Here is a 261,601-nt window from a genome sequence, read left to right as displayed (position 1 = left end):
AAATGGATTGGAAGAACTGTAAATGCTGTTTCTCTAATGCTGCCTCTGGGTGCATTACAGAATTTTTATGGATAGTAGAGACCATATTAACACAACCCTTTCTAAACAGAAAAATTATACTGCTTCCCTGTTGCTTCATGGATTGGTTTTCCTAATGTTTAGAGATTAGAATACCTTGCTTCAACATCTAATTTGTAAACTATCAAAGATTGCTTTAAATCACCGATTAGGACAATTCAGAAAGAAATCCAACTGTTCATTGCATAGATGTTGGAAACAGTGTCTCAGAATATATGAGGATGAGCTGTCTTAACTTTCAAAAATGAATTGACCCAGAAAATCGATCCCTGGAGAAAATAGAATGCCAAGTTCTTTAAAAATTGCTTCGTCATGTTACGTTACTTTTTTTAAGCTTCAATTGGAGCAGCCCAATCCTTAGTCCTTTGAGGACATTGATGCTGGGGGAATTGTGCCATAAAGTTCCCAGTCAGTTCACCAGTCAGTGAAGACATTTGGGATACTTAAACAGCTTCATGTTTATCATTGACATTATTTACCTAATTTAGAAAGGTTATTAAGACAATCCATGTGTGAGATGTGGTGGCTTAACCCAGGCCAGTGACTAAGCACCCACCAGTTGCTCACTCACTTTCCCAGCCCAGTGGGATGGGGAAGAGAACGGGAAGAGCAAAAGCGAGAAAAACTTGTGGGTCAAGATAAAGACAATTCAATTAGTGAAGGAAAGAGAGAAGAGAGAAAAGAAAAAAAAAACAACAAGTAATGCAGAGGCAGTCAATCACCACCTCCTCCCAGCAGACCGATGCCCAGCCAGTCTCTGGGGAACAACTACTTGGAAAGACTACCCCCACATTTTATTGCTGAGCATCACATTATATGGCATGGAATATGCCTTTGCCCAGTTCAGGTCATCTGTCCTGGCTGTATCACCTCCCAAACTTTTTCACACCCCCAGCCTACTCACTGGCGGGCAGAATGAGAAGCAGAGAGGGCCCTGACAGTGTGCAAGCACTGCTCTGCAATAGCTAAAACATTGGTGTGTTGTCAACACTGTTTTAGTCACACATCTAAAACACAGCACCATACAGGCTGCTGTGAAGAAAATTAGCTCTACCTCAGCCAGACGCAGTACAGATACATTTGTCAGATGAGGACCTGTACTTTGTAAAGCTCCTTCATGACTTCAGCTGTAACAGAACCAGACTGCTCTCCATCCCAGAATCCACGTAATGAGCAATACAGTATATTGGCTGGTCCTCTGACAAATTTACTCTTCTACCTCCCCCTTCGGGGTCAGTATGCAATCTATACTCCTGATCCGCAATGGAACAACTACCCTGCCAATGTTCTCCTCCTACTGAGACTATGGGGTTTTTTGTTGTGTGTGTTACTTAGAAGCCCATGGACTTTCGTGCTTTATGGCATAGACAATTTTGTGCAAACATCGTAAATGCTTTATTTGTTGTTGCTTAAAATCTACTGGGCTACAGTTTAAAAACATTTATGTGTCATCTTTAGGGGTATTGCTCTTGTCTTTGATATATCCACTATATTACTACATGGTTTATTGTTGAAGTTTCTTACTCTTGTCTTTATTTCATTTTAGGAGTCATTGGTGACTGTTAACAAACAAAATCTATGGATCTAAGGATCTGTCCGTAGAGAAAAGTACAGCTGCAGGAACTGGCCCTCTGAAAGAAGGTTGGTTTTTTACATGTGTTATTAGGTTCAGCTCCAAGTTAGCAGATGTTCGTTTAATAAAATAATATATTTTATATGTTATTACCTATGCATTCCTATAAAATTTAGTGTACAAGGTCAGGATATGGCAAGATAAGAGGAAGCTGAGAAAGATTTGAAGATGATAGGTTGCCACAGATTGACTACCCATTAAAAATAAGAGTTGCTATGATTAGAATGAATGTTGATAATGACCTGAAAGCTGAAGAAGCTTTAAATGAAAGGCAGCTGACCACACTTCTACACAACATCCTTTTTGTTAAGTCAGGTGCGGGAGTGGCTTTTAAGGCTATATACCACAGGCATAAGCAAAGTGTGTTAGAAGCCCTTCATAAACCGCTATTAAATTGTTTGTGCCTCCACTGAATCAAGTTGATAATTTTTTATGATCCCATTCATTATTTGAAAATATCTGTGACTGATGGAACATGATTAAGAGAGTTCTATTGAGGACATGCAGTGAAAAGATGTAGTATGGTAATTTTTTAAAGATTAGTTTTGCCCTGGATTATATATGTTTCTACTTCCCTCTTTGTAGTCATGATGAAGACCTTGCTCTAAAAGGTTGCTTACTATTGGGCTGTTCTTCCCTAGTACTCCACCCTGTCAAGGAAGTGCAAGCCTGAATAAGCCAAATGACTGATCCTCTTATTCACCTTCTTTCTTTTATATAACACGAGGCCTGATGTAAAACACAATGAAGTCAGGGGAATTTTTCAATTGAGATGATCTGTTTTGAATCTGGTACTCTAGTTGTTCCATAAAAGCTTGAATCTGCCAGATCTTAGCTCTGAGCATGAGAATCACTCTGTTATCTCTGCCCTGTTGCAACACCTGCATTTTGTTCATCAGCATGAAAGGCATCTGCTTCTGTCCTCCTCTGAGACCTTCATGCTAAAGTGGCAGCAGTACCATGATTCACCAGCCACCGTGACTGGTGTGTAGGGTTCTGGACCTGTGTGCAGCTGAGGGAATGTCTGCTAGATGGTGGGGAGGTAGAGGTCTTCTTCCCTTTTTCATATGACCCAGCATAGCTGGGGCTATATACATCATTATGACTGGTTTACGCCTTGCAGTCTTTCTGTGACCTGACATGAAATTGCATAACTGGGGTTCAAGTAATTTGAGGTGTCATGAGTGAGTATAGGAGACAGAGTAACTAAGAAACTGATTACAGGTCATCATTAGCTCAACAAGTTAGAAGTTTACATTCATAAGCAAGACTTTGTCATAAACTTAAGTTTTAGAAGTAGGACTGTAAAATTGAAGTCTGAAGAAATGTGCTGAAAATCCCATCTAAAGCCTTAAGATAATTTATTTCTATAGGCATGTTTATGAGCGTTTCTGATGCATCTGCTTTTTCTTTTCAAGCTAAAAATAATACAACATACAGGTGGTTAATTGTAAACTGCCTAACAAACTCAGCCTTGGGGCAGAGTTCTAAGTTCAAATAGCTATTGAACTTACTATGTTTCAGTCAGTAACTTTATTACAGTCTCTCAAGCTGAGATCATCAGCTTCTTTCAAGAATCCATTTACTGAGAGACCTGAAAATTACCCGGAGCAGAGATGATGAAAATCATAATGAAGGAGAGGACATCTACTTTTAAATGCTCCTATAATGTTACATGTCATAGCCCTTCGCCACTAGAGGACAGCAAGACCTCAGGAAAACGGGGTTGTGTGAGGAGGTGGGAGAAAAAGAAAGAAATCGCATACACAGGAGTTAAGAAAGTATTAGTTCAGAAGTTACATGCTTCTAGTTATAATCAAGCTTCTTAAAGAATTGAGACAGTTTTGAAAGATGTTTCAAGACAAAATAAAGAGGAGACACTTAGATAAATAAAAGCTGAAGTTTTAATGTAGTGGTTTGCCTATCAGTCATAGATAATATTATCTGAAAAGCACAATACTAACTAGTTTTGAGAGCCATATACTGCTTCCATTAAATTCATAGATAGTTTTGTATTGATTTCAGTATGAATAGGGCTTGGCTTTGCAATCTTAAATAACTGGTAGGTGTTCTGATTTTTGATGAAAGAATTAGATACCCTTACGTAGGAAGGTTGTTACAGTCCGTTATTTAGAATGGAAATAGTAGTCCGAAAGCACTGCAAAGGAATCTTCTGCCTCCACACCTATCTATTACTTTAGCCATATTTATGTTTGTAACTGGTAATGCAAGGACTCATTAAATGTTTCAACGTAAGCTATAGGAAATGGGTTCAGAACAATGCAATTCATAATCAGAACCAAACTTTTCACCTTCGTGGTTTCAGTATGTCAGACAAGATAAACTTCTTTACTCTTTACAGCAAGTCATTCGATGACATTTCTCCATTAAAAGTTCAAAAGAGGCTTTGAAGCAACCTTAGTTTGTCGTAAGTCTGAACTGAGTTTTAACTGAAAATTCCGCAATGAGTTATAATCCCTGCAAGAACAGAGCTCTTGAACATCCATTTTATTGTCACTGAATCATCACTGAACTGAGAAGGACATCTCAGATTTTGCAGTCTCATGGTCATTTCATTCCAGGCCAATTGGATTAATACTGTGTGTCGTCACAATGCTGAGGAACAACTAATCTTGTTCGCCAGGGAAGTGGGGATTATCATATATTGGGAGGGAGGGAAATGACCAAATAAACAGCAAAACTGAGAGATATTAATGACAGGCAATTGCTGTTGCCGTGCTCTTTTTTGTTTCAGCCTAGAGCCACAAAACAACAATGGTGCATAACAAGGGATGAATATAGAAGAAATATGCTGAAGATTGCACCTAATAATTTCTAAGATCACTTAAAAGTGCTCTTTGCAAAACCTTCCTGTGCTAGTGAGCATGTGAAATTCAATAGGACCCAAGGGAAATTTCCTGAGTACTTTCATGTTGTATTGTTCATACCCAGAACATCTGCCTTCTTGGCAGAGCCGAGTGTTCCAATAGCTTATCCCAATCTGGATTTGCAAATCAGGCATCCTAAATCTGACCAAATTTTCCTCAAAAACACGTGGAAATGGTGCTGCCACCCCATCCGAAAGCTTGATACCTGAGTGGGTTCACTGGCTTCTTTAGCCTACAGCAATTAGATCCTGAATCTTTTGTTTCACAGAAGGATGCCCTGACCAAGAGGCTGTAGGGAGGACTGGGGTTGGACCTTCTGCAACTGTCTGGGGAGAACTAGTATGTCATACAGCAGAGAGTACATGGTTTATGGGGCCAGAGAGAAAGAACTATAAGGATCATGATTCTCTAATTCAGTGATTAGGACTCCTCCTCTCTTCTAGCAAGCTAAAAAAAAAAGTCTTATGTCTCCAGAGGTACTCAGCTATACCCAGATGAGGTTGAAATGAACTCTTACTTCATTTTAGATGTCTGGTTCAGCGAGGCACCTGATATCTCAAGAGTGATCAGGTGTAAAACATAGCCATTCTCCGTCATTCCTTTAGGTAGCTATCATCTCCATTCTTCAGTATTCTGTCAGTGGTCAAGTGTGACTCTCCCTCTGCAGTGTCTAGAGAAGTCAGACATTTAAAGTCATGGATTGCACCATGAGGGCAAGAAGCTTAAGAGATTGGTGTGACAGTACTAGAAGATGCCATACCTAAGTCACTTTTCTAGAACAACCTTTATTCAATGATGCAAATGGCTGCAGTTCACTACGGTATCAATTTAGCAAGGTCCTTAATCATGCTAATCTGTAATCATGTCAGTATTTACTTTGATATCCAAGGGGCTAATCCCTTCCTGCCATTTTTTTCTTGTGGTTGGTGTCACTCTTTTATTTCCATGCACAAGCAATTTTGCTTTTAGAAGTTATAAGGACAGTCACGTAGATTTTTTTCTGACTGGATCAAATGCAGAAGAAATTATGTTCATATCCTGTGAGAAGATTGTTCAGAAATCCCTGTGTTGCTAGGCTAGTGGTAGAAGTGCCAACAGAGGCATGGCATGTGGGATGTTGAAGCCCAGCTCTAAGAAGATAAATGCTAGAAAGCTTTCCAGAAGTTCTTAGCATGTGCATTTGAAACTCTAATTTCAACTCTGAATGGGTCCCTGTAAAGGCTTAGATGCTCTGAACTCCTGCCTTCCAGAGAAGGGTCCTTCTCATCTAGCTGAAAATTAAGTACTATGTTCCTTTAGTTTCCTATTGATCCCTCCAGTTTTAATTGTGTTGCTAGAAGTGCTCACTGTTGAGGGGTGCCACTATATTTTTTTTATTTGTCATGCTGAACGGGATATCATTTCAAGAAATTAATCTGGATAGTGTGGAAATTGCTGAAGTGAATAAAGAATCTTAGGTATTTTCCATGGAGTTCATATTATTAGAAAGAGCATGTAGTTACTTGTGTGCTATATTAATTCTGCATGTATGAGCTGAATCTGACAACTACACAATGTAGAATTTTATCTCTAAACCGTTATGTGGCATATTTGTGGAGTCAGTTTATATAGTTTCCTAAAAAATTTCTTGGGCTATTGGACTAGCAGGTTCTTTTTAGCACTTCATTGTTTATTGTGTTTGAATCCTACATATGAGACGTGTATTGAAACCAAATGATGTTTCTCTTTTTATAACTGCAGCCGATTCTGAATGTCCTGAGGCTAGAGCTGACTGGCACATAGAGAGATTAGATAACCACTGCATAATAGGAATGGCTGGAGAACAGTGGAGCTGCATATACTCCTTTAAACATATGTCATTTTTTAAATGTGACTCGAATGAAGAAAGGCTTTGTGGTCAGATATATATTAAATTAAGTTACAGCTTACTTAAACACACTGAAACTATGTTATGGCATTGCTGAAATTAGACCAATGGGCTATAATATGGCAAAAGGTCTAGTTAATTTTTCTCTGAAACATGTGAGGCATGCCATTACAGTAACTCTTCTGGGAGTACTTTAGATTGAAGGTGTAAAGGTCTGTGATTACATTCCAGGTTCATGCCACAACTCATCTTCCTTCAGGAGTTTTGTAGCAATGAACTGTGACCAGAGAGAATGCGAGGAAGGAAATAAGACTTGTCTGTAGTGCATACAGCAGAAATGTGCACTTGTGGAGTTTTTCATGGTATGTTAATTGGTACCTTGTGTCTCCACATTTGGAGGGGCTTCAGTTCATAAGTTGTGAATATGTATATGTACCTGGAAACAGAGCATATTCATTATTGGATAGGAAATGTGGTTGTGATCTTGTGAGCTTCTGAAAGTCTGGGATTGGGGAGTATCTCCACAGTGTCAAGTGGTACAAGTTCTTATCAGGTAGGTCTGACTGGTCCTTGTATAGAAGATTGCCCACTGTGCACATGCTAATCATCAGCTCCACTGTGCCTGTGTACTGATTTTGATGTTGTAGAAAGTGTCAACTCAACATACATCTGTTGTACAGATTATTAGTTTTGGGCCCCTCACTGCAAGAGAGACATTGAGGTGCTGGAGCGTGTCCAAGGAAGGGCAACGAAGCTGGTGAAGGGTCTAGAGCACAAGTCTTATGAGGAGCAGCTGAGGGAACTGGGGTTGTTTAGCCTGGAGAACTAGGAGAACTTATTGCTCTCTATAACTACCTGAAAGGAGGTTGTAGCAAGGTGGGTGTTGGTCTCTTCTCCCAAGTAACGAGTGATAGGGTGAGAGGAAACGGCCTCAAGTTGCACCAGAGTAGGTTTAGATTGGATATTAGGAAAAATTTCTTCACCAAAAGGGTTGTCAAGCACTGGAACAGACTGTCCAGGGAAGGGGTTGAGTCACCATCCCTGGGGTTATTTAAAAGACGTGTAGATGTGGCGCTTAGGGACATGGTTTAGTGGTGGACTTGGCAGTGCTCAGTTAACAGTTGGACTCAATGATCTTAAGGGTCTTTTCCAACTTAAACAATTCTATGATTCTATCTGCTCAAGTGCAATGGATCTGATCCATATGACATATACTGGATTTATAGAGCATGCTCTACAAGTTGTGTTGTGTCCATAGTACTTGTGTCTGGGAAACATGACAAGTCCACTTTTACATAACAATTGTATTTTTATGTGCTCTGTACCTGGAGCCACAGCTTCTCTGCAGTACACATAGAGGCATTTCACAATTGCGTAAGATACTACAAGTAGACATTACTGAAAATGTCCTGAGGACTTCAAAAGGAGGGACATACTGCATAATTGTTACTTCATTTCTGAAAAGTTCTTTGCCATGCTGTCCTTTTCCTTCCACAAACTAATTTTTTTCTCCCTCCCAGGCTTCATTCCCATCCCATTCCACCTTTCACCATCTTTCAATGCATGCCAAAGGAGTAGTAAGACAACCAGATAGCTACTAGCCCGGCCTCTTCACTCCTGCTACTCAACTACAAGTGTTGCAACAGCCAGACATTTCTTTGCATTCCTTCAGGTATTGCTCCATGCAGAAGTCTGACTGCTGCCTGTGCTTCATCCCCTTAGCTCCTAATTCAGTGTTCTCTCTCTTCTTCTTTTTTTTTTTTTTTTTTTTTTAAAACACAACTGTGCAGTGTGAAGAGACATCACATATGGTAAAGGAAAGGGAAAAAGATAGATCTTTTTGGCTTGGGGTCAACACAGATGAAAGTATCTTCTGGCAACTGGAAGACTGCAATCTCTCATCTTCTGTGTGGTAGGAAGCAGAGCACAGGTGCTACAAATCACTGGGAAAAGACAATGCAAAGTGCTTGGTGTGAGGTACAATCTTTAATACCTGCTGGTATCTCAAGTACATTAGAAAGCTGTCTTTGCAGTCACAAGGGCTAAACTTCTTTTTATAAAGCTTCTGCTCTGCACAAAGAAAGCAAGCTGCAATAAGAAGAGAGACCTAACTCCCCAGAGCAGTTTCTAACAAAAACAAAGCGGGCAAAGTCTTTTCTGCATTTTTCTACTTGTTTTTTAAAGACCTTTTATATTGACTTCAGAGAGAAAATATGCTATAAAACACTTTTTCAACATAATTATAAAGAGCAGATAGTCATTCTTAAACGAGGTAAATAAAGCCATGAAATTCATAGCTCAGACCTGCCAAAAAACATACTGCCTTTAAATCAGAAGAAACATTTCACACTGCATCTTCAAAACAATTTTACTAGAATTCTGTGTGGCAATGAGACTAGTCTTGGAAACAGTAACCCTACCTAGCTTTAAATTGTTAAATGTCAGAGCTGGGCTTATGTTCACAATGGAACTAAATGATGAACAGCACCAATTGAATGACCTTTATTGAGTAAACAATTTGTTGCAGTCTCTGGTGAAGCCTTTCCATTGACATGACTTTAGATTAGGTGATACATTAGAATAAACATTACTGATATCTAACAGTAAAGGAAACATTCAAAATATTACTTTATTTCCCCATCCTCCCTAAACCCTGTCACTTCATTTTCATGTACCTGCTAAAGAAAAGCCCAAGGCTACTTGAAACATTCAGAGTTTTGTTTGAAAATTAATCCACATGGAAGAGAAATTGAGAGAGTAAGGGCAAACCCCATTCTTCCTGCTGTACTTATATTACGTACACACATGATGGAAGAAACTAATTGTAGTTTCTGGGTTAGGGGCCAGGTTGTGTCAGGAACTCAGGTAGCAATGAGCTTTTCTTTTCCCCCACAATACCTGAACAGCTTGCAAATTAACTGGGCACAAGTGAAGTACCTTTGCTTTGGGATATCATGACAGTGCTTCCTCAGTGCATCAGGAGCACTGAGGTGGGTATTCATATATAGTGAACAGCAAGCTCAGGTGCTTGGTTTCAGAAACCAATCTCTCCAAATTCCTTCTGTTGGCAACATGGCAATGCCTTTTGGGAATTGTATTCCAGGGTCCTTAGCCATGTTCTCTGCGTGATGTGCTAAGGAAATGAGGCTGTGTCTCTGTCCTCCTCCTGTTACAGTTTAGGGCATGGTATTAACACAGAGTAACTTACTACCCTGGAGAGGGTGCTGCAGTGTTTGGATTCACCTTTTCAAAGGCCAACATGTCTTTGGTCACCCTGCAACATAGAATGGTGTTTAAATGGTATGGTTTGTTTTTCTGAACACAGGCAATTGTATGTTCCATATGAAGTGTCTCCTTGCCCTCCAGGCACTTTGAGGGGTGTGAAAGCAGAATACCAGCCTAAGAACACAGCTCACAGACAAATGATGAGAGCACAGATGGGATGCAGTGCCTGAAGCCCACAGGGAATGAGCAACAGAATTGAGCATGCATTTTCTTCAATGATGGTTGGGTAGAGACTGTGTGCTTGGTAGCGGGCTCTGATTTTGTATTTCAGTGCAGTCATGTGAATTTTGATGATATTCAAGGAGCTACCTATTTAGTTAGTCACACCTTAGGGAAATTTTCATATGCTAAATGTTTGAGTATCTTGCTGTCTTATAGCATGTTTCTATTGTCATCATGGGAGAAGAACTGGAGTCTTCTTTTATCAGTTATTTAAAACAAACTGGTGAAAAACAGGTCTAGTAAGCAATCAGGTCTGTGCTAAAAAGTTCCCCTCTGACTCTGTGCTAATAAATGGGGAATATGCTTATATCCGTGCCAAATTCAACAGAGAAAGTAATCGGCTTTTGTGTGTGGTACATAAATTATTTCTTTGTCAACTTGAAACCTATCAGTAAGTTTATCAGGTAAAGAAAATTGGTTTAGACATGTTCATGCTTCTGATATTAATCTAGCTGTTTAACTCCTTTTGTAGGTTTGCTCTTCATTAGCTGTCATATGCATAATTTATGATCTAGTTTTTCAAAGCATAGAATTCTGTATATTGGGCCCCATCTATCTTCCTTTTAAGTTTTGCTACAGAAAAGTTAAGAATGAAGAGGATCAAATCATATTAATGTATAAACCTACACATAGCGAGTGACTGAAAAACCAGTATATATCCCCTGCAAACCAATACCATCACTTTGCAGGATTCCAGCTGTATGGAAAGGACGTGAAATTGTTTGACTGATTTTTCCAGTAAGTGATGCATGTATATTTGGTTACCAGAGACATATAATGTTCATCTAAAATAAGCTGTGCAAGACTTGGTATATTTGGCAGGATGCTTGTCAGTGTTCAAGGTCATGTGGCTGGGTGACCTGCTAGAGCTCTCAGAACAACTGAAGTATTACAGGAGGACAAAAGGATGGTAAGAGTAGGATGCTACAGGGGAGTGAAGGTGGAAGTGGGAGCCTGCTCCAGGGCAACACGTTTGGATGTAAGTGAGGAGGTGAGAAGTGGATATTAACAGAGCTTCATGCAGCTCACTTCCATATGGTTAAGCAGCTGTGTGCTTGCTCCTCTCAAAAACACGTTTTCCTATTACAGCTTGGAGCCGATTCATTCAGAGATGCACTCCAGGCCATAGCATAATGAAGCAAAGCCTTGCTTTCTACTTGGGTTGTGATATTTTAATTAAACACCAGGTAAAATATTAAAAAAGCTTCTAGGTGACTTAGAAGTCTAAGTTACTTTTTCATCAGATTTCTTAAAGCAATATTGAATTGGTCTTAAACTCTATTTGAGTGAGTGTGAAAATGGGGCCTAAATACCTGTATCTAATGTGTACCCATATTTCTTTATTTTAAAGAATGCTTGTGTTTGTTAGGAAAGGTAGAAAATGAGAAATATTATTGTTATGCTTTTCCCTTAAATCACTCAAGCTGGCTTGTGAGGCTGAATAGTAAGCAGTAGTATTGGCAGAAGAGAGTAGGAAATGAACTAAAAGTGTAAAGGAGAAACCAAGGGGGAAAGATATTAAGTGCCCTGAAGAATTATTTTTCTTAATACATGATTCTTTCCTGGACTCGTAACACCACCACTGAGAAGACTATTCTAGTCTTCATTTTTGTATCTTTAAAGTCTACATGATAATTTATGCTACTCGGACTGCAGAACCTTACCTTTTAAATCTTCACTAATGTTTGTTGTAAATACTGTGTTTGCTTTTGATGAAAGAAGTATTTTTTTTTGTGCCTGCTACTTGGTTTTCTTATCTTCTTTCTCTTCAGTCATTCTTGCTTTACTTTGCTATAATGCTTTAGCTAAGCATTTTACAATAATACATACTAAGTAGATTTGAAATTGAAACATGGAATAAATTTGGAAGATGGTGAAATTTTAAATGCAGTTCAGAGATGTTTGCTGACACATGTCTTTACTGGGTGACAGAATATACTGGATAACAAAATTATAAAGAATTATGAGATTATGTAATATTTGGATTTGAGCTGCTCTTCCGGGCTTTTGGTCCTGAGATAAAATACATCCACTTTGGATGTAGTTTCAACAGCTCTTGTTTTTCTCCATTTGTATCTAGTACAAACATTACTGAAGCATCTGTGTGCACATATAGGTAAGAATCACTCATCCATGTCTTTTCTGCAAAGCTGGTACAGTCAGCAGTGCTGGCAATCCACAGCCTTCACTCTTTAGGCCTACCTGTCTTCTTCATGCAGGAATAATTCCTGTCGGTCCAAATTAGCCTAAAGTCTGTGAGGAGAGAACCGAACCCAAACAGTACCAGAAATGACATCTCACCTTGGAATATGGCTGTGACAGGGAAGGACTTTCTACTGTTTGTGTTTCCACTTTTGCAGAGGAAAAGCACAGTCTGGATGTAAATACATCTTCTACACATTCTGGGGGAGGGATGAAAATTGAAGTATAGTATCACACATGGCACCATTTTCATCACTTTTCAAAATTCTTTAGGAAACCACATACTTCTATTTATCCACTTCTTTCAAGAAAAACAAGTGACTTCTAAATGTTTCACTAAGATATGCACTCACTTTGCAAACAAATGTGTTTCATAATAAAGCAGATGATTAAAAAAATAAAAGCTACTTGTAAAGAACTCTAGAACTTTTTGCAAAAATATGAAGAACCACTAGAAATATCACTGAATATAATAAAAGATGTAAAGAAAGAGAACTGCTTTTCTTTGAAAACAGAAGTAAAAAAAGTCTCTTCTATAAAAATCTTCAAAAAGAAAAAGTAGGATTATTTCAATTACACAGTTCACATAAATTTTCCAATGAAAGTGTAATCCTGTCTTAATACAGCTTCTTTAACTTGGCAGTACAAAGTTTGGTTTGAACCCAAAAACCTCTTCTGGAGTTTTAATATCTCCCTGAATAAGCTCAGAAAAAAAAGGAGGTTCTGCAAAGGAGACTTTGCACCAGTTATTTTAAGCCTTCAAAAAAGAGCTTTTGCAAGTTTCGTACATCAGGTTTTTTGTGTTTGCAAAAGCCCAGACTTGTGAGTGTATCTTTCTTTTTCATCACCTTGAGCATATATGCTTATAATTCTCTTTTAGAGTGACTAACGATAAACTTGGACCCTATTCCTGCAAGCAGGAACATAAATACATCAGAAGTGCATTTCCTAGGATGGCAAATTCTGCATCACTCAAAATTTTTCAATCACCATTAGATTCCTTTTAATCACTTAATTTCTCTCAACCACAAATTTTGGGCTAGATTCAAGGACTGCTCTGTAATACCTAGGATAATTTTTTTTTTTTTGTTTTAATCTCTGTCAGGTTACATGACTGTAAATTCTTTTCAGATCTTGGAATGTTTCATTGTTCTCTGCATGGACACTGGATCTTGAAAAAGGTGGAGGGGACTGGGGAGGTGACGTGGACGTGGAAGTTAGAAACCACTAAATGAAGACAGAGGACAGAATGGCACGAAAGGAGAGAAGTATACAATAAATGAGATAAAGGAGGACATAGATGAGCAAGCAGTTTCAGAAAGCCCGAAGAATGTGACTGACAGAGCACAAAAGCAAGCACAAGGGACAGAGCTGATTGAAGATGAATTTGCTACATTGCACATTTTCATCAGAACCAAGCTCTGCAGTTAGGTGGCCAAGCCTTCAACTTCTCAGGTATGCTGGTTCTATCCAGTCTAGTTAGATTGGTTCCATCTTTCTTTTGCTTGGTCTGATCAAAAGACAGGAAAACGAAGACATTTCTGAGGGCCAACAGGCTATGAAATGCATTTTGAATAATGCAGCTACTTCTACAATGCAAAATGAAATTTATCAGCTTAGTTACTATGCCAAGTAGCTATAAATAGATCTTGTCATTAGATAACATAACAGCTGTATATTTCATATGATTTGTTTTGCTGCTGCTGATGGCAAACGGTGCTACCTCATAGTGCCAGACTGATTTCTACAAAGGGATTACTAGCTGATGTGAAATATCATTATTCCACTGACTTAAATCCAGCTATGTCTCAGTTTAAGTTAGGGGTTTGGCCAAAGTGTTTGATAGACGGTGCCAAGAAGAGGAACAGTAGTGCGGGGGGGGGGGGGGGGGGGGGAGTGAGTAATCTTGATTTTACAAAACGCTTATCTGATTTCTGAGTGAAAAAGTTATGAAATGATAGATGCATGCTCCCATCTTATTGAGTAGCTCATTTACTTTTATGTACGCTGACCACAGAGTCCTGTAAAGGTAACATATGATTGCATACCTTAATTCTACTGAGGGAAAATCTTTCAAATGCCTTTTTTTTTTTTTTTGCCTTATGTCAAGGAATGGCAATGAATGTAGTTGTCCAGTGAATCAGAAGAACAATCTGCTGGCTTGTTTCATAGTATTAATAACTTCACAATGACAACAAAATAGTTCAATTACTCTGTTTCCCATCCTATATTAACAGAGATATATTAATTGAACAGAGATATATTATTTGAACTTCTGGGTTTGGATCCATATCAGCTCCTGGTTTTTCCCAAAGTTTCCAGTAAATTGGAATCTGGAGTTTCTACAATTTCTAAGTAGTATGGAAAGGCTATTTGATAATTTGGGTAGCAGTTGGTTATGAATTTCTCCAGACATTTCTGAGTTTTGAATCAAATCCACCTGGGATAGGACCTATGAACAATCACTGATCATACAAGAAATAATGAACTGCAATGACTTAAACAGCTACAAGTTATATCAGCCCTAGGACGGGTACCCAAAGATGAACAGAGCTTAAAAAAAATGTTCTTTGAAGGCACTGGCAAGAAAGAGAAGCTGTCATACTGCTGCTTCTTTAAAACAGTTTCTTTCTACTTCAACTGCAGGTGTCTGAGGAGTGAGTTTCTCACATGTACACTGTCCTACTGATTTCTAGGGTGCCAAGGTCTCGGAGTCAGGTGAGGATATAAACCATCATTTCAACCCAGGGAAGACCATGTCAGCAGGCCCACTCTGCAGTAGTTTGTAACAATGTCCACTACTGAGAAAACAGCTTAACTTAACTGCATAGGCTAAATGACACCAAATAACTGTCTTACTACATTGATTAAGAAGAATGGCTTACAGTCCTAAGATTGCTTGAATACTGAGAGCTTTTCTTCGTTGATGAAGTAGATAAAAATGAAGTTTCCCGATTTGTGTTAACTTTAAAAATTGATAGCCCTTCAGAACCAAGTGCCAGCAATAAAAAAACTTTGTATCATATATTTGGGTATCTTCTTTTTCTTCTTTTTGAATTTAAGATTAATTGTGGTTTTTACTGCAGTCAAGGACTGTGATTTTCAAACCTTTCTAGTATTATTTAAAGGAATATTGTCAAGTACTTCCATAGATTCTATTTTATATCTCTGGTTAACCATATTAGAGTTTTGACTGTTGCATTTTTCCTGTGCTGATTTTATCCTTTTTGAAAACTGTTTCCCCCCTCATCTGTATGGAACAAAAGCAATCTCTGGGGCTGATTGTCTAGGTACTTTATTTCCATATTTTTTAACTGCATGGAAAGAAAAAGAGTTCAGCCACATACAGCAAGCTTCTAGCTTTTCCACTCAATCAAGGCATTCAATAGCAAGCATTTAATAGAAGGTACAAGGGCACTGTTACACTTCAGGCTTATACAGGTATGTAACTTCCCAGGGGATAGGAATAGTTGAAGTAGAGACTGTCTGTAGTGTGTAAAAGGAAACATATGCATACAACCTTTGGAGGAAAAAGGTCTAATTTTACTTTGATTTTTAATGCCAATAAAGAAGAACCTAACTAAATGTTTTAGCGAGTTGTCGCCTCCTTAAATGGCATACAACCGTGGATAACACAAAATTAAAAGCAGATTTGTTTAAAGACAAAACCAAACTATGAAACTGTTCCCTATGAACCATACTTTAGCCTTCTGTACTTTCTAAGGTGCAGTGATCTTTGCTGCTCGTGTCTTCAAATGGAGAAGTGAACTTTTGAGGGGCCCGCAGAGTATCAAATTTGTAGTGTTATTTATGAGAAGATGTTGAAAGACTTCTGGAGAATGTTCGCACCTCTTTTACAATGAGACAGCTTCAGTCTGAGTACTTCCCTATTAAAGTTGTGGTGTTGCATAGTGAGAAATATGTGAATGCCAGATAATGTTTACTGAAAGAAAAACTCTTATGCTTTCCATCATGTTGAATAACTTTTTGCACATTTTAAAATTATTATTCTGCATGCACTGAAGCCCTGTGTTTGGATATGATAGCTGTGATATTTCACTACACAGTGGTTTAGTTCAAATAAACAGTTTAATTTAATACTTTAAATAATATTTGCTAAATATCAAAAAGGTCACCATGTTATGTATGTCCCCTTGATAAATGGGGATCAAGTATTTTAATAAAGTACCTTTTTAATTAAAAAGAAAAGAAATATCAACTTTACAATATTTTGAAATTCTGAGTCTGTGCCAGTAATGGTATAAATTAGATGGACTGACAGCCTTTTGACTGCTGTACCTTCAGTTTTCTTAAAAATAGTTTGATTTAGGGAGAGAGCTGCAATTTAACATTCACACACTTACAGCTTAGGAAAGAGAAACAAAACCCTTTTCAGTGCCTTTCCAGTAAGGCAAGTGCTGTTAAGGCAAAGTTTGTTCAGCATCCCTGTGGAATTACAACAGTGAGGCCTTGACCCTCGACTGGGATATGATAGCTCAGATCTCTGTAGCCATGAAGAATCCTTTTTAAGTCGTTGATGTACACCTGAGTGCTTTTCTGTCCCAGTTTATCATCTAGTCTATTTGTTTTAAAGGCTCACAAGAATTTAACTGAATAAAATTAGTCTTAATATACTTCACAGAGATAGTGCAGGTTAAAGAAAAGGTTGATATAAAAAAAAATTAGCCCTGTTAACAAAATAAGGTCAGTATGAAACAGTTTTTAATCTTGTTTCAAGCAATGATGAAATGAAAACAATGCTGTGCTTGATTTCAGGTTCACCATTCATATGTTGCTTTTTCTGCTTGCAGAGAGGGAAGTGATCATTCTGATAATATTCTTTCTTCATCACAATAAGTAGGGGATCGCACGTGCAGGCAGATGAACTCTACCAGCTCGTATCTAAGAGCAGAATTGTAGTCCTACTCTTTGAAGGAAGACATACTGAGCACTTTGCCATGTGCCTAAAGAAATGGTTTATTTTGGCTTTACTGTGCTCTGTTGGTTCAGACACATAGACGTCTTGTTTATCTACATTTGCCTTTTATGTCCTTGCAAAAAGGCTTCAAATAGTATAAGTAATGTGTATTCGGCAGTAAGCTACAACACCTAAGCTTAGAGAAACACTGAATTACCTTAGTTTAAAACCATAGCTTGTACAGAAGAGTGTAATTATTTGCAGAGGGGAGATCAAGAGTCAGCAGCTTCCCCATTTACAAGGAGCATTTAGGAAATAGCTGGCCTTATGTTTGTTGTGTAACATTAAACACTAAGAAAAGGAACTCTAGATTTTCAGATCCAGATCCTCAGACATGTAAATACCTTTGAGAAGCCAGGCTGTAGTAGTGAGAACGTTGTTATGCTATTTTGTTAGGTACTGTGCACACAGAAGAGAAAAATTAAATCTTAAATACAAGTCAGCGTATTATAAATTAGTTGTAAATGAAGACCAAAAAGGGAAGACAAGGAATCAGTGGGCTGGTTTCAGTCAGTGGGTGGGTTTCAGCCCATTGTGTTAGCACACCAGCAATTTAACTAGCATTGCAATTTTGTGAAGGGTGCCTAAGCAAAGATAGATGTGGGGAGAGTAACGAGGCAGCTATGCAGATGTTGATGTTAACAGATGCCCAAAGTATCAAGGACAGCAGGGAAGGAAGCACAAATTATTTTACTGTTTGCTTGCTTGCCTGTTCATTTAGTAATCCTAAAATGAGTTCAGCATTGGCAGATCATCATCTCAGTAAGAACTGTTTGATAGGGTAGAGATACATGTGCACATTTTGAGAATGCATACCAGTCTTTTCTGATTTCTTGCAATAAAAGAGGGGAACCAGTGGAAGGATGCAAAGAGACAGCTGTGTAATTTGAACTTGGAAAATGGCTTTTTCAGAAGCTTTCTTGATATGTACGAGCAGAGCCAGCTTGCACTGATCAGGACCAATAGAAAGGAGAAAGGATAGTGTTATGAATAACAGGTAATGAGATCCAGATCCTATGGTTAAATAGCATGTACAGAATCTTAGAGGTGGAGCGGAGCTTTCTAACTTGATTGAGATTTAGATGTAATGTGGGTGTGGGAATTTTAGAGGGAAGTCTAACTCAGAAGTAGTTATCAGCTGCCGTATATGAATACTGATGAGAGAGCTTTGGTGATTGGTAAAGGAAACAGAAGGGAGAGATCAAAACAAAATGTAGGAGTATCTTGGTTTTAGCCATATTGATGAGTGGATGTCTGTGAGAGAAGGAGGCAGTTGAGTCATTCAGTTTAATTTATGTTAGTGAACGTTACTGGGTGAGTATACGGTTGTCCAACATATTCTTAAACAGTCTCCAGTGTTGGAGCTTCTGCAGCTTATCTACTTGGTCTTTTGTATTGATTCGCTACCTTTACCACTAAAATGTTGTTCCTAGTGCCTAACCTGAATTGTTTTTGCTGCAGGTTGAGCATCCCCTTCAACCCTTTTTTTAAAGATTGGTGCCATATTAGCCATCTTCCATTCTTCTCATGCAAAAATAATATAGTCACTTCAGTTCATAGGTCAGCTACTGATGGAGGTAGGATTTTGAGCTAGGTATATATTGGTTTGGTTCTTAAGTTTACTGAGGTTCAGTTTCAGTGTATATTCACATTGCTTTCTCCTTTCCCTTTTGAGGACTGAGAACACTGCCATTTCATAAAGGATCATAGAATCAAAGAAACATTATAGCTTGGAAGGGACTTTTTGAGGTCCTCCCAGTTCAGACCCCTGTTCAAAGCAATGCCAACTTAGATGAGGTTGCTAATGGCCTTGTCCAGTTTTTAATATCTCCAAGAATGGAGATTTGGTGGCCTCTTTGAGCATCCTCTTTCAGTGTTCAACTGCCTTCATGGGGACTTTTTTTTCCTCTATATTCTCCTATGAAATTATTGAAGACCAAGAAGCTTTCTAGTTCAGTCTCCTCCAGCAGCTGCTTCCTGTTATTAGAAACAAATATTGAGGACTATTTGTGCATAGTTCTTTTTGACCAATGTGTTTCAAGAGCTGACTAGACAAAACATGTTCCTTCCCCAAGAGATACCTGGACAACTAGCATGCCTCATTCCCACCACTCAGTTTGTTTCGAATGATTTTTCAAAAGGCCTACAGAAATCTTGATTTATCTGATTTTGCTGATTTGGTTTCATGAGTAAGCTTTCCAGAAGAGATCCTCTATTCTTTTTCTTGTTCATTCTTAGACTTTCAGTGGATTCATCCACATTCTAGGCTTCAGAGCAAATCCTTCATGTGCAAGCTAACATCACCTTCTGTCTTTTCTATCTTCCTGAAACAAACTGAATGAAATACAGGGCAACTGAGTTATACCACTGGATCTGTGCTTTGCCATTTATTTCACAGCCCTGATCATATGCTAAGATTTCTACCACCTCTTGGTTTTTCCCCTTACTGTGCAGACATCTGAGATGATCAGTGATTTAGAAATTATGTAGAAAACAGTAGTGATGTAGAAAACAAACTGTTTCCATGGAGTGGGTTTTCTTCTGAAATGACCTGTAAGCACTACAGTTTATAAGAAGGAGTTGATAAATACCACAGGTGCTGAGACTGTAATATAAGGAAAGATTACAAAAGAAGAAGTTAAGTGTAAATGCATTGGAAGTTGTGGTGAGAATTGATACCTCATGTTCTGAAAGAGTGATCATGAAGAAAACAATGCTTTTAAGTATTTATTACTCTATAAACTACACCCAGAATTTTAAATGAAGGGCTATAATCCTGTGAAATTGCAACATATAGGATGGGTAGATTGAATTTATACATATTTATTTCCAAACATAACATAAGCAATAAAATACCTAAAAGGTACCATGCAATATGAATTGCACTAGCATTTTTATTACATTGTTAAGGGCAAAACATGCCAAAGGAAGGAAAATAGCATAATTCTCAAGTTTAGAATGATGTCTATCAGCAGGGGAAGTGGTCTAAAACAAAAAATGCTTGCTTTAGAAAGTATTTTTGTCTATGAATGTTAAATGTGAAGGTCAACCGTCCCTGTGGCCTCAACTTTTGTTTAGTAGTGTAATGTGTGTATTGTTGGCTCTGATACGCAGGGTTCCTGTGGTCAGAAAACATAATTATAGAAAAACAGAATTTGAGTATTGAAGGTTAATGACCTTAGTGTATTCAATTTCATGGTATCCACAAGACAATTAAATTGAGTTTGTTATAAGGCTATTTTTAATAGCTACTGGACATTTTCCATGTGAGAGAGCACTCCCAATAATTACAGGGCATCAGAAGCCCAAACAACTTAAAGAAATTTAACCCATTTTATCCAGTCTAAATGTTGTCTAGGTTCATTGCTGATGAAATCATCTGACTCCTAGTTCTCAAAGTTAGGCAGGGTTTGGCTGGAAACAAATCGTTGTGAGTGCAATGCACAGGGTGCTGAGCTGTCTGTGCTCCCATTGAAGTCCAGTAGGAGCAGAAAGATTCGGCAATTAGGATTAGTCTACTTCAGGCTTCATTACAAGGTGTCTGCTTTCTGTCTCACTTTTACTTCTGCAAAGAAAATGCTCTCCAGACAAGTATTCGGAGTAACCTTCATTTTCTCTTAAATTAAAAAATGATAACAGTAGTATAGATAAATAACATCCTTGTAGCTAATGTTATTGAGGATATTCCATCTTCATGCAGGAACCTTGGTGTAGATTAATGATACAAATTGGATGCCTCAAGGCAACTGTCCAATAACTGTCAAGGATAACTCTATCCTTGTCACTCCCCTTGACCTTCACATTCTGAATGCTTTCTTCTAATGACCTTCTACTGAGTTTGAATATCCTGTATTCCTGTACAGAATAACTTATATATGTAATACATATACATAATTAGGCTTCACAAGGGGACAGGACTTGCTTCTTGTAATAGTTTAAAGAAGAAAGACAATTTATTCTCCTGTGATTGCAGAAATGGTCTTGTTATTTCCAGCTTATCTGACTTTCTAGACTTTCTAGAAATACTTTGTTAACTGCTCTGGAGTAGTCACTGATCTTTCTTTCAGGTAGCAATACCCATTAATCACAGCTGTACGAGTCTTCTGGTTTACGTGTGAAAAGTCTGCTGTCTAGCTGCTCAGAATGCATGTCTATTAAAGATCATCGCACTTTTACAGTCAGTCTTTCAGGCTCTCTGCTGTTGTTTCTTTCCACAAGCGTAGTGATGAACAGAATTCTGCATCAGCAGATAAGTATTTTCTGAAGAACTCAGGAGATTACTAGAATCAAATCCTAATTTAATCTTATATTTCCTTTAAAGAAACTGTCCCTGTCTTTCAGTGTCTACAACACATGCCAAATGTTCTTTTTTCATGTCTTACATATATCATGTCTGTTTTGATCTGACATCCTGATTGCTCATTTATACTGTTACTGCCAGTAAACTTTTAACAGATACAAAAAAAATTCGTATTTGTTCTGTACTGAGTATGCCACTATCTTATTTGTGTTCAGCAAATCTTCTTTTAGATTTTCATTTTATATATATATATTGTCCCTATATTTATAAATATGGAGATGTAGTTCAAAGGTTTTAGAGAGAAAGTAAATGGACTAGAAATTTGCTGTGATGTACCTGTGTTATAAAAGGAGAAGATTATTGACTTTTATCAATCAGTTACTTGTTTTCAGTCATTTCAGTATGTTCTTAGGTAATAACTAAAGGAAATACCAGGTTTGCACCACTGCTTCAATTTTTGGAGGGTTTTCTATTTCAGCCTCTCTTCCCTTCTACCTCTTCCCCCTCTGCTTTCCAGTTTTAGGTGATATTTTGTCTTTGTGATCTAAGACAGTATACTGTTTTGAAAGATTGTTTCAAAACAGCAGTAGTTTGGAAGGATACGATTCCTCACGTAGCTGTCCATCTATCATGCACATATTAATATATTGTCACCCCTTTATGTTTTGTGCGAACAAGTGAAGGAATTGCTCTGCTCCAGAGTAGTATTGGTGGAAGACAAGGGAGAGTTTTACATGTTTCTGTAAACCGTCATGAAATAATTTGTGTGATGATTTCAGTTTTACTACAAAATGAGTCATTTGATATAAAATGCTTCACTCCTTTGGGAGATTATTATAATTGGATATAAGTAAGAGATTGTAACTGTGTTGACTTAGGAAGTTACGTTGCCACTGAAGTTGGCCCCATGTCTGACTGATCCATAACTGCTATATGCTCAAGGGTTTACAGCAAATTTTCCTTGTAAGGTTAGTTGTTACGTTTAGTCCTCAGTTTTCTTCCCGTCCTTCTGAGGGCCATTTAAAAAATGGCACTGACTGTTTACAAACACAGGTGTTCTGGTTTCTGGTAGAACTATAGGACTTATTTTAATTGTTTCATGGAATGGCAGTTTTCACTTACACAGTAATTATGTTTTGCCTGTCTGCAGTTTTACAAATGCAGTGGATGTAAAGCTTCATTTTTCAGGGAATGTGGCAAATCATCGTCAGATTGTAACTTAATCACGGGTACTGCCATCAACATCTTAGCTGCTTCACTAGTTACCAATCTGCAGCAGCAATGTAAAGGCAGAATTTAGTCCTTACACTTCATTGTCTTCTGAAGCTAATGACACCAGTTAAATTAAAACAATCTATTAATTACAATGGGAAAAAAACCCAACTTGATTAATTTTTTCTTGGGGGGTGGGGGGCAATGCCACTTCTCAGTTATCAAACTTCTTTCTTGCATGGTAGATTAATCTTCTGTGTCACTTTGGTTTATAATATATTTCTAGGCTGACTGCTGTATGCCCCTTATGATGTTGTGAGTGCAAACCCATTATTGCTCTGTTTCTGCAACATATAGTTCATCACCATTTTGCTTCTTGGAAGGAAGAAGACACAAAAGCGATTTTCCAGACCCTTGTGACTTTATCATTTTAACACTTCGAGATTTGGAACTCAAATCTCTCATAAGGGAAACAGATAAGGAAAATTTCTTTGATACTTTCCCATGATGAGTGCTTGAAAAGAGACTTCATTAGTGAGCCTCCAGTGAGAGGCTGTAGTGAGAATTAAAACCAAATTTGTTTGGTTGTAGTCTGAATAAACAAGCTATTCTTTAAAACAAGAATATGTTTTGAAAGTCAGTGCAACTTTCAAGTCAATGGAGACAAATTCAGTAAAACAAATTCTGAACATCTGTCCTTGGTAGGTGAGATGTATGACCATGCATGTATCACAAGTGACCTTAGTAATACAGTTGTCTGGATAGGGACTTTAGCTATGGCTCAAGTATTACATTGCAAAATTTAAGACATTAACATGAACTAAAACTTAAATTCAGAATTATTATTTCATTTATTATATACTTTATAGCTGCAGTAATTCAATTACAGCATAAATTAAACTCATAATTTTTCTGACGATCTTTAGATGAATCTTTGCAATTCTCCCAATTTATGGAAATAAATTACATATGACAAACCATGGGATGAAATGTAAAATGCTTTTTTTCTTCTCTCTAGAAAAAAATGAGAGTTGTAAAATATGAAAAGGGCATTCCACTCATCCTTTGGATTTCTCTTGTGTGTGTAGATGTTGGGCAGGGCAGCAAGAGGTAATAACCTTATTTTCAACAATATTTTGGCTAGTCTAGTTTTTTATATGTGAGTTAAAAGTCTTAGCTGTGTATGGATCTCAGAAGCAATTATTTGCTACTTACATTGATTTAATATTAACTGTAAGATGCTTCTTTACTTGCAGGAATACTTAATGTGAGAAGAAACTGCCAGGAGTAAAATTAAATGGTATAATGGAGCATTTATCCTACTAGGAAGAATTTTGGTATTTTCAAATCAATTGCTACAGCTGGGTGCTTCCACAATACAAATAATGGGGAATGTAGAAATTATTACTTCCACTTTCCTTTAACTGAGAAAAGTATTAGATTTGGATTTAGATATGTTTTTGCAATATTTTTATTAAGTAATGACTGTTGAAAAGAGCTCTGAGACTTAAAAGTATGAGATAAATCTAGTCACCGTGTAATTACTTTACAATTAGATTAGCAATAAAGACTTCCTTACAATTTTTGTACTATAAACCCATGCAAAATATTTAGATATTTAAGAGCTCAGTGACTAAAATGATCTAGATCTCACTTACAAGATTAGAGCCTTTAGCTTCTCTCTGTTACAGTTAAACTCTCTTCTTCAGTCTGCTGTGTGATAAATCCCTGTGAGAGGGCAATCTTGAAACTATTCTGTGTTGAAACTTGCTTGAATGCCATTAAAATATATAGAGGATAGTTTTCTTTTTATCCCACTCGCTTGTACTGGTAACTGTAATTTTAAATTGTAATTCCACTCTGTCTCCTAGTACAGACATCTCTTTACTTTCTGTGAAACATTATCCTGCATACTTATTCTACTTATTCTGTATACTTAGTGTTAATACAGGAAACAGTGTTAACACAGGAAATTAGTGTGTATTAGCTACTGAATTTCAAATTCACCTGTTAACTTCCTCATCTAAACAAGGCTGTAGATGAACAAAACACCCACCTTCAGGTGCATTTTAAAATAGAATTTACAAGTCAAAAGAGTCTTGCATGTCCTTCCTGTAACTCCATAAGCTTTCACAGAAATAAAGGCAAGGATGGATATACTCATTTAACCCATCTGTATCCATGCAAATGATGTAATTATAAAAATTTTGACCATTTTCACATACATTACAAACTGTATATACCTACATCATATTTATAGTGCATCTAAATATGCATATATACACATATATACTCTTTTGTATGTACCTAAGATATTATCTATATCAAGAAGATATAATTTAAAGTTTTAACATTTCCTTCTGAAACTTAAGATGTTAAAAGAACTTTCACCTTCTCATTAGAATCAAATCCATTTTGATGTACCTGCATACATATCAGTTACTGAATTTTTAGTCATGTTTTAATTTCAAAATTAACTCCAGCTCTCTTTCATTCTCTGACAAAGATAGTTACACAAATAGGCTGGTCTAAACTGCTATCAAAGTCTGGCTATTTGAAAATCTAGTAGGATCACACATTTTCAGTCTAATTTCAATTCTGTTGTGATCTGGGTTACAGTTTTTGGTAGTCCAGAACAAATTCTTCTCTCAGGAATGTTTATTCAGTTGGAAATAGACAAACAGTAAGTCTCTCATAAATGTGTGGCTCTCTTGTACTCACTTGGAATTATTAGTGGAAGAATTCTGTATTTTAAAGAAAAAGCTGCGAGTTTTAAGGTCTTTTTTTACTGACATACTGAATTTCTAGAGCATAAAAATTACAGTCTACGCTATGTAGATTATACACAATATACAAGTTCTATTTTTTCCTCTTGCAACCATACATTGATTATTTCTGCTACAACAATGATCAACTGTGTAGTATGAAATGGTATAAAACAATTGCAGTCCATTCACCAGTGTTACTGTTTTGATTTTGATCATTCAAACACACTCTCAGAAAGAAAGGACAAAAGGCAAGAATAAAACTTTTTTGTTGTTTCAGGGAAGAGGATGTTTGTATCTGTTTGCAACAAAGACAAAGAGAGGAGGATTGGTTACTGCTTGCAGCCTTTGCAGCTGCTTCAGGTTGAGATGACAGGAGGGCTCACAGAGAATAATGACGGTGACATGAGGTTTGGTGGGGTTTTGGATTGCTTTTTCAGTGCAGTCAACCTGCACTGAGACAGTGTGTGCCATATGCACTCATGAACATCAGAAATAAAATGCAGAGGTATATATGACATCGTCTTGAGGCTATGATGCCTTCTATTCATCCAGCACATTATTTGAATTTGTAAAACTATCCTAAGAGCAATGTCAGGAGTTGCCAAATGCAGCTATCAGTGAGAAAACAGCATGTAGTTCTTAGCTGTTATTTACCTGAGCACAGTAGTAGATTACAAGTATCTTGTAGGAAGACCTGTGAAAGGAACAGTTGTTTGTACACCAAGTTAAGTAGATCATGGCATACAAAGCTGCTTTGTTTCAAAGTGATACAATAAAAGTTCTGCCTGTATCCATATTGTCCTTATGTATGTTGACACTTCTTAGCTATTTATAATTCATTTCCCTTTAGTTCAAAAGAGGAGGAATGAAAATATAAAAGGACAGCTCAGAAAAGGAGAATATGTTCTAAACATAGTTATAATAGGAGGAAGCCTGGTGTATAAACTCCCCTCCAGTAATTAATTGAAAATAAATAGTAAATGCCTTGGGCAAGGAGAGATCCTGAATTCCTCCTGGAAAAGAAGGAAATGATGTTATCCTGTTGTATTTCACTCTTCCGAAACCTATCTAGAACTTGAGAGATCTCCTGAAATTAAAATGCATCAGTCAGAATCTAAATGCTTCAGTACTAAACTTGTGAGCCATGAGTCTGCATGGTCCTCAGTGAATACCGATAGGTACAGATACAATTAGAAAATAACATATTCAAAGCATATGAAAGGCATCATAGATAATACATACAGCTCAGCAACCTTACAGTAAATTGTAAACATGGAATTAGCTGAACACAGCAGTATGATTTTAGCTCTTAGATGGATTCTCTTCATCCAAACAAAAAGAGAGGTGGCAGGCTTGGGAAGAAGGTGAGATATACCTCTTTCCACGTATCTGTGGAAACCATGCACTCACTTGAGGGAAGAGCCATCTGTACTAATCTCTGTGCCTCCATGTTAGATGAGGGATATCTTCCTTTCAGTATTGCCCTTAGTCCCTTGGCTTCATGAGAACTTTCACGAGGAAAGGTCCTGGGTGGAAGAGCTGCACGGATTACTTTGAAAATAGCCATCATCATTGCTACAGCTGTAATAGAGCACATCACTATCCTTAAGGGCCTGGACTCTTCATGAAAAGTGTGAAAGGGTGGTGCCACAGTCAGTATCTCTAGCAGAGACATTCTAGAGTCATGGTTGTTGCCACCATGCTCTTCAAAATTGGCAGAGCATTTACATGTTCTGGTGTTACACTAGAAGGAATGAGTTAGACATGTTCTGGGGCAGGTAAGCTTGTGTATTAAAAGTGGCAGTGGCAGACTTGATATTATGAATCAGAAACTGTTCAGAATTTCCTTAATATGTATCAAAATATTTAAAAGGGATGGATAATTTTATATGAAGATTTTAAACAAAATGCCAAGCAAAGCACAAAAAAATTGCTTTGGAGTTGGAGAGTAAATTATATTGTCAAATAGGAGTGTTGACCCAGGAAGAACTGTGATTCTGTGTCCAATCACTTTAAATAAATCAATTATTTTTTCTTCATCTCCTTTGGTTCTGAAGTTTTAGTACCCAGAAAACGTCAGTGTAGTGCTTTTGAAAGCGACCGTACTTCAGACCAGAAGAATTCTTTTGCTGTGGTCTTCTGCTCCCTCTGGGGAATATTACACTGAAAAACTGAGGATTAAAACAACTTAATTGAGAACAATCTAGGCCTGCTGATGGGTAACAGGTAGGGGAGAATATTTTGCAGATTTCTTCCTTGCCTGGAATGACAAGGGGCTGGTAAACACAGCATGAAGGGAGAGTGGTAGAAGGAAGTACCGAAGGTTATAATATAAAAGCCCTGAGTGGAAAAACAAAAGGTAGAGTGGGAAGAGACGTTGTTGGAGATGTTCTATTTGTTTTTAAAAGTAGGGCAGATTATGTATGGTCCAGGCACACAGAACTCTTTTTAAAATGCAATTAAATGAAGCAATTAAAAAATCTTACCTAACAAATAAGTAATCTACATTTGAGTGTCATCTGTTTGGTGGGGTATGAACCCATGGCCCTCAGGGAATAAAATAAATCTGGATGATATCCATGTAACCTGATGTTGCATTTGGATCTCAGTCTGACAGAAATGTAAAATCTCATGAAGACAGACAGCTCCCTACTGGCTCTGCATCTGAGGAAGGTTCCTGTGCAATGTTTTAATTAAGGTTATTTATTTCTTTATTATGATGATTGCATTTTAATTGCTCATGAAGCACCCCAGGGGTGGAGGTGTAGGTACCTTATAAATATTATATGACAGTGAGTAAAGGGAAAATGTCGCGGGTTTAGAAAATAAACCAGCAGCTATATACTTCTGATGCAATTTAAGAATAAAAGCAGAAATGCTTCTTTAAACTCTTTCACAGCTTTGCAAGTAAGTAACATTGTCTTATTAGTCTTCTCCATTTAACATAGGTGACTGGCAGTGTAACTCGTAGTCATGTCCACATCTTTGCTTAATTGGTACACTAGCTAGCCACATGAAAGCTGTCTGATGGGCATCTCCACTTGCAGAACTTAGTGTGACCTTTTGTGTAGGGTCAGGGTAGACATTAATGCTTCCAGTCAAAGCACTGCCTGACTAAATCTCTACTAGGAGAGTAGGATGGGAAAAAGAGCAAAATAAGGAAAAAATTCTGACTGATGACAACTAGTCCATCAGCTGCTTGCTCTCCAGCTGTTCCTTGGGTCTGTATTTGGTAAGTGGACAAGGTATAGATAGCTGGAGGTGAAACACACATTGTACAAAGGTATGCTCTGCTTGTATGGCTTTATATAAGCCTCAGGGTTTCTCTTTCTCATCTGAGCAATGGTTTTGCGGCCAGGAACTCAAGTTCCCTATTTATATTTCTATATACCTCTCTTCACATGCACAGATTCTTGCAGGTACAAATTCTTGCTTGTGGCATAAACTTGTTTTTTGATGCATAACAATATTTGCATCCAGCTGAAGTGGGGCTCTAGAAGTTGGGTGGGTTTTTTTTCTATTAGCTCTTTTTGCTATTTAATTCTTGATTCATAAAAGGTTCTTGCACAGGGACAGAGATATTTTTTTCTTTCTCCCCCAGCTTTATTTTCATCGCTTAATTTATGAATTTAGAAAGTGGTATTTTTCAAGATGTTTTTTATCGGGCCAAGCTGGGCTTTTTGGCTTGCTTCCAACATTGAAAATTGTTCCCTTCAGAAAAAAAATAAATTGAAGCATTTCAACAGCTAAAATGATTTGACAATGTACAACAATTTGAAATTTATTTGAACTTTTCAGGTCTTAATGTGCACTTTAATTAGGAAGAGATTTGGCATTTTTTTCACACAAAGACTTAAGAATAAAGGAATATCTCATAGGCATTATAAACAGGAAGTCTAGTACCATCTATCAGGGGATACTTTTACTCAGCGGTCAGCATAAGATTGTATGTCTGATTGTCTGATATTCTCCATCTGATTATTATTTATAGATTGCCACATGCAATAAGGCACTAGAGCATCGCTTACTGTCCAAACAGCAGTTTGTGTAATGTGGCAGTAGAGCCTGAAGAGTACCGGTGCTTCTTATGCCTTTCAGCCACCTAGAAAGTTCATTTAAACTATGGTTATGGACAGGAATTAGGTACTTTTGCATCATCTTGTGGTGGGACAGTTCTGTGTAGTTTCTGTATGTATCAATAATACTATGGGTTGATATTAATCCCCTTAGAAACTGGCTGCTTTATAACTATTACTTTTTCAGATCCAATTCCCTTATCTCAAATAATATAGGATTCTGCATGTGAGAATGTCCAGTTGGATCCTTACTGCTAAAAATAGTATCACTATACATATGGCCACAGTTTGCTGTACGTATGCGGGTGGTTTTAATGTGCAGAAATCAAAACTACAACTGCCAAAACTAAATTCTTTAGATCTGCTCCCTCTTTATTTTATCTGCCTCCACTTTATTTTGCTGACAGCACATGAGGAAGGATGTTCTACTCTCTGAATCTTCTCAGCCTCTAAAGAGTATAAAAATACAGTGGTAGGGGATATTTTATTTGCTCTTTGTTGCACCTATGCGCCAAATGTCCATGCTAATGATTTAATTGCCGGAAGTGTCTACACTGCTGTCTCTTCCTCTGCCCCTCACTGTTACATGAAGTTGGTGTAGAGCCAGCTCTTCACCACTGGGGATTCCCTTCTGTGTACATTCTGTAGTTTAAGGGCTATAGGTTCAGAGTAGCAGAGACTTTGTAGGTTATTTCTACATCACACTGTGGTTATTCAGTCATTGCACGTAAATAATTTGTGTATGAAATCTGACAAAAATGCTTCAATTGTTCCCCCTTTGTATTCTTTGGTTTCTCTTACCTGCTTCCCTTTTTGTCTTTATAGCCCCTTAAGTTTCTTTCTGCCTCTTCCTCTGGTCTCTCTCCATCTTCCATTTCCTACTACCTGTTCTGCTTCCATCTGAAGCCAATGCTGTCTGATGCAGTGCCTTTGTCTAAAAGCCCAAATACATACCCAGCTCCTCACCAAATACTGCACATGCAGTCACTTTGTGCTACTGTTGGTGTCTGAGCTAGTTCCCATGTGTGCAGGCACAGTGACTGCATTTTAGATACACCCTGAGTGTAATGCAGCAAAGCTTCAGTATATTCACGGCCTTCAGTTTTCAGCTGCTTAGTTATTGCTTACAGTAAAAAAGGCCCCTAATTTATTAAGGAGCTAGTGGCTTTAATCAGTTACTTAGATGCAAGACCTGTTTACTCTGCAGGAAGCTGGTCTTAAACTCTGCAGGAATCCATGGCATCTGCAAGGCCCTGACTATGCTCTTCTCAGTTGTCTGAATATTTTTAAAGTGTATTGGAAGCATCAAAAGGATACAGCTAGAGAAATTTTTTTAAGGGATTTGAGTGTTTTATTGATTGATGATTTATGGAATTGGTTTCTGAGATTGAAAAAAAAAATAATTCACTAATGATTTTATATTTATCAGGGATTTTATTTTTTTTCAGCATCACCTCCATTCCATTTCAAACGGAGCCTGATGTTAAAGCATCTTTATTTGATTTATTGGGTTTTGCACCTGCATCACCAAAAGTTTCAACATCGCTTTAAGAAGAGCGTTCACTGGCATTCAGTCTCTGCTACAAGTGGAATAGACAGGGAGAAGGCATCGTGCTTAGCAGTGGTCAAATCTACCACAGGCTGCATTAGCTTTAGTGGGAGTGGATGACATGAGTGGCAAAGTCAGCTAGACAACCACTTTACTAATTGTTGTGGTTTAACCCCAGCCAGCAACTAAGCATCACGCAGCCGCTCACTCACTCCTCTCCCACCCAGTGGGATGGGGGAGAAAATCGGGAAAAGAAGTAAAACTCATGAGCTGAGATAAGAACAGTTTAATAGAATATAAAAAGAAGAAACTAATAATGATAATGGTAAAACTAATAAAATGACAATAGTAATAATAGAAGGATTAGAATATACAAATGATGCACAATGCAATTGCTCCCCAACCACCGATCGATGCCCAGTTAGTCCCTGAGTGGTGATCCCCCCACACCCACTCCCCCCAGTTTATATACTGGACATGACATCACATGGTATGGAATACCCCTTGGCCACTTTGGGTCAGCTGCCCTGGCTGTGTCCCCTCCCAACTTCTTGTGCCCCTCCAGCTTTCTCGCTGGCTGAGCATGAGAAGCTGAAAAATCCTTGACTTTAGACTAAACATTACTTAGCAACAACTGAAAACATCAGTGTGTTATCAACATCCTTCTCATACCTAACTCAAAAACATAGCACTGTACCAGCTACTAGGAAGACAATTAACTCTATCCCAGCTGAAACCAGGACACTAATCTGAAATAAACTGACTCAAAGCAATCAAGGATAGAGGTGATGCTTAAAGGAATTTATGCAGTTACATTAGGTAATGGTCATGTGAACACAATATCCAGAGCAGTCGCTTACTCATTACTCTAGATGAAGAGTGCAAGATGCTCAGGGAAAAGAGCCTCAGTGTTTTGGTAAGTCAGGACATTTCCCTTCAATCATGTTTATCCCTTTGCTGCAGTACGCTACATATACAGCAGTACACCATTCCCTTGCTTATTAGTAAATTGCAGCCAAGGATTGCTTAGTTATGTCAACATGCATATTTCTTTCTCTTCCTGATCTTGCTGTTTTTACAAGATTGGAATAGTTTAGGAATTTGGAACAGGTGGAGGATAGGGCAGCATATCAAATATATCAATTGTTGAATGCCTGAAAGTTTTTTTCCCCAAGCAGACCATTTTAAATGAGGTTGTGAAGACTAGGTTTGTGTGAGCTTAAGCTCTGTAGCAGACTGGGACAGTGCCAAGTTCCCTAACCCTGGTACCGTTTGTTTGCTAGATTGCATTTGTGCCTGTCTCTGCTTTGATGGCAATGGTCTCTCTATTTTGTGTTAGCCACTATTCCACTCACGTTTTTCTGCTGCAGGGTCAGGATTTTATACAACTGTGTTCTTGTTAATTGCTGTAATGATTTCATTATGTTGGTAGTAGTTCTATTTCATATTGGAATCCAAGTAAAATGTCTTGTAATGTATTAGAAATGCCATGGTAAATTACATTAACTCCAAGTGCATTTATCAAATGATGATATAGTCTGTCTTTAATTAGAAAGACCTTGAAGGGTCAGATGCATGAGACATATATGCTCAAGGTGGAAATCCTTTCGAAAAAGCATATTTAACCCAGTTTAACAGCAGGTCAGCTCAGTAAGAATAGAAAAGGCATATTTTCTGTATGTAGAATGAGTGCAGAATATATCTGATTTTTTATTATTCTTCTGAGTTTTTTGAAATCCATCTGCAGCCATCCACCGAGTGCTCTGGGCACTCTATATGATGGATTAAGAATTACAATATGAGCTCTGACAAAACACTTCTTATAAGTGTATCTCCATTTTCTCACAACTTCCTCAAAAGCTATAGAAAAGAAGGAGAAAAAAACGAGCTGGGAGAAAATTAGTCCATTTGGTGCCTAGGAAGTAACTAACTCTTTAGAGTTAGCATGATCCTGTTGAAATAGTGCCATTATAATTGACATATTCAAGAAGTACTCGTAGAGGTAAGGTCAGGGCCTGTGTGTGTTTTGAGGAAAGTGGTTTGATACAAACAATTTAAATAGCAAAAAAAATTAACCAGAAATGCTGGGTATAATCTGTTCAGTCTGTCTCACAGACATTTTTTTAAAAGATATTCTGAGGCCTGATAGAATATCAGGTTTAAGCTTTTTCCATAAGCTACACTGAATTACCTACCCAGTTGTGAATCTGATGGTCCTTTCTTCTGCAGAGATACATGTAGCTGGAAACCTCTGTTTAAAGTGTACCTTTAGGCTGAGAACTCTTTGTTCTCGCTTTTCAATCATAATACTTAAAACATTAATAATTATTTTAAATCTTTATAGATACAAATACCTGGTCTTCAGCTTTCACCCTTCAAACTTAGTATGACTGTTAATAGAAACAAGATTTTGCAAGTACCCAAAAGTTTGCTGACTTTGGCCATGACAGCTTTATATCTTGGACACACATTTCACTTCTTTCTTGTAAGTGCTACATTTAAATCCTCTGAAGTCCATTTTCTGTCATCCATTTTCATAGCGTATGAACATGACTGTCTATGTTTAAAAAATAAACAGAATCTATTTCAGTTCAATGCATGAAGGTTATTTGGGGCTAGCCTTCCTTTTGTCTGTTTTTTCTTTGTGTGTGTGTGCCACTGTCCTGTTTTAGTAATATCTCTACAAAAGGCACTATTCTGTTTATACAGTCTTTCAAGTCTCTGCACTGATATAACTATGTTAAATGTTAGGCAGCAGGAAAGCCTGCTCTTACTGTTAGTCATACATTAGATTCCAGCTCCCAAAGCTACAAGTTTTCCTGTCTCTGTATCTTCTGAGCTGAAAATTCAGCCATATATATGATATGGATATTAAAGAGAGGGCTGGGGGGGAGGAAGAGTTTCTACTCGGAAGTTTTTATCCAGGGTGCTTGAAGATCTGGTTTCTAATCAGGGCTTGTTTGTGATAGACACAACTCAAGTTATACAAAACCATAAATGTCTTCCAGGGACTGGAGATGTTCCTTCTAAACATTTGTTTAAGTAGATGCAACACATACCCAGGTAATAATAAAATAATTACAATTGGTGGGATGAACAGTGACTGTAGAATGCCAGTTGCTTGTTAACTCTCAAGCCTTCTGTAGGAAACCAGGCATGGATATGTTTCCATAATGGTGTTAATTTCTTTTCACATTTTGATGCTATGTTTCTCCAAGTAGTTCCTTGGCTGGAAAACCAAGATAATTTTGAGTTTTCCCACTCTTCGTTCCAGAAAAGTCAGACACTCAAAATATCTTACGGATCATTCTTGTCCTCTATATTTTCATAAGCCTGAAAGCATCATTTTATTTCCAGATGAATTTGTCTGTAATTCTTTTTCAGTGGTTCACAAGTAGTTTATTCAGTGAGCTTTACTGAAGAACATCGTCAGTGAAACAACTGTGTGTCTTTTTATTTAGCCCTTATTTAGGTAAGGTCACTTTTAACTTGTTAGAGTAAAGACTGCCAGGTGAAGATCTAGTTGAGATTTCTTGAAAGGTGTGACAGTGAAGCTTGTTTGAACACTTGTCTTTTCCAGCACTCCTTGCTTCTGCATTGCAATCTCCTTTGGGGAAACCAGTTTTCTTTGAGACAGGTGGGCTTTTTTTCTTCTTGTGCAGTTGGCTTGAGGGTATTTTCAGTTGCTGTCTGCAAACCCAGCTGTGTGAGCCTGTCACTTTCATTTTCTGATGTTGGACTAATCTGGAGGTGTTTTGCTTATTGTGGTTTCTGTTGTATCCTCCCAGTATCTGTGTTCCAAAAATGTAATTTCTAAAAGTAAATTTATGATTGCTGTATACTTAGAATTGCTGTAACAGACTGCTGAAATTCTTTACTTAATTTCTACTGTTCCCACTCTCCTTCAAATACAGAGATTTCTGCTAAAATACTGAAAAGTAAAATAGCTGTTGTAATTGAGATATATTGTCATTATGAGACATGATCACGTAGAGTGGTAGAAATATACTTAAAGTTATTGATCTATATTAGCCATCACAGAATTGATACACAGTAACAAAACTGTATCTACTTGAATGCTGAAAACATTAGCTATACTTTTAATTGTGAAACAATAGTTCAATATTTTCATGCTTTTCAAATTCAGTGTAACTTGGCCAGCTGGTTATATATTCTTTCAAAAAGGAAAGACATAGCTATAGATACATGTCTTCATGAAAGTTTAGAAATTTAGCCGTATGTATGACAGACTAAGCGTTACCAGACTTTTTTAAATTTCTGTAAGCAGCGCAGAAGATTTAGGCCTATATTTTCTATAATTTTTATTAGTGACACTGTTTTAATAATAATAAATATATTACTATATTGAAAACACAAGTTTGTCTTTTTATGTGAATGTTTTTGTAATGAGAAGTGTACAATCTATATATCTGAAATAGCAGCTTTGGCTCCCATGTACTATTGGGTAAGAAGACAACAATTTGAAGATTGTTATAATTTTGGCAAAAGCTATTCTGTTGAGCAACATCACAGTGTATGGAAAGGCTACATGCTGTTATGTGGTGGTGTTAATTGGCGTATAACAGTGAATGCATTTTAAATGTTTTACATTCTTTGGAAGTACAGTCATGCTATGTGTTTGGTGGTGGATGTATTTAGAAGATTAAATAGACAAGCTTTGAAGAAGTTCAAAGTGTTTTTGGTTTGAACGACTTCTAAGAATGATGTGTACCTTACCCGAATTAAATGAGCAACCAAGAAAAGAGTTTTTTCATCCTGCCCTCATTGAAAAGTCCTATTAGAATTATTTTTGAAGTAGCATTTGTACAGGGTTGTTTGGGGAGAAAGAAGGAAACATGCTATGTAGTAAAGGTGATTATTTTCCTATTCAGTTCTATAAATCACTTTTTAGCATCATATTGGTGTTGATCCTTTTCATTCCTCATGGCTCTTCTGCCACGTAGGGTTGATCTTCAGTGAAATCCATGTTGTGCAAAATGGATCACATAGTGTGACTTCGTACTTGCATATTGCTCTGTACATTGACTTTTCATAACACTGCTTCTTATTACAGAAAAATATCATTAGTAGAAGTCATGTGTCCTGCATAGCTTTACTTTATTGTTATGCAGCATGTTAATGTTAGAAGCAAGGCCTTGATGGATTTATTGTAAATAAGACCATATGTTTATATGAGCATTTCTTAAACTCTGACAATGGGGATTGCTTAATTCCATCAGTCATCAATCTGTTCCAAAATCTAGTATGTGCAAAATATATGTAACAGAGAATTAAAAAAAACTTTAAAGGAAATCTATGTGTGTGTAAAAATATAATTCTTGTGACAGTTTGGTTTGAAGCTGTTGTATAAAGCAGTTGTCCTTCCATTCAGTCTAAATGAAGGAGCAGTTAATTGCCTTTTGTTCAGCCATAGCAAAAATAGTAGAAGCCAAACACAGGCCCGGATAAGAATGAGCAGAAACTATTTAGGCTAAAGCCTTTTCTTGGGAAATGATAAAGCACATGGAGGAACTAGGGTTGATTGGAGAAAGGGGAGAAGGAAAAGGAAATGCAGCCGAATCAACAGCAAAGAAGCCAAAGTCACAATGACCTTTGAGAAATGAAGGGAGGGGCAATCTTGGGTTGAGTGCTGACTGCAGTAAGGCAGGGAATTCCTTACTGGGGATCAGGGAAACAGGAGTTCATACTTCTGTTGTATATAAAGGAGGTTACATTAAAGGCATTTCTGCTTCCATTATCAGTTTTTCCTCTCCGAGGGACTAATCTGAAATGTGCCAAATTTGACTAACTCTTTCATCCAAGAAGTGGGCAACAGTAACATGAGTCAGAGCCTGACTGGTGACCAGGTATTCCAAGACAGTCTTCTATGAGTTGCTCAGCTGATCTGGTCATCAGGAATAGTAAGCCATAAGAAGACATTCAAAAATTATATTCAAGGGTATATTGGAAATGTGTGTATCTACTTGTTGGCTGGCTTCCAGAATTAGCTGTTTAGACTGTGGAGTCAAAATGAGCATTTGGATGATCTAACAGTTCCTACTGTAGAGTACAGATAATAAATCTGCAATTAGTAATTCACACATTAAGTCCATTTAGGAGGCCACCTATTTTGTAGTTAAAGGTGTAATGGCAGGGAACTTTCCACAGTCTCTAGGCTGCTCTGCACTTAATCAGCATCGGTGAGGGGTGGGGAAAACAACCCAGTCTTAATTTTCTAGCCTCATTTTTCAGCTGTCAGAACTAGTTATAGTTTTTTGTTATAAACTGAAAAATGCTGACAGTATAAATGGATGGATCAGATTTGCTATTCTGGTAAATGGGTACAATTCCACTGAAATTAATACAGTGCCATCGAAATTGCCTGTAAATATCATTACGCTGTTAAGGTTTTGGTATGCTATTTGGAAATGTGGCCTTACCTTTGGGTTCATATAAATGATCAATTTTATTTGCATTTCTTCCATCTCTTTGCCACCTCATTCCTGTAATTGCAATTGAACCTGTCTATAGAAATATTTGAACGGTTAAGATAGTAATTTGCCAGCTTGAAGAAAACTTTATTTTAGTAAAATGAGTTAAAGTTGAGTGAAGTTGTCTTTATTTTTCATCCTCTGCTAGTCAACATTCAGAATTTTAATACCTTGAAAAATAAAGGTACTAGAAGAAGACTGAGAGAATCTATGTTTGATAGTAGAAACATGGTTGCAATAGTATCCATTTCCCACAGAAACAAAAGGAGAGAGTTTTTGAAAATATATTCCAAGTTAGCCTTTCAAGTCCTTTCTTGTCATCAACACAGGTAACTTGACTGTCTTCTTTCTGAGCTAATCCTGACATTTTTTCCCCAGTCAACCAAGTAACATAGCTACTGAAAATTCCTTTTGGCCTCACACAGATCAAATCTAACTCTGTAAGTTTCAACATAATAAAAGTTGCGGAGTACATTCTGTGCCAGTATTATGCTAGCCTAGAGGAAAGCACAAACACTTTTTCTAGCCAGGTTGCCAGCAAAGGAAATAAAAAATTAAGATGCCTTTGGGGAAATCTGGAAAGCTACAATATTGAAGACCAAGAGGCTGATTTGTCAAAATAAATGGGACATATAAACCAAGTAATGAAGGCATAACCCAAAATTGACTTAGACCAAGAAGTGCTGAATATGAAGTGACTTAGTTACTTGTATTAGATATTTGTTGCTTCATTTGTGCAAACCTTTGGCTTCCATTTGCCTACCTCAACAGTTCAATATTTGTTCCCTTTTATACAGACTCCTGTAGGATCTGGGGCTTCATTAGAGTGGCAGCCTTTTTCATTGTAAGACTTCAAACTGTACTTCAGTGATGTAGTGTTTTCAGTTCTCCCCAAACTACTTCACTTTTTTTACCTCTTCAAGTTACCATTTCAGAAATACTTGAGATAAAGTAACTTGACAAAAAATGCCCAGACGCAAATCAATTTGTAAAGGAGAAATAAATCAACAGATGTTATCTATGTGGCATCTAGGTCCTTCAGAGGCAGCTTCCCCTAGATGCTGTTTCTGCCCTAACAATAGTATAAGGACAGTTTAAGAGTTACATTACATTCAATATTTTCTTTGTTGACAGAGAACAACAAAGTTGTTTTCTTTTGTTCATATCAGACAGTGAAGTAAATCCTTTTGTGAACATGAAACCTGCAAACAAAGGAAATGAGAGAATCAAGAATCCCAGAAAATGGAAGAGTTACAAAGTAGTAGTAGTAGTATAGAAGTGACCCCAAGCTGTAAATTGTCAGTAGTCCACTGATACAAGAGCATAATTGCAACTGATGAAAGTCGGGACATATTTTTTCCAGCAAAATTTTCTTACTGTAGTTGTTATGTTTGGGGGTTTTAAAATCCAGTATTGATAAAATTGGCATGAGTCTGACATTTGCTGCTTATTTTTCTTTATAAAACAGATCAACTACCCATATGTCTACATAAGAGACAAATACTGTACAAACTGTGACCCTGTATCCAGACAGGAATACGAGCATGTCTTTTCATCTTCAGTGTATGCAGAGATGTGTAGAATTGAAACAGACACAGAAGAAAAGAGACAGTGACTAAGTAATTCCTGTCTTTCTATTGTTAAGATTCAGACAGCTTGGTCAGCAGTCAACACAAATAAATTCCAGAAGGGAATTGCAATCAAGACACTCATGTTCTCCCATTCAGCCCAAAACAACATGGAACACTGTTACTTTCAACATGTATCTCCAGCAATGATGGGTAAAAGGAAACCAGAACCCTAGTCAAGATGCCAAGATGAGAATAACTAGCTGTGTCATCTTTGCTTTTCAAATGTTAATTTTATTTAAAGACTGTACTGTTTGTGATCTCTTATAATTCAGTTGTTTTCTTTGGGAGGGATTAAGTAGATATTATTTTTATAGCTTTCTTTAGGTGATTATGAAAATATTTCTTGATAAAAAATGACCTATTTTTTTGTTAACCTAATGTTCTCAGGCTTTTATTATCTACCTGGCACTGTGGTATCTTAAGACTACCTCAAAAAGTGACTAAGGAAGTTCCGCACTTGGGTAGACATTTCTTCCTGACTCAGAAGCATGTTATTTGCTACAGTGCATACTGAAATATGCTGTGTTTTGCTTCCTGTAATGTGTTGCTTTGCCTAGGAAAAAAATGCCAGTGCCTGAGAAGTGGCTTGTGCCCGACCCAAGGTAGTACAGAAGTTGCAGTTGCTGATTATTTACTACAACCTGGTTCACCATGGTTGTTTTTTAAAGTTCTACCAGACTCTCTGCTTTGGTAATATCTTACACCACTAGTTAATACAGTGTGTATACAAATAAAGTGCATGCTACTTGTTTTGACATTGTGGGGCATACTAATCGGGCCTTTTTTGAACATTCGATAACTTAATATACTGCTTTTGATCAACTTGTATCTGAATGTCCAAACCATGACCTTACCCAAAGATCCAAATGTGGTAGATTCTGCAAAACTAGGAGCAATGGAATCCTCTCTCCATATTGGCTTCAGTGGGAGGATTGCACATCTCTGGCCTAAACCGTCACTACCGTTACGTTAGCGCCCATGGGACTGCTGTGAAATATAAGTCACGGGCAAGCATGAAATACAGACTTTCATTTTAGGGGCTGTCTAGGGCCCGAGGGATGAACTAGAAGATCTGCTGATGTTCTTGCTTGTCTTATTTTCTATTTTTCTGGCATAGTCTCTTTGTATCTTTTTTCCCCTCCCACACTGGCTCTTTACATACAATGAAATCCTCTTTGCCTTTTTCTTTTGAATATTCCTGTAAAGGTTGGGAACCATTTTGGAGTCTTATTTTCCTCTACTCCTAACTTTTTTTTTCTTGAGGTTCTTCTCATTAAGAAAGGTCCTGTGATGGTCTCTACCTGTCTCTATGGCACAGTCATATTTTTTCTTTATTCTGTTTCTACTGTATCATTTTTGGGGATGAGATCACACACCTGCATGTAATATTGAAAGTGAGGATCAGTGCATACGAGTAGTTTAAATTGTTCTTTCCAATATGCACTTCCTTGCAATTTTCTATATTCCATTTAATCTGGTCGTCATATCATCCAGTTGCTTTGTTATAATAGGTCCTTGTGGAGCTCTTTAGAATCATTAGCTCAAAGGTTCCTGAGCATTTTATCCTGCCGCCTTTTCTGTCAATATAGTAACATGCAACACTTTAGCAGGAGTTAGGAGATCAATATGCTACCCCAATGGGAAAGTCTTATGCAAGCTAATAGAAATAAAACCAGTAGGCATCCACATATGTTATTAATAAAAACACATTTCTCTTATTAAAACATGCCATTTTTTCCCTATGGGTTTTTAAGTTATGCCTAATATAACCCTTTATTTTTGGATGAACTTTAGTTGACAATTCAAAAGGATAAGACACTATGAAAAATCTCTGTTTTTCTAAATGGCATTGTATAAATCTCTTCCGTAAGAGTATAGTCACAATCAACACTAAAATAAATTAATTTATTTGAATACCAAAATGTACTTTCCAGGAGAAAATCAATGAGAAAATGTTCATAAATTTTAGAAAGGCCTTATTAATAGGCCCTATAAATACAGACAAAGAGATACAAAATATTCCTAGAATATGATAGTGTTGAATGATTCTGGCTTGTTAGATGCTGTCTCAATCTTCATTCATTTGGAGTATATGTGTACCTTTATATTTGAAATATCTTTAGTACCACATCAGATCCCTTACTGCTTTTGGCTTTTGATGGCTTTCTAGCTGTGGTTAGAGAAGTTGACTTTTTAATTTTGACTTACTTGCCTTTATTTGGTAGTGCTTCTGCTCTGACTAAGCTTTCAATTAATGATACAAAAAATATTCTATTTCGAACTTCTGAATTAAACAGTTTTTCAAGGTGTTTGGTTTTTTTTTTTTTCCCAGGCAAATGTTTGGTTTCCATTGTAAATTGAATCTGTTCTCTTTTTGTTGTTGTTGCTTACCCCATGTTCCAATCTGTTTGCTGATAGATTCAAGAGAATCTTGAAAACTTTTTAAACAATTCCCTGAAATACAATTGTGTTGCTATATTCAGGGCAAATTATTCTAACATGAAAACTAAAATTCACTCAAACTCGAGGCTTTATTGAATACTGGTTTTAAGTAAATATTCCAGTCAATTTACTTCTTCCCATGCAAGCCTATCTATAGTTTAATAAAGTTGTCATCCCGTAAACCACGTGGAATTAACATGCTTTTCTGGGCATTTGTGGTCACAGGGAGCTACATGTGTCAGTAAGGCTATTGTTACTCTTTCCCTACTTGTGCATCCAATATTAGATTAGTAATGAAATTGTATAATCGATTTTATTAATATTTAAATTACTTAATTATACATAAAATCAAATCCCAGAGGTTTTTTTCTGTGGAGTCATGAACCTCCCATCACATCCATATTTATCACTCGCACTAGAAGATTAAACTCAAATGCTTGTGTGGTACATGTTGCATATGTAAAAAGGAATAGAACAAGCTAGAAATTAGATCAAAATGGTGTTAATTGCTAATAAATGCAGGATGTGCAGCTGGAGTGAAATTTTGTTGTTGCAGTCCTGTTTGTAGGTAGAGCCCAGATTCATGTTTTTTAGATGTTCAACAGTATCTGCAAACTTGGTTGCCTTTATGTATTCCTTCCATCTTCAGTGCTTCAAAATGTGGAGGTGGAAAATGAGAAATTCACATTGATGCCCTATCCTCTTTATCATCATTCTTGAGATAGCAATAGCATGAAGCTATGGGAGAATACTGCATTTGACAGAATCTTGCTGTTCATATAAGCTATTCATTTGCTTCAAATATATGTAAGGAATATTACATGGAAAGGTTCTTTCTTACTCCAAATGCTGGCTATCCCCTTACAAATAATATCAAGATGTAGACTGAGAACAATATCATTTTTCAGACTGTCAGAAATATGAAGATTTCACAAAGCACAAATACACTCCCTCTCAAAAATCCAAGCAAGACACCAGTCAATTCTTTCAGTAAAATAACCCTCTGCTTGCCCATTGTAAACAAAGCACCAAGCCATATTTCACAATTGCATAATAGATGGAAATATTTTTCTTTACTATTTTAAACAACTGCCCTATGAGAACTCCATTCTGTCTTTCATGATTAAAACATTTCTACAGAGGGAGTTAGAGATTGAAATCTATTCATTATGGAAACTATTTTCATGTTGTTGGAGCTTTTATGAAAGATTCCAAGTTTCCACACCATTTATTAGGCAATAACATCACAAGCGAGAAACCCCAGGAATATTTTAGATTAGAGGAAATCTAATAAGGACCTTCAGAATTGGGGTGAACATGTTGTGCTGGAGATTTGAAAGTGTTTCAAAGAAATCTTATCACGGCTTTAGAAAAAGGGAATAATCCCCCTGCCCCTCCCTCCTATACTGTCCTCTTGGACCAAAGTCATATCTTTGCAATTAAATTCAAATTATTGTGAGTCATATGGTGACTTTCCGTTCAGTAATGGGAAACAACAAGCATGTTGGAGCAATAGTCAGTGAAAGGATCCACTGAACTGGAAAATGCAGTTTTGACTGCAAACTCCAAATCATTTAAAACCTATGGAGATGAGATGATGGGCTTTTCTGGCATTTTATGGAGAGGCATTTAAAACTGTCATCTGTTTAACAGTAATTTTGCTGGAAGATACAGCAACTGAACAATGTAAAAAAATCCAAGGGGAAAAGGAGATAAAAGTGTGGTTTATTTTGCATTTGATTACCCTGTAAAAAGGTCAAATGTAGACCTGTGACCCACGGGGTGAGAAGCCCACCTCTTTTTCCAGGGGAAAGTGATGAATTTTTCTTTCAGTGACTAACATACCAAAATCCAGGAAGATAGCTGTGCCTTTCTTTTTCATTTTGTCAGAAGAAACAAGAAAGGTACTGGGAAGTTTCTCCCTCTGTATTTGTGTATACTGTGACTTCAGAGCTTGGAGAAGAAAAGAACTGGAAATCCTTTGTGCCCAGAACCAATGCAGGTAGGACTGATTGCTGTTTGTGCCTATTGTAATGTACTTTAGTCCCAAGTCCCAGTGTGCTTGTGAAACCTGTCAAATATAAGTGATTTTCCAACGGTAGACAGTTGTCTATGTGGAGCTAGCAGAAGCCTAGTAATTCCCTGAAATTGCTCAAGGTACTGAGGAGGACGATACCATTAATACATGGTTAATACATCATCCTTAGCTGTGTTAGTATAGCTGCCTTGTCCAAGCAGGTGCTACATTTCTTTCTGAATTTTATTTGTTCTATTTTAGTCTCCTTCTCTAAAATCTCACAATTTCCTTTAGTTCAGCAGTTGTTTTCTGGGAGAACCAACAACAACAATTCTTAAACAGAATGCGAACCATACACACAGCATAGAAGAAAATGGCTTGGATGTATGTTTCACATAGATGTTTTGGTTTTATTTTATTTTATTTATTTTAATGTTATTATTAAACAGTTACTGTTTAAAGGCTTAAGATTTTCAAGGACTCAATAAGAGAGGTCAAGCGCTTTTTTTATCTATTGCCTTTGGCTTTACCTCTTGGAGTTGCTAATCTATATTTATTTATTTGCTTTTATTTTTAGCATGTGGTCAGAAAAATCTCTGCAAAATCATTTTGAAAAGGTTAGTGTGTGGGGGGGTAGTATATGATGGACCATTATTAAACCATACATTACAATTTAATTTTGCTTTTGTGATATTGTTCAAAGTCTCTACAGACAGGAGCTTCTTTTCTGTTAGTTATCCACCTGCTCTGGATGCTTTTATCCTTATTAAAGTCTCCCATAAGCAGTAAATTTCAGTGTCATCTGAAAAATGTAATGTTTGATAAAAAGATTCAGCATTTGTGCAGGGTTAGATCAGTGGCCAGAAGGCTGCAGCTACCCAGCACCAAGCAGCACTATACAGGGATATCTGCATTAGATCAAATACTAGAAATTATATAGTTGTGTTCACCTAAAGGCAGAGCTGTGCTAATTACCATTGCTGAGACCAGTAAAACATATCTATAGCATGAGACCAATAAAAATGTCAATAGGAACTCCTGCAAAATTAATCCAGTCAGGAACCTGCCATTAGCAGTCAGAGGCCCCCTTCAACTGTAACTGGTAAATTCCTGGAACTGATCAGTAATTAGCCCAATTGGCAATCTGTTTCTTTGTAGGGTATAACAGTGCAAGGCAGACTGAAAAATAATAGAGATCTATTCTTTCACTGTACATCAACGTTTGCCATTCAAATCGTACTTCTTACTTCAGTATTTCCTAGCACTACATTTTATAGCATTGTTTATTTGCATTTCACTGTGCTTTTGTATTTTTACCATTTGCAAAAGCCCCAGAACAGTAGTAGAATTACTTGGATTTTGTTTTGAAAAATAATATAAATAATACTTCTGAAAAGGAGAATAATTTACTTGGAAGAATTTCTGATATTAATCAGGGGTGGAAATACCTTATTGGATCAGTCAGTTTGCCCCTTTCCAGACAGAATGATTCTTTATCATATAAATACCAGTGTTGCAGACGCTTGAATTATAAATTGTTTTTATCCTTTCCCTGGATAGACTGTTCCATGCTCTGGGAGAGCCCATGAACTGAAGGTATGTCCACTGCAGTAGGCAGACAAACCTGGACTCACAAGTAGGATAGTCATTAATTTAAAGTTGTATAGAACTAAGATTTGTGAAAGTATGATTTGACCTGGATCTAGACCAATTGAAGTTCACTGAACTGAATGAAGTTACTACTTGTTCATGACAATGAAGAAGAGGAAAAAAATGGGAAAAGAAAGGGAAGAGAGAGGATTAAAAGATAACAACAAAAAGAGAAAGAGTAAGGGAGTACTGGAAAGGCTTTTAAATCAGATTCTGAAATTGTTAATACCTGGGCCTAGGTAGAGAGCATGCATAGAGAAATTAGAAGGAGGTCATTAAACACAGGAAACCTCTAGGACTTTGTAAGTGCAAAATTAAAAATCAAGCTGAATTGTGAAATGTGTAACAAGTTTCATGGTACTCTTTACTATCATGTCCTTTGAGCCTAGGACGGAACCCAGCTGCACAGTGCTTGAGAGTTCAGAATATTCCTCAGCAGTTGGTAATAAGACTGTAGAAAACATGGTCACAAATAAATGGAAATAAAAGCCAGATCTTAGAGCAGCTTTTTGTTGCAAAAAACCTTTCATTCTGAAAGCTGTCAGAGACTGAGATGAGCTGAAGAGATGACAGAAAGCTTGAAACAATATAAATGATGCTCTTCATAATTAAGAATTAAAACTCTGCAGCTCCTTCTTCAAGGCAGACATAGAATGGTTCTAAATAGGTCATTCTTGTTCCACATAAAGTCACCAAGCACCCTTCTGACTAGTGTTGTCCCCATTGGCGTATCAGTCCAGTGCTTAAGAGGATAGAATATTTAATTCTTAGAATAGTGTGTTATTGCACAATTACATTAATTGCAAACATCCATACTACACTTTTAAAGTCTCTGGTTTCCTAAGTCCTTCTGAAATGGGAACAATTTGTTTATAAAATGCAGGCTTCATTAAGAGAAATGACTCTTTGTAAAGATGTTTCCTAGACATCAGCATCTTCCCTGTGGCAGCTTAATTACAGAACAGTGTACTCAGTTATTACTAATTTCTTATTTAAGAATGAGGACACAAAATTAAACTCACACCAAAATAAAGACAACCTGCAGCTGGCTTATTTTGTTCTCAAGGGATAAAAATTCACAGACTAACTAATAAACTTTATTAGAATTTCCCACTATGTTGCTAGAAGGAAGAAAGTACTGCAAATAACTAATAGGAAAGTAGTGTGTGTGCTGGTGAGTTGTCTCCATAGCACGTACCATGTTTAAATATATGGTCTTTCAGCAGAGACATCTTCCCACAATGAGCTACGTTATAATCCCTTACGTGGTAGGTGGACAGAAAGGTCAAAAGTTAAGTCGTGATTTCCTTGTAAAAGAGCAGATCCTGCAAATATTCTAGGTGTCCTCATCCCCTAAACTCAAAACAGGTGAATATGGTCATGTCTTCCTGGAGATCTAGTCTGCACTCTGAGCTACAAATTCAGTTCCAGTTAGAAAATTCATAGTGACTTTCCAAAAATGTTTGTGTGCCCCACTGGGAGGGGCAAGAGCAGAATTAGGGGTTCAAGATGGAACAAGTCTCTGACCTAAAACACTCAAGGGAAGGTTACCGCAGAAGCAACTAAGGATCTGGAAAGGAGTTGCACTCAGGGCTCCTGGCTTTTACAGTATGTCCATCCCATGATTAGTTACTGCTCTTCTGTAGGGTTAACCAGAGTCAGATGCAATATCCCATTGACATCTCTGAGTCTCCTCAGACACTTCAATTAATAGGCTTTGTCCTATTGATCATAATGGGCTTAAAGCCAGGTCCTTTGTTTTTCTGAATTTATATTTTCAAGCAGGAGCCAGAGAGGCAGATCTATCATCACTAATCCGCAGAATACAAGAGTCTGTGGAGAATTTTTTCCTTACCCTTGGGTCTCTGGTAATCACCAGCAATGAAGCTCTCAGAACACTGTGGTATGATAATTGATGCTTTAAGTCTCAGTTGCGAAGTAGACACTTAAGAGGAATGACAGCTAAGTGAAATTTGGCCCAAAATCCCAATAGAAAATAAATGTAGACCAAAGGTTTCAGATGGATTATTTGTGATTTGACATATGGAATTTCTTCTATTTAATTATATAATTCTGAAATCCAAATATATCCAAATGAAATCTAAACACATACATTTTCAGTTGCTGAGACTTAGGAGTTCTATATCTGTATCTCAACTCTGCAGCAGAGCCCATTTCTAGAGCTGAGCCTGATCACCTCTCTGTTGCCTTTCTGAGTGCTTAGAAACATATCTTCCAGGCATTAATTGTTGATATCCTGGGTTTTTTTGTGTACTGTGCCACTGTATCTAGTGGCACCACATCTAGTGGTATGCTGTTTCCTGTCAGAACTTGGCTGGCCTTAAAATAGTAGAATCAAAATATTTTATGTTAGAAGGGCTCTGGGAGGGCATCTGGTCCAACACCTCCCACGCCAACAGCTTTCTTAAAGTAGGGGTAACTTTCTAGCAGAAAAGATCTTGTGTGGAAAACAGTTTATATACACAATTTTGGAAAAAACATTTTGGGTACAGCCCTCAAGAAAGGAAGGTGCTCAGCATCTTGTAACATTAGATCTAGAACTGTTGCAGAAAGTGAAATTTATTTCAAGTGAACATGTTCAGAGTATCCCAAGAAAAGTGACTTCCTATTCACATTCAAAATGTCATTATTTTCCATCAATAGATGATGCTGGATTTCAAGTAAGTGTTATAAGGGTCTGGCAGATAGACCCATCTTGGGAGTATACATGAAAGAGATCCCTAATATTTTAACCACATGTGAAATATTTTTAAAATGGTATATCTGCAAGTTTCTGAGCTACAGAGTAATTAAATAAAATACAAAAGTGAACAATAACTATTATCCAGCATCAAAAATACTAGCTAGTTTATTTTCTCCCTTTGATATGTTTATTAAAATAATCCAAGATTTGTAAAATGGAGTGAGTTGATTAAAGACTATAAACTTGTTTATTGGCAAAACCTGTACAGGGTCTATTTTCCCCCAGAGATTATGTCTTAAATTAGGCAGCCAAATATAAAGCCTCCTCAGCCCCAGCATGAATCTTGGGGTAGCTTAAATACATATGTTAGAGTTAAAATCTTGGCTATAGAACTAGTTTGTACTTCTGGAAGGGAGTGATTGTGATTCCATCGGAAGATGCTCAGGCACTAGGGGTTCTCACCAGCATAAAGCTTAGCTAAATGCACATTGCACTTGCAGCCTCCATACCGTTCCTCTTGCCAGGACAATTGGACATTTGTCATGCAGCTGTTGTGTGTTTCTATTGCAGCAGGGATGGTCTTGTGAACACAGTGAAATTACTTATAAGTTAGCTAGTTTGGCTATTGCTGCCAGGCTCAACACAGAATAACAGTTTAGGTGTTTATTTTATTTACTGGGTGTTTTTTGTGGCACAAACTGAGCTCTATGTTATTACAGCTACACATTTTGAAATTTCCTACCTAGCTTAGAATTAGCTAACCGATGAGTTTAAACTGTCGTTTACATACATACCTAAGCTGTCATCACCATCATTACAGTGCAGAGGTATCCTTCTGCTTTGCACAGAGCCTTTTTAGGTAGGTTCATGAGACGGTGCGGAGACCTTGACGTGACCTAGAATCATGCCATAGGGTTTCACAGGAGTTCTTTGCCAGCACACTTGGGTACTCGGGTTGTACTGCAGAGCTAACTGGTTCGGGAGCAGGCATGCTCTTGCAGAGCTGAACACGTGCCTTTGATTTCAAGGGTACTTACATCTTTTGATAAATGATGCTGTGGATCTATAACCCTCTCTAGGAGCCGTATCTGGGAACGTTTTCTTATCTGAATAGATCTTATCCAGCAGAGTGTTATTGTGAAAATAAGTCTTCTGTAAAGATACAGAAATCTCACCTTTGAGTACTGTTTTGAAAATCTGAAGATCACCTGGGGATATTACATTCTATTCTAGGTGGGTTATGAGGTTTTCACCGTTATATGCAATACTCCCCATCTGAATTACATAGTCAGATAAGAAAGAAATTATGTCTTCCTTTTCTTCTCAGTAAAAACTATTGTAAAATGGGGTTTGGATGTATGAAACATGTCCTCATATGAGTATTTTAAGCCTAAGAAAATAACTGCAAAACATTGGTTAAGCAACAGGGATTCAAAATGTGTTTGACTGTAATTTGTAATGATTAATTCACAGAAAAATGGACACATTTTGGGGAATTCCAGAGTTGCCCTTACATGGATAATTTTTCTGTCTGAATTGGCAAAATGTAATTTCTTTTAAAATCTTTACATGAAGAGGGGAAAGTGATTTTTGATATTGTTTTAGGGGAATGATATCAGAAAGCCATTAACTAGCTTTTTAAACCTACAGTTTAGACTACAGCTCTATACATCTCAAAATTTAATATGGTTTTAATTAGGGTTTTAATTTCAGAACATACTTAATTTCTTCTGGCAAATTAGCCATTATTAGTGAATCATTCTCTACATGGTATGCATTATAAAATCTGATTTTTGAGAATGGGTGATTTTGACTTTCTGGCTGCAAGCTTTTCACCTTCCCCTGTATTTACTTATTCCTGTGGGGTGCTGAGAACCCTCAGCTCCCCCTGTCTTTCACACAACTGAGCTCTGAGCATACTTAGATTCTTTGATTAAAAGTTTGTTCCTTCGTTTGCTTTGTGCTCCCAAAGGCTTTGCTTCCAGGCAGCTCACATTCATTAAAGACTCTGAGGAAAACACATGGGACAAACTTAATTCAGCAGTGCCAGTCCAGAATAGCAATGCATGTTCAGTGAGAACAAGGTGCAAGACAGTTGGATTCTTGGGAATTGTAAACCGTCATCAAGGTCTTCAGAGGCAGGTGCATTTGCTGGAGACAGCACTGCGTATCAGGGGATATTGGATCTCTCTTCTGTAGAGACACAGTGATTTTAAAGGTTACTCTATAAGGTGAAATCATAGCGTCTCTTTACCCATTACAAATTATCACACTACTCTTGAACTGTATACAGTATAGACCATAGTCTTCATTCCATTGCTTATTTCAGATAGTTTGGGGGTTTTCTATTGTATGTAACAAAAATGGGCTTCGGTCCTGTTTCTGCATTTCCTGAGGTACATGAAGTTTTGCCATCCACTGAAGCAAAGGGCAAATTGGATTGCAAAAAAATAGTGTGTTATTTGGTCTACTTAGAGGTGTATGTACTATCTAGTGTAATAAATACCTCATTAATAGCTATCAAGTACTTTCACTTGTAAATTAGGAAGGAAGTATAATGCAGTTATTCATCTCAGATCTAAAATATTTACATTTCCTAATTGAAATACAACTACAAGTGTGATTTTCAAAAAGCTGTCATAAATGCTACTTAATTTTTTAGAAAGAAATAAGTACCAACTAAACATGCAGATTTCCTAATAAGGTGATTCAGCGAAGAATGTTTGATCTTGGTGAAGCAAATTCTTCATCATCTATTGCCCAAGTGACTTTAAGGAACTACAGAAATAGGATATTTAGTTTTAAGTGTAAATTTTATTAAAGTCCTGTATTTTACCTTAAGGGCTGGGATTTCTTCTCTGTGGCAAGAAGTCACAGAATATGATATATTTTATAAAAATACTTGTTCTAAGTAGTTACACTAGAAACTGCAAAGCTATTTTTAATCAATATACAGATACCTAAAAAGTATACACAGTATACATAAAAAGCGAAATTAGACATACATATGTATGTGTAGAAGCTTTTGATGCAGTTTTTGCATGTTTGCAGAGAAAGAGATTTTTGCAGCTTGTGACAGGGCCTATTAACCTATAATCCAGCCTTTCATTTTCAGCCTGGATCCTCGGCAGCGTAAGATATGGCTCAAAATGAAAGCTGCAGTAGTCCGCACTCATGAGACAATAGTCAGCAAATAGAACCCCAAGTCAGACAAAAGCTTGAGGCACCCTAAATGAAAAAAAAAAAAAAAAATTAAAAAGGGAAGAAAGACAACCAGTACAGCTGCTGACAACCACTGGTGCTGCTGGGGCTGATTTGCCTGTCAGGTCACTGCAGAGACCTCTAGTGCGTATTTTTTAAGCTTTGTTTTGTTTCATAGGTATTTTTTTTACCTGTTTTCTGTAGAAAGATGGATTGAGAGACTGCTTTTACTTCTTCCCCCAGAAAGGAGAGGTGTTGGAAAAAGTTGTTTCAAGCTATTTTTGAAAGAGAAGGAATTGGAGTTTGGTGTGTGTGGTTTTAGGACCAGAAGGGATGAAGTATGAAGCTGAGACCCTTTTGGAGTCAAAAAGATCTTGTTTAATTTTTCATTTTATGACATGTGTCAGTTTTCTAACATAAAAAAAAATCCACCAAATAGCACTACCCAAATACGTAAGCAGATCTCTGGCATTTCCAGCATCTACACTAAAACCAAAATTTGTGATGAAAACCACAAATATCACATTGTTTCTACTTTGGAAAGTTTTTCAATATCTATGGAAACCATTTCTCCTCCCGATATTATTGAACCAGCTACTAATGTTTGATGGGTAAGGCATATGCTAGTGCTTTTGTCCTGCTGCTCTAGTAAAACTAGGAGTTGTTTGGAAGTCTATTCCATTTTATCTGGATTTCAGAGATATTAAAACTGATTTTTTTTTTAAAATGAGAAGTTGTATCACCACCATGGTGAGTTTAAGAACAGAAATAGAAAAAGCTTGGTTGGGTGGCCATGCTTTAGAAGGATCCCAAAGCAATCTGTTGTGTAGGCAGTGCTGGGTGACTTTAATTACAGGTAATATTGGCAAAGGATGAATACGCTGTTGAGCGTTCCACTTCCCACTCCTCATTCTACTAGCATGAGTCAAAACCTCAGGAATAGGTCACAGAAACTTTTTATATGTTGTCAGCTGAACTGAAACCAGTACTGCCTTTAAATTGCAGGGATGATTGATATGGCCCTTTAAATCATAGCATGCTATACGCAGCTGACATTTTTGAAATATTTCTCTGCAATCCCACATTTGTCCTGTTCTCCAGAACAAGCTTACAACTCCCATGCTCTTGGACATGATATAAATAAATGGAGATAGTGAGCTTGTAGGGAGAATTGAAAATAATGTAAATAAGTTTGCAAAGAATCCTGCATGGAACAATTATACAGAATTTAAGACAGGTGACAACAATAACGTTCTTAGAATTTAACTGTTTCATTTATTTCTGAGTGGTGAATGACAGTCTTTGAATAAATGACCAGTGAACCTTTTTCTTGGATGCCAAGGCAAGAGTGTGATTTTCTATGAGTGAAACTCCAGAACCTTCAGAATTTCAAGTTTCTTCACTCAACATGTGTACAATTTAGGAATATATTTTCATCAAAAGTACTCTTAGTGGCCATAAAGGCAGAATAAGAGTTATGTACCATAGAGCTCGAACATTTAGGTGCTTTCTCAGAGCTATTATTTAATATTGAAGAAAGTATGTAAGGAGTCCTAAGGGCCCTTTTTAGCAGTTCATTGGTTTCTACAGTTTATTTCATTCCTTTCAGAAATTACACATTGTTTTGCCATTCAGTTATGTCTGGTGATGAGAATTTACTGTGTTCTTAGGGCGTAACTTGCCTAAGTGAATATAGGTGAAAGGTCTTGCTACCATGCCAAGAAGCTGGTTTTTAATGCTGCGGCTTTGCTGAGCCACAATGTATTGACATATTAGAGGCCAGTAGACCAAGGAAGATCTCCTGATGTGGAGTAAAACTTGTAAAAGCAATACTAGGAAATGTTTCTTTCTGCAGCAACAGTGTGTTCTTGGATACTTCAATGATCCTGACAAAGATTGATCATCCTGTTGGAAGTTTCAAAGTGCAGTTGGGCTGTAATTGTCATCTGCATTTGCTGTTTTCTATACTTTCATGTCTTGCTCTGGTAGAAAAGCATTGCCTTCTCCGAAAGCATTGACTTCAGTCTCCCATGGCTGGTCATTTAATGAAATGGGTTTATTATGTGGGTTTCTGAGTGAGAAAACAAAAAGAGCAATAAAAAGCAAGCAGATTGGCAGTTGCTATGGCAATTCCATCCTTTGTTAGGGTTTGATATAAGTCTTAGGAGCTAGGGAAAATGCTTGAAAATGGTAATTAGTTTTTTCAAGGGAATATAATTTTCCATTGTGAGCAGAGATTATAAAATCAGCAATTTAACTGATATATCTGCATTAAGGAATCTAAATTTTATATTATCTGTTTCTTAAGGAGGGGGGACATTTTCTGTAAAATAATTGTATTGTTATCTGCAATTCCAATTATGTAGTGTCAAATTTTATTTCAGATTATTGACTTTTTTCAAGTGTATATTGGTGACAATTGTTAATAATATTATCTGAGCAAACAGAAACCCGATTAAGTGTGTTATTTGTTGCAAGAGGTCCATTAATTTCAATATAAAACATGATGCTAAAATAACAGATTTTCCCAGAACCTGAGAGGAAATCATTATGTGAGTTTTGGGACACAGCTTTGAGGGATGATCTCTGGGGAAGGTCCTGAAAATGAGATAAAGTTGCAACTATGTGATATTTATCCATACCGTACATTTAGTAGATAGCAAAGGACTTCCAGATTAGAAGTTTAATGCCAAGCCATTTTTTCTGCAGAAAAAAATTCTGGTGACAATGTATGTACTACTGCTGCTAAGCTTATGAACCACCTCTGGGTTTTGGGTAGACTAATGGAGTATGCAATAATACTCTTCCCCATTTATTATTCCAATTACACTGCCTACAGCACAGACATCTAAAGGCTTTTATTTATATAGTGCTTTCTTACTCTGAGACTCTCCTTATATTAGGCCTCATTAAGCATTTTCCGATGATGGATTTTTTTATATTTCTAAGGATGGATATTGAATAGATTTATTCGTTATTTTGGAAGTGTAATACCCAAAATTCTCTGTAGAAACTGCAGCACAACCACAGCACGCTGGTTGTATATTACTTGATATTTGTTTCCGATAGAGTTGAATTTGTAGGAGATAATGTTTGTTCCCATGAAGAACAACAGATTCCTACCTTCTCTTTTAAAACCAGCACTTATAAGAAATTTTAAATTTTTACATTTGGGAATAGCTGCGTCCAATACCCTGTATTTTCTAACACAGAGGTAACATTGAGAAACATCCTCACAATGAAATTGTCTAACTGCTGTGGCTGTAAAGACAAAGGAGACATTCTGGGCAAATGTGCTAAAAGAAGAGAGGAGAAGATAGCCATTTAAAAATACCCACAGAAAAAAGCAGGGAGTCTAGCTAACAGCTGAGTCACAGGGTAGGCTGAAATGAACCTACAAATTCAGCCAAATAATTGTCTGGCTTTATTTTTTCTTTAGGTTCTCTGAAAGAAGATTTTATGTGAAAGGACATTGAAGTGGTAAGTTAATAGTAATCTTTAGAACCCCATTTTAAATAAACTGTCATCACACTTTGAAGGATGTATTTTAAAATATATGACAGCAAAACCCAGTCAAATTTTGAATTATGCCTTTGTTTCACACCAGAGTAGTATTCTAAAAGGAACTTCAAAAGAGAGGGATACTATAAGTCACTATCTTTCTATTTTGATCCAAGAGTTTATGATTTACAAAAAACCCAACAAACAAACCACAACACAAAGGGAAATAAATTAATTAATTGCAAGGAGGAACACTTCAAAGGCTGAACATGATTTCTTTCTCTCTTGTTAATACTACTGGCTTCTGATTCACACAAATGAGAGAAAAAGCAATATTCTTGTGTGCTTCAGTTAAGAGGTACATAGGAGTATGGACACCTGTGTGGAGAGAAGGCTCTTCATGCATGTGGATGCATTCTCCCTCTGAAGAAGTCTGCCTCTTTATTGTCACCAAATATGTAAGGAACCTCAACCCTTTAGCTAAATGGTTAAAAAGACACTGTAAATAACCTCCAGGTGCTGCACAGAGTCATGTTTCTGAAGTTAGGGGATATTATTCTAAAATTCCCATATACTTGCAGCGTACTTGGAGGTTTTCAGTGAGTACTAGACAGCATTCTTGAAACAACTAATACCTGCTTTGTATTTGTTATGGGATATGAATTAACCTCAGAGATGACCCAAAGATGTGCATAACCTGCTTACACAAGTTTTAATACCCTGGTCTGCTCTGTAGAGAATGTCCAAGCATGACTATGGGCTGCACGTGCATGGTAAGTGACCTGAAACGTAAAAGAGCAGATGTGTTCCCTCCTGGGGACTGTGGGCTGGCAGCAACGAAGGTGTTATATAGCACTTCGCAGCTCTGAGAATCCATTAGGAGATCTCGCAAAGAATACTTCTCCAAGAGAGATCATCTGGCCAGAAGCCTGCAGCAGTGCTCTTAGAGCATCCAGGGAATTACTTTGCATGCTTATGTGTCTAGACTTTTTGAATAATTTGTGTTGTAGAGAGACACCTTCAAAATGAATCTAGAGAAGTATTTTCTCAGAAGTCTGAGGAGGAAAGCATCTATTCAATTGTGTTGATTAGCATTTTATTAAGTTTTCCTGGTATTACCAGCCAGGCAGTAAATTTATATTGGTTATATGCCATACTCCATTGAAACAGCTTAGTACAGTGAAACACAAGTGCCATCAGGGAGAGCACTTTGTCCTCTGGCTGTCTGCATTCTGGGTTCCTCACCAACTGGAATATATATACATATATATATACACAATATATATATACACATACATATTTATACACAGATGTAAATACACATACAATATATATACAAGAATGCAGATTTTCTTCCTCTGTCATGGTCAGAGACTTGAATGTGCTGAACAGACAAATTTGAAAGGGTCTGTAATATTCACGCCAGACACAGATGGGCATCTTTAAGCCTCTACAATTGTACCAGTGTTCTTTGCCATCTGTCCCACCTGAAGGTGCAGATGTGAAAGAGGCCAGTGATAAGACAGGACTGATCTAACAAAGAACACATACAAGTAACTGTAATGTTGGAGAGTGAGACTTTGTCTCTGCAGTCTCTGGCTCTACATGGAGATGACCCTGAGCACTAATCCAGACTAGGTCCTGATATTGAAGACTAGCCTAAACCTAGTAAGAGGCTGTGCTCTGGAGAGGTACTCAAGTTAGGGTTTCGAGACATTTGGCAAGAAAGTATTGAGTCTTCTCAGTCAAATGCAATCAGCTGCAGAGGTGTGTAACAATTATTCCTATCAGGAACACGACACATGTATTGTCATCTTCCTTAGTGTCCTAAAATCTGGCAAAGCAATGCTGCCGTTCATTGAGCTTGACCCTGTGTGCCATGACAAGGGATGGAAGCATTCAGAGCTGTAGCCTGCTAAGCAAAGAGGCTCAAATCCTTCTGGCATCCTCTGTAATGGAAAAAGAGATAGAAGGAGTAACAGTGGGGGAAGCGAAAGAGCCAATGGGTGGAAGAAAACAGAGCAGTGGGAGATGTGCTGGAGCATCTAAATGTCTTGATGCAAGAGGACAGGCTCCATGACATTGTCTTTCATGCCTTGGATAGTGGAGGTTGCCAGAATGAGACATGGATTTTAGCAACATTGGGAGAAACAAAGCAGGAATAGGCAGCATTTGCACAGAGCCACATACTTTCTGAGTGATTAAACCTCTTTAGTTCTGCAGGTTTCTCTGTGATAATGTAATGCTGATATAGTTTGTCATATATTTACAATGTGATAAGCATGGAGAAAATAGGGATTTCACAGTAAATGGAGGTATAGTGAAAGTGCCTTGTAAGGTTCACACCCCATATATCAATGTATTTAATAACCCAAGTAATTTTGGATGATATCTTACATTTTAATGTATTAGTTAAAATACAGTTCATGGTCTAAAATTAGACAGCCTAGGGTGATCATATGTTAGAGGATAAAATATTAATCTCATTATAATTACAGAACTTAAATATAAAAGAATGAAACCTAGTAATGTTGGATTTTGAAAAAAAGATTGTATTGTAAATCTGGAGGGTCCCGTGAGTAACATCTATTCTAGCATTTTAAAATATTATTTCCTAGCCTTAATAAATGCGTTTTGTGTTGGATTCAACTTTTTCCTCAGTAAAACAGCAAACTAACAGTGTCCTTTCACTGACTGGTGGCATCATGGTACAGAGATTTTCCGTATTAAAATGTACATTACAATTTATATATTTTTATATCATGTATACAAATTCGAAATACAGTGGGTCTGCAATAATACTACATAAGTAATGGAAGCAAATGGTTCCATCCCCACCAAACACATACACACAGCAGAAAACCCCCTTGAAGTCTACACAAGGAGGATGTGAAAAATAGCCCAGAGAAGAGTAATCAGAGGCAATGTAATACCAGTTTTCAAACAGGCAAAAGGTTGCTGCGAGAAGAGACATTCTGGGTCCATCCACTCTGTTATTCTAAATGTAGTGCTCTCAGAGGACATAAAAAAGCCTGTAATTTATACCAAGTAACAGCAATTCACCTTCATTATGTACTCCCTCACCTGTTTAGTGGATATCTTAGATACAGCAGTTCTAAATTACGGTGAGACTATATGGCTGAGAGCTATCATGGAAAAAACATCATTATGAGAGAACTACAGAACCTGCTTAACTTTAAATGAGGACAGCTCCCATTCTACCTGTGATTTACTATTAACTGCAATGACATCAAGGTTTCCTGACTCAATAGCTTCCGAAACACAAGTTTCTGGCCTCTCTATGGCCATAAAAAGCCATAATAACATTATAATAAGATTTTAGATTGGAGAAAGGAATATAGGAAGCAAGTTCAAATGCCACTGGGCAGGTTCATCATAAAAGAACATATGGCTATAGGCAGAAGGTCAAGAAATCAAAATATACATAAACATAAACTTAATTCTGACTTTAAAAAATGCTTGTAAAGGAAGGGGTACAATCAGATAAGCTAAAGGCAGCTATTGCCAAACACCTCAGCCTTTTGCTGCCTCTTTTCAAAGTCCAGAAGGGATGGTTTAAGCATCAGCTCTAGTAGACAAATGAAAATGGTAAGGGGTGTTGCATGTAGATCTCTTCCCTCATTTTATCCTTCCATTATTGCAGCCAGAAGCTGTTCCCCTGGAGCACACTTGTTTAATTTTGTTGCATTTATGATTCTTCCTTTGAATTTTTTTTTCATATGAGTAACTCCTTCACTAATAGCATGAACTTCTGAGTCTGTTTTATACTCTGAATCTCATTAGGCAGGTGACAAATACCTGTCTGGGAGATCCAGATCAGTGCCCACTTAATAATGCGTTATCATTTTAATGGTCCCTTCTTTCACTTTGCAGTATTGCTATTTCATGATTATAGCACCCAGCAGTGCTAAAGAGCAGCCAAGCACAAGACCCTGTCAGGAAGAGGTCTCTATTTTTAAAGCATTTTGATTATAGTGTGGACCAAGAACTTTCATGAGAAGGTCCAGGTCCGTGCCTAAATTCAGGCATAATGAAATTTGTATGGATAGGAGGAGGGTAGAATGAGAACACACAGATGATCAGGAGTCTGCAGATAATCAGTTTATTGAGGTAATGCATGCAAAAAAAGTGCGTAGGTGGATTTTCTCCGTTCTTCTCTGCATAAGGTATTTAGTTATGTTTGTGCTATTCTTGTTAACTTCAGAATGGTTCTTATATACAAGGATTGGATGACCAAACCCCTAGTAATTTACTCTTTCTTGCTATGTTATTTAATGTGTTACCATTTCAAAATACATAGGAATGTTAGATCTACTAAACACTGAACCAATTTCAGCTCTGGTGAGAGTTATGAGTTCACTTTAGCTTTGTAATGATGAAGAAAAACCTCTCCAGCAAAGAAAGAGAACAATTGTTCTTTTTTTAAGTAGGAAAATAAACACAATTATTTAGACATACCTGCAATGTAGGAAGTAGTGATCCATGATATCCTCTCAAAGTAATTAATGTAAGTAAGTGGTGCAATAATTTTGGAAAATCTTTTGATCATGTCTACAGAAAACATGTATTGGTCATATTCTACCTGCCTCCTTGCTTTTTTTTATTTTATATTTTTTAATTTGTTCATTTGTTAGAGCAAGCTAAGGTTATTTGTACATCTGAAGTCAAGGTTTGGGGCACTTCAAGCTCCACTCAGCCCCAGCTGAAGAGATTTCTAGTATTCTGATAAGATATCTTGGAAGTATCTTTTCCAGCCTTGAAGAAGGAAATGTTCTATAAGAACATATGTAGGAACATATATGCATATATCCAATTTTGACCTTTACAATAGCTAAAACATGTCGGTTTCAATTGGCACTGAGTATTGGGTTCTGGTTCTGCAAATCTATAATGTTAAATATACATTTAAATAAACCTGCGTAAAGTAAAATATGTGTATTATTTTTTGTAAAAGTAATGTAAATCAGAGTTATGACTTGCTTTCTAATTTGGGGAGAGGGAGAAGGATTCATTTATGTTGGGGTTTTATTGTATTTGATATTGGCTGTCAATCAGGTTGTCATCAAATGTAGTCAGATATGATGAGCTTTCCTTCAGTCTTGTCAACAAAGCAGATGGCATTCTACTTTTCATTGTTTCTCCGGTTTTCTGTTCAAAATGCTGTAAATTAGATGAAATTGAACATCTTCCCTGTATCAAGACTGATTTCTTTGGTAATTAGATATTTGAAAACCCTCCAGCAACTTTGACTCTGTTCTCCTTCTCCTCCTTGTATAAATCAGCGCAAATCAAATGGAAACCTACACTTTTGTCACAGGCTGGCACTGAATGAAGGTCCTAAGCTGTTCTTTTCTGGTGTCATGAAGAACAGGAGAGTTTAAGGCACCCTTTCCCTCTTACAGGAAATAAGAAGTCAGGGTTTTTTTCCGCTGGATTGCTTGCTAGGTGAGGATAAGTGAAAGTGCTCTGACCTGACTACCCGTTCATTTCATGCAAGCCATTTGAACTACTTGCAATTTTTGAAGTCAGGAATAAGTATTAGTCGTGCACACCCCAGGTGACAGAGCAACTATGTGCAATGGATTTCTGTAGCAGATGTGCATGTGGCACATTCCTGCTTCCCTGCCTTCTCCATAACAGTTGAGGTAGAACTTGATCTCGTGTCCAATTAAACACATTCAGCTGTTAAATAACTAAAAAATGGCAGTTGTCAGGGCTGCATCCAAAGCTATGGTTGCAGCAACAACAGCAAGAAGGAAAAGATTGCACAATCTCTGTTCATAGACAGTCCTTTGGCTTTTCCCCATCTGCATACTAAAGCAAGTAAAATGCTGTTAATCTTAACAGCAGCAATCTGAACCGGAAATTAGACCTCGTCCATTATTTATGAGGATGGGTGGAAAGTAAATAATCTTTTTTAGCATTAAATTGCAAATTTGGAGAGATATGCTGGTTTTGGATGATATGACACAAAGAAATAAACCTTACTCCTCTCCCAATTTAACACATCAGATTCTAAAGGCATAAAAGTGGTTTTATTTCCTGCATCCCCTTTGATTACCTTCCTCTTTTGATCTTACATGTTAATGCATTTACTCTCTGTTGTTTTGCAAGAGACCGAAGTAGAACTTGGGTATACTATCAAGATGGAAGAAGGAAACTATAGGCCCTAAGCCTCCTTTCAATTACACCAATGTAAAGGAATAATTTAATTGAAATCAATGACATTTCCCTGGTGTGAGACCTGCTGACAGCTATAAGCCCTCTACTAGGAATCTAGTAAAGTAAAAGATAGTTGACAGATTTGTTGTTCACTGTGTGCAGTGGCAGCACCTGCTTTTCCATTGCCAACATCTAAATATTAGGCCACAATAAAATCTGCCGCTTGTGTGGCTGCCATTGCAAATCTGGTGCTTTGATATAAAGGAGAGAATAATATGTGACAATAAAAATGTTGTCTGCCATTGGCAAATTTTAAGGAGTTCTTATTTAAGAACAAGAGACATTCTTTCCCCACTCCTTCATGCTGTTTTTGGTTCCCTCCTTCACCCAGTGTGACTTTTAAAGCCTTGTTTCCTGAGTGATGGTAGGAAGATTAATCCTTTTGCAAAGAAATAAGGACAATTTTCCTTAACTGTGCTCCAGGTTGCTTTCCTTGTTGCCATCACTCTGCAACCACTCTGTATGAAATGGTCCATATTTACAATCCAGAAAGACAATTTTCTGAGTTTTTGAATGTGTTGGAAACTATTGACTCTAGAAAAATAAGGTAGCATTTCCATTTAACTACTACCCTGGAGTCCTCTCTCTTACATTTTATGGATCATTGCACAGAAAATCAAGCTTACAAAAACAGGTGGAAGGGCTGGATACACATTAAATGTAGAGGAAAAGAGCTTCTTGCATATCTCAAAGTGCTTTCTGGGGTTGCTGATGTAAACTCAAACAGAAAGTCCAGTTTTGTACATGTCAGTAATGTAGCACACTCCCAACTATCCCTCCAATTTTAATTTTCATCAGTAATGCTGGCTTTCTTCTGCTCCCCTGCCCCCCCGATGTTTAGTTTTGATCTGGTAGCTTTTTAAGTCAGTGTTTTCCCTTTTTGCTTTCCTGATGGAAGCTACACTCAGGAGTGTAGCCTGGAGTTTTACAAGATGTTGCCTGTAAGAGTATGTTATTATCAGGAAGATATTTTTCTACTCCATTGCATACTTTTCTCTGTGCACTACTTCTATTACAGAAGAATTAATTCGCTGATTGACTTCTGTCTCTTTCCTCACAGAGGCTGTTAATGTTATCTGTCAGCTCTCAATCTAAATCCCAGTCCAACTTGATGTTGTATGGTCATGAAAGAGCAGGCTAAGGCTATACCTGTACTGACAGCAAGATCAAGCAGGAGAAAATCGGGTCTTTGTTCAGGAACTACAAATTCCTTATGTCCAGCATTATGTCCCTTCAAAAAAATAAGTTGGTAGCTTCCTCACACAGACAGTAGGGCATATCTTCTGGTAATGAAAATCGACATTGATCCACTGACATTACTGGAGCTATTTGGATCAAAACCAGTTAAGGACCTGGCCCTGTAACCCTGCTCTTCCATGCTTTTTCCTGTGGAGAGGCTTCCAGTCAGAGTCCACTGGCAGCACAGATGGTTTGTCATGACTGTTCAAACGGAGCAGGGCATACCTGAGCTGCAGAGACCATCGATACAGGCTTCAACACCCTCACTGCGGAATGCATCAGCACAGTGCCATATTATGCTGCTGTATGGTTTCAGAAGTCAACCGCTATCTCCACCAGGGACTAGAGCATGTGGAGCTACCAGCTCAGTTAGAGCTGTCGTGGGAAGCGGTGAAAGTAAGGGTTACATGGCTGAGATATACTATGATACTATCTAGCATTTAACTGTGATGGGGGATTACATATCAAGGAGGGAGTTATCTTTTCTGCCGCTGTCTTACTGCTGCTGTTAAGCAGCAATGAAAAATAACTGCTAAGAGGTTTCTTTAGGCAAACTACATATAAATTTCCGCTAAAATATAAAAGAATGGTGATTTCATTAGTCCTTCTAAAAGCTGAGAGTCCAAGGACAGGTAAAAAAAAATTCATGCAGATTGCTTAGGACTAAGCTGCATCCTTTGTAGGCTTCTGATCTCTAAAGATGACTAGGGTTGCCATACAGAAGAGAAGATGTGGTTCAGTTGCTTTCCCATTAGAAAGGTTTGCTTGACTCCATTCTAGTGGCTTTTTTTGCCCCATGGCTTAGGGCTGTTCACCAATAAAACCACATAAGTTCCAGAAACATAATCACCAGATTAATCTTTTATCCAGGATCAATAAACCATTTGCATTTGAAATGTTAGTAAATTCTTAATCCATCTGCATAACTTTAGACTGGCTGCAAGGTTACCAACTGCAACCTTTGGTATGCACTTGGACTTCAAACCTATGTTGTTAGTGTCATTCCTTCTCCAGGTGTATGCAAGTTACTTAACTAGTTCCATTGTTTTAATAACAGAAAACGGGTTATGTGTGACTATCATAGATTTGCAGATGATGTGGCAGAGGATATTAGCTGAACTCTTGCTTATATTTACTGCTTAGCAAATATATTCTGCTGTAGATTGGAAATGTCCTTCTCCTTTTAGGTTTCCTTTATTGCAACCAGAGCAGATGTAGGCTGATAAACATAAAAGGCAGACTGCAGGATGTTAAAAGGTCTTGAAATAACATTTGGAGCCTGTATAAAATTATGTCATAACTGTCACATATAAGGTGCCATATATCCATTTTTTACACAGCTAGTTTATGTTTCATTCTTAAAAAGTCCTTTAGCTAAAAGTTTTGAAAGTGAATGCCTATAATCTGACATTTACACCTGTATTTAGACACATAAATAAAAGTACATGACTAAATACGTAATAAAGGCACATGCCTTGGTATTCCTTTCGACTCACAGCTTACATGATGACTCACATAGAACAGCTACAGCAGGTCAGACAAGAAGGTGACCTTCCCCAGTATCTTTGGCAATGTCTAATAGTGGATGCTTTAGAGAGAGTATTAAAAAATGATAAGCATATAGTGACATTTCTATCAGTACATCCTCCCAACTTCTGTCAGTTTAACACATTAGGGGCACCTCTTGGGTTGGAGTTTGCATCTGTAATACTTGATAGCCATTTAAGGATTTTTCTTACATGAATTTATCTAGTAATCTTTTGAATCTCTTCATAAATGTGTTCTCCTGTGTCTGAGTTCCACTGCTGAATTATTTATTGTGTTAAATTGTTCTTCTCTTTTGTTTCTTATTTAAGTCCCTAGCTTTAAAAATAGTAGTGTGGCAAGCTCGATCCCTCCTGGTCTCTAATTATTGCTTCAATATTTTAAGAATTATTTAAGAGTGCAATTTCCACTTGGAAAAAAATATGGTTCTCTTCTTTCTAGTAGTTCTTTAGTGCTAATGAGGCTAAACTTTCCTCTCATGTAGATACCCTCCACTAGCTGCCAGGAGGCAGACAATGACAGTACCATATGTCAGTTTGTAATGTTCCCGGGTGGTAGGTAAGTGATTTCCAAACACAGGAACAGATTGGTGATGTTTTAGACTCCTTGCTCTCTAAGGAAAAACACTTCCCATATAGTTCACTGTTGTAAAAGCAAGTCAATTTCTTCAAATATTCTTAAAAAGTTGTTTCTCAAAATGCTAAAATTAGAACACACCTGAACATTTCAGATAAATTAGAATAAAGAAATTAATCCTCAGTAGGAAAATGTATTGCAGAAGCTCATAGATCTCTTCCCTTTCTAACTTCTGTTATACTGTCATTCATGTTTTTTAAAATTTATGTTTCTGACAAACAGGAAGCCTCTGATACCTATTAGAGATAGTTAAGCCTCTTAAAATGAGGGTGGTGTTTGCTAATGGTACACTAGTACCTTTGAAAGTTTGCAAGGATTACCTGTCCAATCTGCACAGCAAATTTTAGCACTAGGTGAGAAATACATTTGCTGCTGGCCTTAAGGTGCCAAACCTACTATTCCTCCTTAATGCATCTCCTTCACATTTGTGCTACTATTTCAAACTGCTTGTTAAGGAAAAGATCATTATGGCACAAGTATGTCTTCAAATTTTAAACTATCTGTTCTTCCTGCTAGGGAAAAGGCACGTTTGGGTAAAGCTGAAGACAAACAGTATTCCAAAGTGGTAGGTCATGATTTTCCTCTCCTGAAAAATGCCACAGCTGTCTAAAAACTAGCTTTCTATCAATCTTACTGGGCTAAAAAGGGGAGCTGAAAGAATTCCTCACCTCCCTATAGCATATACATCACTGAAGTTAGTCAACAAGTTTTTATTTTGGGGAGTCTGTTTTTTAAAAAATTCTGACTTTCTGAGAAAGAAACAGTAAAATAGAAATGTGCCAATTTTGATGAAAAAATATTTGGAGTTTTTTAGATTCAGGATATGGGCTTCTGCAACAGGGGCAGGTGAGGAGAAGAAAGATCCCACAGCAGCTAATAGCCACTAACAAAGGCACTCATTTGGGATATGAACAGGTCTGGTTAAATCATCAGTATGTTTAATATGGAACAAGGTCTCAAGCAAGCACTGACACACCCTATGAGTGCCTTACACTGACATGGTTGGCTTTTCCAGGATGGGAGTCTCTCAGACTCCCTGCATTCAGTTACTGTGCTTTGTGTAAGAACTCCACCGCTCTTGGCACCAGAGTAACAAACCCTTGTGATGCATGGTTAGGTTTCTCTCTTGTTTAGAATATGGGAGACTCAAGTTGCTCTTCAACTCAAGAAGGGCAGGACAGTGGAACTGTGCCTCTCACATGTAAGGTGTTGTTTGCCTTGACTTAAATATCTGTGTTCAGCATGACTCTCATTCTTCCTGAGAAAATACTGGCAATTCTTTATAACGAGAGCAGCCAAAGACTGAAATCTCGGAATTTTTCATGCATTCTGGTTTCCTGACCAGCTGTACAAAAGCATTCATTAAAGGGCCTACCTTTGTAGAGGCAATAGGTTTTAATTATACGGTACTCTTAAGAATGTGAAAAACACTGCAGTTTATTAGAGAAGAAGACCTGAGCATTGTCCTTATAGTTACTGCTGCATCTAGATAGAAATGTTTTCCTCCCTGAAAAGGTTTCTAAACAATGCAATGAACATGTAAAAATATTTTCTGTAATTTATGTGGCACATGCAATATGCAGTATGGCATAGATATTCAAGTGGTTCAATATGGGATGATACTCATGACTTCAGCACTCCAGAGTAACTAATCCTTCCTCTGTTCCTACTGTTTCTTACCACATTGTCAGTCACATGTTCTTTCTTCTCTGAGTGCAATACACTAAGATTTTTTTCTGCTTCTCTATCAAACTCCTTTAATCAAAATATGAAACCAATATGGCTAGAGTCATGTTTTCAATCCATTGTATTAATGGGTTACAATTGTTCAGCACAGATTCTGCTCCTTCCTCCATAACTTAAACTAATCCTTAGGGGAGATCCAGAATAAAATCGTATCTTCAGTAAAATGCCAGTGATGTCTGCACAAATGATACAAAAAGGGATGAGAAATGAATGATACATAATCATCTTCTAAAAACAGCACTTGGCATTGCTCCGAATTAACTGCTGACTGTTCAGATTCTTATAATTTTTATGGGGTACAGTAGTGGAGGTCATTGCATTTTTTTTAGCATCTGCATAACCATGAGGTGAAAGAAGTATAATTTGGCATCACTTCATCAGGACATCTGTCCTGGTTTACAGCTATTATTTCTGTCCTGTGATATATTTTTGAGCTTTAAGGTGATCAGATTTCACTTAGTATGTAGACTAAGGGAAACTTGGCAGCTTATAGGCAGTACATGAAACACTTGGCATTTACTGAAAAAGAAGTAAAAATGAATTCCTTTTTTTCTCTGCTAATCTGCAGATGGAAAATTTATTTTTCAAAGTATTTCTGTGTAATAAAATTCCGAGATTTTATTTACTTGTTTGTCTTTCTTATTTTACTTATAATGGATGCAGGACTTAATCTGTTTAGATATTTAAAATAGAGGGGTAAATTAAATGAAATTTTATACCAGCCATGCACTGTGATTTGGGCTGAGTTGAAAAATCTGAATCTGGTTTCACATCCAACTCACCTTATGAGTCAAAGAAATATGATGACACTGGAATCATGAATTCTAGAACAGCATACTCTGTAAATAAAAGGCAAGTATGGATATGGAGGGAAAATACCAAATTTAGTTTCAGAGTTTGGATCCAATATTTTGGTTCATGTCAAACTCCCTTTATCTCTCTCAACTTTCAATTCAGAAATGTAGGTATTGTGTACTCTGTTGTTAGATTCCCAGAAATGCAGCAGTTCCCACTAGCTGCTTTCCATTTTTTCATGCTTTGCTTCCCATCATAATTTTCAATAAATCTGCAATGCAAACTGAAACTTGATATTTAATGTAGGGATAAACTTGTCTATTGCTACTGAGATATTGAATTTAAAGCATGGGAAATTGTGTAGTCTCACTTCAGTGCACTTTGCCATTGATGGTATCTCTCAGTGTACTCCTTAAATATTGGTGGTTGCTGAAAGCTGGATCAGAACCTGAAGTCAGTTCTCATTTTTCACCCTTACTTAGGCAACCTTCTCTGGAAATCAGTGTGATATAAACAAGCAGGATTTTAAGCAATACTTCATAATTAGATCTGTTGGAAAAAAGAGCAATGTGTGGTACCAAAAGGCGGTGCTGGTTTGTGTTACCTCTTAGCTGGTCCTGGCAAAGCTACTCCAAGGGATGACACATCTCTGTTAGTCTCATTCTCATAGAAAGCCAGTGGAAATGCTTTATGTTGGATAAAGCAGTGAAGATAAAGATGACAATAGAACTGTGAAATAAAGCAGTAGGCCAGGTGCTGAGAAAACGGTCTGGTTTTACTCCATTTGTAGATAAAGCTGTGACTGACTTTAATCATTTCACTTGTACTAGGAATTAATTAGGACCTTAAGGTTTGACCAATGCCAAATAATCATTCTAATAATCTACAATGTGCAACCTAGTTACACCATGGAAAGGGCAGTAATAGTTACAGGTTATAAATAACTTGGTAGACAAAACATGAAGACAGAGACCTCTCATTGTGTTTTTATATGAAATCACTACCTTTTGATCTTTTTTCCCTTTGATTTCTTATTGAAGAAAAGATAGTAATCTCACATTAATATACTGCCTTTCACCTCAAAGCACATCAAAAAGGTATACACACATAGTAGCATGTGTGTATAATGTCTGTGAGTTTGTGTCTTACATAAATATGAGGCCTTTTATTTAATAGGAAGTAGCAAGAAGATGGAGGCTTAGAGGATGAAGTAGAAAAAAAAACCCAAATGACCATTTAAAATTTGTTGGGCATTTAAGTCCCTAGAATATAATTACCCAGGTTGGACTGGTTCTGGGAAAGGGATTCCTGAGCATTTTAGGCCATGTAGCACTCAACATTTCTGGTTTATCAATGCAAAGCCATCATCTTCATGACAATATGGTTGCACAGATTGGGCACAGATCACTTACTGTGGCCTACACGACACTGAAAGTAATCTCATCCAAACCATTGGATTTTCAGTGATCTGCAAAGGCCCAAAGGATCAATTTTGTTTCATCATCTGGATGACAATCATGCCCATCGCCATGGTGGTAAGGAACTGCATAGGCGCTGATTTGGCGCAGTAACTGTTTCAGGTCCTGTGGCTTTGGGCTGGAGCTCCCATTGTCAAGTACAGTGCTGGCCTGATCCTCCTGAGCTTGTGAAAACCAAAGCCATAGCCTCAGGTCTGCCGTAGGAGAGAAGGGTAGAGAATGAAGGAGCAGTAGTCCCTCCCTAGAGCTGATTGCTGTGTGGCAGTAGACATAGCATTTGGGAACAATTTTGTTGTTCCTTACCTGCAATAAGCATTATACAGGGCAACCAAGTAGAGGAGCATCAGATAGCTCAGAATGAATGGCCTGAGAGGCACACGCAATGATGCTAATGGACAGAAAAACCAGCTGTTCTGTTCCTTGTGGTCAGAATAGAAGAAAAAATGCATGATCACTCCAATAAACACACCAGAAGATAGGAACTTTGTGTCATATATATTAGGTTTTCTTCTTACTCTTCTTTGTGTATTAGAAATAAGCAGAAGAGACGAGGCTGTGTGGAAATAATAAATGGAGGAACTTTGCAAAGGTTGCCAATGCATCGAGTTAGCAGACAAACTTAGTAATGGAATATGATGTAGTAGAGTCTGAGGCAAAAGGAGGAAGGCAGAGTTTGAGTATGCTTGGGGAAGGAGGGAAGGAGCACCTTTCAGGATGTGCTCAGAGCCTTGCAGAAGTGATCTCAAAGCAACATCGATGTGCATGGGACGTAGGCAGGGAGTTTACAGTTCAATGAAATCTGTCCAAGCCTTTCTTCCACCTCTGGACTTCAAAGAAAACATCATGTGTTACTCTAATGAATAAAGGGGCTAGAAAGGTGAGCAGTAAATAGCATTTTCTATTGTCCTATCATGTAAATCATGCTTTACAAATCCTTTTAATCTTGGCTATGTCCACTGCATTATTGTGGGATGGTATAAGCCCTGCCAACGTCAACCTTGGTTCCAAAAAGCATTCATTTTCTCAGATGAGCCATTTCCTTTTGGTACAGGCAGCAGTTGAGCCAGACTGGTTTCCCCAGGGCCCAGAGTAACTGTTATCTTTGAACTACTTTTTCCAGTTGATAATTTGGCCTGAGCCTATGATCATAATAGCCAAATTGTTTGTTTGGGTCTTTTTCCATTAGCATCACAAGTATCTCCCTTTGTTCTATAATACCATCAAGCTGGGACCTACTTTGGAACCACCAGTTCAGTGGTCCAGCAACTCATCATAGTCTTTTGCATGCCAAGTATCTTCTTCCTTTGGTACGACCTCTGCTTTAATCTGGATGGTAAACATAAGATTGAGATAGGACACACTCTGTCTCAGACTGACAAACACAAAAAAATCTTCACTGGCTTGTCACCTACCTGGACAAGAATTTCTTGCTTTCACCAAGAAAAAATATCAAAAGCAGTGGGTTTTCAGTGGTGACAACTTCTCTGATGACTGTAAGGGTAAGGATATCAGCCAAATTTCTTGAATTGTATATAGTCAGACTCAGAAATAGGGTGTATTTTTAGTTGAGAGTTAGTAAAAAAATGTTTTAAATTATCTTACCCCTTGATAGAATATAGCATCCAGAGGTTCATTCAGGCCAGAAGGGTTTTGAAAAAATTAATCGAGGTGAATTTGTAATAAGGAAACACTAACAACTAGTGGCAGATGAGTGGGGGCTTAGGGACATTGTTATACATGGGGAACCAGATCCTAGTCAGGGACACAGAATGTGGGGAAATGTCTGCAGAGGACATCTGTAGCACTTATTTTTATGATGTGTTCCCAAATATGCTACTTGTGTGATTTCATTCAGATACAATAAGCTGCAATTAATTTTGCCTTTGCACAGCTATATGCCTCTCTGAGGGTTTTTTTTTTTTGCATTATTCATTAATCAAAGGTTGGCCTTGTCATTTGTCTGCAGAACTAAGTTCAGATACCTCTGGATCTTCTCTTCAAAACTGTGAAAACCATTCCGAGGACAATAACCCGACAGTCTTCCTATTGTCTTTTTCTAGCTGTGAGTACAGCACTTCTAGAGCAAGAAGTTGTGAAATAGGCCATGTATGTCTATCATAACTGAATTAGATGTCCATCTCCTGCGTCCCTAGTTATCTCTAATACTTTAGCAAGTGCTTGTTTTTTGGCTTGGTTTCTCCAATCTATCACTTTTCTTCTTCAGAAAGAATCTTGGATTTTGTCCTCTCTTCACAGGTTTTTCCTTTTCCCAGACTAGTTTCTTAACATCTCCAACACTCCCCATTTATTTCTCCCCAGCTGTAACACCGTATCAATAGATTCATGCAGTAAACATCTCAACAACAGAATAATGTGAGAGAATGTAAATCAGCACAGAGCAGCTCAAAATCTGTCATGATCCCAATTTATGAAGCCCAGAGGTCTATAGATTTGGACCTCCATCACAGTCATCTCACAAAGAAACTTGCAGCCAGTTGCGTGTACCAATACCTACTCTATAACAATCTTTGTAAGTAGCTAGATCTATTGTTCAGTTTTAGGGAAATTCAGTGTTACCTCTTAATAATTTTTCTTACCTATTCTCCCCCTGCCATTTCCTAGATAAAAACTGGAAATGCCTTGCCAATAAATCCTCATTTGAAATGAATGTGCGAGGCACAAAGAAGTACTCTGTGTGTGTGTCGTGTGTGTGTGTATGACAGACAAAGCTTTTGCGAATGGTATTAAACCAGCTAATACAGTTGGGACAATCAATTAAGCTTCACATGTTTGTGCCTGCAAACTTGCCCATTTTTCCTAACTGTATCATTTGATCTTATAAAAGGATGTGCCTGTCCTACAGACCTTGCTTTATCAGAACTATAACAATACTTCTTTTATGCATCATAGTTTCCTCAACTCATGACTTGCTAGCAAAACAAACTCATATTGGCACGCAATCCTGTCAGCACAGGGGAAATTTGAATGACATGAAGGAGTGGATATGAGAGACTGAACTCAGAAACATCCAAATGATTCACTGCAAACTAAATGAAGATTTAAGAATACACCTGTTCATCAACCCTGAGACAGCAGTGAATAAATGTGCTTCAGTAATGATCCAAACAAACAACAAAACACATTCCTCTATTATTAGGACTGACAGGACTAACAGCAGAAGAAAAAATGCAGTGAATTGCTTGCTGCTTGTATTGGATTAACAAGTGAGTTATCCAAACAAAGATGGAGAACATAAAGTGAACCGACACTTCTTTTTATGCCTGATGGGGCAAAAACTACATGCTTGACTTATGCTGAGCACGACCTATTTATAACCACGCTCCTGCAGACTTAGTGGAAATTCTCCTGTAATCAGGTGGTCATTGCAGCATCTGGCCTTCGATCTGGACCATGCCTTTCTATTCTACAGTAGAGCAATGCATGCAGTCAGGTACTTGCAGTGTGAATAAATGTGTCAGAATCGTGACCTTTATTTTTAGCAAAGTGGATAAAAATTAGGGCTTTGAGTTATAGCAACCTCTTTTTATCTGAAATGTTTTGTGCAGTTGGAGGTCATTGTAGTTCCTCTTTGATTTTATAAAGGTTTATGTAAATTTGAAGTAGGATTATGTAATTTTATGTGTTGAAATCCACCACTACTGCTTTCATGCTGGATAGCTAGCAAATCAATAATAGCACAGTGTGTGCGGTAAATAATTCAAAATTATTAACACAAGCAGTGACTGATATAACTATCTTCCTTTTGAACACAAAATTCCTCGAAATTATTTTCCCTTCAAAAAAAATCCATTCTTCTTGTGAGATAAGTCATTACCATTTCTCTTTAGTATTGCTAATATTTTGCCCCAGATCTTTCAAAGATAAGACAAACAGGCAGTGTTCTCAGAAGCATGCAAGTAATAGAAACATTTAAATCCTAGCAGATGATTTCTGAGGAACAGTTTTTAAAGCAACATAAACAAGGGAGGGCAGAACTGTGTTTTAACAACCAGGTTATAGAGGCTGACAAAGTTAAAATGAGGGAGATGGAATTGAACTGCAGCTGGCTAGTAAAGCAAATGGTAACTCACTTGTATTTTTCTGTTAAAGAAATGCATAAAGACTGCCTCACTTTATCAGCATGTTGCTGTTATTTCCAGTGGCATATACTGTATATTGGATTAGGCAGAACCTCACACTGAAACTCTGAGCCTCTAGACTCCCCTGTGTCCTCTTGCTGGACTACAGCCTTTAAAATAAAACTTCATTCATATCAATGTTTATGAATCCGTCCCGGTTTTGAACAAACCTAGGTCTGTTTTGCAATCGTGTCTTCCCTTACATTATCCGTTCAAACGAGAGTAATGTGCAGAAAAATACAAGTGTACTCATTTATATTTTAGTGAACTTAGGCAGCTTTTTAAGTAGGAAGAAACAGAATCCTTCTTCTAGCAGAAACTGTACCTTGTTGAACAGGAAATCCCTCCCAGTTCATCCCCTCGAATCATCCCAGCTGCTAAAAAGAGTGGTGATAAGACCAGGAAACTTAGTATGACCTGTGTCTTAACCATTTACTATTGTAAATGGGGTGTCTGGTGAAAATGGGTAAGTATTGTTTGCTAGAACATACTCGAGGTATGCATTCTTAGGTAGCTTCTTTTTTCATTACAATTGCCTATACACAAAGATTCACCTCTTTAATATTTCACAAACATTTGCTGGTTTACAAAACAGTCTGGAAAATAAAATTTGATTTTAAGGAAAATGCAAGGAAAACTAATTCTGCAAGAGGAAGCTGTCTGCTTCAGAGCCAGTACCAAACACACAGGTTTTTTTGCAAGGGCATAATGTCCTACCAGACAGAAAAGTCTGATACCTTACAAAACTTTTGGGAATTTGCAGCTTCTGAAGGAATTATTTCTTATTCTTTCTGTACAACGCTTAGCACTGTTGTTGGTCCCATGACTGACTGGTACAGCCCCATGCTATTTTTAGTATTTCCTTAGACCTTCATTGCTCAGTTCTCTTTCTTTAGTTTTTTCACATTATGGACAAAAATCTGGCTATTTGTATGTCTGCTATAAAGTTATTAACCAAGGCTGTTTGTGTCATGGAAACAGATATAACTTCAAAATGAGATGCAAACTTTAAAGTGGGCTGTTTCCCTGCCTGATTTATTTCCTTTTCTTAAGTCTTCCCTGCCCCTAAGTCACAAAGTTGGCCAATTACAATTACACTCCAAAGGAAACTGTCCCTAACAGGTTTTGATCTAATGCAAAAGATCTCTCAGTTTTCATTTCATTTCCCCTTGTATTCAGGGGCATTAGTTATTTATAACCAGGTAATTGGTTTTAGTCATTCTACTGAACATGATAGAAAGAAAGCAACAGGTAAAGAGAAGGTAAAACCACTTTTGAAGCTAACAGAAAAAAACATTGTTTAGAAAGCAAAATTCTGACTCGTGTCTGAAAGAAAGTTCCTGATCCTTGGAGCCAACAGCAGGGCTTATATTGATGTCAGCTGGACAGTACCAGTGCCAAAGGTCTCGTGATGCCAATGCAGATGCTGAGCATGCTGCTCAACAGGTTAGGGGAGTTGGAGCGATACCGCTGTTATTAAGAACATGGCCTTTCTAGCCTCTGCTGGATAGCACAGTTAACCATAGTGACTACTGAGACGTCTTAGGGCAACCACTCAGAGCAGGAGCAAACTTGCTTACAATACAGCAGGAAGCTGTCTTTCTCCCTGTTATATTCTCCCTTTTCAGTAATGGATCCATGCAGAAGAAGGAAAGATTTAAATTTTTTAAACAAAATTAAATCAAGCCTTAAAATCAAATCTGATTTTTAACTTTCCCAACTATAGACTTCATAGAATTGTGCTCCAAGCCTTTTTTGTAGTGATCTGAAGCTCAGGTCTGAACTTTGTTCTGGAATTTACCTTGGGTAACAGGGCAAAATGATTTTCAGGAGCTAGAAAAATACACTTCTGTAAGTAAATGTTCTACAGGAACATCTAGCACATTTATAAAGAGTGCAAAGGGATGAGAGAGCCAGTAGCACCAATGGAAGTAGAAAAATACTGGTAGATCAGCACTATGTAAAGCATGACTGTGTCTTTAATTTTTTATTTCAGTTTTTATAATTTCTGGTGGTGTTCAGAAAGACATTTGACCAAGCTTCTCTCTTTAGACTAAATTTTCTTTTGCCTGGGTGTATTCTGTTCCCCATATACTCTTTCTTGCCTTGTTTAGGAGAGACAGCAAATAAAAATCTGGAGGTAACAGGAGAATCAGTTCTAGTTTGCATTAATAGTGATGGAGTCAGAGCTGACTTTAATATGGGTAATGTGAGAACACAGATTTTTCCTGACAGCCAGACAGAGAAGTTTTCATGATTGGAAAAACCTGTAGTGAGTGATGAAAATATATGTATGTGCATATATGTATGTGCATATATGTATGTCCATGCAGCTGACAAAGAAAAACGGGTTCCTTCACTCCTTTACGAAATGGAGAATTGCAGCTCTCCATTAGGTAAAGCATTTCTTGGAGGAGATGAATAAACAAGTGCCTAGCAAGCTGTTGGTGAACACTGAATAGGGCTGAGATGAGGCAGATGCCACACTGAATGGCATTATAAATCAAAAGGCACCCAATAAATAAAATCACTGGTTGGAAGAAGTTGAATACGGCTTGCTAAAGTTTGACTTTAGTCTGTGGTGAGGCTGAGGAGACCCACTGGAGTCTGGAGGGGTAGAGGAAGAAGAGATTTAGAGATTTCTTATTGAAGAAATAATGGAGGATGAACTCCAAAGATTCAGCTGTCTGACATGGAGGTACTAAATAATTAAAGATGGCAGTTGTCTAGGTTGAAACGGTTACATCAAAGCTGAATTGTGGTCAGTGTCTCCTAAAATAAATTCAGAATGAGGGGGAAATTTAAACTTTTGAATACAAACATGTGCTTTATGAGTGCTAAAATTCCACTGACAGATTATATTAGTTAATCTTTTACAAATGTCCTTTGTTTTCTGTTCATTTCTTCATTCTTTCCTTCAATCCTTCCAGCATTAACTGCAGTGGGAAAAACGAGTCATGGTTCTCCTTTACAACAAAGCAAATTGAAAAAACAACAGCACTAACACATACGCATTCTTTTCGACTGAATACAGCATTGCATTTACTTTTTCCTTAATTAATTTTATTTTTGAATGGCATCTTAGGAAAAATAAATTATATACTGAGGTACTACTCACACAAGTGCAAAATTCAGTAAACTGCTAACTGTATGAATCTGTTAAAATTTGCCTGCTCCATTACATGAACACAACTGAAGTCGAAGCTCAGCATATTTAAAAACTCGGACATAATTGTGCAGTCCTGAGGGAGCAAGGCTTAATAAGTACTCATGCTTCTTCCCACTTTGTTATCACTAGATTATTGCTTTCTTATTCCACTATCTTAACTTATATAACTTGACTGTTCAAATAAAAACTCATTGACTTGAAAATTAGCCGCATTCTGTTGGCTCTACAACTTTTGCCTCGGAGGATAATTTTTAATAATGTAAACCTCATGAAACCAGACATTTGCATAGGAAGAGAAAAGAATGAGGCAAGTATTTCCATTTTGTCTTCAAGAGAACAAGGGGTATGTAGGGACATCATATTTTTTGTTTCTGTGTCTGCAGTTCTTAACCAAATGCTTTAACATTTCTGAAGTCCTTATTCAAGCAAAATTATTAACTTCAGAGTCTCAGAATATGGCCAGGGCCCTGTAAAACCATTAGGATCATCTTGGTTGATGTGTTGTAGGACTGTGAATTGCTAGAGGGTGGTTAATAACAAGGTTGAATTTAGCATTCAAAACAGAACCAGACAAATAGGTCGGAAACCTCCATTTTCCATGTGCAGCTAGGAAGTTACAGGACAGACGGGAGTACTGTAAACTCTTAAATGGTGTAAGAAAAATCACTTGCTTTTGAGCTGAGAAGCTCGCCGCTAATGCCGAAAAAATAGTTGACTGAGGCACACTGATGAAACAGGACACAGAAGCTACATTGGAATTGAGCTGCAAATCACAACCTTTATTTACTGCTGCATGTGTGCACATACACACACAGACACAATTTGTTGTCTATCCTGTGAATTCAAGGCATGGCACGACACCCCTAGTGAGGGATTCCCAAGTCCCACTCAGGTTGGTTGTTTTGAGAGAAAGGAGCCCTGGTCCTATCAGTCCAGGCTCAGCACTGACCAGCCCGACTCCTTACACTGCTGCCACAAGGCTGGGTGAATCATTACTCCAAATTTCACAGCCTGAATACATCTGTTTTCTTTCCAAGGATTGGCCTGTTGCTATCCCAATGCATTGGATTCTGTTCATTTCAGAGCGTGACCAACGTTCAGCCAAACACCTTGAAGTGTGACACATTATAAAAAAAACACCCACATTTAGGACCTCCCCTTTTACTGGATGTGAATAAGAAGCCAAAACATTTGCTGATCCATCCTTTGCAGGCAAACCCCTGCATGGCTCTTGCAAATATCAGCAACTGTACTAGGTGCACTGAGTAACTTGTACTTGCTTTAAAATCAAGACAAGATGGATGGTGTGCTTGCTTTCTGTATTGTATCTTCAGAGGTGATGGAGCTTGCCAGTAGGCTAAAGACCTGCTTACAGGCATCTGCAAACCTGTCACCCTGCGGCTGCGGCTGGTTGACAGTGGGAGGGTTATTATGAGTCCCTGAGGAGTGGCCTGACAGTGCATCACCTGAGCCCAGCGCTCTCCCCAACATGAAACCAGGGAATGGCACTCTTTGAGACTCATTTCTCTGATCATAATGCTGTGTCTGGCAATTAATGTCAAAGTTAATTAATATAGCTAATTCATACAGATTAGGAGATACATAAATATCCACTAGAAATGCAGCTGTTTTCACCATCGTCTTTTATTAATGTTACCAAACAAAGATCAGCTGCCAACATCTTACAGTTGTTACTGATCTGGGATGATATATAAAATGTAAATTGGGGCTTAAAGCTTCTACTATTTCTCCTTTACCAACTTCCCCTCCTCGCCACTCAGTCCATCTTCACTTTGGCAAATGCTCTCTACCAATGCCAGTGTGCCCTGCCATTAACAACTCCTGCCTTCTGTAATATTAACAATCTCAGACAGCATAATTTGCACAGTGCTTAAGAGGGTTTTGTTTGTTTGTTTTATTGACATGTAATAGAAATAGATGAATAAAATCTGGCATTGACTGATCAGAAGCTTCTTGCATAAAACACAGCACAAAATACAGTGCAGTCTGGATTGCCTCCAAATTGAATTACCGTGTTTCGGAACTGATGAGGCAAATCTAGGATTCGATGGAGATTTGTCTTGCAGAGCTACGGACTGGTCTTTCAAGAAGTTTGGAAGAGTCAAGGGAGAAAGTCAAACACCTGAATCCATAGGAAATTGATGGGCAAAGGTTGTTTAGGAGGTTGGTCCTGTAAAAATGGCTGAGAACCTTTTGCAAGCAGGGATGAAAGCAGCAAATGGTAGGCAAGAGGATGGCAAGTGGGTGGAAAACAAAGAGGGGTTTTCCCCACGGAAGTTACTAAAAGAAAGGAAAAGCTCTCTCCAAAAATGTCCTTTTATTTTCTTATCTATGTAGTAAACAAAAATCTAACAATCTGTGGGAAAAAAACAATCAAAAGAAAACAATATTCTATAAAAGAATTCACACACCAGGTTTCAGGTGTTTCAGTGCAATACATATTTTTACTTTTTCTTTTTTTCAAAGAAAACAGCCATATTCTATTTGTTTTGTCAACACTCCACATTTATTTTTAATAATAAATAAAAGGCAGGCACCTTGGCCATATCTTCTATTTGGCTGAGATACTTCCACACTTCTATTGCAAGTCATATTTAGAAAAAAGACTTTCTTTTTCTTTTCCTTGACAAAGTGTGGAAAAAATACTATTGTCAGGACATAGAGGCTGTTGTGGAACCCTTCTGGAAAGCTGCTTTGACTAGGGGATTTCCAGGAGTCACACCAGCAGACAAGTAATGCACTAGTGAATCAGAATCCTACAGTATGTTTTGCGACCAAATGCACTTAAAAATCTCTACAAAATGCTGACTTTTACATGGCTGAATTAATAGCCCTTGAAAAAGACCTGTTATATTGATTTTGATTTGTTAATGCAGTTGTTCCAATACTTTCATCCAGCTATAAAGATGAGATCTAGTAGGCTCTAACTGGTTCCATTTTCATAAAAACAGAAATATAGTGCCATGATGGCAAGGAGATAATCTTCTAATTGGATCAGGGACAGTGCAAACAATTTTTATCAGACATCTGTTTTTAAAGTCTCACTTCCTAGACTTGTAAGGTATGTGACAATAAATGTTCATTACAAAGCAGTCCCAACCTTTGAGGTTGGAAACATATGAGTTTTCTTTTCCTTCTCTCCCCGAAATGCACATTTCAGAAGAAGACAAATAACATAGCTTATTTTAGTTTTCTTAAATCAGAGAAATATAATAATGAATTAATCCAATCCCTTGCTAGTTTGGAACCTGATTGTAGTTTTAGGGATTTTTACTTTTAGGATTAAGAATTGCACTATCTTTTCAGGGGAACTTTGAGGTTAATATAACCCTTTGCAACTTACTGAAAGTCTCTGATGTTCACTGTATGCTTCATTTCTGCTTCTGACAAGTTCTTTTACAAATAAATGCATCCAACCAAAAAATGCTGTGTGCTATTCTAAATCTGGACAGAACAACTCCAAAGGAAAAGAGAGGTAATTTAGGAGGAAAAAGCAGGGAAAATTTTACTTTACCTGTGTTTACAGGACAGATGGTGAGCAGAATCCTGGGTAATCTGTTAGTCCTTGTGAGTGAAATCAATTAAGTTTAGAAAAGCTATTTATTGCCAGGGAGATTAAAATGTAATTAGCAATTATAAAGAAATCTGCAAGGGTCCTAATTATAATGAAGCAATGAGTTTAGTTTCTGGACAGGAGGGAGGTTCTAAATACAAGGGAAATTTGTATCTTATCTGTTGTTTATCAAGAAAATAGCAAGCCCTATGTTTTTGCTGTTATAGTGATGATCTCTGGAAAGACCTCCTGGATTTTTACCATGATGCTAACAAAATACAGCAGCCCTAATACCAGTTTATTAAAACCCAGCTGCAGGATTAAGTACTTAGTTAAGAACATTTAGCAACAGATAAGATAAGAAAAGAATTTAAGATCTTGCTGCTGTTGTATCTCATATTCTTTCAGAGTTAATCAAAACTTTTCCTGCAGTTGCTTTTATTTTTATTTAGTCATTTATTTGTACCATTACAATCATGTTTTCTTCCTGTTTCCAAGAGCTGGGCATAAGGTACTTCTGCGAGTAATTTAACTGACACCACTGTTTCCACGAGGTGCACATCTGACTCCAAGACAATGATTCAAACCTAAATTCCACCTATTTGAGCCACATAATATTTTGATAAGTTCTTGCAGTAAGCAAATCTTTCCCTTGTTTAGAAAGTCCATTGGTTTTAGGTATGCAGGTCTTTTTAATGAAAGCACTCACTCAAACTTACATGAAGAAAACTTGCTTGCGGAGAGCTCTTCTGATGGAGGATGGCTGGATGATACACAAACACCCAAGCAGCTGTTCTGGGGTGCAAGGTGAAGTGGAAGCTCTGCAAAGGTGCTCCGAAGCAGTGCCCAGTGCAAAGGAATTTACCAGGTGATCACTAGGGACCTTTGCTGGAAAGCACATATGAAACCCCAGCACAAAGGTGGTCATGGAACATTTCTGTCAGCCATACAGACATAAACTGGGGAAACACCTAAGATGAATGAAAAGGCAGCAGCAACAAAACCATCGAGTTCATGGGACATGTGAAGATGTGTGGTTTGTTGAAGAGGCTTAGGCATGCCATGAGGGGAGGTCTCCTCGGTCACTTGCTGTCCAGAGCGCCTGAGTTTCTTCCCTGCTCTGCCACTGTTGTTATCCCTGACTCCGACAGACACATGGTAGAATGGAAATTTAAGCCTCCAGTGTTTCGATGTGATGTGGTGACCCTTCAGGAAGACAGCTCCTGCCAGTAGTGATTGCTCAAACAGTAGTAGGAATTCTTTATGGCTGAGGGCTTCTTTAAACTAGATTTGTTTGTTGACATGTTGTAAGAAATGCTTTTCTCCATGTAAACTACTCTCAGATGGCTGTGCTGAACAAAATATCCCTATTTTTACTTTCAGTTACCAGTGATCATCCTAGAAATGTGTTTCATTAAGATATGGGTGAGGTATGTACATATCCTCAACACCTCTGGTTTTGCATAGTCTCTTCAGCACATTTGTAAGAAAAACATCCATATTTTGAAACCTGATATGTAATATTTAGAGGACAGAACTAAAATAATTGTGACAAGCATTGAAAATTTTATATTCTAGTTTACTCTTTTCAGTGGTATACTCTAGGCTTTTCGGCAGAATACCTAAACAGCTGCAGTCTCACCCAAAGAACAGTACTCTCAAAGTCTTTTGAATTCTTCTGTAAGGCTTTAGGTTTTTTCTTCCCTCTCTGAGAACTTTTAAAGCTTTGGTAATATTTTTGTTTTGTTGAAGACTTTGTACGCTTAATATATTGCTTCTTTTCCATCTTTAAGATATTATTTGCTTAATTAAATGCTTAGAGACTTCTGGTATGTTCATGCAACCAGCACAAGAACAACTTTTCCCTATTAACAGCTACCTTTTTGAGAACCCATCTTGATTAATATGCATCAAAACAAAATCTGTGAATGCTTTCCTCAAGCCATTCAATATGTAAGCATGTCCTATGTGTAAATGACTCTGGCATTCATATCTGATCATCTTTGGGTTCTTCTGTCCTTCCCTCTCTCTTCTTTACAAATTCTGGGGTGCTATAAGATGATTGTGAGAGACAGAAAAGAAGACCCCCAAATGTTTATAAGCCAAGATATTTTTGTAAAAAACCCTATGTGTTTAAGGGACAGTTTTATGCATGTAAGGAACATATCCTTAACAACTCATCTCCAGGTTTTGTTTTTAGAACAGTGCCACAATATTTTAGTATAATTTATTAAAAACTTAATAGGCTGTTAGCTCTCAAGTTGTAAATGAAGCATGTAGGAGGAGAGGGATTACTACTGTACAGCTTCTGCAACAGGGAATAATTATAGTCCTTCTAGAATAAGAAGGGGGTGGAAAAATACTGTGTAATAAGTTCTGTATACTTTTTCCTTCCAGTGACAGACTGATTCAGTTTTAAAAATTGCATATTTATAATCTCCTGCTGGATGTTTGTTACCCACCATGTGACTGGTCTACAGAGAGAAGGAATGGTTACAGTTGTAGAGGGCTCATCTGTGGTTCATCATGGCTGTAGCTCTGAGAGTTGGCAATAGAATCACTCCTGCATTGTCCAAGAGAGCAGCCTTGCTGGGGTACATTTTCAAAAGGACACTGAAAAATTTGGAATTAATTAGTTTTCTGGCTCCAGTTCTGTAAATTTGGTCGTTTGCTTATATTGTACCTACTATTCCTAGCTGAAATTGGGAACTTTTTGAGTCTGTGTGCTGTTTTTAAAGACTGTGTCTATCGCAGGGAGCTTGAAATCAAGTTGGCCAAAGACAGGAGAGAAAAAGAGCTTGAGAAACAACCTGGCTTGTCAGAAAAATGTGCTAGCTTACTGGCAGGCTCAGGAGGAGAAACCCGACTTCCCCTGGCTCCTACGTGAATGCCTTATTCAGACAGGATCAGTGTTTCTTGTGCACCTCATCCAGACCCTTTGAAGCTGATGGAGGTCTATCAGGCTTCGGTTCTCTTGAGTGCTAAGGAGTACTTCAAGGAAAAAGAATTCATGTATATATACCCTCGTTCATCCCACTTTACAACTTCCATCCCTTTTACAAAGACAAATTTTACTTTGTCTCTAAAACAGTTCAATTTGGATTCTCTATGCACTGAAAATTGCCATTTCTTTTGGTTTGGAACTCCCTTTTTCATTTTGCATTAGGTACAAGGATAAATAATGTCTTGTGCTTTTACAAATCACATGAGGATTTTGAAAATTTCTTATAACAACAAAATGAATTTTGTTCCAGTGAGGAAAAAATGCCAATCCTTCTCATTTGTTCTTTATAATTACTTATGAATTATACTGCCTGGAAGGAGCCAAGCTTGCTGGCTTTTGACCAGAGACAAGCCATAACCTCTCTTTAAATTGTAGATCTCTGAAGAGGCTGAACCTTAGTCTTCTTCAGAAAACATCTTTTAACCTGTGAATAACTATTGCTGGCTAGTTAAAAAACAAACTACTAAACTGCCTTAAAGTGTTTAACCTCGGGTATGTTAAACATAGACAAGTGATTTCTCTGAAACATGGTTTCCATATGTGGTCTATGTCAACCGTAGGATAATGTTTTCTCAGCAGCTGAGATTTCCTCCTGAATTGCACTAAGCAGCTATAGAAAAACTTTTACAAAACAAAATTATTTTGAAAAGTTATCAGAGTTGATGGCCATTCTGCAAAACAAATCCCCTCTGTGTGGAGCATAGGGGTGCTTTTTAACTTCAGACTGTTACCTTATTCTGTATAGGGCAGCAGGAAGATTAGGCTAAGTGATGCTCCTTTTCTCTTTGAATCTGGATTGAGGTTTAATTTCTAGCGAAAAGAAACCTGTTCTTCTTGAGCTAAGAACAGTTACTCCATTTCCAACACCATCTCTGCATCAGGTCTACTCTGTCAGACAAGGATATGAAGCCCTGTTATCCACCGCCAGTAATATTCCTGCTACTACCAGCTTCACTGCTAGCAAAGGTACAGTAAGTGCATAAAACCTGGAAAAACAAACTTTTAAAGGGTTTGTGGCAAGCGAAGCTTCCTCAGAGAGGACATGCTTGATCCCACTGATTGCTAGAAAGCACTGCCTATTGCAAAGCTGAACTGGGCGTTTACAGCCAGGATTTTTGCAGTCCTTAGCTGGGCACTTAATGTAGATGGAAAGATTTATTTTAGGTATGCAGACCCTTTGTTGCCAAACGTTGCAGCACTATCTCCCTCCTCCTCTATAGCTCTAAATGCTATTGACTATGTTATGGAGTCTATAAGCTGGTCATCAGTGTACTTAGTTCGGGTATTATAAACTGGTGTCTCCACAGACTGGGAGACATAATTCAGGATGCTGATCTGAGAAATTGTCCTTACATCTATTTGCTCATCATATAGGAGGCTAGGAATCTTATGCTTCTAGTCAGTAATGGGTTACTCCATTATTACAGCTCAATCAGCACATTTAGCCTCATTATTTCATATTTGTACTATGATTTGAAAACATAACTGACTACAGATGTTGTTAGTTGTGGGTGTGTGACATGGACTCAGCCATTCATTTTGTTATTAGTATGCAGCAACTCAAAGGAAATATTGGGCAAAAGAAGAAAAGAGAAGCTAAAGCCATAAAAACAAGGCAGTGGTTGATGCTCTTGCACTTACAAGTGACAGTCTCATTGAATAATCCATAGTTTCAATGTTGGTAATATTTTACCAGCAGCAACTCTTTCTTTAATTGGAAGGAAGACTGCAAACATTGCAAAGCCTCTGGAATGAAATGCTGAGTGACCAGGCAGCTGGGGAGACCTTACTGCGGCCTTTTAGTACTTAGAGAGGGCTTATAAGAAAGATGGGGACAAACCTTTTAATGGGCCCAGTTGCGGTAAGACAAGGGGTAATGGTTTTAATCTAAGAGAGGGTAGATTCAGACTAGATATAAGGAAGAAATTTTTACAATGAGGGTGGTGAAACACTGGCACAGGCTGCCCAGAGAGGTGGTAGATGCCCCATCCCTGGAAACATTCAAGGTCAGGTTGGACGGGCCTTTGAGCAACTTGATCAAGTTGAAGATGTCCCTGCTTGTTGCAGGGGGGGTTTGGACTAGATGACCTGTAAAGGTCCCTTCCAACCCAAACCATTCTATGATTGCTGTGACCTACCATGTATGTCTGAAGCCGCATGTACCACTTTCCACTCTTAAGTCCTGGATTCCTGACACACGCAACATTTCCATTAAAGTAATAAGAAATGAAAAGTAAGATAGCCTACACCGGCAGAAGACAGATGTAGCAGGTTTGTATTGGTTGTTAATAATTGTGTAGCAGTAGAAAACCCAGGGCAAAAAAGGTAAGTAAAACAGGTAGGCTTTTTCCCTCTGTCGGTGAATACAGAAAAATACAAACCAATACGATTCTGGTTAATGAGGGAAGATGAACGAAGGCTTACAGTTCTCAGCAAGCAGCAGCGCGTAGGGTAAGGCGTTAAACCGGCAGGGACCTGTGTCGGGAGCTGGCCCGTCCCTGGATGTGCGCTCCCGAGGCTCCGTTTCTCCCGGAGCCGGCACACCAAGGCCCGCGGAAACCCTGCCTTGCCTGCGGGGCGCGTCCGAACTCGGGGGGTGGCTCTCTTCCAGCCGCCTCCAAAGCGGCAGGAGTTGCCCTGAAAGCACGCCAGCCCTGCCGTGAGCCGGAGTGGTAGGTACAACGCTGTCCGGATTTCGGACAACCCACTGCCTGTAGCGAAAGGGGCTGTACGGAGCAAACCGCCGCAGCAGCCACCCGTACTCTCGTTGTAACGGCGCGTTCCTCTCACCTGCTTTTGCTGCGCATTTCACCTCTCCAGCCCGGCCCCCTAAGTACCGCACTTGCCCCTTCGGCGCGGTTACCGCTAATCCCAGAGAGCTCTCCCAGACCCCTGCCCGGATCTCCCTCCCAAACCCTGCCCCGATCTCCCCCGCCGCCACAGCGGCTCCTCAGTTGCATTGGCCGCCCTCGCCGCTCCGCGCCCCCGCCTCCCCCCGCCCCCGCCGCAGCCGGGGACCCGTCCCGGGGAGGCCGGGCCGGCGGGAGCCCCGCCCGCGCCGGCGGGGGAGCAGCAGCGTGCGGCGGTGCGTGCCCGCCGGCAGCGCCGCTGGCTCCGCAGCGCGGGGGGAGCCGCCGCCGGCGCCGCGGCGGAGGTAAGCAGCAGCAGCAGCAGCAGCAGCAGCAGCAGCAGGAGCGGCAGCGGCAGCGGAGTTCAGCAGCCGCAGGGGCGGCAGCCGGCTCCTTCTTCGCGGAGCTCGGCCGCCGGGGCGGGTGCCGCGGGGCTGGGTTCGGCAGCAGAAGCCCTGGAGGGAAGGAGGGAGGGCTGGGGGGAGGATGGGGCTCCGCTTCCGAGATGCGTCTGCTGATCGGTTTTCGCCTTGTTCTCCTCGTTCTGGGAGATGGGATCTGAAGTGGCAACTGCCCGGTGGTTTGGTAGTTCAGAAAGCGTTGCGTTGTGGCTGTGCTCCTGCGTCTCGGTGGGCTCGGCTACGTGTGAATAAGCGGTTTCAGGGGTAGGCACGTAGTGAAAATCGCGTATGGATTGTTTCCACGCTGTTTGAATGGGTGGGATCTGCGAGGGAAGGTGACATTAATAGCCATCATTGCATGAAAAGCGTCATATCTCTTGCAGAAGGCAGGATATTTTATTTTTTTTCTTTAAGCAGGAGCTAGAAGGTGCTTGTCACGACCAGTGGGCATATGTTTGCTGAGATGCGTAGTGGTAACGTATGACCGAAGGCACGAGACTGCTCCATATCGTAATGAGCTGGGAGCCTGTGGCTTGCATATTGTATTTAAAGTAGAACGCTGCATGAAAGACAGCATCCTTTTTTAAAACAGGTCTCGAAGCGTAGCCAATTGAAAAAGCCTGTTGTAGTACTGTGACAGGCAGTTTACGGAGGTAGCCTTCATATATTTCTCTCAAATAGTAGGAGGGGCCACATGACTGTTTCAGGAAAATATTTTAAAGCATAGATTGAGTAGATGGGTTATAACCGAGATAAAACAGCTGTGGATAAGTAATTAAGGATTCAACTGACTTCTACAGGAAAAATTGGGAAGGAAACTGAACTATGCTATGAATAAATGGCTGTGCTTGTGCAGCGGAACTACAAAATATATAATCTAACAGAGAAAATCCACCTCTCAACTGCAGAAAGCAGTCAGGCATTCAAGGTCTATGGAGGGAGTCCTTTCTATGGAGAGGCTTCTGTGGAAAAAGCCGCTAATTAAAGCAAGTAGGATCAGTCCTTCTTTATCCTATTGCCAATTTAATGTTTAAAAATGACCCTTTGACTGCCTCAGGAGGTAAATCAGCAATGGGAACGTGCTTCTGATGAATGAGGCTGTCATTTTACAGCTGGGGGGGGGCAAAACAGTAGATTAAGGAATGCAATTCAAAGGCAAATTTTTAAAAAGCTGTAATTTTCTCCTAATGCTTTGCAGCAGTACATCTGGAAAGCAGATACAACAGCTCAAATCTATATTAAGTTCTGACTCTTACATTTGCAGAGTGATTTTAACCAGATAAATTGCAGGAATAGGTAACAGTATAGTAACAGTGACGGTATCTGTATCTGAAAATATTCTAGTGACTTTACTTAAAAAATATATTAATTAGACCTAAATCTACACATGCAAGCAATTGGCTATTGCCTACTATGCTGTTGCCCCAGAGTGACCTATTCTCTTCTAGTTTATGTAGCAGATTTACTGTAGGTCCTAATCATAAAGTAATCTTTGATGCAGATGCAGTGAAATTATTATGGTAAATTTCTTACCAGCTATTCTGGTTGTGGCGGACCATGCTAATCAGCTGTGTGAACACCACCTATTCCTTTAAAAAATATTTGTTACTTCGGAGGATTTGAAAACTGCAGAAATACTTTTAATCCTATTAGGGCTGATGGAATTTACTCTACCCTTGTAAACTGATGTTCTCTAGATTAATGCCAGATACGGAATAGTTTGAACTTTAGTCTTTCCACTGGAGAGATTAAAGAAAGAGGGAAGGCAATTATAAGTGTTACAACAGTAGAGATGCAATTACGCGATTGTATACAGGATCTGCAGTTACAATAGCATAATGCAGAATAAAAGAAAACTCAAGCTTATTATTGACAAAGCCTTTTATTTCTGCTGATAAAACTGATGTGCCAATATAATGCTAAAATAGCTGCAGTAATGTGCATACATTAAAGATGTTTTATGTATTGACACTGACTGCCTTAAAAAGTTTGAAAACACTGGGCAATCTTTCCTCTCCTGGCAACAGGAGGCAATATTCCTAAGTGCTTGTGCTGTAGCGTCTGCTCTGGTGCTGCCTTCCCTTGGAGGTCTTGCCAGGGTTGAGTTTTGCCTTAACAGATAAGCTGAATCAGCACAGATTGCATTTCTTCACAGCCTGCAGCTGCCCATAGCAAGAGCTTAGCTAAGCCGAATCCTTGGTAGACATGCAACAGACTTTAGTTGCGTCAGCAAAACCCAACCAACTCATGCTCCAGTCTAGCTCATTGCAGGTAAACAAATACTTCTCTGAGGATTATAGATGGACTGGAGGTTTTGTCCATGCTGTAAATCGGATTAATCAATTGCCAGGTAAATAGAGGCAATTAATGTACACATAAATTCTAGTGTATGTACTTGCAAATGATTTATTCTGGTCAGAGTTGATGGATCTGTGTAAAAACTTCCACTGAATTGTTTCATGACATCCTTGTTTGTGGAATGTATGAACTGGTATGCCTGGCTGTATTTACTAAACAACTAAATGAATTAATAACCAACAAACTTATGAATAGATACTAAGTTTTTGCATCCAAAGCTCAGCTGCGTGGTGCAGCACAACTAAAGACAGTGTGGTGTCTGCAACAGATCTGCTTTGAGTGATAGGGTGCAAATTTATGACTGTGATACTGAAGACAGTTAACTTAAAATCAGTAGTAATTGAAGTGAACAAAAAACTATCTTGTCATTCTCTGAATTATTCCAAGGAAACCATTAGACAGCACAGTTACTGTGGGGTACCTGTACATAGCTCGGCTGGAGGCATGTGCTGGCCGCAGTACATATACAAAATAGGAAAAATGAAAATTGCTGTTAAGTTTCTAACTTAACATCCACAAAAAGAAAGCTTCATAGTTGACTCTCTTGGCTGACTGAAGACTGAGTTATTCTTCAAAAGAAGTAGGAGTGAGACCAGGTTGTAATTTTGGACCTACTTTGTAGCCTGTTGTAAATAAAGCTTTTCAAACTTGAGTTTGAGGTACTAGAACTCAGAATGTTGAGGTCAGAGGTGTTACCTGTAGATCTCTAATGACAGGAATATGGTAACTGTTGCAATAAGGAGTGATGGGTGTGGGAAAGAATGACCCACCTCCTGTTCCTGGCTGACTGAGGAACTGAATTATGTAGAAGACTTAACCACCTCTCTGGGTAAGAACATGATGCATCTCTGCTTGATACTGGGTAGTCCTTGCCACTGATGACAGTATATGTAATCCATAGTTAAAGCACTCATTGGGACCTTTGGTTTGCTGATAGCATTCCCTGAAAGAAGCGTATGAGCTGGCACACCTACCAATTTTCCTTTGCAAAGCTCTCTTGAGCACTGAGTAAGGGTCCGACTTGTTTTTTATTATGGGGATGAATTCTCTATGCTCTCTCATCATTCCTTCTGCATCAGAAAGCAGGTTTTATCCAGTATGCTGTGATGCTGAGGAAAAGATTTGCTAACTAAAATTGCTTTGGCAGTCTCCATTTGGGAGCGTGATATAAAGAGCAAGACATAAACATAATGCCACAAGTGGGCAATTCATTAAATGCTGCAAGCAGAACTACTGATCTTGCTGCAAGCAGCAGTGACCACTGGAGCTTTCTTTTCTAAGAAAAACACAAGTGGATTTGTATGATTGGTAGAGTAAGGAGCACCTCTAACATCTAGTTTAATTTTCAAAGTCATTGTTCCATCAGTCTGTTCCATCCATAAAGTGTGGAGACCTCAAATGAAATTCTTGTCCCACTGTTCAGGATCAGGTTTTCAACTTAGCTATGTCAGTAACACACTTGTTTAAAAAAAAAAATAAAAATAATTAGGGAGCAGGGCTCTGTTGACAGGCTCACAGAATGGCTGAGGTTGCAGGGACCTCTGGAGGTTCTCTGGTCCAACCCTCTGCTCAAAGCATGTAGAGCAGGCTGCATGGGGCTGTGACCAGCTGGGTTTTGAGTATCTCCAGTCTCCGGGGGTGAAGACTCCACAGCCTCTCTGAGTGACCTGTACCCTGTGTAGGACCACCCTCACAGCGAGAGTTTCTTATGTTTAAATGGAATTGCTTGTGTTTCGGTTTGTGCCTGTTGCCTCTTGTTCTTTCACTGGGCACCCCTGAGAAGAGTCTGGCTCCACATTCTTTCCTCTCCCTTCTTTGTCACAAGGGCATGCTTCTGGCTTATGGTCAACTTGTTGGCCACTGGGGCTCCCAGGTCTTTCTCTGCAAAGCTGTTTTCCCAGCCAGTTGGACTCCAACCTGTACTGGTACAAAAGGAGAGGGAGGACTAAATAAGAAAGGAGGAAGAAGAGAAAAGGGTAGGAGGAGGGGTTGGTGGGAATGCAGGGGGATGCGGGCAATTGGAGCCAGTATGCTGGCTGCAGCAGGCTGGTTTACCTCAGCCTCATTATAATGCTATTGGGGGAAGACCACAGTCTTGAATGTCAATCTACACGTGCTCCTATGCTTTGTAATTTAAGCAGGATTTAATGCATCCTGCAACTATAAACAATGACATTAGTATGAATCAAAAAGGATGTGTCAGTTTTTTTCTGAGGTTGGTATATACACCTCCAGGGCAGCCAGGACACTTTCCTTTTCAACGGTCTTTGCAATGGCCTAGTTCTGGCAGTTTTGGTATGATTTAATAAAAAGTTTGGCTGGGCAGCTCACATTGCTTTACTAAGCTCTGTCTATTAAGGCAGACTTTTCCAGGAAGGACTGTTAAGTAAAGCATCACGATGCCTCAAAGGAGCAAATGTAGTTTTATGACAAGACACTAGTACAGTATGTTAGTTGTGGAAGACATGGGGGAATCAGTGGTGAAAGAAGTCTTCTATGGTCACTTAAAGGATCACTGGCATGCAGATTGTAATCCAGCAGTAGTCCTCTAGAATAGATGATGCAGGACTACATTTGGGAGTCCTTTGTGGTGGTCCTAAAATGGAGGTTGCGCAGTAAGATTGATCGTGGGGTTTCATAATACATGTATGCATTGTCTATTTGAGCATATAACTCTTTTGTGTTTGAAAATAACACAGGTGTATTGGGAGTTTTTAATCTCTGAGAAATAGTTGCAGCTATGTCCTTATCATTGGTCTAGATCCACATCCACTGTAAACAGGTCAATCAAAATCAATGGAGCCATACCTATCTGCCCTTTGTGTACCTTGCCTGTTATGTTTTTTCTTCCAGAAGATTGAAAGTCACCCAAGACACATAAAATAGAGGGATTTTGCTTGATCAATGGTGTTCCTATTCAAAGACTTCAGAGGTGTGATCCGTGTGATCTGTGCCAAGCTTTAAAGCAATGGCTTATAACATGCTCTGCAACTTCAGTTTAGAGAGGTGCAGGTAGAGTACTCTCTGTACATGAGCACACACAGGAAAACTAAGATTAGCTTTTCACATGGTGATATTTTAAGAGGTAGAGCTAACATCTGTAAGTGGAGCTGAAAGCAATGCAATCACTTTTACATATTGCTAATGCTCCTTCGCTCAGCTTTATTTTTTTTATACCTATGTAGATTAACAGTGTAACTGAAATCAGGACAGTAGCCAATCAAGATGTATGTTCTCTCTGAAACAGCTCCCTTTGCTTTAGTTTCTGAGTAAAAAGTTAAAGGCCTATCATGTGACCAGGCACTTGAAGACACTGTAGGAATTTTATTAGTTAACCTGCACTTTCTGTAGTTCATGTAATGTCTATCATTATGTAGGAAAACACTGTAAAAATATTAACAGTATTATATACAAAGGACTAGAAATAGTATACCTCCAAGGTTTGAATACAAAGTAATATTGTAGCATTATATTTATAATAGTAGATTCAAGGGAATCTCCTATTCATTTCTGTTTCTATCAGCATTTGAGCAGAGCCTGTGCATTGTGAGGGTAATTAATCTTAGTGATCAACCAAGAAAAAACAGTTTTAGATGTCTTTTCATTCTTTATCTTGCTTGCTGCTGTTGGCATAACTGACATGACTGTATACACAGCATTCTTATTCTATAGGAATTTGGCACGACACCCAATTTTTCCGTTGAACTGTAAGCAGTTCTTCAGCAGTGTTGTGGGAGTGGTACGCCATCAGAGTTCTCTTTACCTGCATCCAGGCACGTGCCAAAGCCTATGTCCCAAATGTCCCTTTTCTTAACCTGCTGCATCTTCCTGCCAAGTCGAGTGATCTAGTCCATGGTTCAGTGAAGTGCCTCTTTGGCCCACCATCCAAAAGACAGCAGCCGCTCACTTCTGTCTGGACCCTGCTTGCTTCAGATCTCCTTGGTGCTACAGGGACAAGAAGATTGATCACCTTCTCACTGAGATGGTTGGCTATGTAATGCCAAGGAGACTTGGCAGCTGCCTGTCCTGATGTACAGGCTCTGGTCTATCCAACAGGTCTGATATGGCAGGAGGGTTTGATGTTTTAATACCAGATTTACTTACTTGAAGATATTTGACATTATGTTGGATTTTGATTTAGAAGACTGATACAGTATTATGCTGAAATCACAATGCAGGCGTGATACAAATGATTGTAATATACAGTGGAATCACAATACAAACTGATTCCCCATGCCAGTCTCTGTGTGCTCCACTGTCACAAAGAGAGAGGTTTTGTCCTAATTAGAGAGGTCCCAAACCATGGACTGAATAAAAATATAGTCTGGAAAAGTTCAGATAGCCTGCATAGTGAGGCATTCTTAGTATTTTTTTTCCTAGCAGTTTGCATTCTGCTGCTTAATTTGTAAGAGTGAACGTTGTATTTTTGTCCATGTTAAGTCCCGGCTCTCATTTTAGCCAATACTTCTGAAGGACAAATGTTGTACTTCACTGAAGTCAAGTCCTGAAAGTTGTCAGAGGGAAAAGAAGAGCCTCTATAAGGTTGGGAGTTATCTGGGGATTCAGAGTCAAGGACTCTAGGGTAATTGTGCATGACCTTTCAGATCTGAGATCTGTCTGCATCGAGGAGGAGGCACAGCTCGCTTGAAACATCTCCAGGATCAAGGCCTTTTCCGGCTCCATCAGGAGTTTCAGGTTTAAATGGCAATTAAATCAGATGTACCTTGTGCCATCAGTGTGTGACATGCCAGCTCTGCCGTGCAGGGACAGGGTGGCTTTGCGTGCCACCCTTTGTGGTGGGAATTTACACCAGGATGTTAGGCTACAAGTGGTTAGTAAAATACCATTGCTGATGATTTTTAGGCGTTCTGACTGGAGTGAGGTGAAAGCAAAGCCACTACAGTTAATTTTCAATTTTCCATGGTAAACAAAGGGAGGGAGAGAGCAGCCTAGGTAAGATGTGTATGCTACAAACCACATATACGTGAAGCTATACTAACCTTTGAAATACTTGTAAACAGTTTCTGTAGAGAGCAGGGGCAGCTTTTAAGCAGCAGCAGCCAAAATGTGGACAGCAGCAGGTGTTGTGCATCCCATTTTCTGTGCCATGGTGCTGGAGCCTGGGGTGTCTGATGAAATCTCATAATGAAACAGTTGAATGCTTTGAGAAGTTGAACACAGCTCAGCAAAGCAGATCTGAATGGACGTGGACTGCCTGTAAACAGATAATTGTGCTCTGTTGTTGAATCAAACTTTCATGAAACTAAAATATGTTTTGGTGAAATCCACCTTGAAAATGTGTTCTGCTTGTGGATAGATATATAGATACTGGGGGTGGGGAGGTGTATCTGTCAGGTACGCAGGTAATGGTCTATATGCTGTACAGTCTGCAGCGGGGAGCCGAGCATATATGACTCCCTCATAGCTTTAGCTGATGAATACTGCAGTGCCTAAGCAGAGAACCTATTGCTTGGTTTTCAGAGGTCCTTTTGGTTGGGATGACCAAATTTAAATACCTGGAAGGCACTGCAGCTACAGATACATTTGAGGAATCTCACCATGATTCCCTGAGTAGTTCTACCAAAAAAATCCCTCTGACTGAATTTTCCTACTGTCCCACTAATTCACTCTGCTTCTGAAAAATTTTGAACAGTCTTCAAAGTCACTTTTTTCTGGAAGGCGTTTTTTCTTTTTTGTTACCTTAATTGCTGAACATAAATCTTGGCCACTCTGTCAACCTCCAGTTTCTTAAATTAGTAGCATTCCTGTTCCTGAGCTAGTATTTAAATTTAACTTAGCCCTTTCCACAAGAATCAACCTTTAACAAATAAATTGACAAATAAATTGACAACTCAGAGATGCAAGTTATGCCATATTTTTTTGTACGGTATAGTGTTTGAATTTCATAAGGTAGGACACGTTCTCTAATCTTTAAGATAGACATATATGGAATGTGATGTTCTGGAAAGTCTGCAAAGAAATCATAGAGAGTCCTCTACTTAGATTCCCCCAAATCAATAACCTACAGAAACATTGTGGTCTAATCCATTACACAGAAAGCTCTGGAGAGCAATAGGAGCCACATGGCACAGAGCCATATATATTTAAATTGAATGCCTTGTAGAATGAGATGAATAAACATCTTGGAATAACACACCCACTTTGTAAATTTACAGGTTGCGCCAACTGGTAGATTAAAAGGAAGAAAACAGCAACTCTTCCAGCTTCTTATTACCAGGAAGATCCGAACCAATGGACTATATGGATATAGATATGTTTGAAGGCATCTGCTCTTCCCATTACAAGGTAAGACACAAAAGGATTTTTCTGCTGGTTTGTTTCTCTTCAGTGCAGTGCAACTGCCTTTTGTGGTACTGCCCAAAATGGCAATGAAGGTGTTCTCCAAGGCTTGCTCAGTCTAGTGGCTTGCTACTAATAACTGTAGCCTACAATTAATGTATAACTGGACTATTTTTAGACCCAAAAAGGCCTCAATTTTCAAAAGTCAATGACAAATGTGGATCTTCAGGGCCTGTAAAATTCAGAGTTTTATTATGTAAAGTATCTGTTCGGATAGCTCTACAGGTCGTCTATTTTTAGCATGTGCTAGTAGGAGACCTTCCTACTCACCTAAGGCATCTTTTTTATGTGCTTATTAATTGCTGTAGATTGAAGTAGACTTGAAACCTGTACTTCTTAGTGCAGGATCTTAATTGGGAGATAATGTCTCTAAACTGGATGCTAGAAAATGTCTTTAACTGGAGATGCAAGTTATGCCGTTTTCTTCGTACAGTGTTAATGTTCTTTCAGGTTAAAGATTGCTATATGGTTTGTTTACAAAAACTGCTGCATTTTTCTTTTTTTTCTATCTATTCCAATAAAAATTAATTATGTATTGCTCTAAGCTGAGAGTGGTGGAGAGCTTGATACATTTTCTTGGCATCATTTGCCTGATGTCTGGGTATACTGTCACTTATTCTGAATGCTTCCTTTATGGAGTTGTTTTCAGGGAAGGTATAAAACACAGATTTTTCAAAAACTTACTTGGAAGTGGTAGAAACACTTGAGAAAGACACGAAGCAAACTAATTTTAAAGTATAATTTCTCATTTCCAAGATGATGAAGCTCTGTATGGTTGGGGGATGGCTATGTGGGACTTCTTCATATTCTGACAGTTCTGATCAACACAAGATTGCTACAGAGCAAATGCAAAACCACACCACCAGCTCTGTGTTACTCAGGAGCTCAAATCAGGCAGCTGTGCAGTTGCAAAAAGGGGCAGTTACAACTGGTCTTAGCTGGTGTCTGCTTTAATCCAGAGAGGAGTTTTGGCTGAAGTCAGTGTGACACTCCATTTCTCCATTTTCACCAGCCAGTGTTAAATGATGAGGGAACCATCTGTGCTGGGGTAATGCACTGCCATTGCTTCTATTCTGTACAGAAATACTGGCCACCAGCATCCAGTGTTACCAGTATGCCATTTTCACATGCATGAGATACGCTCCTCTCATTCTTCTTTTGTGCAAGAACTAAATTGAAAAGATCCTCTTCCTAAGGTGGGGAGTGTAACACTCTGCAGCACTGCTTCCTATAGAAACAGGAGGTGCTCCTTTGTATGCTGAAATAACAGGAATGAAAAGTGTGGAGTATTTAGAAAATGCAAAGATAAGCAATAGCAAATACAACTTAGAAGGAAAAACACATTCAAACTCTTGAGTACTTGGCACATTCCAGTAATTTTCCATAATTGTTGTCATGGAGGAATGTACATAGACCATAAAAACCCGTAAGATCTGGTCTAGATAGCAGACACTTCTCTAAAGAGTTTAATTTCCCCTCCCAGACACTTGTGTGACCCCTGGTGTCCACACACAAGTGCTCCAGTGGAATCTGTATTGCCACCAGTTATTGCCAGCTTCCACAAGTATAAATGCTGGCCTGGTCTGTGCTTTCTTGTTTGAACATCTTTACACTTGCATTTTATGAAATCCCCAGCTTTAGTGCAAATTCCTAATATAATGGTAGGGGGAGGGGAATGGCAGCTTTGGTTCCCCGTATGTGAAATAAGAATACCATTTTGTGTTGCCACCTTGCCTGCTTTTTAATCATGTCCTCTGAATCGGACCTTCTGAGTTTGTGCTGCTTGGCATGGGAGGGAGTCCAGCCTCGAACAGGGCCTCTGGCTGTTGCGTGGCAAGTAATCCTCCCAAATAGGATTTGCATTCTTGCAGCAGCCATTCTGGGGATAGAGAGTGAATACATGGAGGCAAATTCTGCTTACACAGACATAGCTCAAGTCCAGCCATTCAGAACACGAGTCAATGACAGGCGGAGTTGCACATAAATGGAGTCCTTTCTGAAAAGAACTGGTACTAGTGGCTAAGAAAAATGTACAGGGCCAGAGCATCTGCAGTGTCTTAGTTAACTGGATTTATAGGCACTTATTCACAGCAAAAATGTTGTTAGAGCCCCAGAGTTGCTTTGTTTGTTTTCATTTGCCAAAGGCTGTCATCCCTGCTGAGTTGTCCTGTGGAAATGTGAGTTTGCAACGCAGCTACTTCTGTGCACGGTCTCGGTCTTCACTTAAAACTTCATTGCTCTTTCAGTGCTGTGTACTCTCTGCTTTAAAGCACCTGCAGTGGTCTACTATAGTGACTCTCTATTTGGGATGATAGCCTGTGGCTGTAGGATAGAATAAATAACTGGAGGTAATAGCGGCTTAAATCAAAGCCAGACCTTGAATCCCTGAACTTTTATATTGCCGTTTATTTGTGGGTATTGTTCTTGATAGCCTTCTAGGTTTGTTTATCCTTTTTTGGCTGAGGAGTGATTGAAACATCAAACAAAGTTTAGGAAATGAAGAAACAGACTACCTTCTGGTTTATACCCAAAACAGGTATTCTGATATTAACAGAAGCTATGTGAGTTTCAGTTAATTTTTTTCAGCAGTCTAAGTTTTAAATGAAAGCCTGAAGGAGGAGCACCTGAAAACTTCTGAGAAGTCATGTATTAGAAAAATTCAAAACCGAATAAACATTTCCTTCAACTCACCAAATGTTTTGTAGCTCTTGTTTTTTTCTCTGCAGAACATAAAGATGTGTTTGTTCTCTATATTGAAGCACTGGTAACTTATAATTTAAACATTTATTTTCAAACTTCAGGATAGCTGACTCAAAACTAGTTCATTTTGCTAGGAGTTCATGGTTTAATAAAAGATTTCCTTATAGTTAGATAAAATAAATTGATTTTGCTTATGACTTAGTCCTGTCTTTCCCCTTTTCTGTGCACTGAATTTGATGTTCCTGTTGTCCTAAAAGCGGATTTGTTACCCGGTATGCAATAGGCCAGTCTCACACACTCAGGAGAGATATTGCTTTATTCTGTGCAGGGTGCTCAGTGGCCTTTCCACAAATCAAGCACACCAGATTCATCAGGTGTGTCCCTTTTATACAGTAATAATTGCATCTGATTTATTAAACTACTCCTACCTAATACATATTGAAACTATTTAATGCATATGCATAGGATTATGCAACTGTGAGACATCAGATGCCTTCGCATGTGCGGCGGTCTCGGGTGGTCTTCGGTGGTCGTTTGAGGAGGTATCCCCTCCTCACTTTGACCACTAAGTCACTCTGTATCGGGTCAGTGGTTCATTTTCCTGCCAAGAGGGTTGCACCATCAATCAGGAAGAACAGAAAGGATCAGGATTAGTGTTCCAGGTGAGGCACCATTAAACAGAAAGAATAGAAAAGATCAGAATGATCTTGGCTAACTAACTTAATTTAAAACAGGACTTTTTAATCTACCGCAGGATTTTCTGTATCTGACATCATTCCTATTATTCACTTTTACTAGTAGTGCTGAGGAACCTCAGGCCTCAGTTGTGCCGGGTACCACACCAGGTCCAGCATGAATTGCAAATGCACCTTTCTGCAAAGAGTATATGATCAAAGAGGCAAAAAAGGTTAGATGGGTACAGGCCTAGGAGCACAGGGGACAGTGAAACGTTTTTCATCAGCGTGGTAAGCAGTGGCTTCAAGAACCTGCAGGCAGTCATTTACATATGCAACTCTATAGCCTTGAGGTGATTGTGTTTTAAGGTGGTGGAGAATCAAAGCATTTCATTCCTGCAAGTAAGGAGGGATCCCAAGAATTGCCCATAATGTCACTATAGTACTCCCTCCATGCTGTTTTGATTGGAATAAGAGCAGTTTGATTTAAATCAGCTCAGAAAGGGGAGCAGCTTCTTGGCAGTGTGGGGAAGCCTTTCCCTTTTGGAAGTGAGGGAGACATACAGCTCGCCTGTCCTGCAGTGTAATTTGTCCTGACATTTGCTGGCACAGTAAGTTCTTACTAACTGCAGTGACACTTGCCCTGTGTGACATAATTTGAAACACTTTTTCATAATACTTCCACTTGCATGAAAGCAGCCAAACTGTCTTTTCTAATTTCAAACTGTCTTTTCTAATTTCAGCCCTTTTGATCCCTTGTCCCCAATGATAAGTTCTGCTTTGCAGTGTTTCCCAGTGCTGCTTGAAGTAAAAAGATGAGATAGTAGCTAGCAATCCAAGGTTTTCCCTGTCACTACTCGAGGGCATGCTAGAAGTCACTGATCCTTCATGAGCTAAATCCTGAAGGAGCTAGCTTCAGAAGATAGCCCTCCCAAAGCAGACATTAAGACATAGAAGTAACAAGAGAGCCAACTAACAATACGGTGTGTTTGTGCTTGCCTCCACTTATTACTACTAACATTGGACACTGGCCACAGAATATTATATTTAAAACTCATCAAAAGGAAAGTGGTATGGAGCGAGATCAGTCTTCACAATCAAAAAGAACACATTTGTCTAGTTTTGGTGTGGGTCACGAAGTGGGAATTGTTACAACTTTGTTTTTAATTTGTTTCTGTAAGGAGAGTGTCTTTTCTTCAGTAAAGAATACCTAAACACTTGTTGCTACTTGGTCTTCTATTCAAGTAGCATGTGAGATGCTGCAGTTATTTCCTGATGACTAGATGGAAAATACTGTTATTCTTATAACATTTTGTTCATGCTGATGCCATTGAATATGCATAATTCACTCCACTTGATCATCTGGCCCTGACAAGTTTGGTTACTATTCCTAATAGTAAGCAATAACATTTCTTTTGGGCTGGTAGGAGACTATTATGTACAATGTGGATGAAAAAAGTCTTAAAGGTTCAGTTAAATGCAGTCAAGTGTGGTGGGGAATTCACCAGTAAGTGGAGGAGGTTTGGGAGTATGACCTCTTGTTTGATAGCTGGTGTAAAAGTAAACTGGTATACTGTGTAAAATCAGACAGGGAAGTATGATATAAAGGTAAACTTGCTATGACACTAATCTAAGAGGGCCTGTAAGTACTGGCAAAAAGAAAGAAGTGGGTACCTGCTTATGCAGGATGCGTAGTGCTTCCTCTGGTTTCTTGCCAAACGTAGAAACAAAAGCTGGGACACTTTTAGGTGTCTACTTATTTAGCCTCAGGTTCCTCACAACCCATAACAAGTCATGGTTTTGAGGGCAACTTCGTATCAGCTCTGTGAGGTGAGGAAATGCCCTTATCCCACCCCCTCATACAGATGGCCACTAAGATTAGCCCAGGATCATGCAAAGCGGAGAACTAAATTCTACTTCTAAAACCGAGCGACAGACCTGGCTGTTCACTCAATACTCTTACACCAGCGGGTGGATATTTCTGCAGAATGAGGAGGCCATACCACTCCTATCCTCAGTTAGATTAAGGATCAGTCAGTTGAATTTCAGCTGCGCATTTCTAGGTCAGATTTAAAGTGAGTAAAAAGGTCACATTTTGTTTCAACTATTTGCTGTTCAGGAAGAGAACTGAAAATAGTAAATGAAGTACAGAAAACTGTACAGAAATTCAGGAGACACTCAGTTTTGGAGTTCAGCTTCTTACAAGAAAGAGGCCAAACCGAACTTTTAAACTCTAATCTGTCTGCAAAGGTGAGGTTGCAGCTGAGACAGCATCACCTTGTTGTGCTAAAGAGGTCCCTGTAAATAAAGATCCTCATACTGGAAATTAAGTCAATATAGAAAACATTACAAATATGTACAGTGTGACTTGTGTATTTATTTCTGTATCAGTGCTGTTAATTACATTAGATTACTAAAAATGCATTTTTAAAGCTCTGTTTGTGATATAACCTTTTTTTTTGTTTCTGTTTTCATCTTTTTTTATTCCTCCTTACATGCATCTGCTAATTGCTTAGATTTAGTTAGATGTATGCTGCTTAAAAACGAACCTTTGTAAAAGCCAATGCAAAGTAAAATTCTTTTTTGAACAAGTGTCTGTCAGCATTTAGCATGCCAACAGCAGTGCTAAGAATTCAGAGGAACACTCGTGAGTAGGAAGGCAGAAGCACATCATGTGAAGTTTCACAAGTGAAAGTCAGCATCCTCTTTTGCACGTAGTTGGGGTTGTTTATAGCTGCAAAGAGCTAGCTGAGGGCTGAATCAAAGTGCTTAAAAAGTGGGGATTTTGACTTCTAAACATTCCGTAAAAGCATGGTTTTGTGCATTTCAGTGTGGGATCCAAATTTAAATTGTTGGCATCTTTCTAAATGTGTATTAAAAGGCATGGCAAAATTATATATATGATAAACTAGGTCAGAAGAAGGAACCGTGATTTCTTTTGCTAGAAAGTGAGACAAAGATGATCTGAGCATAGTCTTATGCACAAGATCTGATTGGGGTTTTTTGCATGGCTTTATCCAGATTACCTAGTTTACCCACCTTAAATCTTTCCTTTGGTTTAGTGGAGTAATAGCACTAGCTTCGTTTGACTTTGCGAACAAAATGGGGAAAAATGCATGTGCAGTTGCTGAAGATCCAGATGGTTAAAAATGCAGAGTACTGTGACTTTGGTCTAGTTTGAACAACATAATCAGCAGGCAGCTTTGCCTAGGCAGTGTAGTGAACTACCAAATAAGTATTTAATATCTTAAACCCTCTGTTGGGGCTGTCTTTTGATTACATCAGTGTCATAATTCTTGCTTTCTTTTATAGTTACTAGAAGAAGAGATTGGTGCTTTTTTGAAAGTTATATTCTTTGTCCCAGTCCTTTTTCTGAATGCTCTCAAGAATTGTACTTTTTGCTCATTTAGCTGCATCCACTGCTGGCTTTCCTTGCTCAGCTTAGTCAAATTTTGGAGGTAGGGTATATTGTCTATGAACTTCAGGTGGTTCAGCTAGTCTGCCTTTTATGCTGAGTCATTTTTCTTTTCCACACCATTCTCCAGAAGAGGCTTTCAAAGCTAAGAATGACTTCAGAGAGTCACCTTGTACTGTTCTTCTTTCTGATTTGGTCTATTAGCTGCTCTTGTGTTGTGTTATGGTAGAGGCAACTATTCACCAAAAATGGTGCGTGTAAAATCTTATTCTCAGAGCTTTTCTTAAATAGAAGGGTGTTTTACTTGTCACAATAGGCTTATTAATTTGCAATTGTTGCTTCCTCTTTTCAGATGTAATTTTCATGTCCTTGAGTAGAATCTCTCTTAACATGCTGTTGTCTTAGGCACATGTTGTCTACTTTATTTCCCGATTCTGCCACACAACCTAATAGCTTTCAGAATGGAGGTTGTCAGGTACGAACTGGCAGGAACCACCACACTGCTCTTATTTTAGACTTTCTTTGGCAATTTAATAATACTGTATTCTTCAGTTTTCTGTTTCTCAGCAGTAGCTTACATCTTTCTGCATCTTTCAAACTCCGTATGTTTATGTCTTGCCTTAATTTTCCCCTTTTGGAGAATTTGACATCTTCCACCCTTCCCCTTAGGCTGTTGAAATTCTTCCCTCATCTTACTGAGCCTTTCCAGGTTAATGTTAGCTGTCGGCTTACAGGTGATCAATCTGTTTTTATCCAGCTTTACACTAAGTGGGATCTTCTTTGTATGTCTCTCCTGGGACTGTGTCGTCCCTTGAACTTTTGCTCTGTAGAGAAGTAGAAATATTCTGCTTCTCGGTCACAAAAAAAAATCGAACACATTTTCATGTTGGTAGTTAGCATTTTATTGTCTTATCTAATTTCAGATCAAATAGGTTTACGTGGTGTCTCTTCATCTACAAGGAAATTATGCTAACATTCCTGTTCTCTTGTGCTAAACTTACTAGACAGGCACGTGTAACATCATGCCTGTCTCTTGCAGCTTCAATTATATGTATATATATGAAAACAGTGCTTTGTGCTCTTCACACACTCGTGCATAACTTCCTGGTGACTTTCTGCTGGGTATCTCTTAAGAGTTTCCAGTCTTGTTCCATCCAGCATCTTTTCTAATCTAATGTTGCTGCTCCCATGATTCAAGTTGCAGGACACCTGACTTCCAGGCTTGGAGGAGTGAAGGAAATTTGGAACTTGTTAAAGAAATTTCGGCAAGAAGTGGAGGTGGTAATTTTCAATAGCTCATCCAGCAATAGGTTGAGAAATCCTAATGCCTGACTTCTCTCTGATGTAAGTGGCACCACTTATTTTAAAGTAACCTCAGGATAAAAGACCAAAATAGAATGACCTGAGGCATGTGCTGTACGCATGGCAGATCAGAGCAAAGCAGTCCTAATGAAATAATGAAATAGCCCTTCTTTCTTTCTTCACATAAGCAGCTCCTGGGAAAGAAGTGTTGTGATTTTCCCCTGCACAAGTGGAAAAGGCTAGGAAAGCGACGTGATAAAACCTGTTAGGGACATATTCTTTAAAAATTTCCCTAGAGTGTTGGCTCTCAAGTATGAAGACTGCCTGCACTGATCAGTAGGAGTGTCCAGGTATAGAAGAAGCCGTTCTGCCTATTTTCCTGCAGCTCTTTCCCCAAAGAACTGCAAACAATTTCTAACCACTTCAGATATCAGAGGCACAGTCTCATCTAAGGTGTGTGTCTGTTCCAGTGGAGCAAAGAGGAATGTGGAAACATGTGTTTTAAACAAATGTAGTTCCCCAAGAGAAACTTGTGTTTGTATCAAAGATCCATTTTTTAAGATCTTGTAATTCTTCATAGTGAAAGGAATAACTAAATGCAGGTGAGGAGAATGGTTCTGCTGCTTCTGTCAAGTTTCCTCTGTAACAGGCTAGTAAATGAACAAATTTAAAATGCTTTTAGGATCTTTAAAAAAAAACAGACAAAAACACAGGTTGTTGCTCAGTGTAATTATCAGAAGGGCTAGGCAGCTAGGCTTGACTATTTGAAGGCTACCATTAGGACCTATCCACATCAATATCAAATATAGCAAGACATCTTAAAATCTGATACTTTGTCTATAATGGTGTATTTCCCATGGAAGGTGTGATGTTGCTGCACAGAGATATGTTTGGGAAGTGCTTTAAGATTTGTAGATTAAAGTTGTTATATATGAAATGTACAAAGTGTTAGAATATCAAAAGGGCAGGGGTTTATATCTAAGATCAGAAATAAATAATTGGCTACTTCCCAAAATGTGTGTTTAGTTTTCAAGAACCATAGGGTACAGTGTACCAGCAGGGCTCCCTAAGAAGTAGGTTTGGAGACGTGGCTGCCAGCGGTGACTTTTTCTTAAAAGAAAACGGTGATTTTAGATATCAGCAACTAATAGTACAAAACCAGTGTAGCGCTCAATCTGATAGCGCAGCTGTTGTGGTTTGGTTCTGAGGCAGAAGCTTGGCAGAGAGAGTTGGGGAAGGCATTGAGGGGCTGGGAAGATAATTTTCACACCCTGCGCAAGTAGCATAAGCTCTTTGTTTAATCTAATATCCTGAAATCTGACATGGATAACTATCCACGAGGGATATTCTAAGGCTGTAATTAAGAAGTTTTTATGTGAGGAGAGGTTAACTCACTGAAACATTGCAGGAAGGGTAGCTGTGAAAATTTTTCCACAGATTTTTTTAATGCTTTTTATCTTCAGTTTAACCTCACGTTGTACTGAATCGCCTCCATTTTCCCTGTGTGATATCAAATGTGTTAGTGGGTTATGGCAAACACTCAGATCTATTGCAATAAGGGGATCATTTGCTATTTTTCTTCAAACTTCCAGTAATAGTGCTCTGCAGCTGTGGCATACTACCTTGCAGTGGTGCAGCAAACTAGTCTAAGGATTTCCAAGTATTTTGTGTGCATTAATTAAACTTCACAATACCCTTCTGAGGCAGTATCAGACTTATGCTAGGCAGTGCTCTGTGAATAGTTATATTGTAATTAGTGTAGCTCTTTATGACTGGAAGTAGTGTTGGGTAAAATCATGGAAGCTAGCCCCATCACATATTGTATATCTTCCTCCCAAAGTCTTAACACTGTGACAACAGGAATGCCAAAATTAGAAGTCAGGAGTGTCAGCTCCTGAGAGAGTGATTTCATCACTGGGCAGTGTTTCCTACCTTAGGACCTTCTTCTGCGTGTCTACTTTAATCCACCTTCTTTTTACCTTTGTTGCAGAGAAACAGTCTGGCCCTAAATCAACTTTTAAGTGAAAAGTAATTGCAATCATAAATCTCTTCCACAGGGGGTTGGCACTGTCTTTAAGTTCGATATACTAGGGATCATACTGAACTGCTTCTTGCCGTGTAGTCAGTAGTGCATGAAAATTGACAACATTCAGGCACCTTTTTTAATAGAATGCCCTTACCGATGTGCAAGGCAAGTTAGTTGTGAGTTTGTTGAAAATCAACCAAAACACAGCCACCATTTTTTGTTTCCCTCCTATCCTTCTTTCATGGCCCTCTCTTTTTTGTATAGATGTTAAAAGCTAAGATTCTCATTCTTTAGAGAGCCTGCACAACCCCACTCGAATATCAGTGGGACTATCATGTCAGGTCTAATACAGGTTTTTTGCTACTGTGTTATAAATGCAGCAAAACTTGTGAAACATGATCACCAAAGGACTGTTCAAGCTGATTTCTTATCACTGGAGCTTACCATCTGTAGCTGACAGCTGGGTAATCATGTAACTAGGTAAAGGTCAGAAGTAATCCACTACTTTGCATTCTGGCACTGCAGACCCTTTCTAAATACAGTAACTAGCAGCGGAGGTGGTATCTCCCTCATGGCATACACAATGTGATGAGAAAAGTAGCTAACGAAAGCTTAGTTTCTTATTTTGAGAGGGGTTGCCCAATTCCTTTTATTAAATAGCCGGCTGCTCACTGCATTGCTGCGACGTCTCCATCATCCAAAATAACATACTGACCAGAAATACTGTTCAGTAACAGAAAAATTAGCTGATGCCATACTGCTGTGTGGGTGCGGGCAAGAACTGTTACAAAGATACAGGATCTTTGCACGGATGTCCGCTGGTTTCTGGGATGTGTCCCGTGGCTGAATTTATTTCCACTGTCTGCTTCTGTATTTTGAACTGTGATTTTTTTTTAATTTTTTTTTTTTTATAACTGGTGTGGAGGTATCACCTCAAGGGAATCCCTAGGGGCATTTTCTCCCATTTATGCAGGATTTTCTGCTGGGAGGATAATCTGGATCCCTACTTAGTACAAGGCAATCTACAGTAATTTATGCCCATATCTTGGCTGCAGAAAACAGACTACATCATAAATATTTTTGAAAAGCATGGGGGATCACTTACTGAAGTTAACAGTAATCTTTCTATTGACTGAACTATTGGTTGAAACTGTGTTCAGTATATTTGTGCAATTGTTTTCAATGATTTGGACAGGACTGATCACAGGAGTATGACAAAGATCTGATAGCAAGAAAATAGGGTTAAGTAGAAACTGTGTGGTCTTGCAGCGTCCCTAGAGATCACTGAAGTAAGCAGGACTTTTGTTGGACATGATACTGGTTTCTTGGCTCCAAAACAGTGGTACCCCAAAATGTGGATGAAGTTGTTGAAAAATGGTCTTTTCCAGAAGGTGTCATTCATTGAGGTAAAGCAGCTTTTTTGTTTCTGTTTTGGAAATATTTGAATAAACATGGATCGGATTCTCCTTCTCCTATTTACTCATGAGTCAATGTGAGAGATTTTGGCCCTGTGCTATTAATGATCATAGTTTTAATTACAATGTTTTTGTACAGTATCTTTAGTTGTAATTCTTCTATCGGAGATTGTATTATTTTGTTACTTTCTGTACTACACAGCATTGTTTAGCATATTTGAAAATTATATTTTGCCCAAACTCAGAATTTCTTCTGTCATTTTGCAGTACAAGAGTGGTGCTATGTCACCATATTTTTATAGTCTTCTGAAGAACACTATCCCTTGATTCCAGCATCTTTTATGTATTTAAAAGGCTGATACATTATAGTGTGCTTTAGATCAGAAAAAGATTAATGAACACTCCAGGAACATCAGGGATGAATGGTAAGTACTAGTTAGTTTTCTCTCTACTCCTTTGTCTTCATAGGAAGGAGGAATTCAACTATTAATATTTTTATTCTCCTTTGTTTAGTGAAAATGTAATTCAAAATGTAATGGCTAACTGCAGAGTGCCAGAAAAGTCTAATAAGATAATAAATTACCTTAAAAACTAGACAACTTTCTGGTACTTATTCTTGATTCAGGACCATGTAATTTCACAGCTGCGTACTTAAGCCAATGTCCTCTCAGATACTCTCCCACAGTTATTACAGCAGGTCAATTTACTATTTGGTGTAAACAGGAGTATCAGAATCCAGTTTCAAAATAATTTATCCATTCTGATCTATTAAATGAAATACCAATCGTTTCAGGTCTTTTTTTTTTAAATTAATAATTACAGCGTATTTATACTGTCTTCCAATCCATGTAATTCAACAGCAGATGATGAAAAAGATCACAGATATCTTGATTCTTTGCCATGCCAAAGCAGGATTGTTCCTGGTGTCATATTTTCCATTGCTTTGCCCAATACATTTTTCAGTGACTTGAAAGACAGATTGCCCATAACTTTCTCTCTAGTTGAGGTTCAGGTTCTTACATGAGTTTCAATAAGAGGCTCATTCTTTGTTGCAGTAAGCAGTTCATCAATATAGAATGACATTTGCCAAGTTGATCAGGATGAATCTATGCATTTCATGTAATAATAGAGCAGTTTATAAACCTTAATGACTAGATGGTGAAATTGGAAGAGAAAGCGTATGACCCCTTGACTTACAATGGTCTGAAAAGGTAGAGGCATTGCTTCTTGAACGTTAGCCATGTAACCACGTGGCTGTCTCTTCCTGCAGGAGAGCACAACCAGCCAAGTGGGCAAGTGTATGCTACAGGTTGTTAAAACTAACAAAGCTTATAAAGGGGAAAGATGCACTTTGCTGGAAGACTTCTGCCTCAAGTCAGCAAGATTCCTAACTCAAGCTCTCACTGCTTACCCCGTTTGTAGCTATACAGGGTCTTTTCAGGTGGTTTATTAAGTGATTGTTTTTAGGGCTCGGCAGTAAACATGAGGCTTTGCATTCCAACCTGCTGGGAAAATTCAGTGGTGAGTAGATTGTCAGCCAGGAGAAGTTGTGGATTCAGTCCCTCATTAGGGAAGTGTCAGTGTTGCATAACCATAATTGCTGAACTCCTTGTAGTCTGGAGAGAAAGGCTGATCTCTAGTGTGAGTCCTTTCCCTTTTTATAACTCTTAATCTACATGAAAAAATGGGCAGTCCAGCCTAGTCATATAAAGTCGTCTTAATCCAGGTAAAACTCTGCCTTCCTCCTCTCTTCTTTTCCGCAGTCCACCAAACTTAAGTCCTCAACTAAACCTTTAATTGTATTTATAAGATTACTTTTACAATATTTCCTTTACTTTTCCCCAAATTACACTCAATCTCTTCCAGAAATAATTTTCAGCGTGAAAGTGCTTCAAGTGAGCTCCTCCAAGTGGAAAGTTTTTGTACTCTTATTTAATAGAGCAAAACATATTGAAGGAGTATGAAACTTGAGCCTCTGTAGCTCCTATTGTCACTTAGCATAGCAGCTAACATAAGTGAGTACTGAAGTATGTACAATCCAGCTTTTATCCTGCTTGATTAGCAGATCCATCCATTGAATTTTGTTGTTCCTCTTGCTATGGAACTAAAGCCACTAGCCCAGCCTTCTCAATTCTGGCTAGGTAATCATCTCTCTAGGATTAAAAAAGAAAAAAAAAAGCAAATGGTTTATGCTTAGTTTTGAAAAGAGATGTTAAATATTCATTCCCATTTGTTCTTATTGTTAAGGAATTGTGCTGACAAAAGCACTTCACTCATGAAATAAGAAGAATGGAAGGGAGAGGGGAAGGCAAAATAAATAATACTGAAGGATGTGCACGTGGCTTGGCAAATTGAGCAAGGGGAGGAGGTGGGGTCAGGGTTCCCAACTCTGATTGTCTGATTTGCTCGGTTCAACTGATTTGCTCTGTGACACAAAGTACCTTCGCTCTTCAGTATGGCCATCCATTAGAAGGTTATGTTACCTGATTTAATAAAGGGTTCTGCAGATTATTTGTAAAATGCTTTAGGAACTTTGAATGAAAAGAGTTATGTGTAGATAGGTATGAATGTAGAAATAAATATAGACATGCACCTCAGCCTAGTGCAGTTACAGAGCACAGCATCACTGCCACCATGGAAAGGACTGGAAGAAACCTGCTAGGAGCTGTTAAGCTGTTACTTTGGCTTGCAGCAAACGTGGGGTGATATTCAGCTTAGAATTCATATTCAGCATGAGAAGAGTTCTGGAGGGAAGAGGGGGAAGTGTGGGGAGAAAGGGTCATTTGTTGAGGTTTTTTAATTCCTTTTGTACTCTTACCCTGTCATTAGAGCCATAATTCATTCTTTCTCTCTTCTAGAGCCCTAGCTATTTACTCAGTGTTCAACCACTGGCATTTTAAAATGAAAGATTTTCAATAGCCAAGAATTACATCCTGAGGGGAAATAAAAAGCTTTTTCAGGCATGCTCTTCCTCAAAGACAGAGTACTGGGTAGCTGGATGGCTGGTCAGCTTCAGGATGACACTTTTTAGGCGATTATAGCAGCTCTTCTCTGAACACTTGCTTCTCCTACTGCTTATCAATTCCATTTGCAAATCACTCAATTTTTAAACCATTTAATGACTGTCTTAAAAACTATTCAGGTTATAGTGATCTGCCAAAAATAACGCCAACCTGCTCTTCCACAGCACTATAGGATTCATTCCCCTTGTTTTGTAACTTCTGTGTATTTTTTCCTTTAGTTTCTTTTTCCTCCTCTTTCCTCAATTTCAGCTGTCCTTGTGACAGTGGTGTTCAGATGGAGTAGAAAGCAAGAAGGGAAATAGTTCCCTTAATACATTTTTGCTGTGCAATTGGGAGAGAAGCCTATAGGTATGTGTCAGCAGGGAGGCAGGCAAGAGGTAACAGATGGCATGAAGGGAGAGCTAAGAAGCCATGAAGAAACAAGGGAGCAGTATTTCTCAAAGAAAGATAAGTAATGTTGTGAAAGCAATATGCAGGGGAAGGAAGACAGTTGGAGACCTAAGGCAAAGTCGGTCAGAGCTTGAAAGTGATCTAAACACCAGTCTTCCCAGACAGAGCATTCTCCCTGGTGAGTGGCCCATGGTGAGCTGCTGGCTACTTGGGGCGAACCTTTGGTTTCTAGATCAAAAGAGATACAGACCTCTCAAGTACTTTGATTCATGTTTCTTCTTGGATGTTCAGGGTGGAGCCACAACCTGTCCTAAGCCCTTAGGCCATGTGGCAAGGGACAAGCTACAGTGCTGCAGCTGGAAGCTTTTTATCTTACCTAGCCAGTGTGGCTGCATCAGTATTAATAAATTAAATATGGCCGGCATGCCCAGAGTCATTCTTGGGCCCTGAGCACAGCTAGCTACATGCAGCTCATCCCTATGTGATTAAACTTTTTTAGCTTCCAGAAGATAGCCACATATAAACTGCTTGCTTGGGGTGGTATCTGCACATTGCTAACTCCCAAAGTGTGCCTGAGAATTGTCAAAACCAGACCAGTGACCATTTGAATGATTTAACAGCATTGATGATTGATTTTCAGCGCCCAGGGTGCAACAGGTTGGCCTTGTCTGAAGGGTATGGAAAGGGTTGGAAAGCTGATGTTGCAATGATAATGTAAGGTCAGACATAGGCAGTGAGGATGCACAGTGAGACATGTTGATCTTGACAGTGCCACTGTGGTGTTTTGGGTTGACTTTACCCCACCTTCAGGAACTGAGAGACTGTTTTGAACAAGTTTTGCTTTTGAATGTCTGCAGTTTGTTTGAGCCTGAGGAGCTCAGTTGGCAAAGCGAACAGGGACAGATTGCAAGTCGTCTTCCACAGAACTGCTTCAGTTTTTCAGACCTCTCTGCACGAGGAAAACAAGATTCTTGGGACTTTATTCCATGAGGACCAGCCATAAAATAACACTTCAAAGAGGCACTTTTCTGTCGACCGCACAAGGAATTGCACTTGCCAATGCCATTATATGAATGTGATCCTAATGCCTGTTTGCAGCAGCGCTGTAAGCAAACTTATACCATGGTTTATTTCTAACTAATTAAAGTCTTATTTAGGAATGAGTCATTTGTACACCAGAATGATTTATTTATTTATTTTAAATCACAGAGACAGGCATTTCATACTGAGGTCTGCTGCCTCTGTAGTGCAACTTATTATCCCAAAAATGGTCTGGGGTTGCTTCTCTCTGAATCCAAGCATCTGTGACGTTAATGTTACTGCATTTTGTAATTGGTACTTGATAGTTTAAGTGGATAATCAGCTAAGACATAAATGCAGCTTACCAGGAAACAATTGAGAATTTAGGATAATAAGGCTGATTAGACACTGTGTTATGCCAGTCTCATGCTAAGATAATTCTACTGAGTTGAAGTTGTGCAAATAATGCTGTAAGATACACAGTGGTCAGGCAGACCCCCTTCACGTTTGCTTGACTGCCTATCTTTGAGCAGACACAGTCTAAATGGTAGTAAGCTCCTGTTAGTGAGAAAGATTAAATGCTTCTCAAGTCTAGGATTCTAGACATTGCTTCCCTGAGATCTTTGCAACTTCTTTATTAAAGAAGTTTGAAAACCAGTTAATAACATCCCATAAGAGTCGTTGTTTCACATACTTTTCTTCTGTTACCTAGGCTTAACATTTTAGATTAAAACATGAAAGGAGAAGCATCTTGTCCAGCATTACATAAACCTGGTGGCTTTTAGCATTCACTGGGAATCCTTGTTTGCTGCTAAAGCAGGTGTTAACGCTCTGCAGAGGAGAGAACCACGTGTGTTCTGCTGGTGGACAAGCACAAGACTGACAGCACACAATTTGGTCAGGCTCTTCATTCAGGTCCTAAGCAGTGGAACCACATGGTCCACTCAAGAGCTGTTTGGGGGAAAGGTGGATAAATAAAGCTTTAAATTACCTTCGTGACTTCCAGGCACAAGGCTTCATGGGGACCAATTTAGTCTCTGGCACAAAAGATAACAGCCTCATTGCCTGGGTACCAGAGGGAGGTAACACAGAGCCTGGTGTGGCAGGCGTCATTTCTGGATATAGTTTCTCATGGTGTTATCTGTAGCACAGGAAAGAGACCACTCACTCTGTGTGTCCCAAGGGCTCATTCTGGACCTGTTCCCCATGCTATGGAGGTGGAGAGCAAATGGAGAGCATCCAGTGGTGATAATACTTTTTTTTTTTTCCTAGAGTGTGCAGTGCTTCCCTGATACCAGGAAGTACTTCTACTAAGCAGATTGACCTGTCAGTGCCTTGTGTTGTTCTGGGATTCAGGTAACCTGAATCGTTTGGATCCATTTGTCAGATTCCTCTGTACTTATTAGGCTCGTGAAATCCACACTGATGAGCAGTTAATGCTGTCTCCAAAAGTGCCGGCTAATCCCCCAAGTGCCTGTTTGGCATGCCCTTGACAACTTCAATGTCATAGGAGCAGCAGCTGGAGCTGTATGTTCAGTGGCCATGTGATGGTTGGTTGGGATGTGTTAGACATATGCTGTGTGTTCAGGGCTATTTAAAGGATTAATTTAGATGAGCCATGCAGCTGAACTGAAGCTAGTGATCCTCAGTCTACACTCATTACTCCGCTACGCTTAAGCACAACAAACTATTCATCTTATTCCATGTTTATTTTTCCTCCCAAAAATTCACTGGAGAAAAAAAAAAATAATAGAACAGCCTTCGTGGCTGGTTAGAAGGGAAAGAATGAATTAATTTTCTCCAGGGAGGGAAATGCAGGCAAAACTTGCCTGTTCTAGGCTCCGTCTGGCGGAAGCCAGCTGGCCAGCCTGTCTGGTTCATAGCTCTGAATAAGCCACAGCACGGGCTTCTCTTACCCAGGGAAGACATCGGGTTGAGAAGGGGGGCTTTTCTGGGGTAATTAAGGTACAGGGGAAAGAAAATTACTGTTTAGGAAACAGGCTGCTGGTGAAGTGATAGCTTTTTAAAGCAATCTGATGGAATGAATGCTTTTTTGAAATAACGTTGCCAAATTTCTTCTTTATCTAAAAGAAAGTCTATATATTGGGTTATTCTTTTATCTCTTTACAACAGACTTTCTTTTCCATAATGGTACTTTTTTTTTTTCTTTTTTTTTCTGTACAATGAGGGTCATTTCACTGCATCTCCTCTTTTCTCCAAGCATAGGAGGTTTCACCTTTTGCTTTCTTTGAACTTAATAGATGTAAATGTGGTTGTTAAGATGAGATTCTTTTTTTAATACTTTGTTTGTAGAAGTAGGGAAAAGTCCTGAAAACTGTTGTCCAAGAAGAACTGGCTCCCATTTGAATTTTTGCTTTGATGCCAAAGTAATTTCTGTGAAGGGATAGCTCTGGTCTCTTTGCAGAGTTTTGTCACTAAGAACATGGCTGAACTGATTTGAGTAGTATCTGGTAAAATTGGCATTATACTTAACCCGTGGAAAAAAAACACTTCACATCCTTGGCTTACTTCCTAATAACAGCAGAATACTGTTTCCATCAAAGTTATAAGATCCTGAAAAGTTTCCTAATAAATATCTAATTGCAACTGTGTCAGTGGATTGGCATTGCTATGAGTCAGGAAGACTGAGATAGTGATTTCTGTCCATTTTTTGGGGTACTAACTGTACATCTGCCTGACCTCCTATCAAGCTGCTATTGCTGCCTGGGTTATATATCAAATTTCTAATAGACCAGTTTTTCCTTTTTCCCCCACATCTTTCTGTAATGTTTGTTTTATTTGTTTATGCATGTATTTATTAATTTATCATGCATCCAGCAAGATGAATCTGTCTGAAGAGCAACCGAAAGCTGACTGTAATTCAGCCATGTCCTCACACAGCATTTTTCCAAGGAGAAGTGGAAAATCCCACTATGACAATCATAGCCCAGCTGCACATCTTAAACCCTATTGCAGCTCTGAACAACTCAGTTGTACAATTTAAATAATGAAGTAGAGCTCAAATGTTTTTACTGCAACCAAACAAATAGACACACATTGAACATGGCCCTGCCACTGTAAACTCACATAAACCACTAGGAAATATCATATTTCATGGTGCAGTTAAAAACCCAACAGCCCTATCTCAGCATGGCTGTCACATTTATATTGTAACAGTGTTTTATGATGGCCATGGTTTTTATTGATGACCCTTACTACCCATATAAAATATGTTTTCTAGCAACTGTATTATCAAACTGACATCACCCCCCCCTTCCCGCTCCTTTCCTACTCCACATCCAAAGCCCCTTTTCACAGTAAATTGATTCAGGCATTTCACCTGTTTAGATATTTTTCAAAAAACATCACTAGTAAGTTAAAAGTATGAGATGAAATTATAACATTTCTTATAGCTCCCCTCACACAAGAGCATGTGGCCCAGAACTTTATGGGAAGGAAATGTCAAATCCAAATGCTTACATAGCAAGAAAAACTAATCCAGCTCAGACTAAAGACCATAGAGGCTGTTTTGTGAGATTTTGGGATGATCTCATCTTTGGTGATGAACTGAAGACAAATCACTTGAAAAATCTGGGCTGTTGCCTTGTTCTTTTGGAGGAAATATACTAAGCTTACAGTTAAATAGCCATTTCCAGTATGGTCAGCTGAAGATGGTGTTAAATGAAGGAAGTTTGGTTAAGTTCAGAGAAGCCAAATTGGCAAGTCAATAGGATAGGGTTTTTTGGATGATTTGGGCACCTTTTACATCCTAGTTCTAGCAAAGTTGGAAGTACTGTGTGAATAGTGTTCCTATGGAAAAAAAATAGTATTTTATTTGCAGTCTGGCAGGAATGGAGAGATCTGTAAGCTGGTTAAAATGAAGACCCAAGAAAGTTGTTTGGATTGGGTTGCTGCCTGAGAAAAGCTTGCTCTGAATGTTGGACTATATATTACTCTGTATTAAAAATTATTCAAAATGTGTCTTAGCTAGTAGATTTTGAGGAAAATTCCTACAAGACTGGATTTGTTTAGGGATGTCAGCTGAAGGTGCATTGCATCTTGGGATGGGAAGTTATTTGGATGTTTTCTGGTAGGAAACCTGATTTGGTTAGGAAAATTAATTATAAATGCCAGGTACACTCATGGCTGGAGTTTGGTCTGGAAACCTGCTGAATTTATAGTCAGAATTTAGTCTTAGGTTGGATGAGAAATGAGGCAGGCTAAATAATCTTTCTAGCTAGATGGATGAGCAGTTTCTCTAGGAAAAAATAGCTGACTGATTTTTCCCTTTAAAAGTAGTTAACATTTTTCAAGGTCTCTTCCTGGACTTTTACAAGCAAAGCATAAACAATGAGGGATGAATCTTCAGTGCATCTGCTTCACACCAGCCCATAAGAAGTAGCATGCCTCTCAATAGATGCCTAGCCCTTACTGTACTGGCAGTCATTGCCCGCACACGTGCAGCAGTTCTGCTTGTTTCTAGTTGTGTTGAACAGACTGCACTTTGGTGTGTTTAATCCACAGGGCAGGTCTTGTACAGTTGATCTGGGCATCTACAGTGGTCAAATGCATTTTAAATATGAGCTAGTCCTCTCTGACCAGGGCTGTTCAGTGTCCAAAAATTCCAGACAAGGAATTGAATCTTTCTTTTTTTCCTTGTCTGTACAACTCTTCAAGCAGTAAAAAAAGGACATAAAGAGGAAAACAGAGTAGCCCTAATTGAGGTCATCTGTTGTGATAGGCTTTGATTTCAAAGCAACGCTGATAATCTTGAGGCTTCTGAGGTCCTTGACTGCAAGGAATTGCCCAGTCACATTGGCTGCATGCTCTGTCCCATTGCTTATCCTCCCCCATGGGCTATGCAGTTCATAAATAGGATCATGTTCTCTCTTGCTGACTTCAGTGCAAGCTTGGTGTGGGTTCACTTGGAAAGCTGAAGATAAAAAACAGAGGTGGAAAGTAGAATCAGAAGTGCTCTCGCCTGTTTTGTCTGAGGAGCAGCAAGTTGTTTACTGACCTTTTCTTGCTTTGATGATATCTGTGTTCCACCTCTTATTCTGGGAACCTCTGCTTGTCTGCTGGTACCCATGACTAGAGAGCATTATCCTGGACACGTGGATGACAAAGAATTGTTTATTTACCACCTAAGCAGCTGCAGTGTTGTAGTGCAGCCTTTGAGGATGAGAAGAGCACATGATGGACACTAATTGGAAGGCTTAGACAACTGAGCAGTACCTGCCTTGAATTATAAACTTGTGCTGTGCGCCACACAAGATCTGTAAGATCAAGGCAGAAAACCTCACTGAGAGCTAGGGTAGAGTTTCAGAGACTGTAGAAAATCTGCTGGCAGTCCTTGAAATGCCTCACTGAATGGCCACTGCCAGGCATGAGTGGTAGATGTGCCTCTCAACTGCATCTGCCTGAAGAAGAGTAAAAAGTTTTGACATGCTGTTGGGGAACTCCGAGTTGTGTGGTGTTAGTTCTGCATGCATTGCCAATCTTTGTGAACTTAAGGGAGGGCTAAGCCTCAAGACCTGAGCAGGCTGGTTTTTTATGTGTGGAGTTCTGCAGAGACTGCTTTGTGGATTGTTCTTTAGCTAGCTATGAAGTTTACAAGCCATGGTGTGTAGATGGATGAAACCCAAATACCAAAAGTACAGACAGTGAAAACAATTATCTCACCATGAGGCACAAAAAGGGACCACGTTAGTGGCTAGCAGCTTAGTGACAAAATTTGTCAAATGATTACTTTTCCTCTTCAGAGCTTTTCTGGAGCTGCAAGGCTGTGAGCAGGGTATCAGGGGTAGAAACCAAACATCAATTTTAGTGGGACATTCATGGCAGCAACGATTGTCACATGAGGGGAGACGGTGAGGAGGCAACAACCTGATGGAGAATTACCTTGTCATTCTCCTAGGATGGCAGCATCTGAGATAGGGGAACTAGAAGAAATGCCACTTGTATATCACAAGATGCATTCTTGTTGTAAGGACAAATGCAGTGATGTTTGCCATTTTCCTTTGCAGTGCTGCCGGACAGCCAGACGGCTCTCAGGAGCAGTATGGTAGCTTGCAGCAGAGAAAGGGTTGCTGGATTGTGGTCACTTTTGGTGGTTTCACCAGTAGACACCAGCTCAGTGACAAGATCCTGTGTTTTCTGTGTCCCCCCTTCAAAGGAGTCATTGCCCTTGCCCTCCTTTTTCTTTGTAGATGTCCAGCAGTCTGTGATGAAACATAAATTTAGACTATTGTGCCAAAAGTCTGTTCAATGTTTTCATAATGCAGCTAGAGTGATTTTAGGCATGAGTTTCTTTTCTTTAACCTGCTTGCAAGTCATGTTTATGCCTTAAAGAGCACATGGTTCAGTGTACTGCTTGGCCATCTCTGTGATAACCCCTTTTCAAATGCGTTGTTGATTTCTGTCTAAAGATGGGGAAACTTTTTAGTCTTGGCCCTTCACAGAGGCACATTCAGTATAGATACCCACTTGGTAAATAAAGTACAAGGCTAGATGTAAGGAAAGAGTTGTTTGCTTGGCTTCTTGCTCCTTGGGCACAGGAGCCCAAAGAGAGAGAACAGGCATCAAACTGGAGTGTAGTGGCTGTGTGACTTTTCAGATGCAGAGTGACTGTGCAGCAGACTTCAAAGGCAAAGTGTAAAGCAATACAGGAAGCCTAGTTGTCAGCCCAGGAAAATACCGTGGAGGAAAATCACATCCACACAAAATAAGTATTTTGTGACATACCTCATATACTTCTGTACCTGCTTTTGCTAGGACTAATGCTTGAGACATTTTGATAACAGGGCTGATGTTATTTGATGAAGTGATTTCTACATAGAGGCAGCTAGCACTGGTTGCCCATGTAGACAGGCTTTTAGCATGGGGTATGCCCTTACAGGACTGTTTTGGGGATGTGTTAGATACATCTCTTACCATATAGGGAAAATGGTAATTTTTTAAATAACATATGCATGACAGGTTTTCTAACCCAGGTATCTGAAATGCAGGTCTTGCCTTCATGGAAGTTCCAGGATTAGAGGCTCACGTGTTCCTGTACAACAAAAAGCTCTTCATTGCTATGTGTGTCTCATCTCAGTATGAAATGTTGACCTAAAGCCTCGCTTGTGTTTCTTCTTGTATATTCTGGCAGCAGAGTAGCTGTTGCTGCTGCTGCATGAGTAACAAAGGCTTCCTATTACCATCTGTCATGTCATAATTTTCAAGATCCAACCACAGCCCTCCTGGTGCGATTCACTTCGAATCATGATTGACATTAATAGCTATTTTTAAAAGTCAAAAAACAGGCTTTATTTTTGACAAGGGGAGCATATTGGATTGCTACTGAACTCATTACAATAATTTACTCGAGTCCAGGAGTCCTGGTACAGTGACATTTATGACAGCTTTGTTTCAGCACGCACACTTACAACTGTGTTCTGGCTGCAGCGGGCTTGCTCTGATGCTTTGAATTCAATGCCATGTTTTGGGGGTGGAAGAAGGAAGAAGGGAAGAGGCACTTGTGGAGAAAGTACACACCCTTTTTAGACAGTTGTCCTTTTACTGTGTGGGGGAACGTATGTGAAATGTAACTCTTAGGCATTGACTTTAGCCAATTTTTTGTTTGCGTAGATGGATATACCTTCCTTCTCTAAGCTGCGGCATGCTGGCAGGGGAATGCACAGGGAGTTGAGATGTTTTCTGCCTGTTGAAAATACCAAAAATGCTCTGCAATGGTACTAAATCCCTAGCTGTTGCAGCAGGCTCATTACATGCTTGAGAAAAACAGACTTTTCAATTAGCCTTACTTTTGTCATTCATGCCTGGTTGCTTTTTATTTCATATACAGTAAGTATTTAGGAGAGATACAGCCCAAAAGTTTGATTCAACTTTGAAGCCAAGCTAGAAATAAAATGCTTTTGCAAAAAAAAAAAAAAAAAAAAAAAGGCAAGCAGACTTGTATGAACTAAGTTGGCAGAAGTAAATATTGCAGTAGCTTTAGTTGCATTGATTACAAGAAAAAGAAGGGACAGCTGTGAATGAAGTCCAAAGGACAACAGCCGCGGCCTGAAAAATCAATATATTAGAATAAATTGTGTAAAACACTGGCTGTAGTTGAAAAGCATGTTCTGTTGAGAAAATTTTTAGAAGTAGGTATTGCACTTCAGAACTTTGCTTTTCTATTTAGTAGTTTTCCTCCTTCTGTATGTTTTTAATAATTTATGAACAAACTAAAGGAAACCTTGAAGCTATGCGGTTTTGGGGGCAAAATTCTAGATTTTTTCAGTACTCAAAACACAGGACAACTTTAAGGTTAAATGACTACACAGTAGCATCTAAGTCTGTCACCAAAATTGGCCCTACTGTTTCTATGCAATGTTAAGGATGGTTTTTTTATTATTATGAGCCTGTTTCTGGTCCTTATAATAAAGTTTCTAAAGGGTTCCCTTCCAGCACTCTGCCTCATTTATACAAGGTTGTGAGTTTTAAGGGCTGGACTGATACTGAAATAAAACAGAGCTCTCATCTGTGCTGTGTGAGACATGGAATAAGTAATAATAAACAGTAAAGACTGGATGAGCTCAGAAATTCTGCATAGATAAATAATGGGATAAAAATCAGGTTTGTGCAGAGTCAGAGGCAATTTTGACTTTAAGCCAAGCATCATAATTCTTAATGAAGCACATTACAAAAATGTAAGTTTATGGAATAGTTTGTGAAAACACCAAGCTATGAAAGGCATGAGTTCTTACAGGACTATATAGCAACATGATACATGAGTAGAATTGACTATATCTGATTGTACCTAATGCAACTTCTAAAATAAAGCAAAACTTTGAAGAGGCATTTGTCATTACAGCCCTCTGTCAAAAGATGGGACAGAATATACTCATCCTGCCATCTCCGGGAGCACCACTAGTATCTAGCTGACAAACACTACAGGTTTTCTGGCAAAATTACACTCATGGCTGCAAGAAAACAAACTCACATTTGAATAAGTGCCTTGGATCATGGTGCCTACAAGCACATAGCACAGCCCTGAGGATGTACAGCCAAGCTATTGTTTGTGTGTGTAGAAGAGGTTTTTTTTTTCTTGTAACCAATGCATGAATACTTTTGTAGGTATTTCTTGGACATGTTTTTGAAAACTTGATAATGTAATCTGTGTTCAAGCCTATCAAATTAGAGTGTCTCCTGGCAGGAATTTGAAATTTCTTCTGAAGCAACCTTCCTTTTTTGAGCTGACTTAGCAAAGTGCCTTGACTGCTCTGTAGCATTCATGCTCTGAATGCAAGTTTCAAATGCAAAGAAGGTGTCTGTTTTAATACTACTGGCCAGGAGCGGTGAAGGGAGTGTAATTCTTCTCACCTTCAACATAATTCAGTGCTCCTGGTTCTTGGCAAGAGAGTATAGGAAGAAGAGTCCTCAGTTTGGAAACAACTTATGATTTGTCTTTGACTAGTTTTGATTTCAGATCCATGACCAGGTGAGATGCCTGACCAGGATGTAATGAGAGGATCATATTTTGAAGGAAAAAAAAAGTGGAAATAGCTGGGGCAAAAACTTTTAAGCATTTCTGTACATAATACAGAATATTTTTTTTTCAAGTACATAAGTGAATGTTTTCTATAAAATTTGTAATGACCATTATGTTCTTTTTTTATGATCATACATATTAAAAAGCTGAAAAGTGAGGTACAGTAAGGCAGAAAATTTTTGATCAAAGTTGGTTTTCTTTTATTTGGAAAAAAAACCCTAAATAAAATATGAGACTTAGTTAGTATTATCCTTGATAGCTGTGAGGCTTGTTGAACAAGGCATATGTAATTGTATCTACAAGCAAAAGAGAGTTCAGTTACTAGTTGAAGGTTTCCTACTCAAGAGCATGCCCACGCCAGTATGAGTAGACTCATGGTGGCAGCACTGTGGTCACGGAGCTGACAGTCTGTAGATCCCTGGGTATCACTGAGCTATTTCTAAATGTTCTACAGCAGAGATCAAAGTGAAGTAAGTTTACTGTCAGGAGGCTTAAATTTGCTTGAGAGGCAGTCTCACCTCCATACGAAAATACCGAGGGGGGTCTGCAAATGGAGGAAGATTGAAAATCACTAGACTACACAATTATGTATGTATGTTTATAATGAGGAGCTTATCTAACCCCAGATAAAAGCTCTTAAGGTAGGTTATTTTAACAATTGGCTTCATGTATATACTGGAAAAGAAAATGCCTTTCTTCTGGTTTCTTCAGATGAAGAACATTTGAGCATCAGATATTGACTTGTGGGGCAAAAAACCCAGATTGCTTATGAGAGCTCTCCTACATGACTGATCTGTTTTGAACTATTTTAGCAAACAGACAGAATGCTTTCATGGTCAGCCATCAACTAACAAGACTTTTAAATCAATTATTTAGATATCAAACACTACCTTGGCACAACTGTTACCTTCTAGCAATGACTTTCTAAGTAGATTGTACTCCAGAGAGAAATCAAAGTGTCTATCTGCTGTTAGCGTGATTTATGTTTCAAGTGTTGTGCATAACTTCAACAATATTTGCATACTCAATTCTAACTATTTACAAGAGAAGCTTTTTAGTTTCTTTTCCTTACATGATGTGTGACATGGTTAACACAGACCAAGTTTTAATGGATAGAGCTAGTTGCTACAATAAGGATGCTTTCTCAGACTATGCAATTGAGGCGAGTTTCATGCATAAACTTATGTTTAGATGTTAAATGCTTACTTTTGTTTAGAGATTGAGGTGATCACATATATAAATATTTGTAGACTTCTTTCCTTAAGTGAATGGTTCTAAACTGTAAGGCTAGACTAGAAACTAATAGGCTAGATTTTTTTAGGAGATACCAGTATGCTGAATAATCTATTGTTTTACCTTGGTTTCAATGCATTGAGATACCTGTTGTCATTTTTTAGTACATGCATATTAATATTCTAGGGTGGGTTTTTTAATTGGCTTATTTTATATTCATGTTTGAATGAAGAGTACTTGTGAGCTCTGGCTTTTCTCAATGTCATTTTAAAGAAACAGGTTACTATAATGTTGAGGGAGGCTAGTCCTATAGACTCTGTACCTTGCATATATGAAGAACTCGGAGTACCAGGAGGATTTTTGCAAGTTATCCTATGTCTTCATTCAGCTACCTTCTGCTAGAGAAAGAGCTTGTGATGACGGGGGTACTTTGCAATTGCTACAGATCTCTCTGTTAATCATGCATGTGGTTATGTCTTATTTTGCTCACTGAAGATCTTTTTCTCAGCCCCGGTCAGCATGGGGAAAGTGTTGTCTGCAACATCTCTTCCTTTTGCATGTATTCTTCTAATGTCACAAGATAGCATCCTTCTGAGGATGTTAGATGGCAGAGGATTCCAAACATATCCTCGTAAAATAAAATCTTCCACTTCAAATTGTTAGTAAAGACTCTTGTCGTGGTTTAACCCCAGCCAGCAACTAAGCACCACGCAGCCGCTCACTCACTCCTCTCCCACCCAGTGGGATGGGGGAGAAAATCGGGAAAAGAAGTAAAACTCATGGGTTGAGATAAGAATGGTTTAATAGAACAGAAAAGAAGAAACGAATAATGATAATGATAACGCTAATAAAATGACAACAGCAATAATGAAAGGATTGGAATATACAAATGATGCGCAGTGCAATTGCTCACCACCCGCCGATCGATGCCCCGTTAGTCCCCAAGCAGCGATCCCCCCACACCCACTCCCCCCAGTTTATATGCTAGATGTGACGTCACATGGTATGGAATACCCCTTTGGCCAGTTTGGGTCAGCTGTCCTGGCTGTGTCTCCTCCCAACTTCTTGTGCCCTTCCAGCCTTCTTGCTGGCTGGGCATGAGAAGCTGAAAAATCCTTGACTTTAGACTAAACACTACTTAGCAACAACTGAAAACATCAGTGTTATCAACATTCTTCTCATACCTAGCTCAAAAACATAGCACTCTACCAGCTACTAGGAAGACAATTAACTCTATCCCAGCTGAAACCAGGACAGTCTCCACGGGGAGAGGAGTGCTCTAGAAATAGCTGTTCCAGGAGAAGTGCGTTCTACATTTTAATCACCGACCAAGTACCAAGTCATAGAATCATACAAATGGTGGTTAGAAGGGGTCTCTGGAGGTCACGTAGTCTAGCCTCCAGCTCAAAGGGTGCTACTGCCAAGAGCAGATCAGGTTAACTGTGGCTTTGCCTCGCAAAGGTGGAGATTCTGCAACCTCTCTGAGTGAAGTAGTACTCCAGCATGGTCATTTTGCTCTTGGACAGGAGGTTCAGCTAGTAATCAGCTGGTGTTTCATGAGCAGCCAGTTCTAGGCAGGAGGAATTAATCTCTTAAACTGTAAGACCTACACTGTAAGTCAAAACACTTTCCGTAAGTAGGCGTGCTGAAGGAAACAGGGAAATTCCATGCTGGTTTCCTTTAATCACTTTAAAACTCAACAGAGGAATTTGGAAATCAATTATACATACATGACTCCAAGCCAGTACAGCTCTTCTGGAAACAGCAGAATTTCTTCTTCTCGTTTTGCTGATCATGTCACGAGGAATCTGAAGCAGTAATCTGAACAAACTGGAGCTTAGGCAATGTTTTATGAGCAAAACAGTTATGGATTTGTGGTTAACAGTGTATCGACCACGTATTTTAGCACAGTTGGCAGTTTTATCCTTTAATCTGCTTGTAAACCCTTCTCACTGGCTTGTAGGATAGGCTTTCTCAAAATACGTAAACTGCAGAGGGGATTGTGTGTCATGTTATACTGAGGTGAGCATCTCTTGTGGTTAATATGATGCCATTTCTTCATATTGGGACTATGGAAGTAGTTTGATAAATAATGTAGTTATTGTTTTAAATAAAAAGAAAGGGCAAGAACAGTCAAGAGTACGTCAAGCTGGACTGAGCTAGAAACCATACTAGTTGGTTTGAAAATATATTAAAAAGTTGGAATGAACCCAACAAAATCTGTACTGGGGCAAGGAAATGTATTCAACGGTATTGCTTTCAGAAGTAACTCCTGATTTCTGCTAGAAATAAGACTAAGTACAGAAAAATAACAGTGACAGAGATCCTTCAAGATCCACTGTTGCTTTTGCTGTGTGTAGAAACTCATCAAGATTCTTTCAAAATAATTTCCACTGGAAATTTTATGTGCCTTTTGCAAGCAAATTTGCCCATGTCTTTTAATTTCAAGAATGAGCAATTGTTTTAAGTTGCAGCTCTTAGATTATGGAATACACCTGCAAATACACAATATTCATTACAACAATACAGCAGGATTTTTTATCTAGTTGTCAGGAATTTGCCCTCCCGAGAGAGGCATGCCTGAGGGCAGGTCTTGCTTTGTGCACCACGTTCCTGGTGAGCCCTGCAATATAGGTCTGCTTAGTCGGAGATGGACCTCTCCTTACCGCAGTTGAGTTTGCAGGTTGCCACGAGCATTAAGCAGTTCGAAATGTGTTCTCACAGTTTAATAGCAGCAAGTTCCTGCCCTTCCAGGGCTGGCTGATTATTAATAAAGTTACTGTGTAGAAAAGGATAGGGGACAGATGAAGTGCTGCTGAAAAGCTACATTGTGACACAGTATGGAGGAATAAAACGTTTCCAGGGCTTTCATTTGTGCTGCATTATGTGAAATGGATGAGAAATGTTTTCTTTGTTCAGTCAAGATTTTTGTTATGAGGCAGCTAGGTCACCAAGATTGGCTTATAATAAAAACGGGAGGGGAATATGGCTGAATCCTCATTGCTAGCCAAAAGCAGGAGTGAGTGAACAGTAGTTCGTTCATTCACAACTGAGAAACATGAAATGGCACAGAACACAAGCTTTCTGTTTTATAAGAAAACCTAGGTAGAGGGCTCTTTGTTCTCATTATGAATAGGCATCATACTTTGATTGTATGTACAGTCATAGGTATTTCAGGTCGCAGAGCTGTGTTGGTATGATTAGCAGTGGCCCTCCCTGGCAATTCATGCCAACTCTGTAGTACTTGCATCCCTTTATTACATTGAAAAGTAATGACTAAGAAGTCTGTTTTTCTTTCCATCTCTCTCTCCTCCCTTTAATGGGTTAAACGTTTTCTGTCTTTGTAAGAAGGGAATCCATACAAATGGCTAAAAATCCTTGAAATGTATGTCATGTTTTTTTCAGTTAAAGGGTTTTTTTGATGACAACACTTAAGGTCTATTATGTAGTTAAGAATCCTAACCTTCCCCTAAGGTAGGTAAGTAATATTCTCTCCATTTACAGCTAGTTAAACTGCATTGAAGAGGTAAAGTAGCTTGTCAAAAGCAACACAGCATAATTGCCAGAGAGGAGGCTGGGACTCATAAGTTCCTAATGCCCACTGGAGCATATTTTGAATGACTGGACTGCTGTGTCCTGACAATAATACGTGCATGTGATTTGCATGTAGCCACACAAGCGAGCAAGGATGCTGTTTTATGTATTTCTTGACTGTTTCTTCATGCCAGTCATATGCTGTTCATTTAACCAGCACTATTTGCTAATATTTTTGTTAGCCCATTGTGTATTTTTTCAGGTATTCTGAGTTCTGTGTCACTGACACACTGAGAATGTCATAAATTGCTAAGCAAAGGGCAAGAGTCAACTTCAATAAATCCCTTCTTGAGGCCTTTTCTTCATTGGGTACAGATCTCTCTGCACCATGTACCGAAGACTAGTTGATTGTTTGGTACAGTAAATCAAACCTGTGATGGAATGGGTAATGAAATTCTTCAAAGGGTTGAAATAGTAATTTGCTTTCCCTGGTAGGGCTCCTCATAAATATGTTTGTTTACCCCTTTTCAGATTGTCTCCATTGATCATTGTTGAATACTTTGTTTCCTTTTCTCTTTTACTATTTAAAAGTTACTTTGTTTTCTGCAAACAAGGCAAAATAGTTTGTGCATAAAGAGCAGTGTGAAGTATTACCTCTCTCTGTTCAGAAAAATATGGAAACAAATCTAAATAACTAATAAGTGTACAAAATTTAAAAAGGAAAAATACTGTGCATATATGTAAGTACATAAATACATGTGCAGATAGAAGTCACATACCCATGCACACTTTTCCTCAGTCGCTCCAACTGCTCTAGATGCATCTTGTTCACGATTGTATTTATGAACATATTGACTCATGTACATCCACACTTATTTTTTTTCTTGTATCAGAGGGGAAAAAAATGGTGTGAGATGAGGTTGACATCGTATGATAGGTCCAGAAAGAAAGGGGTACTTGTTCTATGTGTTGAATGCTGGCAAAACGAAAGGTCCTCCTAAGTTTGTACTTTTGCCGAACTCTCTGAGCTGAAGCTGCAGGGATTAAGTCCCTACAGCACTCTGACAAGGAGAAAGGGGGAGATAGACATCCCAGACACTGGCAAACACATCCGAAGACCTTGATCCAGTTAAAACTGCTTGGAGTTTGATATGGGGAAAGCATCTAGCTGTTTGTGCCTGCCATAAAGAGAGAAGTTTTGTTCTTGCATCGGTTCATTGGTACCCGCTAGCAGCTAGCTATGACTATGCATGCTACATGCACACGTGGCAGGGACAGGGCAAGAGTTTGGTTTTGTCCATGCTCCTTTATTGACCTCACAGACACCTCTGGCCAATGCTGCCAAATCATGGCAAAAGGATTGCTGATTGCAGTGATGTTGCATCTCTGGGGTGGCACCGGCACAGTGCGAGCTCTCAGCCCAAGGAGGAGGTTGGCTGCTGGATTACAGGGCAGATAATTATCTGCAAAGTGTGCTCTCCTGATGTCAGAACTGGTCAGAGCTAGATAGGAGCCCAGTTCCTGATGTGTTGAAACTTCATGTGCCTTATTCCAAAATATTGTATCTATTGTTAGGAAAGTATTCTTCGGAGAGGCAGGTGAGAGGAAGCTTATAGGCACTGTTGCAATGTTGTGTAATATCAGAGGTAAACAGGACACCCAAAGAATGAAGGAAGAAAATTATAACCCACCACTCAAACAGAAGATTAATTAACTAGCAGGCTTGTTAAAAATAATCAGGAATATACCAGAGGATCTGGGCATGAAAGCTAAGCATCATCTCTTCCTACCAGGGATGAGGATGACCTTACTGCATTTCATAGATTTATAGCTGAAAATGGCACACTCCCTTTGTTTTTTTGTCTCCCTGGTGATTGCTGTTGGCCATGGGGTGCTTCAGCATTGCATTTTTCTCATTTAGCTCTATGACACCTTCATATGGGGAGCTCACTCTTAAAAACTAGTTGCTGTTCTTCCTTTTGTGCATAGAATATTTTAAAGACAAAAAAAACCCCACCCTCAAAATTAGTAGGTTCTGTGGGACAGCAGCTCAAAGTCAGTTCATGTTTAGGACAAGGCAATTGAAAGTAGTGTATTGCCCACAAGGACAGGTGCCTTGAACCCTTGGTATAATGCATTATATCTGGCCAGTTAAGGTAGGACAATTAGGAAGATATGATCCTTGATGTAACTTTGTTTCTTGCATTAAAGATTGGGCATGGAGCATTGCTGTTGCTCCAGACAACTCATGACTAGCACTGGTTGAACTCTGCTGTCTAGCCAAGCCATCATGGCATAGCAGAAGGCGAAGCTTTTTATCTCCTACCTGTTCAGGACTGTGCACTTTTTCACAGACCCAAGAACAGGATTAATCTTACAGGGATGTAAGCGAAATTCTTCTACTTCTCTCCCCTCTGATTACATGGTCAAAGTCACAGTTTAATCATCTCTTAGCTGTGTAATGTGAGAACTATTCAACACTAAAAGTTAAAAAATCCATACTTCAGTGTCACTTTTGTGACATCTGCTGCCCATCGGACACTGTATTCAGTGGATTGTACAATGAAATTCTGGTCTCATACACAGATACTAAATCACTTTTCACTAGGCTGAGCAATCTCTGGAGTGGGAGATAGGAGAGTTTTAAGCGCATGCCATGGTTTCATCATAGTATCTCTTTGAAACTGCGAGGCTGGCAGAATGTCATTTGTCAGTGAAAAATTAACAGTTGGTCATGATCTTCCCAAAAGTACCTTAGGGTTTTTTCAGCCTGGTACCTGATTTTTGCACCTCCTCTAAAAGATGGCACTTCAGCCCTTGATATCACACTCCCTTGCTCAGTCCTGACTCTGAGGTAAGACTGCCATCTATTGAATCCCTAACATTATCTCCTGCAAAATTCAGCTTTCCATCCAAATGCTGACCAATTCCAGCCCCACTTTGTTTGTGAGACCTGACGAGATTGGAGCCCTCTCTGGCATGCCTACAGGCTAAGTCACCTTGCAAGCAGCAATCAAAGTGTCAGAAGGCAGCAGCTGAGCAAGAGCTCGTACCTTGCTGCATTGGTTCCTTTTACACTGAAAGAAGCCATTACAGGTGCATCTTTCTAGAGTTTGTTGTCACATGCATTTTTCCAGGGCTTGTCAACTTGAGTAGGATGCAGGTGCCTTCCATCAAAGAGAATTTCAGGCTCTTGAGGATAATGGAAAGAAAGAGACAAGAATAACTTTCAGAAAACACCAAATCGGAACATGATTAATAAGACACCCCCCCTCCTCCATTCAGCTCATTGATTCCTCTCAGTGCTTTCTTTCTGCTTTCATTTATATGCAGGAATACTATCTACTGTAATAAGATTCATACCCTGCACAGTAGTAGCAGAAATTTTTAAAAGCACTGGCAGTATGCAATTTTCAAATGCCTCCTCCCTAGACACCACTTCACCTTAATAGTTTGATAATGTGGAAATCCCATAAGCGCAACACTTGTCATTTATTCTTTTGTATTTCAAGATGTGTTTTGTGATTAAGAGCCTGCTCTAAGGCCCATGGAGATTCTCTGTTGAACGCAGTGGACTTTAAATTGGACTCTCATTTAAAGAAGGAAAATGACCACAACCCAAGTTTGTTTGAACCCATGCGGCTCAATGCTCTTTCCTGGATGCCAGCGTAGCAGAGCTATAGCAATTTACCTAAGCACAGTTGAGGGGCCTTGAACACCGTTGCTGAAGCATTCTTTGTTAAGCTCCGAGGACTTCCCTTACATAGTCAAGAAGAGCATGTGCTGGCAGATGCTGAGGCAGCTGGCCAGCCATAGCAACACGAAGATCACTACTAAACTAGTGCCTGGTAAGTTTTCAGGCATTTGATGTCCATGCATTGAGCAAGCCAAAGGTGCCTGGTTAAAAGCCTCACTTTTTGACATCTTTTTGACATCTTTTGCATATGTGTCCAGAGGACCTCATGTCTCTCTTGGGCTCCTCCACTTCAAGGCTTTCCTTCTTTAGCAGTTTTCCTTGGAATATCTCATAACCTTTTTCGATGGTATCATCTCTTTCATCCAAGATCCTAAATATAATGCTCTGTAGGATGGAGCTAAGCATTGATGCCATCTAAGCTTAAGTTGTGGATCCCCCAAATATTAAAGGCTCTCATTTTGTTTTGTGTTTAATGAAGATGTGTGCAGCTATGCCCCCTAAGAAATAAGGTAAATCATAGCCCCAGTTCTCTCTATTTGCTTTCCCAGGAACTGATGTAAGTTACTGTGAGCACTCGGTCCTGAAGTGTGGTATATTTCCCTTTAGCGATGAAGCAGCAAAGCTGCTTGTGCTTGCATATCCTTCCCTTTGGTTTTAGAAAGGGTAATGCTTTCCTATTCAGGCACCAGAAATGAGATAACCTATCACCATCAGAAGGCAATGGAAAAAGGAAGAAACAAAGGTTAACGTAAATCTTATGCTAGCTTGGCATTCCCTGGGCATTGGGAATCCACTGTCCCCTGCTCACTTTCTACAGCACGAAGATCAGAGGCCTCATCTTGTTCTGCATGTAGTAGTCAGTTGTGGCACTTACCCCAAAGCTGTATGAGCAATGAACTCTTAATGAAGCCTGAAATGCTCAGCCATTTTAATGTGCAATATTAAAGATGGAACTATCCTCATCCCTGTTAAGGAGATAAATTGAATGGACGCAGAAATGAGAACAAAAGGTTTTGGAGCGGATGGAGCAAGTGATACATTTTGCCACAAGGAATATCAGGACGTATTGGGTGAACATATTGCTCAAAAGGGTATGTTAAAGCATGACTGCTCATGACATGTATGCTCATGACACGTATGCTCCTGTGTTCTTTCTGTTGGTGTTCTTGTCACCTGCTTTTCTCACTATGCACAGGCAAACATGGGCTTCACCCAGCCTAATCCTGCGCAGTGGTCCCGTACGAGGCCTTTCCGCACAATAAAAGTGCTTGTGCAATAACCTCTGTCTGAACTGCATCTCATGGAGCTAAGAGTGACAGAAAATGGCATCAAAACTGAAACATGCTTTTCTTCCTTGCAAAATCTCCATTTTCTCTGTTTGTCAGTCATCCTTGGGGCTTTTCATTCAGACATCGATAAATGTGTCCCCAAGTGCCAGGCACCTAGAGAATGATGGTGGACCAAGGGCTCATTGTGTGCTGCGGATGGCAGCATCTTGTCCATGGCTTGACTTTGAAGTCTAAGGGAGATCTGATTTCCCTGGGCACGTTGGGAAAAACCTGGGAAGTGTAGTTGGGAATTTGCAAAACTAAATTTCCCCACTCTCTGTGTGAAGTATTAGCCAGGAAAAACCACTAACTAGTTTACGTGTGTGTTTTATTCTTCCTGGACCAAGTATGAATATGGATCATCATTTGTTTATGCTGGACAAAGAATCTACATAACTTTAATAGGGATTTCTATTAGTTTGTGACAAATAACAAAATGCCAATATATTCATCATTCCAAACCCATTACAACTCTCAGCTTTGCAAATGATTGATAAAATACTGATTCAGACTTGCACATTTTATCCCTTACCACAACCACTGCTTCATGTATGAGGCACAGCATTCTCACCAATTTCTCATCAGGGATAAGTAATTGGCCAATTAAATCATAGGCCATGATATCTTGTAGAGTGGATTTAAATCAGTGATAGTCTAGCTCTGAACAATTTGAATCTTAATGTAGGATAAATTAAGCTCTCTCCTTTGCAGTTGCCTTCATATGGAGTCCTCTGGTTTGAATAATAAAAAACCTGAATTTGTCAATCAGGTAGGGTTGTAGACCTCTTTACTCTCACGGATGTGTTGCAGGACTGGGCTCCACCTCTACATTTGTTACTGAAAAGGCTATACTGGCTTGGCTGTTAAAATAAATAATGCCTGCCTTATTTATGGCTGAATCTTGACATCTTGGTAGAAGGAAGAGTTTTGTTGTTAGGAGGACTGCAGGATTTGATTTTGGAGCTTTCACAGATTACCTTCCCTGAGTACTTTTGGCTTCTCAGTGGTAATAGTTGAACTAATATTAGTATTCCAGTAGTGTCTAGAGGTTTTGAGCTGTACCAGAGCCCCATTGTATCACAGATACTGTATAAACCCATAGTGGGGAAAAGTCCCAATCCTGCAGAGACTGCAGTATAAACAGCTAAGACGATGCGCAGCAAAAAGGAAATGGTATCTCTCTTTTTCAAATGGGGTATCACTATTCACGTGGGATAACAGAACGGTAACACTGTTTTCAGAAGTGTGGAGAAATAAAGCATTTTGCCAAATGTCAAAAAGAAAATCTCTGTCAGAGTTGGGAGGGAACCTAGGTTTCTTGAGTCTGAATATGCTAGTCTGATAAAAAGACAATCCTCCTTCTCTGTGATTTCTAAATAAAATTTAAGCATACCTCTGACAGGCTGGAAACTAAGTAGCGTTCTTCTGGTAGATGAGAAAAAGCATTGTGCTGAGTGGGTAAGGTGCAAAAAGTAAACAGAGGTCATAAAAATAGATTAGCTTTTCTTTTTTCGCCTCTTAATAATTTACAGATGTCTTAACAACACTGCTACAAATCGAAGATTTCTTTCTATTTTGAGACAGTGCACTACCTCATACTTGGAATATCTCTTTTTAGCACTCAAGGTTAGCCTGGATGCTTGGATAAGTAGGAACAAAACAGATGAAGTGTGTATTTGAGTGCCTAGTGACAAAAGTTGCGTATGTGACCCAGGTTTGGTGCTTACACTCTTGGATCACTTCTGCATTCTTGTGCTGGCAGTGGCTGTTCCCTAACTCAGAACTGAATGTTTTCAGGAAAGTCCCTCCCTGAAATACACAACAAACTCAAATGCTGGTTTTTAAATTAAGCCCATGCCCAGATATTTTTCCACACAGGGGCAGGGACTGCAGCAGGTGGCTTATGGAAGCACAGTTAAACCCATAAATTCCCTTAAAAAAATAAAATCCCTTCGTGGTTTTGAAGAAGCTGCTCTTCTGATTAAACATGACTTACCTAGTCCTAATCCATCCCTTGGGTACAAATGAGACAAATTTGCGGAAGCAGTGGTAGGATCATGAAAAGCCCTGCCTTGGGTTACATTCTCCACTGAATCTGGGGAGCTGCACCCAGCTTCCAGGAGTGAAGAATTTGGGCTGATATGTTTTGGCAGTTGCAGGGGCAGATGAGGAGGGCAGTAATGCTGCTTCTGCTGTACTGGAAAGATTTCCTGATGACAAAAGCAAAACATCAGCTTTGATTGTGGTAGGGCTTTTCCCAGCCCAGCATGGAAAAAAGAGTTGTCGAGCAATTCTTTTTGGCGCTCTGTGAACTTTTTGTAGGTGGATTGTGTGCCCGTATGTTGAGGAAGGAACAGACTTGGCCTTTCACACCACATCAGAAGAGGTTGATTGCTTTTTTGGAGGGAAAGTGCCCAGACACCATCAGGGGATAAGTAGTAACCAGCTGGTGAGAGGTATTTAGAACAGAGACACATTTGGAGATTAAGTTTTGATTGTTGCACTGATGGCCTTCAGCCTCGTTGCCTTAATGGGGCAGACTTGGCAGCACAGAGGAGTAGGAACACCTGTCTGTTGGCTTCCCCAGCTCTGGCTTGAACACCGTATCATTTGAAATGCTGGACATTTGCTGCTAGATGTTGCTCTCGTGAGCACGTGCATACATTTTCAAATAGTTGCATAGGAGAAAAATGCAAAATTCAGCTGGGGCAGGGTGTCAGGAAGCAAAAACTGAAGGTGAACACCTTTTCTTCTAGAGCGATCAGTGAGCTTATTTAGAAAGAGCTGCACAACGGTAGTGAAATGGGTCTCAGCTGTGATGCACACTAGGCTTGTGCAGAATCTGAAAACAAGGTGCAAAAAGCACCTGCATTTAATCAGTCTGGGGAGAGTTGACTCTGAGCTTTATCAGTTCTTCTCCTGATGCCTAACAACACCCAGGGAGGCACTGGGAGTTGTTATGTCACTGGCAAGATATAATGGTGTTATTAATTTAATGCTCTTTAGATTGTTTAATTTGGAAATTCAGATTTAATCAAATGTCAAACTCACTGTCCAAATTCCTAAATTAAACATGAATTGCTTGGGAGCTTTTCCAGAACTGCTGTTTGTTGCATCAGCCCCACTGTCACTTTTATTAGTTGTAGAAGAGACCATTTTGCAACAAGCTAATTTGGCCCTTGCTACAGGAGCCAGAATAGCTGCCTTGAGACGTTCTGAGCCCATTTTCTGTAAGAACCTGGAATTTTTAATAACATCATCAAAGTCGTTTTGATGGAGGCTGAGCAGGAGTAGAATAAAAACCAACAAAAGGAAGGGTAATTCCCATTCTCATTATGGCATTCATTTGGTCTCCATATCTTGCTAGCTGTCTGCTTAATGACTGCCGTCTCCTTGATCCTCCTAAGGGTATTCACGTTTGTCTGCTTTTATAAGAAATGAGTCATCTAGGTTGGGCACCTTCATTGCATAAAAGCATCTACAAACATCTAAATTGTAAACACTAGGGTTTTATTTTGCTGGTTAAAATGATGCTGTGGGATTCAAGTCTGCAAGCGCTGTGCTATCTAAAGTTGCTTTGTGAAAAAGGGAAAGGCCAGATTTAGAATGTAAATCTGTACGGTTTATTTGTTAACAGATGAACCTCTGGAGCAACTTTTTTATTTGATCTGTACTGGAGTCTTTGGTGTAGCGTACGTGTCTGAGTGCTACATCACTGCGGTCTGGTACCTTGTTAACCATGGGGCTTGCAAGTTGTGGGCTGCTGAAAAGCTTGTCTCTCTTCTGCCTGTGAATGGTTCACAACTGAAATACAGGTGCATCTGGGTTTTATCCACTTCCCTCCACTCCTGCACTTTGTAACGGCATTGAGGATAGGTTGTGAAACAGCAGGTATTCTGCATTAGAGTACAAAAGCCATGTGTCTCCCCCTGTCCCCTGAAGAGCTGAAGTATTTGGAGCAAGGGCTTTGCATGAGCCAGTTTTCACTGCATAAACGCATGTGTTATCAGAACGGTTTTCTGGACAGCATGGTTTCTGATCTTTTGTAAATCCAGAACAACTGAAACAGATTTATTTCATACTTTTCTTAAGCTAATTGAAAACATAATTTAGTCCTTAATGAAGAGTATAAAAATGAAATAGTCATTAAGTTCAGTCCCTTAAAATAGGAAGTGACATTGTGCTAAGTCCAGAAGGGCTTACATAAACACTCTGCTGCTCCTCCCTTCCCGGGATCACAAACAATGCAAAACCCCTTGCTCCACAAATAAGACTTGGGAAAGACCACTAGCGCTTAGAATTTTATTGCATTTTATGCCTAGCTGTTCCCCCTTTTTTACCTTCTTTATTAGATAGCATTCAACAGATTATCTTTCAACTTTACTTAATAAAACCAGCCGGGTATAGTTCACTTACTCTGGTCTTTGAGTTGCTGGATAAAACGGTTATAATTAGATTGTGTTAGTGCAGGATAGATTTTCAACATGCTTCTAAGTTTTGGCCTGACCCACGTACTCTTTACGCTGAGAACACCAAGATTCTCATCTCGCACATCTATTCAGAGACCTTTGGTGGTACCAAAAAACGTGTATTCTGGTCTGTGTAAAAAGAGGTGAATCTTCACACCAGCACTCCAGACAGATATTTGGGATGCTTCATTGTAGCAGTTGTAGCATTCAGGTATTGATGGGACTCTCGGCTTTGTGCTGGCAGCTCTAGTGCAGAAGGAAGGCTTGTCAGGAGCTTTAGGGCAATGGAGATGTAAGAGGCATAACTTCGGGTAATTTTTAAATTACTATATTTGCAGGATTGTTGTTTTGTTTGTTTATGTAGTCAGATCTATAGCAGCAGGATGTGACTGAAAATTTTTCAGTCTGGACCAGTAAAAGCGTGAGTGTGCCTGTAAGATGTGACTTCTCTGGGTTCAGCTGAGCTGTTGAACAGTTTCCAGAAGCCAGCAGACAGCTGCTGTTTACCTTCTCCTCAATCGCTTTGTCATTTTTGACCTGTTACATTAATTTTGTTTCAGCCTTGTTTCCACCCAAATGCGACCCAAGCTGGTCACTGGCACCTGCAGTATGTGGAGCAGGAAGAAAGCGAGGAGGGGAAAGGAGGAGGGAGAAGGGGAGGGGAAAAGGAGCTGGCACTGTGATTGAAAACAGACAGCATAGGAGTGCATTTGGAGGATGATACCTTACTTCCAAGAATATTTTATACCCTCGTTACTCTTTTATAAGAGTCTGCAGTTAATATTGCTTAGTTGCTAGCATGTAGCGGCTAAAATGTGTTCCTCCTAGTGCTGTAGGGAGCTGTGTCCCAACAAAAGTGTGAAGCGATGTGTCAGAAAAGCAAAGTGACATACTGAGTCCTGAGCAGGACTTTTTTCCTGAAGGGTAATGAAACCTTGGCACTTGCTGAAAAACAGAGAAAGCTGTTTTGGTTTAATATTTTTTGCAAGTCTGGTAAAGGGCAGTATGGGTATGCTGTGAAGTGAATGTACAGAATGGGTAATTTAATTTTGTTGCTGTTGTAATCTGCTGGGCATTTTTCCAAAACAAGACTAGGGAGTAACTGGCATATTTCATTACAACTGCCCAGATGACTAGGAGGAGATTAAGCCTTTAATCACAAGATGGAGTATCCTGAGCCAGTGTTACAGCTTGTGGCTGAAGCCACAGCCAATCCTAGAAAAACCTAGAGAATCTCAAATAGATCACCTGCATGTACCTGGTAAAGACTTTCTGTCTTGCCTACTTACATATTATTTTTATTGAAATGATATGTATACATGTTTTAAGAGGATTAGTATTTTCCATGAACTGGAATAATTCCCTTGAGTCTGGTCTCCTAACCACATGGCATTGAAACTAACTGACAGCCAGTTCTTTTCCCTCTTTGCATATCAGCAACATAATTTTTAATAGGTGCTACCCTGTGTGGATAGGACCTTTAAACACCATAGTGAAACCTCTTGTCTCCCTTTTGACTTCTCCCTTCAAATTTGCATGGCTGGTTGCCATCAGCAGTTGTGAATGATTAACATTCTTGCTGATTTTGCTTGCCATCAGACTGTCAAGCTAGGAGATGACATGCAATACTCACTTAAAAGTGGCAGAGAAAAGATTTTTTTGTATTTTTTTGTTTGTTGTAAAATGGGTAAAAAGCTGAATGGAGTGAATGTCACGAGTACCAAGAAGGGTTGTCTTTTGAGAGTATTTCATTAAGCCAACCTGTATGAATGAGTGGATTTCTGTTTTACTCAGAACATTTGGAATAATGATCTTTCATTTTAATATTTTGGTTTTTAGGGCACTCCTTCAACACCACTTGGCTCTAATGGGAGCTGAAAGGGCTCAACTTATTACAGGAAGAGAGCCCTAAAATTATTCCTTTATGCACAAGACTTACACAGTTAAACTTGGGATCTGTCTGTAGGTGGTGTTTTAATCAGTAGAATATGCTGGAATAGTAGCCAGACCAAAGTGATAAAATTTATTCTACTAGCTCATATACATATGTTGAAGATTGGCATGGAAAGCTATATTTTGCCAGTGTCAGATGGTCTGCCAGCAAAATGAATGAGATAAGCCATTCACTGGCATAATGCTTGGGTATTGCAGATAGTACCTGGCTGTGAAGAGCAGTCATTCTGTATCCACTCCACAAAGTTGTAAGATGTGGGTAATTTTGTTATTCAGATACCTTAAGACCTGGATTGTGATCATTGATGCTGAATGATGAATTAGTTTGTATATCCATCCAGGAAGTCTCAAAGCAGCTTGCCACCTTGGTAGAGCAGTGTTACTGGGCTGTCCTGGGTTAGAATTAGCGTAGCCTCATGCTCTGGGTGTAAAGCAATTATTTAGCTCCAGCAAACCCTTCTGGTAGCAGGACATTGTTGGGAAATTTCTTGCTCTCATTTGGGAATCCCGGAAGATGGATGGCAAAACAGGGGCTGTGAAAATTGGGTATAAGGGTGCTTAAAGCCACCAGAACAATGTGAATAGCTTTATTGGCTCAGAAAACCTGGCCTTGTCTCCCATGTTAGGTTATGGGCTTGTATATTTGAAAAGGGGGGAGCTAATTGCAGTTTAACCAGAGAGTTAATTTTCACATAAGTCCGGCCCATTTGCAAATTACTGTGTTTTTCTGAGAGATGAGGAGAACGTATCAAATAAACAACACTCAATAATTCAGAGTGGCCAAGGAACAATGGAAGTGTCCTGAAAGAGGTAGCAGTATATATTATAATCAGCAGCAGTGGTATTAAAGAAAATGTTCTATTTTCCCCCTTTTCATATTCTTCCAATCAATGCTGAAAGAATAAAAAAATAAAATCAGAGTTTCAGGTGGTTTTATGTGCACAGTATTTAATTTGTCACACAAATCAATGCAAGTCAGGAAGAAGGACACAGAAAGGTGGAGTTGCTTTCCCAATACACTGTTTAGTGGCCTGGTATTTTTTTTCATTCTTGCTATACAGGTATGTATTGATATGACTCTGTGCAAATATAAAAGGATCCATTTTTGTGTGGGGTAAGGATCATGGTTCTGATGGTATGAAAGTCTGTGTCAGCAAAACCTTCCAGTATGAATTAGTTTGAAGGATTTCCCTGTGGTTTTAACAGAGCAGGGACACTCAACGTGGGGTTCCAGTGACCTTCTCTACAACATCAGCAAAGTCAACGTGTTTGATGTCTGTGGTAAACCACGTTAAAAAACTTCAGAGGGAAAATTAGTTCCCTTATTAGTGAAACTTCACTTGTGCAAGCTGTAATTCATGCAGGGTGTAGGCATCCAGGTCCTCTCATGCAGTTTAGCAGCACCTTGACTTTAGTAAAGCTCTGATACTGTAAACAGTTTGGTACTCCTGCACTAGGAGCAATACGCATTAAAAGTGGCAACTAAAAATAGCCATCAAATTGGACTTTTAAAAAAACAACATGGATTCTATACATTTTCCTCATGTGTCTCTGCCTTTGGTTGGCATGAAGTGGCCTTTCCCTGAGAGATGGCTCTTAAGAAACAAGCGACAGTGCAGTTTTTTTAGACATTACAGTGGTTTGTCTGGGAGAGCAAGAACTAAGTGCAGACATATCAGCTGTAGCTGAACAACTGAAATGTTGGTGACCATCAGAAAAAACTAAAAATGCGTATGAAATCCTGCTTTAATGGGGTTATTGTGAAAAACAATGTCCCATAAGCGCCAAGATTAAGATGCTGCTATTCTGAAATCCTGTAAATGACAAAAAATGTTATGGAGCAGCCTTTTCTGTGGGAAAAGTGTACTTTCTTTTTTGCAATATAGCTCAAGTGAGCAATGACCTAGTGAGTTGATCCTCTTCAGCACCTCAGTTCAGGCAATACTGCTGTTATATTGGTGGGAATTTTATGCAACTGAATTGTCACTTAATAAGAGAAGAGAGTGTTTTCAAAAGTGAGAATATCCCTGCTAGCTTCATTGGAAAGGAGTTTTATCTTTTTGAGAGCTTTGAAGTTGACATTGGGGAAGTTGGTAAACTAGCAAGCATTTCAATATGTAGAGGTCAAGGACAACTGTTACACAGAGTGGCTGGCAGAGAAAATCCAGGCTTTTTAGCAGTGGATTCATGCCACAGCAAGTTATGATCAGGCAGTTAAATAGCCGGGTTATTTGCATCATCCATGCGGCGCTGCTGTCCTATTAACTGTTCCTCCTAGCATCCTCCACAAAAATGTTTTTGAGAGTTTATATTTAATTGCTTATCTGTCCTGAGGCCCAGTCTTCTTGTCCTTATGTTAGTGGCTTAGCAAGGATACGAAGAGCTGCAGGCTAGGGCATATTGCTTTAGCATAAGAAATCTGAAGACTTTGTTAAAGTACCTCTTTCCATTATTTGTTCTTATGTATTCTGCTTTGTATCCTTTGAGCATGAAAGGATTCTTTTTTTTTTTTTCAATAGTAGTGTACATTGTGAGCACCATATATGTCCCTTGGTTATGGCTGAGAAATAAAGGAGGGAACAGTTGCAGCTATTCCTTAGCCAGCGGCAGCAATCATTGCATGCTGTGTCAGCTGCTCGGCAGGCTCAACAGCTCCCTGCTTAGTAGCTAGTGCAATTACCTTAGTTTATTTATGGTTATAGGGTTACATAAGGAGTAAATTTGGGGAAAATTTCCATTTTCATGGTACACCTGGAAGCATCAGTCATTGCACAAACTCAGCCACCTTACCTCTGTTGATGCAGAGCTGAAATACCACCCGTTCCAACCTGCTATAAACCTCTTTCTTGGCCATGCTTCTGTCATCACCTCACATCTGGGTGTTTAGTGATCAGCCCCACTGAAAAAACAAGCCAGCCAGCAAGAGGGCACATCAGCACTAGCGTTTTAGTTTGGTTTTAGAAATCTGCTTTTGAAGTGAACCCCTCCAGTTGTCTGCAGTTCTTATGCTTTGGTTCACAGCAGTCCTGGTGCTTAGGAACTGGGCTTCTTTTGGAAGAAGTTAAACCAGAAGATGCACCTCATGTATCCAACTGCTAGTTCTTATTCAATCCATGGGAGACTAAAGTAAAGTTAGTGCCAAGTAAGCCAGTCTGAAACATGTACAGTGTGGTTGCTGAGCCTTAGCACCACTGTTTGTCATACAAAACTATTCCTATCGGGCTACACCACCTGCTCAATAAGACGTAGCTTCGGACTACAGAGCTGTGTAGAGAAACTCACTCCCTGGAGCTCAGCTCAAGCCTTCATGTATCTCTACTCCTGCTTGGAGGACTCCATATTCAAAACCTGCCTTGACGGAGATGGTGGTGGTGATTTCAGCAGCCCCTGATGCTCACACCTGGGGAGGGTGAGATCACTTTCTCAGACACCAGTGGCTAGGCAGCTGCTGGCCAGCGAGGAATGCCTCCTTCCTCCTATAGTAACTGTGGCCCTTTGGAGATGGGTGATCCATATGAACTCCATAATTCATTTTCCTTTCTCAGTGTTGTGAAGAAATGCCAACTCCAAGACTCTGGATCTGTTAAGGGGTGGAAGAGGAATTACGTCTGCTTCATTTCACATGCTATTAACTAAAAAGTGCCGAGGACAGTGCAGGATACAAATACTTTCTGAGCAGCAAAGTTTATTACTGCTACTATCTGAATGAAACAGAAGAAATTATTGTAGTTATATAGTTGATAAATGATCAACAACAAACACACTGTGTGGAGGCTGCGAAAGTTCAGAAGATGCCCCACAGCAGGTGAACAAAAGATTGGAGTTGCAGCTCATTCCCACTATGTGGGCTGGGTAGTAAGCAGTGTATTCCATCCTTGCAGGATGACTGGGTGGGCTTCTTTTCTTTCTTGCTGTTCCAGAAAACTGTCTCTGTGATAGCTGCACAGTACCAGCATTTCCAGTATTATATTACCATAACTGAAAATACTACTGAATTGCTAGAAAACCGCCAAATTAAGTGTTCCAAATAACCATGGTGCCATTTGTCTGACAGATAATGTTTGATTTTCTGAAGAACCATACAGCATGCAGAATTAGGCGAGAGGAAATACACTGCATGGTTATTAATTCTTTAATACTCGAAACTACTTAGCAATGAACATGTAGATCAAAGCTTTGCTTGAGAAGATTGATCTTTCAAGACAGGAGATATCGGGAGCAGTCTGGGGCAATATAACAGAATCCTGTAGGTTAAAAAAAACCCCACTGATTACATTTCTATTAGTTTTTAAATCTCCTTTGTGTTCAGTTTAGACATGTTGATGGCTCTTGTGGCAGTCCCTTTGACTCAAGTTCACACTGGAGTTCCAGCCTGTCCAGTACAGCATCACAGAAACAGCAGCGATGCCCTGGCCATCTGCCAGCCCTGGTGCATCACCATTGCTGTTATCAAAATGTTCCCAGGCACAGCAGAGTCAGATGATAACTAGTACAGCAAGCAGAGAAAGCAAAAAGCAGCCACTAATGAACACAAGACTCTAATTCACAGCAAGGCAAGCAAGCCCCATGGCAAGCACAGGAGCCTGTCAATTAATAGCTAAACAGCAATAACAGCTATAAATTCAATCTGGCACATTCCAGTCAAGCCTGTCGTTATCTCAAACCCTTCGAGCCCCACGTTGGGCATCAAAAAGGACTGTCGTGGTTTAACCCCAGCCGGCAACTCAGCCCCATGCAGCTACTCGCTCACTTCCCCCCAGGGGGATGGGGGAGAGGGTCAGAAGGGTAAAAGTGAGAAAACTCGTGGGCTGGGATAAAGACAGTTTAATAGGGAAAGCAAAAGCCCACACACGAGCAAAGCAAAACAAGGAATTCATTCACCACTTTCCATGGGCAGGCAGGTGTTCAGACATCTCCAGGAAAGCAGGGCTCCATCACACATAAACGGTTGCTTGGGAAGACAAACACCATTACTCCCAACGCTGCCCCCTTTCCTTCTTCCCCCAGCTTTATATACTGAGCACAACGTCATATGGTCTGGAATGTCCTTTGGGTCAGTTGGGGTCGGCTGTCCTGGCTGTGTCCCCTCCCAACTTCTTGTGCCCCCCCAGCCTGCTCGGTGGTGGAGTGGGGTGAGAAGCAGAAAAGGCCTTGCCTCTGTGTAAGCACTGCTCAGCAGTAACTAACACATCCCTGTGTTATCAACACTGTTTCCAGCACAAATCCAAACCATAGACCCATACTAGCTACTGTGAAGAAAATTAACTCTCTGCCAACCAAAACCAGCACAGGAGGTTAAATGTAACCTGTTAAGCACTTGATCTGTTTTCCCAAATTGACAGGCACTAGCTTGCCATTTTTAATAAATATACTTGGAATTTTGGTGGCATTTAAGCAGAAAGCAAAGATATTTGGTGATTTCTGATTGTTACCTCAAATGATGAAAGAAAGAGACAGGTCGCAATAATCCTTTCTTCATTGAAACCATACCCAACAGAGGTATTTCAGACAGGTCAGATTTTCATGACCTCAATTGCTATAACTCATAAAATGGAAAAAGGAGGGATAATCTTGTATTCCTTGTTGTGATGTGCATTTAATGGTCTGGTTCATATTTAAAGCCCAAGCCTACCATAAGTAGATTTGCTATTGATTTCATTGGAAACAGAAATAGTATTTTATACCCCAAAATTATGTAAAGCCAAAATCTGACCCTCCTGAAGTCAATGACAATTATACCAGAGACTTTGAAAGGAACAAAATTTGGCCTCAGGCTCCTCTAGATATACATGTAAGCTTTAGAAAATGAATTGGAGCACTACTTCAGTTTAGTGACATGAAAAAGGAAGTAAAACATAAAGAGTCTCTTTCTTCTCCCAGTGGCTTTTTAGCATTAATGTACGTAGCAATTTGATACTATCAAATCTTCCGAGATGGTGTGCTAGCTTATATTACAATTTGGTGTTATTGAAAAGGATCTGTTAAGCAAAATACTGATTCTTCCATTGCAAAACCATCATATTTCATTCGAATTAAAAGCATTCCTCTTTGTGTAATTTTTAGTTATTGAAAAGCCTGAATTTCATCTCATGAAGCTGTAACTCAGTTGAAGCAAATTAAAGTCCCTACAAATCCTGTGTTAGTAACAGAAACTGATCCAATGCATTCTTTATATTTCCTTGATGTATAATGTGTGTTTATGTCTATAATTAGTGCAAGTATAAAAAAATAGCACAGATTAAGACAGTAAACAGTCCTGTTTACAGAGCTTTGACTTCAGCTCACTGGGAGGGGAATGCTCAGCACTGGCTTAGTTAAATACGCAAGCCAAGGAGTAAATAATCAGAACAGAAAAGTAGGTTTTAGGAGATGTTAATGGTACTTATGTTAATAACCCTCCACGTGATACAAGAAATTATATAAATGGTTCTTTTACCATTGCTATTTTTGCCTTTTGGTACTAACTGGCAAACCTTCAATTAGGGAAAAGGTCACCAAAAGGTTAAATTCATAGCGTTTTTTTTCCTTCTTTTTAAATAAAAAACAGGTTTTTAGCTTCCTTCTCTTTTTTTCTCCCCAGTTTTATCTCCTTCCATCATTTCTAGTACCACTTACAAACACTTTTGGGTCTGCTTGATTTGTCTTTAATGGGTATAAGCAATATTGGTGTGGATTTCCAGCATGTATAAAAATCAATGTGGCTCCATTGACTTCAGCAGACACACATTGATTTTGACCGAACAAAGACCTGGTATTTTATTTTTACAGTGTCTTTTTCTTCCAAAGAAATGCTTGAACCTTGCCTTTTTTTTTTCTTCTTTTTTTCCTTGAGGTCTTGCAAAAATGCATTTAACATTGCTAGATATCAAATGGCGGTTTCAAAACAGTGGGAGTAAATAACAATTAACAGAAAGTATAATATGCCATAACAGGAATGTAACTCTATCTTCTATGGCTAATTAGCAGTTGAAAGTCAGATTTTTACATTTAATTTGGGTGTGAATAGAGCAAGTCTTTGTAACTGAAGGTTGTCAAAAGAGGAGATTTTTAACAGCTAGCTTTTAATTTATAAGGTGATTCGTTTGTTAACTGGTTCACGGCTGCCACAATTTAGGGTGCCCCTGAGTCTGTGGGCACCTAGCGTGCTGCCCAGTGTTTTAGCTGCGTACCTCTGCCCTGGAGGCACCATCACACTGGAGGCTGTTGTCTCGGCAGTGAAGTGCTGCGAGGTATGTAGAATATATGACAACATATAGCAATTTGGATGCTTGGCGAGCATCACAGCCCGCTGAACACCCCTGAGGCATGCTGTGAAGCACTTTGGGGAAGGCTGAATGATTTTTACCTATCCAAAATGTGCACCAGTGGTGCATTAATCTGTGCCCTGCATCGGTTCATTGGTACTGAAGTACAGAACTCTTTTATGAAGAGGCGAATGTGTACAATTAAAAACGAAGGGGTTTATACGTGGTAGGCTAGATTGCACCTTGAGGCATCGTGTGTGTCAGAGCAGAAAGGCAGCCTTCTGGCCAGCGGTAGCAGGTGTATTGAACTTTTCACAGGTGTGATCTGCGCTCCTCTCTGCTTTCCCCTCGCTTCTGTTGGGCTGAAGGTGAGAGGGAACAATTGATCCTGTACCCCTACAAATCAAGTAGAAAGAGGTCTAAATCTGCTAATTTTTCTGCCCTGTTTCCACCTTGAATTCAAGGTATCATGGTACCATTCAGTGTAATGGTAGCACGTTAGCAGCAGCACAGACACATTGAAAGCACTGAGAGAAAAACCTCAGATGGTGCCATTAGATAGAATCAATGAAGTGGTACTCAGTGATGCCCTGGCTATGTTATCTTGAATTTTAGACACATTTACTCAGTTCTTGTTCATACTTCTTTGTTAGTGTAGTGTTGCAGTTTGCATCCATTTAGCTGATGGCAAAGCAGTTGCCACTGATGTTGTTGTTTTGTCTCTGCATGTGAAGTTTTGTGCAATCAGTACTGCTGTTGGCACAGAGCTTTGGGATTTGATCTCTTGGATATGAATTAGCGCAACCTGGACATTCAAAATGCAACAAGCGTTGTCAGAAAATACTTTTGCGTTGAAAGGAAAGCATTGGTTTACTAAAATTTAGCCATTTCATCTAACCTCTGTTTCTCAAGTCCAAGATAGTTTCTGGTCACAAGAAGAGTGTCCCTCTCTAGGATATGTAATGCCCTCTTGATTTAGACAGTCACATGAGAAGCTGGAGCTATAGATTCAAGTCCTTGGTTGAATCAGACCAAGCAACAAATTGAGCTATTTTTTTTTCTAGATCCTAGGTGAAGTTTTGTTTAGGTGCTTGGGGTTTTTTTTCATGAAAGCTTTAAGTGTAAATTCCTTACCCCAGTGTGGAACAGAAAAATATTAAAAATGTTGACAATTTATGTAACAGAAAAAAAAAAATCCTGCCCTTAATACTATATTGTGAGGAGTTCTATCTTTGTTTAACTGATTTGTCCTTCATAAGGAAAACGTGATGGGTTAGTTCAGACCTAGTTCAGACCAGTTTAGAATGCTGTCTGCAATATGTGCTGGTCTGGAACCCTGTCTTACTGGCAAGCCCAGGAAAGCAAGGAGGAAAGTCTCCAAATGGTCCCTGCTGTGACAAGGGAGCTTCTGTGTTAGCGTACCCATTTTTGGAGCTGCTACATCCATGCTGCTGTAAAGATGGAGAAATGTGGGAACACGATGTAAGCTCCTCTCTGCAATCTCTCCACTCATGGGGAGTGGAGGTTGCAGTTTGGGGGGTGGTCCTCGTGCTGTCTGGAGGACAAGGATATCGGTTCTTCTTGGCCATTGTGGAGCACTCGGGTGGGAGAGGAAAGCCCTGTGGACTTCAGCAGGACTCTTACTACCTTCTGTTAGAGACAGAAGAAAGCCTTTGTTTTCTCCTGCTCCATCTTTCTCTCCATCCCCCACATAACAGCTGTGAAAAATCTTCCTTTATAAATACTCTGTAAATGTACATATGTATATTTAGGTACCCACGCACACATACAGATACATGAACGTATGTGGGTATTTCTTGGGTTGTCCCAGGGATGCGCAGGTGGTCAGCAGGTGGAGAGCACTAGCACATAACAAATGACCTGATTAGTTTTCCCCTGTTAGTCCAAACAATGCCAGCCCTGCTAGTTATTTCTGGAACGTGTTACAGCAGAGCCGTGTTCAGCAGACTAGCTTTGTTGCTAAGGAATAGTGGCAACCACAAAAAAAAAGCTGATTTCTAAGCTTTTCAAAAACAATGTCTGGAGGGATTTCCCTCTGGACTTACAGTACATTAATCTTTCCATCTCTTATCAGAATTGCAGTGTATTCATGTTCAGGTGTCACAGCTTGGCTGGGGGAACATTTGTAAACACAGACAAATGTGTCTTCTCTGAGCGTTAGGGGTCTTTTCATTTCAGGAAAGCAATTTGGCCACTTCAAATAATTCTTTACATCTTGTGAATTCAGCACTCGGGAATGGCTCTGGCTTGGCAACCCTAGGTACATGGAGCTTCTGTTTTGCCAAACAGCTTTTACTTAGGAAAGGGGGAGAGATGTGGTCTCTTCTATTGCGTGGTGAGGAGATCAGCGCCTGGTCAACAAAGAAGGAAACCTAGGTAATAAAGCAGTCGCGTAGAGTTTTTCACGGCATCTGCATCCCACTATATGAGCAGAGAGATCTGCAGCATCCTTTTAAAACTTGGCAGAGTTAATTCCAGTGGTGGTTGTACAGGGAGGACCTGCGTTTGCTGTTGTTGCTAGTGAATTGCAGTATCCCCTTAGTTCCAGAAACAGAGAGGCTTTGGTGCCTGAAGCCCTCTTGCTGTAGCTGCTGTAGGTGGTCTGTGATGGCCATTCTACATGAACTTGTTGGAAGAAAATTGTGAGGGAGGAAAGTAAATCTGTGTGTGTATCCAGTCAGTTGCAAACATCATCTCTAAACCAATAATTGCCTTAAAGCATCTCCAAGAGCCAGGTGCAACCTATGCATACAATAGAAGGGTGACAGGTACTGAGAACTGCAATTGTCAGTATCCTTTCCTGCGTGTGCTCATGGGGAATGGTCAGAAAGCTGGGTAACTGTGATATTAATACCTAGGGACATTAATATGAATTATTACTCAACATTAGCTCCCCATTTTGCCTTCAGAGATGCGCTACAAAATTCATCTGCTTTCAATAAAGTATAAATCGTAGAAATTTTGGTCAAGAAACTGTTTCCTACTTCAAGTGATAAATTTCCTGTAGCTAAACCAACATTTTTTTGTACCACTGAAAATTATAAAATATACCAGAATATAGATCATGTCATTTTTATTTTTCTTGGGTATTACTATCAGAGTAAATCCATAAAGATGATTAAAAGCTGGCTTCTTCTCTCGGCCCTTTCATTTGTAAGGAAACAAATGTGCCAGTCTCACCAAACAGATGTCCATATCATAGCAATCATCATCACAGTTGGCTTGAAATATTGTCTGTCTCGTAAATGCATCTGAGGACCAAAGAGACACAGAGTGTTACCTCTCTTGGTCTCTCTAGGTCAGACCTGCAAGAGAGTAAAGTGACCTGCTTTGTTACTTGCACATTATATTGTATGGGTTTTGAAATCCCATGTTTTCTGTGCATGTGCTTTAGGTATATCACGTTATTAAAACAGACATATAAACAAAAAGGTGTAGGCAGTATTGTTGTGCGATGGTTACTTTACTCACACCATGCTCAGCCTGTGGGGTCTATGTATTAAGGATTTAGTGCAAAGGGAGTGGGAGAAGGAATTCAGTTTTATCCCCAGCTGTGGCACGAGCACTGGATCACTGTGGAGGAATGAACTTATCAGAACAGGGGGTTGATCTGAGTGCTTTTGGGGTTTGCTTTTGCATTTTTTGGGAGCTTTGTGCAAATTCTTTCACTGACTCATGTAAGCGTGTAAGTCAGACTCATTGGATATGCCTGGGATCTAGCTGTATGATTTTAAGATTCAAAGATTGCATGAAAGTGCATTTTCCTGAATCCTGGCTTTCCATCCTTTCTCTGGATAACAACAACTCTAAGAGCCAAGAGTAATTTTATGGACAAAATAAGGTGTTTAGACTTTATTGAGGAACAACTTAAAATTTGCTGGGGGCAGTGTAACTTTCAGCCACAGCGTATGCAAGACATAAGAGCAGGATGTTTTGGCGGTGTTTTTGTTCCTAAATGGGTTGCAGATTTACTAAAGACAGAGATGTCTGCCGGTCAGTGTTGGGAAGTAGTATCTCACCGTAGGATGAGTATGGAGATTGCATATTACGGTGCTGTTCGGTGCATATGCGAAGAAAAAAGACACTGTACCTCAAAGCGCTTTTAATCATCTCAAGTTGGATTTTTTGGGAGAGGAGTGGGTGATTTTAGACTACTACCTTGTAGGGTAGGGTCCTGTAATCCCAAACTGCCACAAACCACTGTCTCTAGTTTTTGTCAGAGTTGATGGTGTGTCCTGGTTTCAGCTGGGATAGAGCAAAGTCTGCTGGGGCATTGGGATGGAATGGATCTTTCCCCACAGTCCTAAAAATAGTCCCGTAACATTAAAACGAAGTGTGAGTCTGACCTGTATGGGAAATCTTGTTATATGCAAGGCTGTGGTGTGCTGTACACGGCACGTATGTCTTTTGGTTCTTGTGCTGTGACCTACCATGTGCGTAGGATGGTGGGGGTAGGGAGACGTGTCAGGAAAATGTTCGTCTTTCAAGAGGACTGCATCTTGCCTGCTTATACAGAAATGATAATGCTGAATTTTTTACATCGTTAATTTCCATGGCAACGAAAATAATCTCATAAATATGGGATTATTGCTTCAGGATCAAAGAGGGAGGGAGTACCTGGGCTGTGAATGAGAAAGTTCTTTACTTAATTCAGAAGGAGTAACAAACCAACTCTTGAGATCTGAGCATATTTTCCTTTTACTTCCGGATCACCTGCAAAACCAAACCTTAAATATTTAGCAAATAAAAGCAAAAATGTCCAGCTCTCTTACTGTGTTAGCTTGTCAGCATTGTTCATTACTTCTGAGGGCTCAGCAGATGATGAAATAATTGCAGTTGGAACAGTAAAGTATATCTAAAAGAAAACCCCTCTGTCTCTTAGCAGTGCCCTGGCATCAGTTGGCTGGAGGGTTAGAGCCCAAAAGAGAAAGCGATACTGTCCACATTGTCAGAGTAAGTGACTCATCCCAGACTGCTCTTAACAGGGACTCCAGTGGAAACATTTCTTCTCAGCAGCCTGGTTTTGAAGGGCAGGAAAAACATGTGTGGGCTTGCTGAAGAGTTCTAGATGGAGTCCACTGCAGTTTTCCCCACGAGAAGATTGCTTCAAGCGTCTCAATGTCCTCTGCTTCTTTTCATCACATGTCATTTTGAAGCTGTTTGTCTCCTGCATACCTATTTACATATCATAAAGTTACAGAGGAAATGTAGGTTTATAGAAGGGTCTCACCAGCTGCCATTTTTCCTAAAAGAAAAGCTGCAATTTAACATTAACCTAGCAATTAAGCAAAAATTTACGCTAACATGCTGCTTTCTTGCATAAAAATCCCTCTCAGCAACTCTGGAAATTATCTACGAGAAAGGTAATAGAATAATTCCCAGCATCTTTGATTTGGAAAAGCCATTTTCTGGCATGATTGATATTTCCTTTGTGTTAGCATGGGAGGCCGTAGAAAGAGGAGTAATCTCTCTAATGGGTGTACTCCACGCCAGTGCCTGGGGTGCATGATACATTTGTCAGGCTTTAATTAAAGCTCTAGAGTTGAATTTCCACAGTAATTAACTTTTATTTGCAGTTATACCGTGTCTCTCATTTTTGACACTGACACTTTCCTGTTAGAGATAGAAGCAGGAATTGGCATAAAAAATAAAGAATGTGGAAATGAGGAATAATTTAAGAAATGGCATCGTATTAGCCATGAATTCTGAAAGGAGACAAAACCACATTTTCTTTCAGAGCTGTTTTGTTGTTAGCTACCTAATATGTTTTCTGTCCTGCATAAATACATAACCCATTACCTTGGTTACCCTTCCTTATACAATGTCTGGTAGTAAACTAGCACCTTTTGTTCAGTAGTCAGCACATACCCTGCATCCAAGTTACAACAGGTCTTTCTCATTATGTCTTGCAGAAATGTTTTGTTATCTTTTGGCAAATGTTGACTTTTAAGCATGAACATTATATGTGCTAGGGAGGCTATTCAACCATTATCCCTGGTCTGAGACTTTTATTTCAGTTCTGGGTAGGATTTTTAAGAGTAAACATCACAGGAATCTACATTCTATTGTCAACGGTGGGTTTGGATTGCAGGAATCTCTGCCTTATTGAATGTACAAATTGCTTTTATTAATAGAAGTTAGGTACTTGAATCTGCTCTTTAAATTTCAGGTATCTTTCTGTTCCACATTTAATTCATATAGTTTTCTACTTTCATTTCACACATACTGTGAAGTACTATTATGTAGGAGCACAAGTAGCAAAATCACAGGTCATTGTTATTCAGCTTGGCCTTAACAAAACATCTTTTCCATGAACAGAAAAACACAGACCTGGAATCCAGTCCCCTTCTGTCTCAACTGCTGTATCAATCGCCCTTTGACAGACCCACTGAGCACCATTTTAAAAATTAAGGCTTTTTATTCCACTACTGCAGTCTGAAATCTCTGCTGCTCAGTGACTATCTTCTGATTTCCAATCTGAATGCATTCACAGCTGGCTTTCACCATGTCCTCACCTGTGCCAACCAGTATGTTCCTGTGCTGCCGGGTGAGGTAGGTGAAAGCCTCCTTGCAGGGTGTTATAGTTTAGTTAAAGACTCCGAGCAAAAATAAATTTCTCAGGTATCTGAATGTTGTCTTGTCTCACTCTCAGAATAATGTTGGTGCCTTCCAGAGAGGAGCTGGCTGCTTGCTAGCTTTTTTTCCTCAGGCCTATTGGTGTAAACTAATCTTGGAGTTTGCTTTCTGTAATTTACAGCAGTAGCTTGTTCCCCAAATACTTGACATGTATCCCTTGTTTCTAAACTACAGATCTGGACTTGCTGCTATAGCTTTGAAACGGTGATGGGATGGTCCCTCTGAATGCAATACTACCAATAAAGAAACAGCTAAGAATAGTATCACTTCTGAAATAAAGCACTAGAGATAATTAAGTAGATCAGTGTAGTAAATCAGTGTGGCACTTAAGGGCATGAAAAAGAAAGGTAATAAATTTTATGGTGAGAAATACTAATAGATCATTCTTTGCAATTTCAAGCAGTGTCTCCAGATTTCATTTTAATATTTCTTGTGGGCTGAAAAGCAAGTGCAGAACTGAACTGATTGTGATAAAACAGGAGCATGGAAGCTAGAGAGAGACATGGGCTATTCAAGCACCAAATTCCTGTGAAATTATTCTGTCTGGCAATGTATTTCCAAGTGTTTTGCCTATCTATTTTATAATGTGCTGGCTCTACTCACTCAACTTGTCTTGGAAGACTGTTCCATAACAGAATATGTCTGGGTACTGTGAAATCCTTTATGATATTTTCCCTATATTTTGTTTGTCTTAATTTGTCTTGATTCTTCCTACTTCTACCATCTCTATAATCCATGTGTCTAAACAGTATTTATCCACTGTCTATTAAAATTGTTCCTTGTAGATAATTTCACCAGCTCTTTGATCAGCTTTATCTCTGAACTTACTTCAGTACTAGCATCTGTTTAGCAATACTGTGTCATGGACTGAGTAACATATTTTACATGCAGTTGCTGTAGACGTACTGTGGGGAGGAATCTCATCTATATGTTCCATTGCAACACCCACTTGGAAAAGAAACCTGGGTTTTAAGCTGAGGCACTAGTCAGAGACTCTGGAAGCCTTTCTTTGATTTCTGACCCTGCTCAAGTCCCCAGATCTGGTTTTGGACTAACCAGTTAGGCTGAAATCTATTTCACTAAGTCTTTGTTCTCTAAAAAAGGCCTGTTCACTTGGAGCAAGGCACCTAGGCTTTCCATGTCATCAGTGAGGGGACATGGCCACCTGCGGGTAGTGAGCCATCCCATTTTAAGATAGGACTTCATCCCAACTTTGTTAAGACAACATCAGTTATCACCCAGGACACCCTATCTTTTTTGCATTGATTAAAAAGGAGCTTATGCAAATAGCTTACATGTGATTCCTAATTTTTATATGGCTAAAAAAAGGGGAGATGAGCCTTGCCTCAAGTTTGCTGTTAAGCTGGGTGATAATTCCTCCAGGCCCCATGGAGTCTTGCAAAGCAAGAATTAATGTGCATGGATCCTGCACTGGTAGAGAGGAATAGCCACTGATGAGGTTGAAACTCTATAAACCATATTTTCACCACTGCTTGAAAACTTGTGTGTGTATTGTATACTGTTACTGTTGATCTTTTTTGTGATTAGTTCATTTCCAACGTTTCTTTCTTCATCTGTAGAGCATTTTATGCCATAAATGTATAATGCATTTCTTCCAGGATCTATCTGTTTTCCATACAGAGCTATTACTCCATATTTTACAGAGATATCTCTTACCAGGACAAGGGTTTCCTGCCTATTAATTGTCCTTTGATGGTGTTTTGCAGACCAATCCGAGTTCACTTTGCTCCTGACTGCCCCAAAAACGCAACCTTGAATGGGAAGTCCTGCAGCTGTCTTAGCTATGCTTGATCCAGTAAGCTCTGTCAAGAGGTTGGATTTATTCTGTGGAGCTTAGTACCATGCGGTGTGGCTTTTGCCTTCAGCCAACTCGCATCTCCAGCAAAGTATGTTTGCCCTTATCTGCAAAAGGCTGTGTAGATGTAACACAGGTGTTTAGAGTGTATCTGTCTTGCCTGGGATTGCAAGCTCTTGGCTTCTTGGGCAGATTCTTCTTTATATGTAGATGTATCTGGGAGGAACAGTTTCTGTCATTCCCCAACCTTTAAGCTGTTTGAAACCCTGCACGTGGTGAAACTGGGACTGCACATGCATTCAGGATGCTTTTATGCCATATACGCAAGGTGAGAGCATACTGTGGCATTGACTGGAATCATCCCATCACGTGTGGAGGCTTTGAAGGCACCTGCCAGTCATCTACAGCAGCTGGAGTCTTTCTTGACTCTTGCTGTAGCCAAACGATTCTCAACACAAAAGACCTTCAGTTAGCTCAGCTGCTTTGGGCCTGTGCTTAGTATCTCTGACAAAATGTGCATACAGTTTTAACAGAGAATCGCTCGGTTTAATATTGTCCGGAGATCTCAGGCCACTGATGGTTATACATAAGTCTCTCAGTCAAGAAATAGAATGAGGAAATAACTACCTGAGTTTTAAAGCTATGTGTGTTGGTTTATTCTTCTCACCTAAATTATAAGCCAACAGGCTACAGAATCAGTCTGTGTCTCAGTTTGTCCTGCTATAACTGTTCTGCCTCAAATAAATAGTTCAGTGTTCACAGTCAGAGACAGCCAGAGAAACTGACCCTGTCACTTAGTGGACAGGGCACTCACATTACACACGGGAGACTCAGGTTCAAGCCTTTGCTGGTTTTATGTCTTAATTATTTATACAAAATGGAAAAATAGCTCTAGCAGGGAAGTCTTATGGTAGACTACTCTGCAGAGTGATGGTTAGAGTACTTTGCTAGGTTGTAGATAACCAGCTTAACCACCAAAGTACAGGATGGAGCCTTATTTTTCTGAGAAAAGAGTTGAAAGGCCGTTTTCTCATCCAAGAGTAAACAAATATCTGAAACCTCAAAAAAACCACCAACAACAACAACAACAAAAAAAATGGGGTTGGAAGCATGTCTAACTGGTCTCACTGAACAACACTGTCATACACACCAGCAGAAAGTGTCAACATCATACATCACTCTTCCGTTTTGCATTTCTACAATTAACTAATCAGAGAATGGGGCAACACTGCGTCAACCCTGCTATCTCTGCAGTATTCTAGGCCTGTGGGCTGAGGCAGTAAAAAAACAAGCCAAAAAACTTTAACTCCTGTTTAGGCAATGATTCTCCTAAATGCACAAGTAGGTGAAACTGGAGTAAGAAATTAGATTAACTCCTTGAATTTGCAGTGTGTGGCTAGTGCCATTCCAAAGTCTAAATACAAAGAACCTGTACATATTGTAAGCTCACATATACACATTGTCCTCCTACTGACATATATAATGCTATTTGTGTGGTCAGCCTGCTTTAGGAGCAGTCAGTTGTCAGTAAAATTGTCACAAACCCTAGGTAAGTTAAATCTGAATATATGGGTCTCATCTGCATTCATAGCACAATGGGCAAGACATCAGAGTGATGAAGATGTAAGGAATAGAAGCTTGCAGGATGCAGCCACTGTGTGCTAGGTTATGTAGGCAGCCTGAAGATAAAGGTATGTCCTGTTTCTTCCCAAATTCATGATGAGAAGGATTATTCAGAGCTCCAGTTGATTCATGGATAATGCAGAGGTAGTATATTTTCAGTGGAGAGAACTGGTTAATATGGATAAGTTATTAGGGAGCAAAGCACGAGATTTTCTTTTCAAGTGAATAATCAAGCATTTGCATTGCCCTCAAAATGTCTAATATTGACCTCTGCCAACAACAGAACATCAGATTCAGTGAACCACTGCTTTCTGTGACTGTGCCTAGTTTATAGATCTGGTGGGTTGTGATCACTATGACAAATCCCACAGTTCTGTGGTGTGAGATGTTCTGTTTTCTCAAGAAAACATTAAATGATTTATATAAAGTCAGACTCCCTCCCAGCCCTAACAAACTACACCAGAATTGCTCTTTGTTTGCGTCGTTCCGTGTTCGTTTAGCATTTTGGTGAATAGCAAGTGAAAGAGCTTTGTTCTGCTGTGTTACAGCATGCTCAGTTGTAGTCCTACCTGGTGGGAACAGATGTATCTACTTCTCCTTCTTCAGAAATGCCTTGCAGGGCTTTGAGACTTGAAATGGCCTATTATCAACCAAATAACAGATGTCTTCACAGATTAGCCTCTCTGAGTAAAAACACAATCACACCACACAAAAGATGATGATTAGCTAGTTGAATAACAATAGGCGAACTCCAATGCAGATGTACAGGAAACAAGGAAAGGATCAGACACTTATATTTCTATTTTTCTGAGTTCATTATATACATTCATTTTTACAATGACATCTTAATGTTAAAGCTGCCATTATGCAGCTTTCTGTTTCAAAGCTTCTAACTTACGATTTGTTCAAATTAAAATAATGTATTAATATTTCCCTAATTACATGCTAATAAAAGACTTAATTCAGTTTGCATACAATTAATGCATTTGTTGCAAAAGTATTCTATATGTTATTTTAGTTAATTTCTTTAAATATTTTTCACTTAAAGATTTGCATTCATATCTTTCAACATGAATGAAATTTAAGAACTCTGCAGTGATAAATTCTGTAAATCATAATACCTCTGACTGTATGGTCCAGGAAAAACAGACAGAAGTTTTGCTTGCATAATTTGGAGGGAAGCATATGAAGAATCAGACACATTTATCTACAGGACTTGCCCTTCTTGATGCTTTGATTGCTTCTTTGAGAAGATTCAAGTTTCTAATGTGATTTGGTGGGTCAGAGTCTTCCTGAGTGCAGAGCAGTACAGACAAGGACTCTGTTGACCTTGAGTCTGGTAAAGGTTGCCTGATGCCTCCTCACACAGTAAAACCGTTTTGCTACCATTTAAAGAGAAATTTTCCAACCCAGAAAATGTGTTCCAATTTCAGGCTGTATTTTTTTTAATTTCAGTAAAAAAAGTTTAGTCTCTGAGGAAGAAAAAAAGGAGGAGGGGGAATCATGTTTCATGAAGTTACAGTACCTTCTATTATTTTGTGGGACTTCCATATCACAGATCAGGAAATTGAAATTTGTCAGCAAGACGGGAGGATGCAGGACAAAAACTAAGAGGAATTTCTATAGTGAGAGTCAAGGTTAAAGATTTTTGCATTTTAGTGGAAATCTGCCAGATTAGACTGCATTCTGGTCTGAAAAATCCTTATCCACTTTTGTTTCTTTAAGTTTTGCAGCTCAGCTCTCCTAGGATTTTGTCAGTAGGATATGGGGATACGAAGGTTGTGACCATGGTCTGGGTGGTTGACTCAGGTATTGAAATGATTAAGAAAGTGAGGACAGGGCTGGGGTATGGTCCCCATGTAAGGGAAACTAGGAGAGGGACAAAGAGATGAATACGTGGAAATAAAGTGGTGAGACAGAGTAGGAGCAGAAGGGAACTGAGAAGGAATGGGTGAGACTTTTGAGAAGGGATGGAGACAATACAGAGGAGGAAGAGAGATGGACAGAGTTCTGGCAGAAGAGGCCAGACTAGCAGTAAGGCACAGTCAAGTGTTAGCTCAAGTGTTCCAAGTCTGGGCGGAGGACCTAAAGGCTCCAGTTTTCTGGAGGGTTGTGTGGGTGTCAGTAGGGCTGTGTGATACAATTTCTGAGTTGGGGTCTTTTTTTCTCATTTTCCTGTTTTTTTTTTAAACTGTGTAAGTTATACTTAAAAGCCTGTTAAGGGTACATAGCAAAGCTCTCTTAAATAAGGAGAGATTTCAGTCAACACTGCTCAGATGAATCAGTATTTTATTTTATTTTATCTTAGTGCTTCATTATGTCACCCCTTCCTCCTGTAACTGTACATCATTCAGATCCAGCTTTGAAACCAGACTTATTAATTTCCTGGGGAGCACTTCTGCGGCTCTCATTATTGCAGCATCTGAGTACTTTACAAACATTAATGTATTTATCTTCACAATGTACTGATAAGGTGAAATGACATTATACCCCAGGGAAAACGAGGCACAGAAGAATCATAACATTAAGCAGGGACATTTAATTTAGATGCCCAACTTGAGATGTTTTTGCCCCAATTTTCCAGAAATAGCATTTGATTGCCCTTTCTTTGTTCTGGAGTTGGCTTTTGCCGAGTCCATCCCAGTTGGAATTGCTCCACGCTTCCACAGATCAGAGCGCAGGTGTTTTGTGCTCTCCTCTAAGCAAATAAGGAAGATGCAATTAATGACCGCCTGCACAGAGTTTGGTTTTTGTGACTTCCTTGGCATTAGTCACTGAGGCAGAGAGAGAATCCAGTTCCCGAGGGCAGCTTTCGGCTGCCCTAGGCACGACCATGGTGGTTCTCCAAGCCCTTACCTCATTCTCATTGGACTGTCCAGGGCCATCAGTGGTAAGGCAGAGATGCAGCAAACAGCAGGTTCCTTCTTGATGTGACCTTCACTCACTGAATGTGTGGGGTCAGCTCCGGCTCTTACATTGAGTGAGGCTGGATAGTAGACAAAACCCCAAAGTATATGAGTTTATTATCTGGATTGTCACAGTGTGTACAGACGGTAGCCAGTGCAGACTTTTGCACTGCAGGGATAGATGCGCCAAAAGGGGCTCTCATTGCTTCTTACTGATTCCCATCTTCTGTAACTGTCCTGGCAGAACTATTTTAGCACGCAGGAGCAGGGGCTCCTGAGGGAAGAGAGAAGCAGCAGTTTTATTTGAAAAGGATCCTTCATTGCATCCCTGGGCAGCTTCATTGCTCAGTTGCGTGAGCTGATACGGGGATGAGGGGGGAACCACGTCATACAATAGACCCATGGCTGGACATCTCCTGTCTTCCGTCCTTGCAGGGCTGAACTCATGGCTCAGAAGTGAATTGCACCCAGAAGAGACAACACATTTCCCCCAACTTTTTACAGCCTAGAGAAGCAAAGCCATGGTGCAATCAAGCGGGGCATGGAGAAGGCATTCTCTGTTTCCCTGACGGATTTTCTTTAGTAGGAAAACAGAGGGACAGAAAGATAAAGAGGTGGTTTTCAGGTGCACAAATAGGAGTTAAGCTCCATTAGCTTTTGGTAGGAGAGGGGAGTCTTGCTGAAGTTCGTACCCACAGAAAACCTGCTATAATAATCCACTGTCTCCCAGATCTGCTCCTGTGCTGTTCAGTACTTTACACGAGTCCATTCTTCCCCTTTTTCCTTCATCAGTTCATTTTCATATTCAATCGCATCGTGCTATGACAGGGTCACTGGAATTACACTGGGTTTGCACTTGGCAGCTCCAAACGCAGTTTAGCCCATCTTAGTTGCAACGTAGGAAAAGAATATCTGACACACCTGAAACTATCCTCATCGCATTTTAGCTGAGGTGAATTTTCAGGCAGATGTTTATTTATTAAATCCACCTACCAAACGTGCAGTCTCCGGGATTCTTACTCTTTTCCTGCCTATGCTGTTTGTTACCTCTGTTAGAAAAAAAAAAGAAAAAAAAAGAGCAGCCTCTTGAAACAGTAGCCTTTGCTTGCACTGCTTTACCAGTCCTGAGCCAGGTGCTGGGGTCTGTACTGACACAAAGCTCCCATCAGGGTCAGTGGGTTTTGCCTGAGGAAGAACTTCACGTTTCTGGGCAGTAAATGAGAGTTTTCACTAACCTATTAGAATAAATTGTGCATCTGAGCATAATCTTACTTGGCAGCATGACGTGTTTTCAGATGCTGCTGTTTGAGATTTCCCATATTCTTTCATATGCATTTCCTTTGGGCTTAATTGCACCTCTGTATATGCCAGTGTTTGAACCTTTTGAAGGAGGAAGATGAGCTGTTTAGCCAATAGCACTCTTGCTGGCTGCACAAAGTGAAAGGGAAGAAAATAAGACACACAGTGATCAGTGTGCTAAAGCCTCTCTAAAGCTACAGACTTGTCATGTAGAGCTAAATCTCAGACAGTGCCAGGTTAGCACTGGATGTGCCCCTATCTCTTCTTTTGCCTTCAATCCCACTCTCGAAAGCCTGAAGTTGTTGACATCACGTTGACACGGAGCAGGGCATTATTATTCAGAGTTGCATAAAAAGTGAATTTATATTGAGTAAAACCAATAAGCTGCACTGCTCTGACATTTAATTTTCTTGGAAACTCTTCCTATTAAATCAGGCATACATTTTCAAATGAAATGCAGTGTTTGCACTACAATAACCTTGTATGGACAAGAATGAATAATTTGGAAATTACCAAGACCCTATTTCCTGCCACCTCCCTCCAAACCTAATTTTTTATGGGGTTGTGTTTCTGTTTGATGCCATGTAAAATTTTCATTTTATTCCCACCTGCTGTATCAAAATGGTGTGCAAAATATTCTTCTATAAAAGGGGTTGCTATTTATGACTGGGTCACTGGTTGGTAGTCCCCTATTCTTTCTGAGGCTGCTTCTTCCTTTGACATCAAACCCTGGGGCTGAAAGCTGAGGATAAATAAATGCTGTCCCCTGAACTAGACACTGTCATAAACTCTCAGATAAAATGTCAAGTCGAAGCGAGTGTACTCTTCTGCTTTCTGGTGTATGTTGATCAGCCCTCCAAAGCAGAGCAGTCATATTTCAGAGCTCACTTTATCTCCCTTCTCTTCTTACCATATTGAATGTCTGATTATAAGACAGGCAGTAAATGCCTCTGTTAAAAGGAGGTTTAACCAGGGAGACATAGGTCAAGACATCATCTTACTTTCTGTGGCTTATGATTGTGTACATGCATTTATGAATCCATCCATCCATCCAAATCTGCCAAAGATGTCTCTATTCTTAGAGCATGAGTTGTTATAATTTCATAGAAGAAGCTACTTCAGACAGACTCAGTCTTTGAAGTGATAGACTTTATTCCAAGATGAATATATGCTCTAAAATAGCTGTGCAAAGGAAACTAGCAAACAGTTTAGTTGGGATTGCCCCAGAACTAACACCCTGTCATGGGGGCAAGAGGACCTGGCAAGGCACACCAGGGGGTCTTAAAAAACCCCAACCTTTCATGTTTGTTTACTGTACTGGTATTTTCACTAAAATATCATTATAGACCATGTTGGGTTTTTTAGGAATTTATGCTCTGTTAAAAAAGACAGCGGTATGGGTTACTATTAAATATATTAATGCACAGTTGAGACTGAATGGTTAAGGATTCAAAATGTGGTTATGCTTTCCTACCATGCTTTTTTCAACTATAATAAAATGTTTCTTTCAATCTTAGCTACTTGTATATGTCTATTATAACCTGTCATTGTGAAATTAGATCTTTATGCTATACTTACACATTATGATTAGAGGTGGTTCAAAACTTCCCATCCAAAACTGACGTAGGAATATTCTTAAACATATATTTTGATGGGAAATTTAATATGATTTTCTTTTCACTGAAAAGAAAAAGGGGAAATGCCATATATGTTTATTAATTTTTTTCCTTTCTTCTTTTTTCTTTTTTATTCCTTTTGTCACTGGGAGAGGCATGCTAGTATGAATAGGCAAATAAGGAAAGAGAAGCAGAAAACATAGCCATCATCTGCTATATACGTACATAAACAAACACATGCATGCATTTCAGAATTGCAATAATTTATTTATTTAATTTTTTTGGCAGCTGAGGTGTTTATGTTCTCCTTAATTATGTGATCTTAGGATACAATAGGATGGGCCACAACCAAAATACGCTGGTGGGGCGCTGTGACCTGATTCAAAGCTCTTGTTCCTCACCCATCTTCAGTTTTCAAAAAGGCTGGTTTTGTGGACTGGACACAGCATCTGATGGAGTCAGAAGAGCACTGTGTTGGCGTCCTTCATGTCCTCTGTGCTTTACATTGGCTTCATGTCCTCTGTGCTTTATAGATGTAGACTAGCCAGGGAGTTGGGAGACAAAGCAGAGCGTATGGGTCGTGGGCTGGGCTCTTCTGTACTTATCTTCCATCAGGTCAGTTGAAATTCCCCTAGAAATGGGCCAAAACTTAATTAGTCCATCTTGACCTTTTTCTTTGTGTATATCCCTCGATCTTCTTAATCTTTACAGTCTCTCGAGGAAAGTTAGTAAAAGGGAACCTCTTTACAGATAAAGTTTTCAAAGCCAAAACCCAGTTTGTGAGATCCTTGTCAAAACAATTACAGGCACTTTCCTTCCTTAGCTTGCATCCTTAGTTCGCTGTAAATCAGATAATGCTGATGCACAATATTGAGCCTCCTTTGTGGTGGTTTATTAAGGGTTATTTGTTTAGCTGCATAATTGTGGTGTTTATTAACGGAAAGATGATCTTGAGTTAAAATGTTATATTGAGATGTTTCCATCTCTACAACAGATTTTCTTTAAAGTCATCTAGGGCCAGTGTAACAGTGTTTTTCAGTGCTACAATACAGGTATGTTTGACAGCAAGGCACTTGCTTGCGTTTTTGAATACTCAAGCATCTTTATGAAACTGGTATTTTGGCCTAGATTTCAGACATGCAGAGCATGCATACTCCTCTTTGTTTACACTTGATGCTTTCCGTTCTTGAAAAATTGACCCAATCAATCAACCTTAGGAATACAGTACCATATTATGAGAGAGGGGAAATAGTGCCTTCTCTTTTGCACCCTTTTTTCTTCTCTACTTGAAATATTTCCATTTAATCAAGCTGAATAATATGAAAAGTCTGATTTCAGCTGCTTCACACAGGTACGCCCTTTTCAGACTCTTCAGTGTTTATTACAGTGCAGGCAGAGCTATTTGTTTGCCTGTTCTTTACATTAGGTCTTTTTCATTGTGTATCCTACACAATAGGAACAAGGGAACAGTTTAACACAGCTGCAGAGAAGTTAACACCATAAACCTTGAGATCCCTGTAGCTGGAGAAAGCACTGGGTGGGATTCCTTTGTACAGACATTGGCATCCTCATCCTCATTTTCAGTGTTAAGAGCTGAAATCAATGGGGGACCTACAGCTCTCTGAAACTCAATTGAGAGAAACAGCCCCACAAAAGGGATGACTCTCCTCCTTCCAATAGAGGCATTTTGAACAGGTCACAGGCATCAGGCTTCAGAGGAGCCAACCTACCTGCTATCTAGAGGGAGTTTAGGTGAGTAAATCCAATGTCAGCATCCACGTTGTGGACACCCTGAAGCAGGTGAGATGCTGTGGGAGATCCTCCGGGGAAAACACGCCATCACAAGAGTGATGTGGAAATGGAGCTTGTTTCAACTTCCATTCCCTGCTGTGATTGACAAGGAGGAACAAGCTATATTTTCTTTATTTTCCCAGAAGTTATAGAGACATCTTAACTAGCATAGTTTTGTGTGCCAAGAAAGTCTTTTAGCAGGAGAGCTACCACTGGTTACAAAGTTTTCCTGTCAAAGAGCAGACAATTTACACTGCTGAATGCTTCCTGGGCATAGTGCAGCATGTGGAATTTTCATCATGAACTTGATACAATATTAAAAGATTTTCTTTGATTTGGCTCCCATAAGACCCATAAAGAAAAATTTGAAAAATTACACAACTTAGTCTGAAATCTATCATATTTCTTTTTTTAAAAGAAGTCTTCTCAAGAGGACAGTGAAAGGTTCTTTTCACTAGGAACTATTTCTGTACAACTTTCTTGACCCAGTTGTTTCACTTTTTTTTTTATGTTGCAATGTGAAGGATGATCCTCCTCTAAACTCAGAGAAGTTGGACTCTTTTTCTTCAAACAGTTAGCAAAAATAGCATGTTTCAAGCTGTGCAATAAAATTTTGTCATCAAAGGTAAGTTTCAAATGGCCATTAGTAACTGAAAAGAACAAACTATAATGGAAATATTAATGTAGCTAGACCTTAACATATTATTATTAGTTTTCCAGTTGAACTAAATTTACAAAGCACATATTTGCATATGTGAGGTTTCCTGAAAGAGGTTTGAATGTCTCAAGTGTGTGTTGTATGTCTCGTATTATTGTTAGATAGTAGATATTTTCATGTTATTCAAGTGGCAGAAGTCACTTCCTCCACCTGGAAAATGGCACCCTGGTACTGTGACTAGAGAAAATGGCCTTTTTAAGCAACAGAAGAAAGACCTTCTGTGGCAATAGATTTGTTGTAAAGTAAAAGTATCTAATGGCATTCTGTAGTGCCTTAAAATGACTGGTGTCACAATCCAGTGTTAGGCTGTTGCAGAAAATAGACACTGACCTGTGGGACTGTCTTTCAGCTTTGATGTGTCTTAACTTGATAACAGTAACCAGCTGGTTAATTCATTTGGAACTAATTGGCAAAAGTGGAAAAGTATTTTTATGTGTGGTGTAACTGCAACAAAATAATATCTAACTAATAAGCAGTGTAGCTTAAGTGTAATGGTGTAGGAGAAAAATGGAGCAAAGGAACTTCTATTATATAAATGCAACTGCATCCAAATTCAACCATGTAAAAATTTTAAAATGCGCACAAGAGTCTTCTCTCTACCCTTAATGTGTATTAATGACCAAATTCTAATTATCCCTACAGCTGCTAAGTCAGTTTGATCCTTATGATGATGTTAGCTTCTCAGAGCTCCACAGAGATGAATGATGAAAAGGAGAGGCTTCTTCTTATCTTCTTATTCTACAACTGGACAGACAGACACGGACACAGACTCATGTCAGTGCACCCATGGGAACAAGAAGCAACCAGAACAATTGATGTTCAGGCTTCTCTCCCACTGGACCTGCCTCCAAAAGTATTTGCTAATGGTAGACAATTAGGAACAAAATCAAGAAATAAAGTCCCTTGCACTATCGATAGAGTGTGAAGGACATTCAGTAGCCTAGTGCTTTATAGTTGTTCCGATCTCCATCTCTAGGACTTCTCAGTTACCATCAGCCAAGACAGTAACCCTGTCTGTCACAGCTTTTCCAAAAAGGTCATGGGGCTCAAGCTTGCCAGAGGGCAGGCACACATCAAAGCAGGGAAGTCTCACGTGAAATGACCTTTTATTTACGCCTTGGTATTTTTCCTCTCAGTTTTCGCTACCCTTTCAATGCTTGCCTTTGGCTGTTTCAGTAACTGTTCATAAGATTACCACAGACGCCAAGGCATTAGATGGCCGAAGGCAACAGCAGTGTTACCTGGCCTTTTCAGACTAAGTTCTTCCCCTGGCCATGGTCACTTGGACATGAGGTTCTTCATGCCCATCTATTTCTATGACAGTGACCCCCAAGAGTGTAGGCCTTTCCTCCCTCCTCCTTTCATCAAAATGCCCCACGTTCGACATGTGAATAAAGGAAGATGATGTCAGAGGCTGACAATGTCCTCCACTCACCATGCTAATGACAGTAGCCTTTAAGTGATCATCTAGCCGAGGCGTGTGGGAACACAGTCGTTTGAACTGTTATGTTAGCAGAGACGGGGGATTGGGATTTCAAAAGTTAATGATGAAGTAGGGAAACTGGGGAAGAGGGAGCAATTACTGTCAGGTTTTCCTTGCATATTGACGCTGCTTTCTCTGTGTGTTTTTCTTGATTTGTGTTTATCTCTGTGGTAATGGGAAGGTATGGATTCAAACACCAATACAAGAATAACCACAACCAGGCTCAGGCCCAGTGGGGATTGTAGATGCTCTGCATCTGAACGCAGAGAGAAGAGGGGCTTTGGGATTGGTTTTTTTCTGGGTGGTATGAGACTCTGCTTCCAAGTCCATGTTACATAGGATGCAAGTCTTGTATATGCAGAAAAGCATGGTAGTAGCTCTAGTTCAGCTCCTACCTGACTATTCCTTATGCATGTTTGACAGGTCTACACAACGCCAGCAAGACTGGTTCTGATCAGCTGTGATATCCTGAGGGTAGACCCTACTTTTTGGAGACCTTAGGAAAGCAAAGGGAGTACATTTTTGAGGATAATTGTGGAAGTAGATGTCAATTGCTCTTTCTTAGATCTGCAGAGAGGAATCCATTCCAACATAAATATCAAAAATGCTGCACTCAGGATGTTATGAAGAAAGATGGTAATGATGGTTTGCATGTTCCAAGCAGTGGGAAATAAATCACAGCAGACAATGTGGCACATGTTGAACAAGAACACAGAATTCTTGCTCAGAGGGATCTTACTGCTGCAAGTTAATCATCTTCTTATTAGCATGCCCTGAAGCTTTTTGGGATATAAATTTTGCAAAATAACAGCTGGATTGTAGAAGTAGGCCATTGAATTAAGAAACAGATCACACAAACTTGAAAACACAAAGTTGTGCTTGAGCCCTGTGTAGTCAAGAAGAGTCCACCTGCTTCCTTTTATGAGGCACACCTGAATACCCACTAAGCAACTAACCTGTGGGAAGCAGTGGGTGAAGATCTTGGTGGTGGAATTTACGCTGGGTGTGTAACTCCTGGGAGAGTCACAGCTCTCAGAGTTATAAGTGAGGAGCCTCTGCTGTTGCTCTCTTCTAAAGCATTCATTGAATGTCACGGGACAGTACGATACTAAAAGGATCAAGGCTGTGTTTCCTTGGTTGGGGATCCAACAATGATTGGACATGGAAGAACTTCTGTGTGTGTCTGCTTTCTCTCTTTCATTTTCTCCATAACCAGGAATAGTATAGTTGAAAACTGTCAGTGATGTAGCTTTTTCTTCTTTTCAGAATGATCCATAGAGGAGAGAAGGCAGTCAGAAATAACATAATAAAGTTCAGGTGCTTCGTGGGATGGAGGTGGCATGTCTTTTGTCTGTCTCTTCTTTCCATTACCATTTTTTCAGCTTCTTTATTTTAGTCTCCTGGTTTCTGTTTGACAGATTCACAAAGAAAAAGGTTCTCCACTGACTGTTAGCTTTGCCTCAACACTAATCTCCTGTTCTCCTCCATTTCTTCTTTAATTTAAGGCACTGTTGGTATTTTTTCCCCATCAGACATAATGAATGGCTGGGAGCTGTCAGCTCTTTTGGACTCTTTTGTCTTCTATTCATCATTATGTCTTCATTGTCCTCTTTAATTTAGCTGCAACGTTGAGGGGATCACTTACTGTGAAAGACAATATTGCTAGCTGTCCATAGGGATCCCGCATGTCTATTCATCATTCTGCGTAAGATAAACTCTATGTGAAATATTGTGCACTAAAAAGGGCAAAATATGTAAGTCCATTTCAGACACCAAATGTTTAGCCGATATTGTCAAACAGAGGTCTCTGAGGCTAGGCATGTGACACCTTTTCTGGATAGAAATTTCCACCAATTTAACTACTGAAGATGGGTCTTTCTAAATTGAAATTTATTTGGGTACAAACTTGCACGAGCTTTATTACTTTGTTTCAAAATATATCAGTAGGTACACCAATATGAATTACAATATAGAAAAACCCCAAATGTCATAATTATACCTTAATTTCCTGGTTTTCAGAGGAGAGACAGTGTTCAGAGTAATTGGGAATATGCCCATTTACTTGGAGACCTAAATATGGATCTAGGAAATTAAGGTTAAGGATCTTTTAAATCTTAATCAAAGATCTGGTATCTTTGTAACAGGTAATTCCCTCAAATACTCAGAATGGCTTCTCAAACATTAAAGCACAGGATGTTTTAAAATTAATATTTTGGAGAAGTGTACTCCCGAGAAAACTCTGGTAAGGATTAAAGAATAGAGTGAGGATAAAATGGGAACAAAACTCAGGTACTCAGATTAGATTTTTTATTATTAAAGTTTAACACACATTTTCCAAATCTATTTTTTTTTCCAGGACAATTTCTGTTTCTGCTCACTCTTCATATTTTTTTTCTTCTTGTAAGTGATGGTGTATTAAAAACAGGTGGCGATACTCTGGTTTTACATCAATCTGCCCAAGGTCAGGAACTGGCTGTGTGTCTGCATTTTCCATCTGCACGTGCACAACTCTGCTAATCTATTAGTGCCTAAAACTGCATACTCAAACACTTAAGAAAACACAGGTTGGTGAACCGGAGCGCTCTCAGCTACCAGCCACTCAATATGTAACCTTTCTTGCTTGTGATAAATAAATGTATTTACCACAGAAGACCTGCAAAAGATTTTCATAAGCTAAAGACTACAAAAACCAGGTACTTCCAGGAAAAGAACTTTTGGATTAGGTGTGCCTGCATGGCCATGAGATAGTACTGTGATGGCTGGACATGGGTTGATACTCAGAAAGGAGGTTTCCTCTGCAGCTTTTCAAACGTCTAACCATGAATCTTTGCTTTCTCTTCTTAAAGATAAAGAAGATTTTTCATGATTGAACTTCCATGGAAGCTGCCAAAATTAGTATTAGTGTCGAAACTGGGGCAACTTCAGAAGCTGTTATGTACAATAGGTGTCTATTTGTTATATAATAAAAATAATTCTGGCCTTCATTGCCAACTCTCAGAAACGTCATGGTAGTAAGTGACTGAGTGGTAAAATGACAGATGAAATTCAGTGCTGATAATTGCAAAGTCACATACACAGGTGAAAAACAGTCCTAGCTCTACATACCTGAGGATGAACTCCAGAGGAGTTATTGCCCCTCAGGGATTTGTAGCAGGTAGGTCTATAAAACAGTGGACTGCTGCTCAGCAGCAGTCACAGAGGAAAAGAGAATCATAGGCAGGCTTGGGAACCAAGTAGAGAAGAAACAGGAAACTTCACAAAAATCCAATACACACCGAAGTTTTGATGCCTGCATGCAATTTTGTTCCCTACTTCTCAGATCCAAACTGGAAGGGGTACGTACACCTTAAGGCATTACAATTATCAGACATAGGGTGTATCTTCTGTATGGAAGAAACAAAAAGATGATTATTCATCAGCTTGAAAAAGAGATTCTAAATGACCTAACGAAAGACTAAAATTCTGTATGACACAGAGGCGATAAGTAAGGAATAATTATTGTCAAGTTAAAAACCATGGCAGCTCAGATACTGTAGTCAGCTCAGGGTTGCTGGAAATAGAGCAAGCTATGCCAGGGTTTAAGGATTACTTTACACTTACGTTGTTTCAAATTGTGGTGGTTTAAGCCCAGCTGGCAACTAAGCATCACGCAGCTGCTCGCACACTCCTCCCCAGCCTGGTGCGATGGGGAGGAGAATCAGAAGAAAAAGGTAAAACCTTGTGGGTTGAGATAAGGACAGTTTAATAGAATGACACAAGGAGAGAAGAAGTAATAATAGCAATAATACTGATAAAAGAATGTATAAAGCAAGTGATGCACAATGCATTTGCTGTCCACCTGGAACCTGATGCTCAGCCCATTCCCAAGCCGTGATCCTTCCTCCCCCCACCAGCTCTCCCAGGTTATATAGTAAGCATGATGTCACCTGGTATCGAATATCCTTTTGGCTAGTTCAGATCAGCTGTCCTTGCTGTGTCCCCTCCCACCTTCTTGTGAACCTTATCTCTATCCCAGCCGAACACAGGACACACGTTATTTCCCTACAGTCCTGCTAGCAGCTAATGGTAAAGACAGGATAATGGGCTCACGGGAGCTTTCACCTGGGTAGGTGCAGCAGTGGTTCTGCTGTTCTTATGTCAGGTCTTGATTCAGGTGCTTAATGGGCTGTTCATCTGCCTGAACTTTGTGCAGCGTTGATAGTTGTTGCAAGCAGTCTCTGTCTTTGGAAAACCATCATTGGTGTGGTTTGGCTTCCAAAGGTATGCAAATAAATCTCATAAAATGTCTCTTGCCTTACAGTATCTGTAAAATAAATCCTTGCTTTACATGCATTTCCTGTACACAAGAAATAGGGTATTAAAAATTATGGAAAGTTTAATTGCAGTGTTTTCCACCCATGTTTAATTTTAAATCAGTTGGACTAGGTGATCATTGTAGGTCTTTTCCAACTGAAATATTGTATTTTATTGTATTGTATTCTATTCTATTCTATTCACCCTAAGTCACACCGAGAACTTTGAAGAAATTTAGATGTAAACTCACGGCAACATTTGGTTTATGCATCTTTACTGACTTCTCTATGTATAATTTTATGGCCATGTAGTCACAAAGATCAATCTTCTAAGGGCAACAGAAGAACATAGTGAAAGTTTTCCAGTGCTAATCTTTGTTTCTGTCCCCGTATGCACACTAGTTCCTATTTCCTAGCACAGGATGAATGACCCTAAGAGTGCTGTCTAAATAAATATATACGCAAAAGCATACCATTTGTTTTAACCATGTTGTGGTTTAACCCCAGCCAGCAGCTAAGCACCACGCAGCTGCTCACTCACTTCCCCCCCACCCAGTGGGATGGGGGAAAGAATTGGAGGAAAAAAGTAAAACTCGTGGGTTGAGATAAGAACAGTTTAATAGGACAGAAAGGAAGAAACTAATAATGATAATAATAACAATAATAATAATAATAATAAAAAAAAAGGATTGGAATATACAAGTGATGCACAATGCAATTGCTCACCACTTACTGACCGATGCCCACTTAGTTCCTGAGCGGCGATTCCCCCAGGCCAACTCTCCCCAGTTCCTATACTGGGCATGACATCGCATGGTATGGAATACCCCTTTGGCCAGTTTGGGTCAGCTGTCCTGGTTGTGTCTGCTCCCAACTTCTTGTGCCCCTCCAGCCTTCTTGCCAGTTGGGCATGAGAAGCTGAAAAATCCTTGACTTGGTATAAACACTACTTAGCAACAACTGAAAACATCAGTGGGTTATCAACATTATTCTTATACCGAATCCAAAACATAACACTATACCAGCTACTAGAAAGAAAATTAACTCTATCCCAGCTGAAACCAGGACATACCACAATACCAGAATTTATAAGCAAATACCTTTATACGTTATGGGTAGCATTAACATGGAGATGGAAGAGAAATATGAAAAAATTGTGGTTTACAGCCAAAAACTGTATGAAATCGCAGTTGCCAAGCACAGTTCAAGTTATACAAAGTAAATATTGTGGATTTAGGGTTGCAGTGTCAGATTCTCCCTTTTTTCCATTGTATTTTTATGATGTCTATTTATGCATAAAAAATGAGGGGTTTTACTATGTCTGCTTTGTTGTTTGGTAAACCTTAAGGAGAAAGGGGTGAACAGGAGTCCCTCTGCAAGTTTTCTTGATCAAACAGCAGCATGAGTCTAATTCTGATTTTGATTAAAAAATAGCAAATTAATTCACAGGTGATTGCTTTCATTTAGGAGAAAACACCTTGCAAATACTGACATTTCTGCAAGTTACTCAGTTGTTTTTAGGGTCTGGTTTTAAATGGAAAGGAAAGCATTGGAGAATCCAAAAACATGGTGTTTGCGTACATAAATATCCATATCTAATTTAACAAAACCCAAGCATCCTTTATTACAGAACACAGGCAAGAAAAGTCACAATCTTCTGAGGCTTCCACATAAAAGTCGTGTCTGTTTCCACAAACTCCTCAGCATTTATTCAGTGTAAAGGTGTTATTCATTGGTTTGACTTGTTTGTCTTATGTCTTCAAGACTGCATTTTAAATAAGCTCTGAAAGATTTATCTGGGAGCATGTTAAAATGACTCAGAAACGTCCCCAGGAGTTTGGAAGATGAAATTACATTGAACTGAAAATTAGAGGATACTACATGCTATTTAATATTGACAAGAGGCATTTTAGGAGGATGATCTCAGTGTCCTATCTTTCAAAATTGGTTATGAATCTTTAGCAAATGCTTTTTTATGGAATGAAGAGCTTAAATGCTGTGTTGTCTTTGGGTACTCAGTGAGACATTACTCACAGCAGTGCGTTGGGACTACATTTGCTTTTCACTTCTGATTTACGCATTTATCTTCCTCACAAGGTGAATAATTAATATCAGCATGATTGGGATTTATTTTTTCATAATATTTTTAAAACTGAGGTGAAAAATATCAGTGACGAGTGTTTGAAAATACCATCTGAGGACACATAAAATGTTATTAGTCACTCCCCAAGTGGGCAGAGGCAAGGAGATGGGGTGGTCAGATATTTTTGCCACATCCCGTTTTCAGACAGCAGTTAGAATAATTATGAGATTCCCTCCTACACCGAGATAGTTCAGTTTCGGAGAAACAGAAATTTTCCAAGGACATAGAGAAGGTTCTCCAGTTGCTGCAGCTGTAGCTGCAGCCCAGGTAGCTGGTGGGGAGCTCAGGAGGTGGTATGAGCTACAACAGCTGGCTAACATGAAGCTAAAAATTGCCAGGACAAAGCTGCCCTCTGCTACCATTGGAGCACAGTTTGGGATCTCCCGCCTTCGGCAGCACTGAAATTTTGATTGGAAAAGGAGGGTGGACTTCTCCTTCTTGTACTTCTTGAGGGATGCGAAAAGGTGAGACTCGGGGAGGAGACTGCAGCCCTGTGTGCGCAGCACAGCTGCCTGGCCGTGTCGGCATCTCACGTTTGCTCCTCCCGTGAGGACCCTTTCCCCAAACTAAAAACACTCTTGTGAGATCTATTTTATCAAGTCATAGGCACAACATGAAAGTAATTCTCAGTGCATGAATTTTGTATACTCTTGAGAATTTTTCCCCTTTTTGGCCGTAGCTCTACCCTTCACTGCCAAGCTGTTGGAGAGAGTGGCTAACACAAGCAGAGTGCAGTTGGGCAATTTCCCATTGCTAATCAATACGATTTTCCTGTGAAGCTTCATCTTACTTTATAATCAACAGGTATAACGATAGAACTTATGTTTTGTAATAAATAATTTTCTTCTTCTCTTGATTTTTTTGACAGAATCATGAATAAACTGGCAGACCAGCAGGACCACATGATACCATGAAGAGAAGCTTACGGGTCCTCTATTGCCAACTGTTTAGTAAGTAATTTTTTTTTTTTTTTCTGTAAGAGAGGAACTATTCAAATCCTTACATAAGATAGTGACATTTATGCAGGGCACAATTCAGGGAGGTACTTAACCATGTGCCTTGCTTCAGGTATCTGAAGGAACCATGTAGAAGTTAAATTACCTTGATAACTGAGATATTTGGAGAAGTATTAAAAAGCTGAGTTGAAGTATCAGCTGATTCTGCAGTCTTATACAAAGTAAAAGTGATTTGCTGTGCCTTGCAACTGTGAACACCCTCAGAAAAACGACAGCTGGAAACAGAGGATGGTGGTTGGAAGAAATAATGCAACATTTCTGTAATCATGTTTTTTGTCTAGTTCTCAGTGGACAAAAGGGATCCATCCCACTTGGCATGTCTAGTGGTGGTCTCTCAATAAAAGATCTATGAGTGAGGGAAGGGAGCTCCAGAGTCACACAGACCTACATTCTGTGTCACTTCCTGAGATGACTAGTTTCTTTTTTCCAAGTTTTGGCTTTCAGAAGAGTCCATCCGATATGAAAGTCCAGCAAAAAGACTCAGGTAAAATTTAGACTGTGTAGATGGGGGCTGCCTCCCCTGTTCACAGGAGTAAGGCAAGGTTTTAGGTGTAAAACAGTATTGACACTGTTCAAGCATTTTTGTAGATTGACAATTTTCAGTGTCAACATCACAAGCAACAACTTTTCAAAATTTTAGAGCTTAAATAAAATAAGAATAGACAAAATGTAAGTGTAATGACTTGCTGTCTTATATTTTACAAAGGAAATTGCTAATTTACAGTAAGAATCTAAAAAAGGTTTTTTAATGTTGTCTCTTCAATTCAGTGTAATTTCTGACTTCGAGATATATATTTTCATAGACAATTTTGTATGGGTTTCTCTTATTCTGGTCCAAGCAAGACAGAAACCGGAAAATCATGCTTAGTATGCATGGAATGAGCAATGCAAGGACTATTACTTTTATTGGTGTGTGTGAAAATTAAGTGTAACAAATATTTTATGGACTGTTACAGAAATCTAGTTAATAGCCTATCTTTGCTTTACTCATTGCCATCAGGGTATAGAGTGAGAGATTTCTTCTGCTTTGCTAGATTGGCTAGCATTCCTATTCTTATTTATAGCTTCTCCCATGACATAAGAGAAACTCAGCTGCGTCTTCATGACATCTCAGGGGAGACTCTGGAGGTGCACCCAAGATCATTTTTCTCTCATGAGCGTAAAGCTAGGACAGATGTGCCAGATGACCTGCTCAGCAGCACACCTTTGGCTCCAGAGGTTGGGTGCCTGGCCAGAGTGCAGTGGGGGACAAGCTCCTCAGGGAGCGGTGGAACCAGGAACCCAATGACAGCAGTGGGGGCTGTGGTAGTTTTACCACAGCTAAGGACGCAGAATATTTTGTCCCATTTTGACACATTTCTGCGTGTTGAATAGTAAATTCTAAAATTATCTCGGTTGCTGGACCAACATGAGGTTCATTGTAATGCAAATATGAAATTGAACTGTATGACTACATTTCTACCAACATGGTAGGGGAAAAAAGGAAGGTATACTCAACATCCAGCCTATCACAGTGTTGGGTCTGTCTGTATTTTTTTTTTTTTTTAACCATGCTTCCCTGCCTGGCAGCATTCCCCATTGCTATCCCTGCTGCTTTAAACTGTATTTTTCAGGGTAATATGTTGAAGATCTAGGTAGCAATTAGAGGAATACTGAAAATGAAAAGGGAGAGACTGAGCAAACTATACACACACACACACACACACACGCATATGTATACAGTATGAACAGGCAACGATATTGTGAACTCCATGACATAATTTGAAAAGATGGGTTCTGAACATACTACTTCTACTGACAGATGAGCAAACTGCTTTATTCTCTGAGTGCAGCAAAAATGTGTACTAAATGTACAAATGCAACAGCTGTAGCTGTATAAGAGATATTTGGGGCATCTGGAGTGAGTTTTTTTGCTGGCTGGTTGGTTGCCTGGTTTGTAAGAAGCCTATGGCAAGATCCACCAAGTTACTTAATTCCTATTAAATCAGTTTTCTTTTAGATGCCCTGTAGGTGTGTTACTTAAGCTCACTTTTCCCCCAGTTACACCACAATACTAAAAACAATCTCCAGAGAGTGCATTCTGCAACCAAGGAAGAGGAAATTACTTTAATGTGTTTCCTGTAACTGTTCTTTATGCTATAAGGGCCTGCAGCATGGTCTTGTTTCATTTCCACAAAAGAGGGAAAATTGCTGCTACTATACAGAGAAGAAAAAAAAGCAAACCTTCAGAGAAAATGCCAAAAGAGAATGTTCTAGTTTGGGCTGACTCACCAATGTCCTATGCCTGCCTGCCTTCCTCATCTGCAACTGCAACAAGCAGGCCGATGGTGCTGCCTCTCTGATGTGGCAGCATTTTCCCCTTGTCTGCTGTGTTATGAGTGATTAATTGAGGCTTAGGGCTATAGAGAGAAGTGCCCTATGTATGTACTCTTGTGAGTCAAAAACTAGGATGGCTTGAACAAAGCGTTGGTGGTTTTTGTAGAAACGGTGATCAGCTGGCGAGTGCTCTGTCTGTGCATGTATGAGTGTGCCTGTGGCTAAGAAATGTAGGAAGAAGTAGTTTCATCCCCAAACTGGTGTGTTGTTACGGGGCTTGTCACATCTTGGTTGTGTCCCAGCTGTGCCACTGGGCCAGTAGTGGCTACACTCTTCTGTGTATTCGCTTCCACCTCTATTCATTTGTGCAGTATTCAGCTGTGTCTGTGCAGTGTCTGAGACAGCGGGACCCCTCGTACTCAAGAGGACTGCTTGGCTTTAGGACTAGGAGAAAAGACTTGTGTAGATATTTGTCTGATTTACAGACTAGTGGGATTTGTTAGCTGTATTTTTAAAAGTCAGGCCCATATCCAAGTAAGATTTTAAAGGTAGCATACATCTTTTTCTTTTGGTGAATTTTAAATGAGTTATGTAATCAGTCTATTGCCATCTATATTCTTCTGCTGTGCTTTCCAAAAAGAGCATACTCCATCCATTTATGCTGATCAAGAATAGTATGTGAAAATGGCACTAGCAGCAGCTGCTCTTTTGAATATGGTTGTAGATGGCTTGATTCTGATCCCAGTAGTCAAGAGGTAGAGTTTGTAAAAACTGCAGTGCTACATTTGGCCCAGGACAGGGGCTCTGGGCGATGCTACTTTACCTCTAGTCATTCATAATTTATGAATAAGTAATTAAACACGTGATGTAACTGTAAAGAAGCACTGCTTTCAAACTGTATCTTCAAAGATTCTATTTAATCTGAAATCTGTAAGACATTTAAAGAAAACATAAAAAGATTAAAACAAAGAATTTGGAAGAGGTTTCTTAGTGAGAGCTCTTTGAAGTCACTAGCTAGATTGAGTTGATGAGGACCAATTAAAGCAAAACATGTGTCCACAATTTGCTGCCATTTGTTCTAGGCACATCTTTATGGATGAAGTTTGTTGCCTCTGTAATGATGAAGATGCAAATGCCTTTCCCATGAGGCTGAGCAATCGCCATTTTTTATAAAGACCTAATGTGATGATTTAAGCCCTACAGCATGAGCCACAATATGTCTGCATTTTCTGTCATAAAACATGCACATTATAATTTACCATGCGTGCACTGTTTAGTAAGGGCTTCCAAGTTGCACATAAACTGAGAAAAATGTGGAGAAAGGTAACTGGTGAAGCCCTTGGCGCACGAGCTGTATACAAGACTTTCTTCTTCAGACATTATTTTCCTGAAAAATGGAAGGACTTTTATTTTCTGTTTACTTACAGTACCAGTGTCTGTATGAGGACCTGTCACCATAGCATCTGGAAATAAACGCCAGTCCGAGTGTTTCTTCATGCCATTATCACTTAGTGCGTTCCCAAGCATCACTCTTTCATCTCCGAGGCCTGGCACAATGCCCAGTAATATCAATAGAAAGAGTCTCCTTTGTACAGGCTTGCACCACTCTCTGTAGCAAACTGAGCAAAAATGGCAGTGAGTGGCCATGCCTTGTAACACAGGCTGTCACAAATCTTGTCTCCCCTTGCTGTGGATGCAGCTCACCTTCCTCAGTTTTAACTGGCTGCCTGCCTGCCTGCCTTTTGGTTAAGTCTCGTGCCGTGAAGTTCACCCTGTAGAATGGGTTAGCACAAGCCAGTGCTCCATTTGAGTCTGAAGCAAGTCCTGGGGCTCATCCCTCTTTTCATAAATATTTGATAAGCAATGTGAGTTTGTCAAATTCCTGACCCAATTCTCAGTGCCTTCTGAAAGGTGCTGAGCAGCTTTATCTCCTAATGCCTGTTGCCTCTAATAGGAACCAACACCCACCAACTCCTGTTTCTGTTGCCAGGTACTGTCTGAATAATTATGAGGTATTAATAAGATGGTATGCGCTGATGGCTCACTGATACAATTATACATGGCTCGTTTATAGCAAGTGGGGAGGTATGGTAACACTACAAAAAAGACTACTACCAGCAGCAGGGGAATAACCTGTTCCCTGCCCATAGTAGTAGATAAAACATGAAGAAATGGATTTATAGAGCAGGTAGCTTAACATTAGACATCAGGCAAAACTGCTTTAGCAGGTTAGGACATTGAAATGCTAGAACAGGCTAGTCAGGAGGATTTTAGTCTGCCACTGAAGCACCAAATGGGAAAAAAGACATCTCTCGGGGGAGACAGAGGTCATTTAGATGATTTCAAAAGCTCCCATCAAACCCTCTGATCCTGTGACCACTAGCTACTCTGTCCTTAGCACAAGTGAGCCTGCTTGCTTCCACAGAGGGCTCTCCGTTTGCACAAGCTGTGTATAATTAATCCATGCGATAGAAACGTACAGCTGATGTATGCTTAAAGGTACTGGGGATCACTTGATACAGACCAGCAGAGAGTCTCTTCCTATCATTCACAAGGACTTGCAGAGAGAAAAGAAAACGTTTTTGTTGTGCTCTATTAGGCTGGTAGGTGTTAGCTTGAGCAAAGAGAGCAGCAGGGAGTGGTTATCCAGCAACAGATTCCATCTGGTTTGCTTAAAAATTAGAAAGGTAAACAGCCTCTGGGTATGCAGTGTTTCATGTACAAAGCTTTTTGGGATACTCACTGGGCTGGAGCATTTTTATTTGAGAGTCATGTGGCTTGGTAACAGACTGCCCATCGGGCAGCTCGCAGCAAGCAGTCCATCAACACTTGCTTTTCCCAGAATTCAATTAAAGGTTGTTGCTTCAGTTTCTCAGCAAAAAGTTTGCCTTCTTGAAAGAAGCTGCAACTTTCCATTTTGTGATCCCTTCCTGGAAAACAGACCTTTTTAAAGACAGCTTTAAAAGCAAACTGATGCACCTTATAAAGAAACAAAATTAAATATGCATTTTCTTATCAGATGTAGGCTCCAGTGTCCTTGATGTGCCCTTTAGTGAGATTTCAGCTGACACACATAAGCACAAGTCTGTGAATCGGATGGCTCTTGTGATTCCAAACCTGAGATTGTTCCCATGAATAGTTTGCAATATTTATTTTAAATTTGCTGGTTCCAAGAACATTCTTGCCCTTAAAGACATTACGGTTGGGTAGTGTTTCACAGATTGCACAAACTCTTTAATGAGTTTGAGGTACATCTATTGGGGAGGGGATGTTCTGCCTTGTTCTGCCAAGAGCAGATACAAATTTAGGACGTAGCAACCCTCCCAAACAATTAACATATTGTGAAAACTTCTCCACGGTTCTTGCAGATTTGCTGAAGCACAGAAAGATGTGGAATAGGCCTGGGGCTGTAGAATTTCAGGTCATGGTTTAAGTCCTTGACACTGAATTTGGGATAAAAAGCCAACAGACAGTTACATTATTGTATTTTCTTTTTCTGTTGGCAAGCAAGCAATTCGTGCCTTTGCACATATCATTTGATAGTCTGATAATGTTCTTGGCATTAAGTACCTTTAATTTTATGCTTATACTGGTACTATTTACACTAGAACCCTGTAGATTTTTCAAAATTAATGAGAACATGGATAACTTCCCAGTGTTCATATTCATCAACCATTCACACACCAGTTGTGGGACATTCTGGTAACAATGTCCATGACCATTATGCTAGAAAACCAGGAGATATTGAATACATACATACAAATATAGATGTTTACCCAAGTTGGAAAATGCTGCGAGGATTTGGTTTTAAAATTCCTTTCTGTCTTATTAAAACAATAATTTGATAGGTCAAAAATGAATCCACAATACTATTTCCATCTTATGTTGTGAATTATTTGTATTTTGGACCTGAAGCAATCCCCATTGTAGACAATGTATCTGTCTAATCTTCTATTTTAGATTCAGTATTGTTTGCCTCAAGCCTTGAGAGAGAGGATTTAGAGGGAGAGTGAATAGACAGGAGTACAAATTTGACTTTTCTCAATTTTCCTTTTCAAATGTCTATTCATCCATCTCTAATAGAAATGAAACTTCAGGAACAAAGACTTAGCAGCTTGTGCAGTTTCATGTGTGTGTCTTTGAGACTCAGTGTCAAGTCAAGTGGAGGAAGAAATGTTAGTGATATGCAGATAGGAGCCTAGCGACCATGAAATATTGGTCCTATTGAGTTTGGTGGCAAAACTCCCATTGACTTTAGTAGGATTGGGGTTTTATTCCCAGCCTTCATGTTCCCAGCTTGCTTTGATATGTCGCATTATAAAACAAAAATATCCTGTCAAACATTTATTTCCTTCCCCAAAGCCTTCTTTTCTTGCTAGCTGTGCCTAAGAGACATTGGTATGTTTTTGACAATATTGCAATCAAGCCCTAATCCAGCAAAGGCAGTTAAATATGTAAATAGAGCTCTTAGCACCAGACAGACTGCTCCTACAGCAGCCACTAGCCATAGGCTTGAATCGCTGTTGGACTGCATTCCAGTAATTTGACAGAAGAAAATTTTTATGTGAGCACGCACGCTGGTGTCTAATGTCCATGAATTACCCTGTGACAGTGTTCCTGCAAGAAAGACAGAAAATGGCTGTTAGATACTTCATATACATTGTTATCTGATATTTCCCCATGCATGAACTGCCATGTGCAGGGACACGTACCACTGGTATCAGTAATACGGCGATATTTGTACCGCCGTGTTTAGGTGCTGGAACTTTTATATGTTAAAAATGTCTTTGACTTTTTGCAAAGCCTTTGAACCATTCTCCCTCCACCCACCCCTTGGCACTCTATATCCCATTATTTTTGAATAAGGAGGACCTAACTGTGGAGGTTATGGCAGCTTCGATCACTCATGTATGTGTCCATTGTAGCTCACTGCAGGCTGTGTAAGTAATTTAGAAGAAATACTTACAAAACCAAGCTCATTACAGCCTGTAGAAACAGTCTGGAAGAAATGCATATAAAACATAGTGTCATCCAACTTGGCAGCATGTGATGGGTATTATCCCTGTCCCATCTCTAAATAGCAAATATATAGATGTCCTCTCCAGTTCTGCAATAGATCTCCACAGAACTTGAGCGTATGCCAAAATTTAAGCACATTCAACTCAATGAAAGACTTCAAAACTCCACCGCAAAAAAACTTGCTGTGAAACATCATCTGCGTTAGCCTTTGGAATAAAGCCATTGCTTCTCAAAGCAGTGCATCCGGCTGGTCTTTATTTTGAAGATAGGCATCTGCAAAACTTCCTTGACAAATCAAGGCCTATGCATAATTGGTATGAATGTATTGTTTTGTAGTACATTATTAGTTTAAACTATGTATATCCTCCAATGCCTGAAACCTCAAGGGCAGGATGTGCTCCCAAGGTCTGGAAAAAGCCCACAGTCTCATTTCACATGATTTTTTTCCCCACATTATTCTTGGATAAAAGGAAGATGTTTGTTTTATGTCCCACAAAAGATGTTTGAACAGTGACCTTGGCAAGAAAAATACTCTACCCCTGCTAGAGTAACTTAAAACCACTCCTCTACTAGGTTCAAAAAGAGTTGTGGAAATGAGGAGAGAAAGTTTATAGTATGTCACATCCCTTCAGCTAGAGAAGGCAAGGGAACCACAGCCCCAAGGCCGTGTTTCCTTGGGGTGGAGGAGCTGGGTCCCCACACTGGCTGGTGCGTCTGTTACAACGTGTGCCACGAGTGCCCGGGAGGAACCCACCGCTCTGGGTTTTGAAGGAATAGTGCAGGGTAACCCCGCCAGCTTTCCCATCCCTGAGCTTTTCTGCTCTACTGTGATGATGATGTGGTTCTTGAGCTACTCTTTTCACTCAAGACCAGGCTCCTGTCATATCCAGGGACAAGGACAGGATTATGGGGGCAGGTTTTCCAAATCAGCAAATGCTTAATAACTCAGTTGGGCACTCAGTGAGTTTTCCTAAGAACCTCGGCAGGTTAACCTGCTATCTTCATGGTGGCTAAGTAGGAAACTTCTGTAGGTGCCTTTAAGAATTGCACAAGGCGCGTCTGTCTGATACAGAGTGCCAAGATACTTTGGAAAATCTGATCCCTTTTCTCCTAATGTAAGGCAGCAGACTTTGTTGCAAAACTATGTAATACTGTGCAGAACGTAAGTCTTTTGCTTCAGTGTTGATGAATAATAATCAGTGCTTACAAAGTCCAAGTTATAAAGAAAGGAAAAAAAAAAAAAAAAGAAGGGGCACTGAATCAAGGGCCTGTTTACAGTTCCTAGTAGTGGTAGCAAATGCTTCTTACTCAGTACTAGTCACAGCATTGTGCAGACGTTAACTAATTAATTTAGGTTCCAGTGAAATTATGCAATTAATTTAAGTCTCCAATTTAAAATGTTACAGCTGATGACATGATCTGTCTCATGCACTAGGAGGAGTGTTCTGTCCTTTCTATACAATCCCACATGCATTTGGTCCACAAAGGCTGCTCTTGGTGTGTTCACGCTGCCATGCAGCTTGCCATGGTCGGAGTAGCTTTCACAAGACATTGCTTCCTAATTCTGTTATAACAGATTCCAGCTGCTGGGAGAAGAAGGAAAAGAAACCTTTCTTGTATCCTTTCAGTGAAGGGATCATCAGGGAAGGAAACAATGCAGGGAGGGAGATATGACTGGATATTCCTTTTAACAAAGGAGATATATTCGTTTCTTATGGCAGGTATAGTTGCAATCTGTGGTGTATTTCAGATACCCACTAAAACACATGCTGATCAAACTTATTGGGTGCATATTTTGTATTCACTATACTGTTTGTTGTTCTTACTCTGGACTGCTGGTGCACATAGATATCTTTCAAGCCACTGCCATCATCAGTAGAAGCACATGTCCAGTCCTGTGAGAGAATAAAGCATGCTCTGCGTAGAAAGCTAAAATATTGCTTAGATGGAAATGTTCAGACCATACAACAGACTCTCTCTCATTGTGGTCTTTAACCCATGGACCTTCCTTACTGCTAGAAAGGGAACAAGCAATTCCCTCTCATCCCTGAGGAATATTGGTCTTAAATAGCTTGATAACCAATGTCATCAGTAGTTATGAGTCATTGCAGGAGAACCTAAAAGAGTTTGAAAATTTGTGCACTTACACAAGACCTCACATCACATTTCATTGTGGCTTTCAGAGTGAACCATGGAGTATTAGTGACAGTACTTTTGTGTAAAGAGCGTGAAAAACAGCATGATTTCTGGCCAGATTATAAATCCATTTTGTAAATCCCTGGGCTTTGTTGCTGCTGGAATTCCCTTGCAGCCAGCCTGTGAGGGGCTCTCAGTACTTTAACGTGAAGTTTCTAATTCTTTATGCATTTGAAAAAGGCACTGCTTCTTGAAGTTAGCATCCCATGGGAAGGAGAATGATGACTTCTTCTAAAGCATTAGATATCACTGGCTCCTGTAGAGGCTATGAATTCATTACAGTATCACAGCTTCTCATTGCTGAGGGCATTAACAATTAACACACAGGCACCACAATTAAGATGTCAGAGAGAAGAAAGTGAAGATAACAAACAATGAGAGCACCTGATAAATGGACAACAGTGTGCTTGCAGGGCAAACCACTTGTATCTGTGTAGGGAGAGTTAATTCAGTGCCTTAAAGCAAAGGGAGAGAAAGAAAATGGTTTCAAACCCTGTGATCTTTTGGCCTTGTCTTGGAGGTAGAATGGAGCAATTATCTCCCGTTTTATGTCTTTCACTTCAGTAGTGCTCGGGTTTGGCAGTGTTGTTTCCTTAGAGCAACTGGCCATTTCACCTAGTTCAAAGCTGTTTTGTTGTGCCATTTCAGGAAGGAAGAGCTGTTTTTCTGATCAAGGCCCTATACATGCCTCAGAGCCTCATGTCAAATCCCTGCCCCAGGACCTACTTCTTAACGCTGAGGTCATGAAGCATAAAGTTAATCACATTACAGTCTGTGCTGCACACAAGTGCCCTGAAAGTTATTAAGGATGAAGCCTGCGCTGGAGAAAGAGCAATAAGTGCTTAGGGAAGGAGGATGCTCTAAGACCGATTCCCAGGAGCAGACAAGGAGGATGTGCAGGAATGGAGTAGTTGCTACGGCATAATAGGAAGGGACACTGGCAGCCTTTTTTTCAAGCAGAGCAATCCCTTAGGAGAGAGATTATCTACAAGATAGAATAACAAGACCCTGGGCCTCAGCTATGCATATGGCAGGGCATCTTTCCTGGCCCTTGGGACATTTATGACTGGGACCATTAGTTGCAAAGTCACTGCAAAGCATGTATGTGACTGACAGGGAATCAGATACAAATCCTCTGGCCTCTGAGATGGAGACGGATGGACTGGAGACAGCATAAGGCAGAATGTTTAGTGTACACTGTCTAAGGAAGAGCTCCTACAGGAAAAAGGAAGGTCCTCTCTCCTTGTAGTTCACAGAGCCAGAGAAAACCTGGGGTGAGTGGTGTGCGGTGTATGTAGACTTGACTAGCTTTTGTTTCAGGAAAATCTGTTTCAGAAATCAAAGGCAATTCTGAGGAAAATGTCTTGGTCTGAATCGTTATGGGGAGCATCTCTTAATGTTCCTGACTAATAAGCTTCTCTCTATTACAAGGCACCTGTCTTCATGGGTGTTTCCCAGTATGGAAAATATCCCTCTTTCTTGCAGAAGGTGATGATGCCATTTGGTGACTTCACGTAGTTCTTCACAGTCCTGAGAAGGCCACTGCCCCCTCCCGTGCATGTTCCCTGCTCCTGGCCTTGAGTAAAATAGGCAGGGCAGCAAATCCCGCAGCAGGGAGAGCTGTGGGGATGCTGTAGCACCAAGCCCAAACCAGGACATCCAGTTAAGTGTGCTTCACTCCTACCAGAGCCACAGTGTTTTTCACTGGCGCATCAACATTTTCAGCGTTGTTCCCCGGCGCATCAACATTTTCAGCGTTGTTCCCCTGGTTCATAGGCTCTGTGGTGACCCAGAGCTGCACGGAATGGTTCAGTGCAGGAGCTTGTGCTTCTCTGGACTCTGGGCTGGCTGTGCTCCAGAGCAGCCCCATCACAGAAAGAACAGCTTGAGGGTTACATTCAATTAGCATAAATTGCCAAAGGCCCAAAATATGTTGTAGAGCCGGTGTGGATTGTTAAGCCTCAAAACACGTTCCCTCTTTCTTGCTTCTTTTTCTTTGCTGACTCTGTGGAGGAGAAAAGGCTTAGAGCCCATTTTGTCATTCTCGGAGGAGGGATGTTCCTCATGCAGCTGCAAGAGTAAGGCCCGATCCACCTCCTAATATCGGGGAGACCTTGGACTGTTGTTCTTGTCGCTGCATTTATCAGTATCTCCTGTTCCTACATGTCTTATCTTTGAACTGTAAGCATTTTGGGCTAGGGGTTGACCCTGTTTGGATATGTTGTACAGTGCTGAGCATACATTTGGCTCTTAGTTAGTAATTATAACAATTAATAAGAAATACCATATGGCTAAAAATATTGTAACTCTCAAAAGAATTGTTGGGCCATTTAGTTTTTGTGCATGTGAGTGTGTGCCTCATTTAAGCCAATTATTTTTCTATTAACAGGCATTGGTTATGCCATCCTTCTGCTTTTATTTTTAGAAGTATTCAGATTATTACAGAAAGTGTGAAGAATGACTGAAAAAAGAAATCTGTCTCCTAGTACTTGTCTTTTAAAATTAAATTTCCTGGTTGAATAATCCTACATTTAATCCTCAAAGGGTTGTGTTCCCTATAGGAAACATTCTCTGCACCCTCAGGTGCCTGCTGTCAAAATGTCAAAGGATGGGAGATGAACCAAATGAATTCATGAATCCAAATACTCATTTGGAAATCAGGTGGTGTTTGATTATGACATTACCAACACCTATCCTAACATATTTAATCACAAAACTGAGATTTATGGAGTAGAGACATGTTGCTCTCAGATTTTAGTTTACAAGTGGTATTCTGCTTTTCAGACAATGCAGGAAAGTTGTGATAGAGTCCCTCTTACTTGCTACCTCATGATTTATGGGAGACTGGGAAGTCTCAATCTTCAGTGTTTCAAGGTGAAATTTTTAGGTCTAGCAGAGATGATGCTTTTCAGCATGGCATGGGCAAGTGTAAAGCCTCTTTTGTCTCGTGGATTGAAGGGATTCAAGCTTCATATCCATGGAAGGGAGGAGATCACACGTGGTCCTGCTGTATCTCCAAACTGCATATTGTGTGTCCCACTTTTTGGACTGGAGGCATATTGTCCCTGGCTGTGACAAGAGTTTCTGTTCCTGTTCAATGACTCTATTTATAGAAGTAGTGTGTTGCCAAGCCCATGGTCTAGCGTAAAGGATGCATCGGTATGTGTTTGTTCTGAGCAGCAGGATTCACAAGGGAATAAAACTCAGACCAAGCATTTGGCTTACCTCAGTACTTGAATCATCAAAGTAGTATTTACAGTTGATTTTTAGAGTAATGCATGAGCTTATAGAGGTGTATTTCTCCAAAGTTTGGCTGTTAGTAGAACTATGATGTTTATTGCTGTCATGCAGTATGTCCATTTCACTGATAATTTTGGAAGAACTATTTCATGTGTTTAAATATTAAGTAGAAATTATTCAAAAGCTTTGACTACTGTCTTCATGAGAACCAAAGCACAGATAAGTATATTTTTAAAGTGTGATCTGATGTGCTGAGGGGAAACATGGGGGAGAGGTGTGCAGGAGGATGCAGGTTTGCATTAGTATTTTTTAAAAACAATCAAGGCTTTCTTTTGTGAAGTAAAGTTGTTTTGTGGTGCCAGATGTTTAAAGACATTGGTTGTTTCAACCTCAGGTGTCACTGGCAGATGAGTAACAAGGTAGTGAGAAGAATCGCAGATGGATCAGCAAGGCTGATTTTTACCAGTCAGAGAGCTTTTGGAGATTACAGTATAGCATGAAGAATTTATCAAGGTGATTTATCCACAGTGCTTGTGAATACATTACATCCATACTCTGTCTCAACTAGTATAGAGTGGGTCTCAATATCTACAAATGTATTATTAATGTTACTTTGGAAAGCAATACGTTTTTGCATAGTTTCAACATCCTTTGTGTTTGTGGATTTTGAACATAACTCTAAACCTCACAGTAAATCTTCTGCTATTGAAACAAATAAATTTGGGGAAAATATTAATAAAAAGACTTTTTAAAATGGCATTTCATAACAATGCTTAGTCAGCCTTCCTGCTGCTGAGAGCCCCTGGCAACCACAAATGGAAACGTCTGTAAAAGAGACTTCTGAAAAAACAAAGGGGGAAAATCGCCTATTCTGATTTTGCCTGTGGTGCTGTCTTCTTGTTTTGGAAGCTTCCATCGTGAGGTGTGCTTTGTAGAAAAGAGAGGTGGAGAAAAGCAAGGTAAAAATAGGCAATGGAGGAGGCATTATTTCATGTTCAGTACTCAGCTTTTCCTCTGCATCCATCAGTTCTTGTGCTAAGAGGGAAGCAAAAAAATTTACTTGGTAGAGCGAGGAACCAAGAGGGGGTTTTTTACACTCAGAGATAACAAGACAATCGTGCTAGGAAAGGCCCTTCAGCTTGTGTAGTTTTCTCAGTCACAGGGTCAGTGAGGGTGAGTTCTTCTCTCCACTTCTCAGTGTCAAGCGGTTCTGCAGCCGTCCACCTCCTGCTCACAACAGCCGCTGGCTGACCCCGCTGACGTTTAACTCCTGCCCAGCCTTGCGGGTCCATGGATTTCATTGCTCAGCACCTACAGCCGGGGATGAGTTACCAAAAGAAGTAGCTCCTTTACAGCCACCGAAGGAGGACCCACACCTAGATTTTCTTATTGCAGCATTTCTGGGTGCTCCCTGTGAAGTGCAGAGGAAGGAGCCTGGCAGAGCTGCCCCTGCTGCAGCTGGCGACCCTTCGGAAACGACCACCGAAGGAGGAGAAGAGCGGAGCGGGCGAGGGTAGCTCACCCAGCAAGGGTGGGGAAGGTTGCTCTCCGATCAATGCAGTTCCCTGCGCGTCAAAACTGCAGTAAGAAAGAAAATGAAGTCGTTCCGTGAGGCTAGTCAGCTGTGGCTGCTTTTTCATGCAAGAGAAAGCAAACATACTTTCTACAGTGCATCTGTGCAAGACTAGGAAACAGTCATGAATTTGGCAGTGAGAAAATTTTCCCTTTCTAAAGTTATTACCTGCAATGGTTTCACTTTGACAGCCCTGAAATGCACAAGAAACTGAACTGAGAGCTTCTCAGGCTTAGAAAATTCAAAACCGGTAGTTCTGAACTGAGTTATGGCAGAATACTGTGGAAGCCTCTGGTAAATGAGCTTTAGAGATTTACATTCTTAGGTTTGCTTTTCTGAGTAAGCCAATACGTATTAGCGCAGCAGGCAGTATTTTTAATGCAGGAAAGGTAGGATGCCAATAGTATTATACTTGTCATTATGTGAGATCAAAAATGCATTAATTTATAATACATATTCTAATTTTAAGACCCCGTTAATTTCAATGAATTGCAGGGTTTGGTTTGAAGGACAAGTTTTTTAATGAAGACATAAATCACCAGTCACAAGTACCTCTTTTGCCATTTTCATGTATAAAATCAGTACCTGCATTAGAGGTTCACTGGTACCATTCGTAGCGCTTCTGGCCACTCTTGAGGGTGTATTTTCATGACAGGTCTGGGGCTTTGTCACTTATATTAAACTGTAAGAGTTATAGATTGGGAACTATATGTTTCCAGGGGAGACAGGTACCTCACAGTCTACTGAATTAGCTACATATTTCAGTGTTTTAAAATATTAATTTATTTTTATTCCATTACTTAATCCATTTGTCCATTGTTCAGCATCAGAGAATTTCAACCTGTCTGCCATACATGCATTAAGCACATCTACTACCCTATGGTGCATTCATCAGGCACTGTAGATTGTTAAGATATTGCCTCTAGGGCAAGTTTGCATATGAACTGCATCAATCTTATGGTTTCTTCCCCTTCTCCGACCCCATTTTCATTTGTAGAGGACCTTGGCACTGCTGGTTGTCATAGGAACGTGGTAGGACTGTTCAGCAGGAAAAGGGGAGATGCATAGCTTTGTCCATCACTCATTCAGGCTGCTGTCTCCAGGAGATGCCCGTCAGCATCAGCAAGGAGCACAACATGGAAACAGTCATCGGTGAATTTGCGGTTGGAATAATGTTCTAGTGAGGGCAGTGGCAGTTCAGTATTCCTATTTCCAGCTCAAAAGTCTCTACAAACCCCAGCAAGGACCAGGAACCTGTTGTTTAGATGCTCTACAAACACAAAGGTGACGGATATCTGCGAGTGAACTGTATACCCTGCTGTTCTGTGGTCTCGTGGTGAAGATCTGTTGCAGTGATAGGTTTGACAAAAATATTGCAGAACTTCTCAAGTAATTGGTGGGGAGACACTGAAGTTACCTAACTATATCTCCTACAGCCTTTGCAGAGAGGCAGAGGCTAAACTGTGTTATGGATGGCTAGTGTTCACCCCAAAAGAGTGCTCCGTGGCACCGTTTGGAGACGATGTAAAGGAGACACCTTGGAAATGTATGTCTGACTGCTATGCTTCTACAGTATTCCTGTCAGCAGCCTTCTAGCTATTTATTCAGCTTTGAACTGAATTATATTTGTGATGGCTCCTCTCTGCAGCTGATTTTTGTTGGGGATGGGGGGATTAATAGGTCTCTTTTTTAAAGGATCTTTGCTTAATTCTAAGTCAGTATGCTAAAAGCACCCTTAGGCTGTTCTTAATGTATGTTGGGATTGCAATACTCTAAAACGCTGCTGGCAGCACCTGCAGTTTTCATTCCTTTAATTTTATTTCCTAGCATTTGAACAAGAATTAATCAGTCTGTGAGGAGAATGCTGCGAAGTTTAGGTAGAGTTGTGGCTACCCAGGCTGCTTCCCTCAAAAAACCAATGTCTGTCCATTCCCATGACTCTGTCTATGCTGGCAGTCACCAAATCAAATGCTTAGCCTGAATGAGCGAATGGAAGGTCCAGCTCAAGAGAAGTTCCAAATATTTGAGGAAGAAAAAAATAGTCCTGAACTTCTCTTCTCTAAAAATTATTGTTACAACTGAGATATAGAAATCATTAATGTGCTTTGGTAAAGAGGAGGCTCAGCAAGTACAGGTCAGTCAATGAAGCAACAGTATCTATAATGGGAATGTGGAAGCATTAGAAATGAGGATTAATTTTTAGTATTGTTTAGGGAATATTTCACACAAGTGAACAAGAATGCAAGAGCATGAAACATGCTGCATTTACTCCACAACAAGAAGAAAGATGTCACCAAAGGGGAACCCTGGGATCACTGGTGCTCTGAGTAACACTTCCAGGTTTCTTTCTGGACTTCCATCTTTCAGTGTGTGAGCTTCTTGATACCAAATTGTTTCATTGCCATAAGGAACAAATAAAAGTAGTTTATTATTAATGCTTCTATAGGGTCTAAAGATCATACTCTGCCTATATTTCTAGTAGAGTAAGTCCAGAGTCACACCACTCAAATTTCTTTAATTCACTGAATCAGATTCTCAGTGCACAGAAATAAGTGCATGATTAGCTTGGTTTAAGTCATTATCACTCTACTGAAATAAATTATGCTATATACTTTATATATTATGTATTTATTTTATGTATTGTATTAATAAAATATGGAGATGGTACAGACAAGTATGGCAGATATAAACCAATTACTTATGTGAGCTGTGACTGGCTTTCTTGTGTCCTTCTTTCAGGGTTCATGTTGTTGAAAACACTGTTCATTCTTCAAACCTTTCTTTTTTATTAGCTTCAATGTATACAGTGTATACATTATATGCAGTGCAGTGAGATAAAGAGCAGAGTGACTGTGTTCACTCACAATGTCTGTGCCTGTCCTGCCAGCAGTGTGATGGGTCCTAATAAATAGTAGTTAATTTAAACAGTTTGGGTCCTCGTAATACTAGTAAAATTTAGATTCCATTTAATGTGCTTGCTGGGAATGCTTCTTGCCCATGATGTCTGTAAAGCTCATAAGTAGTTAAGCAACTGATGTGCTGTGACTGGTGTTTTTTATACCAAGCAGAATAATTTTCTAGTGTCCTGTTGTGGATGAATATATTCAGTAAGCCACAGTGTCCATGAACTCATTGTTTTATTCTTCTGTTATACATAATTACAAACTTAGGATGTACCTGCAGTACAAAAAAAACCAAACCCTGGATTCATTGGTTAGATTCAGACAAGTGAAGACAAAGTGAAAACAAACAGTGAAGACAAAGTAGGTTTTAATTCAAGTTATGACTTGGTCAGGTAAAGCTCATCTTTTAGGCACAGCTTTACTGCAGTTAATAAAATACTGATACTGTATTGCAAACGCATTGATTTAGTAGAACATTTATTTGGAAAATTTAAAGCTAGTAGATATCCATTAAAGCATCTTCTTAAGGATGTTCCTCCTGTTTTCCACGTTAATGTAGTCTCGCAGAAGTATATATGGAAGGTCTGTGCAAGTCCTTTTTCACATGCAGCTACTCGCATGAATACTCCAACTGAAATCTTCAAGTATCTCTTAATTTATTTTCTGGTCCTTGACAACTTCTTTCTTTTGCTAGTACAGGCATTTAGGCATTGTCAGAACACAGCTGGTGCGATCAGCTCCAGGTTCTCATCTTGGTTGCTCTGATAATTTTGAGGAGAAAAAATTTAATTCAGTAGATCATCTTTGGATTTATACTGGTGTTAAATGTGATCTGGTTCCCTCTACACCTGTTCCAATGAGAAAACTTATCTACTGTATTATTTTAATATTTTCATATCCCTTCCTTGCTGCATTTGCTTTAAATTTTGCCTATTTTCGGTAGTCCTAGGTAGTAAGCAGCTATCTAAGCTGGTTGATTGTCATGTGAGAGGCCAATAGCAGACACCTGGAAGGGGTGGGATGCTTCACGGGAAAATGATCCCCTGAAGTATACAATTCTGCAGCTAGACGAGTGGTGCACAGCCCAAGGAGGAAAGTTGTACGGAGTGACAGATGGATGCCTCTGGTTGACTTCTCTGTAGGTGCAGGAGGAGCAGATGGCAGGCACAATAATGTCCAGCCATATGATTTTATGTACCTTTGCCCCCTCAGCATGGCAACGAATAGTAGTGAGTAAGACTGGGGTCTTACAGGTTACTTTTCCATGGCACAATGTGTTTCTCTCAGCAGAGCAAAAAGAAGAAAAAAACCTCGCTGCTGTGCATCACACAGCAGACACGACCATCTCTGGTAATTTAGACACAGGCACAGTTATGAACAATTATGAAAGAATAATGTGCGTTATTTCTTCTTCTGAGGCTCTCGTGGTGTTTTGTGCAGATAAACCGAACAGCTCGTACCTCATTAGTGAGATCCAGAAATGAATTGCCCCTTAACTACTTCTGTGCTTGGTGTGCTATAAACTCTTGTTGTAGGGAGAAACAGGCAGTGTAACCAGGTGCGTAATCAGTTTCTCTGCCTGTTTCGCAGGTGGGAAGCCAAGTCTATGCAGGGAAGAAACAACTTACTTGAAGACCCTCAGCAAGTGGGTGGCCGAACAGAGCTGGAGTGCCATCTCCAGCCACCCCACCAGCCACCAGCAGGCCACCCAGCTGTGGCAGTGCCATGCAGCCAGCCTATGCACAGGGTCCAGGCATCCCATAACTGGGGGCTTTTAGCTCACCCAAGCTGGAAGCATCAGGCTGGGGGTTTGGGCGTGGCAGGAGGATTGGGCTCACATTGCAGAAACATCAGAAGAATGGTCTTTTCTGTGAAATTCCTGGTTGTTGTATGGTCTTGGTGAACATGGAACCAAATTTTGAAGTTTTCCTCAAAACACATGTTTTTTTCCTTGACTGGTCTTAGTTCAGATGATGACTTGATCAAAGCAGGAGAGTGATGATTTGATCTGAGATTGCTTTCATTTCTCTGAGTGATGGCTGAGTAGTTCTCCTTCCTTCTTGGATGAAGTAATGCCTGATCGTGAACAAACAGACATTAATCTCTACTCAGAACATTTTGTATAATGGAAAATGGAAAGAAAATGAAACCAGGCTTTTTTGCAGCTCTTGGCTTTCTTCTTCCATAGCAGAAAGAACAGAGTGTTTTATAGGAAGGGTCCCAGTTCTCCATTTTTGGCCCCCACCAGCACAAAGCTAGAAGGCCAGATACAGCAAAGTGACCATACAGTCAGGGTATATGGACCAGGCTAACCTCTGGTATGACAGACCTCACTGACTGCTGGGGAGCCCTACAGTCTCCACATCAGCAGTCTTGCCCGCAGTAATGGAATCATATAAGGAAACCTTAACTGCAGGAAGCTTCTTTCTCTCACCTATGAACAGACCCAACAAGCTCTCTCTCACCTTTCAGGAGCCACTGGAAATCATTATGCAGAAATAAATGGGGCTATTTAAGGTGAATAGGGTGAAGTTACTATAACCAGAAAAGTTCCTCTCAGATACAGCATTGTCAAGGTTGTGCTGCCCATCCTCAAGTGCCAGGGACAAGGGCATAAATTTGAGGAAATCTTTCGGTAGTTTATTATTTCTAGTGCTAATAATAGTCCTCTTGTGTTCAAGCAGGAGAAGGGCTCATTTTTCAAAGCCTGTACACACATGTGCAATACCATCCTGGATCTTAATGCATTCAAAATCTGAACAGAGGGAAGATGAGCAAAAGCATTATTTCAGCCTTGGAAAACTGAAACGATGTAGGAATTGGCTTCCCCAAGATTGCAGGCAGATCTGGTCGGTCCCAGCTCTACCCTCAAGGCCCTGCCCAGTGCTTTAGTGCAAGTTCTTCACTCATTTTATCTACCAGTTTAGCTTACTGAACTAGGGGAAAAAATGATTCTGTGTTAATTTCTCTTTCTGGTCTTCAGGATTATAAAAAGAAAAACTAACTAAGCAGCAAAGAGTAAACGACTCGATTTTTATTTCACTCAGAACTGTATAGTAAGTGTAGGTCCTGCAGATAGTTGCTGTGTGATGAGCACTCCTCTCACGTAGGGAGCTTATCTGCTGAGGAGGCAGAAGTCCCCTGCTGTTTCCACATAATCACTGTGGCTTTATAAGGGAGAAAAGCAACACGTAGTTTCCCATTCAGAAAGGGAGGCTTTGTACTTATCACCAAAGTGGATGAACTACAGTGAAATGGTAGTGCCTGTTGAGCATATAGTAGGACACCATTGCTTGCCACAGGACAATGAAATAGGTATGTTTCTTTCCCTTTTTAGTGTACACTGGAACCTTTGCCCCTGCTCTTCACTTGTCATCTTTATTAGAAGCTGGCCAAAAATATGCTATATTATATTATATTATATTATATTATTACGTATTTTATTTCTGGAGTACTCAACGAATAGACTGAGCACACAGTGAAATGTTTGTGTGCACCTCTTCCTTACTGACTTCCCCTGGGAGAGATGAGATTGCATTGATTTATACGTTTTCATCCTATTAAGAATCACAGATTCCAATCCTCTTTGTTTATATTGGGTGTTTTCAGCTATGTTGGGTTTTCTTACTGTCTCAGGTACTTTTTTTGACAGAGTTTCCTTATCTTTCGTGTATTTTTGTTCTTGTTATGTGGATTCTCTTTGCCTCTCATATTTGCCAAGTTTGCTGACCTTGGCCAGTGGCATTACCGTGCTGAGTAATGCCCAGCTGGGAGGGAAGTCTTGGTTTAGGCATGGCAGAGCAGGGCTGAGATGTCGTTCTGAATAACTGGCTCCACTGCCGACTTCCTCGGTTAAATTTCCCATTTAACCTTGAAAGACTTCATCCATCTTTTGCCTCATTTCCCCATCCCTGCACCCAGCCTTGCCTGTGAACTGTACAGAGACTGGGACGTGCAAACATAGCAGAGCTGGTGGCTGTAAGTAATGTAGTGGCTTTATGTCTTCTTGTGGGTTTTCTTTTTAAATTGAAGCCAACTCCCCTTGAGCAGCTCTCTCAGATGAAAAGAGCTTTAGCAGGAAAGGAACCACTTACTCTGCGTGAACCTGAGTATGTCCCAGAGACTGCTCAGAATGAGCACAGTTGAAGGAAACAACAGTTGACTTTTCTGAGAAAATGAAGATTTCAAGTCTGATCAGAGCATCCTGTGTGAAACAGTCAGACCTGCCCTGTTCCTCTGGTTCATATTGGTTTGCAAATAGCAGTTAAACAAGCGTTCATGCTGTCCCTTTAGGATCACCCTTAAAAACCAAACCCTAGACTTGTTTTTTTTGTGCCATATGTGCATAGAGTTACTGGCATGATTAAGACCTTGCATGTATGGAGAAAGAGATTGAGAGAAACAGGAGTTTGCATATCAGCTCAGGAGAGGTGTCCTGCTCTGGCTGTGGCTCCTGGGAACACACTCAGCACATTGGGAATATGTGAGTGTAAGATGTTCAGTTGTACCAGGGATGAGCATGTACTATAAGTGTGAGAGAAGGGGTGCTTCTTCTAACCTTATGCTTACAAAGCCACGTGACCAAGCACAGTCATATTAATTTGATACTCTGCTATTAAAAGCTGATTTTATAAAACTGCTTGTTAGCACAGAATCACAGACACTGGAAACAGAAAAAAAAAAATTAGGACATACAGTCTATTTTTATGCTCTGCCAATTGTCTCCAGATGTTCCCACATCATATTTTCCAGCCCTGATACACTCCTCTCTTTAATCACACCTCTGAGTTTAAAAGTTACCACGGAATAACAATTTAAGGTCTATTATTATCTCTCCCAATACCTCATGACTATGCAGGATATGAAACCTAAGTTATATAACACAGAGCTAAAATTACGTGGAAAAGCCCATAAAATTTTTCCCTATCTCCTATTTCTTCTCATCTGTATACCTTCATTTTCAGTATTGAGCTCCATTTATTTCACATAGACCCACATGTTCCACTGCCCGTGTGTTGTTCATGTGTGGATGTAAAATGCGATGGACAGATACCCTAGTGCATTACAGAAATTGTCCAGGGAAAGTTAGAGGTTTCAGTAAATAGACTACATCTTTTGGGATTTTCGATACGTCAGACAGTATCACTTGATATTGGTTAAAAACCTGATTAGGAGTGAACCTCCCCTTTCGTTCCTTCTTCACACAAAGCTCGTTCCTTCTTTACACAAAGCTGGAGGTAGCTTGAAATGTACACTTGAGGAACCTTTCGTAATAACAGATTAATATATTGCTTCATATATATAATAATTACTACTACCTACTGCCAGTGAAAAAGCACATTGCACTTCCTCCTGCTGATAAGATGATGAACATCTTAAAATGATGATATTTAACTTGTCAGCATTAGTGTTCAGAGTGAACACAGCTTTGCAATGAGTCATAACATATCACTTCCAGAGCTGGAACTGCTGCTTATGCATTGTGCTGGTCAAATTTAGAAGGGTTTTTTGTTTGTTTTTATTTTTTTCTGTATTAGAAGCACTAACAATTTTAAATCAAATCTCAGACAGGCATGAAGCTAAGTTGTAACTTTAAAAATGAGGCATTCCTAAGGCTCTTTGCATCCTCTCATAGCCATATATTCAGTAGAATTTGACTATTTTCTTTCCTTGCACTCTTAATTCTCAGATTGTAAAATCCCACTAACTGATTCACTGCTACCTAACGTGCTGTGTGTATCTGCCAAAATTACTATGGTGTCCCTCTACCGGCCAACCAAGAGCAGGGTCCCTGGCACCAGGTGCTAGCTCTACAGCAAGAAATAAGTAGTCTGCATCCCCATCCATGTACCTTCACCCCCCGTTCAAGAAATTAATTTTGGAATTTGGCAAGGGAATGGGAGATCGTACATGGACAGATTCCTCTGCACAGACAGCAAAGCAATTAGTTCCAATTTAAGACGACAGTCATCCAAGCTGCTCTGTGCGGAGCCAAATTGAAGTATACCCAAAGCAGATTGCAGGATGTGAGCCTAAATTTGAAACCTCAATATTCTTAGAACTTTTCTTTTTATTTAATTATTATTTACTATTTGTTTATTTTGTAGCAGTTCTCCTCTCCTTCATCAAGCAGAGCATTTCCAGTAAAATCAGCCCATCAACTTGTGTAAACGTGGCAGAATCAAGCTTTTGATATTAGTAATAAAGAATACATTTATTGGACATTTTTTCCACAATGTAATGCCAGCTCTTCTTTGCACCAGGAGAGACTGGCTGTTCCATGGCGACTGGAATAGCAATATGGGTTTTCAGCTGAAACATCCTGAAGAGACTCATAACAATGAGGCCCACTCAAGACTGATGGGAGGGAATTGGTGATTTTGAATAAAGTGCTCCAACCATTTTAGACAGGGCTATTTTCTGAAACAGTAGGGCAGCAAGTCTCTGAAAACCCAAATACAGTCAGGCAAAGAATTAACTTCTGCTTTATAGCTGCTAAATTGAATTATCACTGAAGAGGAAAAAAAAAAACCACCAACCGTTTACCCAGACATTGATTCTCTGTTGTTGTCAAACCCCAGCTGTTCTGTGAAAAGGAATAGTGGGGTCAACATATCGCTCTTGTTCCACACCGTGGAGGATCAATACCTGCAGTATAGTTCAGGTACTTGTAATTACAAGGTCTTGGCAGCTTTGCCTGCAGATTAAATGACAGTCAGTGCCAAGTTAGTAGATTTCTTTTTCCTGAAAGCCCCCAAAAGTGCGGGTTTTGCTTCTTTTCTAACAAGAAGGGATCTTTGATTCCTGGCATTTTTAAATTCCGTGCTCTGCAGACTGGTGGGTCTACCAAGGGTGGGTGTGTGGGGTTAACTCTGGCACCGTTTACACCAAGGAATCACATTTCTTTGCTTCTCACGCAGTCTGTAATTACTCCTACTTTATAATGTTAAGAGAAACAGATTCTGTGGGTCATGATGGCAATGGGGAAAGGCCTTTCCAGTGACCATGACTGATTACCCTTTCATGAGAAGGACAAGGCTGAGGTTTCCAAAGCAGCAGCATGTACTGGTGGGTGGGATGGCAGCTCTGGAGTCAAATCACCTAGGCTCCAGCAGATGTGCTGGAGAGCTTTCAGATGGATTGCTGCTGCTCTTGGCTTTCAAATGCTGTCTTGAAATTCTCACCCACATCAGCTGTCACTGTGGATTAAATTATTCCTGTTCTTACATGGCCATACAACGGGACAAATCATAAGGCTCCTTCTGTACCTACCTGCATGCAGGCAGGCATGGTGTGTAGGGGCCAGATGCAGACAGTCAGCTTCCCCAGCAGCGCTTCCCTGCCCTGCGGCCAGTCTTTGGTTCCCAGGTCCAGCTGAGCTCCTCAGCAGCTCACCACGGCTGCTTGGCGATCAGCAGTGACTCCCATCAGCAGGAGGAAGAGGATGGTACCCAAGACAGTGGGAGCTCAGCGGGACCAATTGCCATCATATTGCCAGGACCTGCTTGACTGGCCCTGCCTGTGAAATAATGCAGGCAGCATGTCACGTGAAACAGTGTGGGTGCCACTCTATATCTAAAAAACAGTGTTGTGGTGCTAATCAGCATAAAATAAATGCAACATGGTCTGCTGCCCCAAGAGACCCCTGTGCTGGGGCCGTTGGAGCCCAACTGTACACAGTCCAGCTCTGCACAGTCCAGCTCTGCACACCGACTCCCAAGAGCCCAGAAATTAATCTAGTGGGTAGAGACTGTGGTATTGTGCGTGCATGAGTTTGATTTCATCAGTTTGATATTTATGGGCGCTGCTGAATGGTCCAACTCATATAGCGTTAAGGAGGGGAAAAAAACCCTTAGTTACATTAGTTTGTGAATGCTGAATGCTTTTCCTGACATTCAGTACAATCTGGGGCACTGGAAGCATCTACAGACTGATCTGCTACATACTCCCTGGGAGTATGTTCATGTCAAAAGTTTTATATTATGGTAAATATTTCACCTTGCATTACAGGGAAGAACAAGCAGATTTCTTGCCCCAGTCTCACTATCCAAAACCTCTCAAAAACCTAATATCCACCTAATATCTGATGCGCACTTCTAACAGGGTTTTCCCTGTCTTTGGAACACTGCAGCAGCTCCAAAAATTTAGTTGTCTGTCATGACAGTACCTTCATCTGGAGGGACTTAGAGCACAAGTAGATATGGAAAGAAAAATTCCTGAACTTCAAACAAAGATATATTGTTAATTATTACCAGCAATGGAAACTGAAAGAAAATCCCTGGCTCACCCTTGCAAATAATATTTATTCTCCTGCCTTCTGTTTCATCTGAAAAAAATGGCATCCCTAGCAGGATCTAAAAATCACACTCTGTATTGACAGAGAGGGAGGTGTGCCACCCAACGATAACAAATACAACTGTCAGCAGTACCCAGACCCTACAATTTTTTAGAGGTCTGTCATCTTAGAATTCACTAGAGCAAACCATACTTAGCTGGTGAGACCAGATGAGATAATGGACGAGCTACAGACTGTCCCTGCTGTGGACAGCTGGTAAAGTCATTTAATTTTTAGCTGGAGATTTATCTGCAGACTTTCACTTAAATATCCCTGAATACAGAAGCACAGAAAAGGATTATATCTATCTATCTAAACATATACGTATAATTCTCACATATTTTAAAGAATGAAAACTTACTTCTGAGTCACAGAGTTTTCAAGCTTGTGTTGTTCTAATAAAATATAAATTGCTTGATATATCAAGTTCACCAAAAAATTGAAGGACAGTGTGAGCAACATAACCTCAGATTTTCCATATGGGTTGGGCATGAAGCTGTTTAACAAAATGGAGACATCTTTCAGGAAAAATATTTTTTTTCTAAGTTTGAAATTTCCGTAACCTCTATGCAATTATGGGATAAACAACTAATTGATGGGAATTTTGATTTTTTACTTACACAGAAAATCTACCCTGATCCTTGTTTTCACTGAAACATTTGGTGTTGGTATTATTTTGGACCTCCTTTAGCTAGGAATGCCTAGAACAGGATTTTCAACTAAATACATGCAACAGAATGAGGAAACGATGTTTACAGGAGTCCCTTGAGTCTAAATCAAGGCATTAGCAATTGTTATTGTAATAACAAAGAAAGGTGCATCCCCTCTTGGCAAATTCCTGTTGTTTGCTTATCTCATGTGCGGCATTCTGGTGTTTTATTTGAAGAACATGTATTGATTGTTCCTCATTAACAATCATGCTGTATTGAATGAAAAGAGTCAAGTCATGTTTGATATACTGCCCTCAAACCCTTAAGCTTAGCACATCCATCCTGGCTGCATTTTTTCCCCACTGCTTCTATTCATTAGTTGTAATGGACACTTTGAAAACTGCATGATTAGAAGCTGATTGTGCTTAGTTCGTTGTTTTTTTTTTTTAAATGAGGGAAGAGCTCATACATTGTAGGAACACACCAGCTCATCCAATGTGGCACATCTAACATCTAAAGCTGGGTATATCTAATCTTATACTATCTTTCTGAGAATGGCCAATATACTAGACAATGCAGAAGAGAGTATAGCAGGTTCCCGAGGGAACAACTGCTAGGTTAACTTTGGTTAATGACTGACTTCTGTCCTGAAATAACAGAGTTTATTGTTCCATTTTAAGCTATTTAGATTAGCAGTGTGCAGTCTTTTTTTTTTTTTTTCCCCAAGGTAGGGTTAGATTAACTTTTGTTTGAGTTTTAGTAAATTCCTCTTTCTACAAGAATAATGCAGACTAATTATGGTCACCACCCTATTCCTCTCCCCTTCTGTTCAGGACCATATACCAAATTAGTTTTATTTCTACAGCTTCTCAGTTTTCACATATCTTGCTATTCTAGATGTCTAGATATTATTGAATTCCCAGACAGAATAAATAGGAATGTTAGATTTCCCTTTTCTGGTTATTAGTGTGCAGAACTGTCTTGCAATCCCTTCCGTGCATGTCTTCTCTAAGCCTTAAATCTTCATCTCTCCAATTTATCCTTGTAAAAACCTTAATGACTTTAATTATTTTTATCATCATTCACATTTTGCTCCTGCCAGAAAACACAAGGTATTGATAATTTTGGGGCTCAACACAATACTCTTTATCTGATCGTATCTGTTCCTGATTTGTACATCTATACTTCTGCTTCACCATATTTAGCAGAATATGGGCTACATAATTAAAAAGGAAAACCAGACAGGTTGTAATGTTACTTGATAATTGTATAAACGAATCATAAGCCCGGGAAGTGACATTTCAACAATCATCAGCTAATTGAACTGAAACTTATAAGTAATAGGAGAGGTATGACCTCTGCTTGGAGAATGTAGTCCTGCTCCTTCAGCGTAACCATAATTCTGCTGCCTGAATCGTCAATTCCCATGCTGGCTGTTGTTCTCTGGATGGCAATGCTGTACACATGCATCATGCAGCACTGACACAAACACAGTTTATTAAGCCACTTTCATCTCTGGTGAAAGTAAATGCTACTGCTGATGCCTGCTGCAAAGTCATCTATATCAGCTGAAAAAGTTCTGCTGTTGTCATATTACAAGCCATAATCCTTCAGAGCTCTAGAAAGAGAAAACAGTGCCAGCTACTGGTTGAATTGAAAAACAGGCTCTTTTGGGGCGCCTTATATGCATTTTGGCATTATTTTTTCTTTTCATTCTCAGCAAAAAGTCTGTTCTACAGCAATAAATTTTAAATATATATTTCCACCTCCTTGGCATCAGTGGGACTAATGCACAGATTTATATCAAAATGCTGCCTGGAGTCAGGTGGGGGTAGATGTCCTCCATCCCATGCCAAGTCAACTCTTGCTTCCTGATATGTTAAGCAGATACACCTTGTGGAATGATTATCCTCTCTAAACCAGCTGCAAACTAATTGCATTTTGCTCCCCACTGTCAGATCATTTCTTCTTATTTTATTCTTAGTGGGAAGTGCGAAAGGGCCAGGTGGAAAGGGCAAGGTGCCTGACAAAGGACAGGGTTGTGAGATTTCGTCCAAACAAGATCCCAGAACATCCATTTCTGAGCAGGCAATTTCTTTATACATGACATTATCATGCATTTCAGTGAGCAAATTCAACACCTGCTGCATTTACCCTTACCCACAAAAATTGTCCTTTGGGGGCTCAGCTTAGATTTCCAAGAAACTTTCTAGCCTTAAAAGTTGTGGGAAAAGCTCAAGAATGTGACCTCAGTGCCATAGGACAGCCCACTGTGGACAAGCCTTTTAGGTGATTGATCTCCTGCTCTGTTTCGGGATGTTTTGAAGCACCCTCGGTCTGCACACTGACCCTACTTGCAATCTCATCGCCCACCCATGCAGATGGCAGATGCTTTCCAATAGTCACATATGTGTGTGGATTTTGCTAGCTGGAATTTACAGGAAGGTCTCTTGGCTCACTGCTCTAACCAAACAGTCTCTTTTTCTCATCTTAACAAGATCTCACCCCTGGGAGACGCAGCTTCCATCCCTCTTTGAATTCCCAAGTCAGCAGAGGCTGTGAGACACATCGTTTCATGAAAGCAAGACCAGCTCAGGAGCGGTATCTTACACCAGGTACTGGGGCGTGCTGTGGCTCTGTGCTCTCGGCTTGTGCTGGTCTGGAGGCGAATGCCTCCTGCAGCCACCGAGGTGCTCAGCTCCTCCAGGGAGCCGGAGCCCTGAGCCAAGAGACCTGAGCCGGGGCCTGCTGCTCGTCATGGATTAAGAACCAGCTATCAAGGGTCTCCTGAGCCGGTCTGCTCCATGGTACCTTTGGGAAGCCAGTCAGACAAGTGGTCTTTACCCAAGATAATGTGTGCTGATCTAGGCTCCGTTATGCTGCTCCGCAGCTCCTTTTTGGATGTAAGCTAGAGAGTCAGTCACTGCGGGGTGAATGTACGACTGAGACAACTCAAACACTGACTACAGTGTCTGTATAATAGGCTTTGTCTCTGCCTAAATTTGCAAATAGCCTGAAATACTGGCTTTGAGCAAATATGAACTAGCCCATTCACCTTACTGGGATGCTTAGAAACAAAAAGCACAAAATGAACTACTGAAAAATTGGAGTACAATATAAATAAAAGGAAATTGTGTCTCAAAATAAGCAACAATAATAACAGTGCCCACGCTGACTACAACAACAAGTTTTTGTTTGTTGTTTGTCGTGACTGTTGTGGCTATTGATTGTGTCAACAAGTTGGAGCACTTCTGAATATCGGTCTCGGCTTCACCAATTGTTAACAGCTGCTGACTGCGTGTTCTTCATGTAGACCATGATATAATCAGATAAAATGGCAATATTGATTGATCAATATTGATCACATAATGATCCATTTAGTACTGTGTCCTGGTCAAGCCCGTATCAAACTATTCTGAAGTTTATTGATACCTCCTGGGTTTTTCATATGGCTGAAGGTAGCTTTACTGTAGATCTTGGGGTTAGTATCAAAGCACCAGAGAAAGCTTTGAAGCTTTTGTCCCTGAGTATTTTCTCCTCTGCCCAAGACAATTTATCCTATGGTCATGTACAAACAGTAGCACACTGATGGATAAACAGTATTCCTGCTGTGTCCTGTCTGGGAGCTGTAGTTATTACTCAACAAATTACTGGATACCCTGCTGGGACAATATTTAATGTTACCTCGGGTGCACAGGAACTGATTAATTGAATGCCCCTGTAAGCAGGCATTACGTTTCAATAGGATTTTATTGTTTTGTCTCCCCTCCATTGGGTACTTGGAGGGCTTTCTCATTGCTTAACTATCCCATGTCATGATCATTTCCATCTAAGGCAGAGAGATATCTAGCCCTTCAAAGTGTGTCTGGGGCCATGAGTTGGCTCCTGTGAGAGTGTGCACCACATCAATTAACGTAGATCACGATGGTTAGTTCTTCAGCTGATATGACTGAAGGTGTTCCTGCCATCTAACCCATACATCAGGTTAGTGAAGCCATTTAAAATGACTCTCAGTCACAAAAGAGAACAGTAATCAGGGCACTTTAGGTTTTGAATCCAAATGAGTATATCTGAGATGGAGCTCGCCCCTCATACGGCAGTCGGGATCTTGCTAATCAAGATGGGTTAATGGAAAGATGAGTCTGGACTGCTTGTGAGTTAATCCACAGCAAAAATCTAAATTAGCTGTCTGGGTACGGAGCGCATTAGGATATTTTATAAACCTTTAAACTGCTCATGCAGTTCATGTATTATTCTGCATTTTAAATCAGTCTCTTGCAAATCAGCCCCACGGGAGGAAAAAGGGTTAGTTAGATCCTGATTTCTAACCTGCAGTTTTGCTTAAATTGTGTTTTTCCGGCACTGATTTACAGTCCCGGAGTATAATTCTATAAGCAGAACCTCAGATAGACTAAAACAACATGGTTGTTATGGCTAGGAGAGTACTGTAATTTGGATGTGCCTCCATTTATGCTGGAGTAAAGGAAGAGCTATTTTTGTTCTTTCATTTTGCTTTATTTGGTGGACTTCATCCTGCAGAGGTTGTAGATCTACAGATAACAAGAGATAGTTTGGAGTTCCCTGAATATATTTCTGTTAAAGCATAAACATGTTTATACTTTCAAAGTGTTTTTTAGTGTCTGGCTGCCTAACGCTGATTTCTAGTGGTTTTCATGCAAGTGGCTGTCGTCTTCGTTGTGAATGTCTTGATGGTTTCTCAACTCTAATTTCTCTCTCAGCTAACCAGCACTGTTACCTGGATCGATTACCTTAAGGTCCATGATCAGATATGTGCCCACACGTGTGTATGCTGACTTCTCTTCTCAGCGTATCTCAGCCACAACTGAAAATTAGCCACACATAACATGGAAAAATTAATCTGATGAGCAAGTCCTCTTTCTTCTTTTCCCTTGTGCTCCTTAAAGACATTAATTAATCTCAGTGGAGAAAAAATAATAATCAACATTTAAACAATGAGTTTTTGCTTAAGACGCAGGGGGGATATTTTTGAAGCAGCTCAGGGTGGTTTAGTCATGTGCAACTCGTTTGAACTCAGTGAGAGCTGCATGCCTAAAACTATGCAAAGCAGTCTGAAACTTGTACGTACAGCAATGCATATTAGGTATGAATGCCATCTGCTTTCAGGTAGTTTTTCATCCCACATCTTGTACATGAAGCGGCACCAGTTCTGCTGAGATGTTTAGATGGGAAGATGTCAGAAATTATAGTGTTCACTGGTGGCACCTTCCCAGACAGAACACAAAGCTGATAGTTCCTGTGAAAGTTTTCATGTCTGACTCAGTATTTTTTCCTTTGTCTATTAACTTACCTATAAAGTCTTCTAACCGTAAACAAGTAGTGTCATCAGTTTCTTGATTTCTTGGGTGCCTAAAGCATAAGCGGCTGCCCTTAATGTGGCCTCCAAGTACTGTATTTAATTAGTGTCCCGTTACTCTGCCCAAGAGGGCTCTGGATTTCAGCAACTGGTTCTCATTCAGACCATCAGTCCAGGCTAGGTCAGCATTTTTGTTCAGATTAGGAAGATACTTTTGAAGTGAATCTCCTGCCTGTCCCCACTTACTGCACTTTGGTTCGCATCAGGGAGCTTTCTCACTGCGCAGCAATTTGATCCCCGTGGATGAAACCAGGCTGGAGTCTGTACCCTGGGAGCACGCTGATGTACCCTAGCTGCTGATGGGGGCTAGAGCTAATCAGAAGTAGCCCCCTGAAACACAGGCAGTGTAGACATTGGGTCCTCAGCACCTCCTGCTCCACCCGAGAGCTCCCCACCTACTGCACCACACTGTTTGCTAAGGTGGGTGTTGGCGCTTGCTCTTGGAGTCCTCTAGTGCTCTGAGTCAGATGGGGTTGTGCACAATCTCCACGCTTAGTTAGCATTTCTGGGTGAGATAGGTGACTCCGTATCAGTCACAGTCTCAAGCTTCATCGCCCCACCAAACCCATTATCATTACATAGCAACAACTTTGCTGCTGTAAGATTTACTCCATATATATGCACAAGGTGAAAGGAAGATCAGAATTTTTCCTTTGGAACTGGCAAGAGACTTAATGAATGAATGTGCAGCTCTTACTGACACTGGATGCCTAATTCAAAAGTCATCCTGCCTATGTTAAAATCATAATTACCAGCAAGTGAGAAAAACTTACCCATTTAGCTCATGTTACAATTATTTTAATTTGCTTATTTCTCAGTTTTCATGCGCTATCAGATTTCGAGTCCCGTGTTGTCAGGTGTAATTACTTCAGAAGACTTGGTCAGAAGAACTAAATCACAAAATTTTCAAAATCCCTCTTGATACAGTTCTTCAAATCCTTTTGCCTGTGATAGGAAATGCATTTAGGCTAACTTGGTAAATGCTTGAAATAATTGAGTAAAATCCTACTTTGAGTGTAGAATACAGAGGTTCAAAGCAAATGGTTTCAAATTCAGAGATTAAAATAGAAATGCTACATAATGGGTCTTGAAGGAGCAGGAAAAAAATTTCCTTTCATTGTGGTGTGATGCCGAGTTCTTTCAACTTCCCTTGTAGTCATTCTGATTTTTTCATCGTTCTATGTTTTAAACCACAATTTAGATTTAATACTATGCCAAATGAGATAATTTATCTTTGTCTGACTGCATATTTCTACTTAATCTACTTAACAGATTTCTACTAGCTGTCAACCATAAATACAACTCTACCCTTATACAGATTTGTTTCAATGCTTGTGGCTGTGTGATTACCGCTCCCATCTTTGCTTCTGTAAGCTTTCTTTCATACATAATGGCTTACAGCTCAGTCGTGACTTCTCCAAAAAAAATTTTTGTATGCATCTGATTATACTGTTGGGAATATAGCATCCCTTCTCAATCAGGAAAGGCATTTCGAGTATACAGCAAAACTGCTACCCTAAAATACTTTCCACTGACACTGTGTTTAAGTACCTTACAACGCAGAGTGTGCAGTTCGCAGTTATTTTTTGGTGATATAAATAAAGAAGCATAGTATTTTGCACATTCTCAAATTGTGTAAATATACGTGCAATGGATTGCTCAGGCAGGTCCTGTTTTCCCCAGCCTTTCTCCCACTCAGCACGTGTTTAACATTGCACCTCTGGAAGTGGTTCCAGCTGCTCCTAATCTTATTCCACATCTCTCATGAGCACTCCAAACTCTTTATGCTAGTATCTACACTAGCAAATGAAGCGCGCCCGAGAACAATCCTCGATTGAGAGGTGATGCCAGCTGGCACGCAACCGTGTGCTGCTGGGGTTTACTGCCATCTCCGGGCGGGGGAACCCCCCCAGCCTGCCGAAGAGGGTGGCTGGGTCCCCGCCGTGCTCAGCGGCAGTTTGCTGGAGCAGCGCCAGTCCTACGCCTGGGAACCCTTTTGCTTTTGGGTAGTATGGACAGCTGCAACCCAGGACCTGGGGATCTTCCTGAGTCTTACTTAGTTAACTAGTATAAGCATAGCTTTAGTCAATGTTTGTGTGCTGTTTTCCAAGGAACTTGATAAGTACAAGTCCCTAAGTCAGATTTGCAATTTAAGATCCGTGTTTCTCTGAGATGGTAAGATTTCACAGCGTTTCTGAAAGAAACATTCAAAATTTTTCATGCCGCCTAGTTGTCAGGCAAGTGAAAAAGTGCTGATGGCATAAAGGGGCTAGAAGTGAGATGACATTTTGCATGGCTGTTCTGGGGAGCGCTCTAATACTGAGCAAAATCAAAAACATTAGACTTGGAGATCAGCATCAGTGCTGCATGGTAGATAATGGTTACAGAACTACTCCTTTTAGCTGACTTACAGTGCCAAGTTTCTGTGGAAATGCACTACACTAGGACCTAGCATGAAAGACTGAGAAAAATTTCTGGTTTTGTACCAGAATCAAGGAATAAAGAGAAACGGACGTATAACAAACCTCACTGATTTCTGTTACGGAGTTCTGTTTGCTGTTTTCTATTGCAGTGGTACGATTGACTTTGATATTGAATTAGTGTATAGTAAGAGAGCTCAATGCAACAATTTTTGTCTCTTGGATGGGGGTTTGCACTGAGATAACAAAGAAAGTCACAGTGTTACTTACTTTCAGTCAGTCTGCTTGAGGAATGATTTTAGTTGCCAAATCATTCTTATTTTCAGTAGGGAAAGGAAAAAAAAAGACTTCATACATAAATCAGAGTACATGGCAAATAGTTCTCCCTTCCAAATCAATTATTTTAACACAACACATTTTTTAGAAATAGTTTCCATTGATTAAACAGTATGTAGCGAGCCAGAAAGTTCTGACTCATTTTTTTGCAATGATCTATAAGGCCTATTCCTGCTTGAAGTTAATATATGTCAGCTGAGATTTATTTAATTTAGGCAAAATAATTGCAACAACAGCAATAGATCATATTCTGTTGTGTTGCATTTTTGGTCCACTGAAAAAGATGGTAACAGGAGCTGGTGGTGTTTTTTGCCGAATAAAGAAAAAAAAGTGCTGGTCAGTTACTGACTGGCTCATCTATTTTGGATGCTGTCACCTGTGTTCATCATCTTTCCGTAATGAACAAGATCAGCTGAGAAAGATGGAGAATTTTTCTGCAATGAAATAAAAGTGAGGAGATCAGTTAATGTTCTGCTGTTAAACATCCTCTCGATAGGGAGCCTCTGGCTCAGTTCAAGATAATAGACAATGAAGCTCTAAGACAGGAGCAATTTAAATTACATTTTAATCAACTCTCAGGAGGGAAGGCAGCATTATGTGAAACCATTAATAGAAAACCAGCAATGTTTCTTACTCTCTCATTTGTGTGCATTATGCCTGAACAATCTGATGAATTAACAGATTATCTCCTAATTCATTCAAATACTCTTCTGTGATGCTTTGAAAAAAATCCCATCCTGCCTTCATGACACCTTTTCAGAGCAATAACATCAGATAACCAGAGTCTCTGATCGAGTTTCATTGCATTTAAAATCTGATAGAGGGGTGAGGGTTGAAGGCAGTGTAAATGTAGGAGGCAATGTTGTTCTCACCGCTGCATTGTGACTATGAACAGAGATATTTTGGCTTCCTTAGACTTCTACACACCCTGTCAGCGTTGCTGGAAAGATTTATAATCTGTGCCTACACTAGAGACTTGGCCCACAGCCCGATGAGTAGGCTGCGCTTTCATATAGCTTGTTCTTCTTCCAGAATGCAAACTCAATCAGCAAAACATACCAAACGTAAAAATTATTTAGTGTGAGGTATCACTGACAGAGATGAAATGGCAAGTGTGCTGTGCTAATCCCACTTCCCAGGCTGTAAATGGAAACTGCTGATTAAGAGCAGCAAATCAATTTGCTAACTATGGCTCTAAAAATAAGGTGTGCTGCGAATAGAAAACTAATGGGAAATGGATAATGTTGAATGGATTGATCAATGGAAATGTAAGAGAAGACAAATTATCTGTAACTTCACTTTTCCCTTGGCTAATCAACTTCACGCCCATATGTAACCAATAAAGGGAGAGGGAGAGATCACATTAATAAAAATTAACCAACCACGCTGAACACCACTCGTCCACAACCCTGAGGAATTAGTGCAGGAAAGAGAAAAAATGTTTTACATGAAAAAATCTTGTATTGCCGAGAGTCTTGGTTTAGCTGAAATAGATCTGCCACGTGCCTTACATTATCCCCAGACCCACCAGTTTGGAGTGAGGAGATACTGGGAAAGAGCAAAATGTAGGCAGGGGCATTACCGGAGGGAGAAGGGGTGATGTCTAAGGAGTTTACGCTGAGCGAGAGGAAATTTTAAAGGGTGACCTGTTTAAGTGCTCATTGCCATTACTGGGTTTAATTTGCGATGGTGACCATGATCATCATGGTTTCACCTCACATGCTATCTCAGTGACTGACTGAGGGTGAAAGAAAGTGAAGAACTTTGCCTCTTAAGGTTGGGCAATGTTAGTGAACTTTGGAGGGAACAAAGCAAAAAGCAGAACTCTCCAGCTCAGAGATGCAGTTGTGCTGCGACCCAGATTAGTCTGAATGTCTGCAGTTGTGTTGTCTTGTTTCAAGTTCCCTCCTCCTCCTTCTAGAGGAGAAACAGCCGGGTTACTCATGACCTCTTCTGGGAGTCAAGCAAATGTGTCTGCATGGGGCTCCAGTGCTAATCTTGCGCTCTTTGAGAGCTCATGTCTCTACATCACGCTATGTCGTGTCTTGGTTCCTAATCCGAAAACCACAGCAGTGTTTCTCATTCTCCCCAAGCATGGGATGGTGGAGAGTCCAGGTAGAATCTACTCTTTTTGGAGCAACGGTCTATTTTTCAGGTAGTTTTCTTTCATAACAGTGGGGATTTTGAACATATTTTTCATTGAAAATGTTGATTTAACAGGTAGTAACCTGTACTAATCTCTATAAAACTGAAAACACTAAAGACATTCCAATTTTTGAAAAAAGGGGGAAATTGGGGGCATGTTTGTCTTCAAGAAAGTCAAAACTAGATTATTTTTTATATTGACATTTGAAGATCCCCAAAATCTAGTTGTTTTTTTCCTTGTTAAATGGGGAAAAAAAACATTTTATGCAAAGACAATTCAAAGGCAATCCCCCATTTCTTTCAGGAAATATTTACCAACTTCTGACCAGGAGTTCCTCTGATCAGGAAGTTCACGATCAAGTCCAGCACAGAACGAGGTCTTGCCAGTGTGGATGCCAGTGCTGTGTTCTACAGGCTGCTCCCAGCACTGCAGCCGCTCTGGGTAGCTGACTCTTTTTTGCAGACCAAAGATTTCACCAGCCCTTCCCCTAAGCGGGCATGTCCTGGTGAAGGCTTGTTGGCTTTATGCCACTGACTGCAATCATCACAGCATAACTTCATGTTAAGATCATCCCATTTTCATGAAGCAGGTCCAATCCCAATGCCATCATGGCAGGTCCCATCCCATGGCCATCACGGCTTTGCACAGGCTTTCCACAGACAGGTATATTTATCAGTGGCCGGAGTCCTTTGGCAGATCAACATGTTTTCACCATATCCGATAAGCTTGCTTGTGGTGCTAATAAGATGCACGAGGCTTAAAGAGTGGTAATTGTCTTTCCAATAAACATTTAATTGTCCTACATGCAGAACTAGTTTGTGATTAATCCATAATTGTTTTGGGGTGCTGAGGTACATTCTGAGGGGAGATGTTTCTTTCTTTATTTACTTTTCTAAGCATGAATGAATATAATAAAGCCAGTCACCAGTCTGCAACAGGTCGGTGTTGATATCCAGCACAGTGAGGTATCCGGCTGAGATCAAATGCAACTTGCATCTATCACCATCATGGGGCTTCATTTGATTACTTGGAGAACTGGGGAGGGGAAGGCCTGAGATGGAGATCCAGTTACGTGTGTGAGATGAATGGGTGACCTTACAGATGATATGTGCAGTCAAACAAGCCAGGCAGCACTTACACAAAAACCTAAATGATTTTGGAAGCTCTCCCTAGGAATGATGCTTTGAGAGGGTATATAAGTCAAATGATCCTGACTGTGCTCTTTCTCTGGCTCTAAAAGCTAAGCAACCTTGAGGTTCCTGCATCAGGAGGTGACCATACTAATCTAGCATTTGTGTTGCATGAAGTGTCCGTGTTATCGCCAGCGTCTGGATATACAGAGAGCTTTTAATCTGGCATGGCACGTCATCCCAAGGAGAACACTGCGCCTGAATCTTCAAAGATGCTCTTGTCTCATCGGCTTCCAGTTGTGTTTATTGGCAACCTGCAGCGTGTTGCCATGCAGCTGGTATGCAAGCTGAGGAGAACATAAACAGCGCAGTTGGGAGACGACACATGCTGCTCCCAAAAAGAAAAAAAAACTCTGAAATACAGCAGCAGCAGCAGAAAAACACACGTTTTCATGAGAATTCCATATGGAAACAAAGCAAAACAGAGAACCAGTCTCCCAAATGATTATTTTTGTGGCAAACCTTCCCTCTTCCCTGATGCTTCCTCTTCAACAAACTTCAACTGTAATGCCTCACCATTGACTACAGTGTTTGGCAACCTACAGGCGTGGGTCTAGCCTGCAGCTGGCCGTTCTGGATGCTGCCGTCCTGCAGGGAAGGGGTGCCAGGACCACCTTATCTTTGTTTTGCCTTTACTAATAGAGGCAGCTCTAGTAGTCCTATAGCTCTAAGGCAGCAGCATCCATCAGCTCAGGGCTGTGGCCACGACTGTGGCTCTGCATACAGAGCAAGGAGCATTAGAGCACAGGCTACTGGTTTTGAGAGCAAGAGCAAAGTATGCTGCAGGCCATGTTCTTCCCAGCTCGTTACGCTGGCAAGACAGCTTAACCTCCTGGTCGGCTTTCCTTCCTGGATCCTCCGCTCTTCCACCCAGCACTGGCTTTTTTGCTCAACATCCAGATCTTAAGGTGCATGTTTTCTAGATGTCACGACTAGTTCATGAGAGCTGGGTTTTGCTCCAGCAGATAACAACCTGCTGACACTGAAAGCACTGCCTGTTTCTTTCCACTAATTGCATGCAAACTACTCAACCTGCTTTACTCTCCTGCTTCCCTCTGTCTGCTGAGGACTGCAAATCAGGTGCATGCCAGGAAAATAGACAGAGGTCATATGTGAATTTCATCTTTCTGGAGAGACCGGCGTGCCAGAAAAGAACAGGAGGTCAAAGACAACCTTTGCCCCTTCCAGTGTGCTTCAGCCTCCTTGACTTCAGAGATGGCTTTTCTCTTCACTCCTTGGCCTTGCTTTTACTCTGTCAGCATCTTTTGCATCCCTGGGCCAAGCGTGTCTTACAGGTGTCTTAAGCTCTGCTCTGTGAAGGCAGGATATTGTCAGTGCTCCATGTCCAGATCAAAAAAGTACTGGCAGAGGGTCTGACTGAAGTGAGTGCCACAGCCTTCCTGCTGGAACAGGCTTGGGCTCTGCTTTTGTAAAGCCTGATGTCAAAGATCAGACATGGAGAAAGGCAAGCAGTTGTTATAAAGTAATTTAGTAAATAAAATAAGTGGATATCACATCCCCAGATGGAGTCATTGCAGTTGTAACTGCTTGAAAATCATTAGTCAGGCTCCGAGAAATCCTAAGATTGGCTTAAATACTATGAGATTAGAAAATGCATTTGGGGTGCATTTAGTTGCCTTTTGATACTGAAGCATTAAAGGCTTACAAGGGTTAGAAACATATTTTTATTTAAAAGTGAAGCAGAGCTTTTCAGTGGGGCTGCTTCCATGTTTGAAGAAAGTCACAAAATGTGGCAGGACTCACTGAAACAGTTCCCTGAGTTTTTGATCTGGGAAGGAGAGCAGCATCAGCTTTCCATGGGTAAGCACCTGGCTCCCCTGACTCTGCAGGCGCCAAGGCAGCTGCTCCAGATTTACACCTGAGCATGCGAGACCAGAGTCAGAGTAGACTTCTGCTGACAAAAAATGATACAATAAATTTAAAATTAATCTTTTCTTTGTTTTCCTTCTGATTCGCTTACATCCCTCCTCATTTTCTATGTCAGGCAGCAAAGCACAGGACAAAAAATGTGGAGTATTATATAATGAACATGACGTTCATACACTTGGGGTCATGTTTTTTGCAGTAAAGATGATTATTTCTAGTCAGCCCCATTTATATGCTGGCATGAAGATCCCATATGAAGTTCAGGATATTCTTTTGAGATATTCACGTATCTTCAAGAATGATAAAATCTGTTAATTGATATAATCCCTAAGTAGTGGTGCTGAGGTACGTTTTGATGAGCGCGGTGTGAGAATTTAAAAAAAACCTGTATCTTCCTTATTGATACAAACTAATTATAACTAAATGCACAGCAGTTTTAATTAAATTGTCAGTGTAGTGACAGTGATGTTGAGAAGGTGGTTGCACAGTCATTCCCTTTTAATGATGTCTCTTCTTGGTATTTGGGGTAATTCCAGATTTATGAGGATTAGAAGAGCCATATACCCTAAATTCTCTCTTGGAGGTTCTTGTAAGAGACTGAAAGTATTGTGTCATTGCAGTGAAACCAGAGGCAGGGTAATGACAGATAGATAATTCTCCCTTTCTGAAATCATGTCTTGTATCTTCTGGAACATTTTCACATCTGTTATATGTGCGGTTAGAGAGAGCGCAGGCTGCCCGCGGACACAGAGACTACACTTGCATGGAGGAATGATGGAAGAGTGTTTCTGAAGCAAAGAAGGGATGCTGCTTATGATGGTGAGACAGTCTCCTGCAGTAAAACCTTGCCTGCTTTTTAAATGTGACTAATGATTTGGGGCACTTCAATCTAGAACACTGGGAAGGTTGGCGAGTAAGTGTTTAGAGGACAGGTAGTAGCAGCCTGTTCAAAATCAGAACGCTGTGACATTTCTGATGTTGAAGCTCAGAAATGGAGGCATCCATAGCCAGAAGAGGGGTTGGTGGACGTGCCTGGTGAGTTCACTTCCTTTTATTCCCCGCATTTTGCTTCACAGACCGTAGTCCCTTTTTGTACAGAATTTCTATTCAGCGTGTACGCTTGTGCAGGCCAGCGGAGGAGGCGAGGCGGTGGCAATGCCACGTGCTCCTGCCTGCAGCCCCGCTGCCAGTGCCTGCCCCGGGCAGGGTTGGCTCAGTGCCACTATCCCCCGTGGGCTAAGCTCAGCGCTGCCTGCCCGCACCGACGGGATTGTCGTTAATAGCCGTACAGTCTGGGGGTCATTGCTTCTCGCTTAAACAGCACTGCATAATTAAAGGTGGTAGAAAGCAGGCCTCAAAACAGGAGCTGGGAAATGAGGTCTCTGCATAGGATAAGAGGGAATAGCCAGTGCTGTGGCTCTTATCTTGCATAGCGGGGGGCACCACACACTTAACCCAAGCCCTGACGTCTCCTGACTCGATCTCTGTTTCGAATAACGGGCTTTTCATATATCAGAGAGAAGGAACAAGGTATTGCTGTATAGATGTCATTCCTGTTCCTCAAGTGCCTCTGCCTCCTGCACAGGGGGATAGATCACCATGCACTCGCCAGGACATGCACTAAATTACTTTGTAACTACTGCCTGCCTTTTCACATGTCCGATTTTTGACATCTGTTTTTACAAGACCAGACAAAGTCACGCCTTGACTATCTGAATGGTAACATGTTCACACGCTGAAATCCTCAGCTCAGGTAGAATTTCCACTGATCCCAGTGCAACTCTTGTTAGGATTGAGTGTTTAATTCCTCAACTTAATAAATACCTGCCATAGCGGGTGGAAGCCAGGAGAGCCGGGCGCCGTGCCGGGAAGCCCTGGGTTGCCAGTGGTGGTGGCACAGCCCTTCCCAGCCCCACCGGGGCTGAGGCCGCATCCAGCGTGGCTGGAGCTGAGCAGGAGCGCAGGGGTCTTCCACCCGCCCTGCACCAGGGCACGTTTTACCCACCGGGCTGGTGAGCTTGTGGGTATGGACATCCTTTCAACAAAAATCTCATTCGCTCAAGAATGCCTCATGTTTCTAAAGGAAAATGCATAAATGAAAATATAAACAGCGAGGAGAAAGTGGTAATTAATGTCCAGCACACATGTGCAGCATCGCTGATAATGTTGCCTGGTAACAGAGGAAGGGATGGCAGAGCCCCGCCAGGAGCCAGCGGCAGCCTGCAAGTCCTCTTCAAGGCTGAGGTTTTGCCCAGGGGAAAGAGAGCGCCCCACAGGCAGCACTCTCCTCCTTAGCAACCCCCATATACAGACAGACACACAGGCATACATGCAGACATCCATTTCTTTGGGGGCTGCAAAATGCCATCCTGAATAAATAAATACATGCGCTCTCTTTTCATCTCGTACCAGACACTTGTGTTTTGCTGTGAGGTGCCTACAAAGGGCTTTGAATAGCAGTACGTTCCAGTGAGGAAAATTTTCGCATCCTGTTCCTTTGATCATGATGGCATGGTGAGACAGAAGCAGACTGTCTTCATTTCTGTAACTAGGTAGGGTGCCCAACTTGACAAGGAAAAACAGTTCTTACCCTACCAATTTGCTTTTTATGACCTAAAGAGCATTGGAATAATTTATGCATTTGTAAGTGCATTAGAAAGAGGCTTGAAAAGAAAAAATGGCAAAGTCCTCAGGAATCAGCATTTTTTTTCACTCCTTAGCATATTCCATTATATGAAATTATAATCTCTTTCCCTTAGTTTTCTTTAGTGTTTTCCACAGTTATAAGGCTAATGTCATTTTGGGTTCCTCCTGCAGTACCTGAAACTGTTAAATGAAATTTGTATTCAGTCTAAAAGCAAAATATATTATTGCAGCAACTACCAAAGTCACAAAAATATGCACTCCTACATATACACTCCTGGCAGGCCCCTGCAAAGATTTTTGGTTCAGCCACTCTCAGTCCCACTGGGTGCCAAGAGCTCGAAGCCCAGGATGGAGTCCACCCACAAACAACATGCATTGTCGAGTGAAATGTGTGCTCGGAAACAAAATTTCCATCTTGTAAAGACAGAACTAATTGTATTAGGTGTTTTAATGCTAAGACAAGTCAGTCAGATAATATATGGTTCTCATCAGCCCTCCCAGAGGTCAGAACAGTCTTTATTTGCAGCTGAGCGGTACCCCAAAAGGATATGCATTTTCTTTTCTTTCAAAACCATCTTGTGAATTCAAATAAATTCCTTCCTGCCAGAGTGGTGGCTGAAAGCGCTGGTGGCCAGCACGAGCTTGTGGAAGCCATGTACATACGCATCTGTATAAAATTATGTTTGCAATTAATTCAAGAAATAGTTTGTGTCTCTCAGTAACTCCTAGGTGTTTTATTAAAATGTTGATGGCACTGGCTGGAAAGGAAATAAAAGGATTTTATTTATAAAAAGCCTGTAAGTAATTACCAGTTCATGCAAAGGAAACCATGCGACTGCAGTAAAGCCCGAAGACCTTTTTTAGCATCTACCTCTAGCTATTTCTTAGAGTGTAGAAGACTGGAATTAAGAAAACCTATTAAACAATTGAATGCCAGCTTTTACAGTAACTAATCTAATAAAAGATTAACCCCTCACAGCAGATCTATATATGTTGCCAGTAGAAGGTTTTTGACCAAGCCGTTAGAGGTGTCGCTTTCATCACAGGCTAATAACTAGATAAATAAAACAAGCTCATCATAAAAGAGTTTCAGAAGGCTTTTTTATGGTAATAAAAATTAATTACTTACAAACAAAAGTGAAAATATGAGTACACACAGGAGATCCATTATTTGAGGGGAATCATAAAAATTGTTTGGAGAATTAAAAAAGTTACAACACATACAATGTGATGATACCTTTTGCCACAATCCTTGTATCCTGTGAAGAGGACAAATACCAGCTTTGGTTTTAAATTATGGCAACACTAATTGAGGACAATAAAGAATAAAAATGTAACCTTTTAAAGGCACTTCCAATTTATAGGCTGCATTATTCAGAGGGCGAGTGCTGAATCTACTGAAAACCATTTCATGTTTAAAATCCTGACCCATACAACTTTGTGGGAATGATATGCAGCCCCAGTTCTAATTACTTGCGGTACAGGGGATCGATGGATTTTCTGTTCGCTTGGGATTATCACAGGAGCAACAAATGGGAAGAGGATTTCTGAGGAAGAGACCTAGTGAAGTATTACCTAGTGTGTTGAGTAGCCGTGGGATCAGAGGGCAGGTTAGCTGCCCTGAAAGGTGCTCTTCTGCATCTCCAAAGCCATGAAATTGAACAGCAGCCAACCCCTTTAAAAGACTGCGCAGTAATGAACTGTAAAAAGGGGGGTCGTTCAGTGAAATACTGCTTTATAAACAGTAGGAGAGAGCTTCTGGCTAGCAGACAAACTCCTTCCAGCATCATGATGAAGCACGCATCGTCTTCCTGCTGGGATGCTGCCCATTAGCATCAATCCAGTCCATGGCGATTTGGGTCTTCCGAAGGAGCCTTTTACGCTAATGACATTAACCAAATACAAATTCAGATAGCACCTTTTAACCTTATATGGCTGCTTTGTGTGTTTTATTATTACTAACCACAGCTGTAATCACAATAACAACATATCTGAAGGAGGCAGTAAAGTTAGGACGTGGAAATACAGTGCACCTCCACAAACTGGTGTGGGGTTGATCATCCAACCTTAGTGGGAGCTTCACGGTGTGGCAGTTGCGTTGCTGTTAATAATGCAAAATATAGCTCCACGACTCCCTGCACTGAGGAGGAAAATGTAACCGGCAAAGCCTGTTTATTTTCCCCTTCTCTATTTGCTGCCATCCTGCTATAGTGTCTTTTCCAAAGAGCTGCGATTGCCACACAAAACACGTGGCAGTGTTGATAGCTGTAAGGAAATGATTCAGAGGAGGTTGTTGCGAATGGTGTCCTCTCTCCTTCTCAATGTAGAGCACAACCTGGTTTGGGAGGGTTTCTCCCCGACCACCTGCTCACTTTGAACATTTTCTGATGACGATCTAGCAAACTAAATGCCGGCCATCAGAACTTTTGTTTAATGCTGTAATATGAAGCGGGTTGAGCCATGGCAGCTGTGAGGGAGTGACAGAGAAAAACAGGTAAGCACAGCAGGATGGACTTAGGTACCATCTGGCTTCAGGAGTTTTTCATTACCTGGGTTTTCTCATTTTCACCAAATTACTTCTGCTGGGCAGGGATTACCCCGCTGGAAATCAGCTCACATTTGTAAGTGCTAGGATACATATTAACATACCTAACTTTACATGTTCACATTTTATGATCTCTGTCTAGGAACTCGCAGTTTGAATGGGGGTGGGAGAAAACTTATGGAAGAGTTCATTTTTCTTTCACATAAAATCGAATACATTTCTAATTTTCGCTATTTTGTTAGAACTGTGCTCTTTGGACCAAAATTTTCTATCATTGTACATCAAAACATTAGTTCCTAGGAGCTGAATTTGGTCCAGAAAAGGGATAAGTCAGCAAATTAAAAAGTAGGAAAATTTTCCTGTAAGGTATTTCATCCTGGGCATTGAGAAATGGGTAACCTTTATAATGTCAATTTTAGAAGCACATAGACCCTGTTTGCCTCCATTTTATCCATGGTTGATCCAGCATATTTCAATTAGCCAGGGGTCATTCAGATAATCCACCAAAAGTTTAGCTAGTTTCATTAGTCTTTGTGACCCTACTGGGCCCAGCTATTTGGTTTGGAAAGCACCAAAACCAGATCCTCAGGAGATCTCCAGTATGGTTTTGTTTCTCAGGAGCTAAAAATTCTCACAGATAGAAGGGTTTATCTACTGATGACTAAGGTATGGTTTCAACTTAGTGAAATATTTGAGCCAGAGTCTTGGCTATTCCCGTTCTTCCTGGATGCTGTTATCTGCAGCACCACTTAATCTGGAATATAAATCTGATGGTGACCTTCTGCACAGCTATGGATTTCATTTACCTTACACCTGCACTCTCAAGTGTGAGAGTGCCCCTGATTTTATGGCATACCAGAGGAAAAATGGCTCATAAGCATCTTGTGTACCCAAATCTTTGTGTTCATTTGTATGTCAAAGCTGTTGAAACTGGAAGGTTTCTCGTGTTTCATAAGTATCCATGTTCCATATACCCCCAGCCCCCACAGCATACCAAGAACAAGATGCGGTCCTAGAAGCTGACAAAAATGCAAACCTCAAAGCTGCCAAATTAAGTAAATTTGTCAGAGAAGCAGTGAAAGCATCTGCAAGCTGAATCTCATGAATTTCATAAGGAAGAGAATTCCACCAAATTGGGGCCAGGCACATTCCAGATGGCACAGATGGTTTAGCAAGTGGCAGATTGGAAACAGAACCCAAATTATGAGCAAGTACATAAACAGAAATCAAAATTTCTCCAATAGGTAGGAGTCAAAGTCTGAAGGGTCTTCAGAAACAATAATAACATGTTAATTTTAAGCCTCAAAAGGTAGCCAAGTGCAATGCCTGAATAAAGATGGAAGATGACAAGTTGTGAGAAGAGCATGCAACTTTTCAGTAGCTGCCAAGTTTGGAGTAGATTCTCAACAAAACAGAGAGGCAGAAAATGGCCCCCCAAATGCAGCTATAATCCAACCTGGAAATTGCAGATAAACAAGTCAAGATTTCGTTAACTGGCTCATTGCAAAACCAGTCTGAAAGCTGGATGGAAAAAATGACATTGTTATGTCTTTTTTTAATCAAAATGTAATTTTGACTGACTTGTATGAGAGCCAATTTCTAGATGGGTGAAAATGTGCAAATCAGAAAAACAGTAAGTACCCATGACCATGTGAAGAAAATGTGTGAAACCAATAGGAGCAATGAAAGAAGAATCAGAAGAAAGAATATTTCAACATCAATAAGGGAGGGAAGGAAATCACAGGAAAGCTGACCATCAAAACAGCATATGGGGAAAAGTGAGAGGAATCTTAGCTCAGAGTTAAGCAAAGACTGATTATTTTATACTGCAGTAATACAAGCCACCATATGCGCTATCTTTAAATTCGAGACAGCAGAAGATTTTAATTAATAGAATAATAATGCTAATTACATTGTAGGGGCAGTATAAGAACTTACGAGTGTGAAAATACTAATTATAGGATTGTGTGTGTGTATGTACATATGTGTGCACATATATATTTATACACACAGACACGTAATATGTATGCATAAAATTTTACAGCTGCAAATGTCTCCTAGTCCCTTTAAGCCATTGGTAATAAAGCTTCCAAACAGCCATCCTCTTGGTGACAACACTATCATACATTACTGGTGAATCTCTGGATATTAAACACAGGCTGTGGTCCCTGTTCATGTGTGTGAGTTGGTTTTGTGACCCAGTGAAGGATTTCTGTAGAGTCAGAGTGATGGGGAACATGCCGTGGAGTTGGCATGCTCTCTCTTAATGCCTCCTAGGCTCTTCCTGGCATTAGGGACAAGGAGTATTTTGCTGGGTAAAGGTAATAATAATAAAAGCAGCGGTGGTTTGGTCTTTCAGGCATCGTTAGCTCTTCCGTGTAGTCCTGTTGCAGAGGGGCTGTGGACATACTCTCTCTTCCTGCTCTTTTTTACAGAGTTGAATATGTTCCACCTCTTAGAGCCACCAACAGCCATATACCATGAAGAGGCTGGAGCGCTTCAGCAGCCCTGCTGTGTCCCACCACACACATGTACATTCCCCTTCAGTTTGCAGGGTTGCAGAGTGTCATTTAATCTGATAGGTTTTGTTTATGCTTTTATCTGGCCAAGTGTGCTAAATGCACACACCTGGGAGCCAGGTCAAGCTCTGGATTTGTTCTGGAGAGATGGTTTGGAGGAACTGTCTTACGGCAGGGATTGCTCCATAGTACTTTGGTGCAAAGCTATATCATAGCTCTTCTATTACCCAGTGTCAGAAAGCCTTTTTTTCAGAGAAGGTATGTATGGCCTATTGTCATGGTTTAACCCCAGCCAGCAACTAAGCACCACGCAGCCGCTCACTCACTCTCCCCCCACACCCAGTGGGATGGGGGAGAAAATCAGGAAAAGAAGTAAAACTTGTGGGTTGAGATAAGAACGGTTTAATAGAATATAAAAAGAAGAAACTAATAATGATAATGGTAACACTAAAAGAGTGACAGCAGTAATGATAAAAGGATTGGAGTATACAAATTATGCACAGTGCGATTGCTCACGACCCACTGATCGACACCCAGTTAATCCCCGAGCGGCGATCCCCTGCCCCCACTTCCCCCAGTTCCTATACTAGATGGGAAGTTACATGGTATGGAATACCCCGTTGGCCACTTTGCGTCAGCTGCCCTGGCTGTGTTCAGTGCCAACTTCTTGTGCCCCTCCAGCTTTCTTGCTGGCTGGGCATGAGAAGCTGAAAAATCCTTGACTTGAGACTAAACACTACTTAGCAACAACTGAAAACATCAGTGTGTTATCAACATTCTTCTCATACCTAGCTCAAAAACATAGCACTGTACCAGCTACTAGGAAGACAATTAACTCTATCCCAGCTGAAACCAGGACACCTATGAACAGACCATAAAATGTCCATGTGAGTAAATTAAGCGGGAAAAGCGTATTTAAGTTGAGCAGTTTTGCCTGCTGGCCAGGCACGTCACCTCTTTTTTTTTTTTTTTGTCTTTTAATCTGGTCTATCTGCAGTACCATCTTTGTATTGCCTCCCGGGTTTCTTATTTGCCTGTCAGTCTCTGCCCTGCTCCTTGCCCTACTGCCTTTCTGAATGTCTTTGATATTCAGATCAACTCAAATATGCTCTCAGATCAAACAGTGGAAAAAGGAGTAATTTAAGTCACAAAGGCCCGTGCACATTATAAATCCCAGATAGGCGCTGGAGGTTTCCCTTCATATCTGCCTGCCTCCCCTCCCAACATCACCGGAATGTTTTCAGGGTCTGATACTGCCTGCCTCCTCTATTTCTCCTGAATCGGGGAGAAAAATTCCCTGGGGGCAACCCAGGGACCCCAAAGCCTCTTGTTTCCTCTGATGTGCAGCACGTGCCGACCGTGGGGGAAGGAGGGGAAGGAGCATCGCTGGGGGGAAACGCGCGCTTCGCTCCTTGGGCGTAAGCAGCGTGCCTGTAGCTTAACGAATTGCTGGCTTTCATCTGAAGAGGGGCTCATGCAATGTCCTTAATTGGATTTCTCTGAAGAACTGCAGGTCCTAGGTCATCGCCTGGAAGGGGAAGATGGTAACGAACATGGACATGCAATATATGGCGTTGCTTAAAGGGAAGGCAAGGTGGTGGCTTTGCGACAGGGCTCTGGCCCGTCGACACCAGCATTGTGTGACAGCTGCGAGGTGACGATGGGCGCGTCTCAGTAGGAGACCCTGCTAAAAACATGAGAAAACTGCCAGCCTTCCTGCAAAAACACAGCCTTCTGCACAAACATTTGTCTGACCCCAAAGGGATGGCAGCATCACTGGGCGAAACGTATTCCCACCTCACTCCCCCATTGCCCTCACTGAAGTTGTGCCGTCCACCTTTGGGCTTGCCCTGCTGACCCCACTGCCGCCACGGGGCACGCGAGGTGGATGCTGGGGACACTGGCAACTGGTCCCTGGGAGCAGTCGTGGAGTAGGAGCCTGGTCTAGGGCCATGCCAGGGAGTAAACAACGGATTGCTAATTAAACATGGCCTTAGGCTGTGGTCGCTACACCTTCGAGAAGATGATTAAAGGAAAAATGCGTCAATGTGTTCTCTGTTTAGAAAAAAATATTTAAAATCTCTGTGTCCCACCATCTGTGGAGGTGGCAGTGTTCTTTCACTAGAGGCTTGCAACAACATGCAATGGGCTCTCACTAGGCAAGAAAAGGCAGATCCTGGGAAATTTTCCTGATGGATGGGAATTCCCCTGCAATTCCTTGGACAACCATGTCTTGCTCCTGCTGGAGTTGCCATTGACTTCAAAGGAAGCGAAGAGACAAACTGGGTTTCGGTGTGTACGAAAGCGTGTTTTCGCCGGCACCAGCTTTGTCAGAAACCAAAAGGAGTCTTCACAGCAGGAGCGGATTACCTGACCTGTCTTTTTTTTTCTTCTTTTCATCATTCCCTCTGTTATGACTGTTAATTTTTGTAAGCAATTTTGTTCTTTCCCTTTCCCAATTCCACTTCAGATGCTTGATCCTGCCTGATACTTTCTCTCTGACCACACAGTCTGTTGCCATGGAAATTCGGCTTTGTAACTTCGCTGATGGATTAGGGAGAAGACAAAAGATAGACTGGGTAGGAAATGAATCTTCATTTGCTAAAAGGGCAAGACTGTGGTGGTGGCTGTACTGCTACCAAGCCTGGGGACGCCACTGAAAGCAAAGTCCCAACTCTGGATTTGCCGCACCATGCCTGGGATCAGGCTCTGGCCCAGCTCATGTGCGTCAGCACCAGGAAAGGGGTATAACTGGCAGCCCCATGCTGGAAGAGGAGGTTCAGTCTGTGCCTTTGCCCACCATGGGTGGGTCATGTCTCGGTGGCTAGCAGACGGGTGCCAGAACTTCATCAGCATACGGGCCCCTGCTGGGAGCCAGGGCTGCTCGGGCTCCAGTGGTCTATACAGCTGCAAATTCAATCCTCGATTTACCCAAGCCAAAGCACACAAGGCTCTCTGAAATACTCACATTTCAGTAGAAGGTCTTAAAGAAATCCCACAAGAAAAGGCTCTCTATTAGCAAGGTGAGGCCAGATGTCCATTTAATATTTTGGCTTATTGCACCTAATGTTTGCTGTCGAAAATTGTGAGGGTCATCCCTTGGCCTGCTTACCCCCAAGGGGTTCCGCGATGATTTCAGTGGCTTTCCGAGAGGGTGGGCGAGCAGCGCTGCTGCCCCCGCACAGTGTGCTGCACGTGTGGCTGAGGCAGTGTGGATCTGGCCAGGCCCAGAGACGTGCAGCACTTTGCCGATCAGGCCCTGAGATCCCCGCAGCATCCAGGAGGCTGTTTGACATTTCGGTAGAATCTGACGACTTGCAGCATGTGCCCGGAGCACCGTATTGATGTCACTTTGCTGGATGTGGGCCAAGCATCCAAAGGGCAGTGAGTTGGTTAACAGGATAATCACGTTGCATCCTAGTCTCTCCATATGACAGAGCTTTCCATTCCTGTTCATGATGCTGCCACATTTTTCTCTGAGGGCAAATGTGACTTAAGCAAAGTGGCAGAAAGGAAAGAGACTAGTCAGCATTCATCAGGGAAGAAAAAAATCTGTGGTGAAAAACAGTGATGATAAACACCAGGAGCAACTACCGCCCCTGTGGGATCCAGTCTGCTGGGTCTGATAAAACTTTGAGGACTGAGAACCCCGATAAGCAATGGGAGTGCTGGAAAATTAATAACCTGATGAGGATCAAGAAGCCTTGGGGTGGTAGGGACTTCCATGTCCAAGCCAGCAAAAAGAAGGGGGACCTGCCGTATCACCAGGAGGTGGTGCCTCTTCTCAGCGGGAAGATGAGAGCCGCAGCAGCTGGAGAAAGTGCAGCTGGCTACAGGCAGCCTTTAACAGCTGGCTTAGCATCCAGCCCTGCTGAAGGGCAGAGCAGTCCCGACGCCGTGGGAGTTGTCTGACTTCCCAGCAACGATTTCATCCTCTTGCCAAGGATTATAGAATAGAATCATAGAATCAATCATAGAATCATTTAGGTTGGAAAAGACCTTCAAGATCATCAAGTCCAACCATCATCCATGCGCACTAAACCATGTTCTGGAGTACCTTGTCTACGCGCTTTTTGAATACCTCCAGGGATGGTGACTCAACCACTTCCCTGGACAGCCTATTCCAATGTTTGACAACCCTTTCAGTAAAAAAATTTTTCCTAATACCTAACCTAAATCTCCCTTGCCTCAACTTGAGGCCATTTCCTCTTGTCCTATCTCCAGCCACCTGACAGAAGAGACCAGCACCCACCTCACTACAACCCCCTTTCACGTAGTTGTAGAGAGCGATAAGGTCTCCCCTCAGCCTCCTCTTCTCTAGACTAAACAGCCCCAGTTCCCTCGGCCGCTCCTCATAAGACTTGTGCTCCAGGCCCCTCACCAACTTGGTTGCCCTCCTCTGGACACGCTCCAGCAACTCCATGTCTTTCCTGTAGTGAGGGGCCCAAAACTGAACACAGTACTCGAGGTGCGGCCTCACCAGTGCCGAGTACAGGGGAACAGTCACCTCCCTGCTCCTGCTGGCCACACTATTTCTGATACAGGCCAGGATGCCGTTGGCCTTCTTGGCCACCTGGTCACACTGCTGGCTCATATTCAGCCGGCTGTCGACCAACACCCCCAGGTCTTTCTCTGCTGGGCAGCTTTCCAGCCGCTCTTCCCCAAGCCTGTAGCGCTGCATGGGGTTGCTGTGACCAAAGTGCAGGACCTGGCACTTGGCCTTGTTGAACCTCATGCAACTGGCCTCAGCCCATCGGTCCAGCCTGTCCAGATCTCTCTGTAGAGCCTCCCTACCCTCAAGCAGATTGACCCTGCCTGCCAACTTGGTGTCGTCTGCAAACTTGCTGAGGGTGCACTCAATCCCCTCGTCCAAATCATCGATAAAGATATTAAACAGAACGGGGCCCAACACCGAGCCCTGGGGAACACCACTTGTGACCTGCTGCCAACTGGATTTCACCCCATTCACCACAACCCTCTGGGCTCGTCCATCCAGCCAGTTTTTCACCCAGTGAAGAGTGCACTTGTCCAAGCCATGAGATACCAGTTTCTCAAGGAGTATGCCATGAGAAACAGTGTCAAAGGCCTTGCTGAAGTCAAGGAAGATAACATCCACAGCCTTTCCCTCATCCACTAGTTGGGTCACCTGGTCATAGAAGGAGATCAGGTGGGTCAAGCAAATTAGATTAGATTAGAGCAGTGCAGGCCCACTGCCATTCTGTGGGACAGAGTAGGGCCCAGGTGCTTGTACAAAATGAGAGCCAAACGAAGGGTTTTCTCTAAAGCTACTTTAGATTGGTGGAAATCCTCCCACTGACGGCAGTGGCCTCGGGATCAGACCCTGAATCTTTGCATCTTGCCTTGAACAAGCCTGAGTCTTTTTGAACCTGGGGTCATCCATGTTATCCTAAGAATTTGCCAGTATTCCCAGCCCTGAAATGACCTCTGCTTTCCTCCTGCCTGGTGGTTTCCCTCCCCAAGATAACTTTATCATGAAAGTCCTTTTCCTCTGTGTTTCCTGCAGGCACGGAGGGACTGCTCTGCGGGAGTCCACAGCCACAGCCCCTTCTCCTAGGGTTGCGCAGGCTGAATTTGGTGGTGTTGCTCTGAGTTCCCTGGGGCAAGGACTCTTGGCTGCTACATGCCAGTACTGGGTTTAGGCTCATGGAGTCTTGCTCGTGGCTGCTATTTCCGATTTCTTGGTCACAGCTTGGACTCATGAACAAGGCAAGCAGAGCATAGGGAAGGAAGAGGGCCATGATGCACTCACCCTGTCCAATTTCTTCTTCAGCAAATGGACAACCTTAGCCAGCAATTCTTTGCTATTGAATCGGATGTTGTATTTTAATGGAGAATATAGTAACATTGCTCATTGCCATACATTTCCCATCATCAGTCTGAAATAGAAAACTGATTGATATGATCAGTATTTGACTGGCAAAGCTGTAATATCACCAGCTGAACCAGAAGCACTTTCAGCTCAGTGGCAGAGTCCTTTCTTAATGTAGCTATACAATACTTCAAAAATATTTGCAATGGATTTATTTCCAGTTGGATCTAAATCCTACAGCAAACTCTAGATTTATTACCTCTATCGTGTGTAAAATACCTTCTTTATACGTCACATCAGCTTCCTTTCAAACCAGATGGTACTTACAGTTTATGGCGTACTACATTATAGTCATTTACCATCATACATATTGTGTTCTTCCACGGCTTTAAATGTTAAAGGACACCTTTCTGCCCTATTTGAAAGGAGGGGGAGAGCAGAAAACCCATGTATTAGCAAAATTGCTGTCATTTATTTCATCACGTCAAGGCAAGTATGGTTGAAATAACCAATCTATTATATGAGAGGTAATACATCTTTCATTATTTGCTGCTTGCTATGGCAAGCCACTGGCTCAGCACATATAGACTTATGGATTTGGTACATGGAAAGCTATAATGAATGTGCAGTTGCAATGAGCAAAATTAATGCTAATATTTACTGCTCTACAGCGATTGCTATGTATCAACTGTTTCCCCCTCCCTTCCTATTTGCCCCCTTCTGTACATGCAGGCAAATGTTCCGTCTATTTAATTTCCATCCCAGCTATCACTCAGTAGCAAGCTACTCAGCTGGGGCTCCTACCCTTTAGCCGAACAGAAATAGAACAGAAAGCTGGGGCTCCTACCCTTTAGCCGAACAGAAATAGAACAGAAACCTGAGGGAGGTTGGTTTGCCATGCCGCTGTGCCTCCATGTCTTTGGCTGCTGTCGTGCCTGTGTGTGAGGGGAGCTGCAGAAAGATACTGGCTGTGTACTTCTCTCTCCACCAAGTATTTTAATCAAAATGTATTGAATCAACTGGAGGATGTCTGGCTGTGCAAAGCAACAGTGAAATTTGGCATCAAATGTTTTGAACTATTGTAACAACATAATATCTTATACTAGTGTGTATATATTATGCTGTTTACATTTATTTCTGTATCTATACAGATAGATATAAAACAGTATACATAGAAGGTAGGTAGATAGCTAGACACAGACAGACAGATATGTCACTATTTCCTTAAAAAGTCAGCCGGTTGCAGCATCCCGTAATAAGTCCCTTTATTTAGGCTCCTGCCCCATTCATTGCACCGTCAGAATGGGGCATAAAATGCACTGGATCAGCTGTGTCCTGCCCCACTTTGGGCAGGAGGAGGCCAGGACACCATGGGGACACAACAGGATCCATCCCTGTGCTCCCCAGAGTTGGGGACAGCCCTTCTGCAGCTTCACAAGAAGGTTCCTTTGGCAACTCCTGGAAAGGCAGGGGCGGGCAGGGCAGCATGTCTGATGTCAAGGCTTGGGTGGCTTTCCTTGTGTGTCCTGATGTTCCTTTGCATGCGGCCTCTGAGGTTCCTTTTGAAGAAAAACAGAAATGTCCATGTGATGTCCAAGTCTAGCTCTTTACAGTCGCTTATCGACGCAACATGGCGTGCTTGAGGTTTGGTGTTTATAGTTTCTGGACTCATTAACTACATGTTCAGGAAGTGAATCCATAAAACAAATTAACCCCGAGCAATGCATCAGTAGTCCCTGCGCTGCAGACATCATTCCTGTATTCTTATTTTTGCTGTACGGACAGCAAGAGCACAATTCAGGACTCCTGAGTACAAGCCAGGATATGCTACTCCACATGCACATTCTAGGCAGTCGAGCCTACACTAAATCACCTGCCCATTGGAAAGGGTCACCTGCCTGCTAAGTGTAACTCATTTCATATGAAGTACAACTAAATTCTGCATATTCTCTACTGGGATGTATCACACAACCCTGATGACTGCCTGTGTCTTCTGCTTCTCCCAGAAATCTATCTGATCTTCTTTCCCACTTTAAAAAAAAACTTTTTTTTTTTTTAATTTAAAAAGGAAAAAAAAAAGAGCTTCCTCATCCCCTGTCCTCTAAGTCCCTGGGCAAGTTCATATCTGCCTTTTTTTTAAATTGTTGCTACTATTTCATTATATCATTATTTTCAGGGTTTGTAATGTTTTTCTAATCAAATTACCCTGGTTTTCTGAATGCTGAGTTGCAGATGCTTTATAAATATCATTATTCTGTTATTTTTAAATAGAAATGCTGTATGTTCACTTAAAGTCTGAGTGGTAAACCTCTTCTTAATTTGCCTCTCCACCTCTCAGCATTCCCACATCAGCCACAGTAGCTAAATGGGAGTTGCATGCATGCACCTTGGGGAGCAAAGCCCCATAAATATGCATACCCTGTAACCCGTTTCTAAAGAGGAACAGCTTCGCTATTACAGTTAATTTCTCAAAACAACCAAAAGATAATGGGTCCAAATCTTCCTTTGGCTCTGCTTCTGTAACCCTTGTGACTTCAGTGCATTGCAGGTGCCTCATGGAAAGGCAGATCCCGCTCCCCCTTGCATCTCGTTATGTCCTGATCATCATCAGAGCATCAGGGTAAGACTGAACCTGATGAGGAATCCTGATGGCACAGGAGGACTATGCAAGCTTTCTGTCATAGAAGCTTGAAGCAAAAATGGCAGAGCAGACACCTGGGTCCTTGAGAAATTTCTGTCTTCTGCCTACGGTGCTTGCCCTTGATCACAAAACCCCCTGAAAAAACGTGTTTCAGCATCTTAGCATCCCCTCTTTCTAGATATGGGCTTTTCTGTCTCAGTATTTCTGTATTTGCCAGAAGAGCTTGATCAGGAGCAAAAGAAGTCATTCATGGCTCACTAGAGCAGTGAGTGGTTGCAGCTTTTGACAACGTGACAAGTGAGTAATAACATGTTTTCACATGGTGGCCCCACGTGATGTCCTCAGTGGCTGCATGCTGTACTAGAGATGCCCTGTCCCAGGGAATGACATGTAAAATGGGGTAGTTACGCGGTGTTTCATAACCACTGCCTTTGGCTAAGGATGTGCATACAGTTAGGCTGGTCAGAATGTTTTCAAGCGCAAATAATTTTTAGCAAAAAAGGGACAACTAGAACTAAAACAGCTTTTATTGTCAGTCTGTGTATCTTATATGCAACAAAGCAAGTTGGTTTTTAAGCACCAAACTCCCAATTCCTCCTTGAACCCTCCATTATGAGCATTTGGAGTTGGGGCTTTTGCTTCTAGTGGCTCAAATTTTTAAAAATCTACTTTGCTCTTATCAAAGCTGCAGAAGACAAGCACGGGTACAAGTGGTCATCGGAGAATGGATGGATGACTACAATGTCCCCACAATGCCTAACACAGTGAGGGCCCCTCATCCGATTGACGTGTCTCAATGTGAAAGCCATAAATATATCAGATTATGATAAAACCCCTGGGCAGGCTTTGCGAGCAGCAGCGTGGAGTCCTGCTCACACGGTTCTGGCTGTGGTCCGGACCACGAGGCTGAACTTGAAAGATGGGGCTGCCAAAGCAGGCAGTGAGCAAGGATCTGGGTGAAGTCTTGCAGACATTCCCAGTAGTCATCATGGCAGGGTTCCTGTCTGCCAGACATAAGAAACAGATTAAAATTACGCTAAATAGTCTATGATTATCTGATGCTGAGAGCAAAAATGTCTCTTCTAGGAAAGAAGAAAGCCACAGTCCCACTCGGGAGCATGTAGGCTCTTACAAAGCTCTTACGACAGAGGCATGGGAATTGCTAATTAATCCTATGGAAACAAACCACTGTTATGGCTTCAGATCGATTTCGGTTTCCAGGCTAACCCCATTTCCCACTTGTTCCTAATTTTCTCAAGGAAGTTCCTTGGGGGGTGGCAGTGTACTTTTCAGGCTTGGCCTCAGCCTAAAGGTGAATATTTCGAGAACTCTCAGCAAAATCAGCCTGGATGTTTTATGATACGTGGGCGTGAAGAGAAACCAGCTATTCCTATTTGTTCCGGTTGCAGCTCCTCTGCCCTCATAACTCAAGAACAGCTGACGCTAGGAAATTTGAACTCAGCTTGTTTTATAGACCTCGGTGATGAAGGAGAAAACAGTTCATGTCTGAAGAAAATCAATTCAATATTTCTAGAGTTGGGAGCAATTAGAGTCGAAGGCCAAATTTTGCTTTGAAATACAGCAGCACAGCCCCACTGAAATGCTAGTCTGAGGACAGAACTCATCTTGGCACATTTTGTACATATTCATGAAGAAATTTGGTTTTCCTAGAATGTTAAACAGAGGTCAAAAGGAGGAATGTCAGATTTATTCTGCATGAAAGGCCCAGTTCCAGCTCTGATGCCAATCCATGGGCTGAAGTATAAATAATGTGCATTCAGCATGGAGTAAATATCTCGGCCATGTCAATGGGAGGTTTGTGCAATGATCAGAAATAGGATTTGGCTGTGTATAGCAATTAATCTTTGCAGATAACATTATTTATTCTGGACATACTTCTTGTATCCAGTATCGCTCGGTAAGAAAATATGCATGCTATTCCATTTGCCATTCCTATTTTTCTCTGTTCCCCTTTTTCCTTCCTCTGTCTTTCTCCCTGCTCCCTGTCTTAGGGCATCTCCTTGTCTTTCTTTCTTCCTTTCCTTCATTAGAGCAATGCTGTAAGCCTGCTATCTGCAGGGGTCTCATACCTTCTGCATTCCAGAGAGTGGTAGTTAAAGAGTTAATGTTGCCATTTAAGGGTCAGTTAGGGCCTTCAACTTGACATGTTGGTGACAGTAGAGAGAGATAAACTTTCATTTTTTAGAAACCCGGAACACAAGTATAGATTACATCTCATCAAAATGTTGTGGGATCAGTCACATAAATCCATTGAGTGGGTTTGAACCAGCCTTTGACTTGGGTTTTTCACTGGGGGAATTTTGTTTTCTGTCAAGCTGAGCCCTTGTGTGAAATTCCACATAAATTCCACATAAAATTCCACCAAATCTGCCCCTTCATCTTCAAATAAGCTGCTTGACCCAAGAAAAATCACTGTAAGCTCTAAATGGTTAAAGGGAACAGACTTGTTAAAACACCTTAAACCCATAGCGTATTTACAGAAAGTGGATTTTTCCAGCCCCTGCTCGTTACCGGATTGTCACGTGCTGTATCAGGCAAACTGCAGATGAACAGCAGTTATGAAATAGTAGGAGTTTCCTACTCCTAAACCATCACAAGAAGCCTCCCCAAATGGCCCAGCCATCCCCTGACATCTCTTGATGCAATTCTCTGCTTGGTCCGACAGCCGTGTGCCTCAGCAAGGCCCTCTGGGTCTAGCTGAGGTCGATGTGTCTACCAGGGCTCTCACCCACTCAGTTCAAGATGATTTTACTGCTTGTGAATTGGAGTCAGAGCAGTCAGTTCTTACGCCTGAGCTAAGCTTCAGTTGTCGTGACATATATTTAGAGTTAAGCAAATGCGATTGTGGCTTTGCTTTGCATGAGCAGGCTTCCTTTTAAATGGATTTTATCTTCATAAGCTGTATGCTGTGCATACATGGTAGGAGATTTTGCCATATGTCGAGATGATGCCTCCATATGAGACGATTTTGCCCAAGGTCTGTAATAGAGACTAACAAGAAGCCTTGCAAGTCTGGACTTATATCTCCTGTCCCAGTGGAGACCACGCTGTATGGACACTTCAGACCACCTCAGCACGCTCCATCTGACCCATGGTACTGTCTTTCTTGGGCAGCCTGTCTCCATATTTTTTTCTAACTTCTGACAAATGAAAGACCTTGATATGTTTACTGGAAGAGGAGCCTAGACCTAAACTATAGAAGATTGCATTCTTTTTCAAATCTGTTTATCGATAAAAAGATGAACAAAAAACAAACTAGAAATATATATGTATATGTTAATTAGAAATAATACTGATATGCCCAGCCTTATTCCGCCACAACTGCTGCTGTAGCGTGCCTATACCTGTGGAGACACAGAAGGGATGGCTTGTCAGTCTGGAGATTTCATCTTTGGACAAGAAGACTTCAGCATAATCATACATGCATCATGGAAAGACATGTAAATGTACACTGCCAGGCGTCTGCTAGGAATGGATTTGCATAACTGCCATCAGCAACTCTCATTCTGTGGAGGGTGAGTTTGATCATATTCATGCCTGTGAATGAATGAATGGGTGATTCATTTTTTTTTAAATGGAGATTACAATTGGTTATTTTGTCCTACCATCTAAAAATATTATTCCATTTCTCCCTTCCCCTTCTGTCCTCCCTTTCCTCCTCCCCCTCGCAATCAGTGTGTTTGTTTAAGGCTAGAAGCTCAACAGCGCTGTCTCAGGAGGGAGGTGTAGGGAGAAGCCCGCATTGGCATGATCCTGTTAACGAACTGTGCTGCGGTGATGAGGCTGGAGCTTTGGAGGGTTTGGTCTGCGCTGCTGGCTTTAAGTGTGTCATAAAAAATAGAGTGCACTTACCGTTGCAGCTTTCCAGGTACAGAGCCAGCCTCAGGAGGGCTCCAAGTTGGCAGTGCTTTTTGGGTTTCACTAGGGAGAGACGAATCGCATGAGCTGAGGGTCTGGTCCGTTGCTCTAAAGTGCCTACAAGATGGTCAAGCGTGCGTGTTGCCTGAGCCAGGAATCGAAAATGAAGGGCTAGGCGGGGCCTGCTCACCCCACAAACCCTGCTGCAGGAAGAGCCAGATGAACCTTTTCATCCATCCATCCGTCCGTCCGTCCAACCATCCATCCATCCGTGTGGCTGGAGAGCTGTGATCCATGGGCTCTTTACCTCCATCTTTTGTGGAAAATTAACACGCTCTGGAGTTAAAAAGCCTCTGGGGAATCACACAGGACAAACTTTAGCCTGTTGTAGAAAAAGATCTGAATCTTTACTAAAACTTAAAGTATTTTAAAGAACAATTTCTACAGCAACCTGCTGGTTTCATCCCTGCTAAGATTTCCCCACGATTTTTCTCCCAGGCCCTGCATGGCAGCAAGTAGGAAAACCCTGATGCTACATGCACCTGAGGCCTGGCCCCAGAGCTTGTGATGCCCTCTCTTTCTCACTAGACCATTGTTGTTCTGGAGCCACAAGGGAGCAAGATTTAAAACGCTTCCCTTTCAAGCAGCAATGAAGCAGAGCAGCTCTCTGCGAAGTGACTCAGCCTGCCCTTGGGCACGTCTCTTTGGCTGCTCTTCCAGAAACCAAGAGGCAGAGCTTCCCAGCTGCACCCTTGCCCTTTCATCCTCGTCCCTGTCCCACACTCGCAGCAAGGTCTGTGATAGGCAGCGAGACAGAGCTGTTAAGTCAGTGCTACGCAGACAGTCCTCTTATATCAGAAGGGTCTTGTCGAGGGAGGTCGTGCTCTCCCTATGCCTCCAGGCCACTCTGTAGGTGACTGGGCAATAAAGAATCAGTGAAAATCTCCTGCTCAGATTGAAGCTTGGTGTCAGTTGTTTTGGTTTCCAACAATTCCACATAATGTTTCATTTTAAAAAATAAACATTTCTTTTGTTTTCAGGGATTGCTTTTAAAATAACTCGTAAGAATTGTTGTCATCGTATTCACTTTTTTATCATGCTGTGCCAAGAGCGGCTGCTCCAGTGGTGAAAGAGTGTTTGTGTCCCACTGCTCCCGAGAGCCTGGTGAGCCAGCAGAGAGGAGCACGTCCTCTGCTTCGGTTCAGGGCTTAGCCTTCCACTGCTCCTTCTCCTCCTGTCTTCTGGAAAGATCACATCTGGACTGACTCCAAACCTGAAAAGTTTTAGCCCAGTTAAATAATTATTGTGACAGTTATGTGTCTCTTAAAACCACAGGCTTATTAGGGAACCATAATTTTGGTCCGTGCCTTAAGTACATTCTTCCCTTTTGTCATCTCTTCAGTCCCTTCTAAGCTATTCCACATACATTTTTAACATGTGCCAAAGATTTTACATATAAAAAGAGAGAAAGTTTGGAAACAGCACTGGATAAGTTAGGTAATATGATGTAATTTCAAGGAAAAAGTCTGGATATTTTTTTCCCCTTACATGGTGTGTGCCACGTAGCTTGGAAGATCAGTCACTGCCTTGGACACATGCATGGTAGCTAGATGATTTTTCAAGAGACATGCTGAAAAAATGAAGTAGCCAAGCCTGAGCCCAGTGCAAAGAGTTATACAGCCTTTGACTTCAGTTAGTTACTAAACCCAAAGATGAATCTGACTGTAGAAATTAAAAATGTGTCAGAAAAAAAACCTGTAAAGCGCCCAAGGCACTGCTGATAAATATGAAACATTTGTGTCTTGCTAAATGTATTTTTTCATAATTACCAGTATATGGATTTGTATTGTTCAAAGCCCTAACAGTGAATCTCCTGTGATGGATGCGCAATAAAACAGGACTAATTGGAAGCATTAATTTAGACAGAGGCAGAAGTTGACATGGAGCTCTGAGGAAGAGATGCTTTATATTGCCATAGCAAGTACAAAGTGTTTGCCTGTAATTTGCAAGCCCAAATCACACCACCTTCACAAACAAATTGTTGCAAATTGTTGCTGTGTCATTTTTTCCTCCTTTTGTTTTATTTCTCTCCTGATAAATACCTCGGACCCAAGGTCATCTTAAGGAAATATTTGTAATGCAATAGAAACGTTGCTGTAGGTGCTGCTGTGTTTCTGGCAATGTAATTGACAGTGAATGAGCATGCAGGAACAGCTCCCAGCAGGGGCACTTTTGAATAGATATACACTAAATAAGCACGGCAGAATGGGAGAGTAATGTATCTGCATAAAGAGCTGCATGCTGTACATCCCCTCAAAAATCTTCTGCGCTTTAGGCCTGGAACAGCAGAGGTACATGTTGATTTTGCTGCTCCCTCTGCTTTATCTGCCTGCTCCCACCCTGGTCCCAGCTCAGTTGTTGATCATGTGTGATGCTTCTGGCACGTGGGTGATGCCACCAACATCAGATGGAAGCAGCTCTCGGTCCAGTGCCTTGCTGAGGCAGAGCCCAAAATGAGAAGTCAGATTCTGACTGCATCAAAATGCAACCTTAGGCAGGTTTCTTGTTATCTTAGGCATTTCAGCCACTGACCTTGGTTTGTGCCAGATAACTTGTGTTTAGCTACTATATATGAGTTACTGTTTGTGAATAATCTTGGGCCAAGCAGCTGTTTTCCATGTCTTTGGTATGCAAGTACTTGAGTTTTATTTAAATCTCCTATTTGACTGAAACACTGATTTCCAACAAACCAGGTAGCGGGGGGGATTAAGCACCCAAGCAGCGGTTGTGCTGAGCTGTCGTGATGGCTTCAGGTGGCCCACCCAGCACCCAGATTTGAAGAGAACAAAAGATGAGCTTCTCTGTTCCTTTGACTACTCCTTCCAGTTCTTAATGGCCATTAGTCTTCAGATTATTTCCTACTTCTCATTTGGTCATTGGTCTTAGGCTCACAGCCATGTTTTACTTCTGCTCATTGCTTTAATGTTTCCTATGTTCTCCTCTCAGAGTCATTTGTATGCTGAATAATGTTACTAATTGCAGAGGAGTTGTCCTGGATTTACACCGGTGCAGCAGAAGCCACCATATGTCCCAGTGGACTTTTCCTGACACTGCTATCAATGGTCCTGGAATTGGTCCCTCAAGCAAGCCTTCCATTATTTATTTCCATCCAGTCCTTTCAACTCATATTGAATGGGGCTGAAACTCAGCACTTTATCTTAAAATTATGTCCTTCGTATAATGCTTCTTGATATTCCTTCCTCTCAGTGTCCTGACCTTTACTAAGGCTGTTGCTAATATATTCTCTTAGCCATGGTAGTTAATGTTAATGCAAAGACTAATGTTCTCCTGCAGCTTTAACGCTGATATGCCACACTTAGTGCTCTGTATCCAAACAGAATTGCTTTCCGATATTGCACTTTACTGTGGGAATAATTTTACTGCTTGGGTACAATGACAGCTGAGAATGCTTAAAAAGAGAGAGAGAGGAAAGGGAAAATGTAATAAGGCAAAAGTGTGACAACAAGACACTTATGTCAGTATTATTATTGCATTTCATGGGAATGTAACATCTGACTGCCACACAGCTCTTCCAGCATCTGTCTGTTGAGGACCCAGAGTGATGTTTAATTGTAGTTCATTCAAAGCGCTTGAACAGAAAGTTCTTTCTTTGTCATTAGCTCTGCTGCACCCTAGTTTCAAGGTTATGTTTTGTATATTAATAAATTAAGTTCAGACCAAGGAAAGCTTGGATCAGAGCAGTGTAAGCAGTAAAAACACGTTATTAGCTATTTCAGAGATGGATTTGTCTTTCCAAAGGCACCACTGGGTACGTTTGCACTTGCGTCGTTTCTGAGGCAACAACCCACAGCTGCGTTCGAAGTTGTTTGCCGATGCATCAGGAAATCTCAAGCCCTCCCTGGGACCCAGGCAGTCACACGTACTAAGGGCAGTGCAGTGACGCCAGGCGTTACCACGGAGGCAGGCACTGCAACTACCAGAAATCGAACGTTCCCCTTACACGGCTGGCATTTCTGCACTTCCACCAGGGAAAAAATCAATAGCCTTCAAGAGCAGAGCGGTCGGATCCCAGGGCTAGAGACACATCACACAGCAAAGCATTAGGACAAGCGCCTCAGGACTTTGCTCCCGCCACACTTTCTCAGCAGGGCACACCGGGCTGCACGTTTACTGTACGGGCAGGGTGTCCGAGCGCTTGGTGCTCGCCCTCGGTAGCCGTCCGGGGTTGCTGTGCAGCACTGCACAGCCGCTGTGCTCCTGGAGGGGAGGTGGTGCGGGGAGAGGCAGGAGAACAGCCGCTCTCTGGTTTGCCTGCTGACTCCAGCCCCCACCAGCAGTAGCTGAGGAGCAAGTACCATGCTTGGGGAACTGTGTAGTGTTTCAGCCTGACTGAAATAAAATGAGGCTCCCAGTGTAGCTGCTGGAGGGGGAAGGAGAGAGATAAGATGCCCACGTCGTATCACCAACAACATAACTGGTATTAACGAAACAGAAGTCAAGGATGAATGAACATTGAGGCTGAGCTAACTTTCACATCAAGAGAAGATCCCTGAAGGGCTGTGTGCTGACAGGGCAACACGGAAAAGCTGGTACATTTAATCCCTTCACAAGGGCTGTTCTGTGAATAATCAGAAGTTGTTAGGGTTGTCAGTCCAATTCCCTTCCAAAATAAAATCAAGTGTGGAGGTGATGACATTTCAGGAATGGGTGAAGTAGATTCTCTCCTGGATGTAAGTAGTGGCAGGTTTAACCAGAAAGCAGAGACAAATAAAATATCTTATTTGTAAAGTACTGTGCAAATCATGCTGCGATAGGGGTTATGCTCATCATTATTACTATTATTCCAAACAGTGATTCTATGTTGATGGTGCAAAGAAGCACATATGACAGTGCCAGCCTGTCACGTTTAAGGCAGGATGAAACTCTAATGACCTAAGTCCACTATAAACACTTAAACCATTGAATGTAAATGATGTTTCAGATATGCAATGTGTTCTTATGAAAAGGCAAGACCGACAGATGTTTGAAATAACATTCCGAAGTAGCACACACATATTGGTAGTAGAATTTTTTTAAAAAAATGCAAATTTACATGTAAAAAGAGACCATCCACACAGAAAGGTGAAACATTTTACTTTGTTGTGTAACTGCATTTGTGCTGAATAAGAAATATGCTTGCAGAAGTGAATGAACCGCAGAGTTGATAAAGCATATTTTTATAGTGAGATCCTCCTCCTAACTTCATATGTATTTCCACTTGAATTACTGATCCCCTGACTAATCAAGTACCGCTGTATCACCATGTCATCTCACCCTTATGTTCTTTGTGTATGATATTGCATATCTCCACCTCTTGAATCTAATTCAGGAGCAGTAACACTGAGTGAAATATAAGTAGCAGAGTCCTGCTCTCATTAGCAGAAATTATATCCAGCTACTGCTGTGACCTTACTTAGAAGAACATACAATTTACGACACCAAGTTGGACCACCATTCCTTCCAGACCAATACCCAGCTTCAAAGGATGGCAAAAAATCCATAGCTCAATACCTGTGCAATCTTGCAATTCACCTAATGGAGCAAAAAAACCTTTCTTCATCTCTGCAGTGAGCAGCTGATATTTTCAAGAAGGGAATTTGATCATTCCCTTTTATCTTTGTATGTCCTAATGCAACATGCACTCCTGACACTCTAGAGTTTCAGGCATGCACCTCCATTTTTTGCAGGCTGTGGAGGGGCTTTGCTGGCGCCCATCAGCAGATCTCCTTGAAAAGTAGCTCACGGAGCACCCGTGTGGCTCAGTGCAGCTGAGCCATGATGAACATCCAGGTTATTCTGAAATCAGCCTTAGCTGAAGCCACGTTCAACTTAGGACAGCTAAGAGGCAATACAAACTTTTGTTCCAGAAGCCAAAAGAAAGCTGTCGCTAGACTGTAGGAAGGATGAACAGAAATGAAAAGTAACAGCTCACTTACTTCTTTCCCTAGCAACCTTACATCCACTCCCGAGGCTTTGCTAGCCCTGTATAATCCAGTAGATAATAAGAGCAGCACGTTACAGCCTTTCTGGCTGATTTATATGTAACCTTACCTCCTCGGGCTGTGCTCACAGGAGAAAATCTGGACATGGAAACTCACTGCCTTTTATAGCCCAACTCCACCTTGGGAATTATCCCATTCAGTTCTGACCCTTTGTACCCCCAAACCAGTAACCAGTCCCCCATACTGGAAATGCTGACTCCCTTGATCCTGACCTCGTTTGGTTCTCACTTGCCCAGATGATAAAATGAGATGGTGAATAACCACACAAGCCCTGCCCCGCTGCCATTTACTCACTCCGAGGCACAGTGTCCCTTTTCCTTCAGCTGGGCAATGGCCACAAAATCAGAGTAAAGCTTTGCTTCAGGTAAATAGAATACTTTCTATTTGTGTGTTACTTGCTCACATAACAAATCAGTACAAGCTCCTCATTACAAGCCCTCATTGGAGATCAAGCACAAGGATAACCAGGCACTTGGAGGTAATAATCTATTTGAAGGGGGCATAAGTAATAGATCATCCAAATTACTTTCAGTGAACAGATGAAATGACTGAAATACCTTCAGGGTTTGTAGAAGTTAGTCAGCCTATGCATAACTGTAACATACCTTCCGGCCTGCAGTATCAACATTTCTGTACCTTTTTGCAAGTAGAGAAAAAAAGGTCTGCATCGTCGAAGCAGAGAGATCCACAAGTAGGGTGCTCTGCTCTGCCTCCTTGCCAGTTGTCATACAGTGTGTTAAAATATTTGAAATCAGCCGTGAATCAGAAGTTACTGGGAAAGACAGACAGAGGAATAGACAACTTGTTCCTATAAATGTTTCCTTAGAAAAGACAAGCTAAAAATGACTGTGCTGTAATGAAGGAGTATCCTGAGTCTAGAATAAGTGTCCTTGATTGATAGGTAAGTCGGTGTAAATTACTTAGAGCTGGAGGCTTAGTCCTGAAGAAATTAGGTTTGGAAAAGACATATCGTCTGGTGCTGGAATCAAAAGCCTCTGACTTGGTTACCTCCAACTGCAAGTGGGAGGATTTTGAAAGGAGTGCAGCAGGTCTAGGAGCTGTGATTTTTTGGAAAAAGGCTTATGCATGAAGAAGGAGCTCCTACTTCCTCATGCTACCTGCCGCTTTCCAGTTCAGCAGGCGCCAGACGTCTTGCCTCGCAGGGGTCAGGCGCAGATGATGGGTAGCCTGCTGTTTCTTTGGGAGGCAGCAGCTCCTAGCTTCAGCTGAATTAGTGCTTGCCCACTTACCCTCTAATATGGTAAAGAGAAATGCTTCCTAATGCATTACCATGGAAAGGCTGCCAGGCCCTGCTCTAGTCCACTCTTCAGCCCAGTGAAGTGTTGCTCTCTAAGGCTTGTTGTCTGGTGTTCGGTAGAAACTGGTTCTGAATCTCCAAAGCAGTGGGATTTCCTCTCCTGGAAAGTATCGCAATACAGAGACTACATTTCACCTTTTCAAACATCACTTTTCTTTATCCCTTTACTTTACTAAACAAATCCTTGGTTTGCTTTATGATGATGGCATCTAAATAGAGAGAGGGATACGAGGTGGGATTCATCTCACCTAATATTCATCACCTGAAAGCTGGACATCTAGTTAAAGCTCATCATCCGCTATGTGACCTCTTTTACTAATGGCAAGAGAGGAGCCTCGCTGGGGTACTAGTCGACCTGTGGATGGGTGGATTGCCTGCCAGAGCCACAGCTACCTTAGACTAAGCATGTAACTTTTGCGTATCTGAAGTTACTCACTGTTTTGGAGAGTTGTCAGAAACCTTTTTAAGATGGCTTTGAATCCTCCTTTTCCCCTTCTTATTGCTGCTTGTGAAATGGATACCCTTGCTTGAGTCAGCGTCCATGACACCAACTACACCCTCTCTTTGGCAAGATCCTATTTTAAGCTTTCCATCAGAGGCCACAGCTATTTGTGTCATTGTCAAAACTCTTCAAAAGGTCCGGTGACATTGATGGTAGGTCTCTTAGAAGCCAAAGGTTCTGCAGTAACATAAATAGGATCAGCAGCACTAAGTGCAGGTGAAAGAAAAGCCAGCTGCACATCCTTTCTGTCTCCCTTGGCAACAGCATCCTGCCAACAAAAACTGCTGCCAAGTAAAGGCTGGAAAGGAAGGGATGTGCTTTCGCAAAGCCGGGTCTGGACAAGCTTTGTGTGAGGGGAGAGCTGTCAGACCAAGACACACTTGTGTGCTTTTAAAATTATTTTTGATTTGTTCCATGTGGTTTTGCACATGAGGATGCACAGAGCCTCTGTCCTTATAAAGAGTTTTCATCTGAAATTCCAAACGACGGTCTCTGCAGTTTTGAACTGTATGTTTCCATCCATGACAGCACACAGGGAAGAAATCTGTGGTGAGTTACTACTTACAGATGTGGCGAATCCTCCAGCAAAGGTTAAAATACGTGGCATGGTTCTCTTGTTACGCCAGCTGCAGCTCCGTGCTAAATCATTTTTTCAGCAGCAAGTTCTTAATCAGCCCTGAGTTCTAGAAACTGCTAAACAAGCTGATATTTGTAAGGACCAATTTTTTTTTTTTTATAATGCACTAAATATCTTTATTTAGAAAAACCTTCAGACTGGAAACAGTAAGGGTGAAAAGTGAACTGCAAATGGCAGGGAGAAAAGGAGCATCAGCACGAGAGTGCAAAAATGCAAAAACAGATCTAAGATTATTATTTGTACTCTGCCTTTCCATGTCCTCCATGAAATGATCATGGCTGTGAAAACAGAGCTTGTGTAACTATGGGTAAAATATACTTGTGATATAATATATGCACCTGCCTAGCCTTCCTGATAGGGACTTCAGTCCCCGAAAATCAGCACTGGGGTCACTGTCGGAGGCCCTGTAGCTGTTAGTGCTGCCGAATCCCAAACCTGTTGTCACAGCATCGTTCCTTTCTGATTTGGCCACGGTGTCAAAAAAGAAGTCTGGCTGCAACGTGCTTGTATCCAAGGCCTGAAAAAAAGAGGATCTTCTCACCTGGTATGGTAAGAGAGAAGAAGGATCTGGCTTTTCTCTCTAGCAAAATATTAGGAATTAATTTTGTGAGGAGCCCATATAACAAACTAACTGCTCGGGTTGTTGCAGCAGCCCTGGATACAACAAAGACTCTGAATCAAAGACTGAGTCATGGGGATTGCCCTCTGACTCCTGGGGGATTCCTACACTGCTCTCAAGAAGCCCCCAACTTGTTGCTCTCTTAACATTTCCCTGGGCCTTTTGAGGGATTGGTAGCTGGCTGCACAGGGCACATTTTTGTGCTCTTCGGGCAGTGTGTTCTTCCAGACACCCAGCTGTGCCAGAGAGAAAGAGAGAAACAGAAAAAAGAAGAAATGGAAGAAGGGAGGCAGGATTATGACTCTAGGAATCCCAGGATCTGTGGACTTCTTTATGGTTACAAAGTAGAAATTGCCCAGTCACCACTGAGGAGTGAAAAAATAAAATATAGAACATGCATTTCGATGCCAGGGAAGGAGAAGGAGAGAAGAAGATCACTATTTCATTCCCTGTATTTTCCTCTGACAGGAATATTAATATCATTAGACATAATTGAATGAAGTGGAAAGTCTGGTGAAGGGACAGAGGCAGGAGGTAGATCTGTAAAATCCATAAACACACAAAAAGCCTAACGCTGCGTCGGAGGGAGGGCACTCTGCCTTGAAACAGGGACTGAACAGCCTCACAAGGGCGTGCAGCTGGGGTGCTTGTTGCTGTTTTGTTCCCAGAAAACGAGAACTGCCAGCAATCCTCTGGCATTTGAATAGACCCGTGTCAGACAAACTGTATCTGGACTTGATGGGAAACCAAGCTGGAATACCAAGCAGCCCTTCGATCTGCTGGCAGAGAAGGGGACTGGCTCAGTAAGTAATCTTGCCTTGCAGTTGCAAAGGTACTCCATAAAGGAGCGAGCCCTCTCGCTGCACAGCCCTGCAAGACACGCCTGCCTGGGCTGTCTCTGTCCTCATTCCTCCAAACCAGTTCCAACAATAACAGCAACTCTTGCGAGCAGCTGCCTCGTTAGGGAGAAGATGTGGTTTTCCTTTTTCTACTGAGGGATGAAGCTTCCAAATCTGTGTGATGGGAGCAGGTGAGGATGTCTGCTGACAAGTCCAAATGATATTTTCAGGTAAGTGATTACCTTGAACAAGCAGCTAGAGTCAGGCTCCTTCTTGTTATTACCCTCCTCTCAGTAATTACTGTTGTCCTAGATTGTCAGTAAGCCTTTTCACAAGGTTCAACAGCTTGGATGTCTGTATATATTTAGCTGAATCGGGGATCTGAAGCATTTCTACGGCACCTATTCCCATAGTGTCTGTGAGTCTCTAGTGCAGTGTGAGAATGGATTGCGAGCTGCCTGCTCTGTGCCTACACGACGCTGTCCTATTTGTCTCACCCATTGTTTAACTCCCTGGAGGACCAGAAATGAATTTTGATTCACAGGCTCGCTCTCTTGAAGTCTGTGATGGAAGTGCATCTTTGAGGCAGTAATAGTGTTCTGCAAGGTTTTTATAGCGTTAAAGGACCGGGACATCTTGCCACATGAAAACTGTAGCTACCGTTACTGTTGTTGCACAGGGAGTGTCAGCGGGTACTGCTTAATTTGTGTTTGTACATGTGATTTCCAGAGCTTCTGCTGATGCTGTTTTATGTTACTGCAAATAGAGCTGTTACTCCATGTGTCTCATTCCCTGCATTTTACCAAATAGCTTGTGTACTGAAGTTGGGGTTGATCACCCTGCCTAATACTTACAAGGGAAAACAGACAATAACTTGTAAGTTAATATCTGGGAGTTCTGGCGTGACAGCCACTGATGGACAGGCAGGGAAGAGAAATTTTCTATGCAGAGTAACCTACTTCTCTCAGTTCTCCCACCAATCACAGAGATGAAATTTGCTTAACTCTTTGTTTGTACAAAGGCTGCTTTGTTGTGAGTGAAAATCATATCGCTTTGACAGATTACAAAGAAATGACCGTAACAAAAGTAGTAATATATACTTTCTGCACAGTTTCCATCTATTAAAGATTCATTTTGCTCCCTGTAACGTTTTAGGTTTGCTTAGAGACACATGAGAAGTTAATAGTGTCGCGAAGAAAGCTTTTGTTACAACAATAACGAAAGCTGTTGCTTTGAACTGGTTTTGCACAACCTTCTCTCACTATTAGTAAGTCACAACTGTTAGAAGCACGGAGAGGCTTCAGCATGGCGTACAGTGCCCATGTGCGCCCAAGCCCTAGGTCTGTAGATAAGGGGTCCTTTGTAGGACGCTCCCTTTGCTTCCCCTGCCCATGGCGGTCTGAAACAATGAGTCCAGCAGTAGGCCTCTGCACAAAAAGCTCTTCCTGGCTTCCTAGAGCAAAAGTGTTTGCCAAGTACTGCTCAGGGCAGCTCTGTTTGTCTTGCTGCAAGGTCCGAGGTAGTAGAGGCCAGAAGGGGTCAAACGCCAGACTGAGCTCGTTGTGCATATTCATTTGCTGCAGAGAACGTGAATGTGCAGCTCAAAAGTTTCCACTGTATCTCTGGCAATTAGGACTTGGTCCAAAGCCCGCTAAAGTCATTGGGAACCTTTCCACGGGCTTTAGATCAGAAGTTACGTAAGTTTGTGTTGTTTAAAGGGGGTGCCCCAGGGAGGCTGAACGCGTGAGCTGACTCGACAGCCACATGCCTGCTCTGCCATGTCATGCAAAAAGGCTGTTCTCGAAGTGCTCATGAAGTGTCCCGTGCAGCAGCAGGCGGTATTAACTCCTAAATGAAGCCTTTTCATGTTGTCCTCTGCCAGGACCCTGGCTCCTAGCAGGGGGTCCCAAGGTCCTGGGATAAAACAGTCAAAGAACGTCAGCTGCTGGGCCCTGAATCCCTTTGTTTTTCTGGTTTGGAGAGCGGCAGTTCTGCCTCCCACACGCAAATAAGAGGGTCGTGAGGATGTTCCCAAATGGTAGGACCCTGCGGGTCTCATAGTCTGGGAAAGCAAAATATTCCTAATCCCGGACTTTTCTGAGACTCGCTGAGGACATCAACCACAGTCTTTTAAAACATTGCTGTAAAGGAACTCCTTCATTTTCTTCACGTACACAACTGTACACGCTGTTTCTAGACTTCTTATGTGAGTGTACAATGGGAAGAATCACTGCAGGGAGATCCTGTTGAGATTTGAACCATTGCACCATGTTGTCAGGAAGGAGGTTTTATGGCTAAATGCACATCGGCACCCTCTGTGTACACTCTGCTGTCTGCTGTGCTTCATCCTTGAGTTAATTCATTTTGCACTTAATATTCCCTTCTTGGTGCACTACACAGGACCACAGGATGACACAGTTCATGCCACAGAGATGTCAGGTCAATCAACCTTCTCATTAGGGTTGAATGGTTTTAATGTAGTCATAAAATTAGACTCCAAAATTGGGAATTTGACACACAGCATTTAAAAGTCCAACCAGTTTGACCCCTTCTGAGCATGAGCTCCTACACCTTAGAAATGGCCCCTTATGAAAAAACTTAATGGTGTGAACTGACCGTGAACATTTAATTGTTTATTATTATTTGCTATAATGTGCTTACATCAGTCTGTATTACCATTATGCCAGCAGATAGTAAGGACTGCCAGTCCTTACCCCAAAGGGCTCATGCCCTAAGTAAGATCAGTCATAAAGAGTCTTAGGCAGCCAAAACTGAAGGATTTTGGCAAAGAGCTGCAGGACTGTGCTTTGAACTGACCAAGAGCATCTGCTATGTACCATCTCACCTGGGATATCAAAACTTTGGCCATGACAACTTGATAGCAACCAGAAGGTTTCCTTTCAGTGGTAGTCTGATTGAGGGTAAGCTGAGGCCCTGGGGGACGATTGGCATCGTACCCACCATGGCCCTTTTCTCAGTGCGGGTGCATTTGTGAAGCAGAGACAGAGATTGGGAAAAGAAGACATTTGAAGGGGTTGGTTAAGTCCATTTCTGTGACAAATGCCTCCTGCGCCTTAGTAGAGAAATTCAGAATATCATTTTCCTAGGCTTAAGCCAAAGTTGCCAAACAGAGCAGTCTAATATCAGGGACCTCAGTACGAGTCCCACTTTGTAAGATGTTGCATATTCTCAAGCGATAGAAAAGTAAGCGGGAGCTCTGGGCAATCAGATGACTGCAAATCCAGCCAGGGCATGCTTAGGCGATGATGCAGAACATCTGAAAATACTGATTCCAGCTTTACTTTTGCTTTCCAGTTGGCTGTTGGTCAATTATAAAGCCAATTAATTCTACTTAAAAGGGCCAGCAAAGCCCACTGTGAAGTCCTTATTATCAGCTGGTTCTCCCTAAATATACAGCACTGGCTATTTTTACAATGAGCTACTAAGCTGAATATTTTTTCAGTAGTTAGGGGCACAGATTAGCTCTGGTTATCACTGAAGGAGTTACTGTGGTCCATTCAACCAGTAAAAATAAATCCTAAGAAGCTGTAGCTTATGGGGCTACGGTGGCTCTGCAGGGGCTGTTAAAGGGAGTCTAGCAGATGAGCAAAACCTGACTACCACAGCCTGAGACAGCCAAATGTCATGGGGGTTATTGTTTATTGTCAGATAAATTACTTCTGATGTAGTATTTATTTCCTTTGAATAATTATTTCATACTTTAGCCACCTAAAGGTACTAGGTAAATGCATCTGGCTTCCCGTGCCTGATGTGGGGTGACCTGCTACCAGAACAGACTGTCCCAGAGAGATTATAAATCTTTATAGCAGCAAGCTTCTGATTTATCAGTATTTCAAGAAGTGGAGACGGATATTAGGTAGGTTTTTAGCCAGAGATCAGGGTTTCTAACCCCAGGGCACAATATGCAGAAAAGCTGACAACTTCCTAGTTCCTTAAGAAATATCCTGGAGAAAAACATTAACCCAATAGAGATGTTTTTCTGCGCATGAGGTGTGAGAGAAAGTAGTTACACAAAGAACATCCAAAAATTTTAGCAGGCATTGCAATCGTTATAATCTAGTATCTCATAGGATCTGCCAATGCAGTTTATCTTGTGTGCTCAGAGCAGCAGGCCTAAAGTTTCCTGAAACATTATCTCCACACACCAAATCCAAACTAAATCATCATCCTTTCCTCTTTGAATTTGTTCTGTGGCAGCAACTTGTCTTGGCATGAAATATTAGCCATATGGACGCTAGAATATCTGCTTTGACCTTGACCTCAGAATAAGTGCTGCCAAAAATGTGAAGATAAGTCCTGCCTTTCATTTCCAAGAGTGATGCTCCACAAGTATGGCATGATCTGCTTTCCTGGCTGCATCTCACTGTAAGGAATATGTTTTTTCTTTGACTAGGTGTTCTGCTAAGAGCATATTGTCTGCGGCTGGCTAGGAACTGGGAAGCAGTACCCCAGAAGATGGTTTATTTGGCAGAGATAGTTATTTCAGAAATAATAATAAAAATGAGCTAATTTTAGCATCAGGCAGTGGAAAGTGCATTGCTTGTAATTGGCTCTTACTACGTCATCCAGTCAGTGTTTTCATCTTCTGGATACTCTACGAAGTAACAGGAGGCTGCTGGGGGCAAGATGAGGTGAATTTTGTTGGTTGCAGATCTCCGCACTGTTCTGGTTCAGAAATTATTGTTAGTGATCAAAGTAGAGCATTTAGCTGGGTAAGAGGAATAGGTGCTGCTCCTTTGGTTTTTGCTACATGTATTGCACTGCTTGCAAATGGGTGTGAATGATGCACAGGATTCAGAATAAACACATTTCGTGGCATTTGCATCTGCCCAATGTGCAACAGAGCCCTAGGGCCCTGTGGTGGACACCTAATTAGAGACCTTCTTTCATTTTCCCAAGTCCCTGTCTTCCTTTTCTGCTGGTGCCCGTAACAGATATTCCCAAGTTGGGTAGAACTAAATGGCTTGACAATGCTCATGGAGAAAGCTGGCAAGCCTGGGAAGGGTGGAGAAGGGGTCAGGACGGTACTCCACAGTCTTGGCTGGAAGGCGATCATTACCCAATTTGGAGTCCTGCGGCTTTGACGAACTTGTCTCCCTGATTAGTTAAGACTGTGACAACATTTTTCACCTTGACACTGCTGGCTGAAATTCACACTAGCACAGTGCTAATGGTGCCATCTGACGATGCGCAGTGGACGGTGCAAAATGGATTTATGCCGTGTGCTTCCTAGTGGGCAGAGATCCACATTACGCTCGACAGCTTCAACATATGGAAATGGTGACGTGTGATTGATGTGGTCCCTGCAGGTCACGCTAACTCACAGTGTATTAGCCCTGCATCCCGGGGAGGCTTATGCTACTGCAGCTGCCCACGTCCATTATCTGGACTAGGAATAAATGGAAGAACTGATGTTCCCAGCGGTGTGAATCTGGCACCTCGTGAAATGATGCGCACTATGGAGGGTGGCGGGAGGCAAATTTCACACAATTCAATCCCACAGCACATGCGAGCACAGAACAGGTTACAACCAAACATTTGTATATGGGTGTGAAGGGCAGTTGTGTTGGATTGAGTCAGTCCCCTAATAATCATATGGCTTTTTAAAATGGCTGTGATAGCTATGTTTTCTTGTTTATTTTTAACATTTGGAGATTTTCCACATCTCATACTCTAAAATAAGCAACTAGATTTTCTGAAGTTGCTAAGTAAAGGACAGCATATATCACCCAGGAAGCCCTCTCATCAGACACCCCTTCTTGACCTAATTTTCAGCAAGGGCTAAGCAGCTGCTCTCTCAAAAAACAGATTGCTTAAAGGCATCCAAGACTGGGGGCAGCCAAAATTTAGGATTTTGCAGCCAAAAGAATGAGTGGACTAAGGTTCCCCATAACGATGCGGACATTCATCTGGAGGCCTCCTGGCGAAAACAAAAATGAAAACATCTTTTGTTTCTACCCCTAAAGAGTAGGATGCTTTGTAGCTTCTGCAGGGAAATCACCTGCCTATGGCACTTTAAAGCACTCTCCTGAGTCCGTACTGCATCCTCCTCTCTCCCTTTGCCACAGAGATTCCCTGCAACCTTCCCTTTCCCACCTCGCTGCTCCCACAGCCACGGGGCCACCGCAGCCCCGGCAGGTTTTCCTTTCTCTTCCTACTTTCCCAGAGAAGCCGACAAAGTTGGATGCTAACTCTTCTGTCCTTCAGCAGAACATGGAAGGTATTCCTTCCTGCCAGATGCGCAAGCCGTGCTGTTCCCTGTCCACTGGTCCCTCCCTGGTGTCTCACCCTCTCTCTGTGTTTTTTTCCTCCAGGTGTTCTACTGATCTTGGCACTGACGGAAGAGCTGGTGTTTTCTGTTCAGGTACTGTCTCCCACTGTCTCCTCCTCTCAGGGCTTCCCGATGGACACTACCACTGTCACAGCCATGGGAACAACACCTCGCCACAAAGACCGCCATGTGGCAGAGCCCCTTCCCACCTCCGCTCGCACCGTTCCCCATCCCGTCAGCCTGGCGGAGAAAGCGCCTTCCGCCGGGCAGAAGCAAGCGAGCGGCCCTCGCGTCGGCGAAAAGGAAACGTATCATTTATATAACCAGAGTGCTTTGTACTCGGGACAGACTCGCCCCAAGGGGAAAATATTCCAGGTTTTCAAAGGCAACTTCACAGAGTCCTCAGAGCCTTACCTAAAGACAACCCTGCACTCTCCCTTCCCTACCCTGAGGAGCCCTTTCACAGACCACCCGTTTCAGTCCCAGACCGCAGCATCCAGCGATCCGAATGGCACAGGGCTGGCAAGAACTACACACTCAGACCCTTCTGCCCACCGCAACGCCTCGGGAAGCCTTAGGGAAGCAGAGCGAGGGGACGGGGCTGAGCTAGTGGTGCAGGAGGCAGATTTTGCCACCACAACTGCTGGACCATCAACTGAACCTGAAGCGGTGTCGGTGCCTTTTAAACCCACCCGCTACGGCGTATGGGATATGCTGAGCAAAAACAACTCTTGGGTAACCTTGAATCTCAGTACAAATGTCCCTCTGTTTGCTGGCCCTGGATCTGCAACAGCAGCAGCGGGTCACTCGGTTCAGACCAGTTTCGACGTCAGTGTCTCCTCCCCGGCAGCGGGAGACCCCGAGGGACCCGCTCCAACGCAGCACGGTGCAGTGACTAACGCGACCTCGCTGGGCAGTGCTCTCTCCGCAGCGCCTGCCACGAGGTTGTCCAGCTCCGTTTCCACAGCTGGCTCCACCGCCACTGGGAACTTCCTAAACAGACTGGTTCCTGCCGGCACCTGGAAACCCGGGGTGCAAGGAAACATCTCCCATGTCACCGAAGGGGACAAACCCCAGCACAGAGCAACCATCTGTCTCAGCAAGATGGACATTGCCTGGATCATTCTGGCTATCAGCGTACCTATATCCTCATGTTGTAAGTTAATTGCCACTTTATTTTGCTTTCTCTTTCCTTAAAATTCAGATTTCGGCCCATGATTCAAGGACCAGGTGGAGAGCTAACAGAGGCAGGGCGGCTTGAGATGGGTGAGAAGCAATCGCTAGACAGAGATCACATTCACTGACCAAAGTGCTTAGCTTCAAAATGCAGGGCTAAAATGTTTATACTCAAAGCGTACTTGCCCTGTTGCTATTAGAAATCACTTAGTCTTTTGGGGCCCTCCATTTGAGGGCGTAACACAGGGCTGAACATCTCTAGAAGGTGAAGCAGCTTTACTTCAAGGTGTTTAAGCTGGTGACCAAACATTGTACAAGTCTTTAATCTAGGAACTGCTATATGTTGCCCTGGAATTGGATTTTAAAAGCCCACTGCTAACTCAAAGGATTAATGACACTTGTAATGACTAATACCTTAGGAAACAACAGTTTTCCAGCACAATAAAATATTTCATTGCAGGCAGTTTGTGAACTATCAGATTTTAAAGTCTTATAACCAAAGTGCTGGTTTCCTTTATTTTAATTCCAACTTTGCAGCTGCCGAGGGAGCAGGAAGAGTTTGAAATCCTGGCCTTTGGACACTGGGAGTCAGCCACCTGCAGGACCAGGGCAGGCTGGGTTCCCAGAGCTGGCTTAGGGTCTTGTCATTTGACTCAGTTACAAAAAACACATGAGAAATTATGAGAAAGCTTGTGAGTGGATGCTGGGGTGTCCCCTGCTTAGCTGGGTTATATCAGCAAGGTGGGACAACGTATTCTCTGGGGTTTCACTGTTGGGGGGTGTGATTATGCCGATCTGTCTGAAGTGAAACAAAACCAAACATTTCCCAGCCTTTGCTGTCTGAGGAAGCATAAAAGGGTAGCAGCCAACAATATTGAGTATTACAGCTGTTATTCACAGCTACGAGCTGTACTGAGGACAAGGCTAGATGAGCTGACCGAGCCAGTCTCGCACACAGCTTACTCCTGCCCAAAAGGACAGTTCTGCCCTCTCTGAGGCGCAGCCCCCTGATCCTGCCCCTCTCCTTCTGCCTGGGCCTGACCTGACACCTCCCCAAGACACTTTCAGATTGCTAAAGTGGCCGAAAATACTCACTTTGCTCGTTGGTACTTTCTGTCCACCCAGCAAGCTGAACCAGGTCCCCGCAGGGTCAGATGAGCACGAGACCTGGAGCGGATGAGGCTGCAGGAATTCACACCTGGAGAGGGAGCAGCACTAAACCTTTCAGCAGCTGCAAATTATTGCATTGGCTCAGCATAGCTGTTAGACTTGCACCTCTGGGACCTTTGGTTCTGCTGTTGCCAATGTTATGGTTAAAACCACAAGTGAGAACAAAACTTAAACCTAAAAGATGGACAACCAAAATAAAGAGAAACCAAAGCAGAAGTGTGCGTACATACTTCTGCGAGAGGTGGGATATAGCAAGGACATGATGAGAAGCAGCAATATTTGATGAGCAGTGCTTTGTCTATCAATCAGTAGAAATAGAGGATCAAATAAATTCTTCCAAGCATTGTGTTTTGGGCCGATATTCAGAAAGCAAGCTGATCTGGATAGAAGGTGTCCAAATACAAAACACAGAATATAATACCATACAACACAAGCACAGGAAGCACAACCAGTGTGTAAACTGGTGTATGTCTCTGCCTGCAGTGTGCCATATATGAGCTAATAACTAATGATAGTTGTTATTAATAATAATATTATGAAGAGTCTGTTGGCAGAACAAAGAACCCACTATTCATTTAATAGGGGTGTTTAAATTTTTCTTCTTAGCATGTGCCATAACAGTATGTGTTCGTACGACTGTGCCTATTCTGTTTCTCGTATTTGTAAGCTACATTTTTTAAAAAGGCAAATGTTATTTTGAGAATTATCTATACCAGCTCTAATACCACTGAGTGTTTAAATGATTCAAATATTTAAGTCCTGCTTTCAGGTCCAGATTTCTGAGGATGGTCTTCAGTGGGACTCTCCTTTTAAAATCTGGGGATCCTCAGATGTATTTGAGAGTTGAAGTGAATGCTAGGCAGGCATTTAAATGGGATTTTTTTTTTTTTTTATCTGGCTGAAGTGCCTAGGGAATTGCTTTCCTCCCCAAGTTGTGCTGTTTAAACTATGCCATATTAGTGCTGTTGTACAGGCATAGGTTATTCCTATAGGAGAAGAAAAACAAGTTATAACAACCTGAAGCACTTTTACCCTGATGCACGTGTATCAGTCGTGGCTCCTCTCTGTGCTGCACACCGGGGGGGCACTTCATTTCCTGACCCTCGGGCATCCGTGTGTCTTCAGGCGCCGGTGTGCGGTATGGGATGTACGGTGTGGGATGTACGGTATGGGATGTACGGTGTGGGATGTACGGTGTGGGATGTACGGTGTGCGGTGTGGGATGTATGGTGTGCGGTGTGGGAGGTACGGTGTGCGGTGTGGGATGTACGGTGTGTGGTGTGGGATGTACGGTGTGGGATGTAGGGTGTGCTGTATGGGATGTATGGTGTGCGGTATGGGATGTATGGTGTGCGGTGTGGGATGTATGGTGTGCGGTATGGGATGTATGGTGTGGGGTGTGCGAAGGGGACTGTCGCCACCTCCCGGGCACAGGCGCCTGCAGCTGAGGACAGAAGGCCCCACACTGGCATTTGCTCGTCACTTCTGGTCTAGAGGAGGCTGATGCTAAGAGACGGATGAAGAGTACGGCCGTTTGGATTTCATTTCAACTTCAAGGAGAGAAAATGTTTTCAGTGAGAGGCTCTCACAGCTGTTGTGGGCATGGACTGAGAAAACACTGTCCTGCTCCTGCTTTGGGATGCTGAGAGGTGGAGATATCTCAGATATCGAGACTCAGCCCCATGCTCTTAAATATCTGAGCTGCCTCAGGAGGGAACAAGCCACGGAGAAAGTCACTGAGGATTCCTATCATGGGAGGTTATTGCTGCCCCCGAGCTGCGGGCTGGTGGCTCTGTGCTCAGGCTGGCACCTTCAGGACTGCTGGCCAGACCCAGCGAGGGGCACAGCAAGCCCTGAGCTACTGCTGAGACACCTGTGAGAAAGGCTAAGGCCCTGCACCAGGGGCAGAGGCAGCCCCGAGGCAGGGAAGTTACCAACACACCCCAGAAAGAAGTGGAAGGAGGTGAGGAGAGGCAACGGGAGCCTGTGGATGCTTGCAGAGCCGCAGGAATCTAATTAACTCCCCTCCCTTCTCCTGCTAATGAGGAGTGCCCCTGAGCCAGCTCGCTGACCTCCGGGCTGTTTCCAGAGCCCTTGCAGAGGCACGCAGTGGCCAGCACATCCCTCCTCTGCCGGGAGCCCTTGTGCCTTTCCCCAGGCTCCCTCCCCTGCACGAGGGGTGGCGAGGAGGCTGGAAAAGCCTGCCTTCCCAGGGGGCTTCTGGGCACAGCTTGTGCTGCCCGAAATCCTCGGAAGGGAAAACGCGCCACAGTGCTGCAGAGACACGACTGTCCTTCTCCGACGCGAGGCCCCACGCGCTGCTCGCAGTCACACCTTTTATTGACAGGCACCTGTTAAACGAAAACCTGTGGGCATTCTAACTTCCATAGCAGGGGAGGTGACCTGCTAGAGAGTGACCACAGGAGCCCTTGGCTCCTCGTCCCCGCTGGAAGAAGTGCCTGGGACGTTGCCCTTCTTGCAGAGGAAAGACCCTGCCGGGGCTCCTCGCTGGCCTGTCCCTGCTGTGGGGATTTGCAGCCAAGAGCACAAAGCAGCAGAGGGTTTGTTCAGCATCGCTGTGCCCTGGCAGCTGAGCCCCGCCGGGGACCGGCAGGTCCTGCCGGCCGTGCTGGTGGCACGGCTCAGTGGCTATAGCACTAGCCTGAAGACCTGGGCCTCGGGAGCTCGCCTGCTGAAATAAGGGATGGGATTTAGCTTCCCGTCCTTACAGTACATATTTCTTTAAGGATGCATAGGTTTCTGAGTCCCACTGAAATCCCTTAAAATGCTAGCCAGAAAAGTAATGCTTTGAATAGGAATGCGCAAGCCACGTCTGCTGCATGAACCTGGGGAAATCATTTCACCTTTTGGTACCTCAGTTTCGTGGTATAAATTACGGGGCTAATGTTGCTAACGCCATTCGAGGGCTGCAAAAATGAAGGATTCTGTATCATTGCGTTCCCAGAAAAGCAAAGTCATATATAACACTGATATCAGTATTTTCTGCATGTCACAGTTTGAGTTGTTTTTGCAGTGTCCTTCAGGCAGCCTTGAACATTTTTGTGCACGTGCATTTGTACATGTGTGGGTGCCTGTCTCTGCAATGCAGAACAAGACACAATATGAACTCATTTTAAAACCCACCGTCCCGGTCCTTGGGCTCCCAGTACTTACATCTCTGTAATTACAGAATGACACGATAAACCGTTGAAGAACAGAAACTTGCAAATCAGATGTGCAGAAGTCAATTCATTCAGTCAGTTCTGCTGACATGGGAAAATGAGAGGAAGGCTGAGCCTCCGAACGCAGGCGTCAGCAGAACTCAAAGAATATATGAAGAATTGCCTTGGACCTAACCCCACTTAGCTCACATTTCATGCACTGGGACGCGTTTCAAAATTATCATTTCGCCCACTTTCTCCATCGCAAAACCTACAAACGTTTGCTTCCCGGTCTGAAGCGAGAGAGATCGCAAGCCCTGAGTCTAATCCCCAGGAGTGAGTGCAGGCTGAGCTGGAGAAGAGCCTCCCATCTCCAGATGTAAGCAGCTGTGGTCAGTAACCAAACCCATCGTGATACCTGTATTACAGCTAAGGCCATACTACTATAGATGGCCACAGCAGATGAGGGAAATTGAAAGAAATACAGAAAAAACACTGTTTTAGTCATTGAGGCAAGGGTTCTGCAGAAACTTAGTTTATATTATGATCTGCAGGCACAGGGAGAAGTAAATTAACATCCTTTGGTCTGAGTATCTCCTGACTTTTAAGTGCATGCAACATTCAGGTCTGTTAACATTGTGTTTTATGTGGGAGCTGGAGAATGAGGGAAGGGGGTATGCAGCTATAGAAGATTGGTAAAATATTTAAGTGAGTTAAAAGGAAAGACAGAAGACTATCAGGAAACTGCAGGGAGTCGGTATGATCTCATTACACTGCGTTTATGAGGCCGGTATTGGATATGGTGTGTAATCCTGGTGGTTTATGTTTTAAAAAAAAGATTGGAAGATTAGAAAAGAGCCATGCGAATGATTTAAGAGCTGAGAAATGCAACATAACTCCAGTCGTGTCATCATGTAGTCCAAGAAGAGGCTGAAGCCCACATATATGGGGGACATTTCTGATAGCGTAGTGGAGGTTTTTAATAAAAAAGGCAAAAGGAGATTGAGGAAGTGGCGGATAAAGCTGGAGGTTATTTAGACAATAAGGGGTGGGTATTTTCCTGTGAGATGTGCTGTACCTTAAACACAGCTTATGGTTAAGTTAACAGATGGAAGTCTCCTGGCGTCCAAGTGTTGAGCAGGTGAGAGTAGATGAGGTACATGTTCCCACCAGCCTAGAAACCTATAAATCTGTGAGAATCTCATTTCTCCCGTTTGTGGGATGTATTATGTCCTGTTTCTTGGGCAGGGGGGCAGATAATGCAGACGTAATTTGCCTTAGGGCCAGAGAGAGGCCAGTGTCAGGGCCGGAGCTCGTCAGCAGCAGCTCTTAGCCCCTGAACGTGCAGGTTGACTTTTCTCCCTCCAGACTAGCAGCAGGTCAAAGGGTCAGGGTTAGAAATGCTTCTGAACTCCCTGCACCTCCAGTGTCCACAAAATTGCAGAGACCCCTGATATTTCCTAACTTGTGTCGTCACCTCTGTGCGGGGAGCTTCAGGCTGACACAGGGACAACACTGAAGTGTCCTTCTCGTGGCACTCACTATTGACTTTAATGTGGAGCAGGCAAAAGGAAAAGTCAGTTCAGCTTTTCTGACTCCGAGAAAGCATCCAGGTGAGTCCTTGAAAACCAGAGAAAAGTTAGTCCTTTTTCTGCCCAGAGGGTTGGCCACCTCTGAAACAGAGGTGGTACATGGCAGCACTGAACAGCAGCAGTTTCTCGTCCTTACGAGGACATCACATAATATACCAGGAAAGGTAAGCAGTGTATTGCAGCTACTGTTGTTGTTATTATTGCCATTTCTTCCTTCCAAACCATCTCTGCCCTCTATGTGTTTCAAACACTTAATATGTCTTTGCTGGCCATCAGAACTGTCTGTCTGGAAAGAGTTTTTCTGTAATACATATAATTCTAATCATGGGAGCAAAGCTGTACCCTGTTCCTAGTATTGTTCGGGAAGTGAGCAGTCCTATGTTAGCTATGTTAATTTCACTAAAGTATGCCCCAGAAGGGTAATTAATACGAGATGAAGAGGGAATAGCCCCATTCCAACCCTGCTGTCCTCTCTCTCCCTCTTAAAACAGGTCTCCTCTACTTTGAATTGGGGCAACTTAGGTAGACAGCCTTCTGCTAAAGTATGTTATATTCCAGGAAGCTCAGGAACCTGTTTTCCACGGTCTTCCATCCAGTTGCTTGTGTGTGCACTAAGGTTGGAGGCCAGGAGTGTAATTAAGGGAGAAAGCATTATTGCTGTGCAGCAACCATATCGGCACATGGCAAGGCCATTTCCTGCTGGAAGAAGCAGAGATCTCTCTTAACTCAGTGTCGCTGGCTTTCAGCCCCCCAAACCCAAATCCGATACTTCTCTGTCAGCAGCCACAACATTTTATAAGCCGTAAAACCTCAGGCTTTCAAAATATGTGCACAGCGATAGAGTTGGCTTTACTGGGGCTCTCATATCCTCAGGCACCTTCAAAAACTCTCTGTGCCTTAGGGAGCACTTGTTGCTGGAGTGCTGAAAAGCTCCAAGGTCTGTTGGCTCTCGCCAGCAGTGGGGAGGAGGAAATGTAGGTCCTGCTTCACTTCCTAATCTTAAGGAGGCTGCAGGCTGGGCTGGGACACGGAGAGGGTGGCAGCGGAGTAGGGAGCAAAGATGCAGCCCTTCAGGAGGATGGGCATTTCCCCGGGCAGGGAGAGCAGTTCTGGTGGCCCCCGCAGGTGGAGGGGGGGCACCCAGCAGGACACAGCAGCAGGAGTTGGGCTGTCAGCAAATTAAGTTCTCGGTGATTGAAAGACTGAAGCAAAACGAGTCAAAGGTAATAGCAAGTTCAATGATGACCTGCTTTTCTGAAACGTGCAGGAACAGCGCGGGAGATTTTTCCATTAGTTTCGGAAGAAGATTTATAGCAATAAGCTCACCTTTCACTTTGAATGAGACATAAACTGCCTGAACTCAAAGCCACTAATTTTTTTTTTTCTTAGTAGCTTATTCTTTTGTTTTAAATAGAGCTCTAGCCTTCCACTTTTGTATTGCCATTTTGTGTGAGTAGATGGGATAGGGAATTAGACCCACGGCATATGGGTAGCTGCAATGTTTGTCAAAACAAACAAAGCAGCTTTGACCTCTCTGCAGTCTTTTCTTTCCTCTGGGCTATAATTCTAATAAATAATTCTGGCTGTAGCTGAGAAAATAATATATTTTTCTGCTTCATGAATATTTTCTCTCTTCTTTTCTATCATGAGGGGTTTAGAAATAATGGAGTGAATTTACAACAGGCATTCCCTATTTCACAGGTACAAATCAAAGTAAGTACATGTCCAGCTACCTGTCTGTATAAATCGGGTAGATTACAAGCACCACTGGTCAATTAATCCACAGGTGTAAGATAAGCACACAGACCTTATGCGTTCCTCCTCTGAAGAAACGCTCAGGGTTCTGCCTGAGCAAGGACCAGTGGGAGCAGTAAGTTCGTTACTCTGGGTTTCCCTGGCTTTCCTAAAATTGCCAAGATTACCCATCTGAATTGCAACAGAGATGACTAAACCAAAAGCGATTCCAGAAAATAGCCCGCCCGCTGGGGGAGTGTTATCCTGGCATCGCTGCGGTCAGGGGGCTGCCTGCGGCGTGAGACCGGACAGACAATTGTACCAACAAGCTTCACTTGCTGGTCCCTTCCTCTTGCCTATCTGCTCTACTTTAAGCTGAAATATTTCAGACTGCAGCAGCGTAAGCGTGCTCCACAGATAAGAAAAAAAGCCAGGCTCAGACACCACCAATGCCGAGGCAAGGGTGGGGAACGGATTGCGCTTATCAGTAGATCCCACATCCTGATACAGCTGGTGGAGACAGGCAGGAGAGCCCCAGCTCTGGGGCTCGTGCTACCCTGGAAGCGTAAGCTACGCGAGACAGGGGCCGGAGGGGATCTCCATGCCAGCTCACCGCTGTCTCATTCCGCTCAGGAGCCCATCTGTTCCCCTTGCTGGTCACTGATGTTTTGGGGCATGGTCACAAAGTACCCCAAATCCAAGTGATGAATGTGAGGTGACAGGGGCAGGGATCGGTGGCACTTCAGGACAGAAGCTTTTGGTATTGAAGTCGTGCAACTACATGCATTTCTGAATTTGGTATTTGAGCCTAGGGCAGGTGTCTCTCACTACCCATTTGCTAATGTGCTCACCACTGCAGCGTCTGAACACGCTGGAAGCAGAAAAGATCTGCGCAGAGGCATCCTTCGCAGTCCCTGGGGAGTGTCCTCTGTCCGAGAGGGTCTATAAATCCCCCCTTAGGTATTAAAATCCCATCAGTTACAACAGCAAGGCTTTTCATTAGCCAGGCAGCCACATCTTGAAGATTATAAACTTGCATCAAAAAGAAAGTGAAAACTGCATATTCTGCCAAGGCCAAAGCCTCATCTGCTTGGCCCAGATTGACTTAATTGTGTGGGGTTTGTTAGGAGAGAGATAAATCCGACTGAGAGTGAATCGTCTGAATGAAGGTCACCAGCCCTCTCCTTAAGTAACGTAAAAAACAAATCCATGGTACTGATGAGTCCTTATTGAAAGGAAATAACCAAATTTTTGACGTGTTTCTATTGACAGCAGTTCTGCTGACAGTCTGCTGCATGAGGAGGAAGAAAAAGACATCTAATCCAGAAAACAACCTGAGCTATTGGAATAATGCTATTACCATGGACTACTTCAACAGACATGCTGTAGAGTTACCGAGGGAGATCCAGTCCCTGGAGACTTCAGAGGTACCTCACTTGCAGAACTAGTGTCTGAAAACTGTAACTGAAGCTGTGCTGGGAGAAGGGGAGAGGACGTCATATTAGTTAAGCCTTGAAATCCCTGTGCACGTTCAGGGAAACAGCTTTTTGAGAAGGACTCACCCCTACACATGTATAAGTTGGGATAAACATGTCAGCAAAACTGGATTGCCATCCTATTCCCAGCCATTGCAGATATGTTCCATATTGCTGTGCGGCCACAGGAGTTAGGCACCTCTAGGTGAATTTGCTCCTGGGTTTCTCTTCCTTTTGAGCATACGGCCAATGTGTAGCCATACCATGACTGCTTAGGAGAGCTCTTTGGGCTGGCTTGTTACTGACAGTGGGTCCTTCTAATCTGTCCGTTGTGCATCGCACACGGCGTCAGATAAGGGGGGGGGGGGGGGGGGGCGCGGTAGCGGGAGTTAATAATGCAAAGAAATTTTGTGCATTTATGTCTTGGGAGCCACCTATAGCTTCTCAAATGCCAGTTCCGGGGGTGAGTGTTCCCAGTATATAAGCAATCAAAACATTAATATATGAGAGTGTGTAGTGATGGTTGGCAGACTCATCAGCCTTTACTTAAGGGATCTGACTGGTTCCGTGGGATTATTCATATATGGGCAGGTGATCCTACTGATAGAAATGTATTCCCTGGCCTTAGAGATAGAGAAGAATAATTTAGTTTAGTTCAAAGGTGTTTAAAACCTAGAAGTGGTGGAGAGTTTGGGTTTATGCTAAAGTGGTTTTCTGATCTGCTAGCTGACTGACTCATCTCATTAAATAAAAAAAGAAGTGTTTAGAAAGGAACCTCTGAGATGTGATTAGACAAGCACTCATAGTTGCTTCCTTAACCCCACTTTGCTGGCAATCAGGTTGCTCAAGCTAAGGCAGGACCTGGTCTAGACTTACCAAGAATCAAATGCTAGGCCTATTCACATCTAGGATGGTCTCCAAAAGCTGTTATCTGAGTCATTTTAAACCTGATCAGAACATGACTGAACTGGGGCATGCTCAGGTAGCTTGGAACCATGTATGTCATTTTCTGACTTTAAAAAGCAGCTGAAAATGCATCTTTGAGGAGTCAAGCCCAGCTGATAGACAGGAAACTGTTGCAATGCATCATGGAAGTAAAAAAAAAAAAAAAAAAGTGAAACCTCAAATTCTGCTAAGGGACCTGAAGTTTGGTGTATCTGACTTCTGGGTCCCCAGACTGGGGAGGAATCAGCCTCACTGCCAGAGGAGCTCTTCACTCACAGCTTCTACTGCCTGAAGAAGGGTAAAACCGGCTCAGTGAACTTAGCTCACTGGGAGCTGGAGTCCCCCAAATCCAGGCACTTTTGGAGGATTGGGAGAAGCCATAAAAATAGCAGTCCATTCCTCACATGCATTCGCAGAGGGCAGAGGAGTGCCCTGGGTGCTCATGGAGGGTGAGGGGTGTGAAGTGCTCACCCTGCTTCTCTGTCTTTCTCCTAGGATCACCTCTCCGAGCCGCGCTCCCCCGCCAACGGCGACTACCGCGACAGCGGGATGGTCCTCGTGAACCCCTTCTGTCAAGAAACGCTATTTGTAGGGCACGAGCAAGTCTCTGAAATATGACCCCACAGCTGCCCCCGTATTGCAGTTTCATCTCTACTGTCTCCAAATTACAAATAAATATATATATATTATAAATATAACCTTTGTGTAACCCTGAATTACAAGAAATGTTTTCAGCTTTTCTTTTCTCCCTCAGAATTGTCAGCCCCTTTTTTTATAAGTGTGGTAAAACTTTACAGAACAAACTGTGGCTTTATAAAATAAAAGTATTTCTAAGCAAAACACCTGTCAGATGGACTGGTTTCCTCACTGTCATTTACAATCTGCTGCCAGATATACTTGGTCTGGAAGAATGTTGGGTAAGGCTGGTTTGGGGGCAGGTAGCCTGTGTTGAGTACAGTATCCTGCATCCTACATGACATCAGCCTGGCCATGAGCATTCCTGCTCGGTGACCGTCCCTTCTCCTGCTGTGAAATGACTTTGGTCACTCCTTTCCTTTAGACTGCCAAGGTGGAATATAAATCAGACAGGACCAGCTCGGTTGCCAGAAGCAGTCCCTATGGCTCGTGTGCCAGCCTTGTATCCTTTGCATGACTCCAGCTCGGCAGAGCAGAGGGACTGGGATACAGCGGGATGATAAACAAACCTGATGCACCCGTGGGATCCAAGGGCCGCACAAGACATAGATAAACCCAATGGGGTAGTAATGTTGCCCTATGACATTTTATGTGACCTTCTTCAGACTTCAGCAGGAGAGCCAAGTTCCAGTTTGAGCTCTAAAAGTGTTCTACGTGAGCAAGGACAAGAATGACTTTTTTTCCTGCATGAATGTCCTAACCACAGTACATGCTGGACTCACGGCTGCTCCGCTCTGGCCCAGTGACTCATGGATTATTTCCTGCAGAGCAAACAGCCTCAAAAGAAGACATGTAGTGTCCCCTTCAACAGAACAGAAACCTCCTTTGAATTTATCAGAAATCTTGAAATCTGGTGACTAGGGCCTCCCACCAATTCAGTGCTGTGGCTTTGACCACATTTCCACTTCCCCACTGTTTTATTTATCTTGTGTGCTGAGACTGCTAGTGCCACAGAATCAAGTTTCCTCATATCCCCCTCTCCTCTCTGAGACTTTCCTTCCCCCCTTAGGAATGAAAACGCAGTGTTTCAGAGCAAAATGGCATTTCAGTGCTACCCAGTTAAGCACTAGATTGCAGGCTGTAATAGTGTTAGGGGAATAGTAGGGGTGAGCAAAGCTTAAATGATGGATTAAAAAATAGGTTGTTACAAGGAGAGGCTAACATGGAACATGGAATGACTTTGCCTAAATCGATGCTCTCTCTTTGAGTAACCCAGAACTGTTACCGTGGGACCAATTTTCAGGTTTGCTTCTCAGATTGCCATTTTTGTATCGTTCGGCAAGTGAAATGGCCTCCGTCCGTTGAGGTCTTGGCCGTCCTCTGCCTGCCTCTGGCCATCAGTCCTTGTAGATTACTTTCTACCTTTACTCCTGACTTCACGGGGAGCAGGCTGTGAGGCAGCAGGGAGTTTACTCCCTGCTCCAGCTGGCTGCTCTGTGCCACTGGCTGCTCAGGTTTATCGCTTGGCTGCGTGGAAGGGAAGCTCAGGCAGGACAGGGTTAGCGTAGCATCGTTAACCATATGTCTTGTTCAAGCTGAACCACAGCTGGTACCAGAAAAGGGAATTATAGCGGCGGCACATGTGGTCCAGCTGTTCCCACCTGCCAGCAGTGTCCCAGTGGCTGCGGTTAGTCAGAGCAACCTGACAACTTTACTAAATGATGGCTGGAATCAGACCAAGACGTGAGGCATTGTCACCCCTCCTCTCTCCCTGTCCCACACGTGCACTTCTGCTGTGCTGAGGCACAAACCTGAACGTGGGCCACAGGCTTCCTAAAATTAGAAAACTGTAATGTTATAGGGGCTCTTCTAGATACTTGATTTTCTGCTCAGAATTGGAGAGTCATGCACTGCCTCCCTGCGAGGTGACTGGGGCAGGCAGGAAGACATGGCTGTGCATGGACATGGATGGGCACTTTGGGAATATATCTTTTCACCATGGGATAAACGCTACGCAATATGACATCTGCAGTCCTCATGATCAAACAATAAACGGCCTCCTGGAAATCACTGGTTGATTGTAGAGTAAAAACTTCCTGAGGGTCTTGCCAAGAGCGAAAGCAATCCCCTGAGGACCTTCATCTTCTGTTTCAACAGGGAGGTGGAAAGGGAGAACGAGGTTACAGAGAACTAAATTCAGTTCTTTGCAAAAAAAGTCCGTATTTTTACATTTGTTTTCTGTATGAGGTATTGCTTTTGCAAGGCAGATTTTTTTTTTATTTGACACAGGGCAAATACACTGAAAATGTTATGTAAGAAATACTGGAGGATTCCTCTCATTTAGCCAGCACAGTTTGCTTGGTAATCTAAATGCAGAATGCCTAGAAACTAGCCAAAAATATTTGCAAAGCTGTGAGATGCTGCACTGTTCCCAGGCTTCACACAACTGGGAAATGGCGACCTGGCCGTAGGCAGTCTCGCAGCTCTCAAACTTAAAAAACAAGCGAAACAAACTCCAGCCGCAAACCCGGCAACCCAGGATTAGGCACTCGTGGAAGACAGGGATTTCTGATTGTATTCCATCTCGCCAAAGACTCACCGCCGCCCCTGTACAAACCTACACCACATTAGGGCAATGCCCAACATCAGCACATTACAGGCATGCCTACAAAGATGCGCACACGGTAATCCTACACTGGAACAAGTCTGGCATCCTGGCTGCGAAGCATCCCTGTGTGTAGGTAGAATAAACTATACATAACATCGTATAGTGACATATCCCGCTGTACCACACACGCGTCCTACTTACGTACCTATAAACTACCCACCTGATTTCTAGTTGCTAAAGATAAGTGACATAAAAAGAAGAGCAGGGGAATGCCCCACCCCCCCGGCCTGCAGTAAGTCTCAGGGATTGTTCCACCCTTTTCTTTTGGTTCACAGTTGCCTCACTTTGTCGCCAAAGTGAAATGGGCCCTTGCTGAACAGACCGAGTGCAGTTGATGATAACGTGACATTAAACTGACTGAGCAGAGGTAGACGTGAGGGTGCTTGTCCCTAGTTAAAATCTGCTGGGTTTGGGGCAACGTGCCTTGGCCGGGTGGTGAAGCCAAAGTGCAGAGAAATCCAGAAGCTGCAGGAGGGCCGAGGGAGCGTTCGAGGCTCTGCGGCAGCGAAAGGCTCGCTCAGCTTGGCTCGGCCGTGGCCCTGCTGGCTCCTCCGAAGTTT

The 261,601-nt window shown here is 40.8% G+C and overlaps 1 protein-coding gene across 5 annotated transcripts; it reads left to right on the top strand.

The window, feature by feature from the left end:
• The first annotated feature begins 85,274 nt into the window (after positions 1 to 85,274).
• On the top strand, positions 85,275 to 258,577 carry TMEM108 (transmembrane protein 108). 5 transcript variants are annotated; one of them, XM_030009686.1, is made up of 7 exons: positions 85,277 to 85,417; positions 94,048 to 94,177; positions 111,469 to 111,552; positions 170,402 to 170,483; positions 246,528 to 247,640; positions 256,590 to 256,744; positions 258,233 to 258,577. In XM_030009686.1, exons 4-7 carry the CDS (start codon positions 170,444 to 170,446, stop codon positions 258,353 to 258,355), a joined length of 1,431 nt encoding a protein of 476 aa, XP_029865546.1. In that variant the 5' UTR covers positions 85,277 to 85,417; positions 94,048 to 94,177; positions 111,469 to 111,552; positions 170,402 to 170,443; the 3' UTR covers positions 258,356 to 258,577. The 5 variants fall into 5 exon arrangements, with proteins under 5 accessions (XP_029865547.1, XP_029865546.1, XP_029865545.1 ...); XM_030009685.1 differs by lacking the exon at positions 111,469 to 111,552 and adding an exon at positions 85,928 to 85,991; XM_030009687.2 differs by lacking the exon at positions 111,469 to 111,552 and having other exon boundaries at positions 85,275 to 85,417; positions 256,593 to 256,744.
• Positions 258,578 to 261,601: the final 3,024 nt, after the last annotated feature.

The sequence above is a fragment of the Aquila chrysaetos genome, chromosome 3 (assembly GCF_900496995.4).
Source record: "Aquila chrysaetos chrysaetos chromosome 3, bAquChr1.4, whole genome shotgun sequence".
NCBI lineage: Eukaryota > Metazoa > Chordata > Aves > Accipitriformes > Accipitridae > Aquila > Aquila chrysaetos.
Note: the sequence above shows the minus strand (reverse complement) of the source record. Positions and strands in the feature narration are given on the sequence as shown.

What these genes read in the sequence shown, in the direction of transcription:
- TMEM108 (XM_030009684.2), top strand. Translation starts at nt 170,444, where the DNA reads ATGAAGAGAAGCTTACGGGTCCTCTATTGCCAACTGTTTA. An exon ending in CCTCTATTGCCAACTGTTTA is followed by an intron (nt 170,484 to 246,527) that starts GTAAGTAATTTT and finishes TTTTTCCTCCAG; the next exon opens with GTGTTCTACTGATCTTGGCA. An exon ending in CGTACCTATATCCTCATGTT is followed by an intron (nt 247,641 to 256,589) that starts GTAAGTTAATTG and finishes TTCTATTGACAG; the next exon opens with CAGTTCTGCTGACAGTCTGC.